Source organism: Lytechinus pictus, chromosome 7 (genome assembly GCF_037042905.1).
Source record: "Lytechinus pictus isolate F3 Inbred chromosome 7, Lp3.0, whole genome shotgun sequence".
In the NCBI taxonomy this organism is placed as follows: domain Eukaryota; kingdom Metazoa; phylum Echinodermata; class Echinoidea; order Temnopleuroida; family Toxopneustidae; genus Lytechinus; species Lytechinus pictus.
The window spans coordinates 46,468,574-46,702,950 of record NC_087251.1 but is presented as its reverse complement, the minus strand read 5'-3'; the positions used below and the strand labels follow the sequence as shown (position 1 = coordinate 46,702,950).

Genomic DNA, 234,377 nt, shown 5'->3' with positions numbered 1-234,377 from the left:
TCTTTCAAAGTAAAAAGGAGTAATCCAGAAGCTCAAAAAGTCACAATTTTGACATAAAAGTCTTCATTACGCCACGCGGTATAATTTTTTTGAAGAGGTAATATAAAGAACAGATTCTCTAAAAAGAAATTAATCCTCTTTCTTTTTGAGGCTCAGATTCAGAATCATTTCTGATATTCTCTCTTTTGCGTAAATCCACGATAAATCATAGAGGAAAATAAAATAAACCACAAGATTATTTAATTAAGCATGTGATGGTATCATTCAGAGCGAAATAAACTGAAGATCTAATCATGCGAATGATGAACATCATTAGTATTAAATGTTAACATTATATTTGCCTTCAAAAGTGTAATAATTAAGGTCGAAAACATAATGGCCTAATTAGACATGAAAATCATGATTATGACTTTTTTAATAGCTGTAAGCTTTGCATAATTTGGAAGAGAGTAGACTGGTTTGCATGTTAAACTGTATTTCATGATATATATTTTTAATTTTCTCTCACTTTCAAGCAATTAGATATGCATAATGCAATACCTTTCACAAATCCTCCATTCGGAGCTTGCTGAGGCGGCATAAATGTGTTTCCTTATTTAATTAATATTTTGTATAGGGTAACAACTGCACATTCCCCATATTTTTTCTCTCCTTTCCATTAAAAAAGTTTTCACCTCTTGAAAAATCACAGGAAGTCGGTGATACCTAATAACCCCTGCGGATCAATCCCTATATTATAAGAAGAAAATGTATTATATTTGGAGGAATATCTTTTCACGGATATACCCGATCGATCTATCTTTTCGGGGACACGAGGTTTAATGGGGCAGCTTATGGATTTCTTCGAAGAACTTTTGTCAAATTGTTGCTTACACATCTACCACAATATACGGTCGAATTCATGTACACGCTAATCACACTAACATTAATCAACGATTTATATTTTCAAATTGATGGAGTGCAGTTTAATATGGGTTGGAAATTATTTCTCATAATCCGGGATCATAATCCAGAGGATGGGAGCGATGGCGGAAGAGGCGCTCTATTATGAAGTATGAAAGGGTTGTTTCTTGACGATATCTACCGAGGGGGGCTCAGTTTATATGATGACAGGCTGACATCTGTACGTCTCCCTCCCTCCCTCTCTCTTTTTTCACATAAGGCCTATATACCCCTCACAACCATAATGCTATATAAAGAAACTCTTCTTTCCACGGGCGTAACTCCAGGGGTTGCGGATATACCCCCACCCCCCCCCCCAGATTCGGAGAGCTAGCGGATGGCATGTACAATCATCTCCCCCAACTTTTCAAGAAATTAAGAAAATCATCTGATTAATTACTATCAACTCGTGGATTCATCCTTTGTTGCACTAAAAGTTTTTGATTTGCCCAATTTTACATTCTTAAAACGCAAAATTTATAAATTTTACATTCTTAAAACGCAAAATTTATAAATTCTCTCCGCTCCCACACTCAATCTTAATTTTGGCCATGACAAATCCTTATGTTTGGCTTTTATTGCAAACGTTATATCCGCTGCATCATGATACTATGACTCCATTTATAAATTGTATGATTCCAATGACTTGGGTTATAACATTATTTTGATAACATACCAATCACAACAATTTTTATCGTATACTCTGGCGTGAATGTGAAGGGAGGGGGGGGGGGTCTTATCATGGCATCTTTGTGGAAGCAGGGGATAACGTTTGTACAAAAAATATAGGCCTAACCCATATACTTCAAATTAAGTGTACGATGTCTTTAAAATTTTGCTTAAAATTTTGAATCTCTGAATATAAATTTAAACAATATTCAAAATCTTTCTTTCTGCAATATTTTCCTCTTCATTTACATCATTGTGCTATTTTCACGTTTTTGGAAGTATATTGTGGTATGTGATGGCATATAATCATTGAATGAGGGGTCCTTATTCCCGATAATCATCATCCATAATTTTTCTTCATTCTCATCTCACCCCTAACCGCCGAGTATATGAGTTTTCAATAACCTCGAATGTTTAAAGGGATGGTCCGGGCTGAAAGTATTTATAGCTTAATAAATAAAGTAGAATTCATTGAGCAAAATGCCGAAAATTTCATCAAAATCGGATAACAAATAACAAAGTTATTGAATTTTAAAGTTTAGCAATATTTTGTAAAAACAGTCGTCATGAATATTCATTAGGTGGGCTGATGATATCACATCCCCACTTGTTCTTTTGTATTTTATTATATGAAATTAGGTTTATTCAAATTTGTTCTTCCAAGAACTAGAAAAATTGGATTGACAACTGATTTAGTGCATTAGATATTTATTGCTGCAACTTATTTCATTACAGGGAGACATATTATTCACACAAGTATGAAATAATGAAAAAAATATGATTTTATGTAATAACATAAGAAAATGGAAAGTGGGGATGTTACATCATCAGCCCACCTAATGAATATTCATGACCACTGTTTTCACAAAATATTGCTAAACTTTAAACTTCAATAACTTTATTAATTGTTATCCAATTTTGATGAGATTTTCAGCATTTTGCTCAGCGAATTCTACTCTATGTATTAAGATATAAATATTTTCATATTGGGATATGGGATTAAAATATGTAGTCCCATATGTAAACTTTCTTATGAGTAGATGTATCAAAATTCCTTTGTTTTAAAGATAAAGGGGATGCAAATGACCATAAATGTTCTGTTCGAACCAAATTTGGCACATTTTACTGTATAAAATCATAATAATTTGTTCAATTTTGTAGTCCAAAATAATACTTGTCATGCGAGTCACTCCTGTGTCACGCTAGTCACATTATCAAATGGCGATCGACTCAAAACTATAAGTCAGGCGTCATTGTATTTTTAATATAATATTTCCAGACGTTTCAAAATACTCTCCAGAAAATTTTATCAAAATTTGGTCAGTATCTTCTTAGGAAATTACAGACAAAATAAGGTGAGGAATCTTCAATAGTGTCGCGTCACGCGAGTCACAACAAACAATTTGAAATATCTCTTTAAAAAACGACTGTGAATACGAAATTCTTGATGGACAATGTGTATCATCAAGGAAAAACAAGTCTGCAGTATGCGATTTTTAAGTAATTAATCTTAAGAAGTTGAAATTTTGTGTGAATGTCACGTGAGTCACAATGGAATGGCTGTATAAAGTAATAGGCTGGTTTGAGCATGGGGAGGTGCACATCCTGGGGGAAGTGGAACTAAAGTGGTATTGGGATGGGGGTGTGCACATCTCGGGGAGGTGGAACTTAAGTTTGGAAAATCAGCTGTTAAAAGCCAGTGTCGGAACTCCTCTGCCTTAATTAAGGGTGCACATTACAATAATGTAGTATAACCAAAACACATAACAATAGCCATCTAAAAAAAATATTGATGGGCCTTTCAGAGTGATGAACACGGTTATATAGACCCGCATGCATTTATCTTGTCAATGAGGGGGGTCCCAAAATTTGGAATTTTCAGCTCAATTTATTGCTTTTACCCTCCATTCCCACTGCTCGAACCAGATTAACACCACAGCCGCTCTCTTCTCCATATGTAGATTATAACAACAAGATAGGATGCCAAAGAAAATAGACTGCCACAATGAAACGAACAAATAAGAAGCTGCTTTAATCAAGAAAAGTATGAATCACTCTCGAAACATAGGGATCATTAAAAGTCGCATCGATATTCTGGAATATTCATGACCCAAAGGAACGGGTAAAATAACTTATTTCAACTTGAAAACTTCAAAAGAATGCCGTTTGATGAAAGAGAGGAATTCAAAGTCTCCACACGGCAATTTCTACATGGCTTCCATTTTTCGTTGCAAGGGATTCTACCAAAATTTCTTCTGCCAGTCTGAGAAGCTTTCTTTTAAATCATTCATTTGTATTTCTGCTATGACCTTGATAGCATCGTACCTAATCTGATTGATGTTAAACATAGGCCTATTGATTGACTCATTCATATCCCATTGTCGTTTTGATGACTTTCCTGCTGCAGCATGTTCAGACGCACCCAATGGAGAAGATAAACCAACCCCAACGACCGATGAGATGGGGTTCTCTTGTGAAAAGAAATCCTCCACTCTGTCTTCAACATCGTGCGAGCTTTCATCGGGCGTTGTTTCCTTGATATCAAAGTCAAGTTTCCAGTTCGGCAAGTACGTACGGTGTCGGTCAGCCGATGTACACCCTTTCGGTGGAAAGGACGACGTTATTTTATGGTCCACCTTTCTTGTAGGGATACCCGAAAACCTAACATTTTTACTCCAGTCGTTAAAAACTTCATCTCTTACATGCCTCTGGAGGTATCGTAATTGACCTTCCGGAGGGCTAGTATCCTGGGTGATCGCCGAATGCTGAACTGCTCCTGTATTTGTCTTGCGAACGTTCGTCATGCTATCACGAAGCTCTGCATGATCATGCGACGCCGATAAAATGGACGTTGGCGCGTCATCGGAATTCATCATCCTTTGGTCCGAGATACTCGCGATCTGCTCTTCTGTGGCATGGAACTTTGCCATGAAATTGGTAGCATGTGCGCAGGATGATGCACTTGACACCCATGGTGACGTGTTTTTGGATGCAATCGGTGGTTTTCGAGATACTTTGACATGCGCTGTTTGCTGTAGTTCACTCTGACGGAGACGTGTTTCCAATAATTGTTTCGAAGATTTCTGGTCATCGAACGGAAGCTGAGCGCTTCTCTCAGCCAGGTCGTCTTGATCCTTCTCATCGTTGGCGACCTTTCCAGACCTTTCCGGACTTTCATCGATGGTTAATGCACTGTCATCATGATCATCTTCTTTGACAGATTGCTCGTTTTCATTTCGTACTGTTTGCTTCAGGTTAAGGTCTTTACGCAATCGCTGAATAGCGTCGTCGAGTTCTTGCATTTTTCGCTTGTGTTCAATTTGTTTTTCATCTTGACTGGTACCCGTTTGCCAAACATGGTTATGGTTCGAAGACTCTAAATTAGAACGTCTTTCCCATCTTTTGATAGCCCTGTGTGCATTACGCAGGATAGAATTTGATTTATTAAAGCATCTTGAAAATGAAACGTGTTGAATGGAATATATATATTTTTTGTTTTATTTGTTTTATACTGCAGGGTTAACTTGACCTATTCAGTAAACAAAAATGCTTTACAAAGGCGCCCTGCGGTTAAACAAGAATCATTTAATATGTTATTACGTAATAAGATTTTGCTTTAAAGTTGACATAACGTGTTACATGAATACTGCCTTCAATAGTTTTATCATTTTAGATATACTGTACAATCTAGTTCTTTTCGTCCGACCACTAGCCAACATCAAACAGTATAGGCCTATAATACGGGACTAAACATTCTGTCACAAATAATGTGAAAAAAATACCAATATGATCTACCTTCGGAGGATTCTAAATATCCTGTCATCAAGCACACTGTCTATATCGTCTAATATACACACACTGTTGCGTCCACCAAGAGGTTGACGAAACCTTTTCTCATCGGAGAAATGCTGATTATCCATCTTCAGAAATAAGAATGTTCTCATTGAAGACATTCAATAGCAGTAAAGTGATATGCATTGATTTGTGTCTCCTTCAGAAATTTTGTTTTCATCTTTAGGCATTGGCATATATTTTCTAATTAAAATTAATAATCCGCAATCATTATTATACACGAACGGTGATGCGGTAAGTGAACAAACAGAACCGTTCCCATGGTCGATGTTTGGCACAGGCGCAACGAGAAGACTGATCGCATTATGCGCATGTGCGAGGAACAACGTCACAATAACTTTCTTATGACGACTTTGAACCTAATATTATTTTATTCTTGAATGGGCCTGCAAAAATGAATTTTAATATGCTTTGTTTGGCATCGGACTGAAATGGTATTAGACGGAATATAAGTACCCTGGTTGTACTCACTTAATATATAGGTATGGCAGGATTATTTCTTTGAATGCGCTATGGGTCGTTGGTAGCTCGAGCTAAATCCGGGGTAATAATAGGAGCGATTATAATCATCAGGTAAAAAGCACTGTATATCCAGCTATCATCATCATCATCATTATTATTATTATCACTCAGGGGCGGATCCAGCCTTCGCCAATAGGGGGGGGGGGGCGGAATTTTTTTTCAGCCATATTTTCCCCGATCGGCCGCTCGAAGATGATTTTTTAAGGGGTAGTTCTAAAAGTCACTTTTTAGCTTTAATTCAACATAATATATAATAATCTCATATTTATTTAAAGCGCGAAGCGCGAGCTATTTTTTTTGTCCTAAAATTGGAACATTCTGGGCAAAGTTTGTGATCCTGAACAAGATGTGTATGCAACTAAATAGATTTTAAATAAACGCTTTGAACTGATCGAAAAGGTACCTATTAAGGACTGCTTGCAGTAGCCATGAAGGCGTTACATATTTTAACAATCAAATAATGCGAGCGCAAGAATTGGATATTCTGATCTGGAACTGGACAATGATTTAAATAGAGAAAAAGCTGCGTATCTGATTAAACATGAGGCGCACGTATTTCAGATTTAGACCTATAATCTGGGCATTCTGAATACTTAGTACATTTTTTTTTCATGAAAATCAATAAAGCGAGCGCGAAGCGCGAGCTTAAAATATTTCATATTCCAATCGGAAAAAATGTCAATTTAAGCTCTATATTTCAAGCACTTTGTAGGAAAACGGGTGGATATGGATCGCACTTAAAGAGCTGACATTTTCATTATATTATTTAGAGTTTTTACATAGGATCGCGGGACGCGAAATTATTTTTCCCACCGAGTTCTGGACCAACATATGAATATTCATGACTTGCGTCTTCGGATTGAGCGTACGCATGCGCGTGGACTTGGCCTCGACCAGTGCCGATCGTAAGCATTCACGTACGTTGCTCAGAATGAATTAGCATCGTCAAATTACCGGTACCCTTACATAGTTACATAGGTCTTATAGGCTTAGATCTATATATATATATATATATATATATATATATATATATCCAATTCTTAAACACTTAATAAACTAGCTGCCATTAATGGCAAGACATGTGCTAGGGTAGGGCTAGCTTAGGCTAGCGCATTAACTTTACCTCAAATCTGGACCTGTCTAAGTAATGCCTAGTACTAATCAGTGTTGTAGTGCCTTGATGCTCGGCCTTGGCCTTAAGGCGCCTTAATGCCTAGCTACTTTTTCAAAGCCTTGGCCTTGAGAGGGCCTTGGCCTTGAGGATTTTGAGCCTTGAAATTTTAAGGCATTTTCAAGGCATTTTCAAGGCTTTTTCAAGGCATTTTGTATTTTGTACTTTCATTTGTTTTAAATAAGTAATTATAAATGTTTCAATTGTTTTTTATATATATGTAATAACACTAATGGTCAATACTACCAATCACCAACAGTAGCAGCAGCAGTAGTAAGTGTACTAGCAGTGTCATCAATTGTAATTGTCACCATTATCAAGAAATTCAAACAAAGAATACATCAGTTATGAAAAATAGCATTATGTATTGGTAATGTGTTGTAATCATATGATGATAATGACAGTAAATAATAATGGTCATGGTCAAGATAATAGTGCTTTGATGACAAGGATATTTTTTACATCTGACTGCAATTTTGACAACAATTTTCATACTTTAAACATAGCTAACTCTAAAGAACGATAACAAGGTTGATTTCTATTCCATTAGGATTTTCCTTGTATTATTTTCTTTGGCCAACAAGAATGTTTTAAGTCTTAATGATATTCTGAAAAGATTTGGTAAACTTGAACACAGTCTCCAATTTTGTCATATCCAAATGGGTTATGTCAATGGCATGATGAGCCAGAAAATTTGAGGGGCCAAGCATGGCATGCATATATAGAGCAAAATTTCTGTCAAAAAAAAGAAGAAAGCGATTGAAGCGAGCGAGTGAACAAAATGTGTCCCCCTCTTTCTATAAGAAAAGCTAATTTTGCAATAGATTGTTTAACAAATAATATCACATTTACTCCATCTTTTCCTTTCCCTTTCCCCCCATGTCTAAGTTTATTCTTGGTGGTGGGACTTCTTCTTCTCTCTATCTCTCTTCTAAATTTTATATTTGTTTTGGGTCAGATTGACAAAACAAAGGGGGAAAAATGGGTCTTCACCCAAAATTAAGGATTTCGTAGCTGAAAAAAATTTGACAAGAAAAAAAAATCTTCACGTTCAAAAGAGGGGACATACGTCTTTTTTCGTTGCATTTTGACATTACAAATTATTAATTTGGCTTCTCAAGGGGGGGGGCACGTCCCCTGGATCAGTTGTGACTCGTCAGGGGGCAGTCTGCCCCCCACCCCCCTTTGGTACACTAGTGGTTCCATGCTGATAGCGCGTAGATCAGAGTCTAGATCTAGAGACTAGACTAGAACTAAGATATTTTTTTTAGATCTAGGACTGGTTCTGTATACGGACTAGACATATTAAACCATGGTAAATAAGCTAATATTGGTCCAAACCTAATCAAACGTAAAGTTCGGAATTAACAAGTTCGAAGTCAACCATGGCATTAGTCGGCTATTCCTAGCCTATTAGGCATTATATAGGTCCAGATTTGAGGTAAAGTTAATGCGCTAGCCTAAGCTAGCCCTATCCTAGCACATGTCTTGCCATTAATGGCAGCTAGTTTGATAAGTGTTTAAGAATTTGATGTATATATAGATCTAAGCCTATAAGGCCTATGTAACTATGTAAGGGTACCGGTAATTTGACGATGCTAATTCATTCTGAGCATCGTGAATGCTCGGCACTGGTACTGGTCGAGGCAAAGTCCACGCGCATGCGTACTCTCAATCCGAAGACGCAAGTCATGAATATTCATATGTCGGTCCAGAACTCGGTGGGAAAAATAATTTCGCGATCGGGACATTCTAGGGACATTATGTCATCATATCAAAATAATGAATATCTTCCTTTTCCTATTTCTAAGCGCGAGATGAAACTTGTCGATACTATATTCTTAAAAAAGAAACAATTAAATTATTAAATTAATATCTTATTCATTAATCTAATGAGCCTAATAAGAGCGCAAAATCTCTTAATATTATGGCCTGAAAACTGGAAATTTCAAGCACTTTTGTCATTATGAATAGGATGCATGAGTTAATATATTTTTAACAATCAATGCGAGCGCAAATCGCGAGACGACATTGTTCTTATAAAATTAATATTGGGATATACATAACTCATCAATCAAAATGCGAGCGTGCAGCGCTAGCTAATATACGTTTTGACAATCAGACCTGAATAGGGATAATTTGAGAAGTTTATGGAATACACAAAAATAATAAGTACCTGACAAATCAAATTTTGCGAGCGCGTAGCTCGCAAAAAAGATTATTTAATTAAGCATGTGATGGTAACATTCAGAGCGAAATAAACAAAAGATCTAATGATGCGAATAATGAGCATCATTAGCAATAAATGTTAACATATTTATATTTGCCATCAAAAGCGTAATAATTAAGGTAAAAACATAATGGCATAATTTGACATGAAAATCATGATTATGACTTTTCTTAATAGCTGGAAGCTCTGCATAATTTGAAAGAGAGTAGACTGATTTGCATGTTAAACTGTATTTCATGATATAAATTTTAATTTTCTCTGACTTGCAAGCAATTAGAGATATGCATCATACAATACCTTTCACGAATCCTCCATTCGGAGGAATGCTTGCTGAGGCGACATAAATGTGTTTTCTTATTGAAATAATACTTTTCTCGGGTAACATCTCCATATTCCCCACATTTTTTCTCTCCTTTCCATTATTAAAAGTTTTCACCTTTAGAAAAATCACAGGGAGTCGGTGATACCTAACCCCTGCGGATCAATCCCTATATTATAAGACGAAAGTCTATTATATTTGGAGGAATATCTTTTCACGTATATACCCGATCGATCCATCTTTTCGGGGACACGAGGTTTAATGGGGCAGCTTATGGATTTTTTCGAAGGAGAACTTTTGACAAATTGTTGCTTGCACATCTACCACAATATACGGTCGAATTCATGTACACGCTAATCACACTAACATTAATCAACGATTTATACAAAATTCAAATTGATGGAGTGCAGTTTAATATGGGTTGGAAATTATTTATCATAATCCAGAGGATGGGAGCGATGGCGGAAGAGGCGCTCTATTATGAAGTATGAAAGGGTTGTTTCTAGACGATATCCACCGAGGGGGGCTCAGTTTATATGATGACAGGCTGACATCTGTACGTCTCCCTCCCTCCCTCTTTTCCCACATAAGGCCTATATACCCCTCACAACCATAATGCTATATAAAGAAACTCCTCTTTCCACGGGCGTAAATCCAGGGATTGCGGATATACCCCCCCCCCCCATGCAGATCCGGAGAGCTATAGCGGATGGCATGTACAATCATCTCCCCTAACTTTTCAAGAAATTAAGAAAATCATCTGATTAATTACTATCAACTCGTGGATTCATCCTTTGTTGCACTAAAATTGTTCGATTTGCCCAATTTTACATTCTTAAAACGCAAAATTTATAAATTTGTACATTCTTAAAACGCAAAATTTATAAATTCTCTCCGCTCCCACACTCAATCTTAAGCTGCAAAAAATTCAGAAGAGGGCTGCAAGAATAATATTGAACAAGATATACAACACACCGTCGGCTGATTTGTTCGCAAGTCTTAAATGGATGACACTACAGTGCGTCCCAAAAAAAACTATACACTTTTGAAATGGCTGCCAAATAAAAAATATAGCACTTTGGGGGAAATAACTCATAGATATGGGAAGCCGATAAAGTCAACTCTCAAGTGACACCAAAAAGTTGGAAAACTATTCATGCTTGAGCGAGCACTGCCAACTGAAACAAAGGGTATGAAAATTAGGGTGGGCCGGAATTAGCCTTCCAATTTCTTTCAGGTTTTTTGTTTGGTACTTGCAAAGTTGAGGGTTATTTGGTGAATTAAAGATCAGTTGTGATAGTTTGTTGTTTGTGAAAATTTAATGCGTTATTAAATTGAATTTATTACATTGAAATTTAATGCATGAGTGATCGTGAATTGCAATTTTTAGTGCAGCATTTTGTCTTTATCATGTGGATCTCAACAATGTGTTTATGAACAGAAGTCAGGAGAAGAGGGGGTAATATGACTTAGGTAGGTGAAGTACGTTGATGGGATAAAGGTCAACAGAACATTTAGCAACCCCTCCCTCCATCTCAACCCCCCCCCCCGCTTCTTTCCTCCTCAGACACTAAGCTCGGCTAGGCTGGGCAGGAATTAGCCTTACAGTTTTTTTTTAATTGGTTAGCCGTTAGGTCCTTTGGAACTTGCTAAGCTAAATTAATGAGTGAGATAAGTTTTGGTTTCTTAGGCAAATTTCATGAGTTACTAAATTGAAATTTAATGCATGAGTGAACATGAATTGAAATTTTAGTGTATAGCATATTCATCTTGTGGACCTCAGAAGTGTGTTCGTGAGAGTCAGAGTAATGTGATGGTACCTGTTACAAGCAAGAGGGCGAGATATGCTAAGACTTGGTTAAAAGGGCATTCCTCTTCTTTTTGTCCTTTTACAAATTAAAAGTCATAATTATGTACCCTCCCCTCTCTACCTCCATTTCCCAGCCCCCCCCCCCCTCTCTGTCTCACTTCCTGGATTGTAGCCTATTCAAAACTTAGGTGCCAAGTGACCGGTGTCTGATGGTCACCTTTTTATTGAATTATTACCAAGAAATTTAATGATTATGATGATTAATGAAATAATTTATTGAAAAAAAAAACTGAATGTTTGATTGATCACATTGCACATTGAATGAGTTGATTTACTGATAAATTGTTGATGAAATGATTGATAGGAAAAAGTTGATGCCCCAATTCAGAATTAATCATTAAATCAACATTCCGCTCTGGACTTCACGCGTACATGATAATAGCCATCAGTCTCTCAACAGGAGGGGAGGGCGGGAAAGATGGAGGGGGCGGGGGCTGAATGTTCTGTTGACCCTTATTCCATCAACCTACTTCTCCCACTTAAGTCCTATCTCACCCCCTATTCTCCCGACTCCCATGAACACAATTCTGAGATCCACATGATAAAGTTGAAATGCTGCCCAAAAAGAGATCCAAATGATAAAGTTGAAATGCTGCCCCAAAAGTGTAATTTGTGTTCACTCATGCATTAAAGTTCAATTTAATAAGTTATAGAATTTGCATAAGCAACCAAAACTGGTCACGGTTGATCATTAATTTATAACAACGCCCTTAACTTTGCAAGTTCGAAAGGATTTGCCTCTTAAAAACTGACATAAATTGGAAGGCTAATTCCAGCCCACCCTAATTTTCATACCCTTTGTTTCAGTGGGCAGTGCTCGCTCAAGCATGAACAGTTTTCCAACTTTTTGGGGTCATTTGAAAGTTAACTTTATTGGCTTTCCATATATGTAAATTTTTTCCCCAAAATGCTATATTTTTTATTTGGCAGCCATTTCAAAAGTGTATAGTTTTTTTTGGGACGCACTGTAGACAAACGATTTGAGCTCAGTCGCGTTTTGATGATATATAAATGTGTTCATAATTTAGCACCTTCTTACCTTCAGGTAAACTTAACCAATCCAAATGATGTACATGAACATCATACCAGACAGAGAGACAGTGGATATTTACGCGTGCCCAAGTTTCGCACTGATTGTTATAAGTGTAGTCCAATTGTTTCTTCAATATTTGAATGGAATAAGCTTGATAATTCAATTAGAACAGCTCCTTCTGTCATTTCATTTAAGAGAATGTTTAAAAGAACTTGTAATTTATAAATAACTTGCGGAACATCCACTGTTGTGCGTATTTTGTGTTAGCATGACCTTGATGATTTGGTGTATATCATCAGTATTTTCAAGAGTCGTTCTTAGTTAATTTCATTTATTGATATTTGATTATACGTCAAACGAGTGTCCGTCTGCGTTTTGTTTGCTGCTAAGTTTGTTAATGTTTATGAGATTACAGACTTTTTGTATGATAAAATGGACCGAAAACATGTTACTGGTGGTATTTTCTTGGACTTACGCAAAGCTTTTGATGTTATTCCTCACAATTTTATACTTGCAAAACTTAAGTACTATGGTATTACTGGCAATGAATACAACTGGATGGAATCGTATTTAACAGACAGAAGGCAATTTGTAATGATTAACAGTTGTCGCAGTGAATTTTTGAAGATAAAATCAGGTGTCCCACAAGGATCTATACTGGGTCCATTGATATTTTGTATTTTTATTAATGACATGTGTAATTTGAAATTGCATGTACATTCTAAAATGTCTCTTTATGCTGATGATACCGCCATTTTTTTAATCACGGTGAATCAATTAAGGAGGTACAAAAGTATTTGCAAGATGATTTTGATTCAATAATGGCTAGACTTAAATAATATGCATTTACACCCGCAAAAAACAAAAGCCATGGTATTTGGTCAAAAGAAAAAGTTGAGGGGTGCTCATTTGTCAGTGAAATTCAGGAACATACAATTAGAAAATGTAAAAAAAGATTGAATACTTAGGTGTCATGCTCGATCCGGGCTTGACTTGGTGCGAACATAATATCGTTTGTAAAATATCTCGGGCAATAGGTTGTGTAAGGCGGATTAAGCACTTACTGTCCTTTGATATCATGAAGAAGCTGTACTTTTCTATGATTTTACTTTACATTGATTACTGTATTACATCTTGGGGAAGCAGTGCAAAAATACATTTAGATAAGATACAAAAACTTCAAAATAAATATGCCAGAATGCTTTTGAAAAAAAGATTATAATACATCACAAATTTCTTTGTTGCAGTCACTGAAGTGGCTATCAGTAGATCAGCGTATAAAAAAATCAGTATTGTGTTCTTGTATATAAAATAATGAATGATTTAGTTCCAAATTATTTAAAACCTTTAGTATGTAAACGGCCCGTGAAATACAGGACGCGGTTTTCTTTACGATGCCCCCTTCAGCTTCCCAAAGCTAGAATTGAACACAAAAGAAAATCTTTCGCATATGTCTGACCCAAATTATTTAATGCACTTCCTTCAAATTTACAAGTTTGTACCTCCTTGTTAGTTTTTGAACAATTATGCAAAGCCTTTCATACGAATTGATAAATAGCGAAATGATATTACATTGATTTACAATGCTATGTATGTTTAAAATGTCACTTCCCACTCTGATGTTATATATTTTGTATTTTGTATTTTTGATGTTGTTTGTTGTTGTTGTTGTTGTTCATAGTTATCTTGACATGTATTTTAAACTGCAGGGCGCCTTTGTAAAGCAGTTTTAAGAACTGAACAGGCCTACCCTGCAGTATAAAATAAATAAAACAAAATAAATAAATAAATAAATAAATGTTTCGTTTTACATTCAAATCCTAATGTGAATTTTAATGCCGTAACATTCTGTACATACGTTATGCATTTTGTAAATATGTTTATTGTTATTCAGGGCCCCATGGAAGACCACTACTTATTGGTGAATGGGCTACCCTGTCAAAATATCAGAAATAAATAAATAAATAAATAAAATCTTAAATTTGGCCATGACAAATCCTTATGTTTGTCTTTTATTGCAAACGTTATATCCGCTGCATCATAATAGTATGACTCCATTTATAAATTGTATGATTCCAATGACTTGGGTTATAACATTTGATAACATACCAATCACAACAATTTTTATCTTATACTCTGCATGGCGTGAATGTGAAGGGAGGGGGGGGGGGGGTCTTATCATGGCATCTTTGTGGAAGCAGGGGATAACTTTTGTACAAAAAAAGGCCTAACCCATATACTTCAAATTAAGTTTACGATGTCTTTACAATTTTGCTTAAAATTTTGAATCTCTGAATATAGATTTAAACAATATTCAAAATCCTTCCTTTCTGCAATATTTTCCTCTTCATTTACATCATTGTGCTATTTTCACGTTTTTGGAAGTATATTGTGGTCTGTGATGGCATATAATAATTTAATGAGGGGTCCTTATTCCCGATAATCATCATCCATAATTTTTCTTCATTCTCATCTCACCCCTAACCGCCGAGTATATGAGTTTTCAATATTCCCATTTTGATACAATTTTTTATTTCAATTTTCAATTTCTTTTGAAAATGTTCGTTGATAAGCTACCCTTATTTGCATATTATATACACACAGCACACTATTTTAAACGACTGAAGCTACCTTTTCAAGGTTCACTCGCCGCAATCTCCCATAACAAACCCCTTGAAAAGCGTTTTTTCACACTATTCTGTCGTCCATATCTACTGAAAATTTGCTCGCTCACTTCGCTCGCTCGCGTATAGATAGTTACTATAATTTAGTAGCACATCACAACAAATCAATTACAATAGCCATTAGGGGAAAAATTGTGATAGGCCGTTAACTGTCATCACATAAACAGCCTTTCCATGATGTAACTAAAGACACCCTAGGCTTCAAATTTCAAGTTGAACCAATCAATGAAGAATATTTACTTTTTGGCTTGGTACATGTCCAAAAGGTGTAAATCTGATTTCTCGCTGCTTTACACCTACAAATGACTGAGATACACGATCCTAAAGAGATGTCAAATTTTCTTGAAACGGTATATCTTTTTGTATATATCTTTTTTATTGACACTAATTTGTCTGTAAATTCACAATTTTTTGTATTCTGTCACATCGTATAGCCATTTTAATATATCACTTTGTTTTGTGCACTTTTTGTTTAAACCGAGCTTGATAATATCAAGTTAAAAACACCCTCGAAAATGTGTCACGCGAGTCACAATAATACATCCGTAGTTTAGTTTACTTAATATAATTTGTAGTTGATAAGGAGCATATAGTCCTAAATCAAACCAGCAAAAAAGATTGCCAACTGGAGACCCCTTCATTATGAAAAAAAAAAACACCCTAAAGCGCTGTCACGCGAGTCACACTAATGTTTGCTAGGGTATGTCATGCGAGTCACATATCACAAAACGAGCAATATATTGGGGGATAAGGGATAATGATTGCGATTTTTAATGCAGATGTCAATTATTTAAGCTTGAATGATTACTTTTATTTATAAAAACGACGTTAAATGATATTAATAACACATATGGGATTAAAATATGTAGTCCCACATGTAAACTTTCATTTATAAGTAAATGTATCAGAGCGTGACTTTAAAATTCCTTTGTTTTAAAGATAAATGGGATGCAAATGACCATAAATGTTCTGTTTGAACCAAATTTGGCCCATTTCGCTGTATAAAATCATGATAATTTGTTCAATTTGTAGTCCAAAATTATACTTGTCACGCGAGTCCACTCCTGTGTCACGCGAGTCACATTTTCAAATGGCTATATCGACTCAAAACGATAAGTCAGGCGTCATTGAATTTTAGTATAATATTTCCAGACGTTTCAAAATCAAATTACTCTCAAGAAAATTTGGTCAAAATTTGGTCAGTATCATCTGAGGAAATTACAGGCAAAATAAGGTCAGGAATCTTCAATAGTGTCGCGTCACGCGAGTCATAACAAACAATTTGAAATATCTCTTTAAAAAACGACTGTGAATACGAGATTCTTGATGGACAATGTGTATCATCAAGGAAAAACAAGTCTGCAGTATACGATTTTTAAGTAATTAATCTTAAGAAGTTGAATTTTTGTGTGAATGTCACGTACGTGAGTCACAATGGAATGGCTGTATAAAGTAATAGGCTGGTTTGAGCATGGGGAGGTGCACATCCTGGGGAAGTGGAACTAAAGTGGTATAGGGGATGCACATCATCTCGGCGAGGTGGAACTAAAGTTTGGAAAATCAGCTGTTGAAAGACAGTGTCGGAACTCCTCTGCCTTAGTTAAGTGTGCACATTAAAATAATGTAGTATATTAACCAAAACACATTACAATAGCCATCTAAAAAAATATAGATGGTAGTATTGTGTACACGGTAATATAGACCCGCATGCATTTATCTTGTCAATGAAGGGGGGTCCCCAAAATTTGGAATTTTAAGCTCAATTTATTGCTTTTACCCTCCCCTCCCACTGCTCGAACCAGATTAACACCACAGTCTCTCTCTTCTCCATATGTAGATTATAACAACAAGATTGGATGCCAAATAATATTGACTGCCACAATGAAACGAACAAATAAGAAGCTGCTTTAATCAAGAAAAGTATGAATCACTCTCGAACATAGGGATCATTAAAAGTCGCATCGATATTCTGGAATATTCATGACCCAAAGGAACGGGTAAAATAACTTATTTCAACTTGAAAACTTCAAAAGAATGCCGTTTGATGAAAGAGAGGAATTCAAAGTCTCCATGCACACGGCAATTTCTACATGGCTTCCATTTTTCGTTGCAAGGGATTCTCCCAAAATTTCTTCTGCCAATCTGAGAAGCTTTCTTTTAAATCATTCATTTGTATTTCTGCTATGACCTTGATAGCATCGTACCTAATCTGATTGGTATTAAACATAGGCCTATTGATTGACTCATTCATATCCCATTGTCGTTTTGATGACTTTCCTGCTGCAGCATGTTCAGACGCACCCAATGGAGAAGATAAACCAACCCCAACGACTGATGAGATGGGGTTCTCTTGTGAAAAGAAATCCTCCACTCTGTCTTCAACATCTTGCGAGCTTTCATCGGGTGTTGTTTCTTTGATATCAAAGTCAAGTTTCCAGTTCGGCAAGTACGTACGGTGTCGGTCAGCCGATGTACACCCTTTCGGTGGAAAGGACGACGTTATTTTATGGTCCACCTTTCTTGTAGGGATACCCGAAAACCTAACATTTTTACTCCAGTCGTTAAAAACTTCATCTCTTACATGCCTCTGGAGATATCGTAATTGAACTTCCGGAGGCCGAGGGCTAGTATCCTGGGTGATCGCCGAATGCTGAACTGCTCCTGTATATGTCTTGCGAACGTTCGTCATTCTATCACGAAGCTCTGCATGATCCTGCGACGCCGATAAATTGGACGTTGGCGCGTCATCGGAATTCGTCATCCTTTGGTCCGAGATACTCGCTATCTGCTCTTCTGTGGCATGGAACTTTGCCATGAAATTGGTAGCATGTGCGCAGGATGATGCACTTGACACCCATGGTGACGTGTTTTTGGATGCAATCGGTGGTTTTCGAGATACTTTGACATGCGCTGTTTGCTGTAGTTCACTCTGACGGAGACGTGTTTCCAATAATTGTTTCGAAGATTTCTGGTCATCGAACGGAAGCTGAGCGCTTCTCTCAGCCAGGTCGTCTTGATCCTTCTCATCGTTGGCGACCTTTCCAGACCTTTCCGGACTTTCGCCGATGGTTAATGCAATGTCATCATGATCATCTTCTTTGACAGATTGCTCGTTTTCATTTCGTACTGTTTGCTTCAGGTTAAGGTCTTTACGCAATCGCTGAATAGCGTCGTCGAGTTCTTGCATTTTTCGCTTGTGTTCAATTTGTATTTCATCTTGACTGGTACCCGTTTGCCAAACATGGTTATGGTTCGAAGATTCTAAATTAGAACGTCTTTCCCATCTTTTGATAGCCCTGTGTGCATTACGCAGGATAGAATTTGATTTATTAAAGCATCTTGAAAATGAAACGTGTTGAATGGAATATATATATTTTTGTTTTATTTGTGTTATACTGCAGGGAAGTTAACTTGACCTATTCAGTTTTGAAAAAAAAATGCTTTACAAAGGCGCCCTGCGGTTAAACAAGAATCATTTAATATGTTATTACGTAATAAGATTTTGCTTTAAATTTGACATAACGTGTTACATGATTACTGCCTTCAATAGTTTTATCATTTTAGATATACTGTACAATCTAGTTCTTTTCGTCCGACCACTAGCCAACATCCAACAGTATAGGCCTATAATACGGGACTAAACATTCTGTCACAAATAATATGAAAAAAATACCAATATGATCTACCTTCGGAGGATTCTAAATATCCTCTCATCAAGCACACTGTCTATATCGTCCAATATACACACATTGCGTCCACCAAGAGGTTGACGAAACCTTTTCTCATCGGAGAAACGCTGATTATCCATCTTCAGAAATAAGAATGTTCTCATTGAAGACATTCAATAGCAGTGAAGTGATATGCATTGATTTGTGTCTCCTTCAGAAATTTTGTTTTCATCTTTAGGCATTGGCATATATTTTCTAATTAAAATTAATAATCCGCAATCATTATTATACACGAACGGTGATGTGGTAAGTGAACAAACAAAACCGTTCCCATGGTCGATGTTTGGCACAGGCGCAACGAGAAGACTGATCGCATTATGCGCATGTGCGAGGAACAACGTCACAATAACTTTCTTATGACGACTTTGAACCTAATATTATTTTGTTCTTGAATAGGCCTGCAATAATGAATTTTAATATGCTTTGTTTGGCATCGGACTGAAACGGTATTATAGAAGGAATATAAGTACCCTGGTTGTACTCACTTAATATATAGGTATGGCAGGATTATTGCTTTGAATGCGCTATGGGTCGTTGGTAGCTCGAGCTAGATCCGGGGTAATAATAGGAGCGATTATAATCATCAGGTAAAAAGCACTGTATATCCAGCTATCATCATCATCATCATTATTATTATTATCACTCAGGGGCGGATCCCGTTGAAAATTTTTGACATTTCTAACTAAAGAATGGAAATTCTAAGCACCTTTTGTAATTGTGAACAGGATAGGTATATAACTAAAAAATTGATGCGAGCGCGAAGCGCGAGCTGAAAAATTCGAGATTTAGACATAAAAACGGGACACTCTATTCATGCTTTGTAAATCATGAAACGGATTAATAATTGGGGATACAATGCGAGCGCAAAGCGCGAGCAGAAAAAAATTGGATATTCTGATCTGGAACTGGACAATGATTTAAATAGAGAAAAAGCAGCGTATCTGATTAAACATGAGGCGCACGTATTTCAGATTTAGACCTAGAATCTGGGCATTTTAAATACTTAGTACATTTTTTTTTCATGAAAATTAATAAAGCGAGCGCGAAGCGCGAGCTTAAAATATTTCATATTCCAATCGGAAAAATTGTCAATTTAAGCTCTATATTTCAAGCACTTTGTAGGAAAATTGTTAGGTGGATATGGACCGCACTCAAAGAACTGACATTTTCATTATTATTATTTAGAGTTTTTACATAGGATCGGGACATTCTAGGGACATTATGTCATCATATCAAAATAATGAATATCTTCCTTTTCCTATTTCTAAGCGCGAGATGAAACTTGTCAATACTATATTCTTAAAAAAGAAACAATTAGATTATTAAATTAATATCTTATTCATTAATCTAATGAACCTAATAAGAGCGCGAAATCTCTTAATATTATATGGGCTGAAAACTGGAAATTTCAAGCACTTTTGTCATTATGAATAGGATGCATGAGTTAATATATTTTTAACAATCAATGCGAGCGCAAATCGCGAGACGACATTGTTCTTATAAAATTAATGTTGGGATATACATAACTCATCAATCAAAATGCGAGCGTGCAGCGCTAGCTGATATACGTTTTGACAATCAGACCTGAATAGGGATATTTTGAGAAGTTTATGGAATACACAAAAATAATAAGTACCTGACAAATCAAATTTTGCGAGCGCGTAGCGCGAGCAGAAAATTTTAATATTCAGACCATAAAACTGACATTTTTACAGAGCACTTATCAAAAAATCAATTTGTAAATCAAACAAAATAACGAAAGTTCGATTTCCGACCTGAAGTATGTTTTGTTTATTGACTTCTATATTGAGCAAGATATATAAATCACCTAACAGGCAATGCGAGCGCGAATTGCGAGCAAAAATTTTATGTAGTGACATGAAATATTTTGTTGTTGTTGCTTGTTTTCCAAGTCTCCCCTCAACTTAATTTATTCACTCGTCTTCTTCTTCTTTTTTTATCTCTTTCCCTCTTTTTTTCTTTCTTTCCCTTCTTTCTCTTTTTTTTTGCTCCGCCAATAGGGGGAGGGGGGGGGCGGGGCCCTCGGCCCCCTGGATCCGCCTATGTCACTAGTAGTTGTAGTGGTGGTGGTAGTAGTAGTAGTAGTAGTAGTAGTAGTATATTTTGTATAGCCCAACGTTGAGCTCAGGTTTTACGAAAAGTCAATTTTACATATATGAAAGGCATGTTTTTTTTTAACGTATTGCGATCTTGGTAATTTTGACGAATTTGCTTTTGATAAACTCCTCAAAAAAAGTTTGGAAATATGACTTTGATCGATAACCCCTCCTCGGTTTTAGTAAAAATTAATGTGTAATTAATATAAATGAATAGAGCATTTAATTATCTTTAAAATGATACCCTACATGATATGATTATGGTTCACATGGAGGTGCAGTGCCTTGAAATATGGGGCAAGTCAAAATTCAAAAGTTTCAAAATGACACAATATTGAAAGTCACTGTTCTTTTTTCAGTGGTGATGAGTGAGTTTCTCAGCGGTTACCTTATCAACATCAACATGGAATCAAACACACCTCTGCACAAGTAAACACATAACAAACAAACAAACATGCATGGGTATTTCAAACCACGACTCAAAGTCCCAAACCATGTTATCTCACAGAACCATCACTATACTACTGTACAGAAGCAGGGGCTTATTTGAATGGATTTTCATCTCTATTTACACTGACAAAAGAATCATGTTCTGTAATTGACCCTTCATGATTATTTCTGCTCGTTTTGCAGCTTTTCAATTCAGACCTCATCCAAAACTTTTGAATCCTGCTCTTTTCGTAATAGCATGATCATAACAAGCATGGTATACCATTTTAAAGAGAATTAAATGATCTTTTGAATGATATCAAATATGCATTGAACAATAAATTATTTCAATTTGGACAAAAAGACCAAAAATGGACTGCTCAAAATCACACAAAAGGTGCATTTTTGCTGTAATATTGTTCCTTTTGTAAGGACATCTGGTCGAAATTTTGTAGAAAAAGGTAGATAAATTAGTGCTATTAGCTCATTGAAATCACCAATTCAACCATTCTCTCTCCATCACATGTTTTAATTCACATATTACAATTCAAAACAGCAATACATCACAATTAGACTATGTAATATCTTTTCATATAATATTTGTTTGATTTAATTTGTCATTCGATAGAATAACTATAAATGTGTGTATGTACAGCAAAGTATGAGGTAATACAAATCAAAAGGGATAAGCTTATACCTGTATGATACTCTGCAATGTATGAGGTAATACATATCAAAAGGGATAAGCTTATACCTGTATGATACTCTGCAATGTATGAGGCAATACAAATAAAAAGGGATAAGCTTATACTTGTAGGATACTCTGCAATGTATGAGGTAATACAAATCAAACGGGATAAGCTTATACCTGAAGGATACTCTGCAATGTATGAGGTAATACAAATAAAAAGGGATAAGCTTATACCTGTAGGATATTCTGCAATGTATGAGGTAATACAAATCAAATGGGATAAGCTTATACCTGTATGATACTTTGCAATGTATGAGGCAATACAAATCAAAAGGGATAAGCTTATACCTGTATGATACTCTGCAATGTATGAGGCAATACATATCAAAAGGGATAAGCTTATCCCTGTGCGATACTCTGCAATGTATGAGGCAATACAAATCAAATGGGATAAGCTTATCCCTGTTTGATACTCTACAATGTATAAGGTAGTACAAATCAAATGGGATAAGCTTATCCCTGTGCGATACTCTGCAATGCATGAAGTAGTACAAATCAAATGGGATAAGCTTATACCTGTATGATACTCAGCAATGTATGAGGTAATACAAATCAAAGGGATAAGCTTATACCTGTAGGATACTCTAAAATGTATGAGGTAATACAAATCAAAAGGGATAAGCTTATACCTGTAGGATACTTTGCAATGTATGAGGCAATACAAATCAAAAGGGATAAGCTTATACCTGTATGATACTCTGCAATGTATGAGGCAATACATATCAAAAGGGATAAGCTTATCCCTGTGCGATACTCTGCAATGTATGAGGCAATACAAATCAAATGGGATAAGCTTATCCCTGTTTGATACTCTACAATGTATAAGGTAGTACAAATCAAATGGGATAAGCTTATCCCTGTGCGATACTCTGCAATGTATGAGGCAGTACAAATCAAACAGGATAAGCTTATCCCATTTGATTTGCATTACCTCATACATGACAGAGTATTGTACAGGGATACGTTTATCCTTCTTGATTTGTATTACTTCATACATTGTAGAGTATCCTACTGGTATAAGCTTATCCCTTTTTGGTGATTCGTACTACCTCATGCAGTGCAGAGTATGATACAGATATAAGCTAATCCCTCAAACTGTCTGGCTTTCGTGTCGAGGTATAAGCTTATACCCTAATTATCCAGTTTCAATTATATGAGTTTATATGATATACTGGCTACATGACGAGGTATAAGCTTATCCCTAAAACTATTCTGGTTTTAAAGTCCATGTTTATAACTTATACAAATCCGACCACCTTCAAGATACAAGCTTATACATTTTTTCAAACAATGTTGTTTGCTCAATGATATTCAATCGTATTTATTGTTGAATAATTGTAAAGTTCTCTTTTGGATTTGTTTTGTGAAATAAATTGTATATCTTTAACCGATTTTGCTCTTTTCTTTCCCAATTTATTTGATGTTTGAATTGCAAGCGTGAATTGTTAAAGTGATTCTTCATGAGTTGACTCAGTGTGAATGATTGAAATTTAAAATGTCACTTTTTTTTACATGAATGATGTGTTGTAAAATGTTTTTCATTCTTTTTGATATGTCTGAAAAGGAAAATATATTATTATCCTCGTATTTGTTAAGTAAAATACAATTTGGCATAATATTTTGACAAAATCTGGATTTTTCCAGTCCAGATTGAAATAATTTATTGTTATTGTGTAAAATTGGAAGATGGGAGAAATTAATGGCCAAACTCAGATTTCCAAACTTTTTTCTTTGCTCGTTTTGCAGCTTTTCAATTCAGACCTTATCCAACACTTTTCAATCCTGCTCTTTTCGTGATGGCATGATCATAACAAGCATGATATCATTTGAAAAAGAATTAAATGATCTTTTGAATGATGTAAAATATGCATTGTGTAAAATTGGGAGTTGGGAGAAATTAATGGCCAAACACAGATTTCCAAACTTTTTTTGCTCGTTTTGCAGCTTTTCAATTCAGACCTCATCCAACACTTTTCAATCCTGCTCTTTTCGTGATGGCATGATCATAACAAGCATGGTATCATTTTAAAAAGAATTAAATGATCTTTTGAATGATGTAAAATATGCATTGTGTAAAATTGGGAGTTGGGAGAAATTAATGGCCAAACACAGATTTCCAAACTTTTTTTGAGGGGTTTACTTTCTTATGATTACGATGACGCTGAATGTATAACTGGGGCTAATTAACACAAAGACCAATAATCGTGGTCTGGATATCAAGAGACCCCTCTCCCATGCAGGCGCGGGTGCGGTCACCCCCTTCGCCGTCCGCGAATATATGGGGAAGAGGGAGGGTGGGAGGGAGGGATAAAAGAAAAAAGAAAGAAACAAAAGCCCCTAAAAAAGATCAGGCACAACTAATAAAAAGAACAGTACAATAAATCATAGTTTGAATGGAATATCATAGTTCACCATAATGTTTATATTCTCTTTTATCAGTCAACATCTGATTGCACCTCCAAAAATAATGTTCAGTCATTATTTTGGGGGTTATATCATAGTAGAATTTTTTAGTTTCACAACCAGACCAAGGTGTCTTTTATTGTGAGTTTGTAAAGGGTAATCTAACCAGTCAAAGGAGATTGGCAAGCATCAGCTTATTTGACCAAAAAGGTTACAAAACAGATCCTTCTTTGTTGTGGGATGATCAAATTTATCATTTCAACAGTTATTTACCGTAACTGGCTAAAAGTAGGCGTTCCGTTTAAAGATCAGTCGATCTGATCAATATTGACTGAAAGAATGTATTGTCAGAGTATCATAATAGAGTATCAGGATATCGATACTTTGGTTGCGATTGACCTATAAGACTCGCCCATGAAACGACTAACAGCTCAGTCGGTTATTAATTGTCGAACCGATGAAGACGATCGCGATGACGACCACCATGCACTGCCTTCTCGTATGCATTGCATTGTGCCATGTACCTGCTCTCGCGCAGGAGTTCGTGTATCCAGACGTCTTTAACGACCCCGAGAGAGATGCTTTCCTCTACGGCACCTTCCCCGACGACTTTGCCTGGAGCTCGGCGACCTCCTCCTACCAAATCGAAGGCGCGTGGAATGCGGACGGCAAGGGAGAAAGTATCTGGGATACGTTTACCCACGAAGGCGGTCACGTTTACAACAACGACACAGGCGACGTCGCTTGCGACAGCTACAACAAGTAAGTTCATTCTAGAGATAAATTTGTGATTTTCCATTTGATGAAGAGTATTCTTTCATTAAAAAGTTCATAAAAATAACCAGCTTGTTGGTGGATATATGACTGTGTCCGACCAAAAATAACTGTCAAAATCAACCAAAGAGAGTTTTGTTAGACCTATAATAAAATAAATTACTTAATTTTTATCACTTAAGGTGTAGGCCATATTAATGACCAATAAATTTGTAATTTGACCAAGACATAATTATAAAGGCCAGTGATTTTGTGATAAATTTTACATAATAATCAGAAAATAATCCTTTTATTTCCTTTTCTATTTTTTTCTTGGTCATGAAAAATTTGGGGGTGGGGGGGGGGGGGGGGAGTGGGAAGAGCCCCCCCCCCCCATCTGTACGCCACTGATATTAGGCTTACAATCATGTAGATTTATCATGGTGATAGAGTTCAATAGTATTTATAGAACAATAAATTATACAACATGATTCAGAAAATAAAGATTATAAGGGCATAAGTTTGTCTAACTCCAATAAGACAAGATAACATTTAACACTTTGCTAAACGTTGAACAAATATAGTTTACCTTGATGGTCATGTTGGCAAGTATTTGATATTGCTGTTAGGTGGGTCACCTTTGGGGGGGGGTAACAAAAAAGAGCTGGATCACTCTTAATGAAAAGGGGTGTTTTTAAACTCCAAATTACTGTATTACAATTTCGATGTCAGAATATGCATATTGTTATCTGACTGGTTAATCACCCTAAATTCTTTAATTATTTGATTATCCATCATTGGTCATATTTTCTTTCGTTGATTCGTCTCTTGTGTTTATAATAATTTGTGTTTTTTTGGTGACACGACATTTGTTCTGGGATTTATTTCGTCGAAGATAGGGTTAGGGTTGCAACAGGGTATTATGTTAGGTTTAGGGTTACATTTAGGATAGGGTATAATGTAAAATCCAGGGTTGAATTTGGTCATTCCATTAGTGTGTGGAATATACAGCGGAGCAATTGCCCCCTGAGCAAGTGTCATGGATTTTTTTTTGCAAAAAGAAATGTCCACACTTTCAATAATACATATTGTTTTCCGATTGTTACAATTTTATTTTTATTTTGTTTCTTAAGATTGGTTAAGAAAGAAAAAAATAAAACCAGTCGATCGAAAATTCTATCAGTTTTGGAAGCGTTTTGATATGTGGTGTTTGACAAATGAAATATTTTATCATGAGTTAAGTCCTTTCTTTAATCACTTATCTAATGGCGAATCACTTTCAGACAATTTCTGGACTTTGTGTGTGTGTTTTGTGACACAAAAACTTACACAAAGATTGTTGACCATTTTTAATTAGTTCAAAAGCATACAGTTCAGGTACAAAATTGAGCATTTTTACCTACACCAGAGCATTATACGGGGGTAACTTTGAGAGGCTTTGCAATATTTCTCAATTTCCTATATAGATTTGAAATATTCTTTAACGGATGATGTGAGGAATCTGATTATGTACGAATCAGTGACGAATCCGAAATAATTCATTTGTCTATATCCTATGAGGTATATAATTTTGGAACTGGGTATATATGAAAGTTATAAAGTAATTGACTACTGATAACGCTGCCAGAGGAAACATATCATATCAGTGTGTATATTCAACACACAGTCAACTATATATATGCACAGTGTGACCACCGTGTGGATACATAATGTGAACACAGTGTGGTCCATAACACATAGTTATCACGCAGTGAAAGTGTTCCCATTATGTGATCGTAGTCGATATACCTGTATAGATATAAAAAGAAACTTCATTGCAGCTTTATGAAATTCGTTTGTCACAAGTTGTTCACACTGCCTACGATGTGAAGATAACTGAAGATAAAAACCAGTCTGTGAAAAAAGATATCCACTTTGTGGCATTCGTTCAGCACAGTATGTTTATTTCATATTTTTTAATTAACGCTATATGTTCACATAATTATTCAACTGTCACTACGATAAGGTGGGACACCTTTTCACGCTTTGAATAAACAAGTATGTGTAATTATTCAGCGTTGACACACTGTGTACCAAAGAGTGAAAACGTGCATTGGAATCATCATGGGAAGAGAAGATGACGTGAGTTGTTGGAACTGGGCAAGTCGACTTAATTCTGAAAAGAAGACGAGAGACTTGTTGGAATACGGCCAGTCGACTTGAATGCGACGAAAAGACAAGATGACGAGTTGTTGGTATTCGGCACAGGGTCCTTGGAACGATTTTTGATAGGGGGTGTAAATTTGACAATAAAAAAGGGGGTGCGCTAGTCTGCAGGCACAGTCCCTTAATTGGTTTTCGAAATTTGCATAATGCATAATGCAGAGTCTGAATTGGTGAGACTAGATTCACTATGTACGGTGGCATGCTCTACCACAGACATAGTCTTTGGAGTCTAGTCTTCATTCTAGACCTGTTGTTGGTTGAAGTGTCAAATGTGAGTCTGTGCTTGCAGACTAGGGGTGTGCTCCAAAATGAACACAATTTTGTTCCTGAAAATTTTTGAAAAGCCCCCCCCCCCAAAAAAAAAAAAAAAAAAAAAAAAAAAAAGTTTTTCACTACAAAATGGTGGCAATTTTTTGGTCACGAAAAATTTGGGTATCATTTTCGTTCCAAAATGAGGGTAATTTTCCAGGAAAAATTTGACAAGCAAATTAAAGGTGATTTTGGTAGAATTTCGGCAAATTAGCATACTTCCCTGATTTCCAGGTGACCCTGCTGATTTACATTCGTTATTCCGAAAGTTCATTATTCCGAACGTTCATAATTCCGATGGTACGTTAATCCGAAAACGCAATAAAGTTCGTTATTCCGAAGGTTCGTGAGTCTGAAAACGAAATAAGGTTCGTTAATCCGAAGGTTTGTTTGCCCGAAAATGAAATAAGGTTCTTTTTTCCGAAAAGGAAATTAATTTATTTTAGTAACGAAGACTGTGTTGTTATAAAAAAATATTCTGCAATAATACTTTCAACGGAGGATGATACATGTATATGTTGTGGTCAAAGCATATATATTGCATCAAGAAATGGCGCGTGGATCAAGGATAAGTTTGATTTTCTATGAGCAATTGCTGCTGAGCGAATGGATTAAGAATGTTGGGGATTGTGTGTAATTGTAAGTCACATGTGAACAACCTCCAGATAAAGGGAATTTTTTAGGGGAGCAGGTGTCATTTTTACCAGCTACTGCTGGTTATGATTTAGAAAATTAGTCGTAGGAAAAAATTCCCTTTTTCAAAATGGAAATGCCCTTTTTTTTGCTTGCGCTTCTTGCTTGCCTCAGTCAGTATGTAGTAAGGTACTCACCCCGTTTCTGGTTATGAAAATGCCCTTATAAAAATGTCCATTTGTCAGGTTGGAATACATAAATTTTCGTGCTCGCATTAATTCTTTAATTAGATACACATCTTTTGCATGATTTCAAGAACTACTCGGAATGTTTAATTTTCATTTCTTACTGAAATATCCAAAAGTTTGAGCTTGCGATTAGCGCTCGCAACATCTTGCGAGGATGCCATTTTAAGAGTAGGACCTAGTTAGCCCCATAATTGACCAAAAAGCGAGTTTTTGGACTTCAGACTTGACAATTTTTCACAACAGCCTTAAAAAAAGCCTAAATATATATATTATAATGATAATCAGAAATCACTTTAAAAAGGCTTTGCTAAACTTGATACAAAACACACAACGACATCACGCAGATGATAATCTCATGGTGAAAATATTACCAAAAGACCCATTTTGACATATAGGTGCCCTTTTGGGGCTTTGCCCCCCAACGAAAATACGTTCCACCGCACCCCTGCCTTTCCACCCTCATCATAACAATTGAAAATGAAACGGTATTTCTACCCCCCCCCCCCCACGCTTGCCCTTCCGGTTTTCCCGGCTTCGCCACAGATTATTTCATTTTGGGGATTAACGAACCTTCGGAATAACGAACCTTATTTCGTTTTCAGACTAACGAACTTTCGCAATTTTGTTTTCGGATTAACGAACCTTCGGAATAACGCCACAAATGTTCGGATAAACGAACCCTTTTTCGTTTTCGGATTAACGAACATCGAGGTATATGCAATTTACGTGTTTCGGAATTACGAATCTTTGGAATAACGAACCTTCGGAATGTCGAAGTGTAACCGGTGCTGCTTATCGTGAATAACTCAAGCAGCACCCGGCCCAGGCAAATTTGGGGTGCTGCCCAGTAGTCCCCGCTTCCCAGGGCCATGATTCGGCTAGTCAACTTGTTTGGGACAAGAAGACATGTTGTTTGGGGAAATAAGACAAGGTAATGAGTTGTCCTGTCTTTCAGTTCCAAATTGATAGACTGGTCAAGTTTAAACAAGTCTTGATCTCGTTATTTAACCTGTCTCTTCGTCTTTTTCACCTCGTCATCCGACTAGTTGGCACCAACGACCTATGTTGGCACTCATAAGCTTCCTTAACAGGGGCGCGGAAGCGGGGGGCTGGGGGGGCTTCAGCCCCCCACTTTTTTCCAAAACCATGTACAAAAACGTAAAAATTACCATACGATTGTGATTTTTGCATGGTCAGCCCCCCCCCCCCTCCCCCACTTTGAAAACCGTTCCGCGGCCCCTGCTTAAAATACAGGTTACTCCTCTAAAGCCTTCAGTCTTTCGACCCAATATATCAACTCGAGAGAAAGATTTAAAGGAAAAGAAATAGGGATATATTAATATATATATAAAGAGAGAGATTATGATAAACAAAGAAAAAGAATATGTTTTAAAAGTAAATGCGTTAATGATTATCAGTACAGCTTTATGGATGACTCAAATGTCCTACCAATGCATGTTCTCATTCTTTCAGGTATCGTGAAGATGTAGCTTTGATGAAGGCCATGGGACTGAAATACTATCGGTTCTCCATCTCCTGGGCTAGGATTCTTCCGGATGGCACCGCTGGGAACATCAACGAACCTGGTATCACCTATTACAACAACGTAATCAATGAGCTCCGAGACGCCGGCATTGCTCCTATGGTCACCCTCTACCACTGGGACTTGCCTCAAGCCCTTCAGGACGTCGGGGGCTGGGACAACGAAAGCATTGCCCATCACTTCAATGACTACGCAGACCTTTGCTTTGATAGGTTTGGTGATCGGGTCAAGTTCTGGATAACCTTCAACGAGCCGTGGATTGTATCACTCTTAGGGTACGGCACCGCTGCGTTCGCTCCTGGTATTGATGAGATTGGCACCACTGTTTACAGAACCACCCATAACATCATCAAGTCACATGCCCTGGCTTACCACACTTACAATAATTCATACAGAGCTGAACAGGTATTGGTCAAAATTTCTTCATTGTACTGTCGACCCTTACATTGTATTAATCAATAATATTAGATTGATTAAGTGATATTGTATGAAAAAGAATATCATGTAGTAGTCATCTTTGGGGGAAGAAGCAAATAAAGTGTTCAAATAAAAAAAATTAGAAGAAGAAGAAGAAGAAGGAAAAAGAAAAAAAGAAAAAGAAGAGAATTCAAATCTTTCTGACAGTAACTGCAGCTGGAGAGGGAAGGTTCCCTCATCAAATCGCTCAACCCACTTTCGGCCGTCCTAAGTCCAGCTGCAGTGGACTCACTAATATCGATAGGACTCATCATTTTGACCTGGGTCCAGTTAAACAAAGGTTAGCGATTAATCGTAGGCTTGATTTTTAAGATTGATTGTACATTGTACTCATGGAATCAATCGTTGAAAAAGTTCTACGATCATTGCTAAGCTTTTTTTTGTTACGGGCCCCTGGGCTTGATGTTCTCATCACCACACTGAGGTTATGCATATTCCTAACAAAATTTTGGTGCAGATCAAGCCAGGAAGTAATGCCCCATACAGAGAAGAGGCTACATATGTATTTTTTCAATTCAATTCAATTTAGAATGGTTTATTAAAAATACTTTCTTTGCCACAAAAGCCGAATTGCAAAATTTTACGTTTCAAACAAATCATCAATAACAAGGTAAAACTAACTTAGTAATACAAACAAATTCGAATATAGAAATATAATGTAACAAAGTATATCATAAATAAATTTAATTCGATGATCGTTGATGAAATATGAGATTATGCAAAGTACATGGAAATACACCTAATGTGTTCCATGATCATTTCAAATTTTCTCATTGTAAAAAATAAGTCATTTATACCTGATTTTTGTAACATTATCTGGCTTCAATAATTATCGTTGACCTTATTTCTCTCTTTTTCATTTAAATGTATAGATGGGACAAATTGGCATCACCTTGAATTCGGACTTTGTAGAACCTTTTGATAGAACCAACGCAACAAGTGTCGAAGCTCATCACCGAGCTCTGCAGTTCAACCTTGGTTGGTTCGCCCACCCCATCTACATCAACGGAGACTATCCTGAGATCATGAAGACCAAGATAGCAACCAAGAGTGCTGCTCAGGGCTTCGAACAGTCCAGGCTGCCCGAGTTCACCGATGAGGAGAAGGCAATGATCAAAGGCACAGGCGATTTCTTCGGGCTGAACCACTACACTTCCAACTACGCCATCGAAGTCCCGGAGTACCTTGAGAATCCGCCGAGCTACTGGACCGACTCCGACGTCGGGTCATGGCAAGATGACGCCTGGCCCAAGTCCGGATCGACTTGGCTGAAGATAGTTCCGTGGGGCATCCGTCGCTTGGTGAATTGGATCCAGGATGAATACCACATGCCCATCTATGTGACAGAAAATGGCGTCTCAACCCTTGATGTGTACGAGTTAGATGATCGAATAAGGCAGGACTATTACCGCGCCTACATCAATGAGCTTCTTAAAGGTATGTGTGAAATTTTGAAATAATGGTGATATTCAAATGAAACTTATTCCGCCCAGAATGAAACCAGCGGTGAAATACACTTATAAATCATAAATATTCAAAGGATTATGAACTTTCTTTTCCTTTCCCTTTTTCTCCTCCTACATTCAAGATTTATTGTAGCACCGTCTATAGTCGCCATATTTTAATCTTGTAATAGGGTCTAAGATTATAAATCTAAGACGTAGGTTGCTTAATTTTGTGTTCTTCATATAATGCAGTGATGTGTATGTGTTGTCTCGTTTGAAATGCTGGAGATCATCTCTTGTTATCTTTAACTTCAAAGCCGTAACATTGGATGGGGTTGACGTTAGAGGTTACACTGCGTGGTCGTTGCTCGACAACTTCGAGTGGGCTTCGGGCTACAGCGAGCGTTTCGGCATGCACTACGTGAACTTCTCCGACCCCGCCAGACCAAGGGAAGCCAAGAGGTCAGCGACCATGTATGCCGAGATCATCTCCAACAATGGATTTATAAGAGAGAATATGATGACGTCTCCGAGTTCGACGACGTCGGGGGCCACATCAATTTCTAACAAGTCGATCCTTGGCGTCATCACCCTTGTTGCCGTTTTCGTGTTCATCTTCGAAATGCTGACAGAAACATCATGATTACATCGCAAGCTATATGACGAGAATCGGGTGAAAAACATAAACCTTACGAAGTGCTTTATGAAAGAGCCCCTTGTTGGCTATTTTTTTTTTCCAGATACAATACACAGATCTTCTTCATGAAATGATAATGTATATAATGCGCTTTCCAGCTACCTGTATACGTTTTATCATATTTTAACGTGTAGGTTTCAGTATTCATTGTTTTTAACTTACTTCTCTGTAGCTACTGCAATTGGAAATAGTTTGCGGCAAAATGAATTAAGTTGTTGAACTTTGTCCGTAAAAACAACCGTAAAAAAAACGAGATGGGGGACCCCACCCCTGCTGTATGATTTACTAACTAGGCCGGCCTAGTTAGGGTTACAATAAATATTTTGTCTAAATAGTTAGAATAGTTTCTTGAAAAGACATGTTTACATAGAGCCCTCTGTTTACCATCTTTATTCACCTCTATACTCATCTCTCTTGTCTGATCACACGCATCCTTTTTCAAAATTTTGAAGAAACGAAACAAACATTTTCTGGTGTTTATTTTAATTTCCTTTATACTATTCCATGAAATATAATAAGTTTATATCAATATACTGCTGTTTTCAAACTTGAACTTTAATATCAACCTATAATGCGTACACTTTGTCCTCTCACTAATATTTTCACAAACTTCTTTTTTACCTAATCCTTCATACTTCAAGGCATTGATTGCACAATAGCCTTGTCAACGAAAAGGAAAATTATGTCACATTGGTGGCAGGGGGGTGTATCTCTTTGCAGTTGAAAATAAACCAATTGACTTTGACCAAAAAGTATACAATATTCATTGTTGACTCAAACTCGTTTCCCAAGAGTATGTGTGTGAATATTGGCATCAGATGTTCAAACTGAAACGACAGAGATTTCTTTTTCAAACCAATAACCCATATCATTATATTGGCATACCTTTGAGTTACAAGTGATATGTAACCATGACGAGGTTTTACATGACCATGAGTTTTTCAACTTGCACAACGTGTGATAAAAGCCTTAATCCATAATTCCTATAATATATAAAATTTATAAAAGAATGACTTTGCATTTTTAAACTATTGTTTTATCAATACACTAAAGAAAGTCCATCTGAACATTTGACCTATTCATGTATATAATTTCTGAAAATCCTACAAGAATGATTATGCATTATTTTATCATTGTTTTATCAATGCACTATCTCATTAATAATAAATCTTTTAGTCGAACACTCAACAAATACGAATGTCATCGTTTGTTTCAAAGTCATGATTAAAGTATTGAGTTACCTGCAAGAAATGTTGACCTTTTGCCTGCATTTGAGTCAAGTGCCTAATGAATGTTTCTTGTGGTATCTCTCTGAATTCCGATCGCTTGTCATTGTCTGATAGCCCCATTGGCTTACAACAAATGGGGGCACATGGGGGGGGGGGGGGGGCATGCCCCCCCCCCCAAAAAAAAACGACACAATAAAAGGAGAAAAGGCAAGACTGAAGAGCGAAAGTGTGAAAATTATATTATTTTCTGAATATTAGATAACAAATTATCTAAAAATTATATTTTTGCATTGAAAGAAAATTCCAATATTTGCTCGCTCGCATCTTATAACTTTTGCTTCATCCGCCATATCTGGCCCACTTGAAGTATTTGTGGACGCCTAGTTAGTCCAGTTCTTTATATCCTCGTCCACCACCAACTAGGCCTGGTCAAAACAAATCTCAATTTATATCAGATGCAGTTTTGGTTTCAATCATCTATTTTATCATTATGTAATTCAGTTTGGTACTTGCTACACTGTTTAAAAAAACCTGATTTTACAGGAAAAAACAGATTTTGCAGAAAGCGATAACAGAATCATTCTGTAAATTCATATAACATGAATTTTCTGCAATTTAACAGAACAGGTGGGTGTTTCATAAAGCTGTTCGTAAGCTAAGAGCGACTTTAAGAATGACTGGTGATCCTTTCTTGTGGTAAATGACATATTTAGTGGCGATGATTAAGCGCGTAAGAAAGGTTCACCAGTCGTTCTTAAAGTCGCTCTTAACTTACGAACAGCTTTATGAAACGGCCCCCAGGTCTGTTTAAAAAGGGGAAAAGGGTTTTTTTTAAAGGAAGTTTGTAAGATTCCATACACCAAATACCAATTTCCTGTAAGATTACGCAATCTGGTAAGATTACAGGTGTTCTCGAGACTCTGCTGCAGGAACTTCTTTTATTTTAAGGATAAATTTTCTAACAATGTACTCCATTTCTTCTCCTTCTTCTTTCTCTTCTTGTTCTTTTTCTTCTCGATCTTCTCCGTCATCTTCTTCTGCTAAGTTCTTTTTCTTCTTCTCCTCTTCTCTCATCATCCTCGATATCATGCAACCTCTTATTTTATGGTTCTACTTTCTCCTATCTTTTTAATGGAAAACCGTATTAAATTGGACGTATAATCGTAATGCGAACCCACAACCGCACCCTCACATGAGGGGGTGTTGCAGGTTAGAGAGGCCGAGGGCAGAAATTCGGACTTATGCAACGATTGACTGTTTGCACAATACTCTTAAAATATTTACTATTGAATTGATTCTACATTGAATTCTGTCAAAATGATATAATGTGAGGGATGAACTTTATAACTCCTTATGATTCCGTCCTTGTCATTCATTGCACTGATCACAATGAATGATGATGGTGATAACAATAATGCTTTTATGAAGCGCAACAATATTAAAAGATGATAATTCCATAAACTTTGGAACGGACATTGGATGAAACGGAATATCACTGTCAATATTGAGTTCGGTTGGAATAGGGAAGTTTTGCGTGGTATATAATTTTACAGTCACACCAACGAAATCGGCTTGCAGACCGATCAAAGCTATTACGTTAAGTTCCAATGACAAATCATTGGTCGGTTTGGATCGATGTTGCCGATGTGACGATATTGAGGGAAGATCCCAGTTCAATCACCGTGAAACAACAGTCTGTATCGAGATGACGATTTTTTTTATGTACATAAATAGGGGACGATGTTGATATTGTTGAAAACATCTTCAAGATATGAATATCAATAAAAATGGTAGGGACCAATGATGGTTTGAAGAAAAAAAAACACCTTCACATACCTTTGGATCCAATCACCGCTGTAAATGCAAATAGCGACAATTCATTATAGGGTCCTTCCATCTCATTCATCTGAATCGGCCCCTATATCAATGGCGCAATGAGCCCAACAAACTGGGAGGAGGGGGGGGGGGGGCACTGAGAAAAGGGGAAGAGGGGGGCAAATTCTAAAGAGTCGTGAGCGACTGAAAATGTTGACCATTTTGAAATGAAAATGTAATTGTAGGATGGATATTAATCGACACAATATCGAAGCTATTGCATATATTTCATCCTCTTTCCTTTAATCTAATTTATCTTGAATTATTTCTTTATTGGTCATAGAACCATATTTTTGGGTGGGCTCCCAATCTCCCATCTATACGCCTACAACAGTAGCCCTTCCTTTTCGTATTTTATCGGTCGTGGAATCTTTTAGGGGGCAGGTATCCCCAAGCCCCCCCCCCCCCTCTCCCCCGCTATAGGCTTGTAATAGCGCCACTTCACCTCTGGAAATGCAAATAATGATAATTTGTTTTGTCTGTCAGTTGCCCTTCGCATATCAAATTTTATCTTGGTCCCCAGCCTAGACGTACATATATATCAAGGCGTTCGCAATATTTCGATTAAAATAAGCCATTTAAAGAAAAAAAATGAAGGTTTTCATCGCAAGTGTGTTTTTAATCATCTTTGCCAATGTTCTTGGTTTCGTGCACTCTGCCGACGATCCCGAATTCGTTTGGCCCGATGTTTTTAACGACACCGAGAGAGATGCTCTCATCTACGGCACGTTCCCCGACGACTTTGCTTGGAGCTCAGCGACCTCGGCCTACCAAATCGAAGGAGCTTGGAACTTAGAGGGAAAGGGAGAGAGCATCTGGGACAATTTTACTCATGAAGGTGGCAAAGTGAAGAATAATGATAATGGAGACGTTGCCTGCGACAGCTACCACAAGTAGGTCTCATGATAGTAAACTATTTCATTTTTATTTTCACGTTTGAGGAGTCAAAAAATTATTCAAGCATCTGCCTTTTGATGGAAACCTCCATTTCCCAAGATATGATAATGTATAATCATTTGATCTTATATTTTGAAATGTTTATTGAAGAATGCATATGTTTGTATGCTTATTACAGAAGTAATTTTGTTTGTATGGTTATATATATCATATTGTTTATATTACTTTTCTATAGGAAAATAAATAAACATAAATATGAAATTATTTATATTTCAAAAAGGTAGCCCTTTCAACAGGCTGACCTTCCTTGGGAAAATATATTGCAAGTATAAACAGACAACAAAAATAACATACAATGAAAATATGCAAACCCGAATGAGAGAAATGTTAAATGAATTATGATTATGTTACATCAAACAGTTTACAATGCTGAATCTACAACAAATTACACGAAAATGTAGACGAGTAGTACTGTATCATGATTGTGAGAGGATATAGAATAAATCAATGGAATTAAGAATATGAAACTAAGATATTGAAATATGTTAAGCCTGGGTTTGAATTGAAAGCTATAAGCACGATGAAATTTGTATAAGACGTGTAAAAGATAAGTAATCATTAAAATGAAAACTGTACAGTTAATGGCGTGTTTTGTGAGAGAAGAGTTTACATCGTGTGCCTACGAACCCCTTGTTTTACGTTTATGAAATAATGACTCAAACAATGAAGTTAAATCTGAATTATCCTTTCTGAAACAAAATTAGCTAAATTATATAGCCAGAGTATCATAATTTTACTAAAATTCTGGTCGTATAGGAACATGCTGATTTCCCCCCCCCCTTTTTTTTTTTTTTATATCAAATTTCCTTTGTATTGCAATGTAAACTATTTTAATGTTTTTATGGAACCCATGGAAGAACAGTAATTTATGTCAATAACTCTGAAATGGGCAATCCTTTCGATTATTTTATTTATGTTATATATTCAACATATTTGCAATTCATTTTGTTTATTTCAATTGATGCCATTTATGTTATATATGTTTATGTATTGTGTTCTTTAATAATCGGAAAATAAATAAACAAAACAATAAACAAACAAATTTCAAGTCTGCACTTGAGTTGCATTAAGACCGGGTGCCAAAACAATATGCGCAGAAATATGCATGCAGTCAATTAATATAGGTTGGCCAACTAATATTTCATTATTCTCATATCAAAAGATAACATTCCTGTAGACAGAACAAACAACAGATAAATTATCAGATTAGCTCTCGCATGTTAATCACTGTATATATCGATGAGTGAGTTTTGGCACAGCTGGCGTGACGAGTCAAAGAAAAATAGGAGCACTGAGAACTTGGTGAATAAGAAAAAAAAAATCTAAGTAGTTAGCAAGCCAACATACAATCTCATTAAAAAAAAATGATTTTGTGACAGATGCTGATAAAATACCTAGAAAATAATATCACATTTTACCCTTTACTTGTTTTCTTGGTCCTGAAACTTACGGGGGGTGCCAAAAGCCCCTACTGCGCACCAGTATAAGTTGTGTAAGCTCAATACGGTTACTTTACGAGGACATCAAAACTACTTCAGCATACGTATGGTTTGATCTTATGATTATTTTCTCACAGTTGATGACAAACCTAAATACGTGTGTGTGGATGTGGGTGTGTGTTGGTGGGGGGATGCTGAATTCACCATAATGTCTACTCACACTTTATGGTTCCGAGACCCTGCCCGTGAAAACCACTCGTGTAGCTGTTATTTGATGTTATAGCTGATTGAATTATTATTATTTCTTTAATTTCAGATATCAAAAAGATATCGACATCATGAAAAACATGGGTCTCAATGCCTACCGTTTCTCCATCTCCTGGCCCCGGGTTCTCCAGGACGGCACCACCGACAACATCAACGAAGCCGGTTTTACCTATTACAGCAACGTTATCGACGCCCTTCTCGCTGCGAACATCACCCCGATGGTCACCCTCTATCACTGGGACCTACCCCAAGCTCTTCAGGACATCGGGGGCTGGGAAAACGAGGACCTGATTGACCTCTTCAACGACTACGCCGACCTGTGCTTTCAGAGGTTCGGCGATCGCGTCAAACTGTGGATTACGTTCAACGAGCCCTGGGTCGTGACTTTGCTAGGATATGGCACTGGAGAGCATGCTCCTGGTATTGAAGAGATTGGAACCACGGTCTATACGACAAGCCATACTATCATCAAGGCACACGCCAAGGCGTGGCACACGTACGATGATAAATACAGGCAGACTCAAGTAAGATATTTTCTCTACATAAGTCATGAAATAATATATATATGCTTTTTTCTTCACTTTTTGCCTAATTAATATTCTATCACTATAGTTCGTTAACCAGTAAGAGGTGATTCCTCATGTACTTTACCATGTATACAATATAACTTCTGTCTATAATTGTCCACATAATACGCTCATTCTTATCTTTATTATTAATCCGTCCAATTTGCCAGAATGGACAAATTGGAATCACGTTGAATTCCAACTTTGTTGAACCCATCGATAGTACAAACCAAAGCAGTGTGGAAGCGGCTGACCGTAGCCTACAGTTCAACCTTGGTTGGTACGCCCATCCTATCTTCATCAACGGAGACTATCCTGAGGTGATGAAAGACAGGATTGGACAAAAGAGTGCGGCTCAAGGGTACGCCAAGTCTCGTCTTCCGGAGTTCACAGCAGAGGAGAAGGCAAACATCAGTGGCACCAGTGACTTCTTTGGGTTGAATCACTACACGAGCAACTATGCCTGGGATCTTGGATTGAACCTGGACGGGAACGCAAGCTACTGGTCTGATTCTGATGTGGGTGGTGAGCAGGATGAGGCATGGCCTTCTTCGGCCTCGGACTGGTTGAAGGTGGTTCCTTGGGGGATCCGGAGACTCCTGGCCTGGATCAAGAACGAATATGGTGACCTGCCGGTGTATGTGACGGAGAATGGCTACTCGACGGAAGATGTCAAAGAACTTGATGATGTCATGAGGCAAAAGTATTACAAATCTTACGTGAACGAAGTTCTGAAAGGTGAGAGGCTATGAAATAAGGGTTGTACATGACCGTAAAATAGACCCTGCGATACTAGTCCAGATAACCCCAAATGAGTTATAAACGGGATCATTCGTCACCCCAGGAAGACGGTCGAGAAGGTGGATCATTGGTCTTTAATTAAAACCTTTTGAAATAAAAAGAATAGTTAAGAAAAAAGGAAAGGAATCTCCAATTTGATCTCTAGCAACCAATCACAGCCAAGGTTTCCATGGTAGTTAAAATAACAACAAAGTTGACATATAGTTGTAACTCTAATTTGCCATAAGTTTTGACTCGATGACGAGATGTCAATTTGCTGTTCCGTCACTGGTCAATATTAAAACATTTTAGAAAATTGCGTAACGAAATCTTGATCATGTTTATTTCAAAAGCAGATGTGAAAGTCATTTTGTATGTCTGACTCATAACCCAGATTTTGTCATGCTATGTTTTTGTTTAGTTATCAGAGAAAATACTCGTTTAAAATTTGCTTACGCCTCGATCATAAATATTATTGAACCTTATTAAAGCATGCAGCTCTTATACATTTTGTAATAAGCGCCATATAAAGGTTGCGTGTCATTATTATTATTATTACAGCAATTCTGCTAGACGAGGTTAATGTGAAAGGCTACACAGCGTGGTCACTTCTTGATAACTTCGAGTGGGCAGAGGGTTACACCGAACGCTTCGGGATGGTCTACATCGACTTCAGCGACGACGATCGAACTCGGGAGCCTAAGGTTTCGACCGAAGTCTATGCCGAGATCGTGGCCAACAACGGTTTCGTAAAAAGCAACGACACCGTGACGACCGAGCCTACGATGACGACCGAGCCTATGATGACGACGGCAAAAGGCGATATCCCGAAGGCACTTGGTGTGTTTTTGACGAGCCTCCTGACCCTCGTGACGTATGCCATTTTCCGTTAGGTTCGGATCGATATGCACTCTGGAACCATCGGGGGGGGGGGGGTGGGAATTAGGGAGGGGAGGAGGGAGGGGGCACAAAGCATTGTGAACTCGACGCATAGGTCCGTATTCTGAAGTCGGGTTTAACTTAAACCATGGTCTATAAGTCTGGTCTAAAATTATGGGGAGCCAAAAACTCAACAATTCTGCTTATATTATCTATTTCTTATATTTACTATTTTGATTCCCTTTGCTTTCATAATAAAGAAAATATTTCAGGTATTAATCTAAGAAAGTTCTAAATGGTTTTAGTGTCATAACAGTTAATAAATTGAACGTGTACTAATAGAGATTTGTGCCCTAATTGGATCTCCATAGTTAAACCACAACTTTAAACCAGGGTTAAATTTAAACCCGAGTTCAGAATACGGGCCATAGTGTTGACTTCAATCGACTCGCAGGAGATCTATCACCAAAGTCTCCGTCAGACCGCCGTGATCGATTCGGCATAATTCATCTTTTAGAATTAAAGGTTAAAAAATGCCACCCATAATGGAAGCCCCATTATATATAGGAGCATATATCATAAGATAAGTAAAACCACAACGGCCAACATTGGGACCACGGATAACATGGCAGTTTTTTTTTAATACTTTTTTTTACACAAGTTTACTGCAAAAAGAAAATGTGTGGTTTTGAAACCCTGGTTATACAGTGCGTATCAAAAAAATGTTTACACTTAGAAAAAATCCTGTAGTGTTGATTTAACACTAGCCCGGAATCAATATATGTCCACACCAGAGAAGTTTTAAACAACACCAGTTTGGTTTTGGTCTAACCCCAGATATGATTGTGTTTATACAACACCAATTAGTATTAAAACAGCATCGGTTTGATTCCAAATTGGTGTTATTTCAATACTTCTCCGGTGTGGACAGATATAGATTCCGGGCTGGTGTTAAATCATCACCGTAGTTTTTGCAGTGTAGCAGTCACAGACAGAGTACGATTATTATTTTTTTTAGGGGGCATATCATGTAGCATATTGTTCACGATAATTTTAAAAACTTATTTATTCAGTTTTCTCGTAGGGGAGGAGGGGGGGGGGGGCTTGGAGTGAAAATATTAATTGATCCCTGCAGAGGGGGGAAAGAGGTATGGCATTATGTAAATAGTTGATTTCACTGTTTGCATCTTACAGTGCTGAGCAAATGAGAAATAAATAATCACTACTTTTACTGATACATTTTTTCTTCAATAAAAATGCGCCGAAGTATTATGTATATATTCGGTCTTTTTGATTTTCAAAATATATTTCCGAAACCATTGTGCTTCTAGCATTTTGTTACATTCCATTTTTGCAGACTATTTCAGAGCGGGCGCAGAGAGCTAGAAAAAAAAATCCGACCATAGTAAAAAGCGAGATAATTCCTCAATGACCTGGACCTGTGTAAGGTTACCTGATGCTGAATTCGTTTACTTATTAAAGGTCAAGTCCATCCCAGGAAAATGTTGATTTGAATCAATAAAGAAAAATCAAACAAGCATAATGCTGAAAATTTCATCAAAATCGGATGTAAAATAAGAAAGTTATGACACTTTAAACTTCTGCTTACTTTTCAAAAAATAGTCATATGCACAGTTTAGTCACATGCAAATTAGAGAATCGATGATGTCCCCCACTCACTATTTCTTTTGTTTTTTATTGTTTGAATTATACAACATTTCAATTTTTACAGATTTGACTACAAGGTCCAAATTGAATGAACCATAAAATGTTATGGTAATGGTAATTCCACACGTTCAGGGAAAAATAAAGCTTCGTTTCGCAGGACAATGAGAAAATTGGAATATTTCATGTAATAAAATACAAAAGAAATAGTGAGTGAGTGATGTCATCAGTTCCCTCATTTGCATACTGACCAGGATGTGCATATAACCGCTTTGTGAAATTAAGCGAAACTTTAAAATATTATAACTTTCTTATTTTACATCCGATTTTGATGAAATTTTCAGTGTTATGCTTGTTTGAATTTTCTCTTCCTATTCAAATCAGCTTTTTGTTGGGGTGGACTTGTCCTTTAAAACATCTGACATATCAAGCAGCGAGGACATTCAGTGATGAGGAAAAGAACAATGCTGTAATATACAGAACTGCTATTTCATGATAAAGATTTGAATTCCGATCCCTAAGTATTTGCTTGATTGGAATACTTGATTCGCGATAGTTTAGATAACTTTTCCCCTTTGTAGAATCTCATGATGCAGCAACCTTGTCCTCCGTTTTGTTCTTGTTCTGTTTTTGTTAATTGTACTCGGTGGCGTACCGTGGGTCAAGGCATGCGGGGGCACTCGAAATTTTTGAGTCACTTAGTCACTTAGATACAAAAATATATCTCTATTTAAAATATGTATTGTGAATTGTCTACAAAACCCAGCATGGTCAGTTTACTATGTAATGACTTTGTATGATGTATTAACTGTTACAGATGAATAAATACGAATATGAATTTTAAATGTCATAATTGTTATTGTGTAGGAATCGTAAATCAAAATAAATTTCACGTTGTTATCATTTGTTGTGTGTGTGTGGGGGGGGGGGGAGGGGGATTAAACCCCTACACTGTTATCACTGTTAATTGTTTTAGATATGCTGATATATGAGACTAATGTTTTCAGACAGCTTAAGGACTTTCCACAATTAAAATGAAGTCCATGTCATTTTCACCAGATTTTGCAGAGAGTTACTTTGGGATATGTATGCATTATGAAAATACAAAAAATAATATAGGTTCATGTGCTTTTTTTTTTTTCTACGGGACTTCAAAGTCGCCGTATTTGAATGATATGCAATCTTGCGCAATCAAGAGAATTGTGCCTCTCTTAGACCTCACGAATTCACCAAATCTTTATTCCTTCAATATCGCATCAAACTTCATTAAACTTTCAGGATATGTAACTTAGTAGATATTAAAGTCTTTATTTGCCAAAACCATATCTATTTGGAGTCAGCAGCGCCCTCATTTCACAAGAATGGTGCATAAACTTCGAGAATACACATCTTCAAAAGACGTGAATCTACTCGAAAAAAAAATGTTTTAAGCTGCACCAGTCGCGTAGCCAGGGGGGGGGGCGGTCGCCCCCCAAAAAAAAGTCCCCAAAAAGAAAAAAAGAAGGAAAAAAGAGAGGAGAAAAGGAAAAGCGAAGGGAGGAAAGGGAAGAAAGGTAGCTTTGTGGGTTTTTCTTTTTATTCTTTATTTTTTCTCAAAAGAGAAACTTTTTCACTCTTGCTCTAAATTTATATGAAATTTGTTTCCGCGCGGTTAAATGACAGTATTGCAGTTCTCCTTTGTATCCCCTCACACTTTCTCTAACCCTGTTTTTCCACCTCAGCTATATATGTGTTTCTTGCCAGTTAAAGTTCAAATGTATATAATTATTAGGCCTATATGCCACTATTGTTTGCGGAAGAAAAAGGAGATATCTCAAATATTGAGTTTTAAGTTTGTGAAGAGGAGGCAAAAAGCAGGCAAACATTCATTATTGTTACTCGAGTTGACCATGAGTTGACAGAGTGACCCATATATTTCAGGTCAATATGGTTCTACATTTGAGTGTCCAACGCTCAATAATAATTGTGTAATTTGGACTCTTTTTTTGTGCGTTAAGCAGGGAAGGGGGATATTTCCTACAAACTTAGGCCTTTTTGTCTTTCCGTACCATATAGATAAATTGCCGGAAAAAAAAAATCGCAAATGGCGGTGGGAGAGGGGGCTTGATTAGTGATCATGCGAGATGGCTAATGGGGGATATGCATCTCCTCATTTTCAAGTCAACTGATGCCCCCTCCAAAGTACTACACCAATAAATTTGAAGAACCTTAAGAATGACCAAATTCACACCCCCCCCCCCATCACCCCTAGAGGGACCAAACATCTCACAACACCACCATGCATGCTTGAACTGCCCCCATACACAGACAAAATGAAGTAGGCCTATAAGATATTTGAGGAAAAAAAAGATGGAAAGGAGAAAAGGAAAGCCAAAGTTTATAATACAGAAAGAGGGATACAGAGAAAAGGAGAGAGAGAAAGGGACCATCCTTTAAAAATGCTAATTTCTTCATGGCCCTTCAAACTTTCAAAGAAAATGGAGAAACCCGGTTTAAATTTTGCAATATAAATGTAACCGAGATTTATCGATCGCCAGTCTTATTAAAGTAAGAAAGATAATTTACCAGACGGAGTAAGGGTTGTGAGTTGTGTTTATTTACAACACGGCCAAGAGGCCGGATACAGGTTATCCGCGCAGCTTACATGTAGCGGCAATACAAAGCAAAGTATCAATAACAAACACCATGGCGGATGATTTTTCATAACTTAATCACAAATACAATAGACAAGTGACCTACCATTGTAAAGCTTGGAATCCCCTCTTTCATCTCAAATTACTTAAATCATTTTTCATTCACGCATGAGTGAGCAAAAACAATTTGAAGAGGGGATACCAAAAAGTCACTTGGCGGGCTGTATCTGATTTTCAAAAAGAAAACCACATTTCTAAAAAAGTTCAATATCTGCTCTTTAATTTGATACCTAAATTACAGAAAATGGCCAAGAAATAACAAATTTCTGGTTATTTGAAATAAAGCTTGAATTTCAATAATTTCATAAAATGAAGAGATTTTACAGGCTAGCGTTCCGAGTCACCCGACACTCCGATGCATTAAGTCTTTTGCTTCTGTGGGAAATCGGTGATAACACATTTATTAAATGAAATTATGGAAATACAAGCATTGTTTCGAGGGAACAGGACTTTTTTACTTCTTGACCGTTTTCTGTGATTAAGGTATCAAATAAAAGAGCAGATATTGAACTTTTTAGGCATGTGATTTTCTTTTTGAAATTCAGATACCCCGCCAAATGAGTTTTTGATATCCTTTCTCCATATTGTTTTTGCTCACTCATGCGTGAATGAGGAATAATCTAAGTAATTTCAGATGAAAGAGGAGATTCTAAGCTTTACAATGGTATGTCATTTATCTATTGTATTTGTGATAAATCATCGAAAAATCTTGGTTTCGTTTTTTGTGGGATGCACTGTATTACACTGTATATTACATGCAGAAACACATGCAGAATAATTCAATACATTTGACTAATAAAGTGATTTATTAAAATTTTATGCATTTAATAAAAGATACTTAAGTGAGGGACAAATTACACTTAGAGTTAGGGTAGGCAAGACATGCCACTTAAATAAGGATCTTGATAAATGGGCAACATATCTACAGGTAGGGCTGACAAGCAACCACCCCTATATGTTTAAAGTAGTAAAGAAAGAGAGAAACACATGTTGTGAAGAGAGAGACAGAGAGGGGGAGAGGGGAAGAAAATGAAAAAAAGAGTTTGAGAAAGAACCCACTTGCCTGTCATGGTACTGTTAACTCCAAATATTCATTTGATAAATTGTTCTGTCATCTTGACAAGTACCCCAAGCAGCTGATTTGATAGTTTTTACATTTTATCTTTCACAGAAATTCCCCCTTCAGAAGAAAACAATCAGTAGTTCTTATCAAGTGAATACCCACGTGTAAAACAAGCAACCCATGATGATGTTCAACTGATATCCTAATTGTTATGGAAAGGGATTTTTTTGCAACTTAACTAGTACCCTGGCACCACTGCTTTTTTTATTTTATTTTTTTATAGATGTCATGATTTTATATTCATCTTTAAGGGAAATCCCAGTTGTGCAATAAAACAATTAGTAATTCTCATCAATACCTACACATACAATGTGCAAACTATATTGACGTTTGACTGATATCTCAATTGTTCTGGAAAAGATTTAATCACCATAAGAATGACATGATCAAACATAATGCAACAGATGAATATGAATTTAAAACTAGCATTATATCATTGACCCGACTTTGTTCCTTGAGAACTAATCATACATGTCATGCATGTTTCACTATTATGTTCAAGAAGTTCAAAGAACATGTTTGTCGATTAGTACAATATGTTGTTCATGTCAACAGTAACGAATGGGTGAACTTTGTTAACATATCAAACTCCTTTATCATTCTGATAAGGATGTTCTGTGGCTGTTACATAAAGAGTTATAACTATGATAACTTTGCTATTATGGCAGCTACCATGGTAACAGGGCTCAATAGCAGATCAAAATCAAGTTTTCAACGGATGACGGAAGTAAGAATAATGGCAAAGTTACCATAGTTGCTAGTCTCTATGAAACCGGGCCCGGGAGCTCCAGAAATTTGAATGCATTTGAAATTGTTAATATAATATATTCCTCAATACAGAGATCAGATACATTTTGTATAAATATCGTATATTTACAAGTTTGTCATCATTTCCTATGTAAAATAATTATACATATACTGTTCAAATACCTGGCCCTGGGGAGCATTACATGAAACAATAGTCAGTGATTGTCACTGATAATTGTTATAAGCTACCAAAATCATTGAATCTGATTGGCTCAGAGCAAATTTGTAAACAAAACACACCCCAGATCACTTGCCACAGGCAAATTGACATGCAAGTATGGAGACATTGAACAAATAATAACAACAAGTCTTCAGGAGTGTTGCTAAGTGGAACTTCTGATGGAGCCAACATGAAATACCCTCTTCAGACTGTAGAGGGCGGCAGACACATTAATAGATCCTCTGTGATCAATTTCATCTGATGCTGCTACTCAATTCAAATGTAAACCTGGAAGACTTTAAGTCTATCTAGTATTAGTCCTTTAATAATCCTCAGTAGGTTTCATAAATCTTCATCAACAGTTTGTTTACTACTGATGCCCCAAGTTGCATAGTCCTGCTGCCGCGCATCCTTAAATCCTCCGAATTCTGCCCCCTTGTAGAATACTGTAAGGAAGATATAAGACAAAATCAGATTACTCAATCATAACATACAGTATATCCCTTTTACATTCAACACACAAAACACAGACTTGCTCAAAAGCAGTCTGTTCTGACTGAATGTGAGTTTTACCATGATTAAATAAATAGTTCAATAAAATACCCCAAATCACTGACATAAAGTCAATGCACCACAGGGCAGTTCCACAATGTCATCAATAAACATTTATATATTCTACATTTTATCAAGTGTCAATGAGCAAGATAAATAGTTATTAATGATTAAGGGTGACTGGTCTAATTGGCATTTTTCTATTCTCTTCAAATTGACTGCAATCTAAATCTTGTTTTATACTCTCCAGTACTCAGATTAAAGCAATTTTCTTTGTAATAAACACATTCAAATTAAATACCATCTATTGATGGGTAAAACAAACTTCTATTTCACAGTGAAAATTGCTTGTTTAAAATACTTACATTCAAGAACCTTGGGATGACTCTCATGCATATATTTCCTAAAATCTGAAAATAAATGAGAAAACAGGCCTCGATTCATTAATAAATGATATACGATATAATGCTTGATAAAACAACTTCAATAAAAAGATGCGCAATTATTTGCAATATGATAATTTAGCCATATTCAGGGGCTGTGGAACAATTTTGAAGTGGGGGGGGGGGGGGGGCAAAGAGCGTAAAGTCACAATTTGATGATTATCATGGTTTATGATTGAAGCTGCTACCTTTAACAATTCACCGAACAGGTCATAACATAAACAAATAAACACAACACAATACATTAACTTACTCTTTTAATCGGATTAGGCACAGGGGCAAGTAATTCAATTTGATGACTACTAGCCTAAAGGCTACCCCCTCCCCAAAAGCATGTACTTGAAATGAACAATCTGGATTTTTAATAATAATAATAGATGTGATATCTGAGGTTCCAAAATCCAATTGAATCTAATAAATGTTCAAGATGCACAGGTGAAAAGAGAGAAACAAAACACTATCAAACTATATATATGCAGAGTTAAATGAGTAAGTCTTCAGTTTTACTATTAATGCTTTTTTTGTTCAATTTTCAGAGTTGCTATATAGTATAAGGTGAGTAACAATACCTTGTTGAGTGTTCATCCTGTGCCATACATAGTATGCAGCTCCAAAGAACCCTATCTCAGCATAGACGACCCATTTCATACCTGTCCACAGCCGACGACCACCGGAACTACTGAAGTTAAACATGCCTGAAATGGTAATGAAAATAACAAGAAAATTGGATACAAGCACGGATCCAGTTTAAAATTTCACGGGGTGCTACAGGATCCAAGATTTTTTAAAAGGGGTGCCATAATTTACCCGTTGAAAATTTGACCAAAAAAAAAAAGGTTGTCGCCTAAATTTAAGGTCAATAATTTGTCCGCCAAAATATTAAGCAAAAAAAAAGTTATTCACCTATATGTAAGGTCAATTCGTCTCATTTTTAAAAATCCTACGGGGGGCTTACGCACCTTCAACCCCCCCCCCTGGATTCGCGCCTGATTTATACTTGTCAATACAATTTAAGACAATTTTTTATGACCTAGATCTACATACAGATTTCATTTGCAATATGGGATTGGAAAGTGATGTATAGAGATGCAAGGAATTGCTTGGACAGGATTGAACAATGGTCTTTTAATCATAAATTATAATTTCCATATTGTGGACAATACAAATTTACAAAACAATCTCTATTTCCCTCCCGCTTGTCCTTGCTGTTCAAAGATTTATTTTGAAATTTAGTCTATATAAACAGTTATATTCGCATGGAAACTTTACTCCTCAGAAAGATGCAAAAGAGAAGTTTAATTTTTATTAATCATTCACATATTCACTGGTAACTCATTTACATTCGTTCACACGATCTCTGCTATGACTATGTACACACGCCAGCAGCTTCACAGGCCCGAGTTTGGAGAGCTTAGAGAGGTAACCCCGAACCCTAGGCTTGGCTGCGGAGCGGGGCGAATCCGGAGTGAGTGACAGCCTTGGCTTGCGCATTATCCTGCCTGGCCTTAATATGGCCCAAAATTGCGAATGCAATATATTTACCTCACTTGGTATCTACGATATAATGCCGTCAGAAAAAGAAAGAAATTGGTCTCCTCCTCACTATACCAAAGCAGTATAAGCTGAAAAACAATAAAATTATTATATTTGTTCGCCTAAAATGTAGATCCCAATCGCCAGATTGATGAACGCAATCTCACGTTTACCGTCGCAATACCTTAATATGTATGGAAAGCTTGAAGTACAATAAATATGTAATATAAAATACCCCTCTTATAATTAATTATTTTAATATTTCAATTCAATATTTTGTCCAGAATTGAAGTAAAATCGTATTTTCTTAAAATAGTTTATTCAAGATCAATGCATAAAATTTGAAGAACTTAACAAATGAATTCAATCTCAATTTTGCATGGGATCAATGGCATCCCATAGCCTTTAGCCAGATTCCGAAAATTAGAATTGGATCACGGAGTTAAAAAAGAGATCCTGTAAATTACATCATATTTTAACTCGAAAGTCAAGTAGAAGAGCGTCACGTAGCAATGAAGTAAGATGTGCTTGCCTGCTATTGTTTAATTCATTGTTGAATTTGATATTTGTGATTGAGTTTTGAACTTTGAATTGATGTAACGTGGTGTGTTTACCAAAAATCCCACGCGAGAGAATTGGGCGAAACCTCGGTTTATCTGGTCCGACAGACTGGGGCTGGGATGAAGGCAGTGGTACGCTCGCTCTCTGCTGCGGCACGCGCACGTAGCGTTGTGATTTGTCTCTCTTTAATTTTGTGTACATTCTCTCCAAAAATTGCGCCCTGGATTTGGGGAAATGGATGATAGATTATTTCTATTTATTAAAAACTTAAGTTAAGATTTTTCTAGAGAAAGAAGTTTCTAGATCTAGCTAGACTAGAGAAAGAAGGTTGCTTGCTTGGGCAGTAGAGGCGCACGGCCAATATGGGAGACTCTCTCCAAGAGGGAGACAATCTCCCATATTGTAGACTTGCTTTGCAAAAGGACAAAAGAAACAACACCAACAAAAGCATGATTTTTTCCACCCAAAATTTTGTATCTTGGAAGACTTCAACGCCTTCAGAACAAATGTGCACGATTAATCTGTCAAAAACCAAAATATTGTCATGCTACCTAGGGACAGTGATTTTCCGTTTAAAAAAATTGCCTTTTCCATTTCAGAAAATCTCAAATTCCGTTTCAGCATGTCAGAAAACGGAAATTCCGTTTCCCCATAGACTTTGTACACACGGAAAAGTGACAATTCCGTTTTTAATACACATTGAATAGCAAAATCACAACACTAAGGTACACTCGCACTGGTCAAAATTTGTATCTGCTACTGTACCAACAACACAATAGAATCCGTTCTAATCGGATCTATGCGGGTGCATAAAATATTTTTACAAACCCATTTAGCATGCATACATCCTCACCTTTCACATTATTAGCATTATTTTACGGTGAAATGATATTTCATCGATGATTTTGGGGTTTTTTGGACATCGTTATCATCAGTCAACGGCTTTTGCCAATCCGCCATCTTGGATTTTCAGACCACGATATCGTGCTGTTACATCTTCAAACGTAGAGGGCAGCAACACACGACCGTGTAGTTGAACGATATGTGTGCATATGTGAAGCCCAACCCGGCCGGCCGGGTACGGGTACGGTGCGGGGTACAATCGAGTGTGCTGATGTCGAGTGCAGTCACGATGTGTGAATTGTCATGATAATAGCGAAGTGAGATCGTGTTTTCTGGGGTTTTGTGGCCATTTGATATTCTCATTTTGTTGTGATTTTGGAGTAATTTATGTTGCTATTCTGTGTATTTTGAGGGAAAATATGTTTTCCGTGATTTTCCGTTTGAAATGCCACTTTCCGTTTCAAAAGGCCCTTTCCGTGAATTCCGTCCGTTTTCCGCGATCGCGGAAAATCACTGTCCCTAGCTACCCCAGTACCCCTCTTCTAAATGAACTTGATTGGCTACCTGTTTCTGATAGAATACATTGTCGAATACTTGTTTAAACCTATAAATCTCTGTCAACCACACTTCCTTCTTAAATTTTTTCACTATTTCAGCAACAAAGATCTACATACTCTCTTTGTTCTGCAGCTGCTCCTTCCTATGTCATTCCAAAGTCCAGAAAACAGGCTGGTTTCAACTCTTTTCAATCTATTGCCCCCCCCCCCCCCCCCCCCCCCGTCTTTGGAACAAACTCCCTCCATCTCTCCGAAACCTCTCTTCTCTTGACATCTTAAAAAAACATCTCAAAACACACTTATATAGCCATAAACCTTAACTTGTCTTATGCCATCCATAGCGCTTTGTATCCTCTGGAAAAAATGCTATATAAATCCAATTATTATTATTAATCTCTGAGGACTCAAACAAGGAGATGAAATATGTGTCAGGCTTATACTTTGAGAGGACAAGGTCACATCGTCCACATAATTTCTTCTTGAATAAGAAAAGGAAAAGGGGGCAATTCAAATCTCCATGAGGCCAGTCAACAGGACATCCTTGGCCTTCATTGGTCTTGATGTGTTGCCATTAAAGATGTGGCTATCCTGGAACTAGAAAGCTGGCAGCTGTCTATTTCGAGGAGTTTTTTTAACATTTTATTATTTTTTTATTTCTTGTACACAGACGGCTCGCGATCGTGCAGCCGCGCCATTAGGGGATTAACAATGCGAAATCCCCCGACATATATAAAAAGAACTGGACCAAAAAAAAGTGACTTACTTCGGCTGTAGCGCAACTCCCACTTCCCTGGTTTATTCGAACTTAATACATAAACATATGACCATTGAGTCCTTGTAAAGATCGTGTTAGAACTTCGGTCTCTGTAATTGGTGAGTGGAGCCGGCCAACAGAGTTCAGCGGAACAACCAATATAACAGAGACCGAAGCTTTTGGTCTATCCTGGAACTTGCTTTATAAATGACTTAGTCCCTAAGGTTACTGCAGACATTGATAATTTGATTCAGCCCCCTCCCCCTAAAACTGAGGCAACTTATCTTATTTCCAGAAGTTCAATTCGGGGTTGGCAGTTTCCCAGAAAATTTAGGTATTTCCTGCCAGTCAAATGAGAAATACTGGCCGGAGAAACTTAAATTCTGGGAAGTACTTGAGTACAGGGTCAGGGAGGTACAGCGCAGTGGCAAATTGTCCATTGTCTGTGTACAACAGATAGACCATCTCCTCACAGCGATTTGGAGACCGCTGATTGGTCCATTGTGCAGATCACGTCATGACTACGTGGTCGCCAAAATAATTCCTTTGGACCGCGTGCGGAAGTTTCGATAACGATATCCGGTCACATTGTCTATGCGTGAAATGGTCTTGGTTCGTGATCGGATCGCTCCAGTATCAATAAAAAATTATTGAGATTCAGCAATTTCATGCATATTCATGCAACGTTCCGAATCCCAGAAATAAATTGACTTTGTGCACGTTGCGATAAATTCTAAAAACTCTTAATGAACACGATGCCATATCGACGCTACTTCATAAGATTTTGATAGAAAAGCAATGAAGTAATCAAAATTTGCTTACCTGTGCAGTATCGGTTGGAAGACAGATCCTCTGAGAATACGAAGTTTCATAATTCATATAAAATATAGGAAAGTCAAATTCTAGGTCGATTTGGGTAGAAAGTGATAGAGAATGGCACACTTGTTTTGATGGAATACTGCGTGGGGCACTGGAAGGCTTGCACTGTGCATGCTTACTATATTTTCATTTATAAATTGGCTCGCGGCAGTGGCTAGTGGATGAGGTCATGTACATGTAAGAAGCAAAGTGAACACACCCGCTAGCATTGCGCTATCCATTCTATACAATTTGCCACTGTGTACTGGGAATTGCTAGAGTAACACCTGGGCAATCCCTGTAAATATTCAAGAAGTATTTTGTTTTTATTTATTTTTTTTCTGATATTTTGACAGGGTAGCCCACTCACCAATAAGTAGTGGTCTTCCATGGGGCCCTGAATAACAATAAACATATTTACAAAATGCATAACGTATGTACAGAATGTTACGGCATTAAGATTCACATTAGGATTTGAATGTAAAACGAAACATTAACAAACTTAGCAGCACACAAAACGCAGACGGGCACTCGTTTGACGTATAATCAAATATCAATAAATCAAATTAACTAAGAACAACATCTTGAAAATACTGATAATATACACCAAATCATCAAGGTCATGCTAACACAAAATACGCACAACAGTGGATGTTCCGCAAGTTATTTATAAATTACAAGTTCTTCTAAACATTCTCTTAAATGAAATGACAGAAAGAGCTGTTCTAATTGAATTATCAAGCTTATTCCATTCAAATATTGAAGATACAATTGGACTACACTTATAACAATCAGTGCGAAACTTGGGCACACGTAAATATCCACTGTCTCTCTGTCTGGTATGATGTTCATGTACATCATTTGGATTGGTTAACTTTACCTGAAGGTAAGAAGGTGCTAAATTATGAACACATTCATATATCATCAAAACGCGACTGAGTATATTTCGTAGTATTCCCGTGCATTTCCAACTATTTCCCATTTTCCTCAATAGTTATTTAGGTGGTATTTACCATCAGTATATCCCACTCTGGCCAACCCTGGTTCAATTTCATTGTTCAATTGAAAATTTTCAAATCTTTCTCTCTAGGTTGAATGTAGATGGGCTTTTGGTTCACTTCCCTTATGACTACATCTATCCAGAGCAGTTTATGTACATGCTTGAACTGAAAAAGCTTCTTGATGCAAAGGTAAGAATAATAAATATAGTGCATATTTTGTTAAGTTTTAAGGAATTTGTATGAATGAATAATTTGGACTTTGTAAGCTTCTTCAGGGTTGCTATGAAAATTAAAAAGTACAGTACTTTTATCATTGAGAAATTGTAATGAACATAAATATTTATGTGAATGCAACTAGTTCCATGTTTTACTATATATTGCAGGCAAAACAATCTGCAAAATGGTGTAGCTCTAATATTGCAGCGAATGTGGATTTTCCAGGGCTCTTTTGAGCATTTCAGGGGTGAAAATGCCTCAAGCCCCCTTGTAATTTTTTACCTGCTATGTTGAACGTGTGATGAAGACCAGGGCTCCGTCTTACAAAGAGTTACGATTAATCCAATCAATCGTAACACTATGGAAATCCATCAGTGTCATAATTATTTCTACAGGAAATTTGCAAAATGTCCTTTGTAAACAAAAGAGAACACATCAAATTGTCAAAAAAATCAATGAATTTATGGATATTCATTCATATCTAGAATTTTTTTTGAACAAACATGAATTTTTACATGTTGACTTTGCTGGCTTTCCATAGTTGCGATTGATCGGATCAATTGTAACTCTTTGTAAGACGGGCCCCTGTTTGCATCATCACTGGATACATTTAAAGGACTATTGAGTTGAAAATACTGCTTTACCTCCAAAATAATTTTTATTCATCCTTGAACGTGCTGCAACACTTTTTTTGAGGTTGGCATTCCCTAAATGTCCTTGAATGGAATTCATTTAATTAGATAAGGCTTTAAGTTTAGAATTTTAAATGTTCGAAGAATGCCATATTCTCTTAGTGTGGGTTGTTGTGTTCTAGAGGATATGACTCTGGTCATTCAATCAGAGGGTTTGAGTCACAGCCATGGCCGTTTTCCTGCGAAAAGAAATTTACTTACATTGTGCTGCACTCAACCCAGGTGAAGTAAATGGGTACCCATTATAGGCCTATGGCAGTATTGCTTCATATGGTGGCTCAGCTACAGCTAGGGTAGTAATATGACTTCAAGTATCAAGTTTAGTATGCATATAGTAACTCATATAAATTGACCATATTGTTTAATATTATGAATGATTGCATAGTTTTTAAATCATTTAAATTGCTATTTATTTAAAACTCCTGATTGAAACTGATAAAGAAACTAAATCTGAATCTCTTGTTTTCTTTCCAGGGTCATGGAGTTCTTGAAATGCCATCAGGGACGGGGAAGACTGTTTCTCTTCTCGCTCTCATTGTGGCTTACATTCAGGCCAATCCTAATGCTCTTACAAAGCTCATCTACTGCTCGAGAACAGTTCCGGAAATTGAAAAGGTATAAAATAACTTTTTATGGTTATTCAATCTAAGCTTTATTTTCATTTAAATGACAAAAGTAGGATCTATTTGCTGTGTGTCTTTATTTATTGATATTATTATTGATATTGTGTAAACAAAAAACGTCTCAAGATAATTTGTACATTTGCTGCATATACAGTATGATATGTAGGTGAGACAACATTTTCAATGAGTTGACCTCTCTGCAAGACAGTCAAAAACTATGCAGTATTTGTTTTGATGATGATGGTGTTCATGATGATAGTGATATCAAGAATAGCAATGTTGTTTCCATCAAAGTGAAACATTATTTTTGTTCCTGTTCCCCTTTCCTCAGGCAGTGGAAGAACTGAGAAGACTGTTGGATTTCATTGAAGAGGAGACTGGGGAAAAGCCAAACTTTGTCGGCCTTGCTCTCAGCTCCAGAAAGAACCTATGCATACATCCCGAGGTCAGTGCAAGCATAACCCCACAAAGTAGCCAAATATGTCTACTTTGAAGATACCATAGTGAAAACCATGTGTAGAGATCATTCAAGAGATGTTAGGCTATTATCCCTTAAAGGCTAAGTATTTAGATGCTCCTCAATGCAGTAGGTCATCAATGATATATTTAGAAAATACAATAGAAAAAATGGATTGTAATTAACACCTGACAGTCATTTTCTTTTAAACAGAAAAAATGACAGAAAAGAAAAGAGGGAAAGGGTAAATGAATACATGAAAAATAAAAACAATGTACAAGAGCATCTCATAAAATACAATTATTTATAGATACATTATGTCATACCTTAGTACAGTATGCACTTAATATGTTCATACATTCAGCATATTCATTCTCAGGATTTAATTAGAAACTAGTTGGGTAAATATTAGTTTAAAGTTCACGCTTGAATGGATTAATAATTTTCATATATTATTTTAATTAGCTGAATTTCATAATTATTCACAATTATATCGTCCATGCTTGGATATATGAAAATATATTTTGTGTGATATATTCCAGGTTAGCCAGGAGAGATTGGGTAAAATAGTAGACAGCAAGTGCCATTCCCTCACAGCATCTTACATCAGAGAGCGTCGGAAGCACGATCCATCCGTGCCTACCTGCTCCTTCTATGAGGTAACAGTACACAAGCATGCCAAGTATAGTGCACTGGAACATGTTTCATAAGTCAATTCCATTTCAAGCCAGTATGCTGCCCAACTTTCGCAAAAGGAAGGAAGTGACACATCTGTCAAATTTAAGATTTTGTTTTTTCTGAAACACCCTTCAATGTATGTTTGCACGTTCAGGAAAAATTGGGGGAACAATTGATCGTTTTGTGGAAAGATATTGAAGATAATATGCTGTTAGATTGCATTGATGCAGTATACAACAGCTGCTTTGAACAGCACTTGGGACCCATTTCATGAAACTTATTTGCAATGGCAGTTTTAAGCTACTGAAATCATTTGATCTGATTGGCTGACAGTGAACTTGTTACAGAAATTGTGCATTTGCTATTGTAACACGTCTTTATGAAATGGGACCCAGCTCAATGCTCGCTCTGCTCAGAGGGTTCAAGGATTATTACCCAGGGTGCAACATTTTGATATATAGTCGTATACCTACCAAGATGGATGATTTTCTGCTTCTATGTATATCATTCAAAACACAATGGCCCAAATTCACAAAGGTGGTTTTGAAACCCACGGTTGAGTCCATGGTTTATGCAGATTTCCTGTATAAATTACGCTTAATTTAACGCGTATATAAAAAATGTCCAATGCTGATGCGCGCTTTTGTCACAATGCGCCAAATTGACGCCTGTTACCATGGTTAGATACGCTATTTTATTCTTGAGTCCACTGTTTGAAGAGTGGACTCATGTATAAAAACTGTGGACTCATGAATGAAATAGCGTGGATAACCACGGCAACGGGCGTCAATTTGGCGCACTGTGACAAAAGCGCGCATCAGCATTGGACATTTTTTATACACGCGCCTGACACGCGTTAAATTAAGCGTAATTTATATAGGAAATCTGCATAAACCGTGGATTCAATCGTGGGTTTTCAAAACCACCTTTGTGAATTCGGGCCAATATGACAAGAAAGCATCCTAAAGATCATGGCCGTACATGCTTGAATCTACGAAAATCAACCATTTGTCACTAGTGTATCCAGCATCAACTAGGACAAAGAAATGTATGGGCCCATCCATGCACAAGCATAATAGAGTCACTATTTGTCCCCAGACAATTGGGCCCAAGATATGCTTTGTAGGATCTGATGCTGGATACGCGCATGTTGTAAGTCAACGAACAGCTGCCCAAGTTATCAATTATATCAGACCAGGGGGAATGTTGCAAAAATAATTAAGTTTAATTTAGAGTCGTGCTTAACTCTTAATGTGCCATTCACTGTAATCAGCGAGTGCCAATTTTTTTCAGAGAGTATATTTAATTATTTTATTTATGTAAAAAAAGGGAATCACTCCTGAGACAATAATGTTAAACCTCTTGACCATAAGCTGAACTGAACAATGGAATCACTCATGCATGCAATGCACTCCTCAGAATGCAATAGGCATAACAATAGCTGTATGACCATCGCACGAAAATGTGTTCGTGGCACTCCAGTGGATGCACAGATATGTGTTCATGGCACGTTAAGGGTTAAATGCTGATACGCTCGTGATAATATAACGCGGAATGAAATCATTGATTAATACGCAGTAGTCCACATCCTCTTCACATGATTTGACCATGCGATGATGTCTTTTAAACTGCATGTAACTTGGAATTTAAGTGCTTAACCTTTGTGAAACACCCTCCAGAATACACAAGGCACGTGTCGTCTTCAACTTTTAAGTCAAATACCGGCAAACTGAAACACATTTTTGTGATCTCCAAAGATTTAACTTCTAAAAGTAGAATAATCTATAGACTTATTTAAAACGTACGATTGACAAAACGATGATGCCAAAGTATAATTTTCTTAACAGGAGTTTGATGCCAGTGGTCGTGACGTCCCAATACAACCTGGTGCATACAGTCTTGATGACCTAAAAGAGATAGGCAGAGAGCATGGATGGTGCCCTTATTTCTTAGCCAGATACACGGTAAGAACTCATTACCACGTATCGTCAGTGATTTTACTAACCGGCTCAAACCTATTATTTTCTGTCAAATTTTTGAAATTTATTTCTTGCATATTCTGAAAGCACTTGATTCACTCTATTGATTTGCCAAATTTCAGATCAAAATTCGTATGATTTAAAGAATAAGAGCATATTTAATCTTTTTATTATCAATAAAGACCATTGTTTAATTGAATTGAAATTGAATTTTACGAGCCAGCTCAACCCCCTCCTTTGATTTTACGAACTGGCTCAAACTATACATAGTGTACTATAAATTCTCTGAAATGGCACGTTCGGGTCAAAGACCCGACTTAGATGTTGCGTGTATGTGCTTTGCGCAGGGTCTGTGCCTCTAAAATCAGTGCACATGAATTAACGAACTGGCTCAAACCCTCTTTTGGGGAAAAATTAGTAGCTTCTAAAATGCATACATGCGCTTCATTTCAAATATTGAGAGAATGAGTACGAATTGCGGACAAAATTCTGCATATTATTAAAAAAAATAGAATGTACGCTTTAAGTTTTAAGTTTTATGTTTTAAGTTTAAAATCCTAAAACCACCAGGAGGTGAAAAAAGCCTGTCCTGGTTATGGTTGATAATCAAATTCGGTGTAATGAATACATCTTTCCTGTATAATAGGAAGATGTTAGATGTATGATGTTGTTTGACTTATTTTGAAAAGTAACTTAAACTTCTTGTAAATAACATTGCCCATGATTAGAAATGTATAGGGGAAGGCGGGGTAAGTTGAGCAAACCAACATGGGGCAAGTTGAGCCATGGTAATTCTTATGGTAATGTGTATAAAAAAGAAACAAACCTTATAAGCCATCGATATGCAGGCAGAAAGGAGCAAATTTACACGACTGTTCTTTTCCTTTAAGAGGATGTTGGTATTTATAGAGAATGAGCAAGTGAAAAGACTTTAAATAAAAAAAAATGACATGGTGGTTCTTCCCCCATACATTTTGTACATAGTAGGGGAAGGCGGGGTAAGTTGTGACACTTTTTGCATTTTGCAAGTTAGAATTGATATGACTAATAATATTGTAGAAATAAGTACCTAGCCTTTCGATTTGATTCTTGGGAAATATTTTTCACCTATGTATAACTTTCTACCCCCACACTGAAATTCATTGTGACCTTTGAAAAAAACAATGTCAAATGGCTCAACAAGTTGAGCCACAAAAACTATGTACAAAATGTATGCGGGAAGAGCCATCATGTCAACTTTTTATTTTAAGTCTTTTTACTTGCTAATTCTCTATAAATACTAACATTCTCTAAAAGTAAAAGAATTGTCATGTGAATTTGCTCCTTTCTGCCTGCATATCAATGGTTTTTAAGGTTTTTAAAATTATTATTATACATTACCATAAGAATTACTATGGCTCAACTTGCCCCATGTTGGCTGGCTCAAATTACCCCAGTCCGAACTTAATGCACATCCACACATTTCTTATGCATCCATCATCTAAAAGACTATGACAAGAATGAGAATCCATACCTGGACTAACAATTTTGTTCTTATTTCTTTATTATATTCAAAGATGTGTGCGAGTAAAAAGCACTTATCTATTTCACACCCTTTTTTACATTTTTTGCTAAAATGTGTATTTTTCCCTCTAAAAATTACTTTTTGTTTCAAAGTTGAAAACAATGTGGTGGGGTTAAGGGTTATGCAATGGGTCATCAATACATGACACCACCACAATGTCTGACCCATTCATTATTGGCCTGGGGGTGGTGGCTCAACTTGCCCCTATGCTCAACTTACCCCGCCTTCCCCTATAGTTTTTGTGGCTGAACTTACCCCAGAAGGTGGCTCAACTTACCCCACAGATGGGGCAAGTTGAGCCATTTGACATCTATTTTTTCAAAGGTGACAGTGACTTTCAGTGTGGGGGTAGAAAGTTATATATAGGTGAAAAATATTTCAGAAGAATTAGATTTTAAGGCAAGGTACTTATTTCTACAAGATCATTAATCATATCAATTGTAACATGCAAAAAGCAAAAAGTGTCACAACTTACCCCGACTTCCCCTACTGTTCAAGAAGTTACATTAAAAGGGTATCCTTACAAATTACGTTTTAACCTATTTTCTATTTCCTTTGCTCCAGATATCTCATGCTAACGTCATTGTTTATAGCTATCACTACCTTTTGGATCCTAAGATCGCTGAACAAGTCTCCAAAGAACTCTCCAAGCAATCTTGTGTTGTCTTTGATGAAGCTCATAACATTGGTATGTTGATGCTTGTCTTGCTTTCATCATTTACTTATGGTGTAGGCCTATTATGTTAATTATGTAAATTCAAGCAAGGTTAGCGTTATTGAAGGTCAGTTTATCTCGAGAACATATCTTGTTGAAAGTATGAAGAACAAAACAGTAATTTATTCTGTCATTCTGATCATGAAATAAATTTCAATTAAGTGTGTAGTCTGTCAGGTTTATAAAGCAAGTGTTTGTATGATTGAACATAAAACTATATTCTTAATCATTCTGGTAGAAAATGTATAATACCTGAGAAATTAACCAAATAATGACATTCCAGCCTAGTGTTGGGTCTTTTCCCTAGCAATAACAATGTTCTGTCCCACAAGGGCTTATCTGTGTCGGTGATTTTCAGTGCGATAAATTCTTAGCTTAGATTTCGATATTTCATGATTTTACAGATTTGTGTTTATGTAAATTTACCAGATTTGTATCTGCTTTGACATGATGACAACCTTTATTTTCGAGACTTTCTCATGAAATCACCGTTTGCTGCATAGCTTTAACATGTTGAAATGTCTGTTTGTTATTCTACTCCTTACAGATAATGTCTGTATAGAGTCTATGAGTGTGAACATCAGCAGAAAAACGCTTGATAAGAGTAGCCAGAATCTGGATTCCCTCACCAGACATATCAATCGGTAAGATAGTGGATGTTGAGACCAAGGGACCATTTCATGAAACGTTTTGTCAGAGATTTTCACTGGTTAATTTGCTCTCAGCCAATCAGATGCAAGGATTTGCAGTAATCTATTACAATGGTTAGTGAGGATCTTTGACTATGTGTTTCATGAAATGCTCCTCTAGACTGCCTTAAGGTTGTGACACGAATATCAATATTCATTGAATATGTTAAATCAGAATACTGTACGAGCTGATATTTCCGCGTACAGATATTTTCGCAAATTGCTACCCATCAGACATTTTCGCGTGTTGTTAATTTCGCGCTTGAAAGTCACCCAGTCAGAGCCTTTACGATCACTCTCACGTACAGCAACTCAGTCATCCCATATCATGCATATCTATGCATAAGTCTAAGACTAAAATAAGTTGCTGAAAATATTTCCAAAGGAAAATACCATTAAACTTAGAAATTGTACCTTCCCTCATGAAAGGAAAATGACACACAACATAAAATTATGAATTCTACGGGAACTTGTGTTGGAGACGATGGCGATGACAATGTACAGCTCACGTACGCATCGAGCTACAATACTGAAACATATACCGTACAACGGCCGAGAAAATACAGAATACTAGTACGGTATCTTTGAAGGGAAAAACATCAATGTTTATCCTGACGATAAATTCAGAAAACTGGAGTTTTCTGAAGTTGATTGGAGTGGATTGTGCGTAAAGTAAATCCGGGCACCGTAACACAAAGATTTTTATAACTATGAATACAAGTAGCGAATATGAGAGTACACTTTTGATTGGTTCCTGGTCAGTATTTTGCGCCAAATGCGCGTGTAATGTTGATCTTGATTGAGACTGCCGCCCAACGATGGAGTACAGAGATCTAAGCGCTGGCGCAATCTGCAGTGGCTTCCTTGTATTTTTTTTACCATATTGACCTCATGCATTTGCGTGCTATTATTTTCGCGTGTTTTTATTTTTGCGTTGGTTTTATTTTCGCGGTTCATGGGTGATTCGCGAAATTCGCGAAAATAAAACCACCGCAAAAATTTCAGCTCGTACAGTACATTATCAAGAAGTCTGTAGAGTGAGAGTATTCATTTGTGTGTGTGTGTGTGTGTTGGGGGGGGGAGTTGTATCTATTCAAATCATAAAGTCAGCTCATGTTACCTAAGCCTCTCTTTTGTCAACACCTAGAGAAAAGTAAAAAAAAGTCTCATTCTTGAAAATTCAAATGCACATGGGTGAAGCCTATTGAAAGGGATTGTCCCATATTTTCAAAAGAAATCCTTGTAAGCCAACAAATATCATGTATGGCCAGTGTCAACTTTTGAGTAGTGAGAAATTGTTATCGGTATCCAAGTATAAATAAATAATAATATAAGATTTATATAGCACACAGATCCACCTTACTAGGTGCTCAAGGCGCTCCTATATTACCCCGGCTAAGCTAGTCTACAGATTCCGGTGCGCACAGCTTTTTGAGGAATTATTTCCTGCCGGTACCCATTTACCTCACCTGGGTTGAGTGCAGCACAACGTGGGTAAATTTCTTGCTGAAGGAAAACACGCCATGGCTTGGAATCAAACCCATGTCCTTCAGATTGAAAGACGAAAGTCTTAACCACTAGACCAAGATGCGTCCATCTCGTTAGATGATGGCGTATCTCACTAAGCAATGACATTCCTTCGCCTTGAGTAGCTGGACAAGACTACTCTGGAATGACAGTCTCTGGATCACTTTGTACAGATGTAAGAGGTTAGCACAGAATCAGAGGCGGCCCTTGCCTTCTTCCTGGCTCTCCTGTTGGACATCTGGCCCCGTAACACAAAGCTTAGCAATTGATCATGGGTTGATATCTACAATTGATTCCAATGATTATTGTATATGATCAATCTTAAAAATCAGCCCTGCAATCAATCATTAAACTTTATGTTACGGACCCTGAACATTTCTTGCATCTACACCCCTCCTGACAACCTCTCGGAGAACTATTCAAATCAAACCGTGTTTAAAGCCCTAATACCCTGTTCTCACTGTCATGTGATCCGTTAAATTGGTCTTTTGTAGCTGATTGCGAAGGATTTTTGAGCTGTCCAAAACTTTCTGCAATCAGAAAAATCGCCACGACTGACCTCAAGATTTGATTAAATCACCAGACCTGCCAACCATTACGTTTTAGGCGTATTTAGTACGTTTTTGCAACCAAAATACGGCAGTACGTTTTTTCTTTTAAAAATATGTTTTTTGTAAAAAAATAAAAAATAAAAAAAATAAAAAATTTACAAAATCGTAATTTATTGAGAAAAATCATCTCTATATGTCTGTATTTCATAAAACGTAGACAAATATGGTTATTAGGATCAATGTAATTTCAGGTAACTTGTTTTTTTTTCAAGCATTTTGTTAAAACCAGGGTGAGATATACACATGTTTAAATGTTTTTTTTTTTTCATCTGCAAGAGCAGTGCGCATTTTAGCTTGCATGTAGCTTAAGCGCCGCGATGAGCGAGTGCGCCACACATTTCTTTATGAAATACACTTTTTTGGGGAAAACTACACTTTTTTATCACAGAATACAGTTTTTCATTCCCAGAGGTTGGCAGGTCTGGATCACACAACCGCGATGATAACTCCATGATTTAGATTGGAGCTTCAATCGTCACATGAATCGTGACAGTGAGAACTGGGTATCACTGTGATTTTCTGTCTTTATTGTCAACAGTATCAAAGACACAGATGCCCAGCGGTTGAGAGAAGAATACCAGAGGCTAGTAGATGGTCTGAGAGATGCAAGCAGAGCAAGAGAGACCGATGTCCATCTTAGTAATCCTGTTCTTCCAGATGAAGTTTTAGAGGGTGAGTACAAGAAAGGGCACAGGGTAGGGAAATTCTCTGGGTTATTTGTGGTTATCAAGTCAAGAAAGTGTCTGCACAATTTTTTTTTCCTTGGTGTTTTTTTTTATATAACTACTTAATTCAACACATCAAAGTTCAGGAATAAAAAAAAAACCTCTGCCAGGGCTCAAATTAATCCAAGTCCATCCCATGCTTAGGCCTCCATGCCCTTAGAAATGGCCTTGATGCCCTTCCAAATATGTGTAGACTGAGGCCAAAATAAGTGTCTTTTTTTTGCCTGAGGCCTTGTTACCTTGTGGTAATCCAGTGCAAGTGTCCCTTTGAAAATAACATTTTACTATTGATGCATTTGTAGACTTAAAGAAAAATAAGTGGGCTTTTTTGCCAGGGGTCTTGATGCATTGTGGTAATCCAGTGCGTGTGTCCCTTTGAAAATGACATTTCATAAGTGATGCCCTTATTTAATGGCCTTTGATGTCCCCTAAAGTGGGCACTGCCTTCCCTTTCATTTAAAGGGGAATCCAGCCTTGGCCATAAAATGTTGTGTTGGGAAGGAGAAAAATAAATTAAACAGAATGGTGAAAGTTTGAAAGAAATTAGACAAGCAATAAGGAAGTTATAGCTGCTTTAAAATTGAGATCACTTATACTATGTAGATTTCAAATTGGCAACTGGGTAAGTAAATTATGACAAAGGGCAAGGACAACTTTCCCATAGGCCATGTACTTTATTATCAGGGGTTTGTGGTTTTCTCCTAAGTACCCATTCCCCTGGGGCAGTAATCTAAATATAACCCAGGTGGTATATTGTTTTATGTCCTCAGGAAAGAAAAATATAATTTGAAATAAAACTTTTGGGATGACATTTTAGCCATAATATGTATTGGAGTACATGGAAGAGTAGTCCTTGCCTTACATAACTATGACATCCCTTATGCGGCCAATTTGAAGTCTCCATGGGTATAGTGACTGATAACCAATATTTACAACTTTAAAACATTCATAACTTTCTTGTTGTTTGTCCAATATTGTTCAAACTTTTACCTATCAACTTGTCTGATTTTTCTTTTCCTTATAAAAACAAGTTTTTATTTGGGTTGGATTCCCCTTTAAGTGCCCTATTAAAGAATGACATTGCCCTGTTGAACTATCAATGCGAACCCTGCTCCACAATATTAACCAATGTCTGTGATACCTTTGTGATTTCTCATTGAACAGAGGCCGTGCCCGGTAACATCCGCACTGCAGAGCATTTCATCGGTTTCTTGAAGCGGTTTGTAGAATACATGAAGACAAGATTAAGGGTCCAGCATGTCATCTCGGAGACACCAGCATCGTTCCTCAAAGATGTCTTCTCCAAAGTGTGCATAGAAAGAAAACCTCTAAGGTAGGTGAAGAAAAATTCAATTTTATTTCACCATTTCATTTTCCAGACATATTTCTTTTTCAATGTATTTTTTATCCTTGATAAAAAAATTCTGTTAAGTGGGATCAATGTATTCAGTTTCTGTTCAAAAAGTCAATCTGTAGTCATTTCTTGTTTTTTATCATGTGATATTAAAGTGTGATATGTTTGTTAAATCATGGATTTATTTTTTTTTTTTAAATGGAGACTATTTTCCATTTCCATTTATGCTCTATTTTATACTGTTTTTTCTGTTTTTTTTACGAAGTAAGAATGCCCTTCTGTAAAATTGTACTTGATTTGTATTACTTTGTATTACTTTGTATTATGTTTTGAATGGAAATGAAATAAAAGAATGGAATAAGAACTATATATATAATTCAATCCAACAAAAAAAAATCTGCCTTTTTCTCCAACAGTACACCTCTCAACATTCTCATGTTTGATGATTCACTTTTGATTTGTTTTTGAGGCTTTGTTGATTTAATGGGTTACATGCAAATATTTTTTCTTATGCTGTTTTTGTTCAACTCCATTTAGAAACTGCATTTCAAGGGAAACTTGTGGTCAGTTTGACAGTAGTTGATTTGGTTTGTTTTCAATGCAGATTCTGTGCAGAACGATTGCATTCTTTGTTGCGTACATTGGAGCTAACTGACCTCCAGGATAACATGTCTCCTCTACTGGGTGTTGCAAGTTTTGCTACGCTGGTCAGCACTTACACAAAAGGTAAGAAATTATCTCGAATGTGTGTGCTCAGGAAAGGTCAAACGCTATTCGTTTGTGGAATGGTATGCCCGAGAAAATGGTCTCATTAAGGCTTCTTCAAGATGTGAGTCAGAGATGTCTGAAACTAAAACTCAAAATATTAGAGCAATCTGTAAATTGTTTCTGATTAATTCTTCATTTAGCTATGCTACGAGCAATTATATGTTTAATCGGCTGAGAGACAACCAAGTTTCTCGCAAGTATATCCCTTGGCGGTTGATGCACATTACTGGAAGAAGTATAAGAAGATTGTTCAGAGATTCTCTCAATTTCCTGTGGATGTAGATATATTTACAAAACTGAATTAAACTGCACACCTTTCTCTTGAGATTGTACTTCTTTTTTTTCATTCATTAAACCTAACATAAAGTATATGAATGCAAGCCAACTAGATGGCATGTAGAGGCCTGAGTCAAAAGGAATCACAAATGCATCTGTTTAAATTCATTTTCCATGAGAATATTTGATACATTGTTCATGTGAGTAAATCAGTTGAAGCTCTGTGATTAAGATTTATAATTCTGTTTCCCTCCAACATAAATGATCAATCTTGTTTGAACATTTAAATAATATTAATTTATACTTTTTATAAAAGGTTTCAGCCTCATTATAGAACCATTTGATGATAAAACACCTACCATCTCAAACCCAGTACTTCACTTCAGGTGAGTATACTATGGGATAGAAGTTTGTAGCTAAGACTACCTTGTGAAGTAAATTACCCGGTAACAGAAAAGGCGTAAATATATATATTTTTTTTAAATGAACGCTGTTAATTGCAAACCACAACAACTCAAGTTAGTATATAAAGCAATAACATACAGGTTTTAAGCACAAACACAAAAATGTATTACAAGAAAACATATCATGTATTGTTATGACTACCCATCGGAGTACAACATTAAGTCGGTATGTGTTGAAAATAAAGATTAAAAAATATCAACAGTTTGCCCTGATTAAAGGCTATCTGTTGGTGTTGGTCAGTAAATTGGAGGGGTCAGTTGATTCTATCTGACTCAGGCCCAGGATGACACCAGAGGAGAAGCAGATTAGAGCCTGGTGTGACATGATGAGAAGACATTAAGGGTTGCAAAATACACTTAAACATAAAAGATAATACAATATGATGATAAATATTTCATAAAATAATTAAAAAAAAATATTGGGTTAACATGAACTAGGTCATAAATTTGAGCTGTAGAACTGATTCGAAAATCCGGATGTTCAGCAAACCTGACTAATCAACAAATCTATTATTTCTATTATTGTTATAATAATAATAATAATGGCATATTTACCCAGGGTAGCCACTTCAGTTCCGAAAACTGTTCTCCCAGCGGGCCCTGCTATTATTATTACCCCGACTTGATCGGGCACTCGAGCATTCAAGGAATTTCCTCCTACCGGGTACCCATTCACCTCACCTGGGTCGAGTGCAGCACAATGTGGATAAATTTCTTGATGAAGGAAATTACGCCATGGCTGGGATTCGAACCCACGACCCTCTGTTTCAAAGTCCGGAGACTAATCCACTGGGCCACAACGCTCGACGTATGTTAAAAGTTATGTCATCTTTCCTGTTAAAAGCACTTTGTATTGTTTTTACTTTATCTTTCAGTTGTATGGATGCTTCTCTTGCTATCAAACCTGTGTTCGACAGGTTTCAATCTGTTGTCATTACCTCAGGGGTGAGTATCAAGATTCAAGATTTATTTGGTAATATGAAGATACCATATAATTTCTATCCTATGACAGGGGTAATTATAATTACAATTATGGCCGATGTGATGATAGTTACAATGTAAACCGCTTAGAAACCAAAGTATGAAGCGCTATAGAAACGTAACTATTATTATTTATTATTATTTCTCGCATGTTTACATTGACATTTGTAATTTGAAATATATAATTGAAAAGCCTTTCATAATCATGTTTTGAAAAAAAAAATCACACAAGGTGACTTTTGTCTCTTTCTGTTTCATATTTCTAATGCTACAGCCACACAATTTAAACCGACTCCATACTGATGGTATGTTATTAGAAATTACGTAAAAGCTTTGGTCGGTTTAGAGTCTGTTTTTGGTAACCTTTCTGTTCTAAAGTAAATTATTAATTAATTGGTCATTCTTTTCTTGAACAGACCCTTTCACCACTGGATATGTATCCCAAGATTCTTGACTTCAGACCTGTTTCAATGGCTTCTTTCTCGATGACTCTATCACGCAGTAGCATCTGCCCGATAGTAAGTATATTAAACTCTTCTCAGTATTATGATACAGAAAACTTTCATCAGTTGGGGATGATAAATTCATTTTTAAGCTTCCACAAACCTAATGATTAATGATCAATTGGCTTGAGAAAGTCCACAGGGGTGGACATAATCTCGGCCCAAATAACCATTAATGTTGCTTGAAGCTGAAAACTTATTTAATCTTCTCATTATTTACAAATTCTTCACATCAGGTTTGAGTGTGAGTGTTTGAGTTTGAATGCTGAAGCGTTGATGTCATAATTTTTTTCAGTTCAGTCTTTTATGATACAATATCTAGGCAGAGCATGATGGAAAACATTCACAGAATCGTCTGTGTAGCCCCAAGGGCCGGTATTCTGAAGTCGGGTTCAACTTAAACTCGGGTTTAAAGTTGTGGTTTAAGTATGGATAGCCAATTGTTACATAAATCACTAACGGTATAGATATCATATTTCAGCTCACTGGCTCTCAAATCATTCATAATTGTCTAGGAAGTATTAATAGATAATTGTCTTTACCATCGATGAATAAGGAAAGAGCACAGTAAACATAAGATACATACAACTCCATAAAAAATATGATACTTATGGCTTCCTATACTTAAACCACAACTTTAAACCTGAGTTTAAGTTAAACCTGACTTCAGAATACGGGCCATAATGTGGCCACATGAATACCTACTTAGTCCCATTGAAATCGGTGTAAATTGGCTTCATACCAAACAGTTATTAACCTGGTGGGTGTTTCATAAAGCTGTTCGTAAGTTAAGAGCGACTTTAAGAACGACTGGTGATCATTTCTTGTGGTAAATGATATATTCATTGGTGATGGTTAGAAATGATTACCAGTCGTTCTTAAAGTCGCACTTAACTTACGAACAGCTTTATGAAACGGCCCCCAGTCCAATCAACGGGGATCTGTTAGGTATTCATTTAGTCATACCTTGGGCTACCATGACTTTAGTCGTGTCAAACTTGGTGAGGGGAAGTTTTTCATCATGCTCTAATTAAATATGGCCATGAGAATGCTGAAATGCGTCATTAGAAAGTTAATGAACATCACACTTTGGTAATCTATTATGCCTTGTGGTTTGGTTACTATAGAATTTTGGCTCTGAGCCTAGACTGTGGTGATCCGTTACACAGGTGATCCATGTCTAAAATTAAGTGGATTTGCTGGTGCACTGTGCTCAGGAGTGAATCACTACTGCCAAGTCCCTTGGAGATGATTTGAAGTGATCGGTCCTCTTTTTATTGCTTTCGAAGATTGTAATGATTTATTTTTAAATACCATCCAACCATCGATATGTTACTTTGTTCAGAATAAGTGGATTAAATTGGCTGACTTTCTGAAGTTATTTACCCAACATACTCTCATACAATAACAATTTATTGTGAACAGATGGGCTATCGTAATGAATGATTATTCACTTTGATAATGATAGGCAGTTGTGCCATCTATCTAAAAATAATCTATTCTGAGGTGGACTTTGATAAATTGCTTTCAATATAATCTTCATTACTTCAGTGCGACAATTGTTGCAGCCTCATCCTTTCTGCATGAATATCTTTGTAAATAATCACTTTTTGTATGGAGGTAAGATGTTTAAAGTAAACAATGATAATACGGTGTCTCAGTGGTAGACCACCCACCTTGTGGTTGTGGGTTTGGTCCCTGGCTGAGTCGTACAAAAAACTGGGAGCTTCTGCCTTCTTTGCCAGGCACTTGACTTGTTAGAATAGAGGAGGGTAATAATGAAGGTCCCACTGGGAGAAGAACTTACAGATGAAGTGGCTTCTACTGCTAAACAAGAAGAATTATTGTTTACAAGGTGGAGTCCAAACTGATAGTTTATAAATGCTTGCTTTGTTTTTAGATTGTAGCAAGAGGAAATGATCAGGTGACTATATCATCAAGGTTTGAGAGCAGAGAAGATGTAGGTATGTTAAGCCATTCTTGTATGACAGTAATAATCTGCAGAATTTGTATAGAACTCAATGCAAGGCACTCATTTTTGTAAGATTTGTATTTCCTATTCCCCAACAATTTATTACCCCAACTTGCTTATGGGGGATGTGGGTCACTCGATGAATTAACAGATTGTGTTCACCACTTACTGCAGGATTCACATTCCATCCTTGTACTAATGGTGTTTAGCAAGTTGTTAATCTACATTTGCCACTCTCCACCCAGGGCTAAATGGGCACTGGTATTTTTTTGTCAGTCAGTCAGATGTTTAGTAGTCCAAATCTGGTTTGTGTCCATTAAAATGAGGGCCGATTCCCCTGACAATTTCCTATTGGATGATTCAGTGCATTGTTCATTCTCATCCCAACCCTCCTACCCTCCCCTTCTTGCTTCTTCTCTGTCCTCTGTGGTCATCCTCAAACAATATTGTTTAAAGGGGAATCCAGCCCTGGTCATATTATGTTGTGTTTGAAAGGAGAAAAATTAATAAAACAGAATGCTGAAAGTTTGAGAGAAATTGGACAAGCTATAAGAAAGTTATGGCTGTATTAAAATTGAGATCTCTAAGACTACGTACATTTCAAATTGGCAACTGGGTAAGTAAATTATGACAAGGGGCAAGGACAACTTTCCCATAGGCCATGTTCTTAATTATGAGGGATTTGTGGTTTTCTCCCAAATACCCATTCCCCTGGGGCAGTAATCGAAATATAGCCTAGGTAGTATATTGTTTTATGTCCTCATGAAAGAAAAATATAATTTGAAGCAAAACATTTGAAAAAATGTTATTTTAGTCATTTTATGTATTGGAGTACATGGAAGAGTAGTCCTTGCCTTACATCACTTTGACATCATAATTGTTGCCAATTTGAATTCTCCATAGGTATAGTGATTACCAATATTCACAACTTTTAAAAATTCATAACTTTCTCATTGTTTGTCCGATATTGTTCAAACTTTCACCTATCAACTTGTCTGATTTTCCTTTTTCCTCTAAAAGCAAGTTTTTATTTGAGTTGGATTCCCCTTTAAATTGTAAGAATAAAACATGATACTGTCAGTATGTATTTGTGATACAGCTGTGATCAGGAACTATGGCAATCTTATTGTTGAACTCTCGGGGATCGTTCCTGATGGAATCGTAGCGTTCTTCACCAGCTACACTTACATGGTAAGTTTACTCATATTACCTTGATGTTCTACTGACAACTGAGCATTGTGGCATGTGCCTGTAGTCCCATCTACATTTGGGAAGTTACAGATTGCTGCAGAGGTTAGAAATTTGAGCCCTGGGGAGTGTTTCACAAAGATTTAAGCATGACTTAAGTCACACTTAAATGCCGACGCGTACTTGGTATGCAACGCGCGATCTTATTGATAGATACGCAATAATGCGCGTCCTCACGACACGATCTGACCAATGCGGTCAAGCCTTTCATACCGTACGCAACTCGGTAATTAAGTGCGACTCTAAGTCATACTTAAATCTTTGTGAAACACCCCCCAAGTCACGTATTTTGGATGGTGACGTTAATGGTGGGTCCCAGATTTAAATAATCAAATCTGATTGATACACATGTGTTTAAAATCAAACACACACACACCACTCTTTTCACATTTAGTTTGTTGTGGTTATTCTAATCCTCCAGGATTTATTCGACCAAGTGGACGATAAAAGATACTGTATTATCACTAAATGATGTAGTGCACCATTATGAATGTGTGATTACACATGAAGAGTATGTAGGTTTTGTCTTAAAAAGCCTTGATTAAAATGTACCTGCTTATGCTTAGAGTATGTGCTGTATACAGTGTAGTAAGTACATCTTGATTTTTTTTTAATGTGAAAGTCCAGTATTTGACAAGTATTGATTGCTGTATTTCATGTCTCCAACCAGTGATTTTAGCAGTACTATGTGATTTTTTGTCTTTGAAATTATGCTACAGGAGTCGGTGGTTGCCAACTGGTATGAACAAGGGATCATTGACTGCATACAGAAGAACAAGCTTCTATTCATTGAGACTCAGGATGCTGCCGAGACCAGTATCGCACTCAACAACTACCACAAGGTGATATATTATATTATGTTTTTACTTTGTAAATCTTTCTCAATTCAGCCACTGGCTGCGATGAAATGATAATAAAACCTTCAATTCAATTCATATTATCAAGTACTGAATCAGATTGAAGTAGTATGTCCGTGGCCCCGTCTTACAAAGAGTTGCGATTGATCTGATCAAATTATGAACGGCCAGCAACTTCAACATGTATTATTCATGTTTGTTCAAAATATTTTCTAACTATGATGTATATTCATGCATTCCTTGTTTTCTTGAAAATTCACTGTGCTTCTCTTTGTTTACAAAGGACATTGTAAAAATTTCCTATTGAAAAAATTATGACACTGATGGATTTCCATCGAGTTACGATTGATTGGATCAATCGCAACTCTTTGTAAGACGGGCCCCGATCTCTTTAACATCTCCTTGACACTATATTGTTCCCAAATCAGTTACTTTTGTACTTCATAAGGATATGTTGAAGAATTTTCATCTATGATGCGTGGGCTGCACATTGCACTTTGATATTTTATTGAATTTATGGAATCAAAGTTAATAATTGTTCCAGCTTATTGGAAAGGACTGGTGTGTGCATTTATCAAAGGCTACTTGTGGAAACTTATACGTTGTCCTTGTGAAGAAGCCTGTGATGATAATTATGTTAGCCTTGCGAAGAAATTTGTGAACACATCCTACATGGAACTGAAGATCTGCACCAGTTAAGTGAGACTGTGACTTGTAGTTATTTAAAACATGCATTATGAAACAAAGATCAAACTGCGCAAATGGGCATACATTGACTGAAGTGTCATTTGATTTCCTTTTCTAGGCTTGTGAGAACGGCCGAGGTGCTATTCTGCTGTCTGTAGCCCGGGGCAAGGTGTCCGAGGGAATTGATTTTGGTAAGTTATACCTTGTCATACCACAGTCACACCAATGTAAAATGACTCCAGAACAATCAAGGTTGTACAACGCCTACTTAGCTTGTTGTACGCGAGCAAATGGGAGACTGAATGTCAAACATTTGTACCGTTGCACGCACGACGTACCATCCAAAATGTACTGTTGCACGGCTTTAGGAGGTGACGTCACAATACGATTTAATTCATTGCGCTTGGTAAAAATGAACAATACGCGTATAAGCCAGCTGGCTAAATGCGCAAGGCTGCCCAAGCTAGGTCATGTGCGCTTGTGGGATTTTGCTTTCTGCTTTCTGTATTTTTGCTCCCTTTTCATAGATTACTATAGGGATAAACTCTTTGTTTTTTCATATTTTCGCTAAATTCCGAGGCGTTGTACAACACAAATAGCGAATATTCTTAGTCGTGCAATGGTGCGAGATTTCGCATTCGGTGAAAGAAAGAAATGCTCTATTCAACTCGGCTCACGCCTCGTTGAATAGAGCATCTTTCTTTCGTCTCATGCGAAATCCCGCACCATCGCACTCATGCCTATTCGCTATTTGTATACTATTACATTGTTTTAGATGGCATACCATCAGTTGGTTTGGAGCTGGTGCAGTCAGGTGTGACTGAAGCATCTCAGTTTGCACGTTGATAAGAAACAGAGGCCCGAATTCACAAAGGTGGTTTTGAAAACCCACGGTTGAATCCATGGTCTATGCAGCTTTCCTGTATAAATTACTCTTAATTTAGCGCGTATCGGGCGCGTGTATAAAAAATGTCCAATGTTGATGCGCGCTTTTGTCACAGTGCGCCAAATTGACGCCTGTTGCCATGGTTAGATACACTATTTTATTCATGAGTCCACTGTTTGAAGAGTGAACTTATTAAAAACAGTGGATTCATGAATAAAATAGCGTGGATAACCACGGCAACAGGCGTCAATTTGGCGCTCTGCGACAAAAGCGCGCATCAGCATTGGACATTTTCTATACACGTGCCCGATATGCGCTAAAGTAAGCATAATTTATACAGAAAATCTGCATAAACCATGGACTCAACCGTGGGTTTTCAAAACTACCTATGTAAATTTGGGCCATTATGTCTGTAGATAGTCATACATGTTTACACTGAAATGAAAAAAATTAATGCATCCTTGAGGAGAAGATTGCCTGATTATTTAAATTTGTTGTCAAAAAAATTAAATAACCAGGCAATTTATTCATCAAGGATGCATCGATTTTTTTTCCATTGTATCAGAAAAATGTGTGCATTACACGGGCGATGGAACAGGGGGGAGGTGGGGTTGGGGGCTGAGGGGACTTTAGCCCCTGCACTTTTTCAGTAAATGTGTACAAAACGTAAAATATTATTTTTTGCATGGTCAGCCCCCCCCCCCCATTTTCAAAACAGTTACATGGCCCTTGAATTGTATCCTTGGAGTGATACAGATTTTCACAAATGGGAAGATTTTTAAAAATGAATGAACAAGTCTTTTCATTTTAACAAATGTAATAGTTTATATTCTGACCCTATTCTAACTGTTTTGTTCCAAATTTAAGTTCAAGAGGAAAGAGGTCAATTGTACCCCGTTCAGGAGATATTAATCATAAAATGTCAGTTCACCAGTTGACATAGGGGTTTATCCCATTCTCTTATTGTAGATCATCACTTTGGGAGAGCAGTGGTGATGCTTGGTATACCTTACGTCTGTACACAGCCCAGGATTCTGAAGGCTCGTCTAGAGTATCTGAGGGATCAATGACAAATCATTCCAACCTTGAATTCATGGGGGGGGGGGCTCAATTTGACCTTGTTCAGAATATATTGATCATGAAATGTCAGATATAGACAGAATAGTTTGAAATCCCATTCTTGATGTTTTTTCCTATCGTAGATCATCACTTTGGGAGAGCAGTGGTGATGCTTGTTATACCTTACGTCTACACACAGCCCAGGATTCTGAAGGCTCGTCTAGAGTATCTGAGGGATCAATGACAAATCATTCCAACCTTGAATTCATGGGGTGGGGGGGGGGGGGGGCTCAATTTGACCTTGTTCAGAATATATTGATCGTGAAATGTCAGATATAGACAGAATAGTTTGAAATCCCATTCTTGATATTTTCTCCTATCGTAGATCATCACTTTGGGAGAGCAGTGGTGATGCTTGGTATACCTTACGTCTACACACAGTCTAGGATTCTGAAGGCTCGTCTGGAGTACCTGAGGGATCAGTACCAGATCAAAGAGAATGATTTCCTTACGTTTGATGCAATGAGGCATGCAGCACAGGTATACTAGAATGTTTACATTAAATGCAGTATTATTTGCAATTGTTGTTTCGCATGCCCTCAAGACCGTCATTGATAAACAGACTCAATTAGCGTGTGTTGTGATTTTTTTCGAAAGATTTGTCCACACCAGGTGGGTGTTTCATAAAGCTGTTCTTAAGTTAAGAGCTACTTTAAGAACGACTGGTGAACCTTTCTTACGCGCTAAATAATTAATGATGAATACCATTTACCACTAGAAAGGATCACCAGTCGTTCTTAAAGTCGCTCTTAACTTACGAACAGCTTTATGAAACACCCACCAGGATGGTGTTTCATAAAGTTATTTGTAAAGTTACGCATGACTTTACTTTACACCTGATTAGATTATGTTCTCAGGTGAGGAGTCAGCTACATAGGGATGTATCATTTAGCCCAAGAAAGGGTCACAAGTCAAGTTATTTTCATTATACTATGCGTAACGTATAGCGATATCGTAAATAAGAAATTAAATGTGAGAAATGAGGGAAAGGCCTGTACGGATGTATGGGTAAAAGTTCCCTCAAATATCACACTGCTTTGGAGGCATGTAAGAATCTGAAATTTGTTTAATACAAACTAACCTATTCCCTAAAAGACATTTAAATAAATATATTATGTAAAGTTTATGAATAGCTTTATCCAACTCATTAGCAGGAAATAACATGTGCATATATTCTTTTTCAAGAATGAAGAAGCATTCCACTCATTCCTCAAATACTTATCCTTTTTCCACAGTGTGTTGGAAGAGCTCTTAGAGGGAAGACAGATTATGGAATCATGGTCTTTGCTGATAAGGTAAGATCTTCCAATGAATTCTCAATTTGCAGCCAATTGGTGCATTTCATAGTACATGCGCATAAATCACGCCCTTATTGTGACATCACTCTTACACATTAATCCTGAGTAATTGGTTGACAACTGTATACCCCACACCATACATTAATGACTGTTTCTATTTTGAAGTGATTACAAAACTCATTTAAACACAACAGGTTTCCTTGGATCACACTTAAAGATAAAATGATTAATTTCTATTCGTGTACACGATTGAGATTGATTGAATTATGTTAATTATTTTTTTTGTTCACTTGCGTAAAAAGCTGTTGACCCACAAGCCTTGTACAAGGGCTTATAGCTTTGTTTATTTAGTTCCCTGATTCTTTCTCATTATTATTATTATTTATTTGGCCATAAAAAACATACAAAATTTGTACAATGTAAATACAAAAATACAATTTGAAATTGAATAATTAAATATGAAAAGTAGAAATGAAAGCAAAGAAGAAAAGAGTAAGAAAATGTTTTTTCCATGGGCCAGGGCTCGCAAAAGTAAAATTCAATACTATTGCCCAGAGGCATGCAACCCCTCATAGAAAACCATTGAGAGAGTATTGCACATTCCGGTATATAAAATTACACATTATTAAAATCTTTGTTTCTGATTTTTTTGTGTATTTTGATAAGTTTAGAAATGAGAATGAAATAAATGCAAATGAATTGAATTGAAAAAAAGTTACTTTACTTTTTTTTACAATGGTAATTCCCATGGAAACCTTGATTTTGATTGGCTGTAGAGCAATGTTACCATGGTAGTTACTATTATTTTGCATAATTATTATCAATGTTAAGTTTTATGACAAATGGAACCAAATTTCTAAGGCAGAATCCACCAATGAGAGTATTCTTGATAGAGAGTTTGTAAACTTTTACGGCTGCCATGGGTACCTGTTCAAATAACAAATTGAAACATTAAGAAACATCAAATGGGTCCTATACACAAAATGCAAGCATAAACATCTTACAAATACATCAATTGATGTTTTGATTCTTCCACTTAATGTTCTTTGGAAGCACATAGTGACGTTATTACTTATGCCATATTGAGATATGCGCTATACAAGAACTGTTTATCATTATTAAAGGTCAAGTCCACCCCAAGAAAATGTTGATTTGAATCGAAAGAGAAAAATCAAACAAGTACTCTGACAATTTTATAACAATTGGATGTATAATAAGAAAGTCATAACATTTTAAAGCTTTGCCTTTTTCACAAAACAGTTATATGCACAACTCAGGGATATGCAAGTGAGAAAGTCAATGATGTCCCTCAGTCACTATTTCTTTTGTTTTTTATTATTTATACAACACCACCTAAATCAATGGTAGGCCTAATTCCAAATGTTGAGGGTAGAATGAAACATTATTTCATGTGACAATGGGGAGAAAATTAAAATATTTCATAATTCAAATAATGATTTACAAAAGAAATAGTGAGTGGGTGATGTCATCAATCCCCTCAGTTGCATACTGACCAGGATGTGCATATAATTGGTTTATGAAACTAAGCAAAAATTTAATGCAAATGCCATTAACTTTCTTATTTTACACCTGATTTTGATGAAATTTGGAGTGTTATGCTTGTTGGATTTTTCTATTTATTCAAATCAACTTTTTGTTGGGGTGGACTTTTCTTTTAATATCAATGTTCTGTTTTGTTACAAAACCTATAAAAATATGTGGAAAATGGTAACACATGCTATAGAAGAAAAAAAACAAACACAATTTTATAAAACATGGTCTGTAGAAACCTTATATAGACATCATTTCAGTTTGGGTTCATTGTAGTATTTCCTTTTGTTCTGTAGTGACATCCTGTACATGTACATCAACAATAAACAAAGGTCAGCAGAGACTTCAGAACGCTACTTCCTGTCTTTTCAACTATTTATAGAGCGGTCGGATTATGCTATAACCCAGAACCTGCCCAGGGCAGTTTTGATTTTTTTTCTTGGGGCTGTATTTTGCACAAATTATGCTCTACCCCAGAACCTACCCAGGGCAGTCTTGATTTTATTCTTGGGGCTGTATTATTTTGCTCAAGTTGAAACTGCCAGCATTTAAAACAAATCTCAACCGAATCCTATCAATGATTTATAGATTCCCTGTCACATATTTCCTACCAATGGGACTGAATTTTTGGCTCGACATAGGCCAAGATTCAACAGAGTTCAAGTTCATTAATGATGCATGGAGGAAATTTCTGGAACTAAGTTTTTATCTAACCTAATGCAAAATTTGACTCATGAGACGTTGAGTCGTGCGAGGTTGACTACTAAAATCTGTCAAAGCTGAAGTGTCATTTAACTGCCTAAATTAATGCAACATTTTTAGACCATAGTATACAAGGTATTGGTTATATATGTCTCCCTCTTTGATTCCCCCTGGTCAAACAGATTTCTGCGGTTTGAAAAGATCTGACCTAGACAGAGTTAGCTGTTAACAAATTCATCATTCTGATTTATGCTGGATTTAAGGGATGTTGCAAAAACAATACTTGTGATGGATTGCAAATTTCTGATCCTAATTTACAAATGATAATCAATTATGACTCAAGCAAATTTGACCCATCTAAAAGGTGCCACATATCAAGAGTGACATTGTAAGAAAGTGCAAAGCTTGAGCTTTCCTTGTTGTAAGAAGCAACAGGCAATCGTGTGGACATTTCAAATTAAATGTCAATGTTTGATCAATATTTCCATCCAAAATTGACTTGCAATTGATTGCAATTTTCTTGAAATACCCCATATTAGACAGAGTTGTCCCTTAACACAAAGGTTAGCGATTAATCATACGCTTGATTTTCACAATTAATTGTACTTTGTAGCCAATGCAATCAATCATTAAAAAAAAGTTCTGCAATGATTGCTAAGCCTTCAGTTTACGCCCCCACACAAGTTCATCATTGTGATTGATGTTATTTTTCTATCCTACAGAGATACTCAAGAGCTGATAAGAGGGGGAAGCTGCCCAGATGGATCCAGGAGTACATCAAAGACAGCGTTCTAAATCTATCAACAGATGAAGCCGTGCAAATCAGTAAACGATTCCTACGTCAAATGGCCCAGCCTTTCAAGAGGGTAAGGGGTTCGGTTAATTTGCTGATTGGTCCATGCAGTCTCATCCCTCGTGGTCGAATCCTATTGGCCCGAATTCACAAAGGTGGTTTTGAAAAACCACGGTTGAGTCCATGGTTTATGCAGATTTCCTGTATAGATTACGCTTGATTCAGCGCGTATCTGGCGCGTGTATAAAAAATTCCAATGCTGATGCGCGCTTTTGTCACCATGGTTAGATACGCTATTTTATTCATGAGTCCACTGTTTGAAGAGTGGACTCATGAATAAAAACAGTGGACTCATGAATACAATAGCGTATCTAACCATGGTAACAGGCGTCAATTTGGCGCACTGACAAAAGCGCGCATCAGCATTGGAATTCTTTATACACGCGCCAGATCCGCACTAAATTAAGCGTAATTTATACAGGAAATCTGCATAAACCATGGACTCAACCGTGGGTTTTCAAAACCACCTTTGTGAATTCGGGCCATTGTGCCTATGACCAATCCATCTGCTGACCATGTGGTCTGACATCCAGTCAGCCAACTTACCAGTTTTGTCTAATATCTACTGAGCCTACCAATCAAATTTTCATTTGTGAAAGTGCAATATAACTAACAGATGAAGTGTAAATTGGACCATCTGGGTGTTACACTATATGGAGATTGAGGGTCATAGACCAAATGTAGTGTAGACCAAACAACAATTAGACAAAATTAAAGTAGACCAAATGGGCTTGGCTCATGTGGTATTGGACTGTCTAAGAAGCAGACCAACGTCCTGTAGACTCAGTGGCCCGTATTCTGAAGTCAGGTTTAAAGTTGTGGTTTAAGTATGGATGGCCACTTGTTACATAAATCACTAACAGTAGAGATATCATATTTCAGCTCATTTGGCTCTTAAATCATTCATAATTCTCTAGGAAGTATAAATAGATGATTGTTTTCACCATCGATGAATCGGGAAAGAGCAGAGTAAACGTAAGAAACGTACAACTTAATAAAAATTTTGATACTTTTGGCTTCCCATACTTAAACCACAACTTTAAACCTGAGTTTAAGTTAAACCCGACTTCAGAATACGGGCCAGTGAATATAAACCAGGGGTCCTGCTACGAACCAATTCATTGTTATAAGAATGTGATTTTTGTTGAATGCAAGTAGGGGTGGACTGTTCAGTTGGCGCTCGGGAACTTCCGAAGGAAAAGGGATGCATTGATTACCACATGGGCTAAACCCATTTGGTATAATTGCTGTTTGGTCTACTCTACACTTTGTCTATATAACCTTTGAACCCAATTCTCATTTAGACGTATACCCAAATGTTCTAATTTCCACTTCCCACGATTTACTTATTGTTTTGCTTTTTGTCAAATGAAAACTTGATTCATAAACAGTTCATCTAACCGTATATACTAAGCGGTGTTGACCAAGTGGATATTAAATGAAATGGGTATAGCCTGACTGGAAATTCATCAAAATGATGAATGAGCTAAAGGGCAAGTAAACCTAATGGTAATTAGACTAACCGGTTGGAGATGAACTAGGATTAAACCATATGAAATGAGACCAAAAATAAAATAAGTCATTGGGTCTTGACCAGTCAACAATTCACTAATTCTTTTAGCCATTGGACTTTCCCAGGATATTTTTGAACTTCTTTCAACACCCATGACTGACTGAATGAAAACTGTATTTTGTGATATTTCTTTTCTGTAGGAGGACCAACTTGGGATGTCTTTACTCACTCTTGAACAACTAGAATCAGAAGAGATGAAGAAGAAGCTAGACCAGACTGTTCATCAAGTCTGACATGGCAGTGAAAGAACAATCAGCAGTTCTTGGTTCAAGTGCCTGTATACTTGTTAAGGATCAAAGAGTTCAGAAGTTTTACCTGGTACTGAAACAACAAGGATCTGCAAGTCTTGTCCCTCTTGTGATGGGTCTGTTGGCTTCTTTAAGGATCAAAGAATTTGGAATGTCTGACATGGTACGGAAATAGTAATCGGCAAGTCTTGTTACTCCTCGGTTGAGAATCTGTAGACTTCTTAAGGATCAAAGGGTTTGGAAATCTGGCGTGGTACAAAAACTTCACAGATCGGCATGTGTTGTCAGCCACTTTACAGTAACAAGTCTAAAGAGATGATGAAGAATTTAAGCTAAATTATTGACCATGCTGAACTATTTGACATAGCATGGTATTGAATGGCAAGGACTAGTGAGTCACGTTTCTTCTTATACCAGAGCAAAGGCTGAACCATACAGTTCATCTAGTCTGACATGGAACTTGAAAGGCAAAGAACAACATCAGCATGGGCTGTATCTGAAAGCATATGAACAGCAAGAATCAGATGAGGCGGAAAAGAAGTTGGACTGATGCATTTGTCCTAAGGGTAACATTCATTTGAAAAGACAAATACAGCACCAATACGAGTTATTTGTTCAAACTCTTGAACAACAAGAGTTGACAAAATGAAGCAGAACCTGTACCAATGCGCCTTAAGGTTTGACACTGAATCAAATGTTTGTTGAGCTGTTGAAATCATTTGCTAGGCAGAAGAGACACCTTGATATTTTGTATAATAGGAAAATGGTTTGGTACACACGCTCCTTCTCTTCTACCTACAACTATCCATAGGACTTGACTAATTTATCAAGTCTGATAATGATAATAATCTCTGCACCCACTAGGAAGTCTTATTTTGGATTTCCCATTGTTTCCTCCCATCCCTGTATTCCATTTAACCTTCCTCTCTCTATTTCTCCTCCCTACCTCCCCTTGCCCTTCCATTTCTCATTCCCTCTACCTTTCTTCTGTCTCTCCCCTTCTCCTAATCCTATCCCATCTTCTCCCCCTTCTCTCTCCCCCTTTCTTTCCCTTCCTTTAAATTTTTGTTGTTGTTTTCACTGCCATTCTCATTAATGCACCAGTGTTCCAGGTGAAGTCGTGAATGTTACGTAATGGCACGCACTATCATTTCCCTGGTCATTACTACGTGTCAATGTGTGTATTTTATCTGTACAGACAGGTCCCCTTGGAAGAGCAGTATTTGATTTTGAAATGGCTACATTGTATAAAGAGGATAAAGAAAAGGAAAAAACCAACACAGTTCCTTCATGAAAGAAACAATAACAGTAATCAATGATTATTTACTCGGTTTGGCAGCTTTGCATCAACAGGGCCCCATAACATATCATATAGCATATCATTGTAAATGTAAAAAGATTGAAAGAGAAAATAAATGAATTGAATTGAATTGAACATACATCTTAGCTACTGATATAGGGGCTGATTTATATTTATACAGTCTAAAAAGTCAGCTCTAAGATTAATCACAAAGCATTATGTTACAGGGCCCAAAGTCTTCTTTTTTTACAGATAAGTTTGGATTCACTGACCCTTATTCTGAAGTCGGGTTTAACGTAAACTCGGGTCTAAAGTTGTGGTTTTAGTATGGATAGCCAAGTGTTACATAAATCTCTGACAGTAGAGATATAATATTTCACCTCATTTGGCACTCAATTCATTCATAATTGTGTAGGAAGTATAAATAGATTGTCTACACCATCGATCAGGAAAGAGCACAGTAAACATAAAAAAACATACAACTTAATAAAAATTTTGACACTTTTGGCTTCCCATAATTTTAGCACAGACTTAGACCATGGTCGAAGTTAAACCTGGCTTCAGAATACGGGCCACTGATTTCAAGATTAAGGACCATAGTTCGTAGAATCAGACTGAATTTCCTGAATCTGTGGGATTTATTAGGGTTTTCGAGATTTATGCTGTAAGAAATGTATTACTCCTACATTGTAGAAGAGGCTATATGAAAGTTAGCTTTGAAGATATTGGCAATTTTAAATATGCAAATAGGAGCCCATGCCCTACTCTATGGACTTATAAGTCGGTCTCAAGTCACAGCTGTTGATGACGTGATTGCGGTTCGGAATTGGATTTGCTTTTATCCCCAAAGAGAAACTAGACAACGTCGACTGGAATTTCAATTTTGATATTCTTACGACTATTTGGAATGATGATTTTATAAGCTGGAATGTTCATATCAAATGCTATTACAATTGAACAGAAAATCGGATCGCAATGGATCGAATTATATATGCTGGCTTTATGTTTGCAATGAATCAGAAGTTGGCAATAGCCAAATAAAATCATTGCTACATTCACATTATGAATGCACCCACTATCAGTCCATGAGTAGTTTGAAATTTGCAATTGATTACATACTTTTGTGTTACTTGGACTAGGAACTCATATTCTGCAACCATTCATTAATATTGAATAAAAAATGTGTTATCTGAATAACTAGAAACAAAGGGCTTCACAGTTGTCGCATTCTTAGTTGCTTGATGTAAACATCATATCAGACACAGGGCCTTGTCTTCACATTAATGGAAACCATTCTCCCAGTCTATCAGATGAATCAGATGCAAGTAATTTCAGTAAGTTATATGATATACATATATATTATATCAACTTGCGATTGATGACTTTTATAGGAAAATGTTCCTACTTCTGGCTGGGAGGCTCGTATCTCCATGGTTACTTCTTAAATCATGGGTACACCGTGTACAGAAAGTGCAAAATAAAATTTTGTAGAAATGACTCTTTGAGTTATCTTATGCTATGCTACTTTATTTGACAGTGTCTGTTTACCACATATCTAAACAAGATTGAAAAAAGGCAGAGAGAGAGAGAGTGTTAGCAGAGGGTGAAATAAAGTATAAGAGAGAGGGAAAGATAGAGAGAGAGAGGTATATACATAGAGAAAGAGGGGGGGGGGGAAAGGGGGATAAGATCGAGGCAAGGGTAAAGAGAGATAAAGAAAGATATAGAGTGAGAAAATAAGAGTAGGGGTATGAAAGAAAAAGAGAGAGACATAGTGACTTTATATGTATATTGTATAGTTAAAATATAAGAATAAGTCTAATATCAGTTGGTCTAATTGCTATTTGGCATACACTTCATTAGGTATGATGTGCTAAGTCTTATTTTCATTCAGTCTAATGCCCTCATTGGTTTAATTTCCACTTTGTATTCTTTATTATTTTCACAGTGGCAAATGAAAAGTTGGTTCATAAACAGTTCCTCTATACTAATAGACTGCAGACCAAGTTTCTATTTGGTGAAATGGGTTATAACAGCTACGTATGGCCTAGCAGGAAATTAGACAAAATGGTAAAATATGTTAAATGGAAACAAGACAGAATGGTGAATAAATGAACTGGTTGCAGAAAGAGTATGTGGGATGAGACCAAAAGAAAGATATACAAAGCAATACTAGACAAATTGGCAAATTACCTGTAAAGCCACATAAAAATAATTTGCGACAGGGAATTGTCCTCTCGTTCAGAGACAGTGTTACTGAAGAAATGAAAGAAAGAGTGCAATAAAAAGATTTGAAATATTTTATCTAATTGATCATGATGGTTTGGATAGGTATTGATGGGGGAAATTTTCATTTCCAGAATAATATGGAATTTCCCATTGGTTAACAGCTGAAAGAGATATGAATCTGATGGGGGCAACATATAAAAGTCATGCCTCTAAAAGGAAAGTCCATTTGATTTTGATGTCTTGCAAGGGTAATCACGATCAAAAGTGAAAGTCCAACCGAGGTGGAGATAAGTAGAGAGGGGTCAAGAAGGGCCTTTGTTTTTTTTTTTTTTTTTTTTTTGTGAAATATTGCCCCAACCCAACTCCTCTCCTCTATCAAACCTTCAATTCACCCAGGTTTTTTCATGACTTTCATTAATTGCCGTTTGTAATGGGGCATTGAAAGCATTTTTCAGTTGAATAACAGGAGTATTAGACTATAAATGGCCCAAACTTCTCTTTCTTACAGTCTTCTTCCTACCCTTTTCTCTCCCGTTTGTTTTCCAATACTTTCAAAATCATGCAGTGCCCCCGCGGGGCAGTGCTGGGGGGGGGGGGGCTAGCTGCCCCCTATCCCAGCCGTGGTTCGGCCCCTGATGTATATAGCCTGATATCATGAGCAGTTAGGTGTTTTTTCTGAGAATGTGGCAGTGCATTTATACCCTTTATAACACACCCCCTTTTTTCAAAGTGAGTAAAAGTTAGTCAGGCTTACATGTCAATGTTTTAAAAAAAATATTCAAGATTCTAATTCTGCTGCCTGCAAGGGAGTCACGAACTGGAGATCAGTGAGCATCTCTTTCCCGGGATCTCTTTGCCCCTTTTGATGCTTCGCGACTATTCAATTATCGCATCGCTCGAGCTCGAGAGCAAGCGCAAGCTCGTGCGCGCGACCGGCCGGACCGGCACTGCTCGCTCCGGCCGCGCCGATCATCATATACGGTGGCCGGCTAACAATCTAGCAAGACAGTCCTTCTCCGGAAGTAGGAAAATCAGTGCTATAATTTTCTTTATTGTTCGAGGTATTTATATCAAGATGGTGGCATTATTTAGGAGGAGATCTCGACTGTTGCTGATGGGTGCAGTAGCGTGGATTGTCGTCGTAATTCTATATCTTCACAACAACGACGATGGACAAAAAGTAAGTGCAAAGCCAAAGTCTCAGTACAAATCGCATGCGTAAACATTCTGCAAGCGAAGTTGTGCCTGTGCTGCGGTGATGAGCAGTCTGCTTTGCTAGTGCAGCTCAGTGCAGTGACTGTGCTGCAAGCAACTGTTTGGGGCGGGGGATGATAAATGTGAAAATAAATATTTTAGTTTGGACTGTACCGGTATGATTATGAAATCAAATCATGGTTTTGGGAACCTTTGATTCGTATACATGTGCGCACTTGTGTACAAGTGATTGGATGTGGAAATAGGAACCCAATAATGGCAACGCAACACCTGTCCTGTGTCAGTGTGTATTACTGTATGATGGGGTGTCCCAAACTTCGCAGACTTTTCAAAAATATATATCAGGCTGTCTTGTCTTTCCGTTAATGCCCACAATCAATTTATATTGATTATTATGGCATATGAACGTCAAGATTGAATTGACCTGAATTTTGCCGGGACCGGCAGGTGCAATACAGCGGGTGAACACCCTAGTTTACTCTTTGACGAATAGTGTATTGGTTTTAACGTGCATAGGTTGTGACTCTCCTATACAAGGGATCAACATTTGCGTCCTTTCCGATGGACGGAGTGTTTTCCAACTGCATTCACACCTGCACTGAATACAGTGGTGAGGCACGCTAATACTAGTAATACACAACGCTATAGCATCAGATTTTTTGTTAGGCGTGTTTCGGCATGAGCGGAACTCGAACCCCTCACGTTGAGATCTACGATCTTATCCGAAACATGCGCTCTAACCGACTGAGTTACGCTGCCTCCTTAAATTTGTTCACAAAATATTCACAATTTATACAAAACATATTCAAGAAATAGTTACCACATTGACGGCAAGATCGTAAACTGTAAAATTAACGAAGAAAATGTGAAGGGGCTTTGCCGGTATCGCGTTATCAAAATTCTATTCCGATCAACGAATGCGCGCTGTGCTGGAAAACCGTTCTGAAAAAGTGTGACCTAACTTCGCCGACTAAAGTTTTTGTGGAGATTTAAACAAAAACTGAAGCTCAAAAAGTGAAATATTTATATCAGATTGATAGCAAAATGCTATAGAATCAGTTCGTACCACATTTAACTCACATTTTTGATGATTTCTGCTTGCAAAATGGTGATATCTTGATACTTGTTGAGAATATCAGATTTCTTCGGAACGGGCGCTAACGGTGACAAATTTGCCGATCTTTTGTCAATATTTTCATGTATACTGAACTCATCCTAAGGAAAGTTACACCAAAGGGTAATTTCAGGTCGCTTTTCACGTTGATGATGTCAGATTTTAAGGATATTGGCTAGTTTTTTAGATAATGACCATCCGCGAAGTATGGACACGCGCATGTGAAATATTATGGTCACTTGAAAAAGGTATCGATTACCAAACGTGTGTTTCCTAAAGCAAGGAAAAGTTGATAAAACAACAAAATCACTGATGAGCTTTTTTTTTACCATTTTTTTTATTATTTTAGAACATTAAGACTTTGAAAATGTGTTTTTGACCATTTATCATCATCTTTCTATTCAAGTTCCCTTTGTATTAAGGATGTTGCAGAATTTTGAGTGTATGAAATTATTTTCTGACGCGTACGATGCACGCGTTCGGTAATCCAAGTCCAGTTGGTAATTCAATCACTGCACTCACTATACCTTTTGAGTTTGAGTGACTGGACTTGACCGAGTATGACACTCATTGTGACTAAATTAAATGTTAGATCTAAGGCCAAGTAAAAAAAGAAAGTAGTTGATCGTCCTCGCACGCATCTATTTTGGCCGCCGCATGAAATTTTTTACTGTTTTCAAAAATTGGCTAAAAAAATATTAAAAAAAATTATGTTTCTCGTCCGTGCCCGCTTCCCTTTTTGATTGCCGCATCAATTTTCTTGATATGTACTATTTTTGATTAATAATTTGTGGAATGAATAATTTTCTGGCCAGTTTTATAACGTTAGCTATCCAGCGGCAATGCATCGAATATTAAAAAAATATTTTCAAACGAGTTATCAAGAAATTGAAAATTATGAAAAGGATTCCGGCAAGTACTAATAAGTATATTATGGTTGTTCCACTTTATATGTTTGTCATTTTGCCTCCGACGAAGATTCTGCTAGGATCGAAAGCTTAGGCCCCTTTTTGACTTTCTAAGTACTAATTCTGTTCAAATTTGATAAACTTCATACTTCCTTGAGCTATTCAATTTGATGGACAATTTTAAGTTAGTACATAGATCTAACAGTTACAAATATTGAAATAATAAACATTAAGTGAACAATTAACAATTAATTCAATTATCATTTAACAATTGATAAAGAAAAATGAATAGCAGTTGAATATACAATATTACACATTATTTAAACGAATATACAAGCAGGACAAACTGCGATGCGAAACCATGCCCTGAAAAAAAAGATATTAACTGGAAAACTGAACATGTCTCCACATGTGGTAATAAAATTGGCTCTCAATTTTTTTTTTCTAAATGTCCCCTCCCCCAAGTATTTTTACCCTTATAATGTAGAATAATGTTTAAATCATTCACTTGACATGAACATTTTGTTTTCCATCAATACAGTACCGGGATACATCAATAATACATCAATGAATTTTTATTGCATTATCATACATTTTCCATAGATTTCCAATATACGATACGGTATATGCATTTATGTTTGTAATCATTTATTATTAATATTGGGCATGCATCGATCACCTAAACCAAGCCTGACGTGACCTGACAATCATTTGATTAAAAAATAGCAACAAAAAAAAGTAAATAGTAAGGACCTCCCTCATCACCGATGTCAAACAACGGGCCGAGAAAATGTCTCCTTGTTTAAAAAAAAAATAGTAGGCTAAGGACCTCCCTCATCACTGCTCTCGAAAACCCGGACGATCAACTACTTTCTTTTTTTACTTAACCTAACTTAGACAGGAGGCATTTGATTTGGTTGGGAGAATAAAAATTATTCACTATCACATGCTCACTGTCCTAACCTTTGACTAGTTAGAACCTGGCTGGCTGGCACTTGGTGGAAAAAATTTGAATTTCACTTTAGGCATTTCATTGTGACTGCCTCTTCGAAATTTCTCATCGAAATCCCTGAATCATGTGTAAAGTGAATGGGTGCGCAGACATGGGGCGCCATCTTTTTGTTCAATCTGAAAACAGTGTGTAACTTTACGACCCCTTTTAATATATTATAGGGGGCCTCAGTGTTGAAATTACTTTTTATTTTTAGGGAGCCATTTTGAAAAATAAAGGAGAGCCATTTTTCATTTTACGAGAGCCATTTCAAAAAAAGTGATTCAGCGCATGGTTTCGCATCGCAGTTTTTCCTGCTTGTTTACAAATTTATTTAATGTTAAACATTGTTTATTTAATTGCTATTTAAGTTTTCTTCATTGTTATCAATTGTTGAATTATTTTCTTTATTGTTGTCCATTTACATGTAGATCTGTTTATTGTTTGTATCTCATTACTTCTCGTATATTAAATTAAATGGATGTTCTAACTTCTTTTTTTAATATCCATTTTTGTCCATCAAATTGAAAAGGATGAAGTTTATCAAATTTGAACAGAATTTGTATTCAGAGGAATCCTTTTCATAAATACTTTTTGACTAAAACTTACTTGAAAATTATTTTATTAAATATACCACAGCCTGACAGCTAACATCACCATGTCAACTACTTCTCAAGCTAGGCTAGGCTACGCCTACGCTAGCGCAGCTCAGCCACTGAACATAGCACAGCTCTCAGTCAATCACCACTGCAAAACACAGCTCACAGTCAATCATCACCGCAACGCAGGCGGGTATGAAACTGCATTAGCGCCAATACATGTATACACTCGGGCGCTGACCGTTACTCACCAAAAATCCCCACAAAAAATCCTAATTTCGGTCTGAAAATTGCGGGATCTGCGCCAAATTTCCAGCGCACCAAGTGGCTTAGTTCAGATTTGAGAATTGGAGTCTCCGAAAATTACTCTAAAATTTTAAAAAATGTGATTTTCTTCAGAGTTCACGATCTTATTTTCTTGCAACTTTAGGATGGTATCTTACAAAATCAATCCAACAGAAAAGAAATTTTTTACTATCAAAGTTATGGCCAGACCTGGTGCCATGCAGCGATTTGATAAAAATAGCACTAGGGATATCGAGAGTTTGAAACTCGATACGCATTTTCCTGAAGCGCCGCGCCCGTGATTTAAAAAAACCCTGGGGGGCCTACAACAGCTAGGTATGATGGGATTACCATATTTGACGCACATTTTAAAAATGATTTTTAAGGTGATATATTCAATAAAAGAAAATATTTCTCATAGTTTACCTACAGTGTAGAATATATAAACACAGCTGGAAAACCCATAAAATCTTTTGATGTTGATATATATTCAATTTATTGGGGGGGGGGCAGAGTACACACTAAAATGCTTCAAAGAGAATGTCTATGTCCAAGGAATGTTCAATACCCCAGGCCTTCTCACTTTCTCCTTCATTTACCTTGAACTTAAAGGAGAAGTCTGTCTACTATTAATACACGCCTGTTGGGTTATTTGAGCTCAGCTGAGCAGAGTCCAATTGCTTCCTGTGGCTACAAGTTCCAGGTGTTTTCTATTTCTGGATTTTACATCCTTTGATGAGCATGTGTGTCCAACTGTGAAACATTGCTTTCCAGAAAAAAAAATTCCTGCTCATCTTCAATTGACCTACCGGTTCTCCAATTTTCCCGTAGATTAGAACATCAAGTACATCTGAATGAATTTGAAGTATTGATAAATTTGGGGCTTTTCCTGTTTTTTCCCTGTAACAATTGAGATTTGTTTAATATATTAATTTAAGTTTGATTCTCAGACGATATCACAGATTTGTAATTTCATCAGGGTAAAAAATGAAAGATACTCAAAAGGTAGTCTGCTGTGCAAACCCTTCACTCGAGTTAACGGCCTGAACAGCAAGTTTTGTGTGCTAGTCTTTGCGTGGAGACACACTTGTTGATCAAAGCGTTTATCAGGGTCTGTGCCTGCAGACTTACTCAAAGGGGCCCCAGAACCCCCCCCCCAAAAAAAAAAAAATTCATTGCAATGCCAAAGCTATTGAATTTTGCAGATTTTTGCTTTATTTTGTAATAGTGGCCCTCCCCCCTCAAAAAAAAATCAATGAAATAAATAACATTTTAAAAAATGCCTAAATGTTGTTTTTCCATCCTGTGTTTTTTTTTTTTTTATTTTTTTTTTAAAGATGCTCCAGAACTGGGAAAGCTTAAAGCAATTGGGGCAATGTTTAAGAAAAACGATTGGTTCAATTCATTGTTGGGGTTTCATTATTCTCATCCACAAAATGGATTATAAATCCCTGTAGAATTCAATCCATAGTTGCCCCTACAGTTTAAGAAGACAGGTACCTGGAAATGTTATTGCAATTTATTTGTTTTCACTATTACCCGTTTCTTTGGTCTATGAAATACATGTACATGTATGATGTGCTCCGAAAAAATTCGCCTGAACAAAATGTAGTGAAATTAAATGAATGAAGGGGCTCATATATCTGAACCCTAGATTTATAACATTAACAAATGTACGTGTATCCCTTTCTGTCTTTGATTTCAGAATTCACGAAAAGGGAGACTGAAATTTGATGCAGCGGACATTCCTGCACATTTAGGGGACATTAACAATGCTGAACACATCCATGAAAAGGACAAATCGTGGAGTATTTTTGATGTAGCCACGTATATAGAGAAAACTAAAGTTCGCCCAGGTGGCGATGCGTATGTGAGAAATAAATTCAACCAAGTAGAGAGTGATAAACTTGCCATGGACAGAGATGTTCCAGATACAAGAAATTCATTGTAAGTATGAGTATGAAAGTGATGGTTTTTTTTTCCAGTAAACATTGTGTCCCATCAAATTTCATTCATAAATATCTGATTGAAATTTGTACATGTGGTGTGATGCAGAACCAACATTTAAAGGGAGAGCCTACCCCAACAAAAAGTTAAATCCAAATTGATTTAGATTATTTGAAAGAGGAAAATCAAGTGAGCCTTATTCTGAAAATTTCATCAAAATCGGATGTGAAGTAAGTTATGAAGTTCTAAAGTTTCACTTTATTGCACAAAACATCCTGGTTGGTACATTGACGTCACCCACTCACTATTTCTTTTGTATTTTGAATTGCATGTATGAGAGTATGTCTTCATTTTTTCCTCATTATTATGTGAAACAAAGTGTGATTCCATATTGAAGAGGTTTCCATCGTCCAACCTATTTGGATTCAAAGAAGATTCTCCTTGTAAACTGTCAAATCTGCAAAAAAATGAAATATTTTTTATGTTTTGTAATAAAATACATGGGAAATGTTGAGTGTGTGACATCATTTCATTTGCTTATTACCTGTGTTATGCATGTGACTTTTATGTGAAAATAAGGTAAATTCATTTTTAAAATGTCAAAATTCACAACTTTCTTATTTTAAATAGATTTTCATGAGATTTTTATCATTTTAATTTTTCTCTCTTCATTTGAAATTTTGAATCCAAGTTTGTTGGGTTGGACTTTCCCTTTAAAGGGATGGTCCAGGCTGGAGATATTTACATCTCAATAAATACATTAAAATTCACAAAGCAAAATGCTGAAAATTTCATCAAAATCGGATAACAAATAACGAAGTTATTGAATTTTAAATATTTGAATTATTCTGGTGAAACAGTTCTAGGCATGTCTTTATGAATATTCATTAGGTGGGTTGATGATGTCATATCCCCACTTGTTCTTTGGTATTTTATTATATGAAATTAGGGTAATTAAAAAAAAATTACCAAGAACTTAGACAATTAATTAATTAATTATATTTCAGATATATATATATTCTGTATTTTGTATATTTTGTATATTGTTCTGTTAAATTTATATGTGAATCTTTTTACTGTGTACAGACATTACAATTCAGCCATTGGCTGCCAAGAATGTTTTGATGCCTAATAAAGACCATTATTATTAATAGGATTGACAACTGATTAAGTGCATTAGTTATTTATTGCTGCAACTTATTTCATCAAAATGAAGACACATCACTTACACATGTATGGAAAAATAAAAACATTTATTATTTCATGTAATAACATAAGAAAAAGGAAAGTGGGGATGTGACATCATCAGCCCACCTAATGAATATTCATGACGATGTCCATATAACTGTTTTCACAAAATAATGATAAACATTAAACATGTTAAAATTCAATAACTTTGTTATTTGTTATCTGATTTTGATGAAATTTTCAGCATTTTGCTTTGTGAATTTTACTCTATTTATTTAGATATTATTTAAATATTTTCAGCCCGGACCATCCCTTTAATGTATCCCATTCAGGTATTTGTGTCAGTTGATGACCCTATTTTCTTCAGCCTCTTATCTTGTGGGTCAGGTTCAATCAAGCCTAATCTAAAAATATTTTGGAAGTGCAGTCATTGTTGTCAAATTGACTGCATGGGTATGGTACATGTATGTAGTGCACTGACATCCACTTTAATAACATGGACCTACAAAATGTACGTACTCTGACCATGGAGCTACATGTAGTATGCTCTGACAATAGGTCCATGCTTAGAACTTCTACCGCTATGACGGCCCTTGGCAGGATATTGCGCTCAGGAGTTAACTTGGGTGCTCAATTAATTGCAGTGCATACATGTTGGTACTGCAGGGAACTCCCCGGGTACTGGCTAGCATGTTTTGAACCATATACTGTACATGTACATGAATGCCAGTCAAAATCTAGTTCCATGTTCTAGATGGTGGATAGAAGCGCAACCCTGAAGGCCTCCGATGAAGTGGTATCTAGGATGATACATGTAGCTCATTCCATGTACAGTAGCAGCTGTCATGTAGCCATTGTCCATTTTCTTACTAAGGTTTATTGTGCACAAGTATTGACTGACATATCAGCAACTAAATGTACATGAAGTATGAAGTCGATGACATTCGAAATAGTGCACAAGGACTGACCAACATGCATATGTATGTACTATGATGTATAATCATAAATTCATTGATATTGTAATTCAGTTTGAGAGTTCTTCCAAGTAGGCACACTTGGAGTATTTTGTGGACATTCTTTCATGATTTCAAAAGGTACATGTAGTTTAGACTTTGGAATTGAAATTCATAATTGTTGCTTGTATATGTACCCAGGGGGCCATTTCATAAAGCTGTTGGAAAGATAAGAGCGACTTTAAGAACGACTGGTGAACCTTTCTTACGCGCTAAACTATCGTCAATGAATACACCATTTACCCAGGGCTCGACACTAGCGCCGGTCCCAGACCGGTAAAAATCACTGTCGGGCCAGTAGATTTTCAGAAATAGCAAGATTTACTGGTCCGACATGACCAGTAAAAAATATCATTGTCGGGCCAGTAATTTTTCCAAAAATAGCAAGATTTATGGGTCCGACATAAACAGTAATACAAACTATTGTTGGGCCAGTAACTTTTTCAGAAATGGTCAAATTCGCTCGTCCAACATAAACATGAAAAATATTCCATGACTCAAATTGCGAACCATTTTCCTCCCGTTAAATTCTGGCATTCACACACAGAACACACACAGAATGAATCGCATGCAATTTTTAATAGGGTAACATACAGTGTACACATGGCTAGCCAGCCACACAGCCCACATGGTAAATTTCCTACTGGCTGCACGAACGAAGCTTGGCTAACCTCTGGCAGAAATCTCTCACAGAACTGTCAAAATTCACATTTCACACTAATGAAAAGCTCTTATAATGTCCATATTTCCAAAAAAATTGCCAAAATTGGGGTAACTCTGTCATTTGTAAGCAGTAAAAGGAGAAATTTTCACTTCTGTTTTAGTTCAAAGAGATCGGGTTTCGAGTGATATCGTCTGAATACATGATAGCCCCACATATGGATTTGTGTGTGTGTTGATACACTTGGTTTCTTTCGTAGAGCTCTAGTACTAGTATATTTTAATTGAGCCAAAAAGAAACTGATAATTTATTTATGATGATAGTTTTAGCTTTCTTCCTTTGTTTTCTTTCAATCTTTCTTTCCTTCTTTCTTTTCAATCTTTCTTTGTTTCTTCCCTCTCTTCTTTCACTGTCTTTCTTTTTTAATTTTCCCTTTTTCTTTGTCTTTCGTTCTTTCATTCTTTCTGTCCTGTTAATATTTTTCTCTATTTCTAATGCTCTTTCTTTTTTGATTTCCTTCTTTCTTTAATTCTTGAGTCCATCCATCCTATATTTATCTCTTCTTTCTTTCTTCATTTCCTTCCTTCTTTTCCCCTTTCTTTCCTTCATTCTTTGTTACTTTCTTTCTTTCCTCATTCCATCCATCCTTTCTTTACCCTTTCTTGTTTTTATTCCTTCTTTCAGCCCTTTCTCTCTTTCATTCCTTCCTTTCTTCTTTGTCTTTTGTTCTTTCTTTTTCCCCTTTGTTCCATCTATCCTTTTACCTTTTCTTTCTTCCTTTTATTTACTGCTTGCTTCCTTTCCTTTCTTTCTTTGAAGTTTGGTCTTTCTTTTTTGTTCTTCCTTTCATTTATTCTTTTACAGTTTCTTTTTTTTTATATTGCTTGCTTGCTTCCTTCCTTCTTTATTCCTTCCCAACATTCTTTTTTCCTTCTATCATTTTCCCTTTTCTTGATTTCTTCCTTCTTTCAATCCTTTCTTTCTGTTTTCCTTCTTTCCATCTCTCCTTTTATCCTTTTTTTTTTTTTATTCCTTCTTTCCTTCTTTCTTTCATTACTTTGTCTTTTGTTCTTTCTTTCTATATTGCTTGCTTCATTTCTTTCCTTCTTTCTTTCATTCTTTTTTCTTTTGTTCTTTCTTTCCTTCCTTTCCTTCTTTGGTTTTTTTTTTCCTTCCTTCACATTTTTTCTTTACTTTTTTCTTCCTTCGTTTCTTTTATTCTTTCTTTTTTCCTTCTTTCCATCTCTCCTTTTACCCTTTCTTTCTTGTTTTATTGCTTCTTTCCTTCTTTCTTTTTCTTTTTTCATTACTTTCTGTCTTTTTTCTTTCTTTATTGCTTGCATCATTTCTTTCCTTCTTCTTTTTTTCTTTCTTTCTTTCTTTCTTTCTTTCTTTCTTTCTTTCTTTCTTTCTTTCTTTCTTTCTTTCTTTCTTTCTTTCTTTCTTTCTTTCTTTCTTTCTTTCTTTCTTTCTTTCTTTCCTTCCTTTTTTTCTTTAGTTCTTTCTTTCTTATTTTTGTTCTTTCTTTCTTTAGTTCTTTCTTTTTTTCCTTCCTTCACATCTGTCCTTTCTTTACCTTTGCTTTTTTCTTCCTTCCTTCCTTTCTTTTATTCTTTCTTCCTTTCTTTCTTTTTGTCTTTCATTCATTCATTCCTTCATTTTTTTTTTTTTTGGGGGGGGGTAACAAGAAAGGACAGCAAAATAAACTCACGCCTTTTTTTAATGTTTTCTTTATTTTTTGGGACCAGTAGATTTTAGGTTCGGACCAGTAAAAAATTGAAAAACTGGGTATCTACTGGTCCGACATGAATAGGTTGGACCAGTAGAAAAAAAGGGTTAGTGTGGAGCCCTGATGGCAGTTTATAATCACTCGCGTCGCGTTCTGGTTCGTAATCACTCGCGTTTTGGATTTTTGGCGATTTTTTTTATTTCGGTGCGATTTTTTTTTAACGGTGTCTTCAATGAAACAGACATGCAGGGAAATTTGAGTTTCGTTTTAAGCCGGCAATTAAGTGCCTTAAAATAAAATGTACTCGACTACTGTTTTAAGTACCAAGAATAGATAACAAGCTTGATCCGCCCCAGACAGCTGGCAGCAGTCTGTTTTGAGGAGTTTTTTTCAAACATTTTTAATTTTTTTTTAAATTTCTCTGTATTTGTTCTTTTAAATTTCTCTGTATTTCTCTGTATTTGTTTTTTTAAATTTCTCTGTATTTGTCCTTATTGTTCATCTCCCTTCTCACTTCTTCCTTTTCTCTTCTCAGTCTTCCCCTTATTTTATCTTCTCTTTCTCTTCTACATCCTCCCCTCAATTTTCTCTTTTTAATTTTATTTTTACCCCCTTATGTCCTCCATCTTCTTTTTTCTTCTTCTACTTCTCCTCCTCCTTCTTGCTTTTCTTCTTCAGCACTTTTTTCCTCCCTGATTTTTACGTTAGTGTAGAATAATTAATTCACAAAGAAAGGAAGAAGCAAATAAATAGTGATATTATGAAATTGTAGCACCTCACTATGCTTTATAAAGAATACCACAGACTTCAGGAAAATCCTCCAAAGGCAAAGCTAAATCGAGAGTAGCCTTTCCTCCTTTTTCTTCTTTATTCCTTTTCTCCTTTCTTTCTCCTTTTTTCCTTGCTTCTTTCTTTCTGTCTGTCTTTTTTCTTTCTTTCTCTTTTCTCCCTCTTTCCCTTCCTTTCTCCCCCCCCCCTCTCTCTTTTTTTAGGGGAGCCCCCCCCCCCCCCGCTTCCGCCGCCTATGGCTCTAAGATTTAAGATGTGGAATGTGATTATGTTAAAACAGTAGTCAAAATTTGCTTGTTATCTTAAAACAGTGGTCGAGAACGTTTTATTTAAGGCACTTACCAGCTTAAAATAAAACGAAACTCGAATTTCAATTTCATTTTATTTTTCCAGTACGTTTGTCCCATTGAAGACACCGTTAGAAAAAAAATCGCCAAATATCAAAAACGCGTGTGATTACCAACCCGACGCGAGTGATTACGAACGCGAGTGAATATAATAAGCCGCCCTGATACCACAAAAAGGGATCACCAGTCGTTCTTAAAGTCGCTCTTAAACTTACGAACAGCTTTATGAAACACCCACCAGGTCTATATTTTGAACATATGCAATGAATGAGTGAGTTGGTGAGATGACTCTATGCATGTAGCCTATATATCCCCACATTACCTTCTGTATTTTTAAACTTGTATTTCTCTTTGTTCATGTATATTTGCCTGAATTCAGTCTGATCATGATTACATATATCCAAGACATTCAAAATTGTGAGCTGAACTTGGATTATAAATGTACGTTCTGGCGTGTGAAGGAACCTATTATGATGATGAGTTAGCAGGAGGTGTGAGGAGTGATGATAGAAGATACAGTGAATGACTGCAGACAGATGGGTGATTTCAATCATCCATGGGGTCCCTGCTGAGTCTTCCAGACCTGTATCCGATATCTCCCGCTCCAAGATTTCTCAGGAATCGGATATTTGTGCGCGACGGACGTAATGATCCTGCATGTTCAAGGATTTGGAGGACGATGTAGCTAGCCTAGGGGGATCATTAAGATCATTATAATATTCCTTTAATACGGAAGTTTGGTCAGTTTACATGTATGGAATACTACATTGTGCGTTGTAATTGTATGTATTTGTAGGTAGGCAGAATGTATTGTATAAATCATGATAATGATTATAATGATTATGTGGATTTTAGAATGCATGCAACAGCATGCACTCAATCAGTGTTGGATATTTGTGCACTACATGTAAGTTCCGGTATTAAATGCTTTCCCATGTAGTTATTTGAGGACCAGAGGGTTTGTTAAGATTGAAACCATAAAGAAATATAATTAATTACAATTTGTAGACTTAATGTGCGAATTGGAATTATATTACATGAATATGATCTGCCTTTTCCCATGTAAACCTGCATTATAAACAAATGTTTATTTTGGATTGTACTAGTAATTTAATTTTGTTTAAAACATTCTCAGCAATGCATGGAATTTTAATACAATCGATTGAAAAGTTTTGCTGGTACATGAACACATGCTGCAGGTATTGTACCATTTTCAGGGTTGGACTGCACAAGGCTACCTGTACATTGGATACAGTACACCTGCACCTATAGATGCACAATGCGCCTGCGCTCTCCAAACTTTCGAAAGCATAAATTGTAGGAATTTTTGTTCAACAGTCATGATCAGAGACATTTTCATGGTAACTTGTTGTGTGACACACGTAGCCAAATCCTATACTCTACGTGTTCATGTAGCACATGTAGTGGATCACTCTGACTCATAATCTACTTTTATCATGACCCTTGAAATAACTATCCAAGTTTCCTCTGACTACTAGTTTCTATACATGTATATGATATGTATGATGTACATATACAGGCCTGCATACATTTAGGCCTACATTTGTTGTACTAAATAGTGTGTTATGGTTTAATATGGATAGTCTGTTCGTCTCTCAAGATTACAAGAATGTTTAGGGTCACTTTGAATGTTCCATAGAAGGACCACGTTAAAAACAATGGTCACAAGCAAAGTGTATGTAAGGGATAGGAGACTGAGAATGACAGTGCACTGTGCTTGACATCCAGAAATGTTAGCACAAAATTAATTCTATTGGAGCCAATACAAGGGAAATAGGTGGTTTCAGACCGCCTCGAAGTTCGTCAGTTCCAGGTATTCTCTGATCGGGAAATTTACCCCGATCAGAAAATACCAGGTATTTTGGTAATGTGAAAGCAAACTACGCGTAATTTCCCCGAAAGAAAATACCCGCTAAATAGTAGGTACTTGGCGAAATTATGAGAACTTTCGCGGGTTTTTTTCCAAGGTCGCAGTTATTTTGGCAATGTGAAAGCAATTTACGGGAACTTTTAGCCCAGCGTGTCGTTGGGCGCAGGCGCCGTGGGTGGCTGCTGGGCTAGTGGTTTTGAATCTCGCGCCTTGCCTGCTTATTAGACCATACTGCGCATGCTCCTAACTTCAGGAATTTATCCCGAAGGGTATGTTTCGGGGCGGTGTGAATGCAGGAATAATTAATGGGTATTTTTTAGCCTAAAAATGTTCTCGTAATTTAACAGGGATTCTTGTGATCGAGGCGGTTGAAACCACCTAATGAGGAAGGGGAGGAAACTGTCTAAGATTTTATAGGAAATGTTATATAATGTAAATTCCTATTTTTCACAGTTTCAAAGTCACAGAGTTAAAAAGACCATCAAAATGATGAACATATATGTACATGTACCTGTAGTTTATGTAAATGTATGTAGGCATATATATCTTGCAATAATTATCTTTGTCAATTTGTGAATGTTTGATCATTGCAATACTGTTTGTTTTGAGGCAAAGCCTACAGATTTAAATGAATTTTCATTGTAATCGTACAGCAGATCTTCCTCTGTGTCAACACATTGTAAAGGAATGCATCAGTTGCTTGACCTGTGGATCCTCTTCTAATTATTTCTTGCATATTTGATTTGATTTATTTACATGTATTTCTCTTCTACATAACAATATAACAAATACATTTTGACAATAACTCAGACATTTATATCAAAACATAAAATCAATTGCAGAAGATGAATTGCCATTGTAAGCAGAAATGCTTGAAAATATGACAAACCAAAACATACTGAATATTAGTTATATAATCATATTATGAGCAGCATGGATGACTATTAAGAAATTATCAAATTATCAATCAAATATAAGAAAGAAAATCAAACAAACAAACACTTGCTATAATACATAACCATGAAGAAAAAAGATGATGGTGAAAATGAATTTGAAGATGATGATGATGATGATGATGATGGAGGAAATAATGAAGGTGGTGGTGTTGGTGGAAAAGGAATAGGGAATGAATATGACACAGAAAGTTTACCTTGCTATTCTGATAGAAACATGACCTTAACTTTCGCTTTAAATGAGTGTAGGGAGCAAGAGGATTTGATTGAGTCTGGGAGAGAATTCCAAAGGTCAGGACCATGGTGACTTACAGATCTCTGGGCAATAAGTAGTTTTGGATTAGCGTAATGTAAATTAGAAGAATTACAGGTGGGGTAATCATGAATGGTTTTATTTTTGAAAACTGTATAAAAATTTTGAAATGATGGTGGCAGCATCTCATTTAACTAAAGGGATGGTCCGAGCTAAACATATTTGGATATCTTAATAGAGTAAAATTCACAGAGCAAAATGCTCAAAATTTCATCAAAAATCGGATAACAAATAACAAAGTTATTGAATTTTAAAGTTTATCAATATTTTACATGTATATGTACATCGACATGAATATTCATTAGGTGGGCTGATGAATTGATGATGTCACATCTCCACTTTCCGTTTTCTTATGTTATTACATAAAATCATAATTTTTTCATTATTTCATACTTGTGTGAATAATATAATACTTTCCGTTTTCTTATGTTATTACATAAAATCATAATTTTTTCATTATTTCATACTTGTGTGAATAATATGTCTCCCTTATAATGAAATAAGTTGCAACAATAAATATCTAATGCACTAATAAAATCAGTTGTCAATCCAATTTTTCTAGTTCTTGGAGGAAAAATTTGAATAAACCTAATTTCATAAAATACAAAAGAACAAGTGGGGATGTTACATCATCAGTAGGGACAGTGATTTTCCGTTTCAAAAAATTGCCTTTTCTGTTTCAGAAAATCTCAAATTCCGTTTCAGCATGTCAGAAAACGGAAATTCCGTTTCCCCATAGACTTTGTACACACGGAAAAGTGACAATTTCGTTTACACATTGTATAGCAAAATCACAACACAACACGTACACTCGCACTGGTCAAAATTTGTATCTGCTACTGTACCAACAACACAATAGAATCTGTTCTAATCGGATCTATGCGGGTGCATAAGATATTTTTACAAACCCATTTAGCATGCATACATCCTCACCTTTCACATTATTAGCATTATTTCATGGTGAAATGATATTTCATCGTTAATTTTGGGGTTTTTTGGACATCGTTATCATCAGTCAGCGGCTTTTGCCAATCCGCCATCTTGGATTTTAAGACCACGATATCGTGCTGTTACATCTTCAAACGTAGAGGGCAGCAACACACGACCGTGTAGTTGAACGAAATGTGTGCATGTGAAGCCCAACCCGGCCGGCCGGGTACGGGTGCGGGGTACAATCGAGTGTGCTGATGTCGAGTGCAGTCACGAGGTGTGAATTGTCATGATAGTAGCGAAGTGAGATCGTGTTTTCTAGGGTTTTGTGGCCATTTAATATTCTCATTTTGTTGTGATTTTGGAGTAATTTCTGTTGCTATTCTGTGTATTTTGAGGGAAAATATGTTTTCCGTGATTTTCCGTTTGAAATGCCACTTTCCGTTTCAAAAGGCCCTTTCCGTTTCAAAAGGCCCTTTCCGTGAATTCCGTTCGTTTTCCGCGATCGCGGAAAATCACTGTCCCTACATCAGCCCACTCAATGAATATTCATGACGACTGTTTTCACAAAATATTGCTAAACTTTAAAATTCAATAACTTTGTTATTTGTTATCCGATTTTGATGAAATTTTCGGCATTTTGCTCAGTGAATTCTACTCTTATTTATTAAGCTATTAATACTTTCAGTGCGGACCATCCCTTTAAGTGTTTTGCAAGGAATACATTTCTTTAATTTATAGAGTATCCCAACATTCCTAGAAATAGAGGTTGTTATATGACGTACATGTACATGTATATTTTGTTCCAATGTAAATTTTCGTCAATTACGACACCCAAAAACTTAGTTGCTTTCTTTCAAGAGGTACATTATCTATAAGTATGTATGTCATAATGTAAGTCATTTGTATGAGATTTTATGTGATATATAGAGCTGTACAGATCTGCATAGCACTTTGTTTGTTTCTTTCAAGATGTAAATGTACATTATCTATTTAAGTATGTTATAATGTACCGGTTGGTCATTTGTATGGGATTATCATGTAGAGCTTTACAAATCTGCCTAGCACCCCATTCAAATGGCAGTAGGCCCCTCCCATCTGTTCGATATATATCTTCATTCGGTGCAGCTCTCGGATGAGACAGAACTAGTAGTAACAGGCAGTCTGCAAGTGGTAATTAATCAGGTAACCTATGCCCAAGACACGGATTACTTGTTTACGAGTTAGGATTTAGCATCCACCTATAACCATGGTGTTTCTCTGCTAAGGCTCTGCGATCTGTTTCATGGGCTAGAATGTTATCAATCCACCCTGTATCAACAAGTTGACCAGGTATTACTCCATGGCTGTGTTTGGTGAACTTGATCAAGAAAACGATACCTGTTGTGTGGGCAATCCATGTGCACGGCAGAGCTTGCCAAGGGGATAAACGATAGCCCTTGCGCCAACAAGGAGGTGTAGAAAAGTGTGCTTTGCACGCTTTAGCTGCTGTATAATGAGTTGATTTGGTGTTGAATGTCAACTTGCAATCATGAGTGGTGGGATTGGTGGGCTCCCTAGTTCAGCGAGTACCACTTAAACATGTACCCTTTTTATAATAAAGTACCAATGTTTCTAGGCAAGAATGTCTCTCTATTTACAGGTATAGTCAAGCCTGGATAATACCGACTAATGACTACTTAAGTATTTATCAGGTTAAAAATCAACATTAAACCTAAAAAAACTTGTAAGGGGGCTCATTGGATAGTACTGTACATGAAGTATGCTTTTTTTGGCTGGGGGGGGGGGGTGAATACACTGTACTTCAAAAAGATTTACCATATTTCCAAGCCCTAATTTGTTGCAAAATGTATGTTTACATTTACAAATCATTAGTACTTAAATTAGTTGGTGTAATCATACATGTATTTTTTCTTTTATTAGCAGATGTGATTGAAGTGAATATACTATTGAGAATTACATTTTATTTGTATTCAAGTTTACTACTACTTTGCTATTGCTATGAGCTTTGTGAAATATGCAAGCTAAGTGAAAGTAATGACAGAAAAAAAAGAACATGAAATGAGTGAAATGCGAGACTTAACATGAAATGTGAGTGACCAGGCATAGGCCTATCACTCATCGGGGCCTTGTAGCATACATATAGCAAGTGATGGTGGGACTGATTTTTAGGATTGATCATACACAATAGACAATGCAATCAATCGTAGAAATCAGCCCCATGATTCAGTCACAAAGCTTTATGTTACAAGGTCCAGTTGGTCTTTGCTGATGTATCAACTCATTGCATCGTGGGAAAGTACCCCAGGGGATAGAAATCTTGGGAAGTATGTTATCATACATGATGATTGTACTAAAAACATTTACTTTTCCATACATGTACTGTACACCAGTCTTAACGGGGCAATGAACCAATGTGGTGAGAAAAGGTTCTTTCAGACCGATTCGAAAATCCAAATCTACCAGGTATTCTCTGATACCCCTTTCATAAACCTATCCTCCAATTTGCCGCCTAATAGTAATGCGGATAATTCAATAAAAATTGCGTTCACAAACTCCGAAAATTATCCGCATTATTTGTACGAGCGCCCGTCCTGAAAAAGGCGGATAATCGTCATGACAACTGGACACGCCCCCTCCGATGCGGTTGTGTTGGAAAAGGGTGACCTTGTGACCGCACCATGGCAATTATCCGCATTATTTGGAAATACGTTCATAAACTCAAAATCTTGTCCCGATGCTGCTATGCGGATAATTGCAGCATCAAAATAATGCGGATAACTCTGGTCCTCCTCCGATTTTACGACCAAATTATGCTGCTATTAGCCGCATAATTGGGTTTATGAAAGGGGTATGATTGGGAAAAGGAATTTACCCCGTTCTACCCTGATTAGAAAATACCAGTATTTTGGGCAGTGTGAAAGCGGAATAATATTTCTGAAAGAAATATTTCTGAAAGAAATGACCTGCTTCTGCTTAATGGTAGGTATTTGTAGTAAAAAAAAAACTTGTGATGTACATGTACAGTATATATGCTATTTTCATTAGAAAAATATATGAATATTAATGTAACTGTGAGAGTTTAGGAAAGACTTATTAAAAATGTAATAAACCACATCATACATATGCCATTATTCATTTCACGCACATTCATGTACCATCACCCTAGTCTGCAAGGCACAGACCCTGATTGAAACTTTGATCAACTAGTGGGTCTTCACACAAGACTAGCACATATAAAACTTACTGTTGAGCAAGAGGGCATTTTGTATGGAAGCAGGAGGCCGTCAAAAACACGGATATACGTCGTGTCGTAATTCAATTTACTACACGACGTAAATAATTACGTAGTGTAGCAATTCGAATTACTACACGACGTAAATAATTACGTAGTGTAGTAATTCGAATTACTACACGACGCAATTCCGAATTACTGCCCAACGATTTAACGTCATGACGTTAAATGAATTAGTGTCGCTACATCAAATAATTAAGGTCGTGTAGTAATTCGAATTACTACACGACGTAAATAATTACGTAGTGTAGTAATTCCAATTACTACACTACCTAAAGAATTACGTCGTGTAGTAAATAATTACTACACGACGTAATTCCGAATTACTGCTCAACGATTTAACGTCATGACGTTAAATGAATTAGTGTAGTGACGTTAAATCAACCAATGAGATCGTTCGTTATATGAGCGCAATGCGATGAGCTGAGACTACAGAGTATTGTACCGGAACGTACCGGCAGGAAGTTAGTTGGATATTCAAACTGTGAAGTTGGTTTGATATTTAGGTTCGATATTCAAACGCCTGTGAAACCGGACCGATATTCGATATTCAAATATCCAGGGGTTTTGAAAACTAACGGGTTATAACAGGCGCAGCACGTCTCGGGCAACCATAACAACACTGGCTTGCCCAAGTACGAGGACATTTAGGGGACAAACGTCAGTGAATAAAAGCATTTTTTTTTTTTTTTTTTTTTTCGAGGGGCCCCCTGGGATATCCCGACGGCCTAGCCGGCGCAACCACGTATCCTAACTTGTAGAACTCGACTCGCCATATAAACACTAAGTTGACCCGGTGCATGCACATTTAGGGGCCTGAAATTAACAAAATTAAAGGAATAAAGGGCCATTTATCGCCTTTTGTTATCGCATTTTGTTTATTTGAAAAAAAATCAAGGGGCCCCCAGGAATATCCCGACGGCCTAGCCGGGGTAACAACGTAACCTCGTGACATTTTTAAACATTGCAGATGAAATTTTTTATCGCGCGGGTAAATACACCACATATTATTTTAAGTTCAACGCAGTTGCGAATCGATGATAAACGAAATATGTTGAGGCAGCACAACATAGCAAATGCAGAAAAATTTGTAAAAGTCGCCAGCGAGCGAAGCGAACCAGAAAATTTTGGCCTTTTAAAATAATTTTGAAATTGAATTCTAATTATGTTATAGTCGCTTTGGAAATTTAGCCAATCGATCAATAGCTTTGAAATTAGTGACGCGATATCGTCTAAAAGAGACATTTTAGTTCATGAAACGTTTATTTTGTAGGGGTATAACTCCTTGTTGATTAATTGAATTGAAGGCTTCACATGCAAAAGAAAATGTCTCCTGAGAATCATTCGAAGATTATAGGAGCTTTATACTCATATTTTATATTTTGACAATACGTTTTCTATCGATATACGCCCCCATCTTTTTTCAAAGAAATGACGATCTACAATAACAGACGGCTAAAGATATTAATTCGACCCAACCCATTCTCATTTTTTTTGTAAGCTGATTACAAATAAGAGTATGTATAATGATTAGACTGATTCTTGAAACAAAGAATGGCCAACCACTGAACATATTTTGTGCGAATAAAAGAAAAATACATGTATCACTCAGCTTTCGGAACTATTTTAGTGGCGGACGAATTAGGACTGAGTATAATAGATGAATAAGATCTGCTCATGAGATGCTTTACCGAGTTGCCCCCAAAATGCGCATGCGCCGGGTCAAGCTAGTGTTTACCTGGTTGCCCGAGTTCCGGGGTCGAGATCTTCAAGTTAGGATACGTGGTTACCCCGGCTGTGCCGTCGGGATATTCCTGGGAGCCCCTTGACATTTTTTTTTTAAAATAAACAAAATGCGATAAATAGCCCTTTATTCCTTTAATTTTGTTAATTTGAGCCCCCTAAATGTGCATGCATCGGGTCAAGCTAGTGTTTATATGGTTGCCCGAGTCGAGTTGTCCAAGTTAGGGTTAGGATACGTGGTTACCCTGGATAGGCCGTCGGGATATCCAAGGGGGGCCCTCGAAAAAAAAAAAAAAAAAAAAAATGTCATGCCCTTTTATTCACTGACGTTTTCCCCCTAAATGTCCTCGTACTTGGGCAAGCCAGTGTTGTTATGGTTGCCCGAGACGTGCTCCACCTGTTAAACCCCTTAGCTTTCAAAACCCATAATATCTGAATAACGAATATTGGTCCAGCTTCACAGGCGTTTGAATATCGAACCTGAATATTAAACCAACTGAACTTCACAGTTTGAATATTGAACATCCAGCTAACTTCCTGCCGGTACGTTCCGGTACAATACTCTGTAGTCTCAGCTCTTCGCATTGCGCTCATATAACGAATGATCTCATTGGTTGATTTAACGTCACTACACTAATTCATTTAACGTCATGACGTTAAATCGTTGAGCAGTAATTCGGAATTACGTCGTGTAGTAATTATTTACTACACGACGTAATTCTTTAGGTAGTGTAGTAATTGGAATTACTACACGACCTTAATTATTTGATGTAGCGACACTAATTCATTTAACGTCATGACATTAATTCGTTGGGCAGTAATACGGAATTGCGTCGTGTAGTAATTCGAATTACTACACTACGTAATTATTTACGTCGTGTAGTAATTCGAATTGCTACACGACGTAATTATTTACGTCGTGTAGTAAATTGAATTACGACACGACGTATATCCGTGTTTTTGACGGTCTCCTGCTTCCATACATTTTGTACACACAAGTCATTGCCTGATGCTTATTCAGACCCCTTAACTTTAGTGAAGGGTGTGCACAGCAGACTACCATCATTGTATTATGTGAGAGTAATATCAATAGAAAAATATGAAAATGATTCAGATTGAGATTGTCACATATTGTGAGAAGATTAACACAGTTTTCCCCAATTCCCTGTTTAAAAAGTTACTGATGAATTCACAGTATGCAATATCAGTTGAATACTAGAAGACAAATCATAAAGAGTCTCCTTGAAACAAAGTAAAGAAAGACACACTTGTATGCATCAAATACCAGATGATACTCATGAATGTTAATAAGTGAAAGAAGGGCTTCTAAATGAAAAAGAGCAATCATTGAAATATTAACCTCCTGATAACCATAATAGAAAATTGAAGTTCAGTGGGGAAAAGCCATACCTTTGAATTTTCAAAAGGTATTTTTCAATACCTATCTGTGCTAGGAATCATTGCCAAAGATTTCTCCCTGAATCTGGGGAGATATGCTTTAAATGCCACGGCGTGGAAATTCTGTGTTATGCAGGAAATCAATTCCGTAGATTTGAGATAAAATGCTTAGAAGTGCTTTAAATGTCATACTGTCGGACATCACAGATTCCCACCTCTCGAATATCTAGAGATGTTGTCTCGCGTCGTCGGGGTAAACACTTTCCGTTTGCACAAACTGTTCTCGGTAGGACTTGTTTTGGAACTCTCCTTTTATTTACTCAGGTTTGATTTACATCCACGGCAGGCGCTACTTGTGCAATTTGAGATGTAACGTGCCAATGTGCCAAAAACTTTCACCAAAAACACCAGACAATAATTGAATGAATGGAAATAATCTAATAAATTTCTGGGTAGTTAATAGGGAACTATTTGAAATTCGAATGAAAACATGATGGATCTTATATACTGTATAAAGTGCCACTGTTCATGAAATTAATGTGGTTATTATGAAATGTAGCCTCCGGTAAAGCTCTCTTTGTTTTTGTGATCATGAATTGTGAACATTTATTTGTTATTTTCACATTTTTTATCTTGTATATGACAGATGCAGAAAACTTTCATGGGATTCAGTTTTACCTGCTACAAGTGTCATTATAACATTTCACAATGAAGCTCGATCAACGTTAGTAAGAACAGTTGTGAGGTAAGGAGATACGTAAATCATGGTAAAGATCTTACTGATTCATTTTTCCATTATACTGATTGGCCATTTTTGATAAGTGAAACCCTTAAATGTAAATATCTCTTTTAAATCACTCTTCTAATCTCTTCTTTTTTTTAAGTTAAACACCAAGAGCATTTCAGCATAGATTTTTCAAAGACTTATTAGGTAATTCATTAAATATTTTGTTCATGTACATTTCTTTTTTTAATGGAAAAACATGTAGAAGTATAAAAGGTAAAGATCATCACAGTGTAATGCAAGATTTCTTGTAACTTCAAGACAAGATATTAATTTCTTGACAAAATGAAGCTTTATTATTATTATTTTTTTTTTTTGGGGGGGTTGGGAGTGCTTGTTTGTTTTAAATGAATTTTCAGTTTGAATCTCACCATAATCAAGGACTGGTATTCATATCTTTGTGTTTCATTTGCTAGTACTTGTCTTTACCTCTTACTAGTATTTTTTTTATTTCCACTTAGATGTCAGCCTTCCTTGTATTAATGCTTATTCTATTACAGTACATTATCTATATTTTGTTTTCTGTGTGTAGGGCTTTGTTAATGTGTTTTCCCTACTCCCGAGCTTTCGTTCTCCCTTTCCCATCTCTCCCTCTTTCTTTCTCCACACGTCTTTCTCCCACTTTCCCTCTTTACCCCCTGTGCTATGCACATTAACCTACTTTTGTCTTCATCATTTTCACCAAATCCCTTCCCCCCCTGTCATAAATTTTTGTCAACTGTGATTTCAATGCTTTTCTTCAATTCTTTGCTCATAAAATGTCTTTCTTATCCTTCTCTTTCTCTCCACCCCTCCTCTCTCTCATCTGTATGGTATACTTTATCTCTTCCTTTTGGGGGGAAGGAGATCCTTTTCTTTCTTTTCCTGTTCTCATTTTTGCCCCCTTGATCTCTCTGTCTCTCCCACTTATCGTTCTTTTTTTTTGTAATGATTCTGTAGAATGTACCTCACATCATCCACTTTGACCTCATCCTCCTTTACAACATCTGTTCATCTCTATTCCTTGTACTTATCTCTTTCTCCCTATGTCTTTTAATAATAATAATAATGATATCTCTCATCTTTATTCTTTTCCCCTCTGTTTTCTTATCCTTTATTGCCCATCTCCATCACTCCATCCTCCACTTACATGTAGTTCATACATGTATGCCACCCCAATCTTCTTTATTTTCAACCATCCTCCATCGCCCGCTTTTAAAGTAACAAACTGTTGTTTTGGAAGTAAGGAGAGAGTGCTAATCTCGTGAGCCTCGGTTTCCCTTTCAGTGTCCTGAGGAGGAGTCCGCCTCATATGATCAAGGAAATTATCCTGGTGGACGATTACAGTGATGACCGTGAGTATTCCTTTTTTCTCACCTTCGTAACGCGACGCTTTAACAACACATTTTTTGCGTGTCCATGATCTTGAATGTGAGATCAGTGAACTCTTCCCAGTTTACTCTGGAACATGATCTTACCATCATGGAGATAATCCTAGAAGCCATTCAAGATGTGGCCAAATGGAAGAAAAAGATTGCTTCAGAGGCGGTGTATTGTATCATGGTTAATGATTACCATCAGTGATGATGAGTATCAAATTGATCGTATCCTCTTGTCATCCAATGCTTTGTCAACATGTTGCTTGTATGTTGAAAATTACCCCTTTCACATTGGGATCCAGGAGATTATCTTGGAGATTGTCCTGGAGATTAACCTGGAGATTTGCCAATGTTGTAACTACCTTGGTAACCTTGATTGTGATTGGTGTGATTTCTTTTATATTGTCAAAATTAGTTTGCACAAGTTCCCAATTGTATTTATGTAATTTTAATTCACGATGAAGCTTACCCTTAAACACCGGGGAGAGTACCTTGTACACAGGGCTCTCTATCACTTTGACAGGTCAATGGCCTTTCTGACTTCCTACATCCGCTACATTTTATTTTCATTTCTTTTATATTTTGACAATTTTTTATCGCTTATACTGTGATTTAAATTATTGTACTCCTTTGTTGTTGTATACTTGTACATATGTTTTTAAAGGATGTCAAATAAATGAATTAAAAAAAAAAAATTGAAACTCATCTGACTCGATCAGATCTGTAATCTACCGTCAGGGAAAATAATCCCAGAAATTCAAAAAAGTGTCCAACCTTATCGAATAATTTCTGTTACTAGAACATTAAATCTTTTTACCAAGCTGTATTTAATGATGAGATGTAGTATTGATGGAGAAAATTGTCTTATTGTGAAAATTGTATCATGGTATACATTAGGCTAGTATACGTCTATTGCAGTAATGTATAGTTTCTCCACCAAACTCTGCAGTGCTGTTTATGAGGTTGGTGTCTCTGTCTGGTATTGTCATGTTGACTCGGTAAGATGTAGGCCTATATAACTTTGAAAGAACAAATTGTTTTTTATTGGCCATGATCTTGAATTGGGATCATTGAACCCTTCATCCCATAAGGGGAGGAGGAGTAGTCTTACAGATGCAAAACCTTTGTGGTGCCATTATGGTCAAGTTGCAGACACCTGACTATGTCATTGTAGAATCTTTGATTGCAGTATATGGGTAATATTAGTATTGGACTAATTGCTTTACTGCTCTCTAACAAGATAGTAGGGAGATTTTGCACTGCAATAGAGAACACTGTCAAATGCCCTTCATTACAATGAGCAACCAAGAAATCTTTGTCAAAAAAATTGCTGAATCAGAACAGTAGTTGCGTCTAGGACTCTGGACATATGACATATATATTTGCAAGTTTTTGTCTGTTCCGAAACTTAGGACGAAATGCAGTTCTGGTTCACCAATTTTCGACGAAGACCATTCAGCTGTTCATTGCCATAATTTGACGGGCATTTTCAGTACATTACTGTGTTCTAGAATTTATTCTGTGTCCCGGTGCAAAAATTGGCTAATTACTTTAGTGTGATTTGTCCCTCTTCACTCTGGATTAGGAGCAGTACCCTCACGGATACATGTATGGATATTTTCTGATGCTGTTATGGTCAGTTTGCAGAATCCAGCAATTTCATGGTAGAAGTTTGATGTTCTGGGCAATACTGGTTAAGGATTCATTTCTAACAAGAAGATGATTTGCATTTTCCTCTCTCAACCCAGGATTAGGTAGAAAGATTTTGCTAAAGGAGTGTTTCATGAAGCAAAAAGTCTGATTTTCATTATTTGTTCTGATCTATTCAGATGCAAGGATATCCAGAAGCTTATAACTATTGTTGTGAAAGTCACAATTTTTTTTCATGAAATCCTCACCAGGGGAGCGTTTTATCAACATTTTGTCTGACAAGTTGTCAGATCTGACAACTTTCCTTGATTTTGATAGGCTGGGAATCACTGTTACCGTGGAAACTGTCGGATAAAACAGGACTTGTCGGATAAAACGTCTGACAAGTCCATTCATGAATAAAACATACACCCTCTATTAAAATTACAGCCTGCCTGGCTGGTTTATGCCTATGTTACATTGAGAAATAGACCAATACTGCAGGAAAAGTTCAATCAAGCTAGAAGCTAAATTGAAAATTAGTATCAACTTGTTTTTACCTTGAGAGGGTTGTGAAATATCAAATAAAAATCACACGTGAATCAACTAGTTCAAAGTACCATGTGTTTACATATCGCTTCTTCCGCTAGTTGTCCTTGCAAACTGTTAACTTTGTTACCAATACATATAATTTCAATAATGCTCAAGGTGTGTTATTATGAATGGAGCACCAAGTATATCTGCATCACATCAGGTGTCAACATACAACATGTACATTGTATGATGAAGTGTAACACCTTATATTGTTTGCTTGAGTGGTCAAATATTGGATATGGTTGAGGCTGAGAAAAAAAATCATTGCCCAAGGTTACACACCTTCTTTATTGACAACGCATACTTCTAGTGAATTATTAAAAAGTATATTTATAAATTTTGTCCTATATTCTGATGATATAAAGCTCATTTTGTTACAAAAACTTGCAATGTTTGATTGTGAAAAGGAATATCTTTTGGCTCGTTTGGAAGCCTGTTTGTGTTATTTGTGGCATACTGAATATTGTTTGAAAATGAAGAATAGAACTACACCATTATTGCAAAGAGTGACACATTAATAATAACTATTTTTTATGAGTTACATTTGCTCCTACGAATAACAAACAATTTATTTATTTATTGAATTAATAGTAAGTGATCATTCTTAATCATAATTAAAGGATTATTTTTGTAGAATCCATTCCTTCAGCAAGAAATTTATCCACACTGTGCTGCACTCAACCCAGGTGAGATGAATGGGTACCCGGTAGGAAGAAATTCCTTGAATGCTTTGAGCGCCTAGGCAGCCCAGCTAAAGCCGGGGTAATAATAATAGCAGGGCCCGCTGGGAGAACAGTTTTCGGAACTGAAGCGGCTTCCCTGGGTAAACATACCTGTATTATTATTATTATTATTATTGTCAAAATTGAAAATTTATCTTTTTCATGCATTGACATGCATTTCACTAATGTACAAATTTTAATAAAAGTCAAAATATAATCCGCTGACTGAAAATGACAAAGAGACCTCTTACATGTATGTAATTTAGTCAAATCTTTCACCTAATTGGATTCAACCAGGCTTCATTTCCAAAGCTAACTTCATACATATTTGCTTACAAAGGGATGGTAGCGAGGAATATTTTCATTTTGTTGTCCCATGGTATGTTAAACCCTATTTAATGAGGACGGTCCGATGGATGGCCCACGCACTGTCTGCTTGCTAATCTAATACCCCCCAATCATCTCACAATGCAATCACACCATCTCTCTCATTCTCCTCGCTCGACGACTCGGCCCGGGGCAATATAATTGCATCAACTTTAAATCAATTTTGAATTTTTATTTGTTTTACTCCTTGCAGAAGTGGAGTGAGGCAGCCACGGAGGATGCATATAAACAAATTCATTTTCAATTTCAGGCCACACAAAATTAACGTCAAGCACGCTTACCGTGAGACAAGTAGGGATTTTGAGATGAACAAGTAATACAACAATATTATGCTAGTCTTTGTTTGTTTTGTAGGGCACTAGTTCACAGGAAATTGTTTTCTGCTCCCCGTTTTCATCTCCCAAATCCTTGTGTGATCGCAGAAAATAAGGACTTTTTATTTATTTTAAACAAGAAATTAAATGCAATTGTATGGTGATGAACAGCTAATCATACAATTTTTATGTCAGTCAGTTTTCCTGGACAAAAATAAATTGTTTGCTTTGACAATTTTCCATTTGAAAAATAAAATATATTGATGATATTAGCTGTAACCTTGCATTTAAATCTGAATGTACTTGTTCGTAACCTGATTCTAAATTGGGATGTTTATTGGGCGGATGAATATTGTTGTTTTGCAAAGGATGTTGTATTCAGGGGATTGCCTTATCTATGCATTCAATCCCCAAGTTATAATTGTCATCTGAAATTTGTAATTATCATGGATATGGAAAACCAACAAAATTTCAGCTTCACCGTATTGGGGGATTACCTATCTAGATAAATCATATCCTGAATTAAAATGCTCATCACATCGAAATCTCTTGAATAATTGAAATGTTATTAACATGTCATGGAATACAGGTGGAAAATGCCTGTGCTGTTATTATTATGTATGTTAAACTGTTTCACCCTGGGAAAAAATGAATCATTTAAAAGCCCAGCAAGTGACACTTTTTTTTTTTTATAAAGTAAGATTATCACAATTATTATTGAAAACCAAGTTTAAAATGCAGCATGTTTAAATTTGTAAAATGTACATGTAGGTACTCCTCTTTCATAATCAAATTAGATTACCAGTCTTATTACATAAAATAAAAATGTTTGTAGGTGAAGAAAGTATTTTTATCCATCAAGCAAATGATTTTACCTCAGAAATGTCACCATCTCCAGTGAAGTTGGATACAATCTTAAGTGCTAACAGTCTTTGTACACAAGAATTAGCACTTTGATAATTTACAAGATTTCACAAAAGTTACTTCTTTTTAAAGTGTCATGTGACTGAATCAAATTCTTGTTGAAAACTGCAATGAATACACCATGAATCATGGGAAAGAAATATCATGTTTTCTCTTTTTCTGCTTAGTTCTTGAACAAAGTTTTTCCCAAAAGGTTGAATACGTATGATGGGGGGGGGTAGGCTTTTTCTTCAATAATAGTGATAATCTTGCTCTCTGACAATGCATCTCTTCCTCTGATTTCTAATAAATAATCCATTTTTTCATATTCAAGGAGAAATGGTGAAGTATGATAACGGTGATGACACTTTCCATATTAAACCTGGCAGTACATTATTCCAGGTTTAAAAAATGTCAATTACTTACATTTTTCTGAGTGAAAAAACACGCTAACTAGTGATGTGCAAATGTCTATAAAACATCCAAGGGCTCTTCCGTTCGTTGATTGACGGTCTACCTCATGAGGATATTACCTTTTTCTCTTGTGCTCTGGCAAGGTGCTTGTCTTTTGCAGTGCAAACAAGTTCACCTCGTCGTTCAATATTAATGAAGAGGTTGTTCGAGGGAGTGATCTTGATCTTGCCCTGAGCAAGATTTGGTGTATGATTTATGAACGTGCTATGTGGGACATGTGAATAGGGAGGACAGTGCATATTCACTTTTATTTTAGCAGAGGATTCATATGCTGAAACCCTCAAAATTGGCTTGTGTCTTCACATCAGGTTATCGCGTCGGGTCGGCCAATCGCGAAACTAGACTGTTCGAGAAGAGGGGCCTCATAAGTTCTTGAAACGTCATGGTCCAGTTTACCCCACTATTTAAGAAAAGGGCTCTCTAAATTCCCGAATGGTCGGGTCCAATTCATGGGATGGTTTGTGAAAATTATACCTAAATTAATGGTAGGGTAGACTTGACCCAACATTTTTGGAAGTTAGAGGGCTGTTTTCTTGAATGGTCCGGTTACGGGATAGCCTTACCTGGTGTGATGGCACAAGCCTAATTAGTCGTCCATAAGTGTGAAATGAAATCATACGGAATCTACGCTACATTTAGATCATAGTAATTTTTTAATTTATCTGTTGATGGACAGTTGTTTAAAGCACTGGTACACAACATTGAAAAAATACACTTGGTCTTGAGAAGTTATAGACCTAGGCTATCTGCACATCTATGTCACATTTCATCTGTGCACATGAGCAAGGTGGTGTCAAGTTGGTTCAAGTAACCGATTACTCTCGATTCACTCCATGATTCAATACAAGTGCACTGTGCACCAGCCAGTCCAGGCCAGTGCATGATCAGCTCTGTGGGCTTCCAGATGACTTGTCTTTACCATGCCTCAGCTCTCTGCATGCTCCGCTGGCTGTACCTCTATTGCAAGGGGCACCCACCAGAATCACAGAGAAAGTTTCTCAACAGTTTTATCTTAGGGTCTCCCATTAGATCTATGCAGTATGCACACTTTTCTTTGCTGTTTAAACATTAAAGCTGAGCATCTGGTCAGAAAATTTATAAAAGTAATCTCAACAAATCGAGCTTGAGATGTATTCTTGCATACTAGTAGTTCTAGATCATAGTCAAAGCCACAATCTGATCTTGGAAGTGCTGGCAAGATATGGAGAGGGACCCTTGGGACTGCAAATTGGTAGGCAGATGCAGTAGTGAGCAGCTCATGGCAGAGTTCTATGTGTCAGTGATTTTCTTTGTTATAAGCTACTGAAATCCTTGCGTATGATTGGCTGAGAACAAAGTAGTCTGTGAAAAGCACTGACAATTTGTTTCACGAAAAGCTCCCTCGAACTTTGGAGATAAGAAAACTTCACAAGTTTACAGTTGAATTAATATTCATGTTCATGCTCTGATGGTGCATGGTACACATGTGATCGCCCTCCCCTGATGCGAGAGTCATGAAATGTTCAGTCGATGTAGTACATGTACATGTTTTGCTTGTCAAGTGTTGCACTTTTGAACATTATTGTACAGGGTCAATCCACCTTCCCGAGATAAATACTTGTATAATACTAATAATGAAAATAATGGGCATTTATATAGCGCCATCTATCTAGAAATATTCTATTCCGAGGCGCACAAGAAAAGAAAGATGAGAAAGTTTGGATGATCGAGTGTCAAAGTGCCAATAACTAATACTGTTAGAAAAGATAAGACTTCAGTTTAGATTTGAAGGTCTCCAGTGATGGTATAATTCTTAAATTCAACTGCAAATTATTCCAGAGAGAAGGTGCTGAGCCAGAGAAAGCTCGCGCACCATATGCTACACGTGTCTTGGGAGTCTTAACCCTAAGAAGACTGGGGGGCTCGACATTTTTCGCGATAAATCCGCCGCTCGAAATGTTTTGACCGCGTCGCTCACTGACTTTTTACTTTCAAGTCTTGCGCAACTTTTGAGACCAAAACTGTGACCCCCGGGTACGTGGTTTCGAAATTACGCAACATTTTGTAAGTGCATGCAGACCCAAAATTACTCAAAAACTTGAATTTTTGTACAAATCCAATGCAAATAGGGCATTATTTTATTAATTAGAGCAAACTTAAATTAGCATAATTAATGAGCAATGAGATTTTTCGCAAAATTTGATATTTGGTGCCATACCATTTAACACTTTCCAAGTGAGACTGAGAAGAACCACTGATGAAGATTAAGGCACACCCTCCCACTATTTCAGTTACCAGTGACATTGCCATAATCCTTCAATATCAAATGCAGTTATGAAATATGAAAGTATACGAACCAGAAAATGAAAAAAAGGCACAAAAATATCCAAGGCCAGTTAAAAGGAGGTCAACGCCAATCAGTAGGTCATCCAAGGCTTGTCCTTAGATGTCCTTGGATTGTTTTAAGGCTTGTATACAGAGCAAGTGTCATAACCAGCTTGAGATAAAAATTTAATCACATGACTGCGTATGTCTTCAGCAATTGGATATGCTGTAAAACACTGTTAAGAGTCAATAATGAAGGTCAAAGGGAGACACTTCACACTGGTTTTCAAATTTATCCTGGTAGTGTTGCATGATGGCGACATCACTATAAATGCATTCACTGTAGAAAATTCTCCCGGCACAGTCCCGATATGAATTTCATGTATACATCCATTCACTCTGCAGCAGGTGATTTTTATGACCTCAGTAACAAAACACAGTATGTAGGCTTGTGACCTCTGAGTGATCCGACCTCTGATACACCGGAAATGTTTGAGGGTGGGGAATCGACCCACGTCCTTCAGATTGAAAGACGAGAGTCATATCCACTAGACCACGACGCCCCCACATTATAGTAAACGTATCACAAATGGTTTATGCTGGTGTTGTAGTGGTGTGCCATCACACTGAAGGAACACAGCGACAGCCGCTAGGCTGTCCCGTTGCTATTATTATGGCTTGCCTAGCGATAGTTTGTTGCGGAGTTATAGTGAGGCAAGGTTATCCCAGGGTAGTTTGTTGCGGGTCCGAGAATTCACACTGGCCTCAAACACCGCTACAGTCCCGGGACTGTCCTGAGACTGTAGCGGTGTTTGAGGCCAGTGTGAAGACGGTAATACCATGGAGCTATTAAACACAGATAGCTCCATGGTATTACAATCACCTCGTCAATGAAATATTCCAGAAAATTCTGTATTAAACTGTGTTGTTTATGAATTTCCAAACCAAACTGAAAATTATGAATTTGCATTATCAAAACAAAATCCTTTAATACAACTCCTATTTTTGTTGCTTGAAAATTTAGGAATTTCAGGAAACAATTGAAATATGCAAATTTTCTTTAGAAGATAACATATTTGAACAATAATAATAATAATAATATAGGGTATTTATATTGCGCACATATCCACCTTGTTAGGTGCTCAAGGCGCTCCTATATGGTGATGATGGTCTGCATACATCTTTTATATACAGATGTGATCAAATTTATTCATACCTGCACGTTTTGCAGTTCGTTTGCCTTTTTGTTGTGTTTTTAAAGAAATTTATTCTGTAAATCTTAGTAACCCATGGAGCTGAAGGCAAGGCCATCCTCAGTGCAGTGAATTTGCTTTATATGAATTATGCATAAAGATATTTTAAAATACTGGGAATTATGAATCTGTTTCATATGTACATGTATTGTTGAGTGTGTTGTTTATGACTGTGCATACTTGATCACTAAACTTTCCAAATTTGCTTGAATGCAAATATTGTTTATTTGAAGCATTTTTTGTTCCATTTTGATTTATGTAATATGTCTTTCTTTCAAAATATGAAAGGAAGGTAAAATTGATGCTATTCTGGGGGAGGGGGGGGTGACACCTACATGTAAGGATCAAATTCCAAATACCATGTACATGTATAAGAAGGCACATCAAACACATCAAAACTGTATTTTCTGAGTGCATTTACCCTTTGTGAATACGTCTTTTGAAAAACAATTAAAAAAAATTGCCTCCACTTATTTATTTGCATTTGGATCGCTATTTTTTTTTTCTTGTACAATCTCTTTCATCTCCTTTTCACTCCAACTATTTTTGAGATCCTTAATTCTTTCTTTGAACTCCTCCCTTTTCCTTTCTGTTCTTGTTATGATCTCTTTCTCTCATTCTCCTATCTTTGCCCCTCCCTCCCCCTCTCTCGTCATGATTCTATCCATGTCCATTCCATGTCCAAACACCACTCCGCCCTGCCTCCACACCACGCCATCGATACAAGAGGCTAGACAACACTTTTAATGAGCAAGCACAAACCAGGTGACTAGAACATGATTTCTCGAATACAGCATTCTCCTACCCTAACCCCTCCCCCTCCCTCTCTCTCATCTTTAAGATCCTATTCATGTCCATTCCATGTCCAAACATCACACCACCCTCCCTCCACACCACGCCATCAGTACAAGAGGCTCGACAACATTAACTTTTAATGAGCAAGCACGAACCAGGTGACCAGAACATGACTTCCCGGATACAACCAGGATGAGTGGAGCCATCATCCGGCCTCCGTCAAGATGCTGGTGTTGAATGCCTACTTAACACCTCACCCAATGCCTTGCAATGAGGAGGGTACGCACCTGCCATGCGTTCCACTGCTTCTCATGTGAAGCCCTGTTCACATGTGATATTATTCACACCTTGAAACCCTAAACTCACAAAATGATAGAAGATGAAAATGTTCCATTAGGGTAAATCAGTAAGTTTGGGCATGCGAGGTCGATTTTACAGCAGTGATATCAAGTTTTTACGCAGGATAGACCCTTGGGATCCTTTTTACATCAAGTTCTGATAAGGATGTCTTTCTTAAAGGTTGTTTTAATCTTTATATGTAAATGGGGCTTGGAGACTTGAGGTACAGGCACTCTACATACCATGGAAGAACAGCATTTCATGAATTTTCAATTGTATAATGCATGGGATTTAAGGAGCACTTTCTTCAAGTGCATTTTGTTTTGGATAAAGGGGAAAACAAAAATCAGTCTCGTCTTTGCAGTCTCACTTAAATTGTTTTTCGGACCGATATGATCCATGAAAGTAATGAAATAGATGGTTTTGTTGTGCCGCTTTGTTGGGAGTTGATGAAAAACAAGACATTACCGTTAGAACTTGGACAGAGTATTGATGTAGTACCTTTCATTCCCTGCACCTTCTATTCTAAGTTTGATAAAAACAAGCACAGATGAAGGTGCTCTGATGTTTATCCACAAATTGTCTCCAAAAATTGTATTGATTTATCATTTTGTAGTGTGGAATTATATTGTAAGAAAATTCTGTTCTGATGAGGGCGTCACTTTGAGGCCCTAAACCAAATTTATGGTATAGAAAATTGTCTCACCTTTTGTCCAAAGCTAATAGAAAATTGTTATTTGATTGGTTGCTATTTGACCAATTGCACAATACAGTGTAAATTGAAACATGAATTTCTGGAGTTGTGGTGGCTGAGTGGTCTGAGAAGCCTGACTACACATCTGAAAAGTTGGGGTTCAATCCAGGGCATGGAACTTTACACCCTTGAGAATGATGCATGTATTTTATTACATTGCTCTTTTATCATACATTAAATAAATGGAAATGCTTTAGAAATTAATCATAACATCATGTGTAAAAAAATCATTTGTGATGCATGTATGAGAGATAGAGAACAGTAATTGAAGGACATAAGTGAGAAATTTAGTTGAATCTGGTGGTTGGCATATTTGTCATATCTGTCTGGCTCCATAAGGCAATACATGCATTGCTGATATTTGACAAAGTCTCCTCGTGGAATAAGGTTTCCAAAAGGAGAATCAGAAAGCTATATATACATATACCGGTAGTCATGCAATTTGTTCAACTCTGTGAGGATTCCAGCATTGGAGCCCTGACGCACCTGATGTTTAATCTGTGAAGTAGTGATGTTGACATTCCACCACCTTTAATACGAGTCCTCTAACTATGCACCTGCCTGTGCTTTAAGACATTGTCCCCCCAGAGAGTGAGGCTTGGAGTGGATGCCAAGACATTTAGGTCGTCCACTGATGGATAGCGCAGTCATTTACATTCATCCGCGGAGGCAAACGGGGTCGTTAGGGAGATTATACGATCGGCGGTAAATGCGTGTTAGGGGCTAAAGCCCATTACCGCAATGTAAGGCCAAGTAATCGGCCGGAATGTAATAGCTGCCTGAAATCATGCTGTTGGTAAGATCAGGGGGGTGTTTCATGAAACAAATAGTCAGCTATCATGCTGGACAAACTTGCTCTGAGCCAATCAGATGCAAGGATTTGGGTAGCTTTTAACATTAGTAAGTGAAAATCAAGATTATTTGTGTCGTGAAATTCACCCTGGTTTATCTTGCCAACGACAGGCTTTGGTGCATCAATGCTGGCCACCTGAACCTCACTGTCTGGTGCACCTATGACATTTTATCATGGGTGATGCCCTTCTTGCATTATTCTGTAGTGCTTCATGAAATTTATCATTAAGGTTAGACTTGTCTGGGTATGAAGTAGTTCAACAATACAGTCTGAATTTAGTCAGTTATGAATTCTTGTGTTCAGCAAGGCTCAACACATTAATGGAATAAGAGCAGTTCATCTATTGTCGGAATGATCCGTCGGCCTGATTGCAATGATGCTCTCAGGGGCACATTGATTAATTATAATTGCTGCCAGAAAGAATGAAATTGTCTTCAACAGTAATAAGGTTGATATCACAACATCACAACAATAATAATATTTTCCAATGAAGATATTCAGTCCTCAAATATTGCAAGCAATGCGAGACAGTACCAATATATTTTCATTCGATTTTATCATTTTATTATTGCAAAAGTGCGACAAATACTCTTCTGGTGCAAATGAAAAATAAACTTACATTTAGATGAATAACAACCCAAAGATGCAGAATATTTATTTGAAAATTCCATGAAAATTTATCAAAATATAGTATGTAGATTACATCATACCTGTCCCCTTCAGCATGCAAGGTTAACATGCACTTTGCCACCACAATGTAATATCATTTTCTGTCTCCGGCGCTTCACCCCTCCCTTTCTAAGTTTGCCCTTGTACAGCGTTACCCTATTACATGATAAATTTGATTATGGCAGTAAATATAACATCCATTTTCTGAGCGGAAAGGCTTCAGCTTCTAATCTCTAATCTGGGATGAATGGACAACTTACAAGCCAGCCACTCTAGATGGCGGTTTCATGAGGACTCGGATTTGATTAAAAGAGAGTGGTTTTTTCATTTATTTTTAAATGAACGGGTACCAACCCTTACTCTGGTCACTGTTTTTTAGGATGGATGGTTGATTTAAAGGGAGTGGCTTCTTTAATTTTTGATGAACGGCCAATCGGATGAGCAATCTGGCCTCCAACATGTACGGTAGTTTATGGGACCTAGTGTTCAATTAAGAGGATGAAGAGCGATGTCTCAATCATCGGTTCCGTGTCTGTCGCAAGGCCATCTTCTTAATGAGTGAGATGAGTATGCTGTATAGATCTGTTGTGCGAGGAGGCATGCTCAGGCAGCTTTATTACTTTGATATGAATAAGGCAGTGTAATTTCAGTTTGCTCTATATCACAGGATATGTATAAAATGGGACATATGCCCTGCTTTTTTAAGGAGATTGAACTTGGATCAGGTGAAGAAATGCTGAATGAAAAAGGGCCACCTTTGTGGGTACAAATCAACTTATTGTGTAATTGTAAAGGACAATATATTATTTACATATTATTTTTCAAGTATATGTACATGAAGCGAAGGATTTTTTTTAAAAAGCAATTTATATGTATTTTGCATAATCCAGTGCACCATGGTTGATTTCCCATGTAAAGCTGTTTCATCTGCTAGACGATTATGAAATAACATCCCACTGGTGGGGAATGCCCTTTTACCATCCCAGATGAACCCGAATTATCCCCAGACTCTCCCTCTTGAGTACTAATCCATGGTAATCCATAAGCCTCTGCCCATGGTAACCCCAGATTATCCCCAGAAATTCTCCACATTATGATCAGACTACAGCACTCTTCCCACCTGGTTCCCTCAGGGAGTATTTCAAGATGCAGCTTTTTGTTGATTTTCACTGACCAATTCCTCCTGAGCCAATCAGATGCAAGGATTTCAGTAGCTAAGAACAGTAGTCAGTGAAAATCATTGACTATTCAGTTTCATGAAAGCTCCCCCATAAAGTGGAGTCCCTCAAAATACTGTAAATCACGACTTTCACTGACTAATTCCTCCTGAGCCAATCGGATGCAAGGATTTCAGTAGCTTATAACAGCTGTCAGTGTAGTCCCTAATGAGACTGTAAATCATGCTCTACACAAGACCAAACGACCCCAGGAGTTCCTTCACTCATACCGTCTCCTCCGCTGGCGTCTTAATCTCCTTCCTTGACAGCGATATATAATGCGTTCCTCGAGTACTCCTCGGGATCATGTTGGGGGTATTTTGTAGGAGGGCTGGAACCACTCGGCTCAGTCCGTCTCTCGTTTCTGATCAAGTGAATGATTCCACATCTACTTTAGACAGCAGTCATCAGGGTCCCGTAACACTTAAGGTTAGCGATCAATCATACGCTTGATTTCCAGGATTAATTGTACATTGTACTCGATGCAATCAATTGTTTAACAATGTGCTATGATGATTGCAGAGCCCCAGGTCTGCATTCCAAAAGTGGTTAAAACCTCTCGAAGAGTCATAATGGGATTGTGGTTTCTATTCAAAGCCGATTATAGACCTCCCCCTTTTTACATAAAAGCATTTTCATGGTGGTTGAAATTAATTTGATTCGGGTGTATTGCCGGATGGGTGAAATTGAAGAAAAAAATGATGATGATGTTTATGTGACCATATGAATTATTTGGTGTGGTATTGAGCCTACCAAAGTATTTTAAAATGAAAAAGGTGAATGAAAATTTTCAGGAATTGTTTTACTCATTTTAAAGAAATTTTTCTTAGATATCCACTTTAAAACAAAGTTAACAATAAGTAAACACGTGTACTTTTCAGATCCCAGACTCTTTAAACATACTTTAAAAGGGAAATTATTGCAGAGATGACTTTTTCAAGTACTCTAGCATTTTTTCCTTCCTTCACTATTTTGTCCCTTGGTACTATCACTTGACTGAAATTTGATAGTGATATCCTTTCATTGATCTATATCTTTGAAGGATTACCCTCCGTGGACCGCTTTGGGGCTTCTGCTTTTAACTTAATCAAAAGGAGAAGTCAACTTTCATTTGTAGTACATGTATACAAATGCAATTTGATATGGAGTATTTTTTGTTGTTCAAATTGGATATGGTGTTATTTGAATATTCTACATTCATGCATATACAATTAATTTAATATATGAATACATTTTATGACTTGTCAGAAGTGGCAAGCATATGCCTATAGATGCTTTTGTATATATTGAGCAGAATGATGCTTATAGATCCTGTCTTGTTGCCTCGGGGAATCCTGTCATTCCGTCTGGCCAGAGATAGATGGTGCTCTTTGAACCACGATTCCTCTATTTCATCTCTTAAATATTTTCTCTCAGAATCAGTATTATTTTTGTAATGTGGAGCCAAGTGCTTCGAAAAACTCCTTAAAGGACAAGTCCACCCCAACAAAAACTTGATTTGAATAAAAAGAGAAAAATTCAACAAGCATAACACTGAAAATTTCATCAAAATCGGATGTAAAATAAGAAAGTTATGGCATTTTAAAGTTTAGCTTCATTTCACAAAACAGTTATATGCACATCTCGGTCGGTATGCAAATGAGGAACTGATGACATCACTCACTCACTATTTCTTTTGTATTTTATTATATGAAATATGAAATATTTTTATTTTCTCGTCATTGTCATGTGAAATGAAGTTTCATTCCTCCCTGAACACGTGGAATTCCATTATTTTAACATTTTGTGCTTCAGGCAAGGAGGTCCTAATCGTCAAATTCGTAAAAATTGAAATATTGTATAATTCAAACAATAAAAAACAAAAGAAATAGTGAGTGAGTGACATCATCGACTCTCTCATTTGGATGTAACTGGCTCGTTCATATATATATTTTGTTAAAAATAAGCGAAACTTTGAAATGTCATAACTTTCTTATTTTACATCCGATTTTGATGAAATTTTCAGCATTGTGCTTTTCTGATTTTTCTCTATTGATTCAAATCAACATTTTTCTGAGGTGGACTTGACCTTTAAATGCAAATCTCTTTGCTCTTGGCAAAACAAGGAAATGTAAATTTCAATTTGGAGAGAAAATAGTTTAAGCTGTTGGAAGTATCATTAGAAAGGGATCTTAATGTTTGAAATAGTTGAAATTGATAGAAAGCGAATGAGGGAAGGGTATTGATAGATAGGCATGGAGATGCGGAGAAAGAGTAGAAAGATATAGCAATTAACGTGGCTCATTGTGTAACCCGTTGAAAGTGTTCCTGTTCTTCTATAAAAGCTCCCAGTTATGGTCACCGTAATTTACGATGTAATGAAGTGAAAGTCGTTTTTAGGCAGCACTTCTTGGTTTAAAAAAAACAAACCTTTTTTAACAGTTCTGTAGAAGTTTAGATTTGTGGTAGTGTTAATCTTGCTAATTCCGTTGAGTCCAATGCTGTCAAAGTGTCCACTTCTGTATAAAATGAGACTAAAGTTTTTAATATCTAAATTAGTGAAGTAGATCTCACTTGATATGCGCATTGCTTCTTGTCTGAATACGTTTTTGTATGAACCCAATGTACTTGTCACTCAACTTTAGAAACTGGCAATAATTTAAAAGAAATAAATGTCACATAATTCCCCACAAGTATACGGGAAGTGCTTGAAGTAAGTGTACACCTGAGTGACTAATGTGTTTCCTGGTTATGTGAACTTCTGCCATTTTGGATTGATTTCATATGACCTTTGGAGTCATGTTGGACGATCATTCAACAGGCATTGATAAAAACCAAGTCATTCAATATTCTGCCCCAAAACACATCTCTAAATTTACTATTTCTGTATAAGAATCAGACATTCAATCAATTAGTCAAGTGAAGTTTTATAGCAATCACATCAGCACTACAGTACATAGCACATATTGCGCTCATTATTTACAGTATGTACACCATCAAGTCCTTACCCTATAGCATAGACATGCAACACCATGGCACACGCATACTGCTCTGGGTTTGGAATAAAACATGCAATTTTGAGTGCATTATACTTTTTTTGCTGCTTGATTAAGAATTTGTTTGTGTACATTCTTTTATCCAACCTGGGAAGGGGGGGGGGGGCATTTCACAAAAACTTAAGTGAGACTTAAGAGTCATGCTTAATACCAACATGCATGTGGTATCTAGCCTGTAACCTCATTAATTAATTTTGCTGTAATGCGCATCCGCTGTATTATGATCTGACCAATGCGATGGTGGGTTATGTGTGCGTGTACCGCACACAAAACCCTTTTAAGTCACTCTTGAATCTTTGTGAAACACCACCTAATTTTGTAATTGCCAATAAAGGGCACTTATCTACTATACTATGCATGAATATTTGATGGTGATGAAGAGCTATTTCTCTTTTCACACCACGACGACTCAACAATCATCGGTCAGAGTTGATTATTCAGAATCGAGTGGCTCTCCTTTTTCTGTACTGTGTTCATTTTCATACTTTAGAAACCCACTCATGAAAGTGATCAATCAAAATAAAAATGTGGATTAATAATTTATGTCTGCGCTTCTTTAAGAATGACAATTTTGAGCTTTTAAAGATGATTACATTAATTTGTTAAATGGAGACATGAGCCATCCAGGTTTTTTTAATGACTGTGTTGTAAGCTTTTTCCTAAGATTAACATTAGTTACAAATTTTCAAACATACTCAGCATTCAAACAAATCAAAGAGCATGATCAAACTCATAAAGTGAGAGCATTATATTGTGAATCTGCAAAGAAGGTGCAATATTTGCTGATGTTTGTGGATGCAGTTTATGGCCCGTATTCTGAAGTCGGGTTTAACTTAAACTCAGGTTTAAAGTTGTGGTTTAAGTATGGACAGCCAATTGTTACATAAATCACTAACAGTAGGGATATCATATATCAGCTCATTTGGCTCTCAAATCATTCATAATTGTCTAGGAAGTATATATAGATTTTTGTCTTCACCATCGATGAATCAAGAAAGAGCACAGCAAACATAAGAAACGTACAACTTAATAACAAAAATTGATACTTTTGGCTGACCATACTTAAACCACAACTTTAAACCTGAGTTTAACTTAAACCTGACTTCAGAATACGGGCCTATGAGTTTGCTTTATATCACAATCCTACAACTTGTACAATAATATTGAGGTGTTTTTTTCTCTGATCAAATTTGCAAAATAGCCACAAAATAAGCAAGAAAAAGGAGAAAGCAAATAGCAGTAAATTCACTGATGCATGTTTTTGTGTATAAATGTTAACACCCTTTGCTGCTAAATTTGCAGTTTTTATATTTTGTTTGTTTGTTAGCTTTCTTTATATGTGAACAGGGTAATTGAAACAAGCTGTTTAATGTTCTTTGATGTGTCTGTCAGAGAACGATGAAAACCAAACGTAAACATTCTAACCATTCTTTGCACCTGACGTTCCATCCATCAAGTCACCCTACCATGGTGTAAGGTGTGTGGAATTTTATTAGGGTAGTCTAGTGGATGCATGCAGAGTATTTCAGACTCTGTAAAGCTTCCAAGAACGCTTGATGAGTGATGTCTCTATAATAGCACGGTTTTATTTCGTTCATTATATCTCTGAGAGATGGTTGACTCTTTTAGTACACAACTTATGTATGGCCAATTCGATCACAAATTGTTCTTTATTCATATCAACGGTGATTTTTGTTAGGACTATCGCTGGAGGGGGGGGGGGATTCATTATATATTTTTCCACTCCTTTTTTCATCCCTGAAAATAATGTGACAGATAACATCCCTATTAATAAATTAAACAAAATAACATCCCTAAAAATTAACTTGCCAAAATTTATTTCTTGGAGGTCTGTAGTGTGAACAGAGCTGCATATCATAGTTCTAGACTAGTGCAGTGTTACACACTTTGGCCCGTATTCTGAAGTCGGGTTTAATGTAAACTCTGGTCTAAAGTTGTGGTTTAACTATGGATAGCCAATTGTGACATAAATCTCTAACAGTAGAGGTTCCGAGTATCAGCTCATTTAACTCTCAAATCATTCTTAAATGTCTGGGAAGGATAAATAAGATAATGTCTTCAACATTAAATAATTTAGGAAAAAACAGAGTAAACATAAGAAACATACCATGTGAACAAATTTTGAAATGTTTGGTTTCCCATAATTTTAGCAAAGAGTTAGACCACGGTCTACATGTTAAACCCAAGTTCAGAATACGGGCCTTTCAGTTTGAATACTCTGAATGATCATCTCCAGAACAGTGCATAAACTTAGAGCATAGCGCTATTACAGCTCTATGCTTAGAGGATATATTTGACACCTCTATGTTGAATGACAACATTCTAATATAGGGTGAGAAAAAAGCCATGGAAATATTTTGGGTTAAAACTTTGAATGTTTAATCTGTTGTGCTGACATGAATATAGGCATGATGTATCAGTTATCACATTGTTTATAATCAGAACGGTACATTTACATGCTAGTCAAAATATTGTACTCGAAATGGTTTCAACCATTTAATATAATTTCCTTCAGCTTTGTATTAAACACAAACCATTTTATCTTTTCTGAAAATCTTGTTTGCCTTGCTTTTGTGTTTGGAAATGTTCTCTCTTTTTGTTGAGATATCTTTATTCCGGATCTCTCTGAATACGACTGAAGTGGTTTCAATATTCATCCTAGGGGATGATTAGACTGTATCTTCTTTCATCCAGGCACTTGCATTGCCTGTTTGCCAATTGCCAATTCTCATGAAAGTTAGGTATTTCCTGCCCAAGCGGGAATTACTGGGAAAAACTTGTAAATGCTGGGAAGTACTCAAGATACATGTACAGGGAGTTACAGCCTTACAAGAAATGCTAGAATATGCATGAGGAACACCTGGGAAATACCTGAAAAAAATTCAAGAAGCATATTTCGTAGTATTTCCCTGCATTTCAAACTATTTCCTATCTTCCAAAAAATTTGTTGAGGCAGTATTTACCGGTTTTTGCCACCAGTATTTCCCACTCCGGCCAACCCTAGTTTTGTTTCTTGACTTTTTCTCTTCATCATCTATTTCTATTTGTTCAAAGATTGGGTTGTTACTGTATACATGTACATGAAGATTTTAAAAAGGAGATATGGTGCATGTATATATTTTTTTGTGTCATTTGGACATGTCTAATGAAAAGTCATGTCATGTTGCATACAAGATGTAGGGATAGTGATTTCCAGTTCCAAAAATTGCCTTTTCCGTTTCAGAAAATCCTAAATTCCGTTTCAGCATGTCAGAAAACGGAAATTCTGTTTCCTCATAGACTTTGTGTACAAGCAAAAGTAACAATTCCGTTTACCCATTGAATAGCAATATCACAACACTCGCGCTGGTCAAAATTTGTATCTGCCACTGTACCAACAACGCAACAGAATCTGTTCTAATCGAATCTATGCGGGTATACAAAATATTTTGACAAACACATATAACATGAATACATCCTCACCTTTCACAATATTAGCATTATTTTACGGTTAAATGAAATTTCAACGATAATTTTGGGGCTTTTTGGACATCGTTTTCAGCAGTCAACGGGTACGGTACGGGCGAGGGGTACGATCTAGTGTGATGAAGTGCAGTCAGTCAGTGACGATGTGTAAATTGTCATGATTGTAGCGAAGTGAGATCGTGTTTTCTGGGGGGTTTTTTTGGCCATTTAATGTTCATATTTTGTTGAGATTTTGGAGTAATTTCTGTTGCTGTTCTGTGTATTTTGAGGAAAAATATGTTTCCCGTGATTTTCCGTTTGAAATTCCACTTTCCGTTTCAAAAGGCCATTTCCGTGAATTCCGTCCATTTTCCGCGATTGCGGAAAATCACTGTCCCTAGAGATGGCCACTTACATTGCACTTAAAGCCAGTTCACAGGATTTTTACCTGGGATTCTGTGTACCCGTGACATACATGTAGGGTACGGCTTCACCAGCCAAACTGATTCCAAACCGACAGTTGGTCGGTCATTGATAATGATATAAAAGCATTTGTCGGTCTGGAGTCGGCTTTGTGGGTGTGACTGTAGCATTAGATTTTACTGTACGTTGAATTTGCTATAAACTTACACTCTGCTGGTATACCAAGGTAAACTTTGCTCAATGTGAAAGGGGCTATTATTAGACCATGATAGGAAGAGTTTCATATCTAATGAAGATAGGGTCAATGTTAATGCTTCTTTGCTTGACTACTCTACAAAGCTGTAGAGATTTAATCTAAAGTGGGTCTCGATATGTTTTTTCTCACAGCACTGACAAATTTGCCAGAAAACATGTGACTTAAGTTAAGTTTATGTAGAATATCATATAATTTGGGCTACCAAATTATAATTTCATGAATGGATCCAAACTCATGTCCATTTCATGCTGATTTTGCAGTGATGTCTTGTTGATTGTATGTTTATGGTTTCATGAAAGCTTTTTAATCAATGTAATAACTTATGATTTGTATTTACACCTGTATAACATTTCCCCATTCACACTGTAGAAAATTGGGGTGCTTAAAGGGACACCAGTTGGTGTCCCTATAGGACCACACTCTGAGGTGTTAAAGTTACACCCTACAGTGTTAACATAACACTAAAGAGTGTTACAAAGTAAAAACCAAAGGTGTTGTAATAACCCCGTACCTGTACATGTAGGTGTCAGATTAACCGAAAAAGAATATAACACCAGAGTTAAATGACTGGTGTGGTCTTATGTACAGCGATCAACACCAGAGTTTTCGCAGTGCACAAGCCCATTCATTTAAGATGCTAGCTCTCCTTATGTGAAGCACATAAGATTGAATATTATAATTTAGGGCAGTGAGAACTGCCTACGGCACCTCCAGTGTGAAGGTTCTGAACGGAAGTGTCTCATCAGCAGAGATTTGACGTTTGATTTGTCTTCTTTTTTCTTCTCCTTGCAGCCGAAGATGGTCAGGAATTACTCAAGATTGAGAAGGTGAAACTCCTGAGGAATGAAAAGAGACAAGGTGAGCAATCCTATAAGGGTCCCCGTCTCATAGAGACTTGTTATAATATCAAATGCACAATTTCTATAACAAATTTATTATCAGCCAATCAGATTGAAGGATTTCAATAGCTTTTTACCAATATTACAGATTTGTTATTATAAAAGGTTTTGTGAAATGGGGACCGAGAATGAGGGGCATCTTAGCTTCTGCAGTTAGGATGACAGAGGGTCTTCTTAGAAGTAGAAAGTAGAAATATGATCTTTGATATTTCTTTTAAAACTCCTGTATGATTATTTATTGATTATATTGGCATATTTATTTTTCTTTTCAAGTATGTTTTTTAAAGTGGTTTAATTTTCTTTGATAATTGTTTTATTCAAACATGTATTTGTTTATTGTTATTCATTAGTTCTTTTTTTCTTCTTTTTTTAAATTTTTATTTGATCAATTTTGTGTCATCACATACAAATATTGAGAGAACAATCTCAAAGGAAATCTGCAAAATCAGTTCAATTGAAGCTGTTCTCATTTCTTTTGTATTACTAAGAATTTATCGGGGACATCTTTATAATAAGATGACTTTTCTGTTTGATACTGCCTCGGAAGGCCATAAGGAAATACATTCCCCCATCGAATTCCATTGTAACATATCTAAGAAAAGGCTCAATGCCCGTACAGACTCCTGAAAGTAGGTTACGAGAGAAGGTAGAATGTCCCATCCCAGAGAAGTGTTGTGAGCTTTAAGGACCAATATACCACTTCAGTCGTTCCCCAAGAGTAGCTCGAGTTACCGACCGTTTTCCACAGACCGTGGCGCAATGCCCCCGCTATAATATCATATCCGCATCAATCTCGGCTACGGCGTTGTGAGCACAAAACATGAGATGCATTTGATGGCTAAAAAGCTCTTTAGCGACTCCCTTGTCGGAAATCAAACTAATGGCGCTGTTTGAATTTACACAAACACGTTAGTGATACGATTAAATCTATAAAGGCTTCCTGGTGTGAGATGGCTGTGTTATACTCAAGTGTGTGTTTCCGGTAAATCATAAGGAAATCTGTTTTTGATCAATGTGTTTGACTCTTCTTGCCAAGAATTAATCAATTATTGAGAGAAAAAGAAAAAAATAGCTTAATTGACAGCAGTAAGATTAACATTGTCTCCATATTTCCCCTCCAGATTGTGTGATTTCTTCCTTGTGCTCAATGCACCGTGAACCCAATATAATACTGAAGTTGATGTTATGTATGTTTACTATGGCTCAAATGTAATTACTTGTATTCCTATAGTGTAACTGTAATAGATATATCAAAAAGAATATATGAACTTTCTTTAAAAGGGATTCCAATTATGTCATAAGATTTATTGAAAAGACAAATTTTATCAAAAAGGATATCACCATCTTATCCATTTAAGAATAATTTTGTTTTTCGATCCGACCCTAATTGTTGTGATAGTCTCCCATAAGCATGTAAAGCTCAACATTTAGCTGTGAATATGATTTTCTTTTGTATTTCCCCTATACCCATGATAACCTTCATTGTTGATAGTAAATAGTAATTGATTCCCACTGAAACCTACCATAGCCTGACTAATACTACCATTTATATTCTCCATTCTCTGGCGCAATGGATGGACACAAATCATGCAAATTGATGAAAGGTGGTAGAACAGAGATGGGAGAATTATGGCTGGATGAGAAGCAGTGAATGATTTATGAGCTCATTTGTGGCTTGCTCGTTAACCCTTTGGTTGTCCGCAGGATTGATCCGATCACGTGTGAGAGGAGCCGACCTGGCCACGGGAGAGATCCTCACCTTCTTGGATAGCCATTGTGAGTGTAATGAGCACTGGCTGGAGCCGCTGGTAGCAAGGGTAAACGAGGTGAGTCTTTCACATATGACGCTTTCTTACGCCTACACCAAGGGGCATATTCAGACTGGCTCAAAGTTCGTGTATACCGGGGCCCTGTCTTACAATGAGGGGCATTAGATCCAATCACCCTCAACTATGGAAAGCCAGCAGCGTCAACATCTAAAATGCGTGTTTGATCAAACTGTTTATGATGTATATTCATACATTCATAGTTTTCTTGGCAATTCAGTATGCTTGTCTTCGTTAATAAAAAGGTCATTGTGCAAATATCCTTTAGGAACAAATTATGACATAGATGGATTTCCATACAGTTGAGGTTTATCGGATCAATCGTTGAGGTTTATCGGATCAATCGTAACTCCAGGGCCCCGTCTTACAAAGAGTTACGATGGATCCAATCGATCGTAACTCTATGGAAATCCATCAGCGTCATAATTTTTTCTACAGGATTTTTGCAAAATGTCCTTTGTAAACCACATCTCTTTGTAAGACGGGACCCAGGTATTCTCTGACAGGGAAATTTACCCTGATCTTCCCCAATCAGAAAATACCATGGATTTTTGCCTCTATATGAAAATTACGAGAACTTTCGCAGGGATTTTTTTTAAGGTCACACTTTTTTGGCATCGTGAAAGCAAACTATGAGAACTTTCTCAGCCTAGTGAGTAGTTGCGTGCAGGTGACATGGGTTGCTCATGCCTCGCCTGCTAATCAGACCGTAATGTGCATGCTGGTGACTTCCAAGACCTTTTCCCCGAAAGGGTCTGCTTTGCGTCGATATGAATGCAATAAGATCAGGTATTTTGAGGCCTAAACAAGTCCTTAACTTTACAGGTATTGTGGTGATCGAGTCGGTCTGAATACACCTAAATCACACCAACGAAACCGTCTCCAAACAGACCGATGATGTTGGAAATAATGCAAAAACTTTGGTCCGTCTTGAAATGTATTCGCCAACGTAGCTGTGTCAGTATGTAGAGTAGCATACTCAATGCAGTTTCTGGAGGGTTTTATATTTACGTGGCTGTGTATGTGTTCCCCCATTTTCATTCAGGAAATGTTTCACTGCATTGAAATTACTATAGCTTGCTGTATAAATATTAGGCTAGTGGTGTTTTTTGAAGGACAGGAAAGCTTTCATTTTAGTTTAAAAGCTAATGATATTGATTTTAGGAAGTGTTCCAAACATTTTATAGGTAATATGAACTCGCAATAAAAAGAATAGACTTTTTCGGGGGAGGGGGGGGGTAAGTATCAGTATTTTTTTGGGGGGTGGGGAATTGGTGGCAAGGAGTCAGCGAACATTCTCAGGAACTCCTAATCAATTACTCTCTGTCTGGGAAATTTCACAGGAAACGGTGAAATTTCCAATGTTGATTTCAGTCGGAGACGCATCTTCCCAAGCACAGGAGAGACTTTTTTTGTTTTCAGATTGAAACTCTTAGGCTTTTCACACTGCATTTTCTTAACCCTATACTATCCATAACCCTGGACTATCCTCAACCCCATACTATCTTTTTTTCGATTCACACCGTCTTTCTTAATCCCATACTATTTGCTTAGCCGGGGTTAACGCCTTAACCCCGGACTATCACACAGATCATGAATATTGATGATTTTACCATACAGAGCGCGATTAACGTGCAATTTCTACTTCTGTGATTGGCTAATGCTTAGCCCCACTTTTCCTTAGCCCTGTGTCATTTCACACTGCATCTCTTAGCACCACAATTGTGGTGCTAGCACCAAAATAAGCGGGCTATCCCTGCTTTTTTGCAGGGCCAGATAGTACCGTACTATTTACCGTGCTAGCCCACTTTGCTAAAACGTAGTGTGAAAACGAAGTGGGCTAAGCTTAACCCCTGGAAATTGGTGGGGCGAAGACCCCCTCTTAGCCCCACCATTTTCCCGGGGTTAAGGAAAAAAAGTGCAGTGTGAAAAGCATATCTGTGAATTTCCCACTCAGATGGATCACAAAAACTTGTGCAAGATGATTTATAGAGCTATTACGGCACTGCAGGAACGTGGAGCATAATTTTAGGTCTGCAATCATACTCTTGCGTATCTAACTTGTGACTAGCTCATAAAAGTGAACGCTGCTGTACTAGTTGGACTCATAATATGGCGAGAGGGAAACCTAACATTCCTATAATCATGGAACGGAGAACAAGCGAAAGCGAAGGAAACAATGTACAAAGTGCAGCAACTCAAATTTCTAGAAGCAGCAATTTTTAGTGTTCAACATTTTAAAAAAGAGCTAGTATGGGACTATGGTTAACCTCTGCACTATTGTTCATAGTTAGCAAATTCTACTGCTTTCATTTGTTTTATTTCCAGATAGATGGGACTATTAGATTATGCCTGTTATTATTAAAAGCAGGAAATACATACGTGTTCATCAATTCTGTCCTCAGTGGTAATGGATGTGATAAGTGTGAGAAATGTACATGTGTGACTGTGATAGATACAGTCAGATAAGATATAAAAAATGAGATTACTAAGTAACATGCATATAAAATTCAAATTGCTCAGTAATATGTGAATTTGTATTTTATTTTCATATGTGAAAGTTAGATAAGCAATCTCTCTCATATATACACCTATCTCTCTCTCTCTCTTCTGTTTCTGTTTATGGTAACTCCCGCAGAAACTCGGCAGGACAGCATTTTTGCTGGTAAAGGGGGGGGGGGGGTGTGGGCCCACAACATTTTAATTTCCACCAACCAGCCACCGTTCACACTCAAATCAAATTAGCGGGGAGCTTTAAATTGTCCATCACGATGTCCAAGTCCCCGCTGGCCTAAAACACATTAGTCTGTGTTCACATTGCAGGGTTCAGGGACGGATGTAAGCACGAGAGTATTCTCTTGCAAATTGGAATAGTGTACTTGGTAGAGGGGAATGCCCTTATCATAACAAATGCTGTGTTATTATCATTAATAAAGCTGTGTTTGTCGTCCCTGGTGTTCTGTTGACTCTTCATGTTATTATTTGTCGCATCATATTAAATCTAGTATGAAGTGATATCAAGCATGGGTTCTGTATCATTAAAGGACAAGTCCACCCCAAAAAAAGTTTTTTTTACTAAAAAGAGAAAAATCCAATGAGTACAACACTGAAAATTCCATCAAAATCGGATGTAAAATAAGAAAGTTATTACATTTTATAGTTTCGCTTTATATCTCAAAACAGTTATATGCACATCCTGATCAGTATGGAAATGAGGAGACTGATGACATCATCCACTCGCTATTTATTTTGTATTTTATTATATGATATATGAAAAATTCTAATTTTTCTCCTCATCAAGTGAAACAACAATTAATTCCTCCCAGAACATGTTAAATTAGCATTGTTTAATACTACATGGTTCAGTCAAGTTGGCCCTTATTGTCAAAGCTGCAAAAATGAAATATTGTATAATTCAAACAATAAAAATCAAAAGAAAAAGATAGTGAAGGACATCATCGTCTGTCTCATTTGCATGTGGTGCAAAGCACTTTTTTGTGAAAAATGAGCGAAACTTTAAAATTTCATTACTTTCTTATGTACATCCGATATTTATGAAATTTTCAGTGTTATGCTAGTTTGATTTTTCTCTATTTATTCAAATCAACATTTTTCTGAGATGGACTTGACTTTTAAGCTCAGTGATTGATTTTGGGGTTGATTTCAACGATTGATTGCATTGATTATTAATGTGTAGGATCAATTGCTAAGCTAATGTTACAGACCCTGGTTATGATTTTCAAGCTCTGAGTTGTGATGCATGCCATACACTTCTCTCCCTGACTCCTGGTATTTCCAGTTATCCTCAGCTTTTATGATCTACATGTATGTAGATCTGGGGCCGGCCTTACAAAGAGTTGCGATTGATCCGATCAACTATGGAAAGCCAGCAAAGTCAACATAAAAAATGCATGTTTGTGCAAATTTCCTGTATAAAAAAATTATGACACTGATGGATTTCCATAGAGTTACGATTGATTGGATCAATCGTAACTCTTAGTATGACGGGGCCCAGGGGAGTATTTCACGAAAAGATTTGTCTGACTAATTTGGTATCAGATGCAGGGATTTACAGGGTTCCCAGCCCATCAGGGAAACCAGGGAAAGTTGTTTTACAGGGAATTTGAAAAGAAATACCTCAAATCAGGGGAAAATGCCTCAAATGAGGGGAAAAATCAGGGAATTTTGATCATCCCAAAAGTCGAAAGCACGGTATTCAGTCAGACTGTTATATTTTGTTGCATACCGAAACAACATCCATTGAATGACTGGTTATGGTGGTAATAATTAGTTTCACATAATTGTTTTTATAATGAAATGAAAATCCATGTAATTCACTGCAACAACTTAGAAAACATGCGAAACTGGGAATGGGTTTAAATAATTATCAGGGAATTTTCGAACTTCAGGGAAAAATCAGGGAATTTTGTTTTCTTGAAAAACTGGGAACCCTGGATTTAACGATAGTCAGTGAAAATCACTTGACTTTCCCTTTTCAAAACAGTTTTGGCCACTCGCTAGTAACAGTCTGGCAAGTCGATTAGATCAAATAATGGACCAAATAGAAAAAAATTAGTAGCAAAAGATCTGGAACTCAAGGGCCATGTTGCAGTAATTAAACTTCTTACCAGAGTTTGCCATCCATGGTTCTTCTTTGACAATCTTTCTTTCACTATTTGTTTGCCATTCCTCCCATTTCTTTTCCCTTCTCCCTGTCATTTCATAATTGATAATCAGTTTCATAAAACTTTATCCATTTTGCAAGAATGTAATAGACAAACAACATGAATGTTGTAAATATCAGGGATGATTTCTGTGTTTGAAAGGAATTCAGTCAATTGTCTTCAGGGTTTTGGGGATGGTCTGTCCTTCACACCGATTAAGCTGACTCCATACTGATTGTAATATGCCACTCGAAATAACACAATGGTTTTGATCAGTCGGGAGTCATTTCTTTGGTGCGACTGCAGGGTAAGAACTAGTTCAAATGTATTTTTTTATCATCAGTTAAATTATTGGCCAGATTTTCATTATGCGGAAGAAATACTCTGTAATACAGCTTTTGTTACAACCAGCACTCAAGGTGCCGTCTATTTCTCCGTGAATATTACAAAGTCTCATCAGACATTTTCCCAGTTTACCGATTTACGAGGAATATTAAAAGTCATCTCCTCGGTGCATGACATCCCCTTTGGCGGTAATGTTCCTCGTGTAGTACTTCATTTGTGACCCGTGGCACATTTCCTAGTTTCTTGCAACGATCACTCTATTAAATGCTCAAGTTGGTCACAGAGGACAATGTGGTTCGGAGAGTCTGCATTCTGAATGTTAATCGTTCCCCTCCAGCATGGATTTTTATGTGACTCGAGGTAACCTTTAGATGGGTTGGCCGACATGTGGGTGATGGGGTATGGGGGAGCATTTCATGAAACAAATACTAGGTGATTTTCACTGACTTTTTTGTTATAAGCTTCCGAAATCCTTGCATCTCTTTGGCTCAAAGCAAAATTTTCAGTGAAATTCACTGTGTGTTTCTTAAAATGCACCTCCCCCCTTCCCCCGATGTGCAGAGTTTTGTAGATGGGATTTAAGGTAGAAAATCAGTGACTTGATCAAAAATGTTCTTTTATAGATATGCAGTATATTAAGAAAAAAAACTGAAGTGATTTTGACTAATGAATTACATTTGACCACATTTGTTCCTCCATTGGATAGCTTCTTTTCAAAAGTATTCACTTTCATTGCACTAATGTGTCTACATCAATATTAAGGTATTAATATAGATTTTGTAAGTAATTGAAAATTCCTCATTAAAGCGCTTAATTGAGATGTCATCCTGATGTGAAAAGCCCTTTATAGAAGCGGATTGTTATTATTTATCATACATGTATATATAAAGGGCTAGTGGTGTCAGTTACAGCTTGGAGTATGCTCATTATCTGAATAGTTTTGGACATCATTAACTTTGAATACATGTCTTGAAGATTTGCTTAAGAGGAACTTTGAACTATTGGGGCTAATAAACAGTAGCAGTGCAAACGTTTGAATGGGGGGTGTATAACAAGTCGGGTTTGTATGATATGCTTGCACTTTGATACCGAAATGAAAAAAAGAAGAGAAATTTAAATATACTCTTCATGGATATAACATCTTATCACTGTGGTTATAAGGTGATAAGACTGTATTTTCTCCCAGAATGAAGATGAATGAATTCCATGTGGGAAGTAGCTTATCGTTGTAGTGAATATTGTATATTGCAATCATTTTCAATTCAATTCAATTCAATTTTTTTTTTTTTTTTTTCAAATGAAGATTAAAGTGCATGCAGGAAAGAATCTGGTGTTGACCCACATTGAGATTGAGATGAAAAATTTATTTTGTGTCCTTCAAAACTGTATCTTTTAAAAAGAGTCAATGGGTAAAATTTGGTCTGAAATGCTATTCTTTATAGCTTTACGAACATCGTACAAATGATTTCATACCATTTATTTCTATGAATGAAAATCGTTTGTACGGCGATCGTATTGGTATTTGTGACTGTAGCAGAAGACATTTTTGTGATATAATGAATCTCACATTGAGCATGATAAAGGTCCTTATCTACATGTAAACATTGCATTTTCAATCTCAAGTTACAAATGAAATTGAATGTATTTCAATATTAGAATGACATCAGTGAGTCACATAAGTATTTCTCTCTTTTTTTTTTTAAATCAGAAGGTCTATGAACAATTTTGATCAAAAGTATACCTCTCCTCTCCATGAAAAATGTTGTTACTGTCTATTTTAAATCACCAGGTGGGTCTTAAAGGTATTGTTTAACTTTGTGAGCAGCCGATTAAAAAAATTCTCAAACCAAGATGAAACATGTGTACAAGTGCATGTATTAGAACTAATAAACCCTGAAAACAACCATTATTGAGAATGAAAAGCTAAAACTACAAGGCAAACCCCGATTTTGTACATAGGCGTCTAATAGACGCCTAAATAGTACACATAAGTGTATGGGATGAAATTAAGATGGTGTTTTCGGTCACTTTATATTTCAATTTTTGAAGCACTAAATAATTATTTTCGAACGCAATTTTTTCTGGGCTTCATTTTTGTAACATATCACAGACACAGGTGACAAGTGTGACCTTCTAGCTCAGATTTTTTTAAGTCAAATCAATGTTAACCAATCACTTTAAGCTGTTTGTAAAGTTACACTGGTTTTACACACAATTGGAACATGTTCTTTAGATGCTAAGGGTGTGTTCAATGTTGGTTTCCAAATTCAAACAGCAACCTGGATTGTGCTAGATATTGTTTAAAAACGCAGATATGATGAGAAACAAAGGGTGTGTTCAATTTCCATTATTCCCGGTCATAAAAGTAAATGTCTTTCAAATCACGATTTGCAGGAAAATTTAAACGTCGAAAATGATGCGTTTGTAAATGCGATCAGCTCAAATTTACGACCTTGAGCATCGTGAGTGCGGCATTGAACACAGCTGCGTTATGAAACGTCTTTAAATTTTCTCTCACAGTCAAGCCTACACAATCATTGAACACAATTGCGTTTTGAAACGTCTTTAAATTTTCTCTCACAGTCAAGCCTACAGAATCGGGTGCCAGAACTGACCTTTCTTGTGATGGGTCAAACTGAGCACTAAAGCTGCGCTAACGAAAGCGGGATCAACATATAAAGGGCTTTATATTTTCGACACTGAACGGTGCAACGCTGATCGTGTTTGTGTTCGGTGTTTTGGAATTGAGTTTTCAATCATGATTCATGTTGCTGTTTAAATTTTTAAATCGACATTGAACACACCCTAAGTCAACTACATAGGGATATATCATTTAGCACAAGAAAGAGTATGACCAGTCATGGGTAAAGTTATTTGTAACTTACAAACTGCTTTATGAAACACCATTCAGATGTTAATTGTAAGGGACAGAAACAAATAATCTCATATTATTGTGCTCTGCAAAACTTGTATGGATATCTCGAGAAAGGATCGAGATATGCGTAGCTGTAATGTAGATTGGTCAGACAATACATCTCCACATGCAAACAGATGAAAATTGGAATTGACTCACGTAGGGGTTGTTTATCATCCAATCACACTCACGTGTCACCGTCAGTTTAGACGTTCTGATCTTCCCAAACCCCTCACTCTCTAAACAATCTCCCCCGTCCAGGATTACCGCGCCGTCGTCAGCCCGATCATAGATGTCATCAACATGGACAACTTCCATTACGTGGCTGCGTCTGCCGACCTGAAGGGGGGATTTGACTGGAATCTGGTCTTCAAGTGGGACTACATGACCCAGGCGGAGAGAAACAGCAGGAGAGCCGATCCCATCGCTCCCATCAGGTGAGTCCAGAGCTGGGAGGCATTTTTAAAGGGGGGTGTCAAGTTCTATTGGCAAAGAAAGTTGGCTTTATATGGTTGCCTTGGCCTACCAGTCTTCAAATGGTATTTTCTACAAAGACTCATAACTCAGCTTTAGGATTGCAGCAGGAGAGCAGATCTTGTAGATTTCATCAGTCGATTCCAGGGGACTTCGGAGACACATCGAAAGGGGGTGTCAAGTTCTCTTTGCAAAAGAAAAATTCTCTTACGTTTGCTTTACATGGTAGCCTTGGCCAATTGGGTTGTTGATAGTACACATGTGGTACTACATGATCTGGTCAAATTTGGAGCCAAAATTGTAGCAGGAAAGCATATCTTGTATTTGGTAAATCCGAGTTTGAGGCTTTCGAAAGGGGCAGTCCTCATTATATTGAAAGATGGGAAGAAATTGTGAAATATCAGAAGCAGAACTATTTTCAACTCCAGTTTCACATGTTCGGCCAGTGTGTGAAAACAAATAATTTCATCTTATAGAAATCAGTCAAACATTTCTGGTTTGAGTGATTTCTGAGTTCTAGTCCTTCCAGTCACAAGTGTGAACTGGCCCAATTTTTTTTTTTTTGGGGGGGGAGGGTGGAGGTGAAACAGAAGATGTACATGTATATGGTGTAGGTCTTGTCTCCTTATTAGGATCAGAGACCGAAACTGACAGGAACAGTAGGGGATAGAGGTAGAAGAAGGATGACAATGGGGTTCGGGGTTAAATCAAGGGCAATCTGGAAGAAACAATCCTGAGTCGTGTCTGAGACAGTATTTTGAAATCTCATAACCATAAAGATGGCTTGATATAAGTTGCGAGCAGATGATGCCATGTTTTCCTGATTATCTCCATGAGGTCGGTCTTAAATTATTGTGTTTGTTAATGCTATCTGGCTAGAGCTTGATATTAAAGTAGAACTATATTGAAAATCGTAAAAATGGAGAATCATATATCAAATTAAAGGAGAAAATAAGGCGAACACGATGGTGTAAATCATTTATCATGGAGACCGATGGAACTCAGTTAATTGATAGTTTAAAGTTCTCTCTCTGAATGCTTCAAACGCAGAATTACGTCCGCGAAACTGGGGATTTTTTATGACGTCACTTTCTGTACGAGAGGCGTGATTGGCTCTCCAACGTGAAACTCCACTTGCCTGCAAAACCTGTTGCGTGGGTACGTTTTCTCCACATTGTCACTGAATACTTCGATCCCGAAATGAAAAGAAACCCAGAATTTTATCTAGATTTGGATTTTCAAATTGATGATTATGAAGATGAAGAGAATGATGATGAAGTTTCTAGCTCTAGAAAAACAAAGTGACGTGGATAAAGGTATACATTAGGGGAATTACGCCGGTGATTATGAGTCGGACAATTCAACTTGTATGCCGATTCGCTACCAACACATGCAGCTGATAGCTGCTCCGCGGGTCAAATCCATGAAAATGAATTCCATCACGACTACATCCAGACAGAGTCACTTTCTTCTATCAACAACATAATGAGAATGAAAATAATGATATAACTGTACTTACAAACAAGTGAATATATCCGAACCTAGGCTGAAGGTAAATCAACTCAAGGAATAACAGCAGACGATATGCACCGACGATGAATTTCACGTGGCTGGGAGATTGTCACTCGTTCTGTTAGATAAAATTTCTATCTCATTATTTTGACTAAATTACGAAACTCGGAGAATTAGTATTCTACATAAAAATTAAGTAACACCTGGTACTATATTTTTTGAATTACGTTAAAACCTTTTTGAAGCAAAGAAAATGAGGTGAATTAAAATTAGATATAAAAGATCATCCGCCTAGCTCGCATTCGATTGTAAACAATCAGCACGGCGAGCACATAGAGTTGGATAATGCTACGCTTTATCCAACTCTATGGGCGAGCAAGCCACTGAACTGAAAAGACGTATTTTCAGTTCAGTGGAGCAAGCTGGCCATGTGCTTTTGATTGTTTGTTTACAATCGCATGCGGCGAAGTGGATGATCCTTTATATCTTTTTTTAATTTACCTCAATTTCTTTGCTTCAAAAATATTTTATCGTAATTCAAAAAATATAGTACCAGGTGTTACTTAATTTTTATGTAGAATACTAATTCTCCGAGTTTCGTAATTTAGTCAAAATAATGAGATAGAAATTTTATCTAACAGAACGAGTGACAATCTCCCAGCCACGTGAAATTCATCGTCGGTGCATATCGTCTGCTGTTATTCCTTGAGTTGATTTACCTTCAGCCTAGGTTCGGATATATTCACTTATTTGTAAGTACAGTTATTTTATTATTTTCCTTCTCATTATGTTGTTGATAGAGGAAAGAGACTCTGTCTGGATGTGGTCATGCTGCATGGAATTCATTTTCATGGATTTGACCCGCGGTGCAGCTAGCAGCTGCATGCGTTGGTAGCGAATCGGCTTGCAAGTTGAATTGTCCTACTCATCATCACCGGCGTAATTCCCTTAATTTACCACCATCCACGTCACTTTGTTTTTCTAGAGTTAGAAACTTTATCACCATTCTCTTCATCTGCATAATCATCAATTTGAAAATCCAAATCTAGATAAACTTCTGGGTTTTCTTTCATTTCATGATCGAAGTATTCAGTGTCAGTGTGGAGAAACGTACCCTCGCAACAGGTTTTGCATGCAAGTGGAGCTTGACGTGGGAGAGCCAATCACGCCTCTCGTACAGACAGTGACGTCATCAAATTCGAGTCAATTCAGAGACCGATGCGAGGCATATTTCGGAGAGGCATTTTAGCGCTTTTTAATTGGCGATTTCCACCTTATGTATTATTTTCGTTATTTTTGAATACCTTATGGTAATCCTCACATCATTACCTCTCCACTGATATATAATAAGGCCATATTCATAATCAATATATTTCTCCTTTAATATGATTTGTTTTGAAAAGATAGTGGTGTGTATTGGTTTTGAAAGATTGATTGGAAGAGTTACAGTCGATCTGGAAGAACTGCAATTAGTTTATCAGAGGACCTTGTTTTAACACGTTAACCATGAAGTTGCTGTAACATAAAAATTAAGAGATTCTATTTTGAGGGACTTGACAGAAAAGGAGGGATTGGGGTGGGAGAGAGAGAGAGAGAGAGAGAGAGAGTGAGTGAAAAAAGAGAGGGGAATGGATATAGATGGTGAGAGAGAGAGAAAGAAAGAAAGAGATGAGGAGGAGTAGGCCTCTATTAATGTATCTTAGTTCAAAATCCTCATTTCCTGTATACCGATCGAGATGTTTTAACGCTTTCTTTAAAAGTAACCGCTGAAAAGATTTGATCATCGCTCGTATCCTCCGGTAATTTCCTCCAAACCATCCATGCTGAGATTGGTGAGGGGCTGGAAACGAGATGGAATTTATTCCGAGAAATAAAGATGATGAGGCGGAGAAGGAAGAGGAGGTAAATAGGATGTAGAGAGTGATCTCATGGCCTTTGGAAATATTGTAAACAGGTCAGGCAGATGACTTGGTGTTCCATTTTAAGACAGCTGCATATTCTTTTTCATAATCCATTTTTTATTTATGGTAAATTTGAGATGTTCTCATGTAAAAGTAATTTTCTATATTTTGTCAACTGTCTCATCCTTTTTTTTTCATTTGCAGAATATTTCTCAGCATTTTAAAAAAAAAAGGTAAAAACGTGTTTAAATGAAGAGTAGAGTTCAAACTGTGTCATGATGAATTTGGATTTTGATATATTGAATCCAATGCTTATATTACCCTCGACCCCCCCCCCCTCTCTTTTGGGCGGGGTGAATTCTTTATGAACTGTTCTTAAAGATAGTCGAGGATATCTCTTGAAAAGCAGGACCTGTAATGTATATGGTGATTTGCAGAAGAGTCAATCAAAGAATCAGATATCTAGACCATTAATTTATGTTCGTGGCCATGAGCAATTGGGACAGTAGTCACCTTCACTCCAGTTGACAAAAAAAAATTGATTGAATTAAATTTGAGGCATGATATGTTTGCCACTACCAAACACTTTTCTTTAATCAAGATTTTCCTCAACTTTCGATTGCACTTGCCGATACACATTTCATGCAATCCTGTAACAAGGAACTATGCAGCATGTCTATCTCTTCTCCCCTTCCCCCCCCCCCCCGCCCTCACCTCTTTCTTGAAGACCGGTTCTCACACCGTCGAAAGAATCTCGAGACCGACCACATTGACATGCCATCTGTCGGTGTGAAGTCTGCTTCTTTGGTGTGACTGGACATAGCTTAACCACTAAATATTGTATCTGACAAGATATGTGTACATACAAGACCTCAAATGGATGATTACATTTGTCTCCCCCCCCCCCTGCCATTCCTCTTGATGATCAAGCCTCAGTCACACAAAACAAACTGGCTCCAAACCAACCAACGATATGCCATTCATAATAACACTTTGTTTTTCTCTGAGTACAAATTCTGGTCAAATTTGATCAACTTCATCCCATTGGATTTGATTGAAAAGGATGTAAAAGAACGTCCAGTTGATTTAATACATGAGATGCAAACAACATTAAATGAACAGCCACAAACTAAATGATCATTTAACAATTAATAAAAATGAAGAAAAAATAAATGTCAATTATATAAGCAATGTTAAACATAAAATTAATTTGTAAACAAGCAGGACAAACTGTGATGCTAAACTATGCGTTGAATCATGAAAAAAAGAATGGCTCTCAAAAACTGAAATGGCTCTGGTAAAATGAAAAGTGGCTCTCAATTTTTTTTCAAAAATGGCTCCCTTAAAATAAAAAGTAATTTCAACACTGATTTGGAGTCTTCGTTTCGTTATTGTGACTGTAACGTTTTCCATCTTCTGTTGTTTATTTTTTCTGAGGATGATCAGTTGCGAGTCAAGACTGCGATGGGCCATGACATTGCTTTGGTTTAACACTCTAGCAATCACACAAGTTGTCAGTCAGACCTAAAAAAGGGCTCCATTAATATAGATTGGAATGGTAAAGGTTATGAATCCCATTCCAGACCTCAATCTCTACCCCTTTCAGATATTAAAATACATACATTCAGAGTTGCCAATTTGTAGAATTTTATCCTATTTAGTAGGATTTTAAGGGGAAAGAAACTTAAAGAATGATGACTTTTAGTGTGATTTTACAATTTTGAATAAAAATAGGATTTTAGACTTGAAAATGTGATGAAAAAGAAATAAAGGAATAGGATTTTTTCACATTTTCACATTAAGGTTGGTGGCTCTGTACATATCTACAGCTGCTGACTGGCTAATATTATACAAACATCCCCAAAGGAACTTAAATCCCTCAAATCTTGTAAACCCCCCCCCCCCCAAAAAAAAAAAAAAAAAAAAAAAAAAAGTAAAATGAAATGAAATAAATGAAATAATAAAGATAATAATAATAATGATGATAGTGATAATAATAATAATGATAATGATAATGATAATAATGATAATGATAATGATAATAATAATAAAATGAATAATAATAATTATAATAATAAAAGGTACAAAAACAAGTTTTATAAAGGTACATGTAGTATTGTAGGACACCCCATCCCCCGTTCTCTCTTGCCCTGCATCCTCCCCTGGAGGCATCCTGGGTGAGCCTGGTGGGATACACAACCAGCAGTGCATGAATTTCAATTTAGATGAGAGCTGACAGCATATCAACAATAGCAAAATTGTACCGATTATATCATATTCTATTTCTGATACTATATACACTGCATCCCACAAAAAAGGAAATCCATCTTTAGAGTAAGATATCTCAACAGCTGGATAAGGTTTGAACATGAAATTAACATTGATTAATCTCAAGAATGGAATCTCTTCTTTGTTCAAGACCAAAGACTGAATTGTTCACAAATTTCAGAGTAAAAATAATAAATTCTGAGGCATACCAGAAACAAATATGCATAGAAATTGAAGTGTGAATCTGAATTCAATCTCATTAATTAAAGATATGATGAGCCGTCACTTTAAAGGGAGCGTTGTGGCCCAGTGGATTAGTCTTCTGACTTTGAAACAGAGGGTCGTGGGTTCGAATCCCAGCCATGGCGTAATTTCCTTCAGCAAGAAACCCATCAACATTTTGCTGCACTCAACCCAGGTGAGGTGAATGGGTACCCGGTAGGAAGAAATTCCTAGAATGCTTGAGCGCCTAGGCAGCTCAGCTAAAGCCAGGGTAATAATAATAGCAGGGCCCGCTGGAAGAACAGTTTTCGAAACCGAAGGGGCTACCTTGGGTAAATATACCTATATTACTATTATTATTATAGCATCTTGAACAAATCTCAACCCATTTTTCTACACAACTTTGTTTTGATTGACATTAAATTTTCAAACTCTTTTGCTCATCTATGCATAATAATAATAGCAGGGTCCGCTGGGAGAACAGTTTTTGGAACTGAAGTGGCTACCCTGGGTAAATATACCTTTATTATTATCTATTTATGCCATATTTGGTATTTGGAATGAAAATGAAGAAGAAAAGCTGAATATTATGGCAATGTAGATGAAAGACCATCTCTTAATATTTTATTTATGTTGAAAATAGGAAATCCCTGTTTCCTTTTTGGTGGACACACTATACAAGAAGCATTTAAGGGTAAGGTATTTCTCAAGCTGCGTCAAGTTCTGAATATCCTTTTAAAGATGCTTGTTAGTGCAGGCATTAACCCTCTTTCATATCATTTTTGTTGGAAGAGACAATCTAATTGGATTAGTAAAGTGCTTTATATTGTTTCAGGGAGCAAATTATGTCTGGATTAGCAATTTTTACCATGGGTAGAAATATGGAGATAGAGACATGCTTTAGTCTGTTTTAAAAATAGCTTAGAGATGTCTAGTATTCTTATTTGATTGAGCGCAATAAAGACTTGTTTTTGTCTCTTTTTTATGAAAAAGTGTAGAAATTGTTTGATATAGATGAAATGAGTGGTGACATTTATGCCTGGATGCTGAGCCCGAGTCGATCTAAGGTTAGTGCATGTTTCTCCTCCCCACCCGCATTGGGAGCCTGTGACGACAACATGTTATTAGACAACTTCGAGAGTTCTTCTTCCCTCCAGTCATTTTGTTTCATTATAGTCTTGTCGCCAGGCAAATGATGATTGCACGGTGATGTCTGCTACATGTCAATTTTCCCTGCTTCCATCTCCATAGGTGTTTACACGCACACATTGGTACGTTTTGCGTCATGTTAACACTTATGTATAGAAGACGATGGAATGCGAACACGATTCCTCCCCGAAGACCTGAAAGATGTGTTTGATATGATCTCATATGGCATCGATCTCTGTGTTGACTCTTGTGGAAGGTATTGGAGTGGAGTTTCCGGGGAGGTTTAGGGGTTGGTTTTCTTTACAAATGATGGTTAGGATTTACAAAGTTATTTGTCGAGTATTGATCAATGTTAAGTTTGGTGTGTAGGATGATAAACTTGATATAAATCGTTGAACTTCATGAAACCTAACAAATCAACACTTGTACAATTGAACTGGTGTAGTGAATGGATTGGTTTGCATTAAGAATTTACATCAATACGATCAACACATGACTTATTTCGGATAAACTCATCCTCATTTTCTGATGGATCTTAAACCAGAGTTTTTATTTTCTTTCAGTTCAAATTCATTTTTTTATCTTTGAAATTCAAATAATATCAAATTGTACATTTGTATAGAATAACAAGAGGGCAAAAAGTAGAGCAACAAAAAGCGGTGACATGACCTTTGCTCCGGGCTTTATTTGGTCTAAGATATAGCGTTGGGGTTAGAGTCGAAATAGGGTTTTATGTTAGGTTTATCATAGGGTATACTAGGGTCAAATCCAGGGTTGAAGTTTGTCATTCCATTAGTGTATTGAATTTACAGCCGAGCTATTGTCACCGGATCAAATGTCGTGGGACCACAAAAAACACACACTTGAAAAATATAGGCCTATCTATTACAAGAAATTCACATATTATTAAACAATAGAATATAGTGCTAGTGTTAGATTGTATTACATTCGCGATTATGATAATTGATGGAAAATTGAACAAGTTTAATTGCACACCAATGTCCCTTGATAATCCAGTTATACCTAAAAGAATCAGTATATAGAGATTATTTTATGAGCCCACAAAGATGAGATTTGTGTCAATTGCTCCCCATATTACTCGAATAAAGGTTATATGGCATTTTAATAGCCATGTGTGTGAAAAACTGCACCTGCAGCAGTTCACTGCAGTTATTTTGCATTTAATGATATTTTTCTTTCTGTTTCAGTCAATATACTGTTTTGGGGGGTTAGTGTGCCCTGATTTTTTTTGTCTACTTTGCAAGGATGGCAACAAAACAAACCCCAGGGAATTATAGTAGTAGCAACAATGTCAAAACCTCACTATAGTTTATGATCTTTTAGAAGGGGGTTGTTTTTTAACGTTATAAAAGGTACTGCTGTCTTCTTAGGGGTGTTACACTGGTTGGGCATTTCATGATCAGTTGCTCTGAGCCAATCAGATTCCTTTTTGTTTTGCTTATAATATTCTAAAATATGTTGTAATTTATATTTTTTTTACACCTTTTTGTAATCGGTAAGAAGCAATGTTTACCATTTTCTTTTTGTTCGTTCTAATTATTCTGCATGCACATGCCGAGTGAGCTGATCAGCTGAGAAATGTTACCATATAGGTCCCAGGCTTTCTTATTTTTTTTTCCAAATGAATTGATAAACATACCATACAAGATGTCATATACTATTTGTTCTTTGTCAGATTTTAATTACTCAAGGCCGATGGGAGTACAAGTATTAGGGACAGTGATTTTCCGTTTAAAAAAATTGCCTTTTCCGTTTCAGAAAATCTCAAATTCCGTTTCAGCATGTCAGAAAACGGAAATTCCGTTTCCCCATAGACTTTGTACACACGGAAAAGTGACAATTCCGTTTACACATTTACATGCACACTCGCACTGGTCAAAATTTGTATCTGCTACTGTACCAACAACACAATAAAATCCGTTCTAATCGGATCTATGCGGGTGAATAAAATATTTTAACACACCCATTTTGCATGCATACATCCTCCCCTTTCATATTATTAGCATTATTTCACGGTGAAATGATATTTCATCGATAATTTTGGGGGTTTTTGGACATCGTTATCATCAGTCAACGTCTTTTCCCAATCCGCCATCTTGGATTTTAAGACCACGATATCGTGCTGTTAGATCTTCAAACGTAGTAGTTGTAGTTGAACGATACATGTGTGCATGTGAAGCCCAACCCTGCCGGCCGGGTACGGGTACGGTGCGGGGTACGGGTACAATCGAGTGTGCTGATGTCGAGTGCAGTCACGATGTGTGAATTGTCATGATAGTAGCGAAGTGAGATCGTGTTTTCTGGGTTTTTTTTGCCATTTAATATTCTCATTTTGTTGTGATTTTGGAGTAATTTCTGTTGCTATTCTGTGTATTTTGAGGGAAAATACGTTTTCCGTGATTTTCCGTTTGAAATGCCATTTTCCGTTTCAAAAGGCCCTTTCCGTGAATTCCGTCCGTTTTCCGCGATCGCGGAAAATCACTGTCCCTAAAGTATTCCTGTCATATCACATTTTAAAAGAAATTTTACAGTTGAAGAAGGGATTTTTCTTAAGGGTTTATTGGAGACAAATGCCTTTAATAAAGGGGTGTTTCATGAAGGAAATTGTCAGTGACTTTCATTGACAAATTTGCTCTCAGCCAATCACATTCGAGGATTTTAGTAGCTTATAACATTTTCTAGTGAAAAGACATGCACATTTAAAAAAAAAAAAGATTGCAATCTGGTTTTGATTATTTGGGTCACATGATGATTGTGATTATGATTAGCATTTGTAAATTATTCATAAGAAATTTGTAAAGACAGAAAATAAGCCTACGTGTCACATTTCATATCGTGATGTTGGCTTAAAGTATACAAAATCTCATTTTACCGAGCCAAGCATGCTTATTAAATGCACTTGTCTATGAAGTGCTGGTCCTACTTCTTACATGTGTGCTCAGTCTACAATCGATAAATATTAGCTTTATACCGTGTTTACACTTAATCGGCATTTGAATCGGCTCGCGGTTCTGAACCGCGAGCCGATTCAGCATCGGCTTTTTCATAGCGTGTAAACGCGAGCAACTTGAATCGGCTCGCGGTTCAGAACCGGCAATTTGCACCACCAAAGTAGTAGGTTCTGAACCGTGAGCCGATGCAGAAGCTGCTTTTTTACTACGTGTAAACAGAAAGCCGATTCTGCACCGGCAATTTGTGCGCATTTCAATTACTTTACCATTGTGACGTAATTGTAAGCGCACTGATCCAGCGTTGTCTTTATTATATTGTAGGTATGCGTATCATTTTAGGTTTTTGCATCGGCTCGCGGTTCTGAAACGCGAGCTGTAACAACGTGTAAACGCAATCCAAATGCCGATTCTGCATCGGCAATTGGTTCAGAACCAAATGCCGATTAAGTGTAAACACGGTATTAGTTACCATATTTAAATGAGTAGTTTTTAAATGTACACAGTACACAGGTGGCAGATGATATCACAATCGATAATTAGTGCAGAGATGAAAATATTAGTAAAAGGGTCTTCCTCAGTTTTCAATGAATTAGATTAGTGTCTTAATGAAAACATATTAGTTTTGAAATGCCAAAGGTGTACATACTGCTTTTGAAGTCATCATCAATATGTCAAAACATGAAATAGATAAAAATAATGCTAAAAGAATGATTTACAGTATTAAATGCATCTTTCAATATCCATAAATTTGAATAGCTGAGTAAAGTTGATGGCATGAGAGCACACACACCCAGATGTACACAAGTAAGGTGATATGTTTTTATTCTGCATTTAGACCTATTTTGTAGTTATTCGCACTGAATGGTCCCAAATCCATCGACTTTGTACAGGGATAATGCCGTTTTGAAAGTGGTGTAATAAAAATAGGTAAAAGTAATTTTTGTATTATTTTTAAGGGGATTGAGTTTTGGATGCAGCGTATTTTTTTTTTTAAATCAAGCGATTGAGTCCTGAGATCTATATTTTCATTAATGAAGTAATATTTCTGTCATAGATTTTGTAGAACTGATAATTTTTTTTTATTTAATTGGACTAACATGATGTAAAAAAATACAATTATTAGGTCTTTAGGGGTGGTTTGAAAAAAAAGTACTTCCTCCCCAATTGTTGCAGGGGCAAATGCCATGTCACATGTCAGCCCAACCCCTCCCGGTTTATTTCCAATTGGTCTAATGCCAGTTCGTCCTATTTTAAACTTGTCTACTGTCATTTGGTCTACCATCACTTCGTCCACTATCCACATGGTCTAATTTCCATTTTGTCCATTCATTATTTTGTTTAATAACCAGTTGGTCCAATAGCCATATAGTCCATATACCGTTTGATCTAATTGGACTAAGTGGGCGAAATGACTGAAAAGAAAATGGGTATTAGACCCAACTGGTTATGAGATGAAATGGTCATAGACAAACTGGTGATTAGACAGAGTGATTATTGGACCAAATGGTTATTGGACCAAATGGCTGTTAGACGAATTGTTGATGGACCAAATGGCATTAGACTAAATGAAGGTAGACCTTGTGATGAGTGGACAAGTTGGCAATAGACAATCGGCAGTTTACCCTTCCCCCCCCCCCCTTCCTATCTGCTGGTGCCTTATGCCAAAAAGCTGATGCCTACCTGTAAAGACATCCCTTTGAAATTAGTAAGTTGATTCATACCTCATTCCCTTAGCAACATTAAATATCAACTCATAATTCAGATATTGACAGGAGATGGTACATCAGAGAAACCCGATCCAATAATCAATTTATTCTAGCTTAAATTCTTCTGAGGATGGATATGAAATTAGCACGAGACAAGTTGCACTTGGAACGTAATGATGAAATCATTGGGAGAGAGAAGGCGTATTCAGACCGACCCGATCACCAGAATACCCGTAAACTCACAACACTTTGTTCTAGGCTCAAAACGCCAGAAAGTTATTTCCCAAATTTATACTCACCAGAACCAGAGATTTTCAGAGTAAGTTCTTGAAGTTATGAGCATGGGTAGTATGGTCTGAGGAGCAGACGAGGTGCAAGGTTCGAAATCGCTAGCTCCACCGCCCCAAGGCACGTGAGTGTTTCATAAAGCTGTTTGTAAGTTAAGAACGACTGGTGAGTCTTTCTTATGCGCTAAGTAATCACCAATAAATATTTAATGGTGAATATAATTTACCACAAGAAAGAATTACCGTCATTCTTAAAATCACTCTTACGAACAACTTTGTGAACCCCCCCCCCTCCCCCCATGCTGAACATACTCACCAATTCATATCATACAAATTCTCAATATTTGGTTTTACACTACCAAAATAGCAATGGTCTCGGAGAAATCCCTTCAAAAGTTATGTTAATTTTGACAAGCACCTACTGTTTAGGATTTTCTTTCTTGAATATTACAAGTATTTTGATTTCACATTAGCAAAAATATCTGGTACTTTCTTACCGGGGTAGATCAGGGTAAATTTCCTGATCAGGGATTTGGTATTGTTGAACTTTGAGTCGGTCTGAATGTACCTATCATAGTAAGTGCAGAAGGGTTAGATGTAAATACAGAGCAATCTGCAGACAAAATTTTATGTCTGAGAAATCCAGATGTCTCCGATTATATCTTCCTGTGATGGCAATTCAGCCCCAGATATGTGGGATGGAAAAGGAGAGCGATCATGAAATACCGGGTCACTCACCATGCTTGTATGTTATGATTTAGAAATAGGAAGTGCATGGAGTGCGAGACATTTTGAATGAAAGAAAGAGAAAAGGGAGATGCGCGGTCAGAGCTGCCAAATAGTACGATTTTGTCGTATTCCGTACGATTTTTCACTTGAAATACGACACTAGGATTTTTATAGATAAAATACGATTTTTTGAAAATATAGCTATGGCAAGGCTCGACATTACAGAAATACACCTCGGGCAATCATTAATGAAAAATGTTAAGTTTTGGTGGCCCGAATCGGGCAACCAATAATTTTCAAAGTAGCGCAATTTTTCCTCCGATTTTTCACGCATTTATCGACTTTATACAGTTCAAATTGCAACCAATTCATCATGCGCCCTTTTTGTTGATCTACACACAAATACACACACACATGACAGTACATAGCCTTACCGCTATAGCATACAGTAGCTATTATCCTGCCGGCCGGCTGGCGTGAGCTTTGCATGAAACCACAGCAGCTACATGTAGCTATCTGTGCGCTAGCAGCCTATTCAGATTCGGGGAGCTACGATAGGAAATGTTGCTGCTAAGAAATCTTCCACAGAACTTTAAAAATCTATGTCAAAGTCACATTTTACACCAATGAAATGCCCTTCTACAGTCCAGATTACTCAAATCTGGTGTAAACTGATTATCTGCAAGCATTAAAAACAGGAATTATGACCTCTCTTTTGACTAAAAAAGACTGATTTCCAAATGTGTTAATACACATAAAAACACAGGTGAGTACATCACAGTCCCACATGTGCATTTGTATGTATGTTGATACTTGGTTTCTTTCGAAGCTGCGTCTTTTCTAGCAAAAAATAAGCAGACAGTTTCTTTCTTTTTTGTTTATAAATGACTTCTTAAATCACTCTTCATAAAGAAAATACTTTGGGAAGGCATTTCATTGATATGAAATGTGAATTTTTCAAACATTTTGGCAAACAAAGTAAAGGACTTTTCTCACACCTTTTTTCCAGATATAACTTTTAGTTACAGTTTTCTTATTTTTTTTTTTTTTTTGACAGTGGTTAAACCATATACCCCTTCCCATTGAATATGCCTGATTAAAGAATATGTTTCTACTAAAAAAATAATAATACAAACGAAATAAAGGTTATAAAAATAGAAATGCGTCATCCCCAAAAGGTGAGTGAAAATTATTTGCTCAATTGGCTTAAACTGTTGCTACGTACAGCTGTTAAAAAATATTTGTAATGGCTTCTCATTTTTTCCCCCTTCACCATTTTTATTAATTTGTTTTATTAATTTTTTTTTAATTTTCTTTTGTTTCTTTTTTTTCTTTAATTTTTCTTTTTTACTTTTTTACTTTTTTTCCTGTTCTGTTTTGGTGGGGCCACCAAACTTTAATATTGGGCCACCAACAAAAATAATTTGAAGGTTTTGGTGGCCCGAACGGGCCACCACCAAACGGGCCACCACCAAAAAAGTTAATGTGGAACCTTGCCTGTCGGATGTAAAAATTACAGTGAGCACAACAAAATAATGAGATGTATAGTAGGAAAGTACACGACGGGTATGAATAGGATTTTTTGCCTAAAAATAGGATTTTTGGGGTGAAATAATAGGATTTTTGGTCAAGTGTGGTTGGCAGCTCTGCGCGGTAGCTAATGTCTCCTTGAGTTATTGTATTCAGGAATGCAGGGAATGAGTAGTAAAATTGTTCAAAACTGAAAGGAACATAGAATCTTCATTTCTGAAGCCTGTGTCATGGGGACCGTTTCATAAACAGTTACAAATGTAACTTTGCCATTATGGCAACTACCATTGGTAACAGGACTCAGCAGCCAATCACAATCAAGGTTTACAATAATGTCCAATTTACTATAGTCATGGGTCTTTATGAAACTACCCCAGATCTTTATGATTCATAAAAGCTCGCCCTGGCACCAAAAATCATCTCCAAAGAATTCACAGCCTCAACATATTAACCCATGTACGAGCATTTGTGATATGAGAGAAAATATTTGATGTGAAGAACCAGCTTCACGCTTGACGAGATTGGCTGATGAGCGATGACCTACATGTTGGCGTGCAAACAACCCGGAGGCAGAGGACGGAGAAGGTGGTGATCAGAGATGGGGAGAGCAAATTGTTATGATTACATAGTGGGCATCTATATGGATTTTTCCCTTCTTCCCATGAATATTGGAGGAAACGGAGAGCCTTGAGGCACAGCGCGATATCTAATGATTCGGAAAGGGGTAGAATGGCCGATCCCCGACCTCTGGAGCGGCGCAGGCACTGATTGGAAGGATGGATGGGAGGGCTCGTGATGACAACGACGGTGATGATGTTATCATAAGTGGAGGAGGGGATCGTGAGTGCGCCTATCATAACACCTAACGATCGCAGGGCCCGGGATCAATAGTTCAAGCCAGCTTTGCCCGGGCAGGCATTCGGTTGAGACGTAGCTACATGGTCAGATGCAAAGGGTTAATACTAGATAGGAGAGGGTATAATATGTCTTTTTTTTTTTAAAGTGCAGATGGTAAATTTGAAACAGCATGGCAAGGCAATGAAGAGATTGCTTCGAAGCATCATGAAGCAATAACAACGCTTTTAATGTTTATTGATCTGGTGCAATTTGGACAAAAATGTGTTCTGTCATTACAAAAAAAATGCCAAAGAGGTTGGTTCGAAGCATCATAAAATGAAGAACACATTTTCTTGTCAATCTGGTGCAATTTGGATGCAAAAACATCAACAACAAGTATGGTGTTTGTGATGAACCACTTGCATTTCAGCCCCTCCCCCTTCCATCCACCATAATCCAAAATTCATTTTCCATTATGATTTTTCATTATTGACATTATCAGTGGTAGTATTCAAAAGATTTGGCATAATTGTACAGGTCTGTACATCTATCCAATTTCACAAGAAAATTCAAATTTGTGTGAAAGCTTCCCAACCACTTGAATTACTCGGCCATTGATAAGAAATGTTTCAGGAATTATGTCTTGATTTAAAGGCAGACAACATGTCTGTGGAATCATGCTGAAATGATGAACGTGAAATGATTTAGCTTCTAAGACAGAAAATGGTTATTTTTGTGTTCAGATGATAGGGAATGCTTTTAGCATGTTTTTCTTCTATTACAAATAGAGCCTAATGAAATTATTAGCAATATATTGCCTATTACGTATGTGATATTAAAATGAAATTAATCCATAAATACTGCCTCTCTGGTGATTTAGATTTTTCTCTTGATTTTTTTTATAATCAATAATAATAAAAATATGTTTTCCCCATGAATAAGTATTGTTTGAAAATGACACAAAGTTCAATCTCTACTTTGTCCTAAAATATGAACATAAGATTTAGATAAAATAAGTTTTGAAAAATCCTGAAATATTTTTTTTGTGGGTGTATATTCGCTTATAGTAAATTTTAGTAAATTTTGAGAGTACATGTAGTTATCCATTTTACTATTGCAAGATATTCCATCACCTCTTTTGTTGAGAGATACTCTTTCTGGGGGGTGTTTCACAAAGATTTAAGTATGACTTGGAGTCGCACTTAAATGCCTCGTTGCATGCGTTATAAAAGGCATAACTGCATTGGTAAGATCATGCAAAGATTACGCACACTACTGCGTACTGATCAATTAGATTGCGCGTTGTATTTCAGATCGCGTCTGCATTTAAGTGCGATTTAAGTCATACTTAAATCTTTGTGAAACACCCCCCCTGGCGTGCCTTAGATGTAACGACAGGCCTGTACTTCAGAAAATTAATCAATTATACATGAAGAAAGCATAAAATCTTGCTGTTCCATCACCTGGCTTGTAGGCCTATTCTCTGTTTATTATATTGATCGCAATCGAGCATCAATCATTTCCCAAGGGTTAAAAGTGGATGCTGTTGGTGATGCATCCCAAAAGACAGGACTAGATAAATTTCAATTTTTTATAAAGTTCAGAGGACGCACCATGTCATGAAAGTGAAATGAAAATCAAATTTGTTGGGAGGAATATCTGCTTTTACACGTTTTCTGATTTGTTGTTATTAGGTTGTATATTGTGGCGCTGATGTTTAATGATAATATGACTCTTGAGGGATCTGGATTGAATTTTGATGATTTTTGTCAGTAAAAAAAAGAGAAGAACTTGGTTGGTGATTTCCCTGAAGAAATCATACAGCTTATATGTGCCATGCAGCTATTCAGGGATTGATTCAGGGGAGCATTCCATGAAATGAATAGACAGTGATTTTCACTGACAACTGTTACAAGCTACTGAAATCCTTGCATCTGATTGGCTGAGAACAAATTAGTTGGTGAAAATCACTGACTATTTGCTTCAGAAAATACTCCCCAGGACTTGAATAAATAAAAGCGGGGGCCAAGAAGTCTTTGGGGATTTTTTACTCTCATTTTTTTTGTTACCCAAATGAGTGTTTCATATTTTCAGATTCTTCTAACAAAAAAAGAAAAAAAATTAGGCAGGTCTAGAAAGGGCCTCTGGGCCCATATTGTATATAATTCTTTCGTTCTAAAACTTAATATGTTGCACCATTCACAAAATCAATTTTAACCCCGAATATGTACTTTAAAATGCATTATTATCAGAGAGAGGTAATGTCATACTGCAAAGATTTTAAAATTGTGTATTAGGTGCTAAATTATTTGTTGAGCTTGTTTTGAGGACCTGTGATACTAGAGTTCATTTTAAAAAATGGTTCTGGTCACAACCCCTTTCCAAAAAATGTAAAATAATAAATAAACTGTACATTCAGAGTATAAAGTTTAACATAATCAACAACCAAAAAATGAGGAAATTCATGAAGTTCTTTTTTTATAAATGATAGGGTGTACCTTTATTGCAGTAATGAATTTGGTGGAAGTAGGAAATGACAAAAATTCATGACAGGTAGCCAAGTTTGAATTGACTGGTTTTTGCGGTAGTGGTACCGACACTCGTTCAGCATATTAAAATGTCCTGTGGTAATTGGATTCATGTAATGTAATGCTGACATTGCAGGAATATCAATCAAAAATAGTAAGCCTTTCAGTTGAAAATATTTGAGATTACTGCATTATCAGCTTTGTCATAATAGACAATATTAAGTTTTGTGAACTTATACTTTATCAGATATATTTTTACAGTACTTAGAACCATAATCATTTAATATGAAAGACATAGGCTCGAAAACAAACACTATCATTTTCAGATTTACTTTATTTTTATATTGTTTTCAAAATTTGTAATTAATTCAGGCCTTACATTTCATTGTTTTTTCAGGACAAGGCCTTTGTTTTATAGGGCACATTTGTGCATTACAGAACAAATTGCATAAACTAAAAGTGCATAAAAAATATCAAAAGTCAATCAATGGCTTCCAATGCAGGGAAAATTACTTGGAGACTCGGGCCGATTTTGCCCCCGAATTTCCCCGAAGAGCCCTGGAAAAACCCTATTCACTATTAATGTTGCAGATTTTACATTGTGAAAAGTACACCCCCCCCCCCCAAAGGAAAAGAAAGGGTATTTTTTTCCTCTGAATGAATGCCACAGCCTTGTTTGCCATGGATTATTTTCAGCCTTGCTAATTAAAAAACGAAAATTTATTACTCGACTTGGCATCACGTAATATGTGTGACTTATGAACTATTCAAAAATGCAATATCAATTTTCATTGCTATCTTCCAGTATTGGATTAATTTGAATGTTTACTTTATATTGTTATGCCAACCCATGTACTGCCATATGCATCTCATTTAACTAATATGAGGAGTGCACTATTGAGTATATATATGTAAAACCTTGTTTTTTTTACCATGTGATCTTGATAATGTTGCTTTCCAACAATTTTCTGACTTCCCTATATGACTTTCAAAATGTGTAAATAATTCAATATGATGTTTTTTTTTCCACATCATAATATGAAATACAATGCGTTATGAATTCAAGTAAGAAATTGCAAGATTGGGCCTTTACTTTTGTTGTATGCCTCCCTATGCACTGCAGTATATGCTTCTCATTTATGCACTATTGCATAAATGTAGCCGATATTTGGTTGGGATTTGGGGGGAAGGGGGGCTGGTTAACCAATGGCTTTAAAAATTTGCAACTAATTCAAAATGACAATTATAACCCAACATCACATGAAATGATATGCGACGTGACTTGGAATTGTACAAAAATGCAAGATTATTTTGACGCTTACCGTACATATTTGTACGCTTGCATATTTGTATGCCTCCCTATACACTGCAGTATGCATCTCATATAATTAATACGTCGAAGAGTGCACTATTGACCTATGCATACATGTATGTCCTCGAAGCACCTATGGTGCTTGTCGGTCCAATCAGTTATGTCATCCATACTCGTTCCCATGGAAATTGGGCTTTCAATTACCCACAATTTTTTTTGTTCCAGGGGTTCACTTACTCAGGACTCCAGAGACCGGTGTCGTGAACTATGGGCTAACATGCATGCTCTTCGCTTTCTAGTTTTTCTTGACAAGGTGAAATTGTGTTTTACCTGATACTAAATAAAAGTTTAGTTCTAAACTCTAATCAGGATGATGATGATGATGATGATATTGATGATGATATTGATGATGATGATGATAATAATGATAATGATAATAATGATAATGATAATAATAATGATAATGATAATGATAATAATTATAATAATAATAATGATAATAATTACAATAATGATAATACCAACAATAATAATAATAATGATAATTATAATTATAATGATCATAATAATAATAATGATTATAATAGTAATATTAAAATAATGAAATTAATATTGATGATGTTGATGATGATGGTGATAATAACAGTAGGATTTATATAGCACTCTTTTCCTAAGGATAGAAAGCACAACCTTTTACCCGACTTTAGATCAAGCTGCCGCTTCAAATGTAACGCTCAGTGCATTCAAGGACTTAATCAGGTAGTCAGGTAGCCACTCACCTCACCTGGGTCGAGTGCAGCTCAATGTTGATGAATTTCTTGCTTAAGGATAGGGTTCAAACCCATGGCATATGGATGTGCAGTACTAAGCATTTTGGTGTGAAAATGAAAGTTAGAAAATGTATTGCTGCAGATATTTTAGTATTGAGGACTGTAATCAATTTGACTGTCGAATACAACATGTTGAAATAGAATTTTAACCTCTCGAACCTCGATCAATACCTTTAGTCTCGGGTTCTTCATTGATGACATCAGAGCATGAGAACTTTATCTGATGTTCAAACGTCGTTAAGGTTTTCAGAAAGCAGCTGTTTCTTGAGTGAAATCAGTCTGATTGATGATTGTGGTAGTTAAGTACCAGCTGCACGTTTTTACTATCGATCTATTAAAATGATATTTTTCTTTAATCACCTTCCGACAAAGCTGGTTTCATCCGTAGACATGACTCAGGAATGTAAAATGATACTGATAGTAAAGATAGGAAAGGATATGAATCTGTACAGTTTGATAGGTGTATAAATGTGCATCAGTGCACAATTTATTTTTTCATTTTGAGGTAGCTGGTCAGAGGATAAGGAAGGAGGATGCACCAAACAGAGTCAAGTGGAGGGTTGAGAAACGACAACAAAAGACCCAAAATAATAATAATAATAATTTCAACAATATCCCCACACAGATTTGAACATTCAGCAATGAGGCATGTCCTTCTAATATTAGTTTATGTAAAAACAGAAGATCTACATGTACAGAAGGGGTAATTTCCTAATAATAGAAAACGACTGCTTCTTCAATAAAGGAACAGCTTTAATATACTTATTTAAGAAATTGAATGATGCTTAAAGATAGTTTGAAATGCTTTTGAAAATTTGTTCTTCTAATAAGGAATGTTATGCACTGCCTTTTTTGCCCCCAAGGTTTAAATGAAAATTCATAATATCTGAATCTTTTAAGATTTAAACTATGAGTTTCTTTAATGAATTTGGTATTCTTTTTTCAAGTTGCGCCAGATCTAGGGCCGGACTTGCACCACTATCATGGCTAGTTTTAAGTGTTCCTATGCAAACATTTAATACTTCATACAAAATTCCAGAATTCTGTGATAAAAGTGAAAAACACTTAACTTTCCAAAGGACATCCCACGAAGGCCTTCTAAACCTTCAACAATACTTTTCATATCAGGATGGCTTGCTCTCTTTAAGGATTGATCTTTCATCTTCGATCGGAGACTTCTTCCTCGATTGCCGATGTCCATTTGGCATTGGTCTGTTGGTGTATATATGGGTAACGCATTCTAGCAAATTAATTTGCCTGTTCAACATCTTAAGCAACCGAGCAAGAAGGAACCAATTAAAAAACAAGACGAGAGAGAAATTTGTTTGCATTATTGATTGGTTTGCGAGGCGAGGTGGAAGGGGATAAACAGTGTGAGTTGGAAAACAAGACACTGGAGTAAGAGACGGAGATAGAAATGGAAGGATAAAGGATGGAAAGAGATATAGAGAGAGAAATGGGGAGTTGTGGAGAGAGAGGGGGCAGAATGGGATAGAGGTGCATAATAACACTTTATGAAACAAGCACATGAGCGACAAATATCATTTGTCAAAGTAAATTGAAATTACACCTCTTCCAATATGTCGACAAGTAACACCATGCAATTTGAGGCCTATACCGTGTTGGCCTACTGGTCATTTGTAGGAAAAAGATAGGAGAGTCATTAAATGGCAAACGGGTGATCGTTTTGGGTCAAATTGATATTTACCCATGTGGAAACATTGAGGCATTGACCATTTGACAAATCATTACCCAATGTGATTGCTTCGCTAAATTGAGGAAATCAGAATATTCTCAGTGTAGGCCTATATCTTCACAGATTGATACAAACATTCATTTGTTTAGACTCAGGCTTGATACCCTGTAATAGAATGTGCAATGTAGATTTTTTTTTTCAAAGATCAATCATTTTAACAGAGTCGATCTTTCTGTTCTCCTTTCCCTTTTATGCTCATATATTTCAAAGTTTTCTGTTGATGCTGTGTAATATGGTTTGTGAGCGTAGTAGATAACAAAAGATTATATCATTATTTTTATATTGGGTCTCAGAGAGTAAAAGTACTTATCAAGTTTGTTTTTATTCATTTTTTAATTAAATATGTACTCAACTTGATATTTTCTACAATATGCATATAGGATTGTTATGCGAGAAGATTATTATGATTTTGAATAACTCTTATATCCAGCTGAACTATGAAATGCTCACCGATTTGAAGGCATTTTTCTTTATTTACATCCCCTACATAGCACATTCACTTCTTCACTAAAATGTTGCAGTTTTGTTTCACTTTTTATCTGAATGAGTCTAGAGTAGATAATGTGCCTGTATTAGATAATGCGACTGTATTTTAAATATATTTTCTTCATTTTTTCTCTCTCTCTCTTTTGGTCAGAACACCAATGATTGCAGGTGGACTGTTCACAATATCTAAGAGATGGTTTGAAGAACTAGGACAGTATGATTTAATGATGGACGTGTGGGGTGGAGAAAATTTAGGTAAGCATACCACTTTGATCCATGGGCGTAGATCCGCTCGCACTTTCTTTTCATTGGGGGGATGGCGCTTTGTTTTATTACGTAATATCCCCTCTCCCCCCAATGAATAGAACTTGCTGCTGATCGACACCATTGCTTTGATCACTTATGCCCCATTTTCATTTGAGCTGCAATCTTCAGGTGCCCGCAGGGTGATCATATCCTTCTATTTAGGAAGAATTTCAAGTTTATTTATGATGCCAGTATTGAATCCTGTTTAATTAACAAATTTCTGTTTAATCAACAGATCATGTACTGTCTGATTGTCATAAGAATTGGTAATTCTCAAAAAAATTTAGAACATTTTTAGTTGATCTAAGGTCGCAAGATATGAAATTGACTCAACTTTATTGATGTTTTCTAAAAGAAAGATAGCTGTTATTGTTTCAAACATATAGAATAGTGAATAAAAGTAATGAAAATGGCCCTTTCGGTATCTGTGCTTTTAATTTCTTTGATTTACATAATATTTTATTTTTATTTAGTCCCAAAATTCTGATGATACATGAATGTAGCGAAATTGATGGAAGGAGGTGTGGTTGTTCTTAAAAACTGTGATGTTAGGAAAATTGTCGCCTCTGTCCTTCGGGTGACATTATGTATTGCCTGGTAGTGGGAAACATCCCATTTCATGTCGTTAGTCAATTGAATGTTTCATTTGATGTGCATCAGTTCTTAGAAACCAATTTGAAGATGGTTAAGCCGACTCTCATACTGACACGAGGAAACACTTTCCTTAATTTCACTGCAAGTAATTGCTTCTAAAAGCGATGAGGGGGTAATACTGTATGTAACAAAACTGTCGTCTCGCTTTGAGAACGAAAGAAAAAAAAAAACAGTTATCCTCCAGCCAGCTACCTTGTTGGTCTAATGATTAGGTTAATATTTAATGTACATAAAGTGCACCAAACCTGACTGAGACCATATTACCCATCCCCCCTGGAGTCCTTCCGTTACCATGAGCCGAAACTTTTCCCTGTTATCCAGTAGCTTGAAAATTGAAGCGAGTCGTGCGTAAGTATCTTATTGATGAGGACTGCATGACTTGCCGGTGTTTTTCCCCCTCCTTTTTTTTTATTTTAAAAGTGCTGCTAAATTATTGAAGAATGGGGGATATGCTCTGGCATGACGGAGCATGGCCCGTGTAATGCTTCAGTTGATATTATGATGAGTATTGGATGTACACAGTTTGCTTCCAATATAGATGATTATTTCTTCTTCTCCTCCTCCTCCTCTTTCTCCTCCTCCTTCCCTTCTTCTCTTTCCCCTTTTTCTCCTTCCCCTTCTTCTCTTTCCTCTTTTTCTCCTTCCCCTTCTTCTCTTTCTGCTTCTCCTCATTTTCCTTCTCCTTCCTCTCCTCCTCCTCCTTGTTCTCCTTCTTTTTTACATCTTCTTCTCATCTTCCTCCTCCTTCTTTTTCCTCTTCTCCTCACTTTATATTATTCTCCATCCTGCTCCATCGGTATATCCTCTCTCCATTCTTGATGTCAAGATGGTGGAAGATTAGACATTGAAATTATGATTTGTCAAAGCAGGCAAAGATGAGAAACGCGTTATGTACCTTGTCATTCGGTGTGACAAAGACGTCAACTCATGTCAAATTGCAAATGAATGTATTCAACATGATCTTATCGTGTATATATTTTATTTGTTACCCCTTATTACCTTCCATCAGACAGTACTCCAATCTCATGATATAATCACCTGCACTGACATCTGCCCTTTCACCTGTTTTTAATCTTCAGTTGTTATCATTCCTGAGGCTCCTACCTTTTATTCATACTATTACTTCTCTCTCACTATTCCATTCCCATATAATCATTTATTCTCAACAATATGGATCTTCACAATGACTTTGATGCTCGTTCAATATAAATATGCTTTCTAGGTTTTTCTAGGGTTTCCTTTTTTCATTTGATGCCCAGCCTTTTAAAACAGTCTGGTCTTTTCTATTCTATCTCATTCTTGCTTTGTTCACATGGTATTAAACCAGAGTTTTCTACATTGTCTTTTTCACTTGTCACATTATATTTGCCATTTCTTATTTTCCCTTATTCTTTTCGTCAACAAAGTGATGCAACAGCAATAAATACACATTCAAATTCAACAGGAAAGGAGATGTATGTCTTTATGCTTTGTTCATTTCCTTTTATTTTTGAACATTTCTATATCATTGTTTTTTGTCTTGATAATAGAAATTTCATTTAGGGTGTGGCAATGCGGGGGTAGTCTAGAGATCATCCCATGCAGTAGAGTGGGGCATGTCTTCCGCAAACAGCATCCCTATACCTTCCCAGGGGGCAGTGGAAATGTATTTGCCAGGTTAGTGATTCAATTCGTTTTTTAATCTGCCTTCAGGACATACATGTAAGTTTATTGTGGTTATCTCGTTCGACCATGTTGGCAACGTCCAAGCCCGAGCAAGAAAATTGCAAGTTATGGAAATGATTTTGCTTTATACCAAATTTGATTAGCATTTTTGGGTCATAATAGAAAAGCTTTCAACCAAGTTTGGGTGAGTCCTCTTTGAAAACAAAAGACTTTTTGTGTAGCAGTCTATAAAAATTTTGTGGAGCAAAGTGCAATGCGATACCAGGAAAATTATTTCTAGATTAGAGAGACTTCATGCATTGTGAATAAGTGATGCCAGAATATTCTGATCAAAGATTTTATTCTATTTTTTTTTTGGGGGGGGGGAGTGGGGAGTTGAACCACACATACAGTTGTATGATGATGCCAATGATGTTTCTAATGACAAAGAAGTGATTTAAAGATCAACTGAGCAGTGTACAATTTTTGTATAAATTTATCAGTACATGAATTCTAAATAGTGCACCATCATTTTGTGGGATTTATCTCACTTTTAAAATTCTGAAAATTTAAGTGAGAGATATTTTATTCAGTGTGAACTATGTAAAATGATAATTAAACAGTTTCAATATTTCTATGCTTAGTGTACTACTGTATGTGAGTGAGGTTGATAATTCTAGATAATGCCTCATTATTTCAAGAAAATTATCTCATTTATAGAATTTTGGAAAAACATGTGAGGAAATTGTATTCAAAGTGAGCCATTTCTAATGATATAGAAAAGATTTAATGATTTCACTAATCAGTGTAAAATTTGATTACGATAATTCTGTGTTTTAATTCTGAATAACGCATCATTATTTCAAGGACCTTGTCTCACTTCTGCAATTTTTCAAATTGTTTTTCAGGAATACACGAAGAGCAGCTGAAGTCTGGATGGATGAATTTAGAGAATTTTATTATGCTGCAGTGCCTTCTGCGAGAAATGTTCCATTTGGAAAGTAAGTAGAACAGGGATTACTTCAAATTTCCGTGGGGGGGGGGTGTTTCACAAACGTTTAAGTTGACTAATAACTCGACTTACATTCCCACGTGCATGCGGTGTAAAATGAAGCACTGCATTGGTCAGATCATGCATAGAGGAAGCGCACTATTGCATCGCCATCAATGAGGTTACGTGCTAGATACCCTGTGCAAGTTGGCGTTTAAACATGACTCTTAAAGTAACCCTTAACTCTTTGTGAAACCCGGGGGGGGGGGGCACTTCCATTGACGAGTGGATACCATGCGCGACCATGGGGTCTCGAAAAACACCCTAAACAAGTATTTTCCATATTCTGAAAATGCACCCCTTAACAAGTATTGGCGTGTGAAACCCTACCCTTAACAAGTATTGGAAACAAAACGATACTCTTGACAAGTATTTCCTGAATTGAACCCCTAAACAAGTACAGTGATATTTTAATTATGTCACGGATGTCGGTCGTCGGTTTTACCTTTACCTACATCATTGGGTGTAGTACGGCCCCACCTCGCGCAAAGGGCGCAAATCGTACTCTATACACTTAGTGTTGACTGTTGGGGCAAAAAGTACATCCTTTATAAAACATTTTAGTATTTTATACCCTCGCAAATTTGACCCTAAACACGCAGCTTTCCTAGCGAAATAGATACCCTTTTAAAAATTATTTTAGTGTTTATGACACCCTTATTACTTTACGTACGTAACGTGCCCAATCTTGAAAAAGACATCCTTTTTACGTGTTTTTTTTTTAAGCGCATGGTATCCACTCGTCAATGTAAGTGCCCCCCCCCCCCCCCCCCCCCCCGGTGTGAAACACTGTCATGACCTACATGTATAAGAACTGATAGGGATTGTAAATCAGGGAGTGTTTCATTAAAAGTTTTGTCATTGATTTTCACTGACAAAATTTTTCATGGAATAGCTTTGATGCAGATCGCCCTGAATTTGTTTCTAAAAATTGTTAAGTACCTTTTTTGAGAAGTAAACTGCTCATAAGACCCTCTTTCTTGCCTCCCTTGTGTAGTCTCTCTAGACATGTTTTACTGTGATATATGTTTTAATTTTAATCATTTAGTAGATGAGTACATGAAAAGCACTTATAGCATCATAATGCCCTTATTGGGGTATGAATAATTGCCTGTTCAAAGGTAAAATAGAAGGGTATATGTGAAAAAGAGGACTGTATTATTTACTCTCAATTGATAAATGATGCATTTCATTGTTTATCAGTAGTATTGAATCATTTTTTTTTTTTTAATGCTACCATGACAGTATCCAGGCAAGGTTAGAACTTAGAGAAAAACTTCACTGCAAGCCTTTTAAATGGTACCTTGAAAACGTCTATCCAGAATTAAGGTGAGTCCCTTTAAAATTCCCAGTATCATGCACCATTCACACCAACGGAATCGACTCCAAACCAACCGTAGTAAGCCATTGTAGTTAGACCCCTTTCTCATTACCATCCTAAAACTGGAAACTAGTTTAACGTGTAATGAGAACTCTGGAAGCGGTCTTGAAAGTGATCTTCAAACTGGTTCGGAAAACCACCTCATGATGTAATTTTCAAGATCGCTTTGCCTCATTAAAATTGTTTTAGCAGTTCTTCAGGAAGCAATTTTCGCACGCTACTCCGCACTCTGCATGTAAAATGTCTACGCTGCGGTTTCAAATTTCGTGCGAAACATGTCACCCCAAGTAGAGTGTTCCCATAGCAACAAGATCACTTTACCTGAAGCCCGTCTCACACTGTGCGATCCGATACGACATTATTTTTTAATAAATCACATTTTGCATTAAATATGAAAGTTCCAAAAAGAAAAATTACTCTATTTGAAGTTCGGCATAATGTTAGGAATAATGAAATCATCATTTTGCTTTGCGGCAAGCCCTGTTGTCGGAGTTAAGTCCGAATCGGCTTCAAGTTGCAGCGGATGATATCGTCATTACAATTTGGAATTGAATTTGCTTTTATTCCTACATTGAGGCTCGAACTACATTGAATTTTGATTTCAGTAGTTCTACAACTATTCTGACCTCGGATTGATAAGATTTTATTGGTTGGAATATTCATGTCAAATGTTATTATGATTTCTTCGAAAATCGGATCGCAAGGAATCACGAAGTGTGAGCTGGGCTTGAATTTTGTTTTGAAAACCACTTTTGGTTGATCAAATGGGAATGCTAGCAAAGCGATCTACCAAACTGGCTTCCTGAACCAGTTTCCACTGAACTAGTTTTAGAATTGGAATGAGAACGGTGTCATAATGCAATGTCTTTGATCCGGCTAGGGTTGGTTTCATTAAGTGTGACTGGGGTATTAATGTTCAGTCAGATTCTAGAACATGGCCGGAAGGGAGATTACACGTCTACCTGCAATGCACAAGTGTGAAGTCATTAACATTCTGTATCCGGCCATGTTGTTAGAGACCAAGTCAAAGTTGAGATGAATCAACAGAGTGAAATTACAAAAAAACCATTCAGTTAAAGGGCACACAGACCAGCAGTCTTAATAACCCCATCTCAAGTCCTCAACTACTCACAACTGGTCAGGTTAATTACCCATAATGCAACAGCCTGAGCAGTGTAGTCTTGTAAAATAGACCCACTTGAATGGTAACAGTATAATTTACTATTCAAGACATTCATACTGCAGTAATTAATAATAATAATAATAATATGCAATACTTATATAGTGCTCAATACAATGTTTCTAAGCGCTGCATACTATTACCCCGGCTTTAGCACTGCTTCCCTGATCGGGCACATAGAGCATTTAAGAATTTTTTTCCTACCGGGTACTAATTTACTACACCTGGGTGGAGAGTGGCAAATGTAGATAAACGCCTTGCCAAAGGATGCAAGTGCAGCGGTAGGTTTTGAACCCCGACCTTATAGTTCAAAGTCCGGAGACTTATCCACTGAGCCACAGCACCTCATTATGCTACCAAATAGCATTAGAGGTACCGCTCCTTTCAAAAACATTTAGTTTCTGAAATAGAAATATAGGCTAATTTCTCTACATTATTGTTAATAATTATATCAAAAGGTTTATTTTACAACTAGCCATTTATACAGTCACAGCTCTTTTATCGTTGTTGATGGATGTGTATTTCAAACAAACTTATACCATTGTTTGTCACTGGTATGTTCTGTTTTGACATAAAAGTTCTCCTCTATGAATGTTGGATTCCCTTTACCTTTAATGTTCAATTTCAATGGGAAGTATTTGATGTGTAATGCAATCGGGCGATATCCCTGTTCCTGGGAGCATTGTGACTTTGCTGTCTGTTTGTCATGTCACGTCATCTGCTTCTAACCTAATTGATGTTAACTCTAAGTAATAGTTTGTGAGCTAATACTCTCAAGTTTTGTTGAGAGTTGAGGATATGACAAGATGGATCTAGAGCGGGGGGAGGGGTGGAGGGAGAAAGAGAGTCAGACAACTTGTACAGAGAGGAACAGTAAGAAAGAATGGCCGAGAGAGAGAGAAACAGACAGATAGACTGAGAGAGAGAGAGAGAGAGAGGGGCAGGCAGCGGAAAAGAGAAAGAGGGAGAGAGACAGAGGAGCAGAAAGAGAGAGAGAAACAGAGGAAAAAAACATTCACACCAGCAAAACTTATTCCAATATCTTTCAAAGGGTTGCGATTGATCCGATCAACCACAACTATGGAAAGCCAGCAATGCCAACATAAAAAATTGATGTTCAAAATTTTTTTTCAGATATGATGTATACTTAGGCATTCGTCATTGTCTTGACAATTTAGTTTGCTCCTCCTTGTTTAAAGGGATCGTTTAACATTGTGAGAAGCTGATTTAAAAAATTCTCAAATTAAGATGAATTATGTTTATGAGTTTATGTACTTGTTCTAAGAAACCCTAGAAATCATCTTTATTTTGAATGAAAAGTTGTTAGTAGGTAGGAAAATGTGATTATATTAGAACTCGTCTACTAGACGATTTCCCAAATCACTGTGACATCCCGATTTGAAAATAAAATTGTATGCCTCCCTCAGCGTTGAGATCGTAACGGACACGCAAGCGAGAACTGTCAATCAACCAACAGTGAATGGGGGCAAGGCCGCTCCGGCCGGCATGCACTGAGAATTGTAAACATTACATGCAGCGCATGTTCTCTGCTGGCTCTTTTCTATAGTGCCTTGACGGTTCTAGTCGAAGCAGAGAAAGTAGTATGAAAGAAGAAAAACAGATTCTGATAGCGCAACGAAATATATGTACAGACCATCTAAGATAAGAAAAATGCAGACTTACTGACTCCTCGCCGGGATGGTAGTAACGTGGCAAATTTGGGGCGATGTACTTTAATATTACATGAAGATAAAGCGAAAGTGTAGCACCAGAATAAAATATGTGCGATCCAGAACATCATACATGTACTTGAGAATAGAATAAGAACATGTGGTCTCTCGAGCTCTGCGTGTGTCGTGAGCTGAGGCATGGACCATGGCTAGCTGAGGGAAGGATGGCTTTATCCCATGCGTGAACGTTTCGTTGTTTATGTGGGTATGCAAATTACTTGGTATTACGTAAGACCCTTCCCATATCGCTCGAAAAATGAACATAATACAGGACATTCATTTTTAATTGTGCAGTCACATGATTATAACATTTCATTTATTCAAGACTGTTTCTCTAATGGGCCGAGCACCTTTTTGAGAGCAGTAATCAAAACTTGTGTAGTAAATCTGCCATATTTTACTCACGTATGCACTCCCTTCCTTTGAACGCGAGGTCCTTTCTTCTTCTTCTTTTGCTTGACAAATTTTTGGCGAAATACCTTTAGATTGTAAATTTTTAGATGAAAAACTTTTTTTTTCTTTTTTTTTTTCTTTTCAAAATTTTCTCATGAATTGTGCCTCCTCCCTTTAGAAAAACCTGGATCCACCCCTGCACAACGTAAAGCTGCCCCCCGGCCCCCTCCAACACATAACTGCACAGCCCAACAACCAATGTATAACGAACATTTTTATAATAATTATATAAAAAGATTTGGTGCAGCATAAAAAGGTATATGCTGGGGATAAAAAGGACATAAAAATAATTGCATTATTTTGTGGCCGGCGGCGAAAGCATAACAATATTAGATTCTGGATTGGCGGTGTTCCGGCGGTGTTGAAGCATGATCTTCCGCCGCCAGTGCCAGAATGTATATTTTTACGTACTTCGGGGGGGGGGGGGTAAGAAATATTTCCATCCACATTTCTTCCACATCGGCTGATAAATGCTTAATTATTATCATTTGGGGGGGGGGTGTCCCATGCAACTAAAGTCTGAATTTTTAAGTACATCGTAGCTTTATTCTTACAATCATGGACCTACTATGGCCTAAATTAATGATGCGAGCGCGAAGCGCGCAAAGTAATGTTTATTCTTATATTTCGCCTTGAAAATAAATATAGGAGCGCGAACTTTTTTATGAACATGAACATCTTAAACGGGTCATTCTACTCACTTTTGGTAATCACGCAGGGTATGTTCATCTTAAACAATTCGATTTGATTTATTGTTCTCGTAAATGCGTATTAGCATTTTCATAACAAAAGAAATATAATATCGTTTTAAATTTTGGCATGAATAATAGAGTGTACTTATTAAAAATATGATTCAACCCACACACACCAAATGATCCACACCCAACATATTATGATATTAACAATTAGCAGGATCGAGGATTGTCATTATAAGCACATTGCTTGGAAAAAAATAACTGAAAACCCGAGATTCAAACTTATTAAATTGCATTGATTATACAACAGAATGGTGCGAGCGCGGAGCACGAAGAACGAGTTGAAAATTATTAATATTTTGACATGAAGAGCTGAATCGGGTCATTCTAATCAAATGCGGTCTTATGGTAAGTATAAAGTTTATACGCCAAGCGAGCTGATATTTGTTGAAATTAAGATCTTAATACGAAACATTGTATAAACTGTTTTGGAATATTGCTGCATATTTTCCTGAATAATGATAAGAGCGCATGTAAATGTAAAACGCAAGCTGATTTTTTTAAAAGTATATTCGCGATTGATTTTTTTTGTATAATGATTTCTACTTTTTCTGTTTTCAAATCGTTCCTCTTTTATTATTTCATTCACTTTTCTTCTTCTTATATCCTTTCTTATCGTTCCTCTCTATTTCCGCTTTCTCTAGGCATAGATAGCAAAGCCCCAAGAAACTCCAGAATCCTGAGACGTCCAGATGGTATTTTGTACAAAAAATGAAGTCACCAATCTAAAAATGTCACTTTAATCCGATTTTAAAAAATGTGGAAAGACACATGCAGGGTTCGGCGACAGGGCATATAAAGTTTAGTAATAAAATAGAGAAATGCGAGTAAACGCAAAGAGTTGAATTTGAAAAGTTTTTCGATTTTATATTTAAATCCTACATTTTTATTTCAATAGCATGTTCGTGATGTTACTTATAACCCCTTATAACATTGCATTATGAAGGGTTATATATAGATATTCCCGTGATGCACATCAGTGTTTCCACTCCTCCCGAAATTTCGGGAAATTTTACCTTTTCCAGGAAAGGTTCCGAATGAAACAAATCCATGCAGGAAATTTCGGGAAATCCAAAGCCTTATTACAAGTAAACAATAATTAAACATAGCAACTGTCAACATTCATGTTATATTTTTAAAATTGTTTGCTGAAAGTTTCGGCTGGCTACATTTTTGTACAATTTTTGTTAAAATCAAACTAAAAATTCTAGGAAATGTCTATAAATTCGAGAAGTTTGTTTTGGATCTGTGGAAACACCGATGCACATGGCCTTTGTAAGCGGGGGTGCTAAATCACCTCCAAGATTTATATGGGGGGTGATGTACAGGTTTGATCCAAACACCTTCATTTTGGTGCGGAAAACAAACTTTTTATTTTTGATTGTATGATTATTTTGCTTTAAATTTTAAGTATTTTCCTTTGTCAAAACTGCTATTTTGGTATTATTGGTTTTAGTAAACATGTGATATTCATCTTTTTCTTATTTTTATTTTCACATTTTTCCTTTCTTTTCTTTTTTCTTTCTTTCTTTCTTTCCCTCTTCCTTTTAAGGGGGTAACTACCCCACTTATCTAAAATTTAGGAGGGCGTGCCCCTTCCCCTCGCTTCCATTTATCGCTACCTTTCCCATTCCCTTCGTTAGTCTGGTAACCTTATTTCGACGTCAAAGTGTCCACTCTATTGTTCTACAACACAACGAACATGACTAAAGAAAGAAAATTGGGAGAGAGAAGTAAAATGAAAGGATCTGAAAACGACGTGTGACCAGGTTGAATTCTCTTATTCACAAAGTGCAACCCTGGACATGGAGGAATGGGGGGTCTGAACATGTGATTTTTGAAATCATTACATCATTATGGAATATAAACAGGGGAAAAGACAAACAAGAACATAGCAGACATTTTCGTTTCTAATATTAAAATGTCCTTTATTTTTTCTCCTATTTCTTGTGTTGTCCAAGGTTGGAGGTTGGTTGCTAGCGACCCCCTCCCTTCACGCTAGCGCATTTACACACTGACGAGGCGGATCGGAGAGATGAAATCATATATCTCCAGAATGGACGATGAAAAAATATTAAAATTATTGAAAGGGGGAGCGGGAACGCTATAGATTATGCCTATACCTGCGGCCCCCTAAAAAAAATGGAGACGAGGGAAGTGGAAGGGGCGAGTAGCGTATAAGTTCTAAGTAATGATAATAATAGTAATAAAATAATATAATATTTATATAGCACACGTGTCCATCTTGTTAGGTGCTCAAGGTGCCCATGTATTATTATCACTGCTTGATTCGTGTGATCAAAACGAACATACCTATAATCCTTTATTTGAGCCCCTCCCCCGCGCAAACGAAAAACACTACGAACTTCCACAACCATGCAAGGGAGAGGGGGGGGGGGAGAAGTGGTGTTCATTTTCAAAAGTGATTATATTATTTTATTTTTTGCTCACGAGCTATACTCTATCGTAAATGTTCAAAATGTTTGTCGGTATAGCCCTTGATTCTACAAATGTATATCGGTAACGTGTACCGACGTCAGCTATACGACCATGAGTCTTGGAAGTGTTCAACACTCTCCTCAGTCACATTTTCTTCCACCATACCCAGGGCAGTACAGGCTTTCATCAGTTAAAGGTAGGGGTGGGAATTATCATTCACACTTTCCCGATAGGCCGCCAAAATCATTTTTTTGTTTTTGTTTTTTTTTTGGGGGGGGGCATTATTCACGTTATTATTTATTTATTTATTCATTTATATATTAGAGGGCTTGACCTAACTAAAGATCGAAATTCTAATACAGTCTTATCTTACCTTATCTCATGAGGTCTAAATATATCACATGCAAGCTAAATTTATTGTATATTTTTATTTAGAACTGAGAATTGAATATTCTGGGCAGTTATTGTAATCATGAAGAAGATGCGTATCTAACGAAAAGATTCGTGCGAGCGCGAAACACAGAAGTAATTTTTAATATACTCACCTACAAAAGTATTCGTTTTGCAGTGACTCATGAATGTACATGTAATACAAATCTCACCAATCAATAAAATGCGAGAGCGAGTTGTACATTTTCAATATCTGGGACTAAAAAATGTATATTCGAATCACATTTTCAACCATAAATTGGATGGATATATAAGCATAACTTTATGATGCGAGCGTGCATGAAGCGCGAACAGAAATTCTAATTTTCCGCCCGAAACTCGGACAATCTAAGCACTTTTTCTGTCATGTACAATATGAGTATTATTGAGAACTGAACATGTTAACCACGTTTTGAAATCATAACCAGGATGAGTATGTAATCAAACAATTAATGCGAGCGCGAAGCGCGAGCTGATTATTATTATTTTTAATTCAGATCTAAAAACTGGAAAGTTCAAGTCCGTTTTTTATTTAAAGAAGAAACGTCATATTAGAGAATTAGACGCGAGGTGATTTTCCCCCTAGATTTAGACCTAAAACAAGACATAAAAAGCAATGGAACCATGAACAGAATGGCTATATATATATATATAAATGTGTGAAGTTATACATGTACATGTTATACATATATACATGTACATGTTATACATATATATATATATATATATATATATATATATATATAACTCAACAATCGATTAGAGCGCGGAGCGCAAGCTGATATTTCTTCCGACATGAAAAGTGGACTTTATTACATGGCGTATCTAGCCGGGGCGGCAATGGAGGCACGTGCCCCGGGTGCTACTTTCAGTGGTGCAAAAACGGGAGATAGATGCAAAGAAAGAAAGGGAAAAAATGAATAGAAAAAGCAAAGGAATTAAGACGCTGAAAAAGGAATACCGCTGACGGTAATACCCCCGTTCTCTGTACCATTAATGCACTTTTCAACGTAAAAAAATAATCGTGCATGTCTTTACCCAGGGATGAATATTCGTGCAACTTTTAATTAGTGATATACTTATATTCTCTCCATGAATTCCAACAAACACTCCTTATAAAAAAAATTAGTTTTTCAAACTCAAATGTCATAACTTTTCATCTATAGCTACGAGTTTGCATTATTTTTATATCTTTCTTTTCATTAATTCTTGCAAACAGTTCAGAAATATAATTTTCTGGTTTGTCAAAGCTTCTCACCACGCTCTGATTTTGATGAGGGAGATAAAAACTCTCCATTAGACATTTTTAGGTGAGGATATACAAAATATCATATCGCGCTTCGCGCTCACATTAGGGCCTACCCCGATGAGATACGTATCCTTTTCATGAATTCCTACAAAAAGCCCCTAAAATTATCCATGCTTTGATTTCCTCCCGTTTAGATTTTTCAAACTCATTGTTCTTTAACCTCCCACAAAAAGATTGGACAAAACTTCAACGTCTACAAAACTCTGCTGCCCGTCTCCTAACATACACTAAAAAGTATGACTCCATCTCGCCAATCCTCCAGTCCTTACATTGGCTGCCTGTTGATAAAAGAATCTCCTTCAAAATTATTTTACTATTATTCAATTTATTCTCTCTTCCCCCACATATCTCCGCAGCTCTATCTCAAAATATCAGCCTTCACGCAGTCTCCGCTCATCATTCTGATGCTCTATTGCTCCAGACACCCAGAACCAAACACAAATGGGGGGATGTATTCTCTGTTATAGGACCAAAGCTATGGAATCGATTGGCTATCCAATTACGCCAAATTTTCATCAACAGAAACATTCAAGTCCCAGTGAAAACTAAATTTTGATCTCCCATTAACATTCAGGAGAATTCAAATTCTATTCTTTTTCGTTTTCTATTGTTGTTGGGTGTTGTGTTTATTTTTCTACAAGCGCCATGAGCACCGAAAGGTGGACGCGTGCGCTATATAAGAAGCCACCAATATTATTATTATTATTGTCATTATTATTATTATAATTATTATCATTATCATCATTATTATTAAGATTTCCCCTCAATATTAATTTTTCAGCTCGCCCCTCGTGCTTGCATGAAATGCTTAATTAGACAAGCATCGATATGTCCCGATTGGAGGTCTCAATATCAATAATTTTCGGCTCGCGCTTCGCGAATGCGTTCATTGTCTGGATATGCATCATGTTAATTATTACAAAAAGTGCTTAGAATATTCCTTTTTAAGATCTTAATACTGAAAATAATAGGCACGTGCTTAGCGCTCGCATACGTTGTTTTCGTTAGATACGCATCATTTTCATGATAAAAAACCCCGGACTAGAATATTATGTTTTATTTTGACTGGTCGAGTGCAGAGTATATACACAATAGACCTATATTTTGAAAGGGGTGCGATTTTAGCACTTGCCCGGGCCTCGTTTGTTCTAGATACGCCACTGTGGACATGGTGGACATTAAATTAAACAATGCGAGCGAATAGCGCGAGCTGAATATTATTATGGCCCGACAACTGGACATTCTAAGCAGGTTTTTTTAATGTAAATATCAAATTATATGCACCTCAGTAAACAATAATTGCAAGCGCGAAGCACAATAAGCTATTTTTTACATGTAGACATAAAAACTAGACATTCCTTTTGCACTTCTTGTAATAATGAATACGAAGGGTATATCATGCTCAACAATATATTTTTTTTAATATATAATTGATCATGACTGGACGTTGTAAAACAATAAAGGACAAGCTGTTTGTAGCGCGAACTAAATTTACTGACATAAAAGTGAATATCTTAAAAGCGCTGCCCAACACGTAAGAAACTTGTGAAGATGATAATGGAACAGTCTGAATGATGCGAGCGCGAAGCGCGAGCTAACAATTTTCGCGACTGGGACATATGGCCGGGCAATTTTAATCACTGTACGTAAAAAAGAATGGGCTTGATTGTAAGGCGATTTAGACCTAAAACCTATATACATTCAAATCTCTCTCGGAACATGAAGCAATTAATTAGAACCGCCCTGTGTGACAGTATATTCTAATCACTGTCGGTATAGCATATATATACACGGAGTAATGGAACATTCCTTCGTGACCCAACAGTTATATCATTTTTCCGGTAGACGTCAGTCCGACAGCCTCTTTTCTTTTCATTTTTTTTCTTTCCTTCTTCCACTTTTCTTCTTTCTCTTCTTCCCCATCCTCACTTCTATTTTCCCCCTCTCCCCCTTACCCCGACATGGGAAGGGGGGGGGGTCATACCCTGTTAGAGACGGCCTTTCAATATCGACGGAAATACAATTATGCTCATTCACAAGAATTTGTTTTAAAATACACGAATTTAAGTGTATTGTTATGTGATAGTTGTGGTGATGATGTATGACTAATTGTTCCATGGAATTTGAATGTTTCAGTGATTGGATCGAGCAGAAAAGGGAACTTTCGTGATTGATAACGTGTGACTAATTACACTATTTCATTTTTCATTATTTTCCCCAAATGAATGATATCATGAGGATATATTATTTTACATTTGTTTTATATTGATTTGTTATACTCGTATTTATTAGAAATTTTCATATTGTAATGCTAATTTAATTAATTTATTTTTAGGGACCCCGGGGAAGAACAGGTTGGCTATCAATAGCCAATCTGAAACGGGTCTATCCCTACGATTCTGTATTACATGCATTGTAAGCTTCATTACTGTTATATTGTTAATTTGTTATATTGTTTTTTTTTAATTATTTGATTATGTAATGTTATTTTGTTTATATTTATGCATTTTTTTAATCGTGAATATAACCAACCAATATAAACAATACCAGAACGAAGGTAAAGGATGCTTCATATACGCTGAGGTTTCATATAAATTGTATGAAGAAAATCAATAACCAATTTACAGGTTTTCAGGTAAACGAGCTAGAAAAGAACACAAAACACTATTTTCACGTAAGGTTCATATAGTAATCAGGGATGTGTAAAAAAAATCAGACTTCTTTTTTACTGTAAAGAATTTACGGAAGGAGGATCGAGAGAGGGGAAGCAGAAGAAAAGAAAAGAGCGGCCGAAAGAAATGGAAAATGTAAAAGAAAAGTGATATGATTTGAAAGATGTCATGAGCGGATTATATGGCGGAGAAACTGAAAGAATTATTGACCCCAATCATGGATAAAATTAAATACGATTCCTTCCCCTTACAAAAAAACCAATCAAAAAAAAAAAAAAAAAACCAACAAAGTTTATGGATAATAATTTGTAGGTCTAATAGTCATTATAGTCCGGGGTCTAGGAGTTGAGATGTTTTGGGTTTGCAACTACCTTATCTACCACGTTCCAAAATAAAGTCCAAAACGGATAGGCCCCGATCGATCGGAGGGGGGGGGGGGGCAATACGTTGATCATGTTGATCATATAGTTTCTCCCCGGGAGTTTCTCATAAGCATCTTACGTGAAGATAGGCCTACCGAAGATTTTGATGGGATGGGAAATCCGGGATGGGAATATCTTTGTTGGGGGAGCTCGTGGAGAACGTAAAAAAACACACACACACACACACACACAAAAAAAAAACCCACGATGGTGGATGTTTCGAGTCCATGCCAGGGGGGGGGGGGGGGAAGGAGAGGTCACTGCCTTTATTCCGAGTTCCTACCCAGCTATGCCCCGTGTATGTAAACATGCACATGACACACGAAGGCCTGTGATTACGTGGACGTAACATGACCAGAGTGGAGTTCGGATACATATTACAGCTCCATGATATTGCATTACATGGAGCTATATTGCATTCTCTTCTCGAATCAGTCGACGGACGTTTGCTATATCGTGACCAGGTAAAAGAGAATTATCAACAACCACAAGGATATATCTTGTAGTGCATGCAAAGGTAAACTAAAGAAAAGAACAGAGGGAATTTTTTTTTTTTTTTTGGGGGGGGCACAATATAGCTTCTGGAAAATCACGCTCCATCCCCGGCCCCCATGATCCACAAAAAAAACTACTATTACTCTACACTGTAGATCCGAGATTGTATTTGTAGCCCCGGTTTGTCGCGTTCTTTTCTGTTGTTGTCGTTTTATTTGCTACTAATTTACGTCGCCAAAATATAAATTCATCAAAATCCCATGGTCTGTAAGTCTACAAAGTTCATTATGAGGCATACATGTAGCATATTCAAATGTACAGACCACAGACGGAATGGACATTCACGAGTTCGACACAGTTTGACAGTATGATCATGGACTTATGATATTCCCCCAATGTTATGCACAAGCGACACACACTAGCTACACCCTTTCACACAGGCAATAAGCAACGCACATGCATCGATCGCTTATCGCACACACCGAGCGGAGACACAGAAAAAACCCAAAACAAACTAACTTCGCCCACAGATCACGCAAGAAGCGAAATTCCCCGTGGTAAGCTCCGCCTACTTTCTTGCATACATCACAAGGTGGCGCTATATAATATCGATTTAAATTGGAAACAGAATCATGAATCAACCGCCGAGAAGTGCATTTTTCTCTTCAAACATTGCCTCAGATTTTCAGTTTTTAAAAACACTTCCCGAACATGTTATGATCCCAAACTTTCACATGGGTATTTTTGAGCTGTTAGTCAAATGTTCATACCATTTTCAAAAAGCAATATGATAATTTTTTCAATTGCTCACAAAGTGAAACAATCCCTTTAAAAAGGATATTGTGCAAATATCCTGTAGGAAAAATTACGATAATGATGGATTTCCATAAAGTTTAGGGGTGATTGGATCAATCACGACTCTTTGTAAGACAGGACCCAGTCTGACTAAGTGTTTTACATTTTTTTCAATCATTTACCATCGGTCCGTTTGGAGTCGGTTTCTTCGGTGTGACTGTAACAGTATGGTATACCTTTAGGGAATTCTTGCTATGGGATTGTGGCGCAGACATTGAGTCTGAAACTATGCAAGCAGAACATTGGATTGGGAGCCCCTTCATGGATGCCTGGATGAGAGCATAGGTGTGAAAATTACTCAGGTGTGTTTGAAGTGGCAAAACGGAGGAAGATAGTCTAGAGAATTAAATGATGGATAGATAGAAAGAAAGAAAGAGAGTAGGGATGGATAAACAAAGGGGAAGAAGGAGGGGTCAAGTAAAATAAAATAATGTCGGAATAGTCTTTTTCTTAATACATATATAGGCCTATATATATTTAACACAATGATCAGGTTGCAAAAAAAATATAATAAGTCAAAAGAATTGAAAGATGACATGAGAAAGAAAAAAAGTAAATATGAATAAACAAATGTGAAAGGAGGGATTGAATATGAGGATAGCATTAAATATTGTAAGAGAGATCAATAGAAAGGGGGAAGCTATTTTTTTTTAATATATGAAATTAGTTAGGAGTTTGAAGAGCCAAAACTGAGGAAGACAGTCCAGAAAATTGAACTATGGTATAAAATAAAAGAGATTAGGGATCGATCTACAATGGGGAAGGAGAGGTTAAAGATAAGGATAAAGGGAAATGGTGTAAAGGAGATGGATAGAATGTTTCAAATGAATTATCTTTTTTAGAATAAAAAAAATTAAAAAAAGGAATAACCTGGGTGAGTTTGAAGAGGCAAAACTGAGGAGATGTAGTCCAGGGAATTGAATGGGGTTGTGAGAAAGAAAGAGAAGAGAGACGGACAAACCATTGAAATGAAGGACAGAAAGAAAGAGATGGATGGATTCACAAAGAGTGATTAGGGAGTGAAGATGAGGATAAAATATAGGAAAGGGGAAAGAGGGTTTTTTAAAGAAAATGATGTATTGATCTGAAATTAGTCGGATACGTTTGAAGTGGCAAAACTGAGAAAGATAGTCCAGAGAATCGAATGAGGATGCGAGAAGAAAGAGTAGAGATACGGATAAAAAGGGAGGAATAAGAAATTGAAGATGAGGATTAAGTGAAATAGTGTAAGAGAGATGGTAAGAAAGGGGAAAGGGTCTTCTTTTCAAACCAAACTATATTGACCTGGGAGTGTGTAAATGAACATTAATGATATGGATTGAAAAGCTAATGGACCAGTAGGGGGAATTAAGTTTTGGAGAAAAAAAATACAGTTAGGATTAACAGGAGCAGGACAAACATTTCAGAAGGAATAGGTGAACAGGTAATTAACATAAATTTATTGATGTAATGGAAAAAAAACCAGACATATATGTATTCATGTTTGTTTGGAGGAAGGGGGAGGGGGTTGAGGATTGATGAGTAAGTAGGTGAAGGAGGTGATTATGAACAAACGTAGAAAAGGAGTTAAAAGGAATGGTGACTGAGATACCGAAAATAGAAATCATTCATGCATTGTGAGTTAAAGCTCTGTAACGGGAACAAAAAAGGTTATTTTTTATCCTTTTGTTCCTATTTTTCAAAATCCATGTCTATGGTACATTTAGTAATGTTTCTCTCTCTCTCTTTTTTGGTGGGGGGGGGGGGGTCTTGATTATTTGCTCTTTTCATGTAATAGGTTTGGAGGTTTAAAATCAGGGTGAATTAACATTCCACTTTCTCAGTTTTTTCTCAATGTTCAGTTGACTTTGGTATTCGACTGAAGACATGCAAGACACACTTTTCAAATGTATCGGGGTGCCGCATTGCCATGGTAATGGCTTTATGACAATAAATCTGGGGAACATGCTATTATGATTTAAACATGTTCCTCCCATAAGGCAATCTTGATGGGGTGTGGGTATTACTTCAATAATATTTCTCCTTTTATCTGACCCTTAGAAAATACTTTTCATCTGACTAGAATTCATGTTTGAATGTTGATGAATCATGTCGGGTATGTAATAAGGAGGTAGAATGAGAAACAGATGTAGTTTTGGAAACGACAAAATGGAGGAAGAGAAAGGTAGAGATTATAGATATGATTGGAATAGAGGGGTGTAAGAGAGATAGACAGAAAAAAAATGAAGGCGAGATTTCTCTTCAAATATACAAATGTTCTGAGAAAAATATATTGAGTTAAGTAGGCCATGAAAGGGATCTGCTTGCATGGAGGGAGTATGATTCAAACACTTGCTTGCGGGTGCTCCATTTTGAAAAGAGGGCTTGTTGACATTCGTCTCCTTTTCAATCCCTCTTCATGCAGTCTTAGAACTTTAACATACAACCACATTTGAGATGTGCCAAGTAAATGTTGTTAACCCATTAAAGAGGTACAGTGTATCATGTACAAGTAGGAGATAAATTAGCAGTTTCTCACTAGGTTCCATGACACCTGCTCTGGCGATAATTGCTCTGATGGGAAATCCGCATGTTAAGCCAAACATAAAATCTAACCGCAGAAAATGTAAATAAACCCTAATCCTTATCTTTATATTATTCTAAACTCTATTACAATCCTACCTTTAACCCTCTGCCCTCTGAGGTATTAAGACCGGAGCAAATGTCGCAGGAGCATATTTTATGTCACCTTCTTATTATCCTCAACTTGAGCAATTACAAACAAAATATGGTTGGAAAGAGAAATATGTACTGAAAAAAAATATGTACTATTCCCAGTAAAGTATGTGGTGCGGTTCTTGAATAAAAGCAGTATAACTTACACACTTTAAATTGGCAATGCAATGAAAACAACAGAATCCCTGTTTAAAAATGCAAATTGGCAACCTTTTTGTAAATTTATTCATTAATCATTCATATATACTCTTGTGATATCATTATTTTAATTTTTGCAAAGTATAAAAATAAATAGAAAATTAATGATTGTTGCCAAATTGAAAGCGAACGAGGATTGATTTTTAACTTGAGAAAGCTGTATACATGTAGCCCTGTAAGTTAATGCAAAAGTGCCATGAGCGCTCTTGTTTCTCTAAATGTTAACATCTAGATGAAGCATTATTTAGTGTATGAAACCTGAACAAGACTTTGTAAGAATTAGGCCATGATTCTAGGAAATGTTTTTTGTGCTGATGGGTAATTATAATCATAAGTCAACTGAGGTGAAAGCTGATAATTTACAAATAGTTTGAAGTAAGCCACTTTGAGTTGTTTTCATCTAAGGGGAAATTGGGACATTTGAATGTCCTTGGGGACTTTATTTTACATCTGTGATGTTGCTTGTCATGGCAGGATTTCACTTAATGGCTTAATAGAAATTAACCAACTTTTAGGATGTGTAAATAAAAGATGAATGATGCTTACCAAAACAGGCATTGCAAGAAACTTACAATCATTTTCAAATCTATTCAGGGTCTCCAATGGCCCGTAACACAAAGCTTAGCAATGATCGTAGAACATTTTTCTACGATTGATTCCATCGACTACAATGTACGATCAATCGTGAAAATCAAGCGTATGATTAATCGCTAACCTGTGTGTTACGGGACCTAAGTCATTATGTATGGGTATTAATTGCAAATTTACAAATGATCCTCAACATCTTGCAACAAGTAGTTTATTAACTGACCTGCCAGAGCTAAAAGTTGATCCATCAATTTGCAATAGAAATCTGCAATTGATTCAAGCAGATTTTAATTTTTTGCAACACTCCCTTATTGAAACTGATGAAGCTGTCAAGGGATGTTGAAAATCTTCAGATTAAAAGTTGTCTTGTGGAATATTCACAAAACTTTTTACAAGCTGCAGACCTTCCCCCCCCCCCCAAAAAAAAGTAAAATGAATAAATAAATAAAATAACACTTATAAAAGATCATGTTAAAACTTGTTTAAACTGGTCTTATATTGTTTTAAGAAGAACATCAATCAAGTGTCTCACTCACCCATGTCAACCGAGTAAGAGAGAATTTGCCAATTTTGTGAATTGGAAGGAGCTTAGAAGGGACCTCATCCTTTATTATCATTGATTGTTCGTCTTATGCATGATTGTGATCGTGACAAATATCCTGTGTTCCTGATCAGTGCTATCAGAATACAAACACCTGGCAGCCCTTCTGAAGCTCGATGATCGTCCTCGTCTCGCTCGCCCTCATCGATTCCTTCATCGATGCCGCCTCTGCATGGCAAAATGAATAGAACATGCTACAAGTGCCTCGAGGAATAGTGTAATATTATACAATAACAAAATATAAGCAGGCTAGCGCCGGCGTAATCCTATTTAAGGGTTGCCGTTCATGCTCGGTTGTGAGGCTCTAGGCATGGATTGCTGTTTTAATCAAGACGAAAACGCAATTCCAAGGTGCTTTTGCTCAATTAATGTATGTGTAGATGTTCTGCCTTGTGGGTGAAAAAGTGTTAATAACATTTTCTCGTTTCTTTCTGCGATCAATTCCCCTTTTCCTTTTTCTATTCTCCTGTCATCTTGGGTTTTTAGTCTGCATGAGAAGAGGTTAGAATAAATTGACATTCTACTTCTTCACCAGTAGTTTCAGGCAATCAATTGTTCTAATTATGTGTACAGTTCAATGGCAATGATTAAAGTCACAAAGAATCAAATTTCTTTTGCGTTCCTGTTCCTAATATCCTGATTGTGTGTCGCTAAAGATTGAGAAGTCGCATTGGGGTGAAGAAAATGAAAGTGGCACTGCAGCGCCAAATATATTAATAACTAAGTATTTGTAACTTAGTCTCCTCTCATTCTTTCTGACATTACTACTTCTTTCATACCTTTCTCTCTGTATCCTCCTACCCTATAAATGTATTGATATGAAATAATAAAATATGTTCTCCAGCAAAGAAAGAAAATAATGATCAAAATAATCAAAGAAAAGTTGATTTATTCTTCAGAAAGTGAAATATGATGAAACATATGATGAACCATACTTCACTTTCTGAAGAATAAATCAAAACTATCTAATGTGAAATTATATTTGACTCTTCTTTGATTATTTTGTTCATTATGAATTTATATTTTTTATTATCTGTTGTAACTTTGTATAATTATGTATATTGAAAATTTAGTCTACAAATTCATGTAATTCAACCGTTGGCTATGAATTGGATTTTTCATTATCATAAATACCATCTATCTATCTGTCTGTCTGTCTATCCGTCCATCCTTCCATCCATCCTCAATCCATCTATCCATCCATCCATTCATTTAAAATGGTATTGTATCCTCCTGCATAGATTCTTGTAACATATAATGTATTTCTTTAATTTGCTTTCTTTCAGGGTGCCAGATAAACAAGACGTGGCATTTGGTTCAATACAGCAAGGTGCCATGTGTATGGATACACTGGGCCATGTACACCAAGGAACGCTAGGTCTTTATGATTGTCATAATAGTGGGGGAAATCAGGTAAGATACCCCCGTCTGCGTAATCAGGGCCCTGCATCATACACCTAGCAATTGATCATTAGCTTTATGATTGATTGCATTGATTATTGGTACGCAATCGTTAATTGATAGATCATAAAAATCAGCACCATTATCAATTGCTAAGACATACATGTATGTTACAGGGCCATTCTGGCTTTGATAAAGCTTCTTGTGGAATTGAATGAAAGATGTAAAAGACAATAAAATTGACAAAACTATCATATTCAATTTTATTGATAATCCTATTTTTACTTCCATATTGTTATTTATTTAACTCAAGAATTGTAAAGATTAAATCTATTTGAATATTCTTTTTAAATTTGGCATATGTATAGTCAGTCAAATGCAGTTTTATTGATCATTATTCATGGCATGGTTATTAATGGTATCCTCTTTTTTTAATTATTATTCTATTGTATTTGCAGGAATTTTCTTTTACAAAGGATAAATTGATAAAGCATTCAGATCTGTGTTTAACAGTAACAGAAAAGAAAGCAGGAACACCTATTACATTACAAGGCTGTCAGCCGCATAATGTCAACCAGGTAAGATACAACTGTTTTAATAGTATGGATGGGTTGTGGGATTGGCCAAAGATGCTTCAAGGGGAAGTTTACCCTGATATAAAGTTGGTGAAGATTTTGGGAAAATCCATAAAAGATATCATTTTCTTTTTTCTTACAAAATTTAAATTTGCATGCAGTATATCATCAGACAAAAACATTAAAAATGGGAAATTTATATCACATACCATGTGGGTCAGCTCGCATGTGATGTCACAAATACAAAACTTTGAAAAAAGGTAGCTCTCCTACTCTCATGTTCTTTGATTGATTTTCTTGTCAAACTTTGACCAATATTTCTCTTTAATTTTTCTACTTTTATCAAAATACCTTTATCATCAGGCTAGACTTGGGGATTCTTTGGGCTATACACTTGTATTTGAAACTTACTAAACTAATGCACAAATTTTTATGTCAACATACACTTTGTTGCATGCAGTTAACCCTTGGTATGTGTAAATTAGTTAATGTGTGAACGGCTATTGGTCTTTTGAAATCAAGGGTTTAGTGTTTTGATCATGTAATCATGTACATTGGGTTATAATTTTGATTACTGTGGGATGTTGGTATAAAGCAAATGTTCCAAGTGACTGCACTGCTTCCAATGATGTAGGCCTAGGATGTATTGACATTTTTAATAACCCATCCTATCTCCTATCTTTTTCTTTTTCTCTCTGCAGAAATGGGACCAGACGGACAGCAAGCGCGTGTTCCGCTTCCAAAACTCGGACCTCTGCTTGGACAGCAAGGGCCATAAAGAACACGGCCTCGTCGTTCAAACGTGTAATCAACGTTCCCTCACCCAACACTTTAAATTTTCAATGTCCAACATCGCCCACTGACACCACGTTCATAATTAGTGACTGGAAATTGCCTTCGTACCCTGGGTTTTACATTCCCAATCCAGTTTTACCTTCCCCCTTTCAGCATTTGTATTTTTCTATCAAAATCTGTACAAAACAAAGTTGATGTATAAAGAAGAAGAAGAAGAAACAAGTGCTAGCGATACTTAATTCCAAACATCTGTCATCTTTCTTCCGTCTTGTTGGATGTTTGTTTGTGTGTGCGTTCAGTTTTCTCTCTCTATGTTGGTTTCTGCTGGGTGTTCTGCGAACCCTCACAGCATCTTTTTATTTGTGTCTGGGAAGTGACACTGCGAGGGAAGCAGACATTTTCTGTCTCCCGGGAAGCACGTCATGAAAGGACTTGTCTGATGTTTTAATCGGACAGTTACCATAGTGACAACAGTGGGACGCTTGTGCATCTTGGCCAATCACAACCAAGTAAAGTTGTTTTGCACTTGTCAGATCTTTGCAGGCCATTTTAAGCTATTGGCCAATCAAATTCTGAAATTCCGAAGAATCTGCATAAATCAAATCTAATTTTTGAGGACCACATAAATATGTTTGAGTAGTGTCAAATGCGACTTAGAAGAAGTGAGAAACTAATTTTGCATATTCTGGTTTGAAAAAATATCTGTCAATTTAAGGTGATTATTTTTACTTGTGGAAGGAAAGGCGATTTATGCAGACTCTACCTGCTCAACATTGGACAAAACCTCTCTTATGTAGGATGTATTAATGTGTACTAAAAATGTTTTTGAGGTATATCGATTACCAAAGTGTGACATCATAAAAAAGAGAGTTTGGACATCAAGTTTTTCTATTCTTTATCAGAGAAGCATGATGAAAAATATCAAACCATCTTGATTTGGTGGGAATCGGTTAAACAGAGCCCCAGATAGGACCTCATGAGTATCCGGAATAGCTATATTTTAATTGTTAAGAATCATGCCAATAATACATTGACTTCAATGGGACTAATTAGGCATTCATGTTGTCATATCTTGGGCCCTGTTCAACCAAATCCCGACTAAATTTGGGCTGCGAATGTTTTATGTCTTGCCCCTCTGAGATAGGAAAAAGAAATGCATAAAAAACAAGGGTTTTTATGATTATCGCCTTGGTGCTCTATAAGACTCCTTCTATAACGCCTTCTGTACTTTCACATAATGAACCATAACACCTAGTTTTCTTGTGAAAAGATCAACATCTATTCAAGGAATAAGTGTTTCAAAACCTGTGTAAGAATACAGAACAATCTGATTCAGGCAAGTAGAATTGTGTTTAAATTGTAAGAGGATGAAAAATGTTGCTGAAATGCCCCCAGATGGACATAAATATGAATGATTTTATACATCTTTTCTCCTTCAAGAGACAATACTATGTGGTCTTCACCAGTAAAATCAATCTTATTCCGAAATGAAATCGCCAGTATAAACGAATGGGTGTTTCTTGTGTAAAATGTCTTTATTGGTTTCAATCATTTTCAAAAGATATTTAAAGTAAAAAAAAGGATTTTAACATTTACTTTAAAAATATTGCAAGAATTAACCTCTTATTGTATTTTTTTATTTTTTTTTAATTAGATGTAATATGTTCAGTCAATTAGGTTTTTTTCCATAGACGATAGTTGCTTTCTTCCATATTCTTTATTTTCTTCCACATCCTTTTTTGTAGTGTTGATAGATAATGATAAGAATATTAATTTTAAATGATGATCTTAAAGATGCAAATATTTCATTCCAATGTTTGATAAAGAGCCTTACATATGTACAGTGTATATACATAGATGTTTAATTGAAATCAATTCAATGATTGTAAAATTAGTAATTATTTCTGTACTACAACCTTGAGGGAAACATTTTGACCTTTAATTTTATTTCTTGATATATATGATATTGAATTTAGAAAATGTGTATTTAATTCTGCATTATCCCAGAATGAAGTATTTTAAAATACAGAAAAGAAACTTTGCTTTATATTAATTACAATTGTGAATTTGCTTGCCATTTTGAGAGTGTTTCTGACAGCGATGTAAGGATGTATTTGTCAGTTTTATTTAGAATATTTACTTGCTAAAAATCTACTTTTTTTTTTTTTTTCACTGCAATCAGGCCCTTATTCTGATCTCGGATTTGGTGTAGACTCTGGTCTATAGTTGTGGTTAAAGTATGGAAAGCCAACTGTGAAACTATTCTCTAACATTCCAAGTTCAATTTATCAGCTCATTTGAATCTCAAATTATTCATAACTGTTAGGAAATGATACCTATTAAAAGGTTTTTTTTTTCACCATTAAAACTTAGGGAACGGGAAAGTAAACAAAAGAAACACACATTGTTAACAAACTTTGGTCAATTTCCGCTTTCCATAATTCAAGCACAGAATTGGACCATGGGCTAAAGCCCGGCGCACACTATGTGATTCGTTGCGAGCCGAATTTCAAAGAAATCGCTATAACACTTGATATGAACATTCCAACCAATAAAATCTTAGCAATCAGAATTGTGATAGGACTACTGAAATCGGAAGTCAGTCAAGTTCAAGCGTCCCTGTAGGTATAAAAGCAAAATCAATTCCAAATCGCAATGACGTCATCATCGCCTGCGATTTTAAAACAATTTGGACTTTACTCCGAACACAGGGCTGGCCGCAAAGCAAAATTATGATTTATTATGCCGAACTTCAAATAAAATAATTTTGCTTCTTGGAAATTTCACATTTAATGCAAAGTGGGATTTATTAAAAAATCACGTCGCGCATTGGATCGCATAGTGTGCGCTGGGCTTAAGTTAAACTAGACTTCAGAATACGGGCCATTGTCCTTTTTTGATGCCATGTCAAAGCAACGTAAAGATCTATTGGGATGATGTAAATGCATATATTTATAAATGCTGCTATGTATGATCGTAAAGGGGACTTCAACCTTGGTTATCAAACCAAATTTCCTATCTAAATTAGTTGCCAGGTGGGGGGAGTGGTAATCATTAATAGATGATTCTTTCTTTCACAAAACTTAGTTACTGAAATGAAGTCAGTTCAATGACCGAGAGAAATGCATGAATCAAAGAGGTCCCCCCATTGGTATGATTTTGTAGTATAATCTTGTTTTATTCCATTGCACATCAATTTCTGTTCATCATTATCGGGGTTGTTTATTCTGCTTTTACAAAGTGTTACTTTCAATGCAAACAAAATTCATCCAAAATTATGCAAATGAAGTGTTTATGAAAATATGTGTTACAGACTTTTTAATAAGGAACAATTTCTTTCTCTTATCTTATTTATTTTGCCAAATATTGATCAATTGTGATTTTCGTCTTTAGTTTTGTTTGAAGCACCGATTGACTTATCGTTATACATTTGCCTCAATCATTCTCTTTGTTCATAAGGTGCTTGATTTGGTGTTTTAGTTTTTGGTTTAACCCCCCCCCCCCCTTACAGAAGCGTTAAAGTGCCACCTACTTGGGGAGATACAAATAAGTAATCTTGCCAAATTGACTTCATGGCGAGATACCAAGATAACACTGAGTTTTTGCTCCGCAGGACAGAATGAATCATACAATGGAGCAAATGCAAGTCAAACCAATGAGGTCTTCGTCTAGGGTCAGTGAATCAGAACACTTGTTTCATCCAACATTTCAGAGCTGACGAAAATTGCAAAAATGTTGTTTGTCCAAAGTCACGGACGAAACGGCCATTTTGATTCACCAACCCTCGGCAAAGACTTTGAAAACGCGCTATTAATAATGTAACTGGCTGTGATGACATACAAGTCGATTTGGCAAGATAACGGTTCTCACCATGTTGTGATAGCCTTGCTAATATCTCAAGACGTCTGTTTAATACCTCGGTCACATTTGCTCTACGGCGGCCGTACGGCGAGTCAAAAACAGCCGTTTTAACATTTTTGGTACCAGCTACATATCGATGGTTTGAATTAGAATTAATAAAACGGCCGTTTCGATTTGCGGTACGGTCGCCGTAGAACAAATGTGACAGAGGTATAAATCTTCTTTACTCGCAATGAACCCACCATGTGTACAAAAATGCATTTTTTTCCTGAACGACCATATATGCAGGAAAATGTGTGTTAATTAGTAAAACAAAACAATTAAATTGCAAATTTTTATATGTACATAAGAAATTTTCTATGATGATTACGAACTTCTTATAATTGTCCCACACTAGATTTTTGTTTATTTTTAATTGGATGAAATATCTTGCTTCAAATTGTAATTTTGACATGGTTTCATGTGCTTGCAATACTGTATAGCCTGTTTTTTAGCAGGCTCAGTAGAAACATTCTGAAATATTTCTTTTCCAATGATTTCACTAATATGTGTATGTGAAGAGTAAAGAAGTAAAATAGTGTGTAATTTTATGAAAGATTATTATTTTCTTGAGGAATTGAATGTTTCTACCTCTGATAAGCAAATCAAGAATTGTATAGGTATTCACACCATTGAGTTATGCTACAAAATCAAAACTTTCTTGAGCATTTTAAACAATTTTATTCATCTAAACTTGATGTAGATAATTTTGCAGTTTATTCACTAACTTCAAGTTACAATGATTTGCCTATGTGAACTTGTAAAATCTGAAGTGAAATGTTTTCAATTGATTGCAACGGTACTTAAAGTAACTTTTGACATGTGTAAGACAATAGAGGTATCTTAATATTGACAAGATCCTCCATTGGCGATTTGCACAGCCCTACTGAAGCTTTGTAAAAAGTCTCGTGTAAACCAAAATCGGGACGCCCAGGTACATGGTGCCGAAGTTCCTAACATTTTGTCAGACCCAAAATTGCACGCAGACGTGATTTCATGTACAAATCCAATGAAAAGAAGTCTACTTGTACCTGTGAAAGGCTCAGATAACGTTGGCTTTTGCACTGAAACGTCCTAAATGATTACTAATTTGAATTGCATTTCAGAGTATTGTTGAGACGATGGCACCAGCAATATGACCAATTACAGATTATGCTTTCACAGGTTTTACTTAGTGAAGATAAATCATTCTCTTTCTAAAGTGTGACCCTTATGAAAAAAGGTAACCACATGTTTAACAAAGCATGGATTGCTTATTCTGGTCTGAAAATATTTTCCCCCTTCCTGATTATGTAACTTTACAGTTTCCATTTTTTTTAATGCATTTTCTGTTTAGATATAATCTACTCTTCCATTTTCTTTTCAGTAGTAATGAGCTTGATTGATTAAGTAGCTAAATGCAAAGTCAAGGAAACTTGTCTGGTTTTGTGCATACTGTGATAGAAGCATATGTTCGGGTTTTGATACAATGTGTGCTATTGATGTGATTTCATGCAATTTATTGATTTGTGAATATCCTGATCAATTTAGAGTGATAAATCCAGGGAATTTGCCATTTTTATGAAATGACCCAAATATATTTATTGTATAAGTGCTAGTTCACCCCAACACGTTACTTACAATTGCAGTTCGAGAGTAACGGTGCATCAAGACACGAACACTAATGGGCCGTTCTTGGTCATGTGTGTGACCGAAATTATGACAAATCCTGCCTTTTATTAGTTATAAAATCTGAAAATGTCAGAGATGTATTCATTCAAAGGTTATGTAACAACATTATCATGTTAAGTCAGCTATCAGTTGGATATATATTTTTGTTGTCTCAAATTAGTAAGTTCAAGGTCAGAGGTCAAAAGAAGTGGGTCACATGTTTGACTGCACACAGAAGCATGATTTTGAAAGTTTAATTTCATTCTAAAATTCCCGTGAATTTCAAGATGAAATGAAACTTTCAAAATCATCATTTATTAGTTACAAATCTGTAACATTTTTAGATTTATAACTAATGGAAGTCAAGATGTCATCATTTTGGTTACACACTTGACTTGACCAAGAATGGCCCCAATAGACTACAAATTTGAATCAGGGGACTGATGTTTGATATTGAATGCAAGTTACTTGCTAGTACTCCATGGATGGTATTCTGGTAGCCTTGGTTTAGTTAAATCTGTGTAGACTCATACCACACTTTTATGGAATGCCAGTTGTCAACTCACTCACCAATTAAAAGTTATTCTTATCCTGCTGTAAAAAAGTTATCAAAAAAATGGGGAGAATAGGAAAATAATGAATTTTGATGAATTATTTGGTATTTTTTAATTGCCATGAATATGGAAGAAATATTATGAAGCCCATCATTCCATAGAAGTGTGTTTTAAATGCTACTTTAGACTGGATTTAAACCTAGGTTTGATTATAAGAATACCATCCCATAAGTTTTGCCTTCTCCATCCAAAAGTGATATTGAGGAGAATTCATATGATGGAATCAATGATCTTCATCCAATATTGTAAGTTCATCAGCTCCCTCATTTTCATGAAATTATCAATGTTGTAAGAAGCTGTATGTATAGAACAAATATGGGAAAGTGGAAACGCAGTTGTAAAATCAAGCTCTTTCTTATTTTTTTTTGGTACTTCCACATTCCCATATTTGTTCTGAAATTACAGCCTTATTTTGAGCTGTTCATTTGTTGACATTTATTGTTCAACACTGATTGAATTATTGAAATCGACTATAACTTTACATTTGCTTTTTGTATGCCTTGGTCAAATACATATGTACATGTTTGATTTTAAAATTCATCTTTATGTTTATTCATTTTGTTTTCCATTTTAACTGAAACCCCAAAATCTTCATGCCCAACAGAAGAATATTGAAGTAGGTGAAAGTTTCATTGAGAGCTTACTGCTTCTTCTGACATGCATGAGATTAAGGGATTTCATTTCGCTTTGAAGTTCATCCATGAAATAATACAAGTCAATGTCTATTGCTTTACATGAGCATTTAATTATCAAAATCAGAGGTACAATGGAACTTAATCTCAATTTCAAAACCATTCTTAACAACTACCTTACAAAAAAGAGAGGAGGAAGTTTGAAAATAAACTTCGAAATTCCTTTTTGTGTAGACTACATGTACTTCCTGACTTAAACATATATATTATGATTTTCCCATGATAAAAGTTAAGAAAATCTAACAATTACAAACAATTCATCCTTATTCTTTGATGATCACCATACTTTCACAACTCTCATAATCGACTAACAAACCATGTTCTTAATGTGCAGAGAACTAATACAGCACCTGGGTCCAGTATTCAATTCTAATTAAACCAAAATAATTGACTAGCATGCTACCACAAACAAGGCTTTATTTTAGTGATGTCACAATAATCTTTTGCTTCTCTTACTGAATACAGGGCCCACTGTGGAAATAATGATACACATATTTCGTTTTCACACTGCATCTCTTAGCACCGCAATTGTGGTGCTAGCACCACAATAAGCTGGCTAACCCTGCTTTTTTGCAGGGCCAGATAGTACCGTACTATTTACCGTGCTAGCCCACTTTGCTAAAATGTAGTGTAAAAACGAAGTGGGCTAAGCTTAACCCCAGGAAATTGGTGGGGCTAAGACCCCCCCTTAGCCCCACCAATTTCCCGGGGTTAAGGGAAAAAAAGTGAAGTGTGAAAAGCATAGTAGTAATTTTCCATTACCACTTCTTCACAGCTTTATCAATACCCAGGTAGAAGCACACTGTCACTACACTTGTTTTCCTCAACCCCAACAACAAAGAAATGGGAACATTCTTAAATTCCTACAAAAAATAGAAACACACTAAAGGAAATTTAAAGCCAGCGTAGGAGACACACGAGGGCGACAGTGATTTTGCCCCACAAAAGCATGTGGGGTGACCTTTCCTTCTCGGGTCGCCTCAAGATCTGTCGTAAACAATATTCAGAAAATCAATATTCTAACTTATGGCAAAATAATGATATTTGCTTTTACTGCATGATTGCTTGTTACCATTAAAAAGTCACCCTTAAAATTAAAGAAATGCCCCAAATGTAGAGGGGGAAAAAGAATGATTTCCAACCCTGTTTTCAGCCCATTCTATGATTGAGAACAAGGAATTCCAGGAAAAACTCATTTTTGTGCCTCCTACCCATTATGTTTTGCAAAATTGTACAATTTGCTCTAAAATTTATATATATATTTATTATTTTATCCTCATTAAAATTTGATGTCCTACTTACCTACTTGTACATATGTCATCTAATCTTATTATTAAATTGTAGGGTGAACAAATCATCTCTAACGATTATTTAATCTTGGTAAAGACTTATGGGGTATGATGTTCATGTTAAAAATAGAATTAACATCTGATCCAGAAAACTCAAGGGAATGTTACAATTTATCACATTTGCTCCTTAGTTGAATAAGCTATTCGACATGTACTTAAGAAACTTGTCATTATTCATCTAAAGAAAACCATATTAAAATCATGTAATAATAGGCCTAATAATTTGGGCTGCGAGTTTAACACTATTTTACATCTATTTTCAGACTGTGTAACATCTTTTCATGAAGAATACATCTCAGTTCACTAAAGGCTTTCACACACTTTACAACTGGTTCAACGATCCGATTTTTGGAACAAATTGCTTCTTGAAAATTTGAATAAAATATATCTTTTTGTTTGAGGTTCAAAGCCATTATTTTGGAGTAAAAGATAAATTGATGCCATGACATGAATACAAGGAGATATTCAATTCACAGATTTGAACATGTATTCGTACAATGATTTAGAATTTCACGCAGTAAGATGTCTCAATAGTCGCATCAAATTTTACGTCTTATTCCAAAATCGGGTTGCGGACCGTAAGTTGTGCGGTGACCTTTACGCTAACATGCTCTGTTTTGCTTCTACAAACCTGTACATATATACAGATATTTACAAACATGAAGAAAGGCAGCATGATGAAGATGTTTTTAGCTATGCTACTTGGCTGCTTCTTTGCTTAGCGTTACATATATCTTCTCCTTGATCCATAATTTGTTCTTTGGTACGTAGTTGCATTTCGTCTCTGTGTCCAGACTGATGATTTAGAACAAAAAAAAGGGAATAATTAATTCACCACGTCATATTTAAGAAGTAATGAGCAAAATTGCTCGCCTTTATACTCCTATTAAGAGATCCTAAATTTATGAAAAAATAACCACTTAATGTCTAAGCTGGAAAAACACAAACACTATTGTTGATTTCCAAGGGAATTCTATTGGTGCTTACATGATTTACACAGGGCTTTTGCAAAATATTGCTAAAAGAGATGTATTGCCAACAATTTATACAGAAAAAAGGGGGAGCAGTAGAGATGGGCTACATGTATATAGAGGAGTACAAATGAAGTGTTATTTGTCCTGATCAATACGACATATTGAAAAAAAAATTAGGTAAAAAAATGGGACAGCACGAGCAAAAAATGACTTTTGAGGGGTTGTGGTCTAAAAATGCGGTGTCCTCATCTGTTGAACTAAATCTGGTGTCCATGTATGTTTGGTGTCAAAAGATGTGCAAGTAAAGATAAACAAGTCAGGAAGTGACCTGGTATAAAACGCAGTGGTTTCAATTCAAGTACGAAATTTAATGAAGTGGGGGATAAATATTTTAATCATTTTTTGATAATGCCAATCAGGATAGTTAGCAAAGAAATAGACACCGAATCAGCTCAATAAAAGGACTTTTACCATCAACAGAAGATAATTCAGCGTTTTGGGGGCAAACGGTGATTAGAAAAATAACCTGCTTCAAATGAAATATATAAACTTGGTTTTTGAAATATCAGCTCTAAAGGACTTCTTCCGTTCTCCACACACAACAAGTCAACATTTTTAGGCCACGCCCCCTAATTTTTTTTTGCCAAAACAGACCAATTTTTTCAACCGATTTTCTTCAAACTTGTCTTATATTGATCAGAAAAACATTCTGCTTCAAATGAGATATGAAGACTTGATTTTGTATAAATATGACCTAGTCATAGCCCAACAATATTATAAGAAAACAACCAATCTTTTATTTTCAATCTAAAATGAGCAGTTCATAAATTAGAACAGATTTACAGCCAAATTTAAATTTCACGCATTTCCTGTAGATTACATAATTTTCTACAATCATGTAAATTTTGGTCACCATCCCAGGGACTATTTTGGATTAAATAGGTCCTTTGGACAAGTTAACACAAATTAAATTATTTTAAGCCGAAATGATAAATTTTTTTCTAGCTAAAATTTCTGAAAAGCAACAGCTGCAGCATTCACAAAAAAAAAAATTTCCAGACGTACATCAATATCAGTCTACTTACACCAGGCATGAAATATCTGTCATGTTATCGATGAATTCAAACAGCTCGCTGATATCATATGTGATTGATGGACTACTCGGATGACACGTTTTAAGATGCTCTTCGAAGATCCGGCAAATACCTAAGGAGCAGAGCAAACCACATTGACATTTATTACTGCTGAAGTATTATGTCATCTGACTCGGTGGTAATTATGAATCATTCATTTTATCAATTCATTTTTTTTTATTAAAATGTGCACAGATTGGTATCAATACTGCACATAGCATTTTGCATTTACTTGATGCAAGATAAAAGAGCAATGTAGATAAACTTCCTTGCTCATGGGCCATGCTGGGAATCAGACCCCGGACTTCTGTGGTAGAGAAGGCCCCCTTAGATCTACGTATCATCTGACTGGCCCTTGATTGGCCACATGCCATTGCCTGCAGCCGAAGTAAGAAAATATTACCATAGTTATTTATGCTTAAAGTACTGGAGAATGCAAGGGCGTATTTGAGCCCTGTTGCATAAAAGTTACCATTATGGTAACTTTGCCATCCAATGGTAACTTGCATGGAATCCTTGATTCTGATTGGCTGTTGATCATCATTACCATACTAGTTACCATTAGATGGCAAAGTTACACCATAATAGTAACTTTTATGCAACGGGCCCAGGTGCCATATTCCTTGCAGACTTACAATTATGGTAACCATAAACGCATTGGCTAGCTCTATCAATACGGTAGCTACCATAATATAGTAAGTCCCAAGTGTCGCCAACAGAAGGCCAAACATATTAATCTTGTTCTCAAGACCAGCAATATGTAAGGGGTCATCAGCTTCCCATTGCGTCTACATTTGTGAGGGTTATTGTTGATCAACTTAGACAAATTGTATATCATATAAAAGCTTCGGACGTGCTAGTTCAAACTCAATGGCCCGTATTCTGATAACAGGTTTAAAGTTGTGGTTTAAGTATGGGAAGCCAAAAGTATCAAAATTTTTATTAAGTTGTATGTTTCTTATGTTTACTGTGCTCTTTCCTGATCCATCAATGGTGAAGACAATCATCTATATATACTTCCTTGACAATTATGAATGATTTGAGAGCCAAATAAGCTGAAGTATGATATCTCTACTGTTAGTGATTTATGTAACAATTGGCTATCCATACTTAAACCACAACTTTAAACCTGAGTTTGAATCAGTTTCTCACACACGTACAGCAATCGAATATGCATAAGTTCAAGATTCAAAAGGAGGGGGGGGGGGCAATGAGCCATAGAAATGGATGAAAATAAATACATTCTGTACTTACCTTCCATGCACTCTTTGATACTGCTATAGTCTGCATACGTTTTGGACATGGGGGCATCGGGCTGAATGAGCAAAATTGTGTGAGCCTAGAACAACAACAAAAAGAGATGAAAGTGTTGTCAATGAAAAGCATAGGAAAGCAGACTTAAAAATCACACTGGAAACCATATTGAAGATTGAGTGCTTTTCTAACATAGGCATGCCAACTTGATAAAAACATGCATTTTAATCATATTAAACAAGGCTATTGTATGACAACAGAACAAAATTCAAATCAGCATAGGAAATACATACATTGTAAGGTCTATATGACTATGGGCGACTTCGCCCTCACAGGCATGCGACATAAAAAATTGAAAAACAAAGAGGAAAGTACAAATGGTCTACCATTGGTCTACATCAGTTCGTCGAATATCCACATGGTCTAATTGCCTTTTTGTCCACTCACCATTTTGTCTAATAGCCAGTTGGTTCAATAGCCATTTGGTCCAATAACCATTTGGTCTAATTAGACCAAGTGTTATTTGGGCAAAATGAATGAAATTAAACGGGATCGTTTCGCATTTGCATCAGATCTCGATCTATAGTCCTACTCATGAATATTCATGAATTGTCTTGAGCTGCGATTTCCGCGCATGCGCAATTTGTGTTTGCGATGTTTTGGAATCAGCAGTGAATTAATATGTGTGAGGAAACTGATACTGCCTCTAAATCACCAATTTTGAGACTGATAGAAACGTGGAAAAAAATGTGAAACTTTGTGAAATGTAAGACGAGTTGTTATAAATGAATTGTAAGGTCATTTTGTTGCAGGGGTTTTATATTTTCTCCCCATAAAGTGACACATTTGTCACTCAGACTAGCGAAGCGAGTTTTGTACCTTGATGTTCAGGTAGGTGTAGAGTACCGGAGGGGGGGGGGGGTACTCAAATTATAATATGATACCTATGTGTCGCGCCAACTCGAAAATAGGGGGCTCTGGAACTAAATCTTGGTCTTAAAATGAGGGTCTCCGGAGCGGCTCTTGGATCAACGATTGCCAAAAATGCAATGCTCTGGAACGGACCACATCAAAAACGGGTCTCCGGAAATCAGTTGATCTAGGCGTAATCGGTACCGGCTATGTAAAAAACACGCACGGGTCTTGCTCGATTCATTATCGGGCCGGGGGGGGGGGGAGCACTCACATATATTGGTGGTACGGGGATGTGCCGCTTTGATGACCCCCTTTTTCAGACCTAATTTTCAGTTCTCTAGTTACTCCGAATGACAAAAGTTCGGTTCAGAAGCCACCCAGCCCTGCTCGCAAGACCCATATTACGAGACATCGCAGTTCCAGAGCGTGAATTGCGCACGGGTCATGCACAATTCGCGTCGCCATTTTGGATTTGGCACTAGATTAATACGTGTGGGAAACTGGGAACCAGCTTCAAATCACAGATTTTGAGATGTTTACAACAAAGGGCAAGGAGCGAGCTGTATCCGATAGTAAGTTAGTAAGCGAGGGTCTGAGCTCGGACCCTCGCACATACGATGTTTGAAATCGGCAGTGAATTATTTATAATAATAGCAGGGCCCGCTGGGAGAACAGTTTTCAGAACTGAAGTGAAGTGGCTTCCCTAATCCCTGGGTAAATATACGTACCTATGGCTATATCATTATTATTACGTGTGAGGAACTCGATGTTGTCTCTAAATCACCAATTTTGAGGCTAACCGGAGGATGGATATGGAGTGAATTAGGATGAAAAGTAAGAAATTAGATTTCTCATTGTGGTGCCCTTATTCTTTTTAAGCTAGTTTCGCCTTTCGGTGTAGGAATTAGGATTTTTACAATAAATATGCATTCTTTTCCTAGACCAAAAGCTTCGGTCTCTGTGTTATGTTGGTTGTTCAGCTGAACTCCGTTGGCTTCACTCACCAAATACAGAGACCGAAGTTCTAGCGCGATCTGTACAGGGGACTCAATGGCCATATGTTTATGTACTTAAGATCGGATAAAACGGGGAAGTGAATTTGCGCGACAGCCGAGGTAAGTCACTGTTTTTGTTCCTTTTACCTTGATTTTTCTCCGTTTTTTGGCAATTAATGCCAAGAGGGAATATTAATTTGCATTTTGGTCGCGTTAATTTTCAAAATTTTTATTCATTAAAGACAAAAATTGAAGAGCCCCGACGGGGGGATTTTGCATTGCAAGTCCCCTAATGGTGGCTGCACGCTAGCGAGCCGTCTGTGTACGAGGAGAAATTAAAAAAAAAAAAAATGTTAAAAAACTCCTCGAAACAGACGGCTGCCAGCTGTCTATTCTTTTCCCACCTTTGGCCAGAGCGAGTTTTTGACCTGGCCTTGACTTTCGGGTAGGTGGAGCGTAGTGTAGGCTGTAGCTAGTCTTGAGGACGCAATGATGATGATTTTTAAAATAATGAAATATACTTCTTCATCATTGACATCTTGACACTCTTCCCCCTGTCGCATAAGAGAAGAACCATAATAAAGATGGATTTCCCTCGGAAATCCATCTTTAGAAACAAAAATCACTTTAATTGTATTGATTTCATTAATTTTCACACCTTCCTACGCCTAATGCGTAGGAAGGTTTTAAAAATTATAACATGAAAATGTGAAAAATTTAAGGTTTCTTACCTAACTGATGCTGAGTAAACACCTCGATCCACATGTAAACAACGTAAGTACAATAGCGTCGACCCTTGAACCGCTTATGTATGACGTACTTCTGGCTAGCGATGCCGTTCTGATGAATAATTTATAGAAAAAAAAATTATTTCGCAAATGTTAAAATTTATCACGTAATTAAAAATAATTGGTATGAAACTGACAATTATTTTTAATTTACGTGATACATTTTAACATTTGCGAAATAATATTTTTTTTCTATAAATTATTCATCAGAACGGCATCGCTAGCCGGAAGTACGTCATACATAAGCGGTTCAAGGGTCGACGCTATTGTACTTACGTTGTTTACATGTGGATCGAGGTGTTTATCCGGCATCAGTTAGGTAAGAAACCTTAAATTTTTCACATTTTCATGTTATAATTTTTAAAACCTTCCTACGCATTAGGCGTAGGAAGGTGTGAAAATTAATGAAATCAATACAATTAAAGTGATTTTTGTTTCTAAAGATGGATTTCCGAGGGAAATCCATCTTTATTATGGTTCTTCTCTTATGCGACAGGGGGAAGAGTGTCAAGACGTCAATGATGAAGAAGTATATTTCATTATTTTAAAAATCATCATCATTGCGTCCTCAAGACTAGGCTGTAGCGGTAGTTGGTAGTGAAGTGGAGTGGAGCATGCACGAACCATCTTGAGAAGTTGAGGTACCGGTAATTAGCTGAGTGAGGACTGTCTGCGGTACGGGGCGCAACTGCGCTTTAGCAACCCCTAACGAAATAAGCACAAGTTCCACTATCCACACGCCCGCGCGGCTGCCTTCGGGTCGGCTGCGAAAGCTAAAACTACCAGCTAACAAAAAAATTAGTGCATGCTTGAATTAAACGACAAATGATTCATTAAGTGTTAATCAACATATACAGGGCACAGCAACATGAAAATCAAATTTAGAATACAACTTTAACGAAAATACAAGACTTATTCGTATCTTTGCTTACCATTTTCCGATTTTTTTTTGTGTAGAATAGAACCTATTCTGTCGTTGAAACAAACCAGCCACGGCAATTGAATTCTACCGTAACTCAAGAGGACAAATCAAAAATGAAAAAAGAGCGAGAAGATTTGCGTTTTCATTAGACAATGTTAGAATGCCAAAGTTAGGTCAATTCAGGCATTTAACAGCAATTAAAGATGAATCTACGCATTAGCTGTAGCATTTCCCATTGATTTAAACATTTTGTTTCTGTCTAAAAAAAAAGTGTGGGTTGATTGTACAGGCCATCCTCCCTCTTTTCATTTAATTTACTTACTTGGATCCGGGACTTGGATTTACTTGGATGTAGAGACGTAAAGCTTGTAGCTTATTTGCCCCTCGTCACGTTGGATAGTCTCTGGTAGAAACTTTAGTGGATGGTTTTCCAGTGCCTCTCAATAGCTGACTTGAACATATTGACACTAGATGCAGAAACTGCTTCCTCGGGTAAAGCATATTTATTTATAGGTCCTACTCCTAATTGAAAATGCATTTTGCTTTATTTCCAATTTGCATCTGTTTTTTCTTAATTTCATGCTGTGACCTCTGGTTCTACCGTGAACATCAATCTCAAAGAGGTTGTTTAGGTCAATTTGATCAAGACCTTTTGAAATTTTGTATATTTGGATCAGTTCAGCTCTTTGTCTTCTATATGAGTAGGTAGTTTTAAAGCCTTCAGCATTTCAGGATAGTCTAGATGACGGCCGGAGATGAGGTAAAGTCTGGTTGCTCTCTGCTGTTCCTTTTCAAGTAGATCTTCATCTCGTTTATATACAGGAGCTCATGCAGAGTTGCAATATTCCAGAGAAGGCCTTATGGCTTTATAAAGCTTGAGCCATCCTTTCTCATTTAATGCTGTGAAAGACCTCTTAATCATTCCAAGTTTTGCATTAGCCCTTCTTGCAACATCAGCAGCATGGGTGCTGAAGGATAGAGACTTCTCAAAAAGGACTCCTAGGTCTTTTTCTTTTTCATCAGACCTTACTTCTTGATGACCGTCTTCAGTTGTCATATGGTACGTGAAGCTTTGATTATTTCGACCATAGTGAATAACTTTACACTTGGACTCGTTGAATTTCAGTTGCCACAAGTTTGCCCATTCCTTTACTGCATTCACATCATCCTGTAGGACATCTGCCTGTTTTTTTTTTCTTTCTCGTATTTTCTTTATCTCTTCGTTCCTTTTATCCTTCTTTTTCTCTTTTCTCCCTTTTTTCTGCTTTTGCGTCACCAACAAGTGTCATGGCCGCTTCGGCCTCTACTAGATCCGCCCATATCTTATCATATATTTCCTTTCTCATCTCTAAATTTAATACAAGAGGAGGCCAAACTTGTAGGCTCCTAGTTTTGCAAATTGTTTTAAAAAAAAATGAGGCTACGTTACATGCGATTTCGTTTTTCCTTTGTTTTCTTTCCTCTTCCCTATCATGATTATTATTTTTTCACTTTATTTCTGTGCCTTTTTTTTTTCCTTCTCCCTTTAGGCTGTTTTACTGCACTTTCCTCTATGCTTTGTGTCTCAAATGTATGCGGCATGAGAACAAGGTCGTTTCGGTCCGGATCATTGCTTAATAAAATAACCCCGGCCGGCCTTACTTCATGGAGGGCTGTTTAGACACGGCCTCTTTCTTCCTCTCTCCATGTGCCATTTTCCCCTATTCCATTTCCTTTTCCTTCTACCTTTCTATCCCTTTCTTTCATCGCTCCCTTTCATCTCTATCTTTCTCCTTTTACTTTTCCTTTTACTTTTCCTTTCCTTTATCTTTATATTTTCCTTTCAGTTTCTTCCTTAATTTCATTTTTCTCCCAGGCCTTCTCTTTCTCTTTCTTTTCTCCACTTTCTCTTATTCTCTATTTTCCCCTCCCCCTTTTCCCTTTTCCTTCATTCTTTCACTCTTCCCTTTCATTTTATCTCCGTTTCCTTTCTTTTCCTTCTCTAGCTGTCTCTCTTTTTCCCTTCTTCCCCCCCCCCCTCCCTCTCTCTCTCTCTCTCTCGATCCGGCCCCCTCTCGTAATTTTCCTTAATTTTCTCTCCCCTCGTTCTCCTTTCTTTTCCTTCTTTCTCCCTTGCTCTTCCCTTCTTTTATTACCCTCAGGCTCTATTTTGCAGTGGGAGAGGGGGCTTTGCCCCTCATGGATCCCTGTAAGCCCCCCCCCCCTCATACCCCCTTCTCCCTCCATAGTCTGCGCATAGAATTAAAAAAAAAAAAAACAACCCGACATTGACGGAGACAATCACTATGAATTCATTAACAACACGACGTATGTGAATACTGGTCATGTGCAATGGGGCGAAGAAAGCGAGCCGCACAAAGGCGATAAATTTTTAGAATGGATCTGGAGCAGGCGAGAGTGAACCGAATCTATACTGTAAAAAATGGCGTCACGACCACGGCGCCACGAATTTTAAACAGCGTATCACGCACACATATACAGGATAGGCCTACGTCGATTTGATTTTCCTGATATTACTGCGTAAAAGAGGAAAGGATGGAAACTTCACGGAATTGATTTCAAACATCAGGTTGGTGATAACCAGGTAAGTAAAATAGTCATCTAAATGTTCAAATGTCCCCGGCAAAGCTCTCTAGAAGGTCAAGGCAATCTTCAAGTTCAATTAATGTAATGATCAATGCCTTTGGGGCCATTAACGGAAAAACCCAGAAAATGCCTTTTGGAATGTTTTAAAATGTGACTTAAAGCATTAGGTCGCATAAGGAAGTATTTGTGTATGATGATTGTATTAGTTATTATGCATACTTAATCGCACAAGATATATACTTTCCACTGTAAGAATATAATAAATCACAGAGATGAGACTTTTTGGGCGGTTAAATCGTGTTTTTTCTTGTAAATGAAATGTGTATTCATTTATCAAAAGGAACAGATCACCATGATTATTTTATACAAAAAATACTGATCTTAATCACTTCTATGAACTTGTACAAATATTTGTCGTAGTGTAGGCCTACATATTACAGTTTTAAATCTTTAGATTCATCAAAAACGCAACGGAAAAAATTAAATAAACCAGAAATCAAAATTTCTTCTAAATTCTAATTAAACTAATCAAATCAATGAAACCAACTCACTCTATTAAATCTAAAGTTGGACATGACTTGTAATCATTATTTTTCATGTTTTTCTTCTGAAATGTGAACTTCTTGTAAGCCTGATAAATACTTTTTGCAGAAATAAAATAGTGCATATATAAGATTACCTAAAAAATATTGATTTATTTTCCATATTTCACACAATTCACAATATCTTTGCCCGTTGGTGTAGACAGGGGGGCTGCTAGAGCCCCACCCCCAGGGGGAGAGGTGAATAAAACGAGGGAAGAGGCATAATTGGAAAGTAAAAAAAAATCATTTCATTATTTACAACTAAAAATTTCGCTCGATCTCACATTGCCTTGAGTAAGATAATAATCTGCTTAAGTCAATTTGTATAAATTATTTTGCTCGCAATTCGAGTTTTTTTTTTGTTTCATCGAGATAGGCACCCACTTCATTATAGGTATACTTCATGAATTTTCACACAAAGAATCCTTGGACTGTCTTTTCATTCACATTTTATTGTTTAGTTATATACCCATCCTGTTCATGATTTAAAAAAGGTGTTTAGTATGTCAAGTTTAGTTCTAAATCGAAAAAAAATCATATAGATTATTAATTAATTATTTTGAGACCTAATTTGTTACAAAAAAGTTTTCAGATATTAAAGGTCAAGTCCACCCCAGAAAATGTTGATTTAAATAAAAAGAGAAAAATCAAACTAGCAAAATACTGAAAATTTCATCGAAATCGGATGTAAAATAAAAAAGTTATGACATTTCAAAGTTTTGCTTATTTTTCATAAAACAGTGATATGCACAACTCAAATGAGACAGTCGATGATGTTCCTCACTCACTATTTCTTTTGTTTTTTATTGTTTTAATTACTAGTATACAATATTTCATTTTTTATAGATTTGACAATAACAACCAACTTGACTGAATCATATAGTATTAAACAATGCTCATTCCACATGTTCAGGGAGGAATTGATCGTTGTTTCACTTGACAATGAGGAGAAAAATAGAATATTCCCTATTTCATATAATAAAATATAAAATAAATAGTGAGTGGATGACGATATCAGTCTCCTCATTTGCATACCCACCAGGATGAGCATATAACTGTTTTGTGAAAATAAGCAAAACTTTGAAATGTCATAACTTTCTTATTTTACATCCGATTTTGATGAAATTTTCAGTGTTATGCTAATTGGATTTTCTATTTTTATTCAAATCAATTTTTGTTGGGGTGGACTTGTCCTTTAATAATATAACTCATTTTCAGCTCGCGCTGCACACCCTCCTGAGTCACTTCAAACAGTCGATTAACTGGCGTTAACGCTCTAGTTAGACACACACCTTTTTCATTATTACAAAACCTCCTCGGAATGTTTTATTTTCATGTCTTACATGAAATGTTCAAAAGTTTGAGCCCTTTTAACTGTAAACATGGTAAATAGCGCCATAAAATGACAAAAAATCGAGTCTTACAACTTCAATTTTTTTTTCCAAACCGTTAGCTCGCTCGCTATGCTCCCTCGCGAAAAATAAAGCCTAAATCAGAAATCACTTCAAAAGAACTTTGCTCAACTTAATCTACAAAACACACAACTACTTCACGCAGAGGATTATCTCATAGAGAAAATGTCTGTTTGCATCAAAATGCCCAGTTTGACATAATAAAGGCCTAAGTGCACTTTTTGGTTTTGCTCCCCCCCCCCAAAAAAAAAAACGAAAATACGATCCGCCGCCCCTGTTTCCCCTTACCTTTCCCTTCCTCCCTTTTCATCTTTTTCCGGGGGTGGGCAATGTCCCTCAACCGCCCCCGATTAGCGCCTGTTATTATAACACCTTCCTTTGAACTATTTACTAGTACCCCCTTTTATATGACATTAGCCATTATACAGGGGCGTTGCGTGGGGATATAAGATCTTTGAAACTTTAACCCTTGTCATTTTACACCGAACCAACCGCTGATCGTACGTGACTTCAGGGGCGGGGCTAGACTATTTTGATGAGGGATGGGGTGGCAACTTACCACAAAAGTCACATAATTTTTTTGCCAACTAAAAATGTATTATTGAAAAAGCTCAGGTCGCTCCTTTTTATGCTCTTTTTATTCGATTTTTGGGGATTTAAATACCGAAATACGTTTCGTAGATTTTTGAAAGAATACTTTACAAATCGATCGCTAAGCTTCGCCTCCAAATAAAGATAAAAGATTTAAATAAAAGAGAGAGAGAGAGAGAGAGAGAGCAGGGCCATGGGAACGATTTTTTATGGGGGTGCTGAAAAAATTTGACAAGCAAAAAAAGAAAAAAGAAAGGTGTACGTGGCATTTTTGATTTTCGCCTTGTTTTACAAAACATAGTTTTATAGCATGTTAAAAAATTGTAAATTTGTAAATTCATGTAAATTCTACGAAACACATTTCGATACTATTGAAGATAATAAAGAATATCAACATACATATGTGTTGTATCCAGCACTGTGCATCAATCAGTTGGGTAACAAAGGGGCTTTAAACATTTATACCAGACCAGGGGAGCGGAACGGGGGGGGGGGGGGGCAGGGGGGGGGGGGACACTTGCCCCACCAAATTCCCCGTAGGAAAAATGCACCTTTTTCAAAATGGAAAAGGCCTTTTTTTTAATGAAATGTGCCCTTTTTCAAAATGAAAAACCTTTTTTGAAGTAAAACATGATTCATTTTAAGTAAGAAAATCATAACTTTTGGCTTGCGCTTCGCGCTCTCATCAATTTTTGTTTAGTAAGGTACTCATTCTGTCCTTGGTTACAAAAAAGTGCTTAGAATGTCTAGTTTTCAGATTGGAATCACAAATTTTCAGCTCGCGCTTCGCGCTCGCATTATTCAGTTGGTGAGATATGTATACTATTCACCAGTCACTATAAAAGCTGTCCTTATCAGGTTCCTTTATGGTCAGTATATTAAAAATTTCAGCTCGTGCTTCGCGCTCGCGTCAATTCTATTGTACACACATCTTTTTCATAATAACAAACACTGCTCATAATGCTTACTTTTCATGTCTTCATACATGAAATGTCCAAAAGTTTGAGCTCGCGATTCACGCTATGTCGATCGGCGCCTCTAGGTCGAACATCAATTCGGCCGGCGCCCCACCCCATCGGTTGAACATCACTTCGGCCCCACCCCCTATGTCCAACATCAATTCGGCGCCACTAGGTAGAAGATGAATTCGGCGCCCCCCCCCCCCCAGGTTGATTGCGCCCCCATGTTGAACTTCAATTCGGCGCCCCTTGATCGAATATTATAATTCAACCCTCTCCCCTAGGTCGAACATCAACTCGGCGCTCTAAAGTAGAACATGAATTCGGCGCCCCCTAGGTCGGACCGGGGTCGGACATTATTAGGCTCCCCCCATGTACGTCGAACATCAATTCGGCGCTTTCCCCCTAGGTTGAAGATCAATTCGATCGGCGCCCCATTGTTGACCTTCAATTCGGCGCCCCTACGTCGAACATCAATCTGACGCCCCTCCCGTCTGCTTTTCTCTTTCTTTCCTCCCTTTTTCACCCCTTCCTGTTTTTGGCTCCCCCTTTCGCCTACCCGGGGTACCCGGGACCCGATCGAGCCCCCTTCCCGAATACGCGCATGATATAAGATATTGATTATTTCAAAATCTCCAACAATAGTTTTGTATTCTTTAATAAAATGGAAATAAGTTATGAAGATACATGTATGAGTTCAGCCCTGTGCTTCTATAGGAATCATCATTTTTACTTGTTCTCTTTTCTGTTTTTATTCCATCAGCGCACAAGATCGAACACGGTGTCAACCAAGATTTTTACCCCCGTGAATACGATCGATTACCGCCCCATGGATCGTTGAACCAGAGTGTGGAATAGGCCTGGATAACGAACGAGGAATGGAGCAGGTTTTCATCACGTGGGGATGGCGGGTCAGGTGGATAGGAGAACAAGGTTGCTTGGAAAGGCATCCACACGTGGTTATCTGCCGGTGCGATGTTGTCTGATGTTGACCGGCCAATAAGATTTCTCACTTGAGAGGTTCCATGAGAAGAAATAGGATGTTGATGGTTCGTGGTCTTCGATCGAGGAAAACACTACTATATATACCCTTAAAAAGTTTATAATATTAGGACAAACAACACAGCTGGTATTAAAGAAAGTAGGAGCTAGCAGTTCAATTTTGACAATGAAAAACAGTAGCACAGAATGCTACATAATTATATATGTAGGCCCTATCATTGAAAGTGGAATATAACTTGTATAGATATGTCCTTTTCTATGAAGAAAGCCTAAAACACCAGTGCTACTTTAAATTGTAAAAATCAGAGCTATAGCTCTGATATACTTTTCTCTTCACCGTGTAAATACTATTACATTTATGAATTGATTCTTTGCGTTCTGCATTCTCTCTACTTTCTTTAACTGGACACGGCCCGCCATTTTGGCCCTTTAGACAGCCTTTGGCAGACCTTTTTTCCGTTTCCATGCAGATCTGCTTGTCAAAGGTCGTACGTAGGTCGTACGATTATATCTGAGCAAAATTTTGATGGGAGTCTGGTTTACGCACAATATACCCCTCTGGTTTTATGGACCAACTTGCATGATCACATGATGCAATAATGGTAAATAAAGGCGAATCTATACCAATTTACATCAATATTACAGGGGTTCCCAAACTGTTGAAGGGTAGTATGCTAGCTACCATGGCATGGTTGGAAAGATGCACGGGGTGAGGGGTATCAAAAATCCAGTTGGTTTTCTACCTGCCAGAACTAGAGGACGTTAAGTACTACTGTAAGATTAGTTGGAGAAAAAAAATGTGGGGAAATCTACATTTCATATATCACCTGTAATATATGTATGCTACAGCTCGACTGATGTTTGTTTGGTATTAAACGTTCTTTAGGACATCCCCTCGTAACGAAAAGCCTTTAATAGTCTAAAGGAGGAGGCTTTATTCAGTCAGTTAATTTGTTCTTCCCTGTCAAACGTATTTTATTTTGAAATTTGTTTTAGATTTCATTCAAAACACAACATGATCATGGGGATGTCAATAGTGATCCCGTAATTGTTGAAAGTGAATACATGAAATCTAATGTTTATAGAGTCTTTAAAGGGCAATATGTATGTAAAGTTCGGTCGCTCTGCTTTCTTCGATGGTCTTCTACCTGAGAATGTAATTGATCCACTTTTTAACTGCTTTTTCATATAGGCATAATCAAGGTTCGTAAAGGTTAAACATGAAAAGAACTGCGGCAATTTGAGTGTGATGAAAACGCAACAGAGAAAAGAAAACGAGGGAAAGCAGAAAATGTGAATGTTTTAATATAAAATGTAACCAAAGAAATTAAGTTTTTAGGGCCGTTTCAAATTCTACAATCTTTTAAGCTCATTTGCTTTGCTCCCACGTATTTTTCAGGATTTCATAAGACTTGATTAATTATTTGCTACCGTTGCTAATAAGGTAATTTTTTTTTGCTAGTTTCGCTGATTACTCTCCACCAAAAAAAAAACACTGAAAAAAAAGTTTATTCTTAAGTTTTTTTACCATAAAGAAGCAATAAGTTGGCTGGTGATTTAATGCCCCAATTCTCCCTTTTTTATGTAATGATCGACATATGAAATCATAAATAGTTAATATTTTCATAGAAGTGTGTACGATATGTCTCTTTTGTAACCAAAGAAATTACAGATTTGTTCATCGTAACGTATTAAATTAGTACAGCCAGTCCAGTTGTTTCATTCTTGGAGGACAAAATTTGAGTAAATAACTAGTTTCAGGACATAAAATACAAAAGGGGATATGACATCATCTTGCTCATTGCATTTTTACAAAGACATGCATATCTGTTTCACCGAAATAGTGCAAAACTTTAAAAGGTCATAACTTTGTTATTCCATGATGTCTGATTTTGATAAAGTTTTCAGTATTTTGTTTACGGTCTCATGTACTTATCTGTTCAAATCTTATTATTTTCAGGCTGGAGTACCCTTTAAATTCGTCAAAAAGAAAAACAAACAAATGATGCTTAGAATTTGAAAAGTAAATTGTTTCATTATATGCATTTAATTGCTGTTATCTTTAATATTCTTGATAAAAAATAAAATATGTTAGGCCCATTTTCTAAGGTTAATCCGAGTTCCTCGGCAAATGATGTTACGGCTCTATTAAAAAAAAAAGTTATTTTGCCTGGATGATTGAACATTAAATGATTGTGTTACAACCATTGGCGGCGATTCAGGTGGACGGGGGAAGTGCCCACAGTAACCCCTCGATTTTTTAATTTTGTACACCAGCCTACGGGAAAGTGTTCTCACCCCCCCCCCCCCACCTTCGATTGACCAAAAAAAATCTCACAAAATCGCCGCCCATGGTTACAACTGCTTTTGGCTACTTGTATTTATTCTCGTACCTGTTGCATACAAAACTTTCCCCCGCCTCTCCACCATCTCTATCTCCATCTCTCTTTCTTTCTCTCTGTCTCTCCCTCTCTTCCACTGTCTTTTGTCTCCCCCCTCCATGTCTTGCCCATTTCACTCAGCCCTTAGAAAATAGAGTGAACTTCATGAATCAATTCAGCAAATTTAAAATAGATGTCAAACAACATTTGCAAACTTAATGCAGATGATTTTTCTGTAGCACTGTCATTTTTAAATAATATTTATTCTTGTGCTGTTAATTCCATGTATTTTCTCTCAATGCATTGCTTATGACAGAATACAAATGTGTGGCAGAATATACAGCACAATGTATGAAAAATATAATTCAAGCAATTCAAAATGTAAAAAAAAAACTATTCTTATTTTGTGAAGTTCACTCTTGTAATTAAAAAAAAAAATGTTTTCAATTGCAATTGTACCTGGAATGTTGCAAAGTGCATTGATATTGAGGTACTCACTAAGGAATTTTAACATTTTGCAGAAATAATTATAAAAAAAAAATAGTAGGATAATGCAGTATTTGATGCATATCATTCTTAATTATCATTTTTAGATGGAGGAGAAGTTTGCCAATAATTTCAATCCAATTTGCAACATTTCCAAGTCTAGAATCTGTATGAGATGTGTGTGTGTGTGTGTGTGTGGGGGGGGGGGGGGGGTGCGGTGGCTAATTGAAGGTTGTATGTGCAGAAAAAGGTAATCCAAATCATGAGGGTCAATAAAGATAAAGGAAATCCCCTGCTTTTACTGATACTGATCACTAAATGTCCATTGAAAATTGACTTTAAGGCATAAATTAAAAATTCCATCCTGGGTCCCATAACACAAAGGTTAGCGATTGATCGTATGCTTGATTTTTACGATTGATTGTACACTGTAGTCAATGGAATCAATCGTAGAAAAATTGTTCTACGATCATTGCTAAGTTTTGTGTTACGGGCCCCTGGTCTTTTCAAAATTAAGAAAAGATGGAAATTGTACTTGAGAAATGTAGATGTAGGCCTATTTTGAAATTTTCTTGGAAAAAAATTAAAATGGAATTGATTAGTAATTTGAATAAAAAGCCTTCTAAATTTGGTTTACCTTCTGCACATTGTACAACCTGAAAGATGACCGGTATTCTGAAAATTGTGTTATCTTTTGTATTACCTTCTCTGTATCAAATACCATGAATTTGAAAATGATATTGGTTTATAATGTCCAAATTACCAACTCTAGAAAAAAACTGTAGGCAAGTCTAATCCTGGACTGTTTCACAGTATACTGATGTGCACAAATAAGCATAACTGAAAAGCAATTTTTAAAAATTCTCCAAGGGATTTATTTTTTTCAAAGGAAAAACAAAAAAAGTCGCAGCTAATGTAAGCCAACGTGTGTGCTAGCCAAGATAATGGGTTGTAAAGATAACACAATATTCAAAGTACTGTCCCTGGGCCCTGTTGCACAAAAGATAATATAAAATAGTGATATGGATCCTAATCATATGATTGGCTAAAATCGATCACATGACCAGTTGTATTTTAGTAATGGGAGAAAACTTGCTGACGATCACTAGTGACTAATTCTAATGACAGGTCATGGTTTCGAGATTAGGATGGTTTCATTTTTATCAAATAACTGGAGGAGGGGGGCTTGGGCTTTAGCCCCCCCCCCCCAATTTTTTTTCTCCAAAACTTGTGTACAAAAGCATAACAATTGCCATTGCGTTTTGTTGCATGGTCAGCCTCCCCTTTCAAAATTGTTACGCAGCCCCTGAATAACAAGGATCCACGTCACTATCTTATAAAACAAAAATACACATTCTGGGGCCCACTGCATAAAAGTTACTATCATGGTAACTTTGCTATCCAATGGTAACTACCATGGTAACAATGGTCAGCAGCCAATCAAAATCAAGGATTCCATGGTAGTTACCCGAGGGTAGTTACAATTGGATGGGAAGGTTACCATGATAGTAACTTTTATGCAACAGGCCCCTGCTTGGGCATTAGAATAATTACGCACACTTGTTGCCTCAAACAATCCAAACGCCCTCAGCTTTGCCTTGGGCATATTAGAACTGTTCCATGGGTACCATGTGTGTATAATTCTTACTAATGCCCTTGCTGATGTGTATTTGCATACTATTACAGTAATTTTGCCATCCAATGGTATCTAACAGGAGCAAAATTACTATAATAGTACATTTTATACAACAGGACCTTGGGGGGATTAAGGAACAATGAAAACTTTGGCATGCAATAAAGGGAAGGGTGTTGGGGGGTCACGATGGAGAAAATAGGGGGAGGCAAGTGCATTTTGCAGTATAGGGATACTCCATGTACACAAATAAGCATAGATGAAAAGCAAATATTAATTTCAATAGATTTATTAGATTAATATTTCAACAAAAAATCAAATTAAAAAAAAAATGACCAGCAGCCCAGAAGATTCATTCAAGTATACAGGATACCACAGCAGCTAACCTCTTGATTCAATGGGGCAAAACCCCTACCCCTCACAAAATGGCCAGCAGCCTATTCTGAGCTGGGGTCTCCTTGACAAAATCACACAATATGTGACATCACTACCAAGAGACCTATTTTTCAGTGTGCAGTGAAGGGCACCGGACACTGTTGTGCAAGATTTACAACTTACCACAGTTTAGTGATATCAATTATTTATTTTGTGTAGCCAAGAATGTGTTAGACAATGCATTGATTTTCCAAGGAATTTTTTTTTTTTGGGGGGGAAGGATAACTATTTTTTCCCCTCAAATTTATTTTTACCCCCCAACCCCCCTCTAATCTCTACCCCATTCCCTCCCCTTTCTCTTCCTTGCCATAATAATCAGTCTGCTATCTCCTTTGTAGTATTTTTATTTACCCTTGAACAAAGCCACCACCTCATTTCCTTTAATCTGCTCTCTTTATCATTACCATCTCCCCCTCCCCCTCCCCTTCTCCTCCTTTCTACAAGGATTATCAGTTAATCCACTGATTGTGCTCTATCCCCAAACCTTGTTGTACTATCCATTCAGGGAAGCATTTCATGAAGATTTGTATCAGTGATTTTCACTGACAAATCCTTACATCTGATTGGCTTAGAGCAAATTAGACGTCGCTGACAAATCTCTTCATGAAATGCTCCATTTACCTGCCCATTTTCAATCATTTCACATCCTTTCAACATTAACTATCCATGACTGACACTACAATTTCCAATTCAATATTTGCGTATTATTACTAATCATTTTCACATATCATATTTTTATTAAACAAATCAATTTGTATCATATTTGAAAAAAAAATTCATTGGCTTTTTTTTTTTTTTTTGGGGGGGGGACTTTTTTCAAAAGAGCAAATGGAATATATTACGATTTTGCAAATAAATATACCTTTTTCTGTACTTGATGCAATCGCGTTTCTATTTCAATGAACACTGCATTTTGATCAAAATTGAAACCAACAGGGAAAAGAATTCTTTTTCCTCTGTCAAGCTAATTTATTCATTCACCATCATACAAGAACCAAATGTTTGCTTGCATAATGTATCCATCATGCCACCATGAACTCTGAGAGATCAGGCGAGGCACCGACAATGATAGATAGATCTAATAAGTTAGGACCTCAACAAAGGCTTGTCCTGAGGGAGTACACTTCATATTCCACAATGATTTACAATCCCCCATCAATCATTACAATACAATGCATGAACCCTAGTAGTGAAGCAAAATGTCAAATTTCAGAGACGGCACGCAATAAAATTTCCCAAACTTGTTCTAAACTGGATGGAGGAAACCACTTCTTTAACCAAAGGGTCATGGAGAGTTGGAACAATCTACCAAAACATGCAATGCCAAATACAGCATCCAACAAAATTTCCCAAACTTGTTCTAGACTGGATGGAGGAAACCACTTCTTTAACCAAAGGGTCATGGAGAGTTGGAACAATCTACCAAAACATGCAATGCCAAATACAGCATCCAACAAAATTTCCCAAACTTGTTCTAGACTGGATGGAGGAAACCACTTCTTTAACCAAAGGGTCATGGAGAGTTGGAACAATCTACCAAAACATGCAATGTCAAATCTGACAGACAGCAGTGAGAACACAACAAAATTTTCCAAACTTGTTCCACGCTGGATATAGGAAACACTTTGTTTAGCCAAAGGGACACTGTTGGAAAAATCAACCAATCACTGCCCTACCCATAGACCAGAAGATGGATGAATGAACAGCCTAGCTTCACTTCATGACGTCAAGCTTCAGGACCTGGCCGAGAAACTTCTCTTACATGATCAGAGGAATTATAAGCAACAAGAAGGAAATAATTCTACGATGGTCTACAAATTATGCATCGTATGATAATAATAATCCGCTTTTAAATAGCACTTAATACAGCCGAACGACGTCATTCCCGCACACAATGTATGCACATTCTCCACTCCCTGGGGAGTATTCCAGTCAGTAGACAGTGAGGCGCACACAGTACTGGACAAGCTACAATGACTTTCACAAGGACGCCCGACCGCAGTGGGATTTGAACACACGACCCTCTGTTTACAAGGCTAGAGTCAGAACCACTACACCACGGCTCCTGATCATTGCAGAGAAAGTGAAACACTTGCAAGTTCCCATCAAAGATTTTTAGATGGCACAAGATCAAAAGATAAGCAAATTGAATCATTCTCCAAATATAACTGGCAATGTCAAGCAGGTACATGCATACCTTAACCCTAACTTTTTCGTAAAGATGAGGCCACAACATTTCATGAAAATTTTCTCATGCAACGTTTAAGACCAAATTCACAACACGATGGTATGCAGTTACAAAGTTAGGCAACATTATGTAAGTGCTTGACAGATCCAAAATTGCTCAAAAACGTGATTTCATTTGAAAAATCCAATGCAAATTTTTTATGTAGCCAAAATTTATCAATGTGTCATTATTGTCATCATTAATTACTAGTTACAAGCTATTGATTTCATGTACATGTAATTTATGAATGAAATAGTGACAACGATGACTTTCATCGAAACAAAGAAATACATTTTTTTATAATTTGATGAGAATCCTAAAGAGTGTCCAGATCGACGACCGAGATCGGGGGGGGGGGGGCTAATAAAACCAATTTAAAAATAGCCTGGGATATATAGGTTTCATCACAGTAACTTCTCACTGTAAGGGATTACATTTCTGAATACCTGAACGTGATGAATTTTTCTCTACAGAGGAAAATCTATTTAAAAATTCTTTCCAAGGAAAGAGCGTTTCCTCCTGGAAACAGAAAATGAATGTTGACAAAGACTTCACGAATCTGCCTTATTAGAATTCAAACAAGTGCATTGTGGTTTAATAAGTAAAGCCAGAAAATGTATCAGATATATGTAGCTTCCCTTTTAATGACAATATTGGCATGCATAAGGAGCAAAAAATGGTCTTTATTGACTCTGACTTTGTAATACCAAAACTTCACATTGCCTTACATTTCATCAGAGTCAAATAAATCCAGGAAAATCTAATAAACACAGGAAAATATCAAATGGCTGGGACAGACAAAATGACCAACTGGAACTAGATCCACTGAGAATTCCTCTAATGCCACCACAAAGAGGCCAACACTCTCACAAGATATCAGCATTTGTGAGTCCAAGAAGTATGTGACTTTCATGAGGTTCTGAAGAGCTCTGGATATGATGCGTAAGCTGAAAGGAATGCCATTCCTTGTGGTCAGACAGTACTTAAAGATTATGGCAACAGATTCCAAACACCAAATATAAAGATGTCACATGCAACTGAAACAATTTCTGGAAGTCAGCAGTGCTCTCTTCAATGATACGTCACCAGTTCTTCTCTTTGTGCAGAACAAATGGTTACCTGCATCAATTTGGAGTGCAAACCAGTTTGTGATCGATCTTAATCAATGCCACCGAGCTTCATAGCCATGTTGGTTAAACCACTCTCCATCAATATTTCAAACATGAATATGGGTCAACTTGAAACACTACATTGGCAAGGCTCTAGAAATCAAAAATTTGACATTGCACTTCTGAAAAAAGATTCTAGACTTACATATATTGCTCTGATTGAGAGAATTTTTTTTTTAACATTGTGGAAAAGCCATTGAAGTGCACAACCCTCATAAAAATGGGTGAAAAAATATATCCGAAACTGAAGATTTGGGCAGACAAACCTATATTGAGAATCTACCTTGATCATCACATATCTAAGCATTCGTGCAGTCCACAATATCTCTTCACATTCATGATGTCATGATGGATACACACGCAGCACTCGCACAAACCTTACGTTTCTGGTGGTGCCTTTGGCATTAGCACAAACACGAGGTTTATGTAGGTACATGGTGAAATGACCGCGATATAGTTTGAAATATTAATTCAAATCCAAAAAATGAATATGTACAGAAAAAGGTAATAAATATTTGCAAAATAATTCACGCTGCTCTATCATGGCTCTGCAAATTAAAAATAATAATATCATAGGATTTGTATAGCACATGTATCCACCTTGCTAGGTGCTCAAGGCGCTCCTATATTAAGAACAATTTAAGAAAGCAAAGTCTGTAAACGAAATATATAAATTTCCTCGTAAAAGGATTTGTTTATCTTCTTAGCCACTATTAAAACAGTCATGGCAAATATCATGTTGCAACGATGTGAAACAAAGATGAATTTAGAGCAGCAGCTAGAACAGATGGTACAGCAAGGTATGTAAAGAAAGAATGCAATCAATGAATTGACAGATAATGCAAGCATTGCAGAGGTCAGAGAAGAGGAGAAAGCGAAACATGAGGGTAGGAGGGTGGAGTAATGAGAAAGAGGGAAGATTGGGGAATAAGAAAGGGAATGATGCCCATACAAATTTATCAAAATTGCCTCAAGGAATGGTATTGTTTTAATATATTTTTCATTAAATGAATATTACTCAAAAGGTAAAAGAAAATGTTATGAATTTAAAAAGTGCAATTGAAGTAAATCCTGTTGGGGGGAAGGATTGCTGCCAAAATTGTCCACAATAGTTTTTACCCTCGCAGTAAAGTAATAATTGCTAGAACACCAATTGCATTGTCTCACATACTCTAGGCTACACAAAATATCACTGAAATCAATAAAGCACTTACATAGTGGTAAGTTGTATACCATGCACAACTGGGTCCAGTGCCCTGCTCTGCACACGGAAAAATAGGTCTCTTGGTAGTGACGTCAGTAATTGTGTAATTCTGTCAAGAAGACCAGAGCTCAAACCAGACAGAAAGCCATGTTTGTGAGGTTCAGGGCCTACCACCATCAATCGATGAGGTCAACTGCCATGGTCCTCTAACTTGAATAAATCTTCCGAGCTGCTGGTCTTACAACTTATTTTTTATAAAAAAAGACAAAATAAAATTCATTAATACAAAGCAAGTACAAGTAGACACAGACAATTGTACACTGTATAGGCGTGGATCCAGAGTCAGACATTGACGGGGTGCGATTTTATCCCCCAAAAATTGACAAGCAAAAAATCAATAAGGTAAAATGGTCATCTATCCAAAATGAAGACATTTCATCTCCAGAAAAGCTTGACAAGCCCCAAAATTATATTTTGCAATTTACGGGGTGTGCTGGCATCTTCTGCCATCCCCCTGGATCTATGCCTGCTGTAGGGCAGGTCCAAGCTATCTGACATCAAGAGACAAATCAAAGAGGTGATTCACTAAGATTGAAGTGTGACTAAATATCGGTCTCAAATTTCACCTTTTTTTGAGGAAAATAACGGAAACGGACCACTATATTGTTTGAATCATGATCAGAGAACATGCTCTGTTGTGTACAATGAATTGATGAGACTGTGATTGAAATACCACATGCTTGCTAACAATTCAGCGTGATTTAAAAAATTGGAATTATCTTTTTGTGAAACACCTCCTAGAATTGTTATAAATGCTAGTGTAATAAACTTTTCTGTAAAAAAAACTAAAATATACAAAATGAAAGCACTTATTAACACTTGACCTACCGACTACCTACCTACATATCATTCAAGGACTCTGAAAAATTTGAAAAACATAGATGGATTCTCAACTGCACGTTGTCAAATTTACATATATGCCTCTGCCATTCCCAGAACACAGCTTACATTTCAAATAATAATCTTCAAAACCTTTGACCTTGTAACCCAAATAATCTCAGCAGATCCTAGCACACAATATGACTCAAGTTTGACCTTGATCCCCAAAACAAATCTTCAGAAACATTTTCATCTATAAAATGACCCAAGTTTGGAGTTCGCAAGAATAAGACATTTTGGGGTACAAAGTGACCTCTATAGCTTATAACGAAAACAAGATGAACAAGATAACCCAAAAGCATAATGTCTACGGCAAACACCTACGGTCAGTCGAGACATAAAAATTATTTACCAATATTAAACATTTCCAAGATATGGTCAAGCATGTATTACTTCACCTGTAAAACATTTTTCATTTTTTTAATTAATTAAAAATATAAACAATTAATATCTTCAAAATTTTACTATATAGTCTTGTAGTTTACATCCGGCTCTACGCGCGTGTAAAGTTTTGTGGAAAACGCGCAATCAGCGATCTGAAGGGGGGGTCAATCAAAAAAAGGTACAAACATTTAACTAGTATATGTTTTTGCGGCACTCACTGGAATTGTCAGCTATATCCCGGTGGGGGCTGGTGTCCTTGCTGCTCCGTTCACCGACAATTTAAGGGACAAGCCCGGTCAGCTCACTACTCACAGGAGCTCAGCAAGTGAGAAACCAGCGCCAAACCAGGTAGCCAATCAGAACAGTGAGTGATGACAAATCTAGATGCGTATTTCATTTCTTATAAATCAGGGTTTAGTTTGAATTGAAATTGTTATTGATGCTTTTCTGATTTTCATCAGGCTTGGCTTTTTTGTGGCAGATCCCACCCCCTTGAGATCTTGACTTTTGTGCGTAAGCATGTATGCTATTTTTGGAGAGTACTTCTTCAAGGTTCAAGGTAGAACAGCCTCCAAATTCAGCACGCATATCCAAGGATGTCCCCTACAAAACTGTATAATCTAATTTATGAGTAAAATCAAAGATTTGCTCGAATGAACTTAGTCCAGGTTAAGTGTTGTGAAGTGACTGGGGAGATTGATTCTACAACTTGGCTGCAGCCTATCCGCCCATGAATGTTGGGTTAAAGGAAATTTGCAGCAAATTGTCATAATCCAGATCTTAAAGTGCTAGGCAGAATGGGGGGGGGGGGTGAAACATGTCTTTTATGTAATATGTAGATATCCCATGGATGGCCCGATGGACAAGTAACATTAGTTTAAAATGAACTCTTTTCTTAGCAGGCAGCCAGTGAAGAGAATTCTCATTGCATAATGGATCAAATATGTTCGGGATAATAATGGACCCTGCCAGTTCCATTAGTTTGTTGTTTGTTGTTAAGAAAATTTGAAATGTTTGTTTCATTGGTTGTTTAACATCTAAGATTTGTGAACGTTTCACTTCAAACAAACTCTAAATCAACTGGGCAAATTAAAAGGACATTGTCTATTCAAAATAAGTTGAGACTTTGTTTTGGGTTTTTTTTTAAATCATTTTGCACAATTTCCCTTCTTACACCCGACACCTGACTGAGGAATAATGAGGCTAACCAATAATACTGATTTGGATTTTAACAGTTCAGTAACAAGAAATATGTAATCCGCCAAACTTGTGGAACATTTTGTGAGGGATTTAGTTTTCATCTTATAATAATTCTAATCTAATATTTTGCCCATAACATGTGATGAAAAAGCATATCCTGTAAGGAAGCATACTTGGACCTTTGTTAATAGTTTTTTTATGATGTTAATGACATTATTAATTCCTAACAAAAATATAAAATTTCATTACATATGCCGATACTAAAATTGTTTTGACATGAACATGAATTGGTTAAATTAGCTAATAACAAACTCTGATTGTTGCTGATAGGCCTAATCAAATAGGTTAAATTTTAAGAACACAAACTACATGGTATTTTATGAATTTGAAATCTCTAATTATAAAAAAAAAATGAAAATAAACATTCTTGGTGTAATTATTCATGAAATTTGACAGAAATATTAGTAACATTCATGGAAAAATAAGTATGTATACGGGTATTGTGTACAATTTTTTTTTTTGGGGGGGTGCTACACAATTCTACGACAAGTAGATCCAGGGTAAAAAAACAGAGATAAAACACAAGATGGAAAAACTCTGGAAAACCTTTGGATCCACTTTTGCAGAATTGTCAACACAAAATACACACAAATACTAACTTCATCAAAACAAAGTTACAAACTAAGTTAACTAAAAAAATATATAAACTTAATCATCGCACCACCTCAATTCTCAGCCTAATAGTAAAAATAATTTGCTACCTTACACTTTACTCCTACTAATAAAGCCATACATAGTATGCATCTATTCAAGAAACCACAGATAATTCAAATATACATTAAACTGTAACAAAGAGATAATAGCTTGGACCTGTTGCTTGGAGCTACACAAAGTCATCATCAGACATATTTAAAAATATATTTTCTAATAATTTTTTTTTTTAATAGAGCATTTAGATATTTAGCATCACATAAATACCAATAGCTGCTCACACCAGACACTACTTGGAGAGGATGATTTCAAGATTGGTGTCATGTCCTTGGCTTTGATAGACTATCTCTCTCATGTTAATGCTTTGAAGATGGCGAGCATTGATTAGGAGTGTATCCATGTCTTGCACTGAGTGACATGACTGCAAGTGTAGTGAAAGAAAGAAAATGACATTCTACCAACATTTCTCTTTCAAAAGCATGCTTCTTACTATGACACATATACATATGAAACAGCTTAGATTTTGCATTGGGAAAATGCACTTCTTGGACCTGTAACATGAAGCAAAGCTATTGATTCTGGGGCTGATTTATAGGATTCATTACATTAATTATAGAGTATGATCAATTTTAAAAACCATTTCTACAACCAATCGATATACTTAATGTTACATGGCCTGATACAGAAACACTTTTCATCAAATTTTTGACAGGTTTGCATCATTTGAACACATATCAACAAAAAACAAACTGACTTTACTTTATTTAAATTCAGGACAAGTCCAAGATAATATTCCATCAGACCATTCAGATGTAAAAAATCATCAATTAAATGTGAAAACAATTGCTATAATATTGTAACCAAATGAATGAGAAAAAAGAAATTATGCAAATATACGCAGGAATAGGTGCCTTTGTTTGAATAATTTAAGATAACACCTTTATACAAATGGGGCAATCTAAAAATATTCACCTAGAATCAGTTGAATTTATTTTTGACCCAGTTTCTTTATGGACGTGGACCCTCTAAGGTATGGTTTAATTTGCAATTGGTAAGACAGAATCAGCTCATTACTTATATAAATGCAAATTTTGCAATGTCCTTGAACCAAGTGTCCTGTATGTGATAACTTAAGTAAATTTTAAAATGTCTTTCTTTAAATATCAAACACTGACCAATCATATTTCTAGAATTTCTAATGTATATACTTTGACTTTTGAAAAACAAAACTAGGTGTTAAAATTCAGTCATCTATTTCATAACTAATTAAAAAGGGCTTATGTATGGGACATTGCACACAAAGTGAATGGGAAATGCATAAAAATTATTAAATAGTCATCTTTATGCAGGCCTGAATGTGCTGATGTTTTGTCTAAATATCTTATTAATGTTCTTAACACATTCACATGTCTAAACATTTAAAATCTGCACTTAAATTTGATACCTCATGAAAAATAACAACAGAATAACAAAATTCTATTTTTCTTAAAATTATGCTTGTTTTCCATGATTTTCATTAAACAAATATGTTTTCATGGACTGCCAATCGTAGCTCTCACATGGTTAACAAAATACTTAAGGCAAGGCTGATCGTCAACAAAACGGAGTGTTGAAAAGGTTTGACAACTAGCCTGCAAATGTCTTCAATTGCTTTGAAAAATTCAAGCATTATTTAAACCCACTGCCTACTGGGAACACATAGTTCCTGTACACAAACAAGCCTATGGGTATTACAAAACCCAGCAGCTGATGGGTTAAAGATACAGAACTTTATTATTCATTGACCATTTTTCTTTGATTGAGGTATCATATCAAAGAGCAGATATTGAACTTTTGAGACCTGGAATTTTCTTTTTGAAGTTCACGTACAGTACAGTCCGCCAAATGATTTTAGGATATATCCTTCTTATTCGCTCATGCATGAATGAGCAATCGTCCCAAGTTATATCAGATGAAAGAGTAGACTCTGAGCTTTACAATGATAGATCATTTGTTTGTCCTATTTGATTAAATTTTGAAAAAGCATAAACATTTCTTTTTTGTGTGACTTTTTCGGGGGATGAGATGTGGTGACAATAGTCATAAATGCTGTACAACTTACCACTGGATATGGTGGCATATTTCTAGGCATCTTTCAGACGTTTGACCTGAGTTTGTTGAGTTCATCCTTCAGCATGACGACAAATCCTTCATAATCTAGCTCCATGTTGCGTTGTTCCTGTTTGGTGACTTCTGCCAGATGAACCTTGGATTCCAGGGCTTTGCTCTTGCGGATAGCACTCTGTTCCTGCTGCAGAGAGGACCACTGTTTAAGTAATTACTAACTAAGTAATTGTTGTAATCAGAATAACTAGAATAATAATTCTATAGACTTATTTATCTCTGCATGTTCAGAAAGCTGAAAAACATAAATAATATACTTCTTCTAGTGTTTCTATGACCAAGAATTTATGGCAGTAATTTTTATTTTGGATTTGTTGTAATTAAGATAATTAGCACAATAAGCTAAGCTAATTAGCGTATATATGGAATATATTGACTCTTTTTACAGTGTGTATCTGGAGGGCTGAACTTGAAAGCATAGTACAGCTCTTCAATGGATTTTTAAAGGACAAGGAATTCATTTATGCCACTAGTTTTCACTAAGTTCAAGCAATGCAGTTGTCATAATTAGCATATGTGATTTCAAATTCCAAGCTGGAACATGAATCAAATGCCCCACTTAAAGGTAAATTCCAGTTCTGGTAACGATCTCAAAATGACTTTTTACAGAATCTAATATAATGACCACCCAAGTGTCTGTTTGTATGAATAAAAAATATGTGCCAAAGGATTCTGGAAGAAATTGTGTAACTGCTGAGAAATAAGCAAAATTAGCACGGATTTGGTCACTTCCGTCGGGTCTTTATTCCAGCAATAATAATACACTGTCCCACGTGTGCCTATCTGTGTTGGCGATCTTCAGTGTGATTGTATTTCAGCTTAGATTTTATGATTTCACAAAGTTCAGTTTATGTAACTGTACCAGATCTAGATCCTCGATGATATACTGACAATTAAGCCTGGTTTTACAGACTTTCTCATGAAATTAGTGTTTACTGCAACTGCTGGCATTTCTCTTTAACCTTTCCAAGAAATGCCAGATTCAGGTATGTCTATGATACAGATATTTATTAAACTCACTTTTTAATGCTCATGTTGTTGGTTTCCATCCTGTTCCAACCCCTTTCATCGTTTTCACTAGTCATGTTGATGCACGCACCGCTGCTTGGCTCCCTCTCCTGTGGCTGTTATTTTAAAAGGTAATTTTTTCATTTGTATTAGTATTTCATTTCAAAACACCACTCACATCGTAAATTTACATTTAAATTCACATTGCACTGAGCGGACCCAGTGGCCTGTATTCTGAACTCAGGTTTAAATTAAACCCTCGTTTAAAGTTGTGGTTTAACTATGGACAGCCAATTGGAGCACAAATCCCTAAGAGTACACATTCAATTTATTGACTCATATGACACCCAAATTGTTCATAATTGTCTGGGAATTGTCTTAAGAAAGCAAAAGGAAACAAATACATAATTAGCATATCTGAAATATACAATATAAACATAATTTTCGAACTTTTGGCTCTCCATAATTTTAGCGCAGACTTAGACCGTGGTCTAAGTTACACCTGACTTCAGAATACGGGCCAATATATTTTGCTGGGTGAGGGGGCAGGCAAGACGACCAAAAGATGAGGCCATATTTTTACTCAATGGGGTTATTATGGATTTATGGCCAGACCTCTCCTTTACATGCTCTATTCTTTCCTTTCTTCTCTTATCCTCATCTGCTTTTCTCACTGTCATTATCATTTAATCACAAAAGATATGTACTCCTACTAAAATGACACAAAACACATTTCTAAGCAAAAAAAAAGTCTCTTTTTTTAGCACAAAGTCAACACTACTTCCCAAACTGGCCAAAAGGGTTGGTAAGATAATTGAACTTTAGTAGACTCCTTTAATGTGGTCCAGTGGTTAGAGCATTGGACTCATAATTGCAAGGTTGTGAGTTCGGGAGTGTTTTATGAAAGGACCTCAGATGTTTTATCAGACATAGTCTGTTTTATCAAACAGTTACCATAGTAAAAGTCAGACAACTGATGATGACCAGACCTGCCAACCTCTGGGAATGAAAAATTGTATTCTGTGATAAAAAAAACTGTATTTTTCCCCCAAAACGTGTATTTCATAATAAAATACGTGGCGCACTCACTCATCGCGGCGCTCAAGCTGCATGCAAGCTAAAATGCGCACTGCTCTTGCAGATGAAAAAAAAAAAGACATTGAAACATGTGTATATTTCACCCTGGTTTTAACAAAAATATTGGAAAAAAAAACAAGTTACCTGAAATTACATTGATCTAATAACCATATTTGTGTACGTTCTATGAAATAGAGACATATAGAGATGATTTTTCTCAATAAATTACGATTTTTTTTTTACAAAAACATATTTTTAAAAGAAAAAACGTACTTCCGTATTTTGGTTGCAAAAACGTACTAAATACGCCGAAAACGTACTGGTTGGCAGGTCTGGATGACGATGGGTCCTTGTAAAGCGCCGTTTTCCGCCTCAGCTGGGCGCTCATGGCACTTGCTCAAAAATAGGAAATATCTCACAAACTGGGGAGCATCTCATAAAAGGACTTGTCAGGCGTTTCATCTGACAAGTCCTGTTTTATGTGAGAGATGCCTTGGTAACAGTGCCTCTCAGTCAATCGGAATCAAGGAAAGTTGTCAAATCTGACAACTTGTCGGACAAAAAATGTTGACGAAACGCTCCCCAGGATAATTTCATCATTATTTGTATTCTGACAATTTGTCGGATCCAACAATTTTCCTCAATTTAGATTGGCTGAGAAGCTGAATTCCTAAGGTAACTGTCGGATAAATCATACTTGGTTGGATAAAACATCTTACTGGCCCTTTCATGAAACACTCCCCAGCGCATCTCAGCCAATCATGACTTTAGAAAAGTGGTTGGATCTGAAAACTTTTAGGATGCCAAATGTTGATGAAATGCTCTCCAGGGCTAATTTTTCATGTCATTCACCAAATATTAATTGAGCAGGTTTTACGTTATATGACCGATATAGGAAACAGTTCTACTGATAGGAAATATAATAAATACACGAAAGTGAAACTTCAATTATATATAGCAATACCGATCGATCTCCACTGATTAAATGAAATAATGAACTCTCTTTAGAAAGAAAAATGAATTGCATTTCTCATGATGGGTTGACAATACTGCTGACAAATAATTCAATAACATGTTCCACGATGACAAGTTATCTTGTATTTTATCAAAAACCTCAATTTGTATACATGCGTATGAATCATACTATATTGCTAACTTTATCAAAGAAGATCAAATACCTTTTATTCCCCTCTCTAGCCACTGGTTTACAAAGGTTGGTGGGTTGAAAGTGTCCCATCCTTCCTCCAATCTTCCATCTCTGTTAAACGCTTGCCCCAGGTTGCCCAATGGTAGATCCACTGACGCTCAGGAAGAAGGGATCATCCGAAGGCTTCTTGGTGACACAACATTTGCTCCTGAGACAATTACTCCGGTTTTAATATCTCAGAGGGCACAGGGATAGAGTCAGGATTGAACTAGAGTTCAGAATAATGTAAAGATACGAATTATGGTTTATTAAGTATTGGAGGTTAGATTTTATGTTTGGCTTGATAAGCAGATTTCCTATCGGAGCAATTGTCGCCAAAGCAAATGTCGTGGAACCGGCCTCTTGTACTGGTAATTGTTATGTTGGGATCTTGGTAAATACTGCCTTCCAGACTGATGGGGTGAGACAAACGAATGCTGCAACTAATCTTTTGTGTTGCTACCTGCACATTTAAAGAATTGCAGTAAAGACTTTTATTTTATTGTGAAGAACAAGTTAGGATGGAAACAAACAAATTTTAAAAAATCAGTCAGAAAATTTGATGTAAATGGATATAGCACTGCGATCATATCTTGGTTGAAATGGGTCAAATTTTAGTCTATGCAGTCAAATAATCGGGCACTAAAATATCAGCCAATTGTGAAAACAATTAAACTAAATTATCAGCAAAAATAAGATTAGAATTTAATTTTGAGAGATATTATCATGTACAGTTCTAAAACATGAATATCATATTACTTGAATATGTAATAATGTAGAGTGGATCGGGTTTGATCGAGCCACTAACTATTGTATCTCCATGCATTAAACACATTTCTGTGGATTGGTGGTTAAGGCACTGTTCAAAGCTGGGGGTCGATTTGAGGGTTTATCAAAATCTTGTAATCATTGGTATTAATTTCTAATATTTGTGCATCCTTTTTTTATCAAAATTAACAAAAAAATTCCGGATGTCACAAGGTAATATTTGTGATTAAGCAGGAAATTAATAGAAGCCTGTATCCATATGTACATACAGTTTGTATCCATAATCCATGAGGGTATATATGCACAAAGGGACATACATAGCTATGTGTATATACACTATAATTAAAAGAACAGGAATATCATAATTATTATCACACATTTGTATAGATTACGCACAAGTAGGTTTAAATTTTTCTTTTTTTACTCTATAGATGGAAATACAGGCAACTCTGCATAAGTCGACCTTCCATAAGTCAAATAATTGCCCAAGACGACACATTTTTTAAAGACCAGATTAATCAAAAGTTCAAAACACGTGTTATGTACCTCTTTTAAGTCAAACTTTGCCCAAGTCAGATTTTTCTGGTCCCAAGGGATTCCACTTAGCAAGAGTTACCTGTACATACAAGCATACAAATACAAAGATGGCAACGACAGGATGCCATGTACCTTTCAGGGTTGCCTTACTCTCCACCATGTGCGTCTTTATGGACTTCATGAGCCCAGGCCTTCTTGTACCACCTGCACGTTGTTTGATTAATCTGTCCCTCAGGATTGATGCCCTTTGGTGGGCCATCTCCACGTATCTGGAGCGATTTGAATCACAGAACGTCTCTTAAGTATGTGCATCCTGGTATGGCCCGGGGTGCTGCGCTTCAGGAATGCGACCTTGATCCCTGGCAGTTCCTACAATTTGGTGTACATTCTATTTTCAATCAAAATTGAGGGTAAAGATCACAAAACAAGAGGTAAGCAACTTATGACAATTTTATTGTCACACTGTAATTTAATCAGTATTGCGGTAAAGAGAGAAATAAAGAACTTTTTCTCCACATTGAGACTCGTCAATTATGAATGGGGAAATAAAAATCAATATTATGTTGCTATTATTAATTCATGAGTAATATAGCTACCGGTATGCATTACAAAATAAATAGTGAGTGTGCGACATCATTGCCTCTCTCTCTCTCTCATACTGACCTGGAGATCAACTGACTGCTGTGAGGGCGGTCACTGGAATATGGGCGGGGATGAGAATGCAGAGATTGAGAAGCTGATTGGTTGGTTGGTATAGTGGCTAAGGTTGCATGGGGGGGGGGAGCACAGTGGAAGGGTCATCCTGGGGGTAGGAGCACCGATGTTCTCCTGTCAGACACCTGAAACAATAAAATTTGAAGGTTATGGTAATCAAGCAAGGTGAAGAAATATATACAAGTTTTATACAGTGACAGGGGGCTGGATCTGGGGGGTTTGGGAATGGATTTTTTTTGCCTCAAAAATTAAAGGGGGGGGGGGAAGAAAAAAGAAAAAGGGAGGTTGAGGAGAGGCAGTAGGCGTGCATGCTGTGTGCTTTGTGCATGAAATTTCATGCATATTCATACTAGTCGTCTCGAGGTCACCTACCAAAAAGGGAGCTTAGATATTATCCCAAGTTATTTTCAAAACCAAGGGGACTATTCCAATAAATTTGGTACATTTCAAAGCTAAATAAATTGTGAGATATACTGTACGCCAATTTGAGATACACATCCTCAACTACATTATATAGCTCCTTCACTAGTAATTTAATGGGGTCTAAATGGCTTTATTAGTCAGGACAAAGTTGAGAAGAGACAAATCAGGCAAACAGAGTGTCAAATGAAAACCCGTCCGTCGCAGAAAAGTTGATCAATGTTAAAACTATTGCTGGTGAAGCAAGGAACCAGATTTGACTTTGCTGTGAGGAGTTTCGCTATGTACGGGAACAAAAAACAGGGATTCGGTATTAAGGCACGTAAAAAACGATCGCACAATTTAATCCATTTCAGGTAGAAAATTAAATGACAATTTTGAAATGTTATATCAAATTTACGCTATATTTTCATCAATTTTGGCATTTTGTATGACTCATCAAAATGACTGATAATTCAAAGTCTTACCCACACTTGCTTGTAAATTCGGTATATGTTGGTACACCGATACATTCATAGCAATTCAACGATTCCATTGGTTTTTAGGATTTTAATATCGCAGACATTTTGGAGAGTGAGTAAAACAATGCTAACAGGCGTTGCTAACAAGGATGCGAGGTGCGAAAATCCCATTTAACTCCACCCACTTTTTACACTGATTTGGAGGGATTAACATATGTGAGCCATTTGGGATAGGCAAGCAAGCCAAGGAGCCCATGCAGAATTAACTCAAACTCAAAGTTTGGCTATAAATGTAAGAAATCTCCCACAGAACAGTCATATTTCTCACAATGAAAATTGAAATGCACATAATGTCTACATTTCAGGGTTGGGCTCAATTACTTTCTTCAGTTCCAATTACAATTAAGTAATTGAAGAAATGTTCTATTACAATTACTTTTCAATTACATTACATTTTTAAAATTATAATTACCAATTACTTTTGCCAATTACAATTACAAAATTTTACTTTCTATAAAAGTCATAAATGAAATCAATTTGTATTCTGTATTAGCACCACCTATTTCAACCTGATTCTAAGCTACAGAGAAACTGACAAGATGAAGGTTCATGTTAAAAAGCATGAATTCTTCCTATCACACTCTTTGATGCTGAAGCGGCTGACATAAAAAAGGTCATGAAATCAAATAATAAATTAAGTTTATTGTAAAGTAATTGAATGTTATTAAGAGTAATTAACAATAATTGAAGTCAATTCCTTTTTTTCTATTATAATTACTTTCCCTTTCAAAATTTCAAATACAATTACTAAAAAAAATGTAATTAATTACGTAATGTAATTGCGCCCGACCCTGACACATTTCTATAAAATTGATTTAACTGTCATTTGCAAGCAGTAAACAGAGAAATTATCACTTCTGTTTAAGCTAAAAGAGGTCAAGTTTTGTGTCAACAAACACTAAAAACATTGGCGAGTACATTGTACAGTAGTACAAAATATGTGTGGGTAATGTATGTATTGTAAACGAATATCAGTAGAATTTAGGGTAAGCAATTTTTTGTTTTTTTTTAGGATCTAAAGATTTAACCATCTTCCTCTTCTTTTTCTTCATTTATCTCCCTTTTATTTCTTTCTTTCTTTCTTTGTGTCCCTTTCCTTTTTTCCCTCTCATTCTTTCCTTCCTTCTTTTTCATTCTTTCACTTATTTCATTCTTTTTTTCATTATCTCATTCTTTCTTCATATTAGGCCTACTTCCTAACCTTATGTCCCTCTTTCATTCTTTCTTCCTTCTTTCATTATTTCCTTCCTTCTCCCATATTTCTTTTGTTCTCTCTTTCCTTCAATCTATCTTGATTCTTTCCCTCCTTCCTTTCTTTCTGTCCACTTTTCATTACTTTCCTTTC

General features: G+C 36.6%; 7 protein-coding genes and 1 long non-coding RNA gene across 9 annotated transcripts in view; 5 read left to right on the top strand and 3 right to left on the bottom strand.

Moving 5' to 3' along the window:
• Positions 1-25,094: 25,094 nt before the first annotated feature.
• On the top strand, positions 25,095-43,538 carry LOC129264315 (lactase/phlorizin hydrolase-like). The gene is made up of 8 exons (XM_054902172.2): positions 25,095-25,482; positions 30,342-30,816; positions 31,761-32,325; positions 32,651-32,837; positions 36,794-37,027; positions 38,847-39,321; positions 39,534-40,101; positions 40,705-43,538. The coding sequence occupies exons 1-8, from the start codon at positions 25,178-25,180 to the stop codon at positions 41,034-41,036; spliced, it is 3,141 nt and encodes a 1,046-aa protein (XP_054758147.2). The 5' UTR covers positions 25,095-25,177; the 3' UTR covers positions 41,037-43,538.
• A 2,643-nt stretch (positions 43,539-46,181) lies between these two features.
• On the bottom strand, positions 46,182-50,192 carry LOC129265670 (protein CEBPZOS-like). The gene is made up of 4 exons (XM_054903637.2): positions 50,008-50,192; positions 49,035-49,160; positions 48,388-48,432; positions 46,182-47,916 (listed from the first exon to the last, which is right to left on the bottom strand). Exons 2-4 carry the CDS (start codon positions 49,156-49,158, stop codon positions 47,813-47,815), a joined length of 273 nt encoding a protein of 90 aa, XP_054759612.2. The 5' UTR covers positions 49,159-49,160; positions 50,008-50,192; the 3' UTR covers positions 46,182-47,812.
• A 201-nt stretch (positions 50,193-50,393) lies between these two features.
• Positions 50,394-85,185, top strand: LOC129264316 (general transcription and DNA repair factor IIH helicase subunit XPD-like). The gene is made up of 22 exons (XM_064102915.1): positions 50,394-50,515; positions 54,662-54,761; positions 55,955-56,095; positions 56,435-56,548; positions 57,103-57,219; positions 59,086-59,202; positions 61,346-61,469; positions 62,044-62,140; positions 64,862-64,995; positions 66,213-66,381; positions 67,007-67,128; positions 67,763-67,832; positions 68,786-68,855; positions 69,308-69,409; positions 71,295-71,358; positions 72,466-72,557; positions 73,334-73,456; positions 74,277-74,349; positions 76,489-76,643; positions 77,399-77,458; positions 80,437-80,580; positions 82,281-85,185. The coding sequence occupies exons 1-22, from the start codon at positions 50,511-50,513 to the stop codon at positions 82,371-82,373; spliced, it is 2,286 nt and encodes a 761-aa protein (XP_063958985.1). The 5' UTR covers positions 50,394-50,510; the 3' UTR covers positions 82,374-85,185.
• A 1,570-nt stretch (positions 85,186-86,755) lies between these two features.
• LOC129264134 (polypeptide N-acetylgalactosaminyltransferase 2-like) lies at positions 86,756-142,843 on the top strand. The gene is made up of 7 exons (XM_064102914.1): positions 86,756-87,097; positions 92,735-92,976; positions 109,873-109,971; positions 111,277-111,344; positions 132,547-132,612; positions 134,358-134,479; positions 142,664-142,843. The coding sequence occupies exons 1-7, from the start codon at positions 86,783-86,785 to the stop codon at positions 142,841-142,843; spliced, it is 1,092 nt and encodes a 363-aa protein (XP_063958984.1). The 5' UTR covers positions 86,756-86,782.
• A 22,211-nt stretch (positions 142,844-165,054) lies between these two features.
• On the top strand, positions 165,055-172,723 carry LOC129264135 (polypeptide N-acetylgalactosaminyltransferase 2-like). The gene is made up of 4 exons (XM_054901997.2): positions 165,055-165,156; positions 167,391-167,517; positions 168,414-168,506; positions 169,802-172,723. Exons 1-4 carry the CDS (start codon positions 165,060-165,062, stop codon positions 169,887-169,889), a joined length of 405 nt encoding a protein of 134 aa, XP_054757972.2. The 5' UTR covers positions 165,055-165,059; the 3' UTR covers positions 169,890-172,723.
• Positions 172,724-186,715: 13,992 nt separating this feature from the next.
• Positions 186,716-196,249, top strand: LOC135154667 (polypeptide N-acetylgalactosaminyltransferase 2-like). The gene is made up of 4 exons (XM_064101524.1): positions 186,716-186,726; positions 188,065-188,191; positions 188,638-188,757; positions 189,456-196,249. Exons 1-4 carry the CDS (start codon positions 186,716-186,718, stop codon positions 189,615-189,617), a joined length of 420 nt encoding a protein of 139 aa, XP_063957594.1. The 3' UTR covers positions 189,618-196,249.
• Positions 196,250-196,438: 189 nt separating this feature from the next.
• LOC129264317 (enhancer of rudimentary homolog) lies at positions 196,439-204,850 on the bottom strand. Its single transcript, XM_054902175.2, has 4 exons — positions 204,746-204,850; positions 201,116-201,200; positions 199,814-199,934; positions 196,439-198,549 (listed from the first exon to the last, which is right to left on the bottom strand). The coding sequence occupies exons 1-4, from the start codon at positions 204,746-204,748 to the stop codon at positions 198,453-198,455; spliced, it is 306 nt and encodes a 101-aa protein (XP_054758150.1). The 5' UTR covers positions 204,749-204,850; the 3' UTR covers positions 196,439-198,452.
• Positions 204,851-223,872: 19,022 nt separating this feature from the next.
• Positions 223,873-234,377, bottom strand: part of LOC129265673 (uncharacterized) — a 14,395-nt gene continuing 3,890 nt past the window's right edge. Inside the window, exons 2-7 of one of the 2 annotated variants that reach the window (XR_010294253.1) lie at positions 232,041-232,216; positions 231,510-231,765; positions 230,065-230,535; positions 227,822-227,925; positions 226,740-226,928; positions 223,873-225,059 (exon numbers count right to left, since the gene is read on the bottom strand). This is a non-coding gene — a long non-coding RNA (uncharacterized LOC129265673). Of the gene's footprint in view, positions 225,060-226,739; positions 226,944-227,821; positions 227,926-230,064; positions 230,536-231,509; positions 231,766-232,040; positions 232,217-234,377 lie in introns of both variants that reach the window. The other variant, XR_010294254.1, reaches the window with a different exon arrangement.

Coding starts and splice junctions, on each gene's coding strand:
- LOC129264315 (XM_054902172.2), top strand. CDS start 25,178: ATGAAGACGATCGCGATGACGACCACCATGCACTGCCTTCTCGTATGC. Junction 32,838..36,793: donor ATCATCTCCAACAATGGATT/TATAAGAGAGAA, acceptor CGTGCACTCTGC/CGACGATCCCGAATTCGTTT. Junction 39,322..39,533: donor ATAAATACAGGCAGACTCAA/GTAAGATATTTT, acceptor CCAATTTGCCAG/AATGGACAAATTGGAATCAC.
- LOC129265670 (XM_054903637.2), bottom strand. CDS start 49,158: ATGTTTAACTTCAGTAGTTCCGGTGGTCGTCGGCTGTGGACAGGTATG. Junction 48,433..49,034: donor CAGGATGAACACTCAACAAG/GTATTGTTACTC, acceptor ATTTATTTTCAG/ATTTTAGGAAATATATGCAT. Junction 47,917..48,387: donor TCATCCCAAGGTTCTTGAAT/GTAAGTATTTTA, acceptor TCTTCCTTACAG/TATTCTACAAGGGGGCAGAA.
- LOC129264316 (XM_064102915.1), top strand. Junction 68,856..69,307: donor CTGTTGTCATTACCTCAGGG/GTGAGTATCAAG, acceptor TTTCTTGAACAG/ACCCTTTCACCACTGGATAT. Junction 74,350..76,488: donor GTCCGAGGGAATTGATTTTG/GTAAGTTATACC, acceptor CTCCTATCGTAG/ATCATCACTTTGGGAGAGCA.
- LOC129264134 (XM_064102914.1), top strand. CDS start 86,783: ATGCTTCGCGACTATTCAATTATCGCATCGCTCGAGCTCGAGAGCAAG. Junction 87,098..92,734: donor ACAACGACGATGGACAAAAA/GTAAGTGCAAAG, acceptor CTTTGATTTCAG/AATTCACGAAAAGGGAGACT. Junction 92,977..109,872: donor CCAGATACAAGAAATTCATT/GTAAGTATGAGT, acceptor TGTATATGACAG/ATGCAGAAAACTTTCATGGG.
- LOC129264135 (XM_054901997.2), top strand. CDS start 165,060: ATGATTGCAGGTGGACTGTTCACAATATCTAAGAGATGGTTTGAAGAA. Junction 167,518..168,413: donor AGTGGAAATGTATTTGCCAG/GTTAGTGATTCA, acceptor ATTGTTTTTCAG/GAATACACGAAGAGCAGCTG. Junction 168,507..169,801: donor AGAAATGTTCCATTTGGAAA/GTAAGTAGAACA, acceptor CTACCATGACAG/TATCCAGGCAAGGTTAGAAC.
- LOC135154667 (XM_064101524.1), top strand. Junction 188,192..188,637: donor ATAATAGTGGGGGAAATCAG/GTAAGATACCCC, acceptor TTGTATTTGCAG/GAATTTTCTTTTACAAAGGA. Junction 188,758..189,455: donor AGCCGCATAATGTCAACCAG/GTAAGATACAAC, acceptor TTCTCTCTGCAG/AAATGGGACCAGACGGACAG.
- LOC129264317 (XM_054902175.2), bottom strand. Junction 199,935..201,115: donor TATCAAAGAGTGCATGGAAG/GTAAGTACAGAA, acceptor TCTGCTCCTTAG/GTATTTGCCGGATCTTCGAA. Junction 198,550..199,813: donor ACAGATATTTCATGCCTGGT/GTAAGTAGACTG, acceptor CTAAATCATCAG/TCTGGACACAGAGACGAAAT.